This window comes from Vicugna pacos, unplaced genomic scaffold, assembly GCF_048564905.1.
Source record: "Vicugna pacos unplaced genomic scaffold, VicPac4 SAC-SAT, whole genome shotgun sequence".
NCBI lineage: Eukaryota > Metazoa > Chordata > Mammalia > Artiodactyla > Camelidae > Vicugna > Vicugna pacos.
Genome location: NW_027328721.1, coordinates 30,970,412 through 31,251,877, shown reverse-complemented (window position 1 = coordinate 31,251,877; position 281,466 = coordinate 30,970,412).

The following is a 281,466-nucleotide window of genomic DNA, read 5'->3' as shown; positions in this document are numbered from 1 at the left end:
CCAACTGTCGTCAACTCGTGGGTTCTAACGGAATGCTTAAGCTCGTCTCCCCTGAGGTTTTTCCTAATTTTTCAGTTCCAGGGAATGCTAGGGGTGTTTGCAGTATATCCCTGTAACATAGGCGGCCTCCCCAAGTTAAGGGAAGTTATTTCTCGGACTTCCCCGAACAGGGAATACCTGTGACTGAAGAAAGCGGCGTGGAGTTTTCTCTCGAGATCCCCCACGCACTGACAATGATTCCGGAATCCTGAGCGTGGGCAGGTTCCACCAACGTTCGTCAGTGAGTGAGTTCTAACGGAATGCCTAAGCTCGTCTCCCCTGATGGTTTTCCTTATGTCTCTGTGCCAGTGAATTCTAGGGGGGTTTGCAGGATGACCCAGTGACAGGGGCTGCCACCACAAGGTCAGGGAATGTATTTCTCGGACTTCCCCGTACAGGGAACACCTGTGACTGAAGAGACCTGGGTGTAGTTGTCTCTCTAGCTCCCCCGCGCACTGACAATTTTTCTGGAATCCTGAGCGTGGGGAAGTTCCACAATTGGTCGGCAGCGCGTGGGTTCTAACGGAATGCTTTATCTCAACTTCCCTGAGGGTTTTCCTAATGTCTCTGTGCCAGGGAATTCTAGGGGTGATTGCATGATATCCCAGTGACAGAGGCTGCCTCCCCAAGGTCAGGGAAGTTATTTCTCGGACTTCCCCGAACAGGGAACACCTGTGACTGAAGAGAGCTGCGTGGAGTTGTCTCTCGAGCTCCCCCACGCATTGACAATTGTTCCGGAATCCTGGGCGTGGGGAGGATCTACCAACGGTCGGCAGCGCGTGGGTTCTAACGGAATGCCTAAGCTCGTCTCCCCTAAGTGTTTTCCTAATGTCTCTGTGCCAGGGAATGCTACGGGTGATTTCAGGATATCCCAGTGACCGAGGCTGCCTCTCCAAGGTCAGGGAAGTTATTTCCCGGACTTCTCCGAACAGGGAACACCTGTGAATAAAGAGAGCTGCGTGGAGTTGTCTCTCGAGCTCCCCCACGCACTGACAATTGTTCCGGAATCCTGAGCGTGGGGAGGTTCCACCAACGGTCGGCAGCGCGTGGGTTCTAACGGAATGCCTAAGCTCGTCTCCCCTGAGGTTTTTCCTAATGTCTCTGTGCCAGGGAATGCTAGGGGAGATTGCAGGATATCCCAGTGACCGAGGCTGCCTCCCCAAGGTCAGGGAAGTTATTTCCCGGACTTCCCCGAACAGGGAACACCTGTGACTGAAGAGAGCTGCGTGGAGTTGTCTCTCGAGCTCCCCCACGCACTGACAATGTTTCCGGAATCCTGAGCGTGGGGAGGTTCCACCAACGGTCGGCAGCGCGTGGGTTCTTACGGAATGCCTAAGCTCGTCTCCCCTGAGGGTTTTCCTAATGTCTCTGTGCCAGGGAATGCTAGGGGTGATTGCAGGATATCCCAGTGACCGAGGCTGCCTCCCGAAGATCAGGGAAGTTATTTCTCGGACTTCCCTGAACAGGGAACATCTGTGACTGAAGAGAGCTGCGTGGAGTTGTCTCTCGAGCTCCCCCACGCACTGACAATGGTTCCGGAATACTGAGCGTGGGGAGGTTCCACCAACGGTCGGCAGCGCGTGGGTTCTAACGGAATGCCTAAGCTCGTCTCCCCTGAGGGTTTTCCTAATGTCTCTGTGCCAGGGAAAGCTAGGGGTGATTGCAGGATATCCCAGTGACCGAGGCTGCCTCCCCAAGTTCAGGGAAGGTATTTCCCGGACTTCCCCGAACAGGGAACACTTGTGACTGAAGAGAGCTGCGTGGAGTTGTCTCTCGAGCTCCCCCACGCACTGACAATGATTCCGGAATCCTGAGCGTGGGGAGGTTCCACCAACGGTCGGCAGCGCGTGGGTTCTTACGGAATGCCTATGCTCGTCTCCCCTGAGGGTTTTCCTAATGTCTCAGTGCCAGGGAATGCTAGGGGTGATTGCAGGATATCCCAGTGACCGAGGCTGCCTCCCCAAGGTCAGGGAAGTTATTTCACTTACTTCCCTGAACAGGGAACATCTGTGAATGAAGAGAGCTGCGTGGAGTTGTCTCTCGAGCTCCCCCACGCACTGACAATGGTTCCGGAATCCTGAGTGTGGGGAGGTTCCACCAACGCTCGGCAGCGCGTGGGTTCTAACGGAATGCCTAAGCTCGTCTCCCCTGAGGGTTTTCCTAATGTCTCTGTGCCAGGGAATGCTAGGGGTGATTGCAGGATATCCCAGTGACCGAGGATGCCTCCCCAAGGTCAGGGAAGCTATTTCCCGGACTTCCCCGAACAGGGAACACCTGTGATTGAAGAGAGCTGCGTGGAGATTTCTCTCGAGCTCCCCCACGCTCTGACAATTGTTCCGGAATCCTGAGCGTGGGGAGTTTCCACCAACGGTCGGCAGCGCGTGGGTTCTAACGGAATGCCTAAGCTCGTCTCCCCTGAGGGTTTTCCTAATGTCTCTGTGCCAGGGAATGCTACGGGTGATTGCAGGATATCCCAGTGACCGAGGCTGCCTCTCCAAGGTCAGGGAAGGTATTTCCCGGACTTCTCCGAACAGGGAACACCTGTGACTAAAGAGAGCTACGTTGAGTTGTCTCTCGAGCTCCCCCACGCACTGACAATTGTTCCGGAATCCTGAGCGTGGGGAGGTTCCACCAACGGTCGGCAGCGCGTGGGTTCTAACGGAATGCCTAAGCTCGTCTCCCGTGAGGTTTTTCCTACTTTCTCTGTGCCAGGGAATGCTAGGGGAGATTGCAGGATATCCCAGTGACCGAGGCTGCCTCCCCAAGGTCAGGGAAGGTATTTCCCGGACTTCCCCGAACAGGGAACACCTGTGACTGAAGAGAGCTGCGTGGAGTTGTCTCTCGAGCTCCCCCACGCACTGACAATGTTTCCGGAATCCTGAGCGTGGGGAGGTTCCACCAACGGTCGGAAGCGCGTGGGTTCTAACGGAATGCCTAAGCTCGTCTCCCCTGAGGGTTTTCCTAATGTCTCTGTGCCAGGGAATGCTAGGGGTGATTGCAGGATATCCCAGTGACCGAGGCTGCCTCCCCAAGGTCAGGGAAGTTATTTCCCGGACTTCCCCGAACAGGGAACACCTGTGACTGAAGAGAGCTGCGTGGAGTTGTCTCTAGAGCTCCCCCACGCTCTGACAATGGTTCCGGAATCCTGAGCGTGGGGAGGTTCCACCAACGGTCGGCAGCGCGTGGGTTCTAACGGAATGCCTAAGCTCGTCTCCCCTGAGTGTTTTCCTAATGTCTCTGTGCCAGGGAATGCTAGGGGTAATTGCAGGATATCCCAGTGACCGAGGCTGCCTCCCCAAGGTCAGGGAAGGTATTTCCCGGACTTCCCCGAACAGGGAACAACTGTGACTGAAGAGAGCTGCGTGGAGTTGTCTCTCGAACTCCCCCACACTCTGACAATGGTTTCGGAATCCTGAGCGTGTGGAGGTTCCACCAACGGTCGGCAGTGCGTGGGTTATAACGGAATGCCTAAGCTCGTCTCCCCTGAGGGTTTTCCTAATGTCTCTGGGCCAGGGAATGCTAGGGTTGATTGCAGGCTATCCCAGTGCCCGAGGCTGCCTCCCCAAGGTCAGGGAAGGTATTTCCCGGACTTCCTCGAACAGGGAACACCTGTGACTGAGGAGAGCTGCGTGTAGTTGTCTCTCGAGCTCCCCCACGCTCTGACAATGGTTCCGGAATCCTGAGCGTGGGGAGGTTCCACCAAAGGTCGGCAGCACGTGGGTTCTAACGGAATGCCTAAGCTCAACTCCCCTGAGGGTTTTCCTAATGTCTCAGTGCCAGGGAATGCTAGGGGGGTTTGCAGGATATCCCACTGCCCGAGGATGCCTCCACAAGGTCAGGGAAGTTATTTCCCGGACTTCCCCGAACAGGGAACACCTGTGACTGAAGAGAGCTGCGTGGAGTTGTCTCTCGAGCTCCCGCACGCTCTGACATGGTTCCGGAATCCTGAGCGTAGGGAGGTTCCAACAACGGTCGGCAGCGCGTGGGTTCTAACGGAATGCATAAGCTCGACTCCCCTGAGGGTTTTCCTAATGTCTCTGTGCCACGGAATGCTAGGGGTGATTGTAGGATATCCCAGTGACCGAGGCTGCCTCCACAAGTTCAGGGAAGTTATTTCCCGGTCTTCCCCGAACAGGGAACACCTGTGACTGAAGAGAGCTGCGTGGAGTTGTCTCTCGAACTCCCCCACGCACTGACAATTGTTCCGGAATCCTGAGCGTGGGGAGGTTCCACCAACGGTCGGCAGCGCGTGGGTTCTAACGGAATGCCTAAGCTCGTCTCCCCTGAGGGTTTTCCTAATGTCTCTGTGCCAGGGAATGCTAGGGGTGATTGCAGGATATCCCAGTGACCGAGGCTCCCTCCCCAAGGTCAGGGAAGGTATTTCCCGGACTTCCCCGAACAGGGAACACCTGTGACTGAAGAGAGCTGCGTGGAGATTTCTCTCGAGCTCCCCCACGCTCTGACAATGGTTCCGGAATCCTGAGCGTGGGGAGTTTCCAACAACGGTCGGCAGCGCGTGGGTTCTAACGGAATGCCTAAGCTCGTCTCCCCTGAGGTTATTCCTAATGTCTCTGTGCCAGGGAATGCTAGGGGTGATTGCAGGTTATCCCAGTGACCGAGGCTGCCTCCACAAAGTCAGGGAAGATATTTCCCGTACATCCCCGAACAGGGAACACCTGTGACTTAAGAGAGCTGCGTGGAATTTTCTCTCGAGCTCCCCCACGCACTGACAATGTTTCCGGAATCCTGAGCGTGGGGAGGTTCCACCAACGGTCGGCAGCGCGTGGGTTCTAACGGAATGCCTAAGCTCGTCTCCCCTGAGGGTTTTCCTAATGTCTCTGTGCCAGGGAATGCTAGGGGTGATTGCAGGATATCCCAGTGACCAAGGCTGCCTCTCCATGGTCAGGGAAGGTATTTCCCGGACTTCTCCGAACAGGGAACACCTGTGAACGAAGAGAGCTGCGTGGAGTTGTCTCTCGAACTCCCCCACCCTTTGACAATGTTTCCGGAATCCTGAGCGTGGGGAGGTTCCACCAACGGTCGGCAGCGCGTGGGTTCTTACGGAATGCCAAAGCTCGTCTCCCCTGAGTGTTTTCCTAATGTCTCTGTGCCAGGGAATGCTAGGGGTGATTGCAGGAAATCCCAGTGACCGAGGCTGCTCCCCAAGGTCATGGAAGGTATTTCCCGGACTTCCCCGAACACGGAACACCTGTGACTGAAGAGAGCTGGGTGGAGTTGTCTCTCGAGATCCCTCACGCACTGACAATGGTTCCGGAATCCTGAGCGTGGGGAAGTTCCACCAACGGTCGGCAGCGCGAGGGTTCTTACGGAATGCCTAAGCTCGTCTCCCCTGAAGTTTTTCCTAATGTCTCTGTGCCAGGGAATGCTAGGGGTGATTGCAGGATATCCCAGTGACCGAGGCTGCCTCCCGAAAATCAGGGAAGTTATTTCCCGGACTTCCCTGAACAGGGAACATCTGTGACTGAAGAGAGCTGCGTGGAGTTGTCTCTCGAGCTCCCCCACGCACTGACAATGGTTCCGGAATACTGAGCGTGGGGAGGTTCCACCAACGGTCGGCAGCGCGTGGGTTCTAACGGAATGCCTAAGCTCGTCTCCCCTGAGGATTTTCCTAATGTCTCTGTGCCAGGGAATGCTAGGGGTGATTGCAGGATATCCCAGTGACCGAGGCTGCCTCCCCAAGGTCAGGGAAGGTATTTCCCGGACTTCCCCGAACAGGGAACACCTGTGACTGAAGAGAGCTGCGTGGAGTTGTCTCTCGAGCTCCCCCACGCACTGACAATGATTCCGGAATCCTGAGCGTGGGGAGGTTCCACCAACGGTCGGCAGCGCGTGGGTTCTTACGGATTGCTTAAGCTCGTCTCCCCTGAGGGTTTTCCTAATGTCTCTGTGCCAGGGAATGCTAGGGGTGATTGCAGGATATCCCAGTGACCGAGGCTGCCTCCCCAAGGTCAGGGAAGTTATTTCCCTTACTTCCCTGAACAGGGATCATCTGTGACTGAAGAGAGCTGCGTGGAGTTGTCTCTCGAGCTCCCCCACGCACTGACAATGTTTCCGGAATCCTGAGCGTGGGGAGGTTCCACCAACGCTCGGCAGCGCGTGGGTTCTAACGGAATGCCTAAGCTCGTCTCCCCTGAGGGTTATCCTAATGTCTCTGTGCCAGGGAATGCTAGGGGTGATTGCAGGATATCCCAGTGACCGAGGCTGCCTCCCCAAGGTCAGGGAAGGTATTTCCCGGACTTCCCCGAACAGGGAACACCTGTGACTGAAGAGAGCTGCGTGGAGATTTCTCTCGAGCTCCCCCACGCTCTGACAATGGTTCCGGAATCCTGAGCGTGGGGAGTTTCCACCAACGGTCGGCAGCGCGTGGGTTCTAACGGAATGCCTAAGCTCGTCTCCCCTGAGGGTTTTCCTAATGTCTCTGTGCCAGGGAATGCTACGGGTGATTGCAGGATATCCCAGTGACAGAGGCTGCCTCTCCAAGGTAAGGGAAGGTATTTCCCGGACTTCTCCGAACAGGGAACACCTGTGACTAAAGAGAGCTGCGTGGAGTTGTCTATCGAGCTCCCCCACGCACTGACAATTGTACCGGAATCCTGAGCGTGGGGAGGTTCCACCAACGGTCGGCAGCGCGTGGGTTCTAACGGAATGCCTAAGCTCGTCTCCCCTGAGGTTTTTCCTAATGTCTCTGTGCCAGGGAATGCTAGGGGAGATTGCAGGATATCCCAGTGACCGAGGCTGCCTCCCCAAGGTCAGGGAAGGTATTTCCCGGAATTCCCCGAACAGGGAACACCTGTGACTGAAGAGAGCTGCGTGGAGTTGTCTCTCGAGCTCCCCCACGCACTGACAATGTTTGCGGAATCCTGAGCGTGGGGAGGTTCCACCAACGGTCGGAAGCGCGTGGGTTCTAACGGAATGCCTAAGCTCGTCTCCCCTGAGGGTTTTCCTAATGTCTCTGTGCCAGGGAATGCTAGGGGTGATTGCAGGATATCCCAGTGACCGAGGCTGCCTCCCCAAGGTCAGGGAAGTTATTTCCCAGACTTCCCCGAACAGGGAACAACTGTGACTGAAGAGAGCTGCGTGGAGTTGTCTCTCGAACTCCCCCACACTCTGACAATGTTTCCGGAATCTTGAGCGTGTGGAGGTTCCACCAACGGTCGGCAGTGCGTGGGTTCTAACGGAATGCCTAAGCTCGTCTCCCCTGAGGGTTTTCCTAATGTCTCTGGGCCAGGGAATGCTAGGGTTGATTGCAGGATATCCCAGTGCCCGAGGCTGCCTACCCAAGGTCAGGGAAGATATTTCCCGGACTTCCTCGAACAGGGAACACCTGTGACTGAGGAGAGCTGCGTGTAGTTGTCTCTCGAGCTCCCCCACGCTCTGACAATGGTTCCGGAATCCTGAGCGTGGGGAGGTTCCACCAAAGGTCGGCAGCACGTGGGTTCTAACGGAATGCCTAAGCTCATCTCCCCTGAGGGTTTTCCTAATGTCTCAGTGCCAGGGAATGCTAGGGGGGTTTGCAGGATATCCCACTGCCCGAGGATGCCTCCACAAGGTCAGGGAAGTTATTTCCCGGACTTCCCCGAACAGGGAACACCTGTGACTGAAGAGAGCTGCGTGGAGTTGTCTCTCGAGCTCCCCCACGCTCTGACAATGGTTCCGGAATCCTGAGCGTAGGGAGGTTCCACCAACGGTCGGCAGCGCGTGGGTTCTAACGGAATGCCTAAGCTCGACTCCCCTGAGGGTTTTCCTAATGTCTCTGTGCCACGGAATGCTAGGGGTGATTGTAGGATATCCCAGTGACCGAGGCTGCCTCCCCAAGTTCAGGGAAGTTATTTCCCGGTCTTCCCCGAACAGGGAACACCTGTGACTGAAGAGAGCTGCGTGGAGTTGTCTCTCGAACTCCCCCACGCACTGACAATGGTTCCGGAATCCTGGGCGTGGGGAGGTTCCATCAACGGTCGACAGCGCGTGGGTTCAAACGGAATGCCTAAGCTCGTCTCCCCTGAGGGTTTTCATAATGTCTCTGTGCCATGGAATGCTAGGGGTGATTGCAGGATATCCCAGTGTCTGAGGCTGCCTCCCCAAGGTCAGGGAAGGTATTTCCCGGACTTCCCCGAACAGGGAACAACTGTGACTGAAGAGAGCTGCGTGGAGTTGTCTCTCGAGCTCCCCCACTCTCTGACAATGGTTCCGGAATCCTGAGCGTGGGGAGGTTCCACCAACGGTCGGCAGCGCGTGGGTTCTAACGGAATTCCTAAGCTCGTCTCCCCTGAGGGTTTTCCTAATGTCTCTGTGCCAGGGAATGCTAGGGGTGATTGCAGGATATCCCAGTGACCGAGGCTCCCTCCCCAAGGTCAGGGAAGGTATTTCCCGGACTTCCCCGAACAGGGAACACCTGTGACTGAAGAGAGCTGCGTGGAGATTTCTCTCGAGCTCCCCCACGCTCTGACAATGGTTCCGGAATCCTGAGCGTGGGGAGGTTCCACCAACGGTCGGCAGCGCGTGGGTTCTAACGGAATGCATAAGATCGTCTCCCCTGAGGGTTTTCCAAATATCTCTGGGCCAGGGAATTCTAGGGGTGATTTCAGGATATCCCAGTGACTGAGGCTGCCTCCCCAAGGTCAGGGAAGGTATTTCCCGGACTTCCCCGAACAGGGAACACCTGTGACTGAAGAGAGCTGCGTGGAGTTGTCTCTCGAGCTCCCCCACGCCCTGACAATGGTTCCGGACTCCAGAGCGTGGGGAGGTTCCACCAACGGTCGGCAGCGCGTGGGTTCTAACGGAATGCTTAAGCTCGTCTCCCCTGAGGGTTTTCCTAATGTCTCTGTGCCAGGGAATGCTAGGGGTGATTTCAGGATATCCCAGTGACCGAGGATGCCTCCCCAAGGTCATGGAAGGTACTTCCCGGACTTCCCCGAACAGGGAACACCTGTGACTGAAGAGAGTTGCGTGGAGTTGTCTCTCGAGCTCCCCCACGCACTGACAATGGTTCCGGAATCCTGAGAGTGGGGAGGTTCCACCAACGGTTGGCAGCGCGTGGGTTCTAACGGAATGCCTAAGCTCGTCTCCCCTGAGGATTTTCCTAATATCTCGGTGCCAGGGAATGCTAGGGGTGATTGCAGGATAAACCCAGTGACCGAGGCTGCCTCCCCAAGGTCAGGGAAGGTATTTCCCGGACTTCCCCGAACAGGGAACACCTGTGACTGAAGAGAGCTGCGTGGAGTTGTCTCTCGAGCTCCCCCACGCACTGACAATGGTTCCGGAATCCTGAGCGTGGGGAGGTTCCACCAACGGTCGGCAGCGCGTGGGTTCTAACGGAATGCCTAAGCTCGTCTCCCCTGAGGGTTTTCCTAATGTCTCTGTGCCAGGGAATGCTAGGGGTGATTGCAGGATATCCCAGTGACCGAGGCTGCCTCCCCAAGGTCAGGGAAGGTTTTTCCCGGACTTCCCCGAATAGGGAACACCTGTGACTGAAGAGAGCTGCGTGGAGTTGTCTCTCGAGCTCCCCCACGCACTGACAATGGTTCCGGAATCCTGAGCGTGGGGAGGTTCCACCAACGGTCGGCAGCGCGTGGGTTCTAACGGAATGCCTAAGCTCGTCTCCCCTGAGGGTTTTCCTAATTTCTCTGTGCCAGGGAATGCTAGGGGTGTTTGCAGGATATCCCAGTGACCGAGGCTGCCTCCCCAAGGTCAGGGAAGTTATTTCCCGGACTTCCCCGAACAGGGAACACCTGTGACTGAAGAGAGCTGCGTGGAGTTGTCTCTCGAGCTCCCCCACGCACTGACAATGGTTCCGGAATCCTGAGCGTGGGGAGGTTCCACCAACGGTCGGCAGCGCGTGGGTTCTAACGGAATGCCTCAGCTCGTCTCCCCTGAGTGTTTTCCTAATATCTCTTTGCCAGGGAATACTAGGGGTGATTGCATGATATCCCAGGGACCGAGGCTGCCTCCCCAAGTTCAGGGAAGGTATTTCCCGGACTTCCCCGAACAGGGAACACCTGTGACTGAAGAGAGCTGCGTGGAGTTGTCTCTTGAGCTCCCCCACGCACTGACAATGGTTCCGGACTCTTGAGCGTGGGGAGGTTCCACCAACTGTCGGCAGCGCGTGGGTTCTAAGGGAATGCCTAAGCTCGTCTCCCCTGAGGGTTTTCCTAATTTCTCTGTACCAGGGAATGCTAGGGGTGATTGCAGGATATCCCAGAGACCGAGGCTGCCTCCCCAAGGTCAGGGAAGGTATTTCCCGGACTTCCCCGAAAAGGGAACACCTGTGACTGAAGAGAGCTGCGTGGAGTTGTCTCTCGAGCTCCCCCACGCACTGACAATGTTTCCGGAATCCTGAGCGTGGGGAGGTTCCACCAACTGTCGGTAGCGCGTGGGTTCTAACGGAATGCCTAAGCTCGTCTCCCCTGAGGGTTTTCCTAATGTCTCTTTACCAGGGAATGCTAGGGGTGATTGCAGGATATCCCAGTGACCGAGGCTGCCTCCCCAAGGTCAGGGAAGGTATTTCCCGGACTTCCCCGAACAGGGAACACCTGTGACTGAAGAGAGCTGCGTGGAGTTGTCTCTCGAGCTCCCCCACGCACTGACAATGGTTCCGGACTCCTGAGCGTGGGGAGGTTCCACCAACTGTCGGCAGCGCGTGGGTTCTAACGGAATGCCTAAGCTCGTATCCCCTGAGGGTTTTCCTAATTTCTCTGTGCCAGGGAATGCTAGGGGTGATTGCAGGATATCCCAGTGACCGAGGCTGCCTCCCCAAGGTCAGGGAAGGTATTTCCCGGACTTCCCCTAAAAGGGAACACCTGTGACTGAAGAGAGCTGCGTGGCGTTGTCTCTCGAGCTCCCCCACGCACTGACAATGGTTCCGGAATCCTGAGAGTGCGGAGGTTCCACCAACGGTTGGCAGCGCGTGGGTTCTAACGGAATGCCTAAGCTCGTCTCCTCTGAGGATTTTCCTAATGTCTCTGTGCCAGGGAATGCTAGGGGTGATTGCAGGATATCCCAGTGACCGAGGCTGCCTCCCCAAGGTCAGGGAAGGTATTTCCTGGACTTCCCCGAACAGGGAACACCTGTGACTGAAGAGAGCTGCGTGGAGTTGTCTCTCGAGCTCCCCCACGCACTGACAATGTTTCCGGAATCCTGAGCGTGGGGAGGTTCCACCAACTGTCGGTAGCGCGTGGGTTCTAACGGAATGCCTAAGCTCGTCTCCCCTGAGTTTTTTCCTAATTTCTCTGTGCCAGGGAATGCTAGGTGTGATTGCAGGATATCCCAGTGACCGAGGCTGCCTCCCCAAGGTCAGGGAAGTTATTTCCCGTACTTCCCCGAACAGGGAACACATGTGACTGAAGAGAGCTGCGTGGAGTTGTCTCTCGAGGTCCCCCACGCACTGACAATGGTTCCGGAATCCTGAGAGTGGGGAGGTTCCACCAACGGTCGGCAGCGCGTGGTTTCTAACGGAATGCTTAAGCTAGTCCCCCATGAGTGTTTTCCTAATGTCTCTGTGCCAGGGAATGCTAGGGGTGATAGCAGGATTTCCCAGTGAACGAGGCTGCCTCCCCAAGGTCAGGGAAGGTATTTCCCGGACTTCCCCGAACAGGGAACACCTGTGACTGAAGAGAGCTGTGTGGAGTTGTCTCTCGAGGTCCCTCACGCACTGATAATGGTTCCGGAATCCAGAGCGTGGGGAGGTTCCACCAACGGTCAGCAGCGCGTGGGTTCTAACGGAATGCCTAAGCTCGTCTCCCCTGAGGTTTTTCCTAATGTCTCTGTGCCAGGGAATGCTAGGGGTTATTGCAGGATATCCCAGTGACCGAGGCTGCCTCCCCAAGATCAGGGAAGGTATTTCCCGGACTTCCCCGAACAGGGAACACCTGTGACTGAAGAGAGGTGCGTGGAGTTGTCTCTCGATCTGCCCCACGCACTGACAATGTTTCCTGAATCCTGAGCGTGGGGAGGTTCCACCAACGGTCGGCAGCGCGTGGGTTCTAACGGAATGCCTAAGCTCGTCTCCTCTGAGGGTTTTCCTAATGTCTCTGTGCCAGGGAATGCTAGGGGTGATTGCAGTATATCCCAGTGACCGAGGCTGCCTCCCCAAGGTCAGGGAAAGTATTTCCCGGACTTCCCCGAACAGGGAACACCTGTGACTGAAGAGAGCTGCGTGGAGTTGTCTCTCGAGCTCCCCCACGCACTGACAATGGTTCCGGAATCCTGAGCGTGGGGAGGTTCCACCAACGGTCGGCAGCGCATTGGTTCTAACGGAATGCCTAAGCTCGTCTCCCCTGAGGGTTTTCCTAATATCCCTGTGCCAGGGAATGCAAGGGGAGATTGCAGGATATCCCAGTGCCCGAGGCTGCCTCCCCAAGCTCAGGGAAGCTATTTCCCGGACTTCCCCGAACAGGGAACACGTGTGACTGAAGAGATCTTCGTGGAGATGTCTCTGGAGCTCCCCCACGCACTGACAATGTTTCCGGAATCCTGAGCGTGGGGAGGTTCCACCAACGGTCGGCAGCGCGTGGGTTCTAACGGAATGCCTAAGTTCGTCTCCCCTGAGTGTTTTCCTAATTTCTCTGTGCCAGGGAATTCTCGGGGTGATTGCAGGATATCCCAGTGATCGAGGCTGGCTCCCCAAGGTCAGGGAAGGTATTTCCCGGACTTCCCCGTACAGGGAACACCTGTGACTGAAAAGAGAGCTGCGTGGAGTTGTCTCTCGGGCTCACACACGCACTGACAATGTTTCCGGAATCCTGAGCGTGGGGAAGTTCCACCAACGGTCGGCAGCGCGTGGGTTCTAACGGAATGCCTAAGTTCGTCTCCCCTGAGTGTTTTCCTAATGTCTCTGTGCCAGGGAATGCTAGGGGTGATTGCAGGATATCCCAGTGGCCGAGGCTGCCTCCCCAAGGTCAGGGAAGTTATTTCCCGGACTTCCCCGAACAGGGAACACCTGTGACTGTAGAGATCTGCGTGGAGATGTCTCTCGAGCTCCCCCAAGCTCTGACAATTGTTCCGGAATCCTGAGCGTGCGGAGGTTCCAACAACGGTAGGCAGCGCGTGGGTTCTTACAGAATGCCTTAGCTCGTCTCCCCTGAGGGTTTTCCTAATTTCTCTGGGCCAGGGAATGCTAGGGGTGATTACAGGAAATCCCAGTGACCGAGGCTGCCTCCCCAAGGTCAGGGAAGTTATTTCCCGGACTTCCCCGAACAGGGAACACCTGTGACTGAAGAGAGCTGCGTGGAGTTGTCTCTCGAGCTCCCCCACGCACTGACAATGGTTCCGGAATCCTGAGCGTGGGGAGGTTCCACCAACGGTCCGCAGCGCGTGGGTTCTAACGGAATGCCTAAGCTCGTCTCCCCTGAGGGTTTTCCTAATGTCCCTGTGCCAGGGAATGCTAGGGGTGATTGCAGGATATCCCAGTGACCGAGGCTGCCTCCCCAAGGTCAGGGAAGTTATTTCCCGGACTTCCCCGAACAGGGAACACCTGTGACTGAAGAGAGCTGCGTGGAGTTGTCTCTCGAGCTCCCCCAGGCACTGACAATGGTTCCGGAATCCTGAGCGTGGGAAGGTTCCACCAACGGTCGGCAGCGCGTGGGTTCTAACGGAGTGCCTAAGCTCGTCTCCCCTGAGGGTTTTCCTAATGTCTCTGTGCCAGGGAATGCTAGGGGTGATTGCAGGATATCCCAGGGAACGAGGCTGCCTCACCAAGGTCAGGGAAGGTATTTCCCGGACTTCCCCGAACAGGGAACACCTGTGAATGAAGAGAGCTGCGTGGAGTTGTCTCTCGAGCTCCCCCACGCTCTGAGAATGGTTCCGGAATCCTGAGCGTGGGGAGGTTCCACCAACGGTCGGCAGCGCGTGTGTTCTAACGGAATGCCTAAGCTCGTCTCCCCTGAGGGTTTTCCTAGTGTCTCTGTGCCAGGGAATGCTAGGGGTGATTGCAGGATATCCCAGTTACCGAGGCTGCCTCCCCAAGGTCAGGGAAGGTATTTCCCGGACTTCCCCGAACAGGGAACACCTGTGACTGAAGAGAGCTGCGTGGAGATGTCTCTCGAGCTCCCCCAAGCTCTGACAATTGTTCCGGAATTCTGAGCGTGGGGAGGTTCCAACAACGGTCGGCAGCGCGTGGGTTCTAACAGAATGCCTAAGCTCGTCTCCCCTGAGGGTTTTCCTAATGTCTCTGGGCCAGGGAATGCTAGGGGTGATTACAGGAAATCCCAGTGACCGAGGCTGCCTCCCCAAGGTCAGGGAAGTTATTTCCCGGACTTCCCCGAACAGGGAACACCTGTGACTGAAGAGAGCTGCGTGGAGTTGTCTCCCGAGCTCCCCCACGCACTGAAAATGTTTCCGGAATCCTGAGCGTGGGGAGGTTCCACAAACGGTCGGCAGCGCGTGGGTTCTAACGGAATGCCTAAGCTCGTCTCCCCTGAGGGTTTTCCTAATGTCCCTGTGCCAGGGAATGCTAGGGGTGATTGCAGGATATCCCAGTGACCGAGGCTGCCTCCCCAAGGTCAGGGAAGTTATTTCCCGGACTTCCCCGAACAGGGAACACCTGTGACTGAAGAGAGCTGCGTGGAGTTGTCTCTCGAGCTCCCCCAGGCACTGACAATGGTTCCGGAATCCTGAGCGTGGGAAGGTTCCACCAACGGTCGGCAGCGCGTGGGTTCTAACGGAGTGCCTAAGATCGTCTCCCCTGAGGGTTTTCCTAATGTCTCTGTGCCAGGGAATGCTAGGGGTGATTGCAGGATATCCCAGGGACCGAGGCTGCCTCCCCAAGGTCAGGGAAGGTATTTCCCGGAGTTCCCCGAACAGGGAACACCTGTGACTGAAGAGAGCTGCGTGGAGTTGTCTCTCGAGCTCCCCCACGCACTGAGAATGGTTCCGGAATCCTGAGCGTGGGGAGGTTCCAACAACGGTCAGCAGCGCGTGGGTTCTAACGGAATGCCTAAGCTCGTCTCCCCTGAGGGTTTTCCTAGTGTCTCTGTGCCAGGGAATGCTAGGGGTGATTGCAGGATATCCCAGTGCCCGAGGCTGCCTCCCCAAGGTCAGGGAAGTTATTTCCCGGACTTCCCCGAACAGGGAACACCTGTGACTGAAGAGAGCTGCGTGGAGTTGTCTCTCGAGCTCCCCCAGGCACTGACAATGGTTCCGGAATCCTGAGCGTGGGGAGGTTCCACCAACGGTCGGCAGCGCGTGGGTTCTAACGGAGTGCCTAAGCTCGTCTCCCCTGAGGGTTTTCCTAATGTCTCTGTGCCAGGGAATGCAAGGGGTGTTTGCAGGATATCCCAGGGACCGAGGCTGCCTCCCCAAGGTCAGGGAAGTTATTTCCCGTACTTTCCCGAACAGGGAACACCTGTGACTGAAGAGAGCTGCGTGGAGATGTCTCTCGAGCTCCCCCACGCACTGACAATGTTTCCGGACTCCTGAGCGTGGGGAGGTTCCACCAACGGTCGGCAGTGCGTGGGTTCTAACGGAATGCCTAAGTTCGTCTCCCCTGAGGGTTTTCCTAATGTCTCTGTGCCAGGGAATTCTAGGGGTGATTGCAGGATATCCCAGTGACCGAGGCTGCCTCCCCAAGGTCAGGGAAGTTATTTCCCGGACTTCCCCGAACAGGGAACACCTGTGACTGAAGAGACCTGCGTGGAGTTGTCTCTCGAGCTCCCCCACGCACTGACAATGGTTCCGGAATCCTGTGCGTGGGGAGGTTCCACCAACGGTCGGCAGCGTGTGGGTTCTAACGGAGTGCATAAGCTCGTCTCCCCTGAGGGTTTTCCTAATGTCTCTGTGCCAGGGAAAGCTGAGGGTGATTGCAGGATATCCCAGTGACCGAGTCTGCCTCCCCAAGTTCAGGGAAGGTATTTCCCGGACTTCCCCGAACAGGGAACACCTGTGACTGAAGAGAGCTGCGTGGAGATGTCTCTCGAGCTCCCACACGCACTGACAATGGTTCCGGAATCCTGAGCGTGGGGAGGATCCACCAACGGTCGGCAGCGCGTGGGTTCTAACGGAATGCCTAAGCTCGTCTCCCCTGAGGGTTTTCCTAATATCTCTGTGCCAGGCAATGCTAGGGGTGATTACAGGAAATCCCAGTGACCGAGGCTGCCTCCCCAAGGTCAGGGAATGTATTTCCCGGACTACCCCGAACAGGGAACACGTGTGACTGAAGAGAGCTGCGTGGAGGTGTCTCTCGAGCTCCCCCACGCACTGAAAATGGTTCCGGAATCCTGAGCGTGGGGAGGTTCCACCAACGGTCCGCAGCGCGTGGGTTCTAACGGAATGCCTAAGCTCGTCTCCCCTGAGGGTTTTCCTACTGTACCTGTGCCAGGGAATTCTAGGGGTGATTGCAGGATATCCCAGTGACCGAGGCTGCCTCCCCAAGGTCAGGGAAGGTATTTCCCAGACTTCCCCGATCAGGGAACTATGTGACTGAAGAGAGCTGCGTGGAGTTCTCTCTCGAGCTCCCCCACTCTCTGACAATGGTTCCGGAATCCTGAGCGTGGGGAGGTTCCACCAACGGTCGGCAGCGCGTGGGTTCATACGGAATGCCTAAGCTCGTCTCCCCTGAGGGTTTTCCTAGTATCTCTGTGCCAGGGAATGCTAGGGGTGATTGCAGGGTATCCCAGTGACCGAGGCTGCCTCCCCAAGGTCAGGTAAGGTATTTCCCGGACTTCCACGAACAGGGAACACCTGTGACTGAAGAGAGCTGCGTGGAGTTGTCTCTCGAGCTCCCCCACGCTCTGACAATGTTTCGGGAATCCTGAGGGAGGGGAGGATCCACCAACGGTCGGCAGCGCGTGGGTTCTAACGGAATGCCTAAGCTCGTCTCCCCTGAGAGTTTTCCTAATATCTCTGTGCCAGGGAATGGTAGGGGTGTTTGCAGGATATCCCAGTGTCCGAGGCTGCCTCCGCAAGGTCAGGGAAGGTATTTCCCGGACTTCCCCAAACAGGGAACACCAGTGACTGAAGAGAGCTGCGTGGAGTTGTCTCTCGAGCTCCCCCACACACTGACAGTTTTTCCGGAATCCTGAGCGTGGGTAGGTACCACCAATGGTCGGCAGCGCGTGGGTTCTAACGGAATGCCTAAGCTCGTCTCCCCTGAGGGTTTTCCTAATGTCTCTGTGCCAGGGAATGCTAGGGGTGATTGCAGGATATCCCAGTGACCGTGGCTGCCTCCCCAAGTTCAGGGAAGGTATTTCCCGGGCTTCCCCGAACAGGGAACACCTGTGACTGAAGAGAGCTGCGTGGAGATGTCTCTCGAGTTCCCCCACGCTCAGACAATGGTTCCGGAATCCTGAGCGTTTGGAGGTTCCACCAAAGTTCGGCAGCGCGTGGGTTCTAACGGAATGCCTAAGCTCGTCTCCCCTGAGTGTTTTCCTAAATTCCCTGTGCCAGGGAATGCTAGGGGTGATTGCAGGATATCCCAGTGTCCGTGGCTGCCTCCCCAAATTCAGGGAAGTTATTTCCCGGACTTCCCCGAACAGGGAACACCTGTGACTGAAGAGGGCTGCGTGGAGTTGTCTCTCGAGCTCCCCCACGCTCTGACAATGGTTCCGGAATCCTGAGCGTGGGGAGGTTCCACCAACGGTCGGCAGCGCGTGGGTTCTAACGGAATGCCTAAGCTCGTCTCCCCTGAGGGTTTTCCTAATGTCTCTGTGCCAGGGAATGCTAGGGGTGATTGCAGGATATCCCAGTGACCGAGGCTGCCTCCCCAAGTTCAGGGAAGGTATTTCCCGGACTTCCCCGAACAGGGAACACCTGTGACTGAAGAGAGCTGCGTGGAGTTGTCTCTCGAGCTCCCCCACACACTGACAGTTGTTCGGGAATCCTGAGCGTGGGTAGGTACCACCAACGGTCGGCAGCGCGTGGGTTCTAACGGAATGCCTAAGCTCGTATCCCCTGAGGGTTTTCCTAATGTCTCTGTGCCAGGGAATGATAGGGGTGATTGCAGGATATCCCAGTGAACGAGGCTGCCTCCCCAAGTTCAGGGAAGGTATTTCCCGGACTTCCCCGAACAGGGAACACCTGTGACTGAAGAGAGCTGCGTGGAGTTGTCTCTCGAGCTCCCCCACGCACTGACAATGATTCTGGAATTCTGAGCGTGGGGAGGTTCCACCAACGGTCGGCAGCGCGTGGGTTCTAACGGAATGCCTAAGCTCGTCTCCCCTGAGGGTTTTCCTAAAGTCTCTGTGCCAGGGAATGCTAGGGGTGATTGCAGGATATCCCAGTGACCGAGGCTGCCTCCCCAAGGTCAGGGAAGGTATTTCCCATACTTCCCCGAACAGGGAACACCTGTGACTGAAGAGAGCTACGTGGAGATGTCTCTCGAGCTCCCCCACGCACTGGCAATTGTTCCGGAATCCTGAGCATGGTTAGGTTCCACCAACGGTCGGCAGCGCGTGGGTTCTAACGGAATGCCTAAGCTCGTCTCCCCTGAGGGTTTTCCTAATGTCTCTGTGCCAGGGAATGCTAGGGGTGATTGCAGGATATCCCAGTGTCCGAGGCTGCCTCCCCAAGTTCAGGGAAGTTATTTCCCGGACTTCCCCGAACAGGGAACACCTGTGACTGAAGAGGGCTGCGTGGAGTTGTCTCTCGAGCTCCCCCACGCTCTGACAATGGTTCCGGAATCCTGAGGGTTGGGAGGTTCCACCAACGGTCGGCAGCGCGTGGGTTCTAACGGAATGCCTAAGCTCGTCTCCCCTGAGGGTTTTCCTAATGTCTCTGTGCCAGGGAATGCTAGGGGTGATTGCAGGATATCCCAGTGACCGAGGCTGCCTCCGCAAGGTCAGGGAAATTATTTACTGGACTTCCCCGAACAGGGAACACCTGTGACTGAAGAGAGCTGCGTGGAGTTGTCTCTCGAGCTCCCCCACGCACTGGCAATTGTACCGGAATCCTGAGCGTGGTTAGGTTCCACCAACGGTCGGCAGCGCGTGGGTTCTAACGGAATGCCTAAGCTCGTCTCCCCTGAGTGTTTTCCTAAAGTCTCTGTGCCAGGGAATGCTAGGGGTGATTGCAGGATATCCCAGTGTCTGAGGCTGCCTCCCCAAGTTCAGGGAAGTTATTTCCCGGACTTCCCCGAACAGGGAACACCTGTGACTGAAGAGGGCTGCGTGGAGTTGTCTCTCGAGCTCCCCCACGCTCTGACAATGTTTCCGGAATCCTGAGCGTGGGGAGGTTCCACCAACGGTCGGCAGCGCGTGGGTTCTAACGGAATGCCTAACCTCGTCTCCCCTGAGGGTTTTCCTAATGTCTATGTGCCAGGGAATGCTATGGGTGATTGCAGGATATCCCAGTGATCGACGCTGCCTCCCCAAGTTCAGGGAAGGTATTTCCAGGACTTCCCCGTACAGGGAACACCTGTGACTGAAGAGAGCTGCGTGGAGTTGTCTCTCGAGCTCCCCCACGCACTGACAATGGTTCCGGAATCCTGAGAGTGGGGAGGTTCCACCAACGGTCATCAGCGTGTGGGTTCTAACGGAATGCATAATCTCGTCTCCCCTGAGGGTTTTCCTAATGTCTCTGTGCCAGGGAATGCTAGGGGTGATTGCAGGATATCCCAGTGCTCGAGGCTGCCTCCCCAAGGTCAGGGAAGGTATTTCCCGAACTTCCCCGAACAGGGAACACCTGTGACTGAAGAGAGCTGCGTGGAGATGTCACTCGAGCTCCCCCACGCACTGACAATGCTTCCGGAATCCTGAGCGTGGGGAGGTTCCACCAACGGTCGGCAGCGCGTGGGTTCTAACGGAATGCCTAAGCTCGTCTCCCCTGAGGGTTTTCCTAATGTCTCTGTTCCAGGGAATGCTAGGGGTGATTGCAGGATATCCCAGTGACCGAGGCTGCCTCCCCAAGGTCAGGGAAGGTATTTCCCGGACTTCCCCGAACAGGGAACACCTGTGACTGAAGAGAGCTGCGTGGAGTTGTCTCTCGAGCTCCCCCACGCTCAGACAATGGTTCCGGAATCCTGAGCGTTTGGAGGTTCCACCAACGGTCGGAGGCGCGTGGGTTCTAACGGAATGCCTAAGCTCGTCTCCCCTGAGGGTTTTCCTAATGTCTCTGTGCCAGGGAATGCTAGGGTTGATTGCAGGATATCCCAGTGACCGAGGCTGCCTCCCCAAGGTCAGGGAAGTTATTTCCCGGACTTCCCCGAACAGGGAACACATGTGACTGAAGAGAGCTGCGTGGAGTTGTCTCTCGAGCTCCCCCACGCACTGACAATCGTTCCGGAATCCTGAGCGTGGGGAGGATCCACCAACGGTCAGCAGCGCGTGGGTTCTAACGGAATGCATAAGCTCGTCTCCCCTGAATGTTTTCCTAATATCTCTGTGCCAGGGAATGCTAGTGGTGATTGCAGGATATCCCAGTGACCGAGGTGGCCTCCCCAATGTAAGGGAAGGTATTTCCGGGACTTCCACGAACAGGGAACACCTGTGACTGAAGAGAGCTGCGTGGAGTTGTCTCTCGAGCTCCCCCACGCTCTGAAAATGGTTCCGGAATCCTGAGCGTGGGGAGGTTCCACCAACGGTCGGCAGCGCTTGGGTTCTAACGGAATGCTAAGCTCGTCTCCCCTGAGGGTTTTCGTAATGTCTCTGTCCCAGGGAATGCTAGGGGTGATTGCAGAATATCCCAGTGACCGAGTCTGCCTCCCCAAGGTCAGGGAAGTTATTTCCCGGACTTCCCGGAACAGGGAACACCTGTGACTGAAGAGAGTTGCGTGGAGTTGTCTCTCGAGCTCCCCCACGCACTGACAATGGTTCCGGAATCCTGAGCGTGGGGAGGTTCCACCAACGGTCGTCAGCGCGTGGGTTCTAACGGAATGCCTAAGCTCGTCTCCCCTGAGGCTTTTCCTTATGTCTCTGTGCCAGGGAATGCTAGGGGTGATTGCAGGATATCCCAGTGACCAAGGCTGCCTCCCCAAGGTCAGGGAAGGTATTTCCCGGACTTCCCCGAACAGGGAACACCTGTGACTGAACAGAGCTGCGTGGAGTTGTCTCTCGAGCTCCCCGACGCTCTCAGAATGCTTCCGGAATCCTGAGAGTGGGGAGGTTCCACCAACGGTCAGCAGCGCGTGGGTTCTAACGGAATGCATAAGCTCGTCTCCCCTGAGTTTTTTCCTAATTTCTCTGTGCCAGGGAATGCTAGGGGTGATTGCAGGATATCCCAGTGCTCGAGGCTGCCTCCCCAAGGTCAGGGAAGGTATTTCCCGGACTTCCCCGAACAGGGAACACCTGTGACTGAAGAGAACTGCGTGGAGTAGTCTCTCGAGCTACCCCACGCACTGACAATGTTTCCGGAATCCGGAGCGTTGGGAGGTTCCACCAACGGTCGGCAGCGCGTGGATTCTAACGGAATGCCTAAGCTCATCTCCCCTGAGGGTTTTCCTAATTTCTCTGTGCCAGGGAATGCTAGGGGTGTTTGCAGGATATCCCAGTGACCGAGGCTGCCTCCCCAAGGTCAGGGAAGCTATTTTCCGGACTTCCCCGAACAGGGAACACCTGTGACTGAAGAGAGCTGCGTGGAGTTGTCTCACGAGCTCCCCCACGAACTGACAATGGTTCCGGAATCCTGAGCGTGGGGAGGTTCCACCTACGGTCGGCAGCGCGTTGGTTCTAACGGAATGCCTAAGCTCGTCTCCCCTGAGGGTTTTCGTAATGTCTCTGTGCCAGGGAATGCTAGGGGTGATTGCAGGATATTCCAGTGACCGAGGATGCCTCCCCAAGGTCAGGGAAGGTATTTCCCGGACTTCCCCGAACAGGGAACACCTGTGACTGAAGAGAGCTGCGTGGATTTGTGTCTCGAGCTCCCTCACGCACTGACAATTGTTCCGGAATCCTGAGCGTGGGGAGGTTCCACCAACGTTCGGTAGCTCGTGGGTTCTAACGGAATGCCTAAGCTCGTCTCCCCTGAGGGTTTTCCTAATATCTCTGTGCCAGGGAATGCTAGGGGTGATTGCAGGATATCCCAGTGACCGAGGTTGCCTCCCCAAGTTCAGGGAAGTTATTTCCCGGACTTCCCCGAATAGGGAACACCTGTGACTGAAGAGAGCTGCGTGGAGTTGTCTCTCGAGCTCCCCCACGCTCAGACAATGGTTCCGGAATCCTGAGCGTTTGGAGGTTCCACCAACGGTCGGAGGCGCGTGGGTTCTAACGGAATGCCTAAGCTCGTCTCCCCTGAGGGTTTTCCTAATGTCTCTGTGCCAGGGAATGCTAGGGTTGATTGCAGGGTATCCCAGTGACCGAGGCTGCCTCCCCAAGGTCAGGGAAGGTATTTCCCGGACTTCCCCGAACAGGGAACACATGTGACTGAAGAGAGCTGCGTGGAGTTGTCTCTCGAGCTCCCCCACGCACTGACAATGGTTCCGGAATCCTGAGCGTGGGGAGGATCCACCAACGGTCAGCAGCGCGTGGGTTCTAACGGAATGCATAAGCTCGTCTCCCCTGAATGTTTTCCTAATATCTCTGTGCCAGGGAATGCTAGTGGTGATTGCAGGATATCCCAGTGACCGAGGTGGCCTCCCCAATGTAAGGGAAGGTATTTCCGGGACTTCCCCGAACAGGGAACACCTGTGACTGAAGAGAGCTGCGTGGAGTTGTCTCTCGAGCTCCCCCACGCTCTGAAAATGGTTCCGGAATCCTGAGCGTGGGGAGGTTCCACCAACGGTCGGCAGCGCTTGGGTTCTAACGGAATGCTAAGCTCGTCTCCCCTGAGGGTTTTCCTAATGTCTCTGTCCCAGGGAATGCTAGGGGTGATTGCAGGATATCCCAGTGACCGAGTCTGCCTCCCCAAGGTCAGGGAAGTTATTTCCCGGACTTCCCGGAACAGGGAACACCTGTGACTGAAGAGAGTTGCGTGGAGTTGTCTCTCGAGCTCCCCCACGCTCAGACAATTGTTTCTGAATCCTGAGCGCGGGGAGGTTCCACCAACTGTCGGCAGCGCGTGGGTTCTAACGGAATGCCTAAGCTCGTCTCCCCTGAGGGTTTTCCTAATTTCTCTGTGCCAGGGAATTCTAGGGGTGATTGCAGGATATCCCAGTGACCGAGGCTGCCTCCCCAAGGTCAGGGAAGTTATTTCCCGGACTTCCCCGAACAGGGAACACCTGTGACTGAAGAGAGCTGCGTGGAGTTGTCTCTCGAGCTCCCCCACGCACTGACAATGGTTCCAGAATCCTGAGCGTGGGGAGGTTCCACCAACGGTCGTCAGCGCGTGGGTTCTAACGGAATGCCTAAGCTCGTCTCCCCTGAGGCTTTTCCTTATGTCTCTGTGCCAGGGAATGCTAGGGGTGATTGCAGGATATCCCAGTGACCAAGGCTGCCTCCCCAAGGTCAGGGAAGGTATTTCCCGGACTTCCCCGAACAGGGAACACCTGTGACTGAACAGAGCTGCGTGGAGTTGTCTCTCGAGCTCCCCGACGCTCTCAGAATGCTTCCGGAATCCTGAGAGTGGGGAGGTTCCACCAACGGTCAGCAGCGCGTGGGTTCTAACGGAATGCATAAGCTCGTCTCCCCTGAGTTTTTTCCTAATTTCTCTGTGCCAGGGAATGCTAGGGGTGATTGCAGGATATCCCAGTGCTCGAGGCTGCCTCCCCAAGGTCAGGGAAGGTATTTCCCGGACTTCCCCGAACAGGGAACACCTGTGACTGAAGAGAACTGCGTGGAGTAGTCTCTCGAGCTACCCCACGCACTGACAATGGTTCCGGAATCCGGAGCGTGGGGAGGTTCCACCAACGGTCGGCAGCGCGTGGATTCTAACGGAATGCCTAAGCTCGTCTCCCCTGAGGGTTTTCCTAATTTCTCTGTGCCAGGGAATGCTAGGGGTGTTTGCAGGATATCCCAGTGACCGAGGCTGCCTCCCCAAGGTCAGGGAAGCTATTTTCCGGACTTCCCCGAACAGGGAACACCTGTGACTGAAGAGAGCTGCGTGGAGTTGTCTCACGAGCTCCCCCACGCACTGACAATGGTTCCGGAATCCTGAGCGTGGGGAGGTTCCACCTACGGTCGGCAGCGCGTTGGTTCTAACGGAATGCCTAAGCTCGTCTCCCCTGAGGGTTTTCGTAATGTCTCTGTGCCAGGGAATGCTAGGGGTGATTGCAGGATATTCCAGTGACCGAGGCTGCCTCCCCAAGGTCAGGGAAGGTATTTCCCGGACTTCCCCGAACAGGGAACACCTGTGACTGAAGAGAGCTGCGTGGATTTGTGTCTCGAGCTCCCTCACGCACTGACAATTGTTCCGGAATCCTGAGCGTGGGGAGGTTCCACCAACGTTCGGTAGCTCGTGGGTTCTAACGGAATGCCTAAGCTCCCCTCCCCTGAGGGTTTTCCTAATATCTCTGTGCCAGGGAATGCTAGGGGTGATTGCAGGATATCCCAGTGACCGAGGTTGCCTCCCCAAGTTCAGGGAAGTTATTTCCCGGACTTCCCCGAATAGGGAACACCTGTGACTGAAGAGAGCTGCGTGGAGTTGTCTCTCGAGCTCCCCCACGCACTGACAATTTTTCCGGAATCCTGAGCGTGGGGAGGTTCCACCAACGGTCAGCAGCGCGTGGGTTCTAACGGAATGCATAAGCTCGTCTCCCCTGAGGGTTTTCCTAATGTCTCTGTGCCAGGGAATACTAGGGGTGATTGCAGGATATCCCAGTGCTCGAGGCTGCCTCCCCAAGGTCACGGAAAGTATTTCCCGGACTTCCCCGAACAGGGAACACCTGTGACTGAAGAGAGCTGCGTGGAGTTGTCTCTCGAGCTCCCCCACGCACTGACAATGTTTCCGGAATCCTGAGCGTGGGGAGGTTCCACCAACGGTCGACAGAGCGTGGGTTCTAACGGAATGACTAAGCTCGTCTCCCCTGAGGGTTTTCCTAATATCTCTGTGCCAGGGAATTCTTGGGGTGATTGCAGGATATCCCAGTGACCGAGGCTGCCTCCCCAAGGTCAGGGAAGGTATTTCCCGGACTTCCCCGAACAGGGAACACCTGTGACTGAAGAGAGCTGCGTGGAGTTTTCTCCCGAGCTCCCCCACGCACTGACAATTGTTCCGGAATCCTGAGCGTGGGGAGGTTCCACCAACGGTCGGCAGCGCGTGGGTCCTAACGGAATGCCTAAGCTCGTCTCCCCTGAGGGTTTTCCAAATGTCTCTGTGTCAGGGAATGCTAGGGGTGATTGCAGGATATCCCAGTGACCGAGGCTTCCTCCCCAAGGTCAGCGAAAGTATTTCCCGGACTTCCCCGAACAGGGAACACCTGTGACTGAAGAGAGCTGCGTGGAGTTGTCTCTCGAGCTACCCCACGCACTGACAATGGTTCCGGAATCCTGAGCGTGGGGAGGTTCCACCAACGGTCGGCAGCGCGTGGGTCCTAACGGAATGCCTAAGCTCGTCTCCCCTGAGGTTTTTCCTTATATCTCTGTGCCAGGGAATGCTAGGGGTGATTGCAGGATATCCCAGTGACCGAGGCTGCCTCCCCAAGTTCAGGGAAGGTATTTCCCGGACTTCCCCGAACAGGGAACACCTGTGAGTGAAGAGAGCTGCGTGGAGTTGTCTTTCGAGCTCCCCCACGCACTGACAATGGTTCCGGAATCCTGAGCGTGTGGAGGTTCCACCAACGGTCGGCAGCGCGTGGGTTCTTTCGGAATGCCTAAGCTCATCTCCCCTGAGGGTTTTCCTAATGTCTCTGTGCCAGGGAATGCTAGGGGTGATTGCAGGATATACCAGTGACCGAGGCTGCCTCCCCTTGGTCAGGGAAGGTATTTCCCAGAATTCCCCGAACAGGGAACACCTGTGACTGAAGAGAGCTGCGTGGAGTTGTCTCTCGAGCTCCCCCACGCACTGACAATGGTTCCGGAATCCTGAGCGTGGGGACGTTCCACCAACGGTCGGCAGCGCGTGGGTTCTAACGGAATGCCTAATCTCGTCTCCCCTGAGGGTTTTCCTAATGTCTCTGTGCCAGGGAATGCTAGGGGTGATTGCAGGATATCCCAGTATCCGAGGCTGCCTCCCCAAGTTCGTGGAAGTTATTTCCCGGACTTCCCCGAACAGGGAAAACCTGTGACTGAAGAGAGCTGTGTGGAGTTGTCTCTCGAGCTCCCCCACGCACTGACAATTGTTCCGGAATCCTGAGCGTGGGGAGGTCCCACCAACCGTCGGCAGCGCGTGGTTTCTAACGGAATGCCTAAGTTCGTCTCCCCTGAGGGTTTTCCTTATATCTCTGTGCCAGGGAATGCTCGGGGTGATTGCAGGATATCCCAGTGACCGAGGCTGCCTCCCCAAGGTCAGGGAAGGTTTTTCCCGGACTTCCCCGAACAGGGAACACCTGTGACTGAAGAGAGCTGCGTGGAGTTTTCTCTCGATTTCCCCCACGGTCTGACAATGGTTCCGGAATCCTGAGCGTGGGGAGGTTCGACCAACGGTCGGCAGCACGTGGGTTCTAACGGAATGCCTAAGCTCGTCTCCCCTGAGGGTTTTCCTAATGTCTCTGTGCCAGGGAATGCTAGGGGTGATTGCAGGATATCCCAGTGACCGAGGCTGCCTCCCTAAGGTCAGGGAAGGTTTTTCCCGGACTTCCCCGAACAGGGAACACCTGTGAATGAAGAGAGCTGCGTGGAGTTGTCTCTCGAGCTCCCCCACACTCTGACAATGGTTCCGGAATCCTGAGCGTGGGGAGGTTCCACCAACGGTCGGCAGCGCGTGGGTTCTAACGGAATGCCTAAGCTCGTCTCCCCTGAGGGTTTTCTTAATATCTCTGTGCCCGGGAATGCTAGGGGTGATTGCAGGATATCCCAGTGACCGAGGCTGCCTCCCCAAGGTCAGGGAAGATATTTCCCGGACTTCCCCGTACAGGAAACACCTGTGACTGAAGAGAGTTGCGTGGAGTTGTCTCCCGAGCTCCCCCACGCTCTGACAATGGTTCCGGAATCCTGAGCGTGGGGAGGTTCCACCAACGGTCGGCAACGCGTGGGTTCTAACGGAATGCCTAAGCTCGTCTCCCCTGAGTGTTTTCCTCATGTCTCAGTGCCATGGAATGCTAGGGGTGATTGCAGGATATCCCAGTGCCCGAGGCTGCCTCCCCAAGGTCAGGGAAGTTATTTCTCTGACTTCCCCGAACAGGGAACACCTGTTACTGAAGAGAGCTGCGTGGAGTTGTCTCTCGAGATCCCCCACGCTCTCAGAATGGTTCCGGAATCCTGAGATGGGGAGGTTCCACCAACGGTCGGCAGCGCGTTGGTTCTAACGGAATGCATAAGCTCGTCTCCCCTGAGGGTTTTCCTAATGTCTCTGTGCCAGGGAATGCTAGGGGTGATTGCAGGATATCCCAGTGACCGAGGCTGCCTCCCTAAAGTCAGGGAAGGTATTTCCCGGACTTCCCCGAACAGGGAACACCTGTGAATGAAGAGAGCTGCGTGGAGTTGTCTCTCGAGCTCCCCCACACTCTGACCATGGTTCCGGAATCCTGAGCGTGGGGAGGTTCCACCAACGGTCGGCAGCGCGTGGGTTCTAACGGAATGCCTAAGCTCGTCTCCCCTGAGGGTTTTCCTAATGTCTCTGTGCCAGGGAATGCTAGGGGTGATTGCAGGATATCCCAGTGACCGAGGCTGCCTCCCCAAGGTCAGGGAAGGTATTTCCCGGACTTCCTCGAACAGGAAACACCTGTGACTGAAGAGAGCTGCGTGGAGTTGTCTCCCGAGCTCCCCCACGCTCTGACAATGGTTCCGGAATCCTGAGCGTGGGGAGGTTCCACCAACGGTCGGCAACGCGTGGGTTCTATCGGAATGCCTAAGCTCGTCTCCCCTGAGTGTTTTCCTAATGTCTCAGTGCCAGGGAATGCTAGGGGTTATTGCAGGATATCCCAGTGACCGAGGCTGCCTCCCCAAGATCAGGGATGTTATTTCTCGGACTTCCCCGAACAGGGAACACCTGTTATTGAAGAGAGCTGCGTGGAGTTTGTCTATCGAGCTCCCCCACGCACTGAAAATTGTTCCGGAATCCTGAGCGTGGGGAGGTTCCACCAACGGTCGGCAGCGCGTGGGTCCTAACGGAATGCCAAAGCTCGTCTCCCCGAGGGTTTTCCAAATGTCTCTGTGCCAGGGAATGCTAGGGGTGATTGCAGGATATCCCAGTGCCCGAGGCTGCCTCCCCAAGGTCAGGGAAGTTATTTCTCGGACTTCCCCGAACAGGGAACACCTGTTACTGAAGAGAGCTGCGTGGAGTTGTCTCTCGAGATCCCCCACGCTGTCAGAATGGTTCCGGAATCCTGAGCGTGGGGAGGTTCCACCAACGTTCGGCAGCGCGTGGGTTCTAACGGAATGCATAAGCTCGTCTCCCCTGAGGGTTTTCCTAATGTCTCTGTGCCAGGGAATGCTAGGGGTGATTGCAGGATATCCCAGTGACCGAGGCTGCCTCCCCAAAGTCAGGGAAGGTATTTCCCGGACTTCCCCGAACAGGGAACACCTGTGACTGAAGAGAGGTGCGTGGAGTTGTCTCTCGAGCTACCCCACGCACTGACAATGGTTCCAGAATCCTGAGCGTGGGGAGGTTCCACCAACGGTCGGCAGCGCTTGGGTTCTAACGGAATGCCTAAGCTCGTCTCCCTTGAGGTTTTTCCTAATTTCTCTGTGCCAGGGAATGCTTGGGGTGATTGCAGGATATCCCAGTGAACGAGGCTGCCTCCCCAAGGTCAGGGAAGGTATTTCCCGAACTTCCCCGAACAGGGAACACCTGTGACTGAAGAGAGCTGCGTGGAGTTGTCTCTCGAGCTCCCCCACGCTCTCAGAATGGTTCCTGAATCCTGAGCGTGGGGAGGTTCCACCAACGGTCGGCAGCGCGTGGGTTCTAACGGAATACCTAAGCTCGTCTCCCCTGAGGTTTTTCCTAATGTCTCTGTGCCAGGGAATGCTAGGGGTGATTGCAGGATATCCCAGTGACCGAGGCTGCCTCCCCAAGTTCAGGGAAGGTATTTCCCGGACTTCCCCGAACAGGGAACACCTGTGACTGAAGAGAGCTGCGTGGAGTTGTCTCTCGAGCTCCCCCACGCTCTCAGAATGGTTCCGGAATCCTGAGCGTGGGGAGGTACCACCAACGGTCGGCAGCGCGTGGGTTCTAACGGAATGCTTAAGCTCGTCTCCCCTGAGGGTTTTCCTAATATCTCTGTGCCAGGGAATGCTAGGGGTGATTGCAGGATATCCCAGTGACCGAGGCTGCCTCCCCAAGGTCAGGGAAGGTATTTCCCGGACTTCCCCGTACAGGGAACACCTGTGACTGAAGAGAGCTGCGTGGAGTTTTCTCTCGATCTCCCCCACGGTCTGACAATGGTTCCGGAATCCTGAGCGTGGGGAGGTTCCACCAACGGTCGGCAGCGCGTGGGTTCTAACGGAATGCCTAAGCTCGTCTCCCCTGAGGGTTTTCCTAATGTCTCTGTGCCAGGGAATGCTAGGGGTGATTGCAGGATATCCCAGTGACCGAGGCTGCCTCCCCAAGGTCAGGGAATGTATTTCCCGGACTTCCCCGAACAGGGAACACCTGTGACTGAAGAGAGCTGCGTGGAGTTGTCTCTCGAGCTCCCCCACGCACTGACAATGGTTCCGGAATCCTGAGCGTGGGGAGGTTCCACCAACGGTCGGCAGCGCGTGGGTTCTATCGGAATGCCTAAGCTCGTCTCCCCTGAGTGTTTTCCTAATGTCTCAGTGCCAGGGAATGCTAGGGGTTATTGCAGGATATCCCAGTGACCGAGGCTGCCTCCCCAAGGTCAGGGATGTTATTTCTCGGACTTCCCCGAACAGGGAACACCTGTTATTGAAGAGAGCTGCGTGGAGTTGTCTCTCGAGCTCCCCCACGCACTGAAAATGGTTCCGGAATCCTGAGCGTGGGGAGGTTCCACCAACGGTCGGCAGCGCGTGGGTCCTAACGGAATGCCAAAGCTCGTCTCCCCGAGGGTTTTCCAAATGTCTCTGTGCCAGGGAATGCTAGGGGTGATTGCAGGATATCCCAGTGCCCGAGGCTGCCTCCCCAAGGTCAGGGAAGTTATTTCTCGGACTTCCCCGAACAGGGAACACCTGTTACTGAAGAGAGCTGCGTGGAGTTGTCTCTCGAGATCCCCCACGCTCTCAGAATGGTTCCGGAATCCTGAGCGTGGGGAGGTTCCACCAACGGTCGGCAGCGCGTGGGTTCTAACGGAATGCATAAGCTCGTCTCCCCTGAGGGTTTTCCTAATGTCTCTGTGCCAGGGAATGCTAGGGGTGATTGCAGGATATCCCAGTGACCGAGGCTGCCTCCCCAAGGTCAGGGAAGGTATTTCCCGGACTTCCCCGAACAGGGAACACCTGTGACTGAAGAGAGGTGCGTGGAGTTGTCTCTCGAGCTACCCCACGCACTGACAATGGTTCCAGAATCCTGAGCGTGGGGAGGTTCCACCAACGGTCGGCAGCGCTTGGGTTCTAACGGAATGCCTAAGCTCGTCTCCCTTGAGGGTTTTCCTAATTTCTCTGTGCCAGGGAATGCTTGGGGTGATTGCAGGATATCCCAGTGAACGAGGCTGCCTCCCCAAGGTCAGGGAAGGTATTTCCCGAACTTCCCCGAACAGGGAACACCTGTGACTGAAGAGAGCTGCGTGGAGTTGTCTCTCGAGCTCCCCCACGCTCTCAGAATGGTTCCTGAATCCTGAGCGTGGGGAGGTTCCACCAACGGTCGGCAGCGCGTGGGTTCTAACGGAATGCCTAAGCTCGTCTCCCCTGAGGTTTTTCCTAATGTCTCTGTGCCAGGGAATGCTAGGGGTGATTGCAGGATATCCCAGTGTCCGAGGCTGCCTCCCCAAGTTCAGGGAAGGTATTTCCCGGACTTCCCCGAACAGGGAACACCTGTGACTGAAGAGAGCTGCGTGGAGTTGTCTCTCGAGCTCCCCCACGCTCTCAGAATGGTTCCGGAATCCTGAGCGTGGGGAGGTACCACCAACGGTCGGCAGCGCGTGGGTTCTAACGGAATGCTTAAGCTCGTCTCCCCTGAGGGTTTTCCTAATATCTCTGTGCCAGGGAATGCTAGGGGTGATTGCAGGATATCCCAGTGACCGAGGCTGCCTCCCAAAGGTCAGGGAAGGTATTTCCCGGACTTCCCCGTACAGGGAACACCTGTGACTGAAGAGAGCTGCGTGGAGTATTCTCTCGATCTCCCCCACGGTCTGACAATGGTTCCGGAATCCTGAGCGTGCGGAGGTTCCACCAACGGTCGGCAGCGCGTGGGTTCTAACGGAATGCCTAACTCGTCTCCCCTGAGGGTTTTCCTAATGTCTCTGTGCCAGGGAATGCTAGGGGTGATTGCAGGATATCCCAGTGACCGAGGCTGCCTCCCCAAGGTCAGGGAAGGTATTTCCGGGAGTTCCCCGAACAGGGAACACCTGTGACTGAAGAGAGCTGCGTGGAGTTGTCTCTCGAGCTCCCCCACGCACTGACAATGGTTCCGGAATCCTGAGCGTGGGGAGGTTCCACCAACGGTCGGCAGCGCGTGGGTTCTATCGGAATGCCTAAGCTCGTCTCCCCTGAGGGTTTTCCTAATGTCTCTGTGCCAGGGAATGCTAGGGGTGATTGCAGGATATCCCAGTGACCGAGGCTGCCTCCCCAAGGTCAGGGAAGTTATTTCCCGGACTTCCCCGAACAGGGAACACCTGTGACTGAAGAGAGCTGCGTGGAGTTGTCTCTCGAGCTCCCCCACGCACTGACAATGGTTCCGGAATCCTGAGCGTGGGGAGGTTCCACCAACGGTCGGCAGCGCGTGGGTTCTAACGGAATGCCTAAGCTCGTCTCCCCTGAGGGTTTTCCTCATGTCTCTGTGCCAGGGAATGCTAGGGGTGATTGCAGGATATCCCAGTGACCGAGGCTGCCTCCCCAAGATCAGGGAAGGTATTTCCCGGACTTCCCCGAACAGGGAACACCTGTGACTGAAGAGAGCTGCGTGGAGTTGTCTCTCGAGCTCCCCAACGCACTGACAATTGTTCCTGAATCCTGAGCGTGGGGAGGTTCCACCAACGGTCGGCAGCGCGTGGGTTCTAACGGAATGCCTAATCTCAACTCCCCTGAGGGTTTTCCTAATGTTCCTGTGCCAGGGAATGCTAGGGGTGATTGCAGGATATCCCAGTGACCGAGGTTGCCTCCCCAAGATCAGGGAAATTATTTCCCAGACTTCTCAGAACAGGGAACACCTGCGACTGAAGAGAGTTGCTTGGAGTTGTCTCTCGAGCTCCCCCACCCTCAGACAATGGTTCCGGAATCCTGAGCGTGGGGAGGTTACACCAACGGTCGGCAGCGCGTGGGTTCTAACGGAATGCCTAAGCTCGTCTCCCCTGAGGGTTTTCCTAATGTCTCTGTGCCAGGGAATGCTAGGGGTGATTGCAGGATATCCCAGTGACCGAGGCTTCCTCCCCAAGGTCTGGGAAGTTATTTACTGGACTTCCCCGAACAGGGAACACCTGTGAATTAAGAGTGCTGCGTGGAGTTGTGTATCGAGCTCCCCCACGCACTGACAATGGTTCCGGAATCCTGAGAGTGGGGAGGTTTCACCAACGGTCGGCAGCGCGTGGGTTCTATCGGAATGCCTAAGCTCGTCTCCCTTGAGGGTTTTCCTAATTTCTCTGTGCCAGGGAATGCTAGGGGTGTTTGCAGGATATCCCAGTGGCAGAGGCTGTCTCCCCAAGGTAAGGGAAAGTATTTCTCGGACTTCCCCGAACATGGATCACATGTGACTGAAGACAGCTGCGTGGAGTTTTCTCTCGAGCTCCCTCACGCACTGACAATTGTTCCGGAATCCTGACCGTGGGGAGGTTCCACCAACGGTCGGCAGCGTGTGGGTTCTAACGGAATGGCTAAGCTCGTCTCCCTTGAGTCTTTTCCTATTGTCTCTGTGCCAGGGAATGCTAGGGGTGATTGCAGTATATCCCAGTGTCTGAGGCTGCCTACACAAGGTAAGGGAAGGTATTTCTCGGACTTCCCCGAACAGGGAACACCTGTGACTGAAGAGAGCTGAGTGGAGTTGTCTCTCGTGCTCCCCCACGCACTGACTATGGTTCCGGAATCCTGAGCGTGGGGAGGTTCCCCCAACGGTCGGCAGCGCGTGGTTTCTAACAAAATGCCTAAGCTCATCTCCCCTGGGGATTTTCCTAATGTCTCTGTGCCTTGGAATGCTAGGGGTGTTTGCAGGATATCCCAGTGACAGAAGCTGCCTCCCCAAGGTCAGGGAAGGTATTTCTCGGACATCCCCGGACAGGGAACTCCTGTGACTGAAGAGAGCTACGTGGAGTTGTCTCTCGAGCTCCCCCACGCAGTGACAATGGTTCCGGAATCCTGAGCGTGGGGTGGTTTCACCAACGGTCGGCAGCGCGTGGGTTCTAACGGAATCACTATGCTCGTCTCCCCTGAGGGTTTTCCTAATTTCTTGTGCCAGGGAATGCTAGGGGTGATAGCAGGATATACCAGTGTCAGAGGCTGACTCCCCAAAGTCAGGGAAGTTATTTCTCGGACTTCCCCGAACAGGGAACACATGTGACTGAAGAGAGCTGCATGGAGTTGTCTCTCGTGTTCCCTCACGCACTGACAATGGTTCCGGAATCCTGAGCGTGGTGAGGTTCCACCAACGGCCGTCAGTGGGTGAGTTCTAACGGAATGCCTAAGCTCGTCTCCCCTGAGTGTTTTCCTCATGTCTCTGTGCCGGGGTATGCTAGGGGGGTTTGCAGGTTATCCCAGTGATAGGGGCTGCCTCCCCAAATTCAGGGAAGTTATTTCTCGGACTTCCCCGAACAGGGAACACCTGTGACTGAACAGAGCTGCGTGGAGTTGTCTCTCTAGCCCCCCACGCACTGACAATGTTTCTGGAATCCTGAGCGTGGGGAGGTTCCAGAAACGGTCGGCAGCGCATGGGTTCTAACGAAAAGCTTAAGCTCGCCTTCCCTGAGGATTTTCCTAATGTCTCTGTGCCAGGGACTGCTAGGGGTGATTGCATGATATCCCAGTGACAGAGGCTGCCTCCCAAAGTTCAGGGAATTTTTTTCTCGGTCTTCCCCGAAAAGGGAACACCTGTGACTGAAGAGAGCTGCGTGGAGTTGTCTCTCGAGCTCCCCCACGCTCTCAGAATTGTTCCGGAATCCTGAGCGTGGGTAGGTTCCACCAACGGTCGGCAGCGCGTGGGTTCTAACGGAATGCCAAAGCTCGTCTCCCCTGAGGGTTTTCCTAATGTCTCTGTGCCAGGGAATGCTAGGGGTGATTGCAGGATATCCCAGTGACCGAGGCTGCCTCCCCAAGGTCAGGGAATGTATTTCCCGGAGTTCCCCGAACAGGGAACACCTGTGACTGAAGAGAGCTGCGTGGAGTTGTCTCTCGAGCTCCCCCACGCTCTCAGAATGTTTCCGGAATACTGAGCGTAGGGAGGTTCCACCAACGGTCGGCAGCGCGTTGGTTCTAACGGAATGCCTAAGCTCGACTGCCCTGAGGTTTTTCCTAATGTCTCTGTGCCAGGGAATGCTAGGGGTGATTGCAGGATATCCCAGTGACCGAGGCTGCCTCCCCAAGTTCAGGGAAGGTATTTCCCGGACTTCCCCGAACAGGGAACACCTGTGACTGAACAGACTGCGTGGAGTTTTCTCTCGAACTCCCCCACGCACTGACAATGTTTCCGGAATCCTGAGCGTGGGGAGGTTCCACCAAATGTCGGCAGCGCGTGGGTTCTAACGGAATGCCTAAGCTCGTCTCCCCTGAGGGTTTTCCTAATGTCTCTGTGCCAGGGAATGCTAGGGGTGATTGCAGGATATCCCAGTGACCGAGGCTGCGTCCCCAAGGTCAGGGAAGGTATTTCCCGGACTTCCCCGAACAGGGAACACCTGTGACTGAAGAGAGCTGCGTGGAGTTGTCTCTCGATCTCCATCACACACTGACAATGGTTCCGGAATCCTGAGCATGGGGAGGTTCCACCAACCGTCGGCAGCACGTGGGTTCTAACGGAATGCCTAAGCTCGTCTCCCCTGAGGGTTTTCCTAATATCTCTGTGCCAGCGAATGCTAGGGGTGATTGCAGGATATCCCAGTGACCGAGGCTGCCTCCCCAAGGTCAGGGAAGGTATTTCCCGGACTTCCCGGAACAGGGAACACCTGTGACTGAAGAGAGCTGCGTGGAGTTGTCTCTCGATCTCCCCCACGCACTGACAATGGTTCCGGAATCCTGAGCGTGGGGAGGTTCCACCAACGGTCTGCAGCGCTTGGGTTCTAACGGAATGCCTAAGCTCGTCTCCCCTGAGGGTTTTCCTCATGTCTCTGTGCCAGGGAATGCTAGGGGTGATTGCAGGATATCCCAGTGACCGAGGCTGCCTCCCCAAGGTCAGGGAATGTATTTCCCGGACTTCCCCGAACAGGGAACACCTGTGACTGAAGAGAGCTGCGTGGAGTTGTCTCTCGAGCTCCCCAACGCACTGATAATGGTTCCGGAATCCTGAGCGTGGGGAAGTTCCACCAAAGGTCGGCAGCGCGTGGGTTCTAACGGAATGCCTAAGCTCATCTCCCCTGAGGGTTTTCCTAATATCTCTGTGCCAGGGAATGCTAGGGGTGATTGCAGGATATCCCAGTGACCGAGGCTGCCTCCCCAAGATCAGGGAAGGTATTTCCCGGACTTCCCCGAACAGGGAACACCTGTGACTGAAGAGAGCTGCGTGGAATTGTCTCTCTAGCTCCCCCACGCACTGACAATGGTTCCAGAATCCTGAGCGTGGGGAGGATCCACCAACGGTCGGCAGCGCGTGGGTTCTATCGGAATGCATAAGCTCGTCTCCCCTGAGTGTTTTCCTAATATCTCTTTTCCAGGGAATTCTAGTGGTGATTGCAGGATATCCCAGTGACCAAGGCGGCCTTCCCAATGTAAGGGAAGGTATTTCCCGGACTTCCCCGAACAGGGAACACCTGTGACTGAAGAGAGCTGCGTGGAGTTGTCTCTCGACCTCCCCCATGCACTGACAATATTTCGGGAATCCTGAGCGTGGGGAGGTTTTACCAACGGTCGGCAGCGCGTGGGTTCAAACGGAATGCCTAAGCTCGTCTCCCCTGGGGATTTTCCTAATGTCCCTGTGCCAGGGAATGCTAGGGTTGATTGCAGGATATCCCAGTGACCGAGGCTGCCTCCCCAAGATCAGGGAAGGTATTTCCCGGACTACCCCGAACAGGAATCACCTGTGACTGAAGAGAGCTGCGTGGAGTTGTCTCTCTAGCCCCCCACGCACTGACAATGTTTCTGGAATCCTGAGCGTGGGGAGGTTCCAGAAACGGTCGGCAGCGCATGGGTTCTAACGAAAAGCTTAAGCTCGTCTTCCCTGAGGATTTTCCTAATGTCTCTGTGCCAGGGACTGCTAGGGGTGATTGCATGATATCCCAGTGACAGAGGCTGCCTCCCAAAGTTCAGGGAAGTTTTTTCTCGGTCTTCCCCGAAAAGGGAACACCTGTGACTGAAGAGAGCTGCGTGGAGTTGTCTCTCGAGCTCCCCCACGCTCTCAGAATTGTTCCGGAATCCTGAGCGTGGGTAGGTTCCACCAACGGTCGGCAGCGCGTGGGTTCAAACGGAATGCCTAAGCTCGTCTCCCCTGAGGGTTTTCCTAATGTCTCTGTGCCAGGGAATGCTAGGGGTGATTGCAGGATATCCCAGTGACCGAGGCTGCCTCCCCAAGGTCAGGGAATGTATTTCCCGGAGTTCCCCGAACAGGGAACACCTGTGACTGAAGAGAGCTGCGTGGAGTTGTCTCTCGAGCTCCCCCACGCTCTCAGAATGTTTCCGGAATACTGAGCGTAGGGAGGTTCCACCAACGGTCGGCAGCGCGTTGGTTCTAACGGAATGCCTAAGCTCGACTGCCCTGAGGTTTTTCCTAATGTCTCTGTGCCAGGGAATGCTAGGGGTGATTGCAGGATATCCCAGTGACCGAGGCTGCCTCCCCAAGTTCAGGGAAGGTATTTCCCAGACTTCCCCGAACAGGGAACACCTGTGACTGAACAGACTGCGTGGAGTTTTCTCTCGAACTCCCCCACGCACTGACAATGTTTCCGGAATCCTGAGCGTGGGGAGGTTCCACCAAATGTCGGCAGCGCGTGGGTTCTAACGGAATGCCTAAGCTCGTCTCCCCTGAGGGTTTTCCTAATATCTCTGTGCCAGGGAATGCTAGGGGTGATTGCAGGATATCCCAGTGACCGAGGCTGCCTCCCCAAGATCAGGGAAGGTATTTCCCGGACTTCCCCGAACAGGGAACACCTGTGACTGAAGAGAGCTGCGTGGAGTTGTCTCTCGAGCTCCATCACTCACTGATAATGGTTCCGGAATCCTGAGCGTGGGGAGGTTCCACCAACCGTCGGCAGCGCGTGGGTTCTAACGGAATGCCTAAGCTCGTCTCCCCTGAGGGTTTTCCTAATATCTCTGTGCCAGGGAATGCTAGGGGTGATTGCAGGATATCCCAGTGACCGAGGCTGCCTCCCCAAGGTCAGGGAAGGTATTTCCCGGACTTCCCCGAACAGGGAACACCTGTGACTGAAGAGAGCTGCGTGGAGTTGTCTCTCGAGCTCCATCACACACTGACAATGGTTCCGGAATCCTGAGCGTGGGGAGGTTCCACCAACCGTCGGCAGCGCGTGGGTTCTAACGGAATGCCTAAGCTCGTCTCCCCTGAGGGTTTTCCTAATATCTCTGTGCCAGGGAATGCTAGGGGTGATTGCAGGATATCCCAGTGACCGAGGCTGCCTCCCCAAGTTCAGGGAAGGTATTTCCCGGACTTCCCGGAACAGGGAACACCTGTGACTGAAGAGAGCTGCGTGGAGTTGTCTCTCGATCTCCCCCACGCACTAACAATGGTTCCGGAATCCTGAGCGTGGGGAGGTTCCACCAACGGTCTGCAGCGCTTGGGTTCTAACGGAATGCCTAAGCTCGTCTCCCCTGAGGGTTTTCCTCATTTCTCTGTGCCAGGGAATGCTAGGGGTGATTGCAGGATATCCCAGTGACCGAGGCTGCCTCCCCAATGTCAGGGAATGTATTTCCCGGACTTCCCCGAACAGGGAACACCTGTGACTGAAGAGAGCTGCGTGGAGTTGTCTCTCGAGCTCCCCAACGCACTGACAATGGTTCCGGAATCCTGAGCGTGGGGAAGTTCCACCAACGGTCGGCAGCGCGTGGGTTCTAACGGAATGCCTAAGCTCATCTCCCCTGAGGGTTTTCCTAATATCTCTGTGCCAGGGAATGCTAGGTGTGATTGCAGGATATCCCAGTGACCGAGGCTGCCTCCCCAAGATCAGGGAAGTTATTTCCCGGACTTCCCCGAACAGGAATCACCTGTGACTGAAGAGAGCTGCGTGGAGTTGTCTCTCGACCTCCCCCATGCACTGACAATATTTCGGGAATCCTGAGGGTGGGGAGGTTCTACCAACGGTCGGCATCGCGTGGGTTCTAACGGAATGCTAAGCTCGTGTCCCCTGAGATTTTTCCTAATGTCTCTGTGCCAGGGAATGCTAGGGGTGATTGAAGGATATCCCAGTGACCGAGTCTGCCTCCCCAAGGTCAGGGAAGTTATTTCCCGGACTTCTCAGAACAGGGAACACCTGTGACTGAAGAGAGTTGCGTGGAGTTGTCTCTCGAGCTCCCCCACGCTCAGACAATGGTTCCGGAATCCTGAGCGTGGGGAGGTTCCACCAACGGTCGGCAGCGCGTGGGTTCTAACGGAATGCCTAAGCTTGTCTCCCCTGAGGGTTTTCCTAATGTCTCTGTGCCAGGGAATGCTAGGGGTGATTGCAGGATATCCCAGTGACCGAGGCTGCCTCCCCAAGGTCAGGGAAGTTATTTACTGGACTTCCCGAACAGGGAACACCTGTGACTGAAGAGAGCTGCGTGGAGTTGTCTCTCGAGCTCCCCCACGCACTGACAATGGTTCCGGAATCCTGAGCGTGGGGAGGTTCCACCAACATTCGTCAGCGAATTGGTTCTAACGGAATGCCTAAGCTCGTCTCCCCTGAGGGTTTTCCGAATTTCTCTGTGCCAGGGAATGCTAGGGGTGTTTGCAGGATAGCCCAGTGTCAGAAGCTACCTCCCCAAGGTCAGGGAAGATATTTCTCTGACTTCCCCGAACAGAGAACACATGTGACTGAAGAGAGCTGTGTGGAGTATTCTCTCGAGCTCCCCCACACACTGACAATTTTTCCGGAATCCTGAGCTTGGGGAGTTTCCACCAACGGTCGGCAGCGCGTGGGTTCTAACGGAATGGCTAAGCTCGTCTCCCCTGTGTCTTTTCCTATTGTCTCTGTGCCAGGGAATACTAGGGGTGATTGTAGTATATCCCAGTGTCTGAGGCTGCCTACACAAGGTAAGGGAAGGTATTTCTCGGACTTCCCCGAACAGGGAACACCTGTGAATGAAGAGAGCTGAGTGGAGTTGTCTCTCGAGCTCCCCCACGCACTGACTATGGTTCCGGAATCCTGAGCGTGGGGAGGTTCCACCAACGGTCGGCAGCGCGTGGTTTCTAACAAAATGCCTAAGCTCATCTCCCCTGAGGGTTTTCCTAATGTCTCTGTGCCTTGGAATGCTAGGGGTGTTTGCAGGATATCCCAGTGACAGAAGCTGCCTCCCCAAGGTCAGGGAAGGTATTTCTCGGACATCCCCGGACAGGGAACTCCTGTGACTGAAGAGAGCTGCGTGGAGTTGTCTCTCGAGCTCCCCCACGCACTGACAATGGTTCCGGAATCCTGAGCGTGGGGAGGTTCCACCAAATGTCGGCAGCGCGTGGGTTCTAACGGAATCACTAAGCTCGTCTCCCCTGAGGATTTTCCTAATGTCTCTGTGCCAGGGAATGCTAGGGGTGATAGCAGGATATACCAGTGTCAGAGGCTGACTCCCCAAAGTCAGGGAAGTTATTTCTCGGACTTCCCCGAACAGGGAACACATGTGACTGAAGAGAGCTGCGTGGAGTTGTCTCTCGTGTTCCCTCACGCACTGACAATGGTTCCGGAATCCTGAGCGTGGGGAGGTTCCACCAACGGCCGTCAGTGAGTGAGTTCTAACGGAATGCCAAAGCTCGTCTCCCCTGAGGGTTTTCCTAATGTCTCTGTGCCGGGGTATGCAAGGGGGGTTTGCAGGATAACCCAGTGATAGGGGCTGACTCCCCAAAATCAGGGAAGTTATTTCTCGGACTTCCCCGAACAGGGAACACCTGTGAATGAACAGAGCTGCGTGGAGTTGTCTCTCTAGCTCCCCCACGCACTGACAATATTTCCGGAATCCTGAGCGTGGGGAGGTTCCAGAAACGGTCGGCAGCGCGTGGGTTCTTACGAAAAGCTTAAGCTCGTCTTCCCTGAGGATTTTCCTAATGTCTCTGTGCCAGGGAATGCTAGGGGTGATTGCATGATATCCCAGTGACAGAGGCTGCCTCCCAAAGTTCAGGGAAGTTTTTTCTCGGTCTTCCCCGAAAAGGGAACACCTGTGACTGAAGAGAGCTGCGTGGAGTTGTCTCTCGAGCTCCCACACGCACTGACAATGTTTCCGGAATCCTGAGCTTGCCGAGGTTCCACCAACGGTCGGCAGCACGTGCGTTCAAGCGGAATGCCTAAGCTCGTCTCCCCTGAAGATTTTCCTAATATCTGTGTACCTGTGAATGCTAGAGTGGTTTGCAGGACTTCCCAGTGACAAAGGCAACCTCCCCAAGAAGACGGAAGTTATTTCTCAGACTTCCCCGAACAGGGAACACCTGTGACTGAAGAGAGCTGCGGGGAGTTGTCTCTCGAGTTCCCCCACGCACTGACAATGCTTCCTGAATCCTGAGCGTGGGGAGTTTCCACCAACGGTCGGCAGCGCGTGGGTTCTAACGGAATGCCTAAGCTCGTCTCCCCTGAGGGTTTTCCTAATTTCTATGTGCCACGGAATGCTAGGGGGGTTTGCAGGATATCCCAATGAGAGAGCCAGCTTCCCGAATTTCAGGGAAGGAATTTTTCGGACTTTACCGTACAGGGAACATCTGTGACTGAAGAGAGCTCGGTGGAGATGTCTCTCGCGCTCCCCCATGCACTGACAATGTTTCCGGAATCCTGAGCGTGGAGAGGTTCCACCAAAGGTCGGCAGCACGTGGGTTCTAACGGAATGCCAAATCTCGTCTCGCCTGAGGATTTTCCTAATGTCTCTGTGCCAGGGAATGCTAAGGGTGTTTGGAGGATATCCCAGTGAGAGAGTCTGCGTCCCCAATTTCAGGGAAGGTTTTTCTCCGACTTTCCCGTACTGGGAAAACCTGTGACTGAAGAGAGCTGTGAGTATTTGTCTCTCGGGCTCCCCCAGGCACTGACAATTGTTCCGGAATCCTGAGGGTGGAGAGGTTCCACCAACGGTCGGCAGCGCGTGGGTTCTAACGGAATGTTAAGCTCGTCTCCCCTGAGGTTTTTCCTAATGTCTCTGTGCCAGGGAATGCTAGGGGTGATTGCAGGATATCCCAGTGAAAGAGGCTGCCTCCCCAAGGTCAGGGAAGTTATTTCTCGGACTTCCCCGAACAGGGAACACCTGTTACTGAAGAGGGCTCCGTGGAGTTGTCTCTGGAGCTCCCCCACGCTCTCAGAATGGTTCCGGAATCCTGAGCGTGGGGAGGTTCCACCAACGGTCGGCAGCGCGTGGGTTCTAACGGAATGCCTAACCTCGTCTCCCCTGAGGGTTTTCCTAATGTCTCTGTGCCAGGGAATGCTAGGGGTGATTGCAGGATATCCCAGTGACCGAGGCGGCCTCCCCATGGTCAGGCAAGGTATTTCCCGGACTTCCCCGAACAGGGAACACCTGTGACTGAAGAGAGCTGCGTGGAGATATCTCTCGAGCTCCCCCACGCACTGACAATGGTTCCGGAATCCTGATCGTGGGGAGGTTCCACCAACGGTCGGCAGCGCGTGGGTTCTAACGGAATGCTAAGCTCGTCTCCCCTGAGGTTTTTCCTAATGTCTCGGTGCCAGGGAATGCTAGGTGTGATTGCAGGATATCCCAGAGAACGACGCTGCCTCCCCAAGGTCAGGGAAGGTATTTCCCGGACTTCCCCGAACAGGGAACACCTGTGACTGAAGAGAGCTGCGTGGAGTTGTCTCTCGAGCTAAACCACGCACTGACAATGGTTCCGGAATCCTGAGCATGGGGAGGTTCCACCAACGGTCGGCAGCGCGTGGGTTCTAACGGAATGCCTAAGCTCGTCTCCCCTGAGGGTTTTCCTAATGTCTCTGTGCCAGGGAATGCTAGGGGTGATTGCAGGATATCCCAGTGACCGAGGCTGCCTCCCCAAGGTCAGGGAAGGTATTTCCCGGACATCCCTGTACATGGAACACCTGTGACTGAAGAGAGCTGCGTGGAGTTGTCTCTCGAGCTCCCTCACGAACTGACAATGTTTCCGGAATCCTGAGCGTGGGGAGGTTCCACCAACGGTCGGCAGCGCGTGGGTTCTAACGGAATGCCTAAGCTCGTCTCCCCTGAGGGTTTTCCTAATGTCTCTGTGCCAGGGAATGCTAGGGGTGATTGCAGGATATCCCAGTGACCGAGGCTGCCTCCCCAAGGTCAGGGAAGTTATTTACTGGACTTCCCCGAACAGGGAACACCTGTGACTGAAGAGAGCTGCGTGGAGTTGTCTCTCGAGCTCCCCCATGCACTGACAATTGTTCCGGAATCCTAAGCGTGGGGAGGTTCCACCAACGGTCGGCAGCGCGTGGGTTCTAACGGAATGCCTAAGCTCGTCTCCCCTGAGGGTTTTCCTAATTTCTCTGTGCCAGGGAATGCTAGGGGTGATTGCAGGATATCCCAGTGACCGAGGCTGCCTCCCCAAGTTCTGGGAAGGTATTTCCCGGACTTCCCCGAACAGGGAACATCTGTTACTGAAGAGGGCTGCGTGGAGTTGTCTCTGGAGCTCCCCCACGCTCTCAGAATGGTTCCGGAATCCTGAGCGTGGGGAGGTTCCACCAACGGACGTCAGTGAGTGAGTTCTAACGGAATGCCTAAGCTCGTCTCCCCTGAGTGTTTTCCTAATGTCTATCTGCCGGTTTTTGCTAGGGGTGTTTGCAGGATAACCCAGTGATAGGGGCTGCCTCCACAAAGTCAGGGAAGTTATTCCTTGGACTTCCCCGAACAGGGAACACCTGTGACTGAACAGAGCTGCGTGGAGTTGTCTCTCTAGCTCCCCCACGCACTGACAATGTTTCTGGAATCCTGAGCGTGGGGAGGTTCCAGAAACGGTCGGCAGCGCGTGGGTTATAACGAAAAGCTTAAGCTCGGCTTCCCTGAGGATTTTCCTAATGTCTCTGTGCCAGGGAATGCTAGGGGTGATTGCATGATATCCCAGTGACAGAGGCTGCTTCCCAAAGGTCAGGGAATTTTTTTTTCGGTCTTCCCCGAAAAGGGAACACCTGTGACTGAAGAGAGCTGCGGGGAGTTGTCTCTCGAGTTCCCCCACGCACTGACAATGCTTCCGGAATCCTGAGCGTGGGGAGTTTCCACCAACGGTCGGCAGCGCGTGTGTTCTTACGGACTGCCTAAGCTCGTCTACCCTGAGGGTTTTCCTAATGTCTCTGTGCCAGGGAATGCTAGGGGTGATTGCAGGATATCCCAGTGACCGAGGCTGCGTCCCCAAGGTCAGGGAAGTTATTTCCCGGACTTCCCCGAACAGGGAACACCTGTGACTGAAGAGAGCTGCGTGGAGTTGTCTCTCGAGCTCCCCCACGCTCAGACAATGGTTCCGGAATCCTGAGCGTGGGGAGGTTCCACCAACGGTCGGCAGCGCGTGGGTTCTAACGGAATGCCTAAGCTCGTCTCCCCTGAGGGTTTTCCTAATGTCTCTGTGCCAGGGAATGCTAGGGGTGATTGCAGGATATCCCAGTGTCCGAGGCTGCCTCCCCAAGGTCAGGGAAGTTATTTACTGGACTTCCCCGAACAGGGAACACCTGTGACTGAAGAGAGCTGCGTGGAGTTGTCTCTCGAGCTCCCCCACGCACTGACAATGGTTCCGGAATCCTGAGCGTGGGGAGGTTCCACCAACGTTCGTCAGCGAATTGGTTCTAACGGAATGCCTAAGCTCGTCTCCCCTGAGGGTTTTCCGAGTTTCTCTGTGCCAGGGAATGCTAGGGGTGTTTGCAGGATAGCCCAGTGTCAGAAGCTACCTCCCCAAGGTCAGGGAAGATATTTCACGGACTTCAACGAACAGGGAACACCTGTGACTGAAGAGAGCTGCGGGGAGTTGTCTCTCGCGCTCCCCCATGCACTGACAATGTTTCCGGAATCCTGAGCGTGGAGAGGTTCCACCAAAGGTCGGCAGCACGTGGGTTCTAACGGAATGCCAAATCTCGTCTCGCCTGAGGGTTTTCCTAATGTCTATGTGCCTGGGAATGCTAAGGGGGTTTGGAGGATATCCCAGTGAGAGAGTCTGCGTCCCCAAGTTCAGGGAAGGTTTTTCTCCGACTTTCCCGTACTGGGAAAACCTGTGTCTGAAGAGAGCTGTGAGTATTTGTCTCTCGGGCTCCCCCAGGCACTGACAATTGTTCCGGAATCCTGAGGGTGGAGAGGTTCCACCAACGGTCGGCAGCGAGTGGGTTCTAACGGAATGTTAATCTCGTCTCCCCTGAGGTTTTTCCTAATGTCTCTGTGCCAGGGAATGCTAGGGGTGATTGCAGGATATCCCAGTGACCGAGGCTGCCTCCCCAAAGTCAGGGAAGTTATTTCTCGGACTTCCCCGAACAGGGAACACCTGTTACTGAAGAGGGCTGCGTGGAGTTGTCTCTGGAGCTCCCCCACGCTCTCAGAATGGTACCGAAATCCTGAGCGCGGGGAGGTTCCACCAACGGTCGGCAGCGCGTGGGTTCTAACGGAATGCCTTAGCTCGTCTCCCCTGAGGGTTTTCCTAATGTCTCAGTGCCAGGGAATGCTAGGGGTGATTGCAGGATATCCCAGTGACCGAGGCGGCCTCCCCAAGGTCAGGCAACGTATTTCCCGGACTTCCCCGAACAGGGAACACCTGTGACTGAAGAGAGCTGCGTGGAGATATCTCTCGAGCTCCCCCACGCACTGACAATGGTTCCGGAATCCTGAGCGTGGGGAGGTTCCACCAACGGTCGGCAGCGCGTGGGTTCTAACGGAATGCCTAAGCTCGTCTCCCTTGAGGGTTTTCCTAATGTCTCTGTGCCAGGGAATGCTAGGGGTGATTGCAGGATATCCCAGTGACCGAGGATGCCTCCCCAAGGTCAGGGAAGGTATTTCCCGGACTTCCCCGAACAGGGAACACCTGTGACTGAAGAGAGCTGCGTGGAGTTGTCTCTCGAGCTAAACCACGACTGACAATGGTTCCGGAATCCTGAGCATGGGGAGGTTCCACCAACGGTCGGCAGCGCGTGGGTTCTAACGGAATGCCTAAGCTCGTCTCCCCTGAGGGTTTTCCTAATGTCTCTGTGCCAGGGAATGCTAGGGGTGATTGCAGGATATCCCAGTGACCGAGGCTGCCTCCCCAAGGTCAGGGAAGGTATTTCCCGGACATCCTTGAACATGGAACACCTGTAACTGAAGAGAGCTGCGTGGAGTTGTCTCTCGAGCTCACCCACGCTCTCAGAATGGTTCCGGAATCCTGAGCGTGGGGAGGTTCCACCAACGGTCGGCAGCGCGTGGGTTCTAACGGAATGCCTAAGCTCGTCTCCCCTGAGGGTTTTCCTAATGTCTCTGTGTCAGGGAATGCTAGGGGTGATTGCAGGATATCCCAGTGCTCGAGGCTGCCTCCCCAAGGTCAGTGAAGCTATTTTCCGGACTTCCCCGAACAGGGAACACCTGTGACTGAAGAGATCTGCTTGGAGTTGTCTCTCGAGCTCCCCCACGCACTGACAATGTTTCCGGAATCCTGAGCGTGGGGAGGTTCCACCAACGGTCGGCAGCGCGTGGGTTCTAACGGAATGCCTAAGCTCGACTCCCCTGAGTGTTTTCCTAATGTCTCTGTGCCAGGGAATGCTAGGGGTGATTGCAGGATATCCCAGTGACCGAGGCTGCCTCCCAAAGGTCAGGGTAGGTATTTCCCGGACTTCCCCGAACAGGGAACACCTCTGATTGAAGAGAGCTGCGTGGAGTTGTCTCTCGCGCTCCCTCACGAACTGACAATGTTTCCGGAATCCTGAGCGTGGGGAGGTTCCACCAACGGTCGGCAGCGCGTGGGTTCTAACGGAATGCCTAAGCTCGTCTCCCCTGAGGGTTTTCCTAATTTCTCTGTGCCAGGGAATGCTAAGGGGGTTTGGAGGATATCCCAGTGAGAGAGTCTGCGTCCCCAAATTCAGGGAAGGTTTTTCTCGGACTTTACCGTACAGGGAACACCTGTGACTGAAGAGAGCTGCGTGGAGTTGTCTCTCGCGCTCCCCCATGCACTGACAATGTTTCCGGAATCCTGAGGGTTGAGAGGTTCCACCAACGGTCGGCAGCGCGTGGGTACAAAGGAATGTTTAAGCTCGTCTCCCCTGAGGGTTTTCCTAATATCTCTGTGCCAGGGAATGCTAGGGGTGTTTGCAGGATATCCCAGTGACAGAGGCTGAATCCGCAAGATCAGGGCTGGTATTTCTCGGACTTCCCCAAATACGGAACACCTGTGACTGAAGACAGCTGCATGGAGTTGTCTCTCTAGCTCCGCCACGCACTGACAATTTTTCCGGAATCCTGATGTGGGGAGGTTCCAACAATGGTCGGCAGTGCGTGGGTTCTAACGGAAAGCCTAAGCTATTCTCCCCTCAGTGTTTTCCTAACGTCTTTGTGCCAGGGAATGCTAGGGGTGTTTGCAGGATAGCCCAGTGGCAGAGGCTGCCTCCCCAATGTCAGGGAAAGTATTTCTCGGACTTCCCCGACATGGATCACCTGTGACTGAAGACAGCTGCGTGGAGTTTTCTGTCGAGCTCCCCCACTCACTGACAATGTTTCCGGAATCCTGAGCGTGGGGAGGTTCCACCAACGGTCGGCAGCGCGTGGGTTCTAACGGAATGCCTAAGCTCGTCTCCCCTGAGGGTTTTTCTAATTTTTCTGAGCCAGGGAATGCTAGGGGGGTTTGCAGGATATCCCACTGACAGAGGATGCCTCCCCAAGGTCAGGGAAGTTATTTCTCGGACTTCCCCGAACATGGAAATCATGTGAATGAAGAGAGTTGCGTGGAGTTGTCTCTCGAGCTCCCCCACGCACTGAAAATGGTTCCGGAATCCTGAGCGTGGGGAGGTTCCACCAACGGTCGGCAGCGCGTGGGTTCTAACGGAATGCCTAAGCTCGTCTCCCCTGAGGTTTTTCCTAATGTCTCTGTGCCAGGGAATGCTAGGGGTGATTGCAGGATATCCCAGTGCCCGAGGCTGCATCCACAAGGTCAGGGAAGTTATTTCCTGGACTTCCCCGTACAGGGAACTCCTGTGAGTGAAGAGAGCTGCGTGGAATTGTCTCTCGAGCTCCCACACGCACTGACAAAGTTTCCGGAATCCTGAGCGTGGGAAGGTTCCACCAACGGTCGGCAGCGATTTGGTTCTAACGGAATGCCTAAGCTCGTCTCCCCTGAGGGTTTTCCTAATGTCTCTGTGCCAGGGAATGCTAGGGGTGTTTGCAGGATAGCCCAGTGGCAGAGTCTGCCTCCCCAAGTTAAGGGAAAGCATTTCTCGGACTTCCCCGAACATGGATCACATGTGACTGAAGACAGCTGCGTGGAGTTTTCTCTCGAGCTCCCTCACGCACTGACAATTGTTCCGGAATCCTGAGCGTGGGGAGGTTTCACCAACGGTCGGCAGCGCGTGGGTTCAAACGGAATGCATAAGCCCGTCTCCTCTGAGGTTTTTCCTAATGTCTCTGTACCAGGGAATGCTAGGGGGGTTTGCAGGATATCCCAGTGTCAGAAGCTGCCTCCCCAAGGTCAGGGAAGATATTTCTCGGACTTCCCCGAACAGGGAACACCTGTTACTGAAGAGGGCTGCGTGGAGTTGTCTCTGGAGCTCCCCCACGCTCTCAGAATGGTTCCGGAATCCTGAGCGTGGGGAGGTTCCACCAACGGACGTCCGTGAGTGCGTTCTAACGGAATGCCTAAGCTCGTCTCCCCTGAGGGTTTTCCTAATGTCTCTCAGCCGGGGTATGCTAGGGGGGGTTGCAGGATAACCCAGTGATAGGGGCTGCCTCCACAAAGTCAGGGAAGTTATTCCTCGGACTTCCCCGAACAGGGAACACCTGTGACTGGACAGAGCTGCGTGGAGTTGTCTCTCTAGCTCCCCCACGCACTGACAATGTTTCTGGAATCCTGAGCGTGGGGAGGTTCCAGAAACGGTCGGCAGCGCGTGGGTTATAACGAAAAGCTTAAGCTCGGCTTCACTGAGGATTTTCCTAATGTCTCTGTGCCAGGGAATGCTAGGGGTGATTGCATGATATCCCAGTGACAGAGGCTGCCACCCAAAGGTCAGGGAATTTTTTTCTCGGTCTTCCCCGAAAAGGGAACACCTGTGACTGAAGAGAGCTGCGGGGAGTTGTCTCTCGAGTTCCCCCACGCACTGACAATGCTTCCGGAATCCTGAGCGTGGGGAGTTTCCACCAACGGTCGGCAGCGCGTGTGTTCTAACGGACTGCCTAAGCTCGTCTACCCTGAGGGTTTTCCTAATTTCTATATGTAACGAAATGCTAGGGGGGTTTGCAGGATATCCCAATGAGAGAGCCTGCTTCCCGAAGTTCAGGGAAGGAATTTCTCGGACTTTACCGAACAGGGAACACCTGTGACTGAAGAGAGCTGCGTGGAGTTGTCTCTCGCGCTCCCCCATGCATTGACAATGTTTCCGGAATCCTGAGCGTGGAGAGGTTCCACCAACGGTCGGCAGCACGTGGGTTCTAACGGAATGCCAAATCTCGTCTCGCCTGAGGGTTTTCCTAATGTCTCTGTGCCAGGGAATGCTAAGGGGGTTTGGAGGATATCCCAGTGAGAGAGTCTGCGTCCCCAAATTCAGGGAAGGTTTTTCTCGGACTTTACCGTACAGGGAACACCTGTGACTGAAGAGAGCTGCGTGGAGTTGTCTCTCGCGCTCCCCCATTCACTGACAATGTTTCCGGAATCCTGAGGGTGGAGAGGTTCCACCAACGGTCGGCAGCGCGTGGGTACAAAGGAATGCTTAAGCTCGTCTCCCCTGAGGGTTTTCCTAATGTCTCTGTGCCAGGGAATGCTAGGGGTGTTTGCATCATATCCCAGTGACAGAGGCTGATTCCGCAAGATCAGGGCAGGTATTTCTCGGACTTCCCCAAACACGGAACACCTGTGACTGAAGACAGCTGCATGGAGTTGTCTCTCTAGCTCCGCCACGCACTGACAATTTTTCCGGAATCCTGATGTGGGGAGGTTCCAACAATTGTCGGCAGTGCGTGGGTACTAACGGAAAGCCTAAGCTATTCTCCCCTCAGTGTTTTCCTAACGTCTTTGTGCCAGGGAATGCTAGGGGTGTTTGCAGGATAGCCCAGTGGCAGAGGCTGCCTCCCCAATGTCAGGGAAAGTATTTCTCGGACTTCCCCGACATGGATCACCTTTGACTGAAGACAGCTGCGTGGAGTTTTCTGTCGAGCTCCCCCACTCACTGACAATGTTTCCGGAATCCTGAGCGTGGGGAGGTTCCACCAACGGTCGGCAGCGCGTGGGTTCTAACGGAATGCCTAAGCTCGTCTCCCTTGAGTGTTTTCCTAATGTCTCTGTGCCAGGGAATGCTAGGGGTGATTGCAGGATATCCCAGTAACAGAGGCTGCCTCCCCAAGGTCAGGGAAGGTATTTCTCGGACTTCCACGAACAGGGAACACCTGTGACTGAAGAGAGCTGCGTGGAGTTGTCTTTCGGGCTCCACCACACACTGACAATGATTCCGGAATCCTGAGCGTGGGCATGTTCCACCAGCGGTCGGCAGCGCGTGGGTTCTAAGGGAATGCCTGAGCTCGTCTCCCCTGAGGGTTTTCCTATTTTCTCTGTGCCAGGGAATGCTAGGGTGATTGCAGGATATCCCAGTTACCGAGGCTGCCTCCCCAAGTTCAGGGAAGATATTTCTCGGACTTCCCCGGACAGGGAACTCCTGTGACTGAAGAGAGCTGCGTGGAGTTGTCTCTCGATCTCCCCCACGCACTGACAACTGTTCCGGAATCCTGAGCGCGGGGAGGTTCCACAAATGGTCGGCAGCACGTGGGTTCTAACGGAATGCCTAAGCTGGTCTCCCCTGAGGGTTTTCCTAATGTCTCTGTGCCAGGGAATGCTAGGGGAGATTGTAGGATATCCCAGTGTCAGAGGCTGCCTCCCCTAGGTCAGGGAAAGTATCTTTCGGACATCCCCGAACAGGGAACACCTGTGACTGAAGAGAGCTGCGTGGAGTTGTCTCTCGAGCTCACCCACGCCCTGACAACGGTTCCGGAATCCTGAGCGTGGGGAGGTTCCACCAACTGTCGGCAGCGCGTGGGTTCTTACGGAATGCCTAAGCTCGCCTCTCCTGAGGGTTTTCCTGATGTCTCTGTGCCAGGGAATGCTCGGGGTGATTGCAGGATATCCGAGTGACCGAGGCTTCTTCCCCAAGTTCAGGGAAGGTTTTTCTCAGACATCCCCGAACAGGGAAATCCTGTGACTGAAGAGAGCTGCGTGGAGTTGTCTCTCGAGCTCCTCCACGCACTGACAACGGTTCCGGAATCCTGAGCGTGGGGAGGTTCCACCAACGTCCGCAGAGCGTGGGTCCTAACGGAATGCCTAAGCTCGTCTCCCCTGAGGGTTTTCCTAATGTCTCTGTTCCAGGGAATGCTAGGCGTGATTGCAGGATATCCCAGTGACCGAGGCTGCCTCCCCAAGTTCAGAGAAGCTATTTCTCGGACTTCCCCGAACAGGGAAATCCTGTGACTGAAGAGAGCTTCTTGGAGTTGTCTCTCGAGCTCCCCCGCGCACTGACAACGTTTCCGGAATCCTGAGCGTGGGGAGGTTCCACCAACGGTCGGCACCGCGTGGGATCTAACGGAATGCCTAAGCTCGTCTCCCCTGAGGCTTTTCCTTATGTCTCTGTGCCAGGGAATGCAAGGCGTGATTGCAGCATATCACAGTGACAGAGGCTGCATCCCTAAACTCAGGGAAGGTATTTCCCGGACTTCCAGGAACAGGGAACACCTGTGAGTTAAGAGAGCTGCGTGGAGTTGTCTCTCAAGATTCCCCACGCCCTGACAACTGTTCCGGAATACTGAGCGTGGGGAGGTTCCACCAGCGTTCGGTAGCACGTGGGTTCTAACGGAATGCGTAAGCACGTCTCCCCTGAGTGTTTTCCTAATGTCTGTGCCAGGGAATGCTAGGGGTGTTTGCAGGATATCCCAGTGACCGAGGCTGCCTCCCCAAGTTCAGGGAAGTTATTTCTCGGACTTCCCCGAACAGGGAACTCCTGTGACTGAAGAGAGCTGCGTGGAGCTGTCTCTCGTGCTCCCCCACGCACTGACAACGGTTCCGGAATCCTGAGGGTGGGGAGGTTCCACCCACTGTCGGCAGCACTTGGGTTCTAATGGAATGCCTAAGCTCCTCTCCCCTGAGGGTTTTCCTAATGTCTCTGTGCCAGGGAATTCTAGGGGTGATTGCACGATATCCCAGTGACCGAGGCTGCCTCGCCAAGGTCAGGGAAGGTATTTCTCGGACTTCCCCGAACAGGGAACTCCTGTGAATGAAGAGAGCTGCGTGGAGTTGTCACTCGAGCTCCCCCACGCACTGACAACGTTTCCGGAATCCTGAGCGTGGGGAGGTCCCACCAAAGGTCGGCAGAGTGTGGGTTCTAACGGGAAGCCTAAGCTCATCTCCCCTGAGGGCTTTCCTAATGTCTCTGCGCCAGGGAATGCTAGGGTTGATTGCAGGATATCCCAGTGACCGAGGCTGCCTCCCCAAGTTCAGGGAAGGTATTTCCCGGACTTCCCCGAACAGGGAACACATGTGACTGAAGAGAGCTGCGTGGAGTTGTCCCTCGAGGTCCCCCACGCACTGACAATGGTTCCGGAATTCTGAGCGTGGGGAGGTTCCACCAACGGTCGGCAGCGCGTGGGTTCTAACGGAATGACTAAGCTCGTCTCCCCTAAGGGTTTTCCTAATATCTCTGTGCCAGGGAATGCTAGGGGTGATTGCAGGATATCCCAGTGACCGAGGCTGCCTCCCCAAGTTCAGGGAAAGTATTTCCCGGACTTCCCCGAACAGGGAACACCTGTGACTGAAGAGAGCTGCGTGGAGTTGTCTCTCGAGCTCCCCCACGCACTGACAATTATTCCAAAATCCTGAGCGTGGGGAGGTTCCACCAACGATCGGCAGCACGTGGGTTCTAACGGAATGCCTAAGCTCGTCTCCCCTGAGGGTTTTCCTAATCTCTCTGTGCCAGGTAAAGCTAGGGGTGATTGCAGGATATCCCAGTGACCGAGGCTGCCTCCCCTAGGTCAGGGAAAGTATTTCCCGGACTTCCCCGTACAGGGAACACCTGTGACTGAAGAGAGCTGCGTGGAGTTGTCTCTCGAGCTCCCCCACGCACTGACAATGTTTCCGGAATCCTGAGCGTGGGGAGGTTCCACCAACGGTCGGCAGCGCGTGGGTTCTAACGGAATGCCTAAGCTCGTCTCCCCTGAGGATTTTCCTAATGTCTCTTTGCCAGGGAATGCTAGGGTGATTGCAGGATATCCCAGTGACCGAGGCTGCCTCCCCAAGGTCAGGGAAGTTATTTCCCGGACTTCCCCGAACAGGGAACACCTGTGACTGAAGAGAGCTGCGTGGAGTTGTCTCTCGATCTCACCCACGCACTGACAATGGTTCCGGAATCCTCAGCGTGGGGAGGTTCCACCAACGGTCGGCAGCGCGTGGGTTCTAACGGAATGCCTAAGCTCGTCTCCCCTGAGGGTTTTCCTATTGTCTCTCTGCCAGGGAATGCTAGGGGTGATTGCAGGATATCCCAGTGACCGAGGCTGCCTCCCCAAGGTCAGGGAAGCTATTTCCCGGACTTCCCCGAACAGGGAACACCTGTGACTGAAGAGAGCTGCGTGGAGTTGTCTCTCGAGCTCCCCCACGCACTGACAATGGTTCCGGAATCCTGAGCGTGGGGAGGTTCCACCAACGGTCGGCAGCGCGTGGGTTCTAACGGAATGCCTATGCTCGTCTCCCCTGAGTGTTTTCCTAATGTCTCTGTGCCAGGGAATGCTAGGGGTGATTGCAGGATATCCCATTGACCGAGGATTCCTCCTCAAGTTCAGGGAAGGTATTTCCCGGACTTCCCCGAACAGGGAACACCTGTGACTGAAGAGAGCTGCGTGGAGTTGTCTCTCGATCTCCCCCACGCTCTGACAATGGTTCCGGAATCCTGAGCGTGGGGAGGTTCCACCAACGGTCGGCAGCGCGTGGGTTCTAACGAAATGCCTAAGCTCGTCTCCCCTGAGGGTTTTCCTAATATCTCTGTGCCAGGGAATGCTAGGGGTGATTGCAGGATATCCCAGTTACCGAGGCTGCCTCCCCAAGGTCAGGGAAGTTATTTCCCGGACTTCCCCGAACAGGGAACACCTGTGACTGAGGAGAGCTGCGTGGAGTTGTTCCTCGAGGTCCCCCACGCACTGACAATGGTTCGGGAATCCTGAGCGTGGGGAGGTTCCACCAACGGTCGGCAGCGCGTGGGTTCTAACGGAATGCCTAAGCTCGTCTCCCCTGAGGGTTTTCCTAATGTCTCTGTGCCAGGGAAAGCTAGGGGAGATTGCAGGATATCCCAGTGACCGAGGCTGCCTCCCCAAGGTCAGGGAAGTTATTCCCCGGACTTCCCCGAACAGGGAACACCTGTGACTGAAGAGAGCTTCGTGGAGTTGTCTCTCGAGCTCCCACACGCACTGACAATGGTTCCGGAATCCTGAGCGTGGGGAGGTTCCACCAACGGTCGGCAGCGCGTGGGTTCGAACGGAATGCCAAAGCTCGTCTCCCCTGAGGGTTTTCCTAATGTCTCTCTGATAGGAAATGCTAGGGGTGATTGCAGGATATCCCAGTGACCGAGGCTGACACCCCAAGGTCAGGGAAGTTATTTCCCGGACTTCCCCGAACAGGGAACACCTGTGACTGAAGAGAGCTGGGTGGAGTTGTCTCTCGAGCTCCCCCACGCTCTGAAAATGGTTCCGGAATCCTGAGCGTGGGGAGGATCCAACAACGGTCGGCAGCGCATGGGTTCTAACGGAATGCCTAAGCTCGTCTCCCCTGAGGGTTTTCCTAATGTCTCTGTGCCAGGTAATGCTCGGGGTGACTGCAGGTTATCCCAGTGACCGAGGCTGCCTCCCCAAGTTCAGGGAAGGTATTTCCGGACTTCCCCGAACAGGGAACACCTGTGACTGAAGAGAGCTGCGTGGAGTTGTCTCTCGTGCTCCCCCACGCACTGACAATGTTTCCGGAATCCTGAGCGTGGGGATGTTCCACCATCGGTCGAAAGCGTGTGGGTTCTAACGGAATGCCTAAGCTCGTCTCCCCTGAGTGTTTTCCAAATTTCTCTGTGCCAGGGAATGCTAGGGGTGATTGCAGGATATCCCAGTGACCGAGGCTGCCTCCCCAAGGTCAGGGAAGATATTTCACGGACTTCCCCGAACAGGGAACACCTGTGACTGAAGAGAGCTGCGTGGAGTTGTCTCTCGAGCTCCCCCACGCACTGACAATGGTTCCGGAATCCTGAGCGAGGGGAGGAACCACCAACGGTCGGCAGCGCGTGGGTTCTAACGGAATGCCTAAGCTCGTCTCCCCTGAGGGTTTTCCTAATGTCTCTGTGCCAGGGAATGCTAGGGGTGATTGCAGGATATCCCAGTGACCGAGGCTTCCTCCCCAAGTTCAGGGAAGATATTTCCCGGACTTCCCCGAACAGGGAACACCTGTGACTGAAGAGAGCTGCGTGGAGTTGTCTCTCGAGCTCCCCCACGCTCTGACAATGGTTCCGGAATCCTGAGCGAGGGGAGGTTCCACCAACGTTCGGCAGCGCGTGGGTTCTAACAGAATGCCTAAGCTCGTCTCCCCTGAGAGTTCTCCTAATGTCTCTGTGCCAGGGAATTCTAGGGGTGACTGCAGGATATCCCAGTGACCGAGGCTGCCTCCCCAAGGTCAGGGAAGGTATTTCCCGGACTTCCCCGAACAGGGAACACCTGTGAATGAAGAGAGCTGCGTGGAGTTGTCTCTCGAGCTCCCCCACGCACTGACAATGGTTCCGGAATCCTGAGCGTGGGGAGGTTCCACCAACGATCGACAGCACGTGGGTTCTAACGGAATGCCTAAGCTCGTCTCCCCTGAGGGTTTTCCTAATGTCTCTGTGCCAGGGAATGCTAGGGGTGATTGCAGGATATCCCAGTGTCCGAGGCTGCCTCCACAAGATCAGGGAAGTTATTTCCCGGACTTCCCCGAACAGGGAACACCTGTGACTGAAGAGAGCTTCGTGGAGTTGTCTCTCGAGCTCCCCCACGCTCTGACAATGGTTCCGGAATCATGAGCGTGGGGAGGTTCCATCAACGGTCGGCAGCGCGTGGGTTCTAACGGAATGCTTAAGCTCGTCTCCCCTGAGGGTTTTCCTAATGTCTCTGTGCCAGGGAATGCTAGGGGTGATTGCAGGATATCCCAGTGCCCGAGGCTGCCTACCCAAGTTCAGGGAAGGTATTTCCCGGACTTCCCCGAACAGGGAACACCTGTGACTGAAGAGAGCTGCGTGGAGTTGTCTCTCGAGCTCCCCCACGCACTGACAATGGTTCCATAATCCTGAGCGTGGGGAGGTGCCACCAACGGTCGGCAGCAGGTGGGTTCTAACGGAATGCCTAATCTCGTCTCCCCTGAGGATTTACCTAATATCTCTGTGCCAGGGAATGCTAGGGGTGATTGCAGGATATCCCAGTGAACGAGGCTGCCTCCCCAAGGTCAGGGAAGATATTTCCCGGACTTCCCCAAACAGGGAAAACCTGTGACTGAAGAGAGCTGCGTGGAGTTGTCTCTCGAGCTCCCCCACGCTCTGACAATGGTTCCGGAATCCTGAGCGTGGGGAGGTTCCACCAACGGTCGGCAGCGCGTGGGTTCTAACGAAATGCCTAAGCTCGTCTCCCCTGAGGGTTTTCCTAATGTCTCTGTGCCAGGGAATGCTAGGGGTGATTGCAGGATATCCCAGTTACCGAGGCTGCCTCCCCAAGGTCAGGGAAGGTTTTTCCCGGACTTCCCCGAACAGGGAACACCTGTGACTGAAGAGAGCTGCGTGGAGTTGTCCCTCGAGGTCCCCCACGCACTGACAATGGTTCGGGAATCCTGAGCGTGGGGAGGTTCCACCAACGGTCGGCAGCGCGTGGGTTCTAACGGAATGCCTAAGCTCGTATCCCCTGAGGGTTTTCCTAATGTCTCTGTGCCAGGGAATGCTAGGGGTGATTGCAGGATATCCCAGTGACCGAGGCTGCCTCCCCAAGGTCAGGGAAGGTATTTCCCGGACTTCCCCGAACAGGGAACACCTGTGACTGAAGAGAGCTTCGTGGAGTAGTCTCTCGAGCTCCCCCACGCACTGACAATGGTTCCAGAATCCTGAGCGTGGGGAGGTTCCACCAACGGTCGGCAGCGCTTTGGTTCGAACGGAATGCCTAAGCTCGTCTCCCCTGAGGGTTTTCCTAATGTCTCTCTGATAGGAAATGCTAGGGGTGATTGCAGGATATCCCAGTGACCGAGGCTGCCACCCCAAGGTCAGAGAAGGTATTTCCCGGACTTCCCCGAACAGGGAACACCTGTGACTGAAGAGAGCTGGGTGGAGTTGTCTCTCGAGCTCCCCCACGCTCTGAAAATGGTTCCGGAATCCTGAGCGTGGGGAGGATCCAACAACGGTCGGCAGCGCATGGGTTCTAACGGAATGCCTAAGCTCGTCTCCCCTGAGGGTTTTCCTAATGTCTCTGTGCCAGGGAATGCTCGGGGTGACTGCAGGTTATCCCAGTGACCGAGGCTGCCTCCCCAAGTTCAGGGAAGGTATTTCCCGGACTTCCCCGAACAGGGAACACATGTGACTGAAGAGAGCTGCGTGGAGTTGTCTCTCGAGCTCCCCCACGCACTGACAATGGTTCCGGAATCCTGAGCGTGGGGAGGATCCACCATCGGTCGACAGCGCGTGGGTTCTAACGGAATGCCTAAGCTCGTCTCCCCTGAGTGTTTTCCAAATTTCTCTGTGCCAGGGAATGCTAGGGGTGACTACAGGATATCCCAGTGACCGAGGCTGCCTCCCCAAGTTCAGGGAAGATATTTCACGGACTTCCCCAAACAGGGAACACCTGTGACTGAAGAGAGCTGCGTGGAGTTGTCTCTCGAACTCCCCCACGCACTGACAATTGTTCCGGAATCCTAAGCGAGGGGAGGATCCACCAACGGTCGGCAGCGCGTGGGTTCTAACGGAATGCCTAAGCTCGTCTCCCCTGAGGGTTTTCCTAATGTCTCTGTGCCAGGGAATGCTAGGGGTGATTGCAGGATATCCCAGTGACCGTGGCTGCTTCCCCAAGGTCAGGGAAGTTATTTCCCGGACTTCCCCGAACAGGGAACACCTGTGACTGAAGAGAGCTGCGTGGAGTTGTCTCTCGAGCTCCCCCACGCTCTCAGAATGGTTCCTGAATCCTGAGCGAGGGGAGGTTCCACCAACGGTCGGCAGCGCGTGGGTTCTAACGGAATGCCTAAGCTCGTCTCCCCTGAGAGTTCTCCGAATTTCTCTGTGCCAGGGAATGCTAGGGGTGATTGCAGGATATCCCAGTGACCGAGGCTGCCTCCCCAAGGTCAGGGAAGGTATTTCCCGGACTTCCCCGAACAGGGAACACCTGTGACTGAAGAGAGCTGCGTGGAGTTGTCTCTCGAGCTCCCCCACGCTCTGACAATGGTTCCCGAATCCTGAGCGAGGGGAGGTTCCACCAACGGTCGGCAGCGCGTGGGTTCTAACGGAATGCCTAAGCTCGTCTCCCCTGAGAGTTCTCCTAATATCTCTGTGCCAGGGAATGCTAGGGGTGATTGCAGGATATCCCAGTGACCAAGGCTGCCTCCCCAAGGTCAGGGAAGGTATTTCCCGGACTTCCCCGAACAGGGAACACCTGTGACTGAAGAGAGCTGCGTGGAGTTGTCTCTCGAGCTCCCCCACGCACTGACAATTTTTCCGGAATCCTGAGCGTGGGGAGGTTCCACCAACGATCGGCAGCACGTGGGTTCTATCGGAATGCCTAAGCTCGTCTCCCCTGAGGGTTTTCCTAATGTCTCTGTGCCAGGGAATGCTAGGGGTGATTGCAGGATATCCCAGTGTCCGAGGCTGCCTCCACAAGATCAGGGAAGTTATTTCCCGGACTTCCCCGAACAGGGAACACCTGTGACTGAAGAGAGCTTCGTGGAGTTGTCTCTCGAGCTCCCCCACGCTCTGACAATGGTTCCGGAATCATGAGCGTGGGGAGGTTCCATCAACGGTCGGCAGCAGGTGGGTTCTAACGGAATGCCTAATCTCGTCTCCCCTGAGGATTTTCCTAATATCTCTGTGCCAGGGAATGCTAGGGGTGATTGCAGGATATCCCAGTGACCGAGGCTGCCTCCCCAAGGTCAGGGAAGTTATTTCCCGGACTTCCCCCGACAGGGAACACCTGTGACTGATGAGAGCTGCGTGGAGTTGTCTCTCGAGCTCCCCCACGCTCTGACAATGGTTCCGAAATCCTGAGCGTGGGGAGGTTCCACCAACGGTCGGCAGCGCGTGGGTTCTAACGGAATGCCTAAGCTCGCCTCCCCTGAGGGTTTTGCTAATTTCTCTGTGCCAGGGAATGCTAGGGGTGATTGTAGGATATCCCAGTGACCGAGGCTGCATCCCCAAGTTCATGGAAAGTATTTCCCGGACTTCCCCGAACAGGGAACACCTGTGACTGAAGAGAGCTGCGTGGAGTTGTCTCTCGAGCTCCCCACGCCCTGACAAAGGTTCCGGAATCCTGAGCGTGTGGAGGTTCCACCAACGTTCGGAAGCACGTGGGTTCTAACGGAATGCCAAAGCTCGTCTCCCCTGAAGGTTTTCCTAATGTCTCTGTGCCAGGGAATGCTAGGGGTGATTGCAGGATATCCCAGTGACCGAGGCTGCCTCCCCAAGTTCAGGGAAGGTATTTCCCGGACTTCCCCGAACAGGGAACACCTGTGACTGAAGAGAGCTGCGTGGAGATGTCTCTCGAGCTCCCACACGCACTGACAATGGTTCCGGAATAATGAGCGTGCGGAGGTTCCACCAACGGTCGGCAGCACGTGGGTTCTAACGGAATGCCTAAGTTCGTCTCCCCTGAGGGTTTTCCTAATATCTCTGTGCCAGGGAATGCTAGGGGAGATTGCAGGATATCCCAGTGACCGAGGCTGCCTCCCCAAGATCAGGGAAGTTATTTCCCGCACTTCCCTGAACAGGAAACACCTGTGACGGAAGAGAGCTGCGTGGAGTTGTCTCTCGAGCTCCCCCACGCTCTGACAATGGTTCCGGAATCATGAGCGTGGGGAGGTTCCACCAACTGTCGGCAGCGCGTGGGTTCTAACGGAATGCCTAAACTCGTCTCCCCTGAGGGTTTTCCTAATGTCTCTGTGCCAGGGAATGCTAGGGGTGATTGCAGGATATCCCAGTGACCGAGGCTGCCTCCCCAAGGTCAGGGAAGGTATTTTCCGGACTTCCACGAACAGGGAACACCTGTGACTGAAGAGAGCTGCGTGGAGTTGTCTCTCGAGTTCCCACACGCACTGACAATGGTTCCGGAATAATGAGGGTGGGGATGTTCCACCAACGGTCGTCAGCGCGTGGGTTCTAACGGAATGCCTTAGTTCGTCTCCCCTGAGGGTTTTCCTAATATCTCTGTGCCAGGGAATCCTAGGGGTGATTGCAGGATATCCCAGTGACCGAGGCTGCCTCCCCAAGTTCTGGGAAGTTATTTCCCGGACTTCCCCGAACAGGGAACACCTGTGAATGTAGAGAGCTGCGTGGAGTTGTCTCTCGATCTCCCCCACGCACTGACAATGGTTCCGGAATCCTGAGAGTGGGGAGGATCCACCAACGGTCGACAGCGCGTGGGTTCTAACGGAATGCCTAAGCTCGTCTCCCCTGAAGGTTTTCCTAATGTCTTCTCTGTGCCAGGGAATGCTAGGGGTGATTGCAGGATATCCCAGTGACCGAGGCTGCCTCCCCAAGGTCAGGGAAGGTATTTCCCGGACTTCCCCGAACAGGTAACACCTGTGACTGAAAAGAGCTGCGTGGAGTTGTCTCTCGAGCTCCCCCACGCACTGACAATGTTTCCGGAATCCTGAGCGTGGGGAGGTTCCACCATCTGTCGGCAGCGCGTGGGTTCTAACGGAATACCTAAGCTCGTCTCCCCTCAGGGTTTTAATAATGTCTCTGTGCCAGGGAATGCTAGGGGTGATTGCAGGATATCCCAGTGACCGAGGCTGCCTCCCCAAGGTCAGGGAAGGTATTTCCCGGACTTCCCCGAACAGGGAAAACCTGTGACTGAAAAGAGCTGCGTGGAGTTGTCTCTCGAGCTCCCCCACGCACTGACAATGGTTCCGGAATCCTGAGCGTGGGGAGGTTCCACCAACGGTCGGCAGCTCGTGGGTTTTAACGGAATGCCTAAGCTCGTCTCCCCTGAGGGTTTTCCTAATGTCTCTGTGCCAGGGAATGCTAGGGGTGATTGCAGGATATCCCATTGACCGAGGATTCCTCCTCAAGTTCAGGGAAGGTATTTCCCGGACTTCCCCGAACAGGGAACACCTGTGACTGAAGAGAGCTTCGTGGAGTTGTCTCTCGATCTCCCCCACGCTCTGACAATGGTTCCGGAATCCTGAGCGTGGGGAGGTTCCACCAACGGTCGGCAGCGCGTGGGTTCTAACGAAATGCCTAAGCTCGTCTCCCCTGAGGGTTTTCCTAATATCTCTGTGCCAGGGAATGCTAGGGGTGATTGCAGGATATCCCAGTTACCGAGGCTGCCTCCCCAAGGTCAGGGAAGTTATTTCCCGGACTTCCCCGAACAGGGAACACCTGTGACTGAGGAGAGCTGCGTGGAGTTGTTCCTCGAGGTCCCCCACGCACTGACAATGGTTCGGGAATCCTGAGCGTGGGGAGGTTCCACCAACGGTCGGCAGCGCGTGGGTTCTAACGGAATGCCTAAGCTCGTCTCCCCTGAGGGTTTTCCTAATGTCTCTGTGCCAGGGAAAGCTAGGGGAGATTGCAGGATATCCCAGTGACCGAGGCTGCCTCCCCAAGGTCAGGGAAGTTATTCCCCGGACTTCCCCGAACAGGGAACACCTGTGACTGAAGAGAGCTTCGTGGAGTTGTCTCTCGAGCTCCCACACGCACTGACAATGGTTCCGGAATCCTGAGCGTGGGGAGGTTCCACCAACGGTCGGCAGCGCGTGGGTTCGAACGGAATGCCAAAGCTCGTCTCCCCTGAGGGTTTTCCTAATGTCTCTCTGATAGGAAATGCTAGGGGTGATTGCAGGATATCCCAGTGACCGAGGCTGACACCCCAAGGTCAGGGAAGGTATTTCCCGGACTTCCCCGAACAGGGAACACCTGTGACTGAAGAGAGCTGGGTGGAGTTGTCTCTCGAGCTCCCCCACGCTCTGAAAATGGTTCCGGAATCCTGAGCGTGGGGAGGATCCAACAACGGTCGGCAGCGCATGGGTTCTAACGGAATGCCTAAGCTCGTCTCCCCTGAGGGTTTTCCTAATGTCTCTGTGCCAGGTAATGCTCGGGGTGACTGCAGGTTATCCCAGTGACCGAGGCTGCCTCCCCAAGTTCAGGGAAGGTATTTCCGGACTTCCCCGAACAGGGAACACCTGTGACTGAAGAGAGCTGCGTGGAGTTGTCTCTCGTGCTCCCCCACGCACTGACAATGTTTCCGGAATCCTGAGCGTGGGGATGTTCCACCATCGGTCGAAAGCGGGTGGGTTCTAACGGAATGCCTAAGCTCGTCTCCCCTGAGTGTTTTCCAAATTTCTCTGTGCCAAGGAATGCTAGGGGTGATTGCAGGATATCCCAGTGCCCGAGGCTGCCTACCCAAGTTCAGGGAAGGTATTTCCCGGACTTCCCCGAACAGGGAACACCTGTGACTGAAGAGAGCTGCGTGGAGTTGTCCCTCGAGGTCCCCCACGCACTGACAATGGTTCGGGAATCCTGAGCGTGGGGAGGTTCCACCAACGGTCGGCAGCGCGTGGGTTCTAACGGAATGCCTAAGCTCGTATCCCCTGAGGGTTTTCCTAATGTCTCTGTGCCAGGGAATGCTAGGGGTGATTGCAGGATATCCCAGTGACCGAGGCTGCCTCCCCAAGGTCAGGGAAGGTATTTCCCGGACTTCCCCGAACAGGGAACACCTGTGACTGAAGAGAGCTTCGTGGAGTAGTCTCTCGAGCTCCCCCACGCACTGACAATGGTTCCAGAATCCTGAGCGTGGGGAGGTTCCACCAACGGTCGGCAGCGCTTTGGTTCGAACGGAATGCCTAAGCTCGTCTCCCCTGAGGGTTTTCCTAATGTCTCTCTGATAGGAAATGCTAGGGGTGATTGCAGGATATCCCAGTGACCGAGGCTGCCACCCCAAGGTCAGAGAAGGTATTTCCCGGACTTCCCCGAACAGGGAACACCTGTGACTGAAGAGAGCTGGGTGGAGTTGTCTCTCGAGCTCCCCCACGCTCTGAAAATGGTTCCGGAATCCTGAGCGTGGGGAGGATCCAACAACGGTCGGCAGCGCATGGGTTCTAACGGAATGCCTAAGCTCGTCTCCCCTGAGGGTTTTCCTAATGTCTCTGTGCCAGGGAATGCTCGGGGTGACTGCAGGTTATCCCAGTGACCGAGGCTGCCTCCCCAAGTTCAGGGAAGGTATTTCCCGGACTTCCCCGAACAGGGAACACATGTGACTGAAGAGAGCTGCGTGGAGTTGTCTCTCGAGCTCCCCCACGCACTGACAATGGTTCCGGAATCCTGAGCGTGGGGAGGATCCACCATCGGTCGACAGCGCGTGGGTTCTAACGGAATGCCTAAGCTCGTCTCCCCTGAGTGTTTTCCAAATTTCTCTGTGCCAGGGAATGCTAGGGGTGACTACAGGATATCCCAGTGACCGAGGCTGCCTCCCCAAGTTCAGGGAAGATATTTCACGGACTTCCCCAAACAGGGAACACCTGTGACTGAAGAGAGCTGCGTGGAGTTGTCTCTCGAACTCCCCCACGCACTGACAATTGTTCCGGAATCCTAAGCGAGGGGAGGATCCACCAACGGTCGGCAGCGCGTGGGTTCTAACGGAATGCCTAAGCTCGTCTCCCCTGAGGGTTTTCCTAATGTCTCTGTGCCAGGGAATGCTAGGGGTGATTGCAGGATATCCCAGTGACCGTGGCTGCTTCCCCAAGGTCAGGGAAGTTATTTCCCGGACTTCCCCGAACAGGGAACACCTGTGACTGAAGAGAGCTGCGTGGAGTTGTCTCTCGAGCTCCCCCACGCTCTCAGAATGGTTCCTGAATCCTGAGCGAGGGGAGGTTCCACCAACGGTCGGCAGCGCGTGGGTTCTAACGGAATGCCTAAGCTCGTCTCCCCTGAGAGTTCTCCGAATTTCTCTGTGCCAGGGAATGCTAGGGGTGATTGCAGGATATCCCAGTGACCGAGGCTGCCTCCCCAAGGTCAGGGAAGGTATTTCCCGGACTTCCCCGAACAGGGAACACCTGTGACTGAAGAGAGCTGCGTGGAGTTGTCTCTCGAGCTCCCCCACGCTCTGACAATGGTTCCCGAATCCTGAGCGAGGGGAGGTTCCACCAACGGTCGGCAGCGCGTGGGTTCTAACGGAATGCCTAAGCTCGTCTCCCCTGAGAGTTCTCCTAATATCTCTGTGCCAGGGAATGCTAGGGGTGATTGCAGGATATCCCAGTGACCAAGGCTGCCTCCCCAAGGTCAGGGAAGGTATTTCCCGGACTTCCCCGAACAGGGAACACCTGTGACTGAAGAGAGCTGCGTGGAGTTGTCTCTCGAGCTCCCCCACGCACTGACAATTTTTCCGGAATCCTGAGCGTGGGGAGGTTCCACCAACGATCGGCAGCACGTGGGTTCTATCGGAATGCCTAAGCTCGTCTCCCCTGAGGGTTTTCCTAATGTCTCTGTGCCAGGGAATGCTAGGGGTGATTGCAGGATATCCCAGTGTCCGAGGCTGCCTCCACAAGATCAGGGAAGTTATTTCCCGGACTTCCCCGAACAGGGAACACCTGTGACTGAAGAGAGCTTCGTGGAGTTGTCTCTCGAGCTCCCCCACGCTCTGACAATGGTTCCGGAATCATGAGCGTGGGGAGGTTCCATCAACGGTCGGCAGCAGGTGGGTTCTAACGGAATGCCTAATCTCGTCTCCCCTGAGGATTTTCCTAATATCTCTGTGCCAGGGAATGCTAGGGGTGATTGCAGGATATCCCAGTGACCGAGGCTGCCTCCCCAAGGTCAGGGAAGTTATTTCCCGGACTTCCCCCGACAGGGAACACCTGTGACTGATGAGAGCTGCGTGGAGTTGTCTCTCGAGCTCCCCCACGCTCTGACAATGGTTCCGAAATCCTGAGCGTGGGGAGGTTCCACCAACGGTCGGCAGCGCGTGGGTTCTAACGGAATGCCTAAGCTCGCCTCCCCTGAGGGTTTTGCTAATTTCTCTGTGCCAGGGAATGCTAGGGGTGATTGTAGGATATCCCAGTGACCGAGGCTGCATCCCCAAGTTCATGGAAAGTATTTCCCGGACTTCCCCGAACAGGGAACACCTGTGACTGAAGAGAGCTGCGTGGAGTTGTCTCTCGAGCTCCCCACGCCCTGACAAAGGTTCCGGAATCCTGAGCGTGTGGAGGTTCCACCAACGTTCGGAAGCACGTGGGTTCTAACGGAATGCCAAAGCTCGTCTCCCCTGAAGGTTTTCCTAATGTCTCTGTGCCAGGGAATGCTAGGGGTGATTGCAGGATATCCCAGTGACCGAGGCTGCCTCCCCAAGTTCAGGGAAGGTATTTCCCGGACTTCCCCGAACAGGGAACACCTGTGACTGAAGAGAGCTGCGTGGAGATGTCTCTCGAGCTCCCACACGCACTGACAATGGTTCCGGAATAATGAGCGTGCGGAGGTTCCACCAACGGTCGGCAGCACGTGGGTTCTAACGGAATGCCTAAGTTCGTCTCCCCTGAGGGTTTTCCTAATATCTCTGTGCCAGGGAATGCTAGGGGAGATTGCAGGATATCCCAGTGACCGAGGCTGCCTCCCCAAGATCAGGGAAGTTATTTCCCGCACTTCCCTGAACAGGAAACACCTGTGACGGAAGAGAGCTGCGTGGAGTTGTCTCTCGAGCTCCCCCACGCTCTGACAATGGTTCCGGAATCATGAGCGTGGGGAGGTTCCACCAACTGTCGGCAGCGCGTGGGTTCTAACGGAATGCCTAAACTCGTCTCCCCTGAGGGTTTTCCTAATGTCTCTGTGCCAGGGAATGCTAGGGGTGATTGCAGGATATCCCAGTGACCGAGGCTGCCTCCCCAAGGTCAGGGAAGGTATTTTCCGGACTTCCACGAACAGGGAACACCTGTGACTGAAGAGAGCTGCGTGGAGTTGTCTCTCGAGTTCCCACACGCACTGACAATGGTTCCGGAATAATGAGGGTGGGGATGTTCCACCAACGGTCGGCAGCGCGTGGGTTCTAACGGAATGCCTTAGTTCGTCTCCCCTGAGGGTTTTCCTAATATCTCTGTGCCAGGGAATTCTAGGGGTGATTGCAGGATATCCCAGTGACCGAGGCTGCCTCCCCAAGTTCTGGGAAGTTATTTCCCGGACTTCCCCGAACAGGGAACACCTGTGAATGTAGAGAGCTGCGTGGAGTTGTCTCTCGATCTCCCCCACGCACTGACAATGGTTCCGGAATCCTGAGAGTGGGGAGGATCCACCAACGGTCGACAGCGCGTGGGTTCTAACGGAATGCCTAAGCTCGTCTCCCCTGAAGGTTTTCCTAATGTCTTCTCTGTGCCAGGGAATGCTAGGGGTGATTGCAGGATATCCCAGTGACCGAGGCTGCCTCCCCAAGGTCAGGGAAGGTATTTCCCGGACTTCCCCGAACAGGTAACACCTGTGACTGAAAAGAGCTGCGTGGAGTTGTCTCTCGAGCTCCCCCACGCACTGACAATGTTTCCGGAATCCTGAGCGTGGGGAGGTTCCACCATCTGTCGGCAGCGCGTGGGTTCTAACGGAATACCTAAGCTCGTCTCCCCTCAGGGTTTTAATAATGTCTCTGTGCCAGGGAATGCTAGGGGTGATTGCAGGATATCCCAGTGACCGAGGCTGCCTCCCCAAGGTCAGGGAAGGTATTTCCCGGACTTCCCCGAACAGGGAAAACCTGTGACTGAAAAGAGCTGCGTGGAGTTGTCTCTCGAGCTCCCCCACGCACTGACAATGGTTCCGGAATCCTGAGCGTGGGGAGGTTCCACCAACGGTCGGCAGCTCGTGGGTTTTAAAGGAATGCCTAAGCTCGTCTCCCCTGAGGGTTTTCCTAATGTCTCTGTGCCAGGGAATGCTAGGGGTGATTGCAGGATATCCCAGTGACCGAGGCTGCCTCCCCAAGGTCAGGGATGATATTTCCCGGACTTCCCAGAACAGGGAACACCTGTGACTGAAGAGAGCTGCGTGGAGATTTCTGTCGAGCTCCCCCACCCAGTGACAATGTTTCCGGAATCCTGAGCGTGGGGAGGTTCCACCAACGGTCGGCAGCACGTGGGTTCTAACGGAATGCCTAATCTCGTCTCCCCTGAGTATTTTCCTAATGTCTCTGTGCCAGGGAATGCTAGGGGTGATTGCAGGATATCCCAGTGACCGAGGCTGCCTCCCCAAGGTCAGGGAAGGTATTTCCCGGACTTCCCCGAACAGGGAACACCTGTGACTGAAGAGAACTGCGTGGAGTTTTCTCTCGAGTTCCCGCACGCACTGACAATGGTTCCGGAATCTTAAGCGTGGGGAGGTTCCAACAACGGTCGGCAGCGCGTGGGTTCTAACGGAATGCCTAAGCTCGTCTCCCCTGAGTTTTTTCCTAATGTCTCTGTGCCAGGGAATTCTAGGGGTGATTGCAGGATATCCCAGTGACCGAGGCTGCCACCCCAATGTCAGGGAAGCTATTTCCCGGACTTCCCCGAACAGGGAACACCTGTGACTGAAGAGAGCTGCGTGGAGTTGTCTCTCGAACTCCCCCACGCACTGACAATTGTTCCGGAATCCTAAGCGAGGGGAGGATCCACCAACGGTCGGCAGCGCGTGGGTTCTAACGGAATGCCTAAGCTCGTCTCCCCTGAGGGTTTTCCTAATGTCTCTGTGCCAGGGAATGCTAGGGGTGATTGCAGGATATCCCAGTGACCGTGGCTGCTTCCCCAAGGTCAGGGAAGTTATTTCCCGGACTTCCCCGAACAGGGAACACCTGTGACTGAAGAGAGCTGCGTGGAGTTGTCTCTCGAGCTCCCCCACGCTCTCAGAATGGTTCCTGAATCCTGAGCGAGGGGAGGTTCCACCAACGGTCGGCAGCGCGTGGGTTCTAACGGAATGCCTAAGCTCGTCTCCCCTGAGAGTTCTCCGAATTTCTCTGTGCCAGGGAATGCTAGGGGTGATTGCAGGATATCCCAGTGACCGAGGCTGCCTCCCCAAGGTCAGGGAAGGTATTTCCCGGACTTCCCCGAACAGGGAACACCTGTGACTGAAGAGAGCTGCGTGGAGTTGTCTCTCGAGCTCCCCCACGCTCTGACAATGGTTCCCGAATCCTGAGCGAGGGGAGGTTCCACCAACGGTCGGCAGCGCGTGGGTTCTAACGGAATGCCTAAGCTCGTCTCCCCTGAGAGTTCTCCTAATATCTCTGTGCCAGGGAATGCTAGGGGTGATTGCAGGATATCCCAGTGACCAAGGCTGCCTCCCCAAGGTCAGGGAAGGTATTTCCCGGACTTCCCCGAACAGGGAACACCTTTGACTGAAGAGAGCTGCGTGGAGTTGTCTCTCGAGCTCCCCCACGCACTGACAATTTTTCCGGAATCCTGAGCGTGGGGAGGTTCCACCAACGATCGGCAGCACGTGGGTTCTATCGGAATGCCTAAGCTCGTCTCCCCTGAGGGTTTTCCTAATGTCTCTGTGCCAGGGAATGCTAGGGGTGATTGCAGGATATCCCAGTGTCCGAGGCTGCCTCCACAAGATCAGGGAAGTTATTTCCCGGACTTCCCCGAACAGGGAACACCTGTGACTGAAGAGAGCTTCGTGGAGTTGTCTCTCGAGCTCCCCCACGCTCTGACAATGGTTCCGGAATCATGAGCGTGGGGAGGTTCCATCAACGGTCGGCAGCAGGTGGGTTCTAACGGAATGCCTAATCTCGTCTCCCCTGAGGATTTTCCTAATATCTCTGTGCCAGGGAATGCTAGGGGTGATTGCAGGATATCCCAGTGACCGAGGCTGCCTCCCCAAGGTCAGGGAAGTTATTTCCCGGACTTCCCCCGACAGGGAACACCTGTGACTGATGAGAGCTGCGTGGAGTTGTCTCTCGAGCTCCCCCACGCTCTGACAATGGTTCCGAAATCCTGAGCGTGGGGAGGTTCCACCAACGGTCGGCAGCGCGTGGGTTCTAACGGAATGCCTAAGCTCGCCTCCCCTGAGGGTTTTGCTAATTTCTCTGTGCCAGGGAATGCTAGGGGTGATTGTAGGATATCCCAGTGACCGAGGCTGCATCCCCAAGTTCATGGAAAGTATTTCCCGGACTTCCCCGAACAGGGAACACCTGTGACTGAAGAGAGCTGCGTGGAGTTGTCTCTCGAGCTCCCCACGCCCTGACAAAGGTTCCGGAATCCTGAGCGTGTGGAGGTTCCACCAACGTTCGGAAGCACGTGGGTTCTAACGGAATGCCAAAGCTCGTCTCCCCTGAAGGTTTTCCTAATGTCTCTGTGCCAGGGAATGCTAGGGGTGATTGCAGGATATCCCAGTGACCGAGGCTGCCTCCCCAAGTTCAGGGAAGGTATTTCCCGGACTTCCCCGAACAGGGAACACCTGTGACTGAAGAGAGCTGCGTGGAGATGTCTCTCGAGCTCCCACACGCACTGACAATGGTTCCGGAATAATGAGCGTGCGGAGGTTCCACCAACGGTCGGCAGCACGTGGGTTCTAACGGAATGCCTAAGTTCGTCTCCCCTGAGGGTTTTCCTAATATCTCTGTGCCAGGGAATGCTAGGGGAGATTGCAGGATATCCCAGTGACCGAGGCTGCCTCCCCAAGATCAGGGAAGTTATTTCCCGCACTTCCCTGAACAGGAAACACCTGTGACGGAAGAGAGCTGCGTGGAGTTGTCTCTCGAGCTCCCCCACGCTCTGACAATGGTTCCGGAATCATGAGCGTGGGGAGGTTCCACCAACTGTCGGCAGCGCGTGGGTTCTAACGGAATGCCTAAACTCGTCTCCCCTGAGGGTTTTCCTAATGTCTCTGTGCCAGGGAATGCTAGGGGTGATTGCAGGATATCCCAGTGACCGAGGCTGCCTCCCCAAGGTCAGGGAAGGTATTTTCCGGACTTCCACGAACAGGGAACACCTGTGACTGAAGAGAGCTGCGTGGAGTTGTCTCTCGAGTTCCCACACGCACTGACAATGGTTCCGGAATAATGAGGGTGGGGATGTTCCACCAACGGTCGGCAGCGCGTGGGTTCTAACGGAATGCCTTAGTTCGTCTCCCCTGAGGGTTTTCCTAATATCTCTGTGCCAGGGAATTCTAGGGGTGATTGCAGGATATCCCAGTGACCGAGGCTGCCTCCCCAAGTTCTGGGAAGTTATTTCCCGGACTTCCCCGAACAGGGAACACCTGTGAATGTAGAGAGCTGCGTGGAGTTGTCTCTCGATCTCCCCCACGCACTGACAATGGTTCCGGAATCCTGAGAGTGGGGAGGATCCACCAACGGTCGACAGCGCGTGGGTTCTAACGGAATGCCTAAGCTCGTCTCCCCTGAAGGTTTTCCTAATGTCTTCTCTGTGCCAGGGAATGCTAGGGGTGATTGCAGGATATCCCAGTGACCGAGGCTGCCTCCCCAAGGTCAGGGAAGGTATTTCCCGGACTTCCCCGAACAGGTAACACCTGTGACTGAAAAGAGCTGCGTGGAGTTGTCTCTCGAGCTCCCCCACGCACTGACAATGTTTCCGGAATCCTGAGCGTGGGGAGGTTCCACCATCTGTCGGCAGCGCGTGGGTTCTAACGGAATACCTAAGCTCGTCTCCCCTCAGGGTTTTAATAATGTCTCTGTGCCAGGGAATGCTAGGGGTGATTGCAGGATATCCCAGTGACCGAGGCTGCCTCCCCAAGGTCAGGGAAGGTATTTCCCGGACTTCCCCGAACAGGGAAAACCTGTGACTGAAAAGAGCTGCGTGGAGTTGTCTCTCGAGCTCCCCCACGCACTGACAATGGTTCCGGAATCCTGAGCGTGGGGAGGTTCCACCAACGGTCGGCAGCTCGTGGGTTTTAAAGGAATGCCTAAGCTCGTCTCCCCTGAGGGTTTTCCTAATGTCTCTGTGCCAGGGAATGCTAGGGGTGATTGCAGGATATCCCAGTGACCGAGGCTGCCTCCCCAAGGTCAGGGATGATATTTCCCGGACTTCCCAGAACAGGGAACACCTGTGACTGAAGAGAGCTGCGTGGAGATTTCTGTCGAGCTCCCCCACCCAGTGACAATGTTTCCGGAATCCTGAGCGTGGGGAGGTTCCACCAACGGTCGGCAGCACGTGGGTTCTAACGGAATGCCTAATCTCGTCTCCCCTGAGTATTTTCCTAATGTCTCTGTGCCAGGGAATGCTAGGGGTGATTGCAGGATATCCCAGTGACCGAGGCTGCCTCCCCAAGGTCAGGGAAGGTATTTCCCGGACTTCCCCGAACAGGGAACACCTGTGACTGAAGAGAACTGCGTGGAGTTTTCTCTCGAGTTCCCGCACGCACTGACAATGGTTCCGGAATCTTAAGCGTGGGGAGGTTCCAACAACGGTCGGCAGCGCGTGGGTTCTAACGGAATGCCTAAGCTCGTCTCCCCTGAGTTTTTTCCTAATGTCTCTGTGCCAGGGAATTCTAGGGGTGATTGCAGGATATCCCAGTGACCGAGGCTGCCACCCCAATGTCAGGGAAGCTATTTCCCGGACTTCCCCGAACAGGGAACACCTGTGACTGAAGAGAGCTGCGTGGAGTTGTCTCTCGAGCTCCCCCACGCTCTGACAATGGTTCCGGAATCATGAGCGTGGGGAGGTTCCACCAACGGTCGGCAGCGCGTGGGTTCTAACGGAATGTCTTAGCTCGTCTCCCCTGAGGGTTTTCCTAATGTCTCTGTGCCAGGGAATGCTAGGGGTGATTGCAGGATATCCCAGTGCCCGAGGCTGCCTCCCCAAGGTCAGGGAAGGTATTTCCCGGACTTCCCCGAACAGGGAACACCTGTGACTGAAGAGAGCTGCGTGGAGTTGTCTCTCGAGCTCACCCACGCACTGACAATGGTTCCGGAATCCTGAGCGTGGGGAGGTTCCACCAACGGTCGGCAGCGCGTGGGTTCTAACGGCATGCCAAGCTCGTCTCCCCTGAGGGTTTTCCTAATGTCTCTGTGCCAGGGAATGCTAGGGGAGATTGCAGGATATCCCAGTGACCGAGGCTGCCTCCCCAAGGTCAGGGAAGGTATTTCCCGGACTTCCCCGGACAGGGAACACCTGTGACTGAAGAGAGCTGCGTGGAGTTGTCTCTCGAGCTCCCCCACGCACTGACAATGGTTCCGGAATCCTGAGCGTGGGTAGGTTCCACCAACGGTCGGCAGCGTTTGGGTTCTAACGGAATGCCTAAGCTCGTCTCCCCTGAGGGTTTTCCTAATGTCTCTGTGCCAGGGAATGCGAGGGGTGATTGCAGGATATCCCACAGTCCGATGCTGCCTCCCCAAGGTCAGGGAAGATATTTCACGGACTTCCCCGAGCAGGGAACACCTGTGACTGAAGAGAGCTGCGTGGAGTTGTCTCTCGAGCTCCCCCACGCACTGACAATGGTTCCGGAATCCTGAGCGTGGGGAGGTTCCACCAACGGTCGGCAGCGCGTGGGTTCTAACGGAATGACTAATCTCGTCTCCCCTGAGGCTTTTCCTAATGTCTCTGTGCCTGGGAATGCTAGGGGTGATTGCAGGATATCCCAGTGACCGAGGCTGCCTCCCCAAGGTCAGGGAATGTTTTTCCCGGACTTCCCCGAACAGGGAACACCTGTGAATGAAGAGAGCTGCGTGGAGTTGTCTCTCGAGCTCCCCCACGCACTGACAATGTTTCCGGAATCCTGAGCGTGGGGAGGTTCCACCAACGGTCGGCAGCGAGTGGGATCTTACGGAATGCCTAAGCACGTCTCCCCTGAGGGTTTTCCTAATGTCTCTGTGCCAGGGAATGCTAGGGGTGATTGCAGGATATCCCAGTGACCGAGGCTGCCTCCCCAAGTTCAGGGAAGGTATTTTCCGGACTTCCCCGAACAGGGAACACCTGTGAATGAAAAGAGCTGCGTGGAGTTGTCTCTCGAGCTCCCCCACGCTCTGACAATGGTTCCGGAATCCTGAGCGTGGGGAGCTTCCACCAACGGTCGGCAGCGCGTGGGTTCTAACGGAATGCCTAAGCTCGTCTCCCCTGAGGGTTTTCCTAATGTCTCTGTGCCAGGGAATGCTAGGGGTGATTGCAGGATATCCCAGTGACCGAGGCTGCTTCCCCAAGGTCAGGGATGGTATTTCCCGGACTTCCCCGTACAGGGAACACCTGTGACTGAAGAGAGCTGCGTGGAGATTTCTCCCGAGCTTCCCCACGCAGTGACAATGGTTCCGGAATCCTGAGCGTGGGGAGGTTCCACCATCGGTCGGCAGCGCGTGGGTTCTAACGGAATGCCTAATCTCCTCTCCCCTGAGGATTTTCCTTATATCTCTTAGCCAGGGAATGCTAGGGGTGATTGCAGGATATCCCAGTGACCGAGGCTGCCTCCCCAAGGTCAGGGAAGGAATTTCCCGGACTTCCCCGAACAGGGAACACCTGTGACTGAAGAGAGCTGCGTGGAGTTGTCTCTCGAGCTCCCGGACGCACTGACAATGGTTCCGGAATCCTAAGCGTGGGGAGGTTCCAACAACGGTCGGCAGCGCGTGGGTTCTAACGGAATGCCTAAGCTCGTCTCCCCTGAGTTTTTTCCCAATGTCTCTGTGCCAGGGAATTCTAGGAGTGATTGCAGGATATCCCAGTGACCGAGGCTGCCTCCCCAAGGTCAGTGAAGCTATTTCCCGGACTTCCCCGAACAGGGAACACCTGTGACTGAAGAGAGCTGCGTGGAGTTGTCTCTCGAGCTCCCCCACGCACTGACAACGGTTCCGGAATCCTGAGCGTGGGGAGGTACCACCAACGGTCGGCAGCGCGTGGGTTCTAACGGAATGCCTAATCTTGTCTCCCCTGAGGGTTTTCCTAATATCTCTGAGCCAGGGAATGCTAGGGGTGATTGCAGGTTATCCCAGTGACCGAGGCTGCCTCCCCAATGTCAGGGAAGTTATTTCCCGGACTTCCCCGAACAGGGAACACCTGTGACTGAAGAGAGCTGCGTGGAGTTGTCTCTCGAGCTCCCCCACGCACTGACAATGGTTCCGGAATCCTGAGCGTGGGGAGGTTCCACCAACGGTCGGCAGCGCGTGGGTTCTAACGGAATGCCTAAGCTCGTCTCCCCTGAGGGTTTTCCTAATGTCTCTGTGCCAGGGAAGGCTAGGGGTGATTGCAGGATATCCGAGTGACCGAGGCTGCCTCCCCAAGGTCAGGGAAGGTATTTCCCGGACTTCCCCGAACAGGGAACACCTGTGACTGAAGAGAGCTGCGTGGAGTTGTCTCTCGAGCTCCCCCACGCACTGACAATTTTTCCGGAATCCTGAGCGTGGGGAGGTTCCACCAACCGTCGGCAGCGCGTGGGTTCTAACGGAATGCCTAAGCTCGTCTCCCCTGAGGTTTTTCCTAATATCTCTGTGCCAGGGAATGCTAGGGTTGATTGCAGGATATCCCAGTGACCGAGGCTGGCTCCGCAAGGTCAGGGAAGGTTTTTTCCCAGACTTCTCCGAACAGGGAACACCTGTTACTGAAAAGAGCTGCGTGGAGTTGTCTCCCGAACTCCGCCACTCTCTGACAATGGTTCCGGAATCCTGAGCGTGGGGAGGTTTCACCAACGTTCGGCAGCGCGTGGGTTCAAACGGAATGCATAAGCTCGTCTCCCCTGAGGGTTTTCCTAATGTCTCTGTGCCAGGGAATGCTAGGGGTGATTGCAGGATATCCCAGTGACCGAGGCTGCATCCCCAAGTTCAGGGAAGTTATTTCCCGGACTTCCCCGGACAAGGAACACCTGTGACTGAAGAGAGCTGCGTGGAGATGTCTCTCGAGCTCCCCCACGCACTGACAATGTTTCCGGAATACTGAGCGTGGGGAGGTACCACCAACGGTCGGCAGCGCGTGGGTTCTAACGGAATGCCTAAACTCGTCTCCCCTGAGGGTTTTCCTAATGTCTCTGTGCCAGGGAATGCTAGGGGTGATAGCAGGATATCCCAGTGACCGAAGCTGCCTCCCCAAGGTCAGGGAAGTTATTTCCGGGACTTCACCGAACAGGGAACACCTGTGACGGAAGAGAGCTGCGTGGAGTTGTCTCTCGAGCTCCCCCACGCACTGACAATGTTTGCGGAATCCTGAGAGTGGGGAGGTTCCACCAACGGTCGGCAGTGCGTGGGTTCTAACGGAATGCCTAAGCTCGTCTCCCCTGAGGGTTTTCCTAATGTCTCTGTGCCAGGGAATGCTAGGGGTGATTGCAGGATATCCCAGTGACCGTGGCTTCCTCCCCAAGGTCAGGGAAGTTATTTCCCGGACTTCCCCGAAAATGGAACACCTGTGACTGAAGAGAGCTGCGTGGAGTTTTCTCTCGAGCTCCCCCACGCTCTGACAATGGTTCCGGAATCCTGAGCGTGGGGAGGTTCCAACAATGGTCGGCAGCGCGTGGGTTCTAACGGAATGCCTAAGCTCGTCTCCCCTGAGGGTTTTCCTAATATCTCTGGGCCAGGGAATGCTAGGGGTGATTGCAGGATATCCCAGTGACCGAGACTGCCTCCCCAAGTTCAGGGAAATTATTTCCATGACTTCCCCGAACAGGGAACACCTGTGACTGAAGAGAGCTGCGTGGAGTTGTCTCTCGAGCTCCCCCACGCACTGACAATGGTTCCGGAATCCTTAGCGTGGGGAGGTTCCACCAACGGTCGGCAGCGCGTGGGTACTAACGGAATGCCTAAGCTCGTCTCCCCTGAGGTTTTTCCTAATATCTCTGTGCCAGGGAATGCTAGGGGTGATTGCAGGATATCCCAGGGACCGAGGCTGCCTCCCCAAGGTCAGGGAATATATTTCCCGGACTTCCCCGAACAAGGAACACTTGTGACTGAAGAGAGCTGCGTGGAGTTGTCTCTCGAGCTCCCCCACGCACTGACAATGGTTCCGGAATCCTGAGCGTGGGGAGGTTCCACCAACGGTTGGCAGCGCGTGGGTTCTAACGGCATGCCTAAGCTGGTCTCCCCTGAGGGTTTTCCTAATGTCTCTGTGCAAGGGAATGCTAGGGGTGATTGCAGGATATCCCAGTGACCGAGGCTGCCTCCCCAAGGTCCGGGAAGGTATTTCCCGGACTTCCCCGAACAGGGAACACCTGTGACTGAAGAGAGCAGCGTGGAGTTGTCTCTCTTGCTCCCCCAAACTCTGACAATGGTTCCGGAATCCTGAGCGTGGGGAGGTTCCACCAATGGTCGGCAGCGCGTGGGTTCTAACGGAATGCCTAAGCTCGTCTCCACTGAGGGTTTTCCTAATGTCTCTGTGCCAGTGAATGCTAGGGGTGATTGCAGGATATCCCAGTGACAGAGGCTGCCTCCCCAAGGTCAGGGAAGGTATTTCCCTGAATTCCCCGAACAGGGAATACCTGTGACTGAAGAGAGCTGCGTGGAGTTGTCTCTCGAGCTCCCCCATGCACTGACAATGTTTCCGGAATCCTGAGCGTGGGGAGGTTCCACCAACGGTCGGCAGCGCGTGGTATCTAACGGAATGCCTAAGCTCGTCTCCCCTGAGGGTTTTCCTAATTTCTCTGGGCCAGGGAATGCTAGGGGTGATTGCAGGATATCCCAGTGACCGGGGCTGCCTCCCCAAGGTCAGGGAAGGTATTTCCCAGACTTCCCCGAACAGGGAACACCTGTTACTGAAGAGAGCTGCGTGGAGTTGTCTCCCGAGCTCCGCCACACTCTGACAATGGTTCCGGAATCCTGATCGTGAGGAGGTTCCACCAACAGTCGGCAGCGCATGGGTTCTATCAGAATGCCTAAGCTCGTCTCCCCTGAAGGTTTTCCTAATGTCTCTGTGCCAGGGAATGCTAAGGGTGATTGCAGGATATCCCAGTGACTGAGGCTGCCTCCCCAAGATCAGGGAAGGTATGTCCCGGACTTCCCCGAACAGGGAACACCTGTGACTGAAGAGAGCTGCGTGGAGTTGCCTCTCGAGCTCCCCCACGCACTGCCAATGTTTCCGGAATCCTGAGCGTGGGGAGGTTCCACCAACCGTCGGCAGCGCGTGGGTTCTAACGGAATGCCTAAGCTCGTCTCCCCTGAGGTTTTTCCTAATATCTCTGTGCCAGGGAATGCTAGGGTTGATTGCAGGATATCCCAGTGACCGAGGCTGGCTCCCCAAGGTCAGGGAAGGTTTTTTCCCAGACTTCTCCGAACAGGGAACACCTGTTACTGAAAAGAGCTGCGTGGAGTTGTCTCCCGAACTCCGCCACACTCTGACAATGGTTCCGGAATCCTGATCGTGGGGAGGTTCCACCAACAGTCGGCAGCGCGTGGGTTCTATCAGAATGCCTAAGCTCGTCTCCCCTGAAGGTTTTCCTAATTTCTCTGTGCCAGGGAATGCTAAGGGTGATTGCAGGATTTCCCAGTGACTGAGGCTGTCTCCCCAAGATCAGGGATGTTATTTCCCGGACTTCCCCGAACAGGGAACACCTGTGAATGAAGAGAGCTCCGTGGAGTTGCCTCTCGAGCTCCCCCACGCACTGAGAATGTTTTCGGAATCCTGAGCGTGGGGAGGTTCCACCAACGGTCGGCAGCGCGTGGGTTCTAACGGAATGCCTAAGCTCGTCTCCCGTGAGTATTTTCCAAATATCTCTGTGCCAGGGAAAGCTAGGGGTGATTGCAGGATATCCTAGTGACCGAGGCTGCCTCCTCAAGGTCAGGGAAGGTATTTCCCGGACACCCCCGAACAGGGAACACCTGTGACTGAAGAGAGCTGCGTGGAGTTGTCTCTCGAGCTCCCCCACGCACTGACAATGTTTCCGGAATCTTGAGCGTGGGGAAGTTCCACCAACGGTCGGCAGCGTGTGGGTTCTAACGGAATGCCTAAGCTCGTCTCCCCTGAGGGTTTTCCTAATGTCTCTGTGCCAGGGTTTGCTGGGAGTGATTGCAGGATATCCCAGTGAAAGAGGCTGCCTCCCCAAGATCAGTGAATGTATTTCCCGGACTTCCCCGTACAGGGAACACCTGTGACTGAAGAGAGCTGCGTGGAGTTGTCTCTCGAGCTCCCCCACGCACTGACAATGGTTCCGGAATCCTGAGCGTGGGGAGGTTCGACCAACGGAAGGCAGCGCGTGGGTTCTAACGGAATGCCTAAGCTCGTCTCTCCTGTGGGTTTTCCTAATGTCTCTGAGCCAGGGAATGCTGGGGTGATTGCAGGATATCCCAGTGACCGAGGCTGCGTCCCCATGTTCAGGGAAGTTATTTCCCGGACTTCCCCGAACAGGGAACACCTGTGACTGAAGAGAGCTGCGTGGAGTTGTCTCTCGAGCTCCCCCACGCACTGACAATGGTTCCGGAATCCTGAGCGTGGGGAGGTTCCTCCAAAGTCGGCAGCGCGTGGGTTCTAACGGAATGCCTAAGCTCGTCTCCCCTGAGGGTTTTCCTAATGTCTCTGTGCCAGGGAACGCTAGGGGTGATTGCAGGTTATCCCAGTGAACGAGTCTGCCTCCCCAAGTTCAGGGAAGTTATTTCCCGGACTTCCCGGTACAGGGAACACCTGTGACTGAAGAGAGCTTCGTGGAGTTTTCTCTCGAGCTCCCCCACGCTCTGACAATGGTTCCGGAATCCTGAGCGTGGGGAGGTTCCACCAACGGTCGGCAGCGCGTGGGTTCTAACAGAATGCCTAAGCTCGTCTCCCCTGAGGATTTTCCTAATGTCTCTGGGCCAGGGAATGCTAGGGGTGATTGCAGGATATCCCAGTGACCGAGGCTGCCTCCCCAAGGTCAGGGAAGTTATTTCCCGGACTTCCCCGAACAGGGAACACCTGTGACTGAAGAGAGCAGCGTGGAGTTGTCTGTCGAGCTCCCCCACACACTGACAATGCTTCCGGAATCCTGATCGTGGGGAGGTTCCACCAACAGTCGGTAGCGCGTGGGTTCTAACTGAATGCTTAAGCTCGTCTCCCCTGAGGTTTTTCCTAATGTCTCTGTGCCAGGGAATGCTAGGGGTGATTGCAGGATATCCCAGTGATCGAGGCTGCCTCCCCAAGGTCAGGGAAAGTATTTCCCGTACTTCCCCGAACAGGGAACACCTGTGACTGAAGAGAGCTGCGTGGAGTTGTCTCTCGAGATCCCCCACGCACTGACAATGTTTCCGGAATCTTGAGCGTGGGGAGGTTCCACCAACGGTCGGCAGCGCGTGGGTTCTAACGGAATGCCTAAGCTCGTCTCCCCTGAGGGTTTTCCTAATGTCTCTGTGCCAGGGAATGCTAGGGTTGATTGCAGGATATCCCAGTGACCGAGGCTGCCTCCCCAAGGTCAGGGAAGTTATTTCCCGGACTTCCCAGAACAGGGAACACCTGTGACTTAAGAGAGCTGCGTGGAGATATCTCTCGAGCTCCCCCACGCACTGACAAATGTTTGGGAATCCTGAGCGTGGGGAGGTCCAACCAACGGTCGGCAGCGCGTGTGTTCCAACCGAATGCCTAAGCTCGTCTCCCCTGAGGGTTTTCCTAATGTCTCTGTGCCAGGGAATGCTAGGGGTGATTGCAGGATATCCCAGTGACCGAGGCTGCCTACCCAAGGTCAGGGAAGGTATTTCCCGGACTTCCAAGAACAGGGAACACCTGTGACTGAAGAGAGCTGCGTGGAGTTGTCTCTCGATCTCCCCCACGCACTGACAATGTTTCCGGAATTCTGAGCGTGGGGAGGTTCCACCAACGGTCGGCAGCGCGTGGGTTCTAACGGAATGCCTAAGCTAGTCTCCCCTGAGGGTTTTCCTAATGTCTCTGTGCCAGGGAATGCTAGGCGTGATTGCAGGATATCCCAGTGATCGTGGCTGCCTCCCCAAGGTCAGGGAAATTATTTCCTGGACTTCTCCGAACAGGGAACACCTGTGACTGAAAAGAGCTGCGTAGAGTTGTCTCTCGAGCTCCCCCACACTTTGACAATGGTTCCGGAATCCTGAGCGTGGGGAGGTTCCACCAACGGTCGGCAGCGCGTGGGTTCTAACCGAATGCCTAAGATCGTCTCCCCTGAAGGTTTTCCTAATGACTCTGTGCCAGGGAATGCTAGGGGTGATTGCAGGATATCCCAGTGACCGAGGCTGCCTCCCCAAGATCAGGGAAGTTATTTCCCGGACTTCCCCGAACAGGGAACACCTGTGACTGAAGAGAGCTGCGTGGAGTTGTCTCTCGAGCTCCACAACGCACTGACAATGATTTCGAAATCCTGAGCGTGGGGAGGTTCCACAAACGGTCGGCAGCGCGTGGGTTCTAACGGAATGCCTAAGCTCGTCTCCCCTGAGGGTTTTCCTAATGTCTCTGTGCCAGGGAATGCTAGGGGTGATTGCAGGATATCCCAGTGACCGAGGCTGCCTCCCCAAGGTCAGGGAAGGTATTTCCCAGACTTCCCCGAACAAGGAACACCTGTGACTGAAGAGAGCTGCGTGGAGTTGTCTCTCGAGCTCCCCCACGCACTGACAATCGATCCGGAATCCTGAGCGTGGGGAGGTTCCACCAACGGTCGGCAGAGCGTGGGTTCTAACGGAATGCCTAAGCTCGTCTCCCCTGAGGGTTTTCCTAATGTCTCTGTGCCAGGGAATGCTAGGGGTGATTGCAGGATATCCCAGTGAACGAGGCTGCCTCCCGAAGGTCAGGGAAGGTATTTCCCGGACTTCCCCGAACAGGGAACACCTGTGACTGAAGAGAGCTGCGTGGAGATGTCTCTCGAGCTCCCCCACGCTCTGACAATGGTTCCGGAATCCTAATCGTGGGGAGGTTCCACCAACAGTCGGCAGGGCGTGGGTTCTAACGGAATGCCTAAACTCGTCTCCCCTGAGGGTTTTCCTAATGTCTCTGTGCCAGGGAATGCTAGGGGTGATTGCAGGATATCCCAGTGACCGAGGCTGCCTCCCCAAGATCAGTGAAGTTATTTCCCGGACTTCGCCGTACAGGGAACACCTGTGACTGAAGAGAGCTGCGTGGAATTGTCTCTCGACCTCCCCCACGCACTGACAATGTTTCCGGAATCCTGAGCGTGGGGAGGTTCCACCAACGGTCGGCAGCACGTGGGTTCTAACGGAATGCCTAAGCTCGTCTCCCCTGAGGTTTTTCCTAATGTCTCTGTGCCAGGGAATGCTAGGGGTGATTGCAGGATATCCCAGTGACCGAGGCTGCCTCCCCAAAATCAGGGAATGTTTTTCCCGGACTTCCCCGAACAGGGAATACCTGTGACTGGAGAGAGCTGCGTGGAGTTGTCTCTCGAGCTCCCCCATGCACTGACAATGGTTCCGGAATCCTGAGCGTGGGGAGGTTCCAACAACGGTCGACAGCGCGTTGGTTCTAACGCAATGCCGAAGTTCGTTTCCCCTGAGTGTTTTCCTAATGTCTCTGTGCCAGGGAATGCTAGGGGTGATTGCAGGATATCCCAGTGACCGAGGCTGCCTCCCCAAAGTCAGGGAAGGTATTTCCCGGACTTCCCCGAACAGGGAACACCTGTGACTGAAGAGAGCTGCGTGGAGTTGTCTCTCGAGCTCCCCCACGCACTGACAATGGTTCCGGAATCCTGAGCGTGGGGAGGTTCCACCAACGGTCGGCAGCGCTTGGGTTCTAACGGATGCCTAAGCTCGTCTCCCCTGAGGGTTTTCCTAATGTTTCTGTGCCAGGGATTGCTAGGGGTGATTGCAGGCAATCCCAGTGACCGAGGTTGCATCCCCAAGGTCAGGGAATGTATTTCCCGGACTTCCCCGAACAGGGAACACCTGTGACTGAAGAGAGCTGCGTGGATTTGTCTCTCGAGTTCCCCACGCACTGACAATGGTTCCGGAATCCTGAGCGTGGGGAGGTTCCATCAACGGTCGGAAGGGCGAGGGTTGTAACGGAATGCCTAAGCTCGTTTCCCCTCAGGGTTTTCCTAATGTCTCTGTGCCAGGGAATGCTAGGGGTGATTGCAGGAATTCCCGGTGACCGAGGTTGCCTCCCCAAGGTCAGGGAAGGTATTTCCCGGACTTCCCCGAACAGGGAACACCTGTGAGTGAGGAGAGCTCCGTGGAGTTGTCTCTCGAGTTCCCCACGCACTGACAATGGTTCCGGAATCCTGAGCGTGTGGAGGTTCCACCAACGGTCGGAAGCGCATGGGTTCTAACGGAATGCCTAAGCTCGTCTCCCCTGAGGGTTTTCCTAATGTCTCTGTGCCAGGGAATGCTAGGGGTGATTTCAGGCAATCCCAGTGACCGAGGTTGCCTCCCCAAGGTCAGGGAAGGTATTTCCCGTACTTCCCGGAACAGGAAACACCTGTGACTGAAGAGAGCTTCGTGGAGTTGTCTCTCGAGCTCCCCCACGCACTGACAATGGTTCCGGAATCCTGAGGGTGGGGAGGTTCCACCAACGATCGTCAGCGCGTGGGTTCTAACGGAAAGCCTAAGCTCGTCTCCCCTGAGGTTTTTCCTAATATCTCTGTGCCAGGGAATGCTAGGGGAGTTTGCAGGATATCGCAGTGACAGAGGCTGCCTCCCCAAGTTCAGGGAAGGTATTTTGCGGACTTCCCCGATCAGGGAACACCTGTGACTGAAGAGAGCTGCGTGGAGTTGTCTCTCGAGTTCCCCCACGCACTGACAATGGTTCCGGAATCCTGAGCGTGGGGAGGATCCACCAACGGTCGACTGCGCGTGGGTTCTAACGGAATGCCTAAGCTCGTCTCCCCTGAGGGTTTTCCTAATTTCTCTGTGCCAGGGAATGCTAGGGGTGATTGCAGGATATCCCAGTGACCGAGGCTGCCTCCCCAAGGTCAGGGAAGGTATTTCCCGGACTTCCCCGAACAGGGAACACCTGTGACTGAAGAGAGCTGCGTGGAGTTGTCTCTCGAGCTCCCCCACGCACTGACAATGTTTGCGGAATCCTGAGCGTGGGGAGGTTCCACCAAAGTTCGGCAGCACGTGGGTTCTAACGGAATGCCTAAGCTCGTCTCCCCTGAGGGTTTTCCTAATGTCTCAGTGCCAGGGAATGCTAGGGGTGATTTCAGGCAATCCCAGTGGTCGAGGCTGCATCTCCAAAGTCAGGGAAGGTATTTCCCGGACTTCCCCGAAAAGAGAACACCTGTGACTGAAGAGAGCTGCGTGGACTTGTCTCTCGAGCTCCCCCACGCACTGATAATGGTTCCGGAATCCTGAGTGTGGGGACGTTCCACCAACGGTCGGCAGCGCGTGGGTTCTAACGGAATGCCTAAGCTCGCCTCCCCTGAGGGATTTCCTAATGTCTCTGTGCCAGGGAATGCTATTGGGGTTTGCAGGATATCCCAGTGACAGAGGCTGCCTCCCCAAGCTCAGGGAAGGTATTTTTCGGACTTCCCCGAACAGGGAACACCTGTGAATGAAGAGAGCTGCGTGGAGTTGTCTCTCGAGCTCCCCCACGCACTGACAATTGTTCCGGAATCCTGAGCGTGGGGAGGTTCCACCAACGGTCGGCAGCGCGCGGGTTCTAACGGAATGCCTAAGCTCGTCTCCCTTGAGTATTTTACTAATGTCTCTCTGTTGGGAATGCTAGGGGGTTTTGCAGGATATCCCAGTGTCTGAGGTTGCATCCCCAAAATTAGGGAAGTTATTTCTCGGACTTCCCCGAACAGGGAACACCTGTGACTGAAGAGAGCTGCGTGGAGTTGTCTCTCGTGCTCCCCCACACACTGACAGTGGTTCCGGAATCCTGAGTGTGGGAAGGTTCCACCAACGGTCGGCAGCGCGTGGATTATAACGGAATGCCTAAGCTCGTCTCCCCTGAGATTTTTCCTAATATCTCTCTGCAGGGAATGCTAGGGGGGTTTGCAGGATATCCCAGTGACAGAGGCTGCCTCCCCAAGGTCAGGGAAGGTATTTCTCGGACTTCCCCGAACAGGGAACACCTGTGACTGAAGAGAGCTTCGTGGAGTTGTCTCTCGAGCTCCCCCACGCACTCACATTTGTTCCGGAATCCTGAGCGTGGGGAGGTTCCACCAACGTTCGGCAGCGCGTGGGTTCTAGCGGAATGCTTAAGCTCGTCTCCCATGAGGGTTTTCCTAATGTCTCTGTGCCAGGGAATGCTAGAGGGTTTTGCAGTATATCCCAGTGTCAGAGTCTGCCTCCCCAATGTCAGGAAAAGTTTTTCTCGGACTTCCCCGAACAGGGAACACCTGTGACTAAAGAGAGCTGCGTGGAATTGTCTCACGAGCTCCCCCACGCACTGACAATTGTTCCGGAATCCTGAGCGTTTGGAGGTTCCACCAACGGTCGGCAGTGCGTGGGTTCTAACGGAATGCCTAAGCTCGTCTCCCCTGAGGGTTTTCCTGATTTCTCTGTGCCTGGGACTGCTAGGGGGGTTTGCAGGTTATCCCAGTGACAGAGGCTGCCTCCCCAAGGTCAGGGAAGGTATTTTTCGGACTCCCCGAACAGGGAACACCTGTGACTGAAGAGAGCTGCGTGGAGTTGTCTCTCGAGCTCCCCCACGCACTGACAATTTTTCCGGAATCCTGAGCGTGGGGAGGTTCCACCAACGGTCGGCAGCGCGTGGGTTCAAACGGAAAGCCTAAGCTCGCCTCCCCTGAGGTTTTTCCTAATGTCTCTGTGCCAGGGAATGCAAGGGGGGTTTGCAGGATATCCCAGTGACAGAGGCTGCCTCCCCAAAGTCAGGGAAGTTAATTCTCGGACTTCCCCGAACAGGGAACACCTGTGACTGAATAGAGCTGCGTGGAGTTTTCTCTCGAGCTCCCCCTCGCACTGACAATGGTTCCGGAATCCTGAGCGTGGGGAGGTTCCACCAACGGTCGGCAGAGCGTGGGTTCTAACGGAAAGCCTAAGCTCGTCTCCCCTGAGAGTTTTCCTAATGTCTCTGTGCCAGGGAATGCTAGGGGGGTTTGCAGGATATTCCAGTGTCAGACGCGGCCTCCCCAAGGTCAGGGAAGTTATTTCTCGGACTTCCCCGAACAGGGAACACCTGTGACTGAAGAGAGCTGCGTGGAGTTGTCTCTCGAGCTCCCCCACGCACTGACAATGGTTCCGGAATCCTGAGCTTGGGGAGGTACCACCAAAGGTCGGCAGCGCGTGGATTCTAACGGAATGCCTAATCTCGTCTGCCCTGAGGGTTTTCCTAATGTCTCTGTGCCAGGGAATGCTAGGGGGGTTTGCAGGATATCCCAGTGACAGAGGCTGCCTCCCTAAGGTATGGGAAGATTTATCACGGACTTCCCCGAATAGGGAACACCTGTGACTGTGGAGAGCTGCGTGGAGTTGTCTCTCGAGCTCTCCCACGCACTGATATTGGTTCCGGAATCCTGAGCTTGGGGAGGTTCCACCAAAGGTCGGCAGCGCGTGTGTTCTAACGGAAAGCCTAAGCTCGTCTCCCCTGAGGATTTTCCTAATGTCTCTGTGCCAGGGAATGCTAGGGGGGATTGCAGGATATCCCAGTGACAGAGGCTGCCTCCCCAAGGTCAGGGAAGCTTTTTCCCGGACTTCCCCGAACAGGGAAAACCTGTGACTGAAGAGAGCTGCTTGGAGTTTTCTCTCGAGCTCCCCCACGCACTGACACTAGTTCCGGAATCCTGAGCGTGGGGAGGTTCCACCAACGGTCGGCAGCGCGTGGGTTCTAACGGAAAGCCTAAGCTCGTCTCCCCTGAGGGTTTTCCTAATGTCTCTGTGCCAGGGAATTCAAGGGGTGTTTGCAGGATATCCCAGTGACAGAGGCTGCCTCCCCAAGGTCAGGGAAGGTATTTCTCGGACTTCCCCGAACAGGGAACACCTGTGACTGAAGAGATCTTCGTGGAGTTGTCTCTCGAGCTCCCCCACGCACTGACATTTGTTCCGGAATCCTGAGCGTGGGGAGGTTCCACCAACGGTCGGCAGCGCGTGGGTTCTAGCGGAATGCTTAAGCTCGTCTCCCATGAGGGTTTTCCTAATGTCTCTGTGCCATGGAAAGCTAGAGGGTTTTGCAGTATATCCCAGTGTCAGATTCTGCCTCCCCAAGGTCAGGAAACGTTTTTCTCGGACTTCCCCGAACAGGGAACACCTGTGACTAAAGAGAGCTGCGTGGAATTGTCTCACGAGCTCCCCCACGCACTGACAATTGTTCCGGAATCCTGAGCGTTTGGAGGTTCCACCAACGGTCGGCAGCGCGTGGGTTCTAACGGAATGCCTAAGCTCGTCTCCCCTGAGGGTTTTCCTGATTTCTCTGTGCCTGGGACTGCTAGGGGGGTTTGCAGGATATCCCAGTGACAGAGGCTGCCTCCCCAAGGTCAGGGAAGGTATTTCCCGGACTTCCCCGAACAGGGAACACCTGTGACTGAAGAGAGCTGCGTGGAGTTGTCTCTCGAGCTCCCCCACGCACTGACAATTTTTCCGGAATCCTGAGCGTGGGGAGGTTCCACCAACGGTCGGCAGCGCGTGGGTTCTAACGGAATGCCTAAGCTCGTCTCCCCTGAGGGTTTTCCTAATGTCTCTGTGCCAGGGAATGCTAGGGGGGTTTGCAGGATATCCCAGTGGCAGAGGCTGCCTCCCCAAAGTCAGGGAAGTTAATTCTCGGACTTCCCCGAACAGGGAACACCTGTGACTGACGAGAGCTGCGTGGAGTTGTCTCTCGAGCTCCCCCACGCACTGACAATGGTTCCGGAATCCTGAGCGTGGGGAGGTTCCACCAACGGTCGGCAGAGCGTGGGTTCTAACGGAAAGCCTAAGCTCGTCTCCCCTGAGAGTTTTCCTAATGTCTCTGTGCCAGGGAATGCTAGGGGGGTTTGCAGGATATTCCAGTGGCAGACGCGGCCTCCCCAAGGTCAGGGAAGTTATTTCTCGGACTTCCCCGAACAGGGAACACCGGTGAGTGAAGAGAGCTGCGTGGAGTTGTCTCTCGAGCTCCCCCACGCACTGACAATGGTTCCGGAATCCTGAGCGTGGGAAGGTTCCACCAACGGTCGGCAGCGCGTGGGTTCTAACGGAATGCCTAATTTCGTCTCCCCTGAGGGTTTTCCTAATGTCTATGTGCCAGGGAATGCTAGGGGGGTTTGCAGAATATCCCACTTTCAGGGGCTGCCTCCCCAAGATCAGGGAAGTTATTTTTCGGACTTCCCCGAACAGGGAACACTTGTGACTGAAGAGAGCTGCGGGGAGTTGTCTCTCGAGCTCCCCCACGCACTGAAATTGGTTCCGGAATCCTGAGCTTGGGGAGGTTCCACCAACGGTCGGCAGCGCGTGGGTTCTAACGGAATGCCTAATCTCGTTTCCCCTGAGAGTTTTCCTAATGTCTCTGTGCCAGGGTATGCTAGGGGGTTTGCAGGATATCCCAGTGACAGAGGCTGCCTCCCCAAGATCAGGAAAGGTATTTCCCGGACTTCCCCGAACATGGAACACCTGTGAATTGGGAGAGCTGCGTGGAGTTGTCTCTCGATCTCCCCCACGCACTGACAATGGTTCCGGAATCCTGAGCGTGGGGAGGTTCCACCAACGGTCGGCAGCGCGTGGGTTCTAACGGAAAGCCTAAGCTCGTCTCCCCTGAGGGTTTTCCTAATGTTTCTGTGCCAGGGAATGCTAGGGGGGTTTGCAGGTTATCCCAGAGACACAGGATGGCTCCCCAAGGTCAGGGATGTTATATCACGGACTTCCCCGAAGAGGGAACACCTGTGACTGAAGAGAGCTGCGTGGAGTTGTCTCTCGAGCTCCCCCACGCACTGACAATGGTTCCAGAATCCTGAGTGTGGGGAGGTTCCACCAACGGTCGGCAGCGCGTGGGTTCTAACGGAATGCCTAAGCTCGCCTCCCCTGCGTGTTTTCCTAATTTCTCTGTGCCAGGGAATGCTATTGGGGTTTGCAGGATATCCCAGTGAAAGAGGCTGCCTCCCCAAGGTCAGGGAAGGTATTTCTCGGACTTCCCCGAACAGAGAACACCTGTGAATGAAGAGAGCTGCGTGGAGTTGTCTCTCGAGCTCCCCCACGCACTGACAATTGTACCGGAATCCTGAGCGTGGGGAGGTTCCACCAACGGTCGGCATCGCGCGGGTTCTAACGGAATGCCTAAGCTTGTCTCCCGTGAGTATTTTACTAATGTCTCTCTGTTAGGAATGCTAGGGGGTTTTGCAGGATATCCCAGTGACAGTGGCTGAGTCCCAAAGATCAGGGAAGTTTTTTCTCGGACTTCCCCGAACAGGGAACACCTGTGACTGAAGAGAGCTGTGTGGAGTTGTCTATCGAGCTCCCCCACGCACTGACAATGGTTCCGGAATCCTGAGGGTGGGGAGGTTACACCAACGATCGTCAGCGCGTGGGTTCTAACGGAAAGCCTAAGCTCGACTCCCCTGAGGGTTTTCCTAATGTCTCTGTGCCATGGAATGCTAGGGGAGTTTGCAGAATATCGCAGTGACAGAGGCTGCCTCCCCAAGTTCAGGGAAGTTATTTCTCGGATTTCCCCGAACAGGGAACACCTGTGACTGAAGAGAGCTGCGTGGAGTTTTCTCTCGAGCTCCCCCACGCACTGACACTATTTCCGGAATCCTGAGCGTGGGGAGGTTCCACCAACGGTCGGCAGCGCGTGGGTTCTAACGGAATGCCTAATCTCGTTTCCCCTGAGAAATTTCCTAATGTCTCTATGCCAGGGAATGCTAGGGGGGTTTGCAGGATATCCCAGTGACATAGGCTGCCTCCCCAAATTCAGGGAAGGTATTTCCCGGACTTCCTCGAACAGGGAACACCTGTGACTTGGGAGAGCTGCGTGGAGTTGTCTCTCGATCTCCCCCACGCACTGACAATGGTTCCGGAATCCTGAGCGTGGGGAGGTTCCACCAACGGTCGGCAGCGCGTGGGTTCTAACGGAAAGCCTAAGCTCGTCTCCCCTGAGGGTTTTCCTAATGTCTCTGTGCCAGGGAATGCTAGGGGGGTTTGCAGGTTATCCCAGAGACACAGGATGGCTCCCCAAGGTCAGGGATGTTATATCACGGACTTCCCCGAGGAGGGAACACCTGTGACTGAAGAGAGCTGCGTGGAGATGTCTCTCGAGCTCCCCCACGCACTGACAATGGTTCCGGAATCCTGAGCGTGGGGAGGTTCCACCAACGGTCGGCATCGCGTGGGTTCTAACGGAAAGCCTAAGCTCGTCTCCCCTTATGGATTTCCTAATGTCTCTGTGCCAGGGAATTCAAGGGGTGTTTGCAGGATATCCCAGGGACAGAGGCTGCCTCCCCAATGTCAGGGAAGTTGTTTCTCGGACTTCCACGAACAGGGAACACCGGTGAGTGAAGAGAGCTGCGTGGAGTTTCTCTCGAGCTCCCCCACACACTGTCAGTGGTTCCGGAATCCTGAGTGTGGGAAGGTTCCACCAACGGTCGGCAGCGCGTGGGTTCTAACGGAATGCCTAAGCTCGTCTCCCCTGAGATTTTTCCCAATATCTCTGAGCCAGGGAATGCTAGGGGGGTTTGCAGGATATCCCAGTGACAGAGGCTGCCGCCCCAAGGTCAGGAAAGGTATTTCTCGGACTTCCCCGAACAGGGAACACCTGTGACTGAAGAGAGCTGCGTGGAGTTGTCTCTCGAGCTCCCCCACGCACTGACAATTTTTCCGGAATCCTGAGCTTGGGGAGGTTCCACCAACGGTCGGCAGCGCGTGGGTTCTAACGGAATGCTTAAGCTCGTCTCCCCTGAAGGTTTTCCTAATGTCTCTGTGCCAGGAAATGCTAGGGGGGTTTGCAGGATATCCCAGTGACAGTGGCTGACTCCCCAAGATCAGGGAATTTATTTCTCGGACTTCCCCGAACAGGGAACACCTGTGACTGAAGAGAGCTGCGTGGAGTTGTCTTTCGAGGTCCCCCACGCACTGACAATAGTTCCGGAATCCTGAGCGTGGGGAGGTTCCAACAACGGTCGGCAGCGCGTGGGTTCTAACGGAAAGCTTAAGCTCGCCTCCCCTGAGGTTTTTCCTAATGTCTCTGTGCCAGGGAATGCTAGAGGGGTTTGCAGGATATCCCAGTGACAGAGGCTGCCTCCCTAAGGTCAGGGAAGATATATCACGGACTTCCCCGAACAGGGAACACCTGTGACTGAGGAGAGCTGCGTGGAGTTGTCTCTCGAGCTCCCCCACGCACTGACATTGGTTCCAGAATCCTGAGCGTGGTGAGGTTCCACCAAAGGTCGGCAGCGCGTGGGTTCTAACGGAAAGCCTAAGTTCGTCTCCCCTGAGGATTTTCCTAATGTCTCTATGCCAGGGAATGCTAGGGGGGATTGCAGGATATCCCAGTGACAGAGGCTGCCTCCCCAAGGTCAGGGAAGGTATTTCTCGGACTTCCCCGAACAGGGAACACCTGTGACTGAAGAGAGCTGCGTGGAGTTTTCTCTCGAGCTCCCCCACGCACTGACACTAGTTCCGGAATCCTGAGCGTGGGGAGGTTCCACCAACGGTCGGCAGCGCGTGGGTTCTAACGGAATGCCTAATCTCGTTTCCCCTGAGAGTTTTCCTAATGTCTCTATGCCAGGGAATGCTAGGGGGGTTTGCAGGATATCCCAGTGACATAGGCTGCCTCCCCAAGGTCAGGGAAGGTATTTCCCGGACTTCCTCGAACAGGGAACACCTGTGACTTGGGAGAGCTGCGTGGAGTTGTCTCTCGATCTCCCCCACGCACTGACAATGGTTCCGGAATCCTGAGCGTGGGGAGGTTCCACCAACGGTCGGCAGCGCGTGGGTTCTAACGGAAAGCCTAAGCTCGTCTCCCCTGAGGGTTTTCCTAATGTCTCTGTGCCAGGGAATGCTAGGGGGGTTTGCAGGTTATCCCAGAGACACAGGATGGCTCCCCAAGGTCAGGGATGTTATATCACGGACTTCCCCGAAGAGGGAACACCTGTGACTGAAGAGAGCTGCGTGGAGTTGTCTCTCGAGCTCCCCCACGCACTGACAATGGTTCCAGAATCCTGAGTGTGGGGAGGTTCCACCAACGGTCGGCAGCGCGTGGGTTCTAACGGAAAACCTAAGCTCGTATCCCCTGAGGGTTTTCCTAATGTCTCTGTGCCAGGAATTGCTAGGGGGGTTTGCAGGATATCCCAGTGACAGTGGCTGACTCCCCAAGATCAGGGAATTTATTTCTCGGACTTCCCCGAACAGGGAACATCTGTGACTGAAGAGAGCTGCGTGGACTTGTCTTTCGAGGTCCCCCACGCACTGACAATAGTTCCGGAATCCTGAGCGTGGGGACGTTCCACCAACGGTCGGCAGCGCGTGGGTTCTAACGGAAAGCCTAAGCTCGCCTCCCCTGAGGTTTTTCCTAATGTCTCTGTGCCAGGGAATGCTATTGGGGTTTGCAGGATATCCCAGTGACAGAGGCTGCCTCCCCAAGGTCAGGGAAGATATATCACGGACTTCCCCGAACAGGGAACACCTGCGAATGAAGAGAGCTGCGTGGAGTTGTCTCTCGAGCTCCCCCACGCACTGACAATTTTTCCGGAATCCTGAGCGTGGGGAGGTTCCACCAACGGTCGACAGCGCACGGGTTATAACGGAAAGCCCAAGCTCGTCTCCCGTGAGTATTTTCCTAATGTCTCTCTGTTGGGAATGCTAGGGGGGTTTGCAGGATATCCCAGTGTCTGAGGCTGCCTCCCCAAAGTTAGGGAAGTTATTTCTCGGACTTCCCCGAACAGGGAACACCTGTGACTGAAGAGAGCTGCGTGGAGTTGTCTATCGAGCTCCCCCACGCACTGACAATGGTTCCGGAAACCTGAGCGTGGGGAGGTTCCACCAACGGTCGGCAGCGCGTGGGTTCTAACCGAAAGCCTAAGCTCGTCTCCCCTGAGGGTATTCCTAGTATCTCTGTGCCAGGGAATGCTAGGGGGGTTTGTAGAATATCCCAGTGACAGAGGCTGCCTCCCCAAGGTCAGGGAAGGTATTTCCCGGACTTCCTCGAACAGGGAACACCTGTGACTTGGGAGAGCTGCGTGGAGTTGTCTCTCGAGCTCCCCCACACACTGACAGTGGTTCCGGAATCCTGAGCGTGGGAAGGTTCCACCAACGGTCGGCAGCGCGTGGATTCTAACGGAATGCCTAAGCTCGTCTCCCCTGGGATTTTTCCTAATATCTCTGTGCAGGGAATGCTAGGGGGTTTTGCAGGATATCCCAGTGACAGAGGCTGCCTCCCCAAGGTCAGGGAAGGTATTTCTCGGACTTCCCCGAACAGGGAACACCTGTGACTGAAGAGAGCTTCGTGGAGTTGTCTCTCGAGCTCCCCCACGCACTGACAATTGTTCCAAAATCCTGAGGGTGGGGAGGTTCCACCAACGGTCGGCATCGCGTGGGTTCTAGCGGAATGCTTAAGCTCGTCTCCCCTGAGAGTTTTCCTAATGTCTCTATGCCAGGGAATGCTAGGGGGGTTTGCAGGATATCCCAGTGACAGAGGCTGCCTCCCCAAGGTCAGGGAAGGTATTTCCCGGACTTCCTCGAACAGGGAAAACCTGTGACTTGGGAGAGCTGCGTGGAGTTGTCTCTCGATCTCCCCCACGCACTGACAATGGTTCCGGAATCCTGAGCGTGGGGAGGTTCCACCAACGGTCGGCAGCGCTTGCGTTCTAATGGAATGCATAAGCTCGTCTCCCCTGAGGGTTTTCCTGATTTCTCTGTGCCTGGGACTGCTAGGGGGGTTTGCAGGATATCCCAGTGACAGAGGCTGCCTCCCCAAGGTCAGGGAAGGTATTTCTCGGACTTCCCCGAACAGGGAACATCTGTGACTGAAGAGAGCTTCGTGGAGTTGTCTCTCGAGCTCCCCCACGCACTGACAATTGTTCCGGAATCCTGAGCGTGGGGAGGTTCCACCAACGGTCGGCATCGCGTGGGTTCTAGCGGAATGCTTAAGCTCGTCTCCCATGAGGGTTTTCCTAATGTCTCTGTGCCAGGGAATGCTAGAGGGTTTTGCAGTATATCCCAGTGTCAGAGTCTGCCTCCCCAAGGTCAGGAAAAGTTTTTCTCAGACTTCCCCGAACAGGGAACACCTGTGACTAAAGAGAGCTGCGTGGATTTGTCTCACGAGCTCCCCCACGCACTGACAATTGTTCCGGAATCCTGAGCGTTTGGAGGTTCCACCAACGGTCGGCAGCGCTTGCGTTCGAATGGAATGCATAAGCTCGTCTCCCCTGAGGGTTTTCCTGATTTCTCTGTCCCTGGGACTGCTAGGGGGGTTTGCAGTATATCCCAGAGACAGAGGCTGCCTCCCCAAGGTCAGGGAAAGTATTTCTCGGACTTCCCCGAACAGGGAACACCTGTGACTGAAGAGAGCTGCGTGGAGTTGTCTCTCGAGCTCCCCCACGCACTGACAATTTTTCCGGAATCCTGAGCGTGGGGAGGTTCCACCAACGGTCGGCAGCGCGTGGGTTCTAACGGAATGCCTAAGCTCGTCTCCCCTGAGGGTTTTCATAATGTCTCTGTGCCAGGAAATGCTAGGGCGGTTTGCAGGATATCTCAGTGACAGTGGCTGACTCCTCAAGATCAGGGAAGTTATTTCTCGGACTTCCCCGAACAGGGAACACCTGTGATTGAAGAGAGCTGCGTGGAGTTGTCTCTCGAGCTCCCCCACGCACTGACAATAGTTCCGGAATCCTGAGCGTGGGGAGGTTCGACCAACGGTCGGCAACGCGTGGGTTCTAACGGAAAGCCTAAGCTCGCCTCCCCTGAGGTTTTTCCTAATGTCTCGGTGCCAGGGAATGCAAGGGGGGTTTGCAGGATATCCCAGTGGCAGAGGCTGCCTCCCCAAAGTCAGGGAAGTTAATTCTCGGACTTCCCCGAACAGGGAACACCTGTGACTGAAGAGAGATGCGTGGAGTTTTCTCTCGAGCTCCCCCACGCACTGACAATGGTTCCGGAATCCTGAGCGTGGGGAGGTTTCACCAACGGTCGGCAGAGCGTGGGTTCTAACGGAAAGCCTAAGCTCGTCTCCCCTGAGAGTTTTCCTAATGTCTCTGTGCCAGGGAATGCTAGGGGGGTTTGCAGGATATTCCAGTGGCAGACGCGGCCTCCCCAAGTTCAGGGAAGTTATTTCTCGGACTTCTCCGAACAGGGAACACCTGTGACTGAAGAGAGCTGCGTGGAGTTGTCTCTCGAGCTCCCCCACGCACTGACAATGTTTCCGGAATCCTGAGCTTGGGGAGGTACCACCAAAGGTCGGCAGCGCGTGGATTCTAACGGAATGCCTAAGCTCGTCTCCCCTGAGGGTTTTCCTAATGTCTCTGTGCCAGGGAATGCTAGGGGGGTTTGCAGGATATCCCAGTGACAGAGGCTGCCTCCCTAAGGTCAGGGAAGATTTATAACGGACTTCCCCGAACAGGGAACACCTGTGACTAAAGAGAGCTGAGTGGAATTGTCTCAGGAGCTCCCCAACGCACTGACAATTGTTCCGGAATCCTGAGCGTTTGGAGGTTCCACCAACGGTCGGCAGCGTGTGGGTTCTAACGGAATGCCTAAGCTCGTCTCCCCTGAAGGTTTTCCTGATTTCTCTGTGCCTGGGACTGCTAGGGGGGTTTGCAGGATATCCCAGTGACAGAGGCTGCCTCCCCAAGGTCAGGGAAGGTATTTCTCGGACTTCCCCGTACAGGGAGCACCTGTGACTGAAGAGAGCTGCGTGGAGTTGTCTCTCGAGCTCCCCCACGCACTGACAATGTTTCCGGAATCCTGAGCGTGGGGAGGTTCCACAAACGGTCGGCAGCGCGTGGATTCTAACGGAATGCTTAAGCTCGTCTCCCCTGAGCGTTTTCATAATGTCCTTGTGCCAGGAAATGCTAGGGGGGTTTGCAGGATATCCCAGTGGCAGAGGCTGCCTCCACAAAGTCAGGGAAGTTAATTCTCGGACTTCCCCAAACAGGGAACACCTGTGACTGAAGAGAGCTGCGTGGAGTTGTCTCTCGAGCTCCCCCACGCACTGACAATGGTTCCGGAATCCTGAGCGTGGGGAGGTTCCACCAACGGTCGGCAGAGCGTGGGTTCTAACGGAAAGCCTAAGCTCGTCTCCCCTGAGGGTTTTCATAATGTCTCTGTGCCAGGAAATGCTAGGGGGGTTTGCAGGATATCCCAGTGACAGTGGCTGACTCCCCAAGATCAGGGAAGTTATTTCTCGGACTTCCCTGAACAGGGAACACCTGTGACTGAAGAGAGCTGCGTGGAGTTGTCTCTCGAGCTCCCCCACGCACTGACAATAGTTCCGGAATCCTGAGCGTGGGGAGGTTCCACCATCGGTCGGCAGCTCGTGGGTTCTAACGGAAAGCCTAAGCTCGCCTCCCCTGAGGTTTTTCCTAATGTCTCTGTGCCAGGGAATGCAAGGGGGGTTTGCAGGATATCCCAGTGGCAGAGGCTGCCTCCTCAAAGTCAGGGAAGTTATTTCTCGGACTTCCCCGAACAGGGAACACCTGTGACTGAAGAGAGCTGCGTGGAGTTGTCTCTCGAGCTCCCCCACGCACTGACAATGGTTCCGGAATCCTGAGCGTGGGGAGGTTCCACCAACGGTCGGCAGAGCGTGGGTTCTAACGGAAAGCCTAAGCTCGTCTCCCCTGAGAGTTTTCCTAATGTCTCTGTGCCAGGGAATGCTAGGGGGGTTTGCAGGATATTCCAGTGGCAGAGGCTGCCTCCCCAAGGTCAGGGAAGGTATTTCTCGGACTTCCCCGAACAGGGAAAACCTGTGACTGAAGAGAGCTGCGTGGAGTTGTCTCTCGAGCTCCCCCACGCACTGACAATGGTTCCGGAATCCTGAGCGAGGGGAGGTTCCACCAAAGGTCGGCAGCGTGTGGGTTCTAACGGAAAGCCTAAGTTCGTCTCCCCTGAGGGTTTTCCTAATGTCTCCGTGCCAGGGAATGCTAGGGGGGTTTGCAGGATATCCCAGTGACAGAGGCTGCCTCCCCAAGGTCAGTGAAGGCATTTCTCGGACTTCCACGATTAGGGAACACCTGTGACTGACGAGAGCTGCGTGGAGTTGTCTCTCGAGTTCCCCCACGCACTGACAATATTTCCGGAATTCTTAGCGTGGGGAGGTTCCACCAACGGTCGGCAGCGCGTGGGTTCTAACGGAAAGCCTAAGCTCGTCTCCCCTGAGGGTTTTCATAATATCTCTGTGCCAGGGAATGTTAGGGGTGTTTGCAGGATATCCCAGTGACAGAGGCTGCCTCCCCAAGTTCAGGGAAGTTATTTCTCGGACTTCCCATTACAGGGAACACCTGTGACTGAAGAGAGATGCGTGGGATTGTCTCTCGAGCTCCCCCACGCACTGACAATGTTTCCGGAATCCTGAGCGTGGGGAGGTTCCACCAACGGTCGGCAACGCGTGGGTTTTAATGGAATGCCTAAGCTCGTCTCCCCTGAGTTTTTTCATAATGTCTCTGTGCCTGGGACTGCTAGGGGGGTTTGCAGGATATCCCAGTGGCAGAGGCTGCCTCCCCAAACTCAGGGAAGATTTTTCTCGGACTTCCCCGAACAGGGAACACCTGTGACTGAAGAGAGCTGCGTGGAGTTGTCTCTCGAGCTCCCCCACGCACTGACAATGGTTCCGGAATGCTGAGCGTGGGGAGGTTCCACCAAAGTTCGGCAGCGAGTTGGTTCTAACGGAATGCCTAAGCTCGTTTCCCCTGAAGGTTTTCCTAATGTCTCTGTGACAGGGAATGATAGGGGGGTTTGCAGGATATCCCAGGGACAGAGGCTGCCTCCCGAATTTCAGGAAAGCTATTCCTCGGACTTCCCCGAACAGGGAACATCTGTGACTGAAGAGAGCTTCGTGGAGTTGTCTCTCGAGCTCCCCCACGCACTGACAATTGTTCCGGAATCCTGAGCGTGGGGAGGTTCCACCAACGGTCGGCATCGCGTGGGTTCTAGCGGAATGCTTAAGCTCGTCTCCCATGAGGGTTTTCCTAATGTCTCTGTGCCAGGGAATGCTAGAGGGTTTTGCAGTATATCCCAGTGTCAGAGTCTGCCTCCCCAAGGTCAGGAAAAGTTTTTCTCAGACTTCCCCGAACAGGGAACACCTGTGACTAAAGAGAGCTGCGTGGATTTGTCTCACGAGCTCCCCCACGCACTGACAATTGTTTCGGAATCCTGAGCGTTTGGAGGTTCCACCAACGGTCGGCAGCGCTTGCGTTCTAATGGAATGCCAAAGCTCGTCTCCCCTGAGGTTTTTCCTGATTTCTCTGTGCCTGGGACTGCTAGGGGGGTTTGCAGGATATCCCAGTGACAGAGGCTGCCTCCCCAAGGTCAGGGAAGGTATTTCTCGGACTTCCCCGAACAGGGAACACCTGTGACTGAAGAGAGCTGCGTGGAGTTGTCTCTCGAGCTCCCCCACGCACTGACAATTTTTCCGGAATCCTGAGCGTGGGGAGGTTCCACCAACGGTCGGCAGCGCGTGGGTTCTAACGGAATGCCTAAGCTCGTCTCCCCTGAGGGTTTTCATAATGTCTCTGTGCCAGGAAATGCTAGGGCGGTTTGCAGGATATCTCAGTGACAGTGGCTGACTCCTCAAGATCAGGGAAGTTATTTCTCGGACTTCCCCGAACAGGGAACACCTGTGATTGAAGAGAGCTGCGTGGAGTTGTCTCTCGAGCTCCCCCACGCACTGACAATAGTTCCGGAATCCTGAGCGTGGGGAGGTTCCACCAACGGTCGGCAGCGCGTGGGTTCTAACGGAAAGCCTAAGCTCGCCTCCCCTGAGGTTTTTCCTAATGTCTCTGTGCCAGGGAATGCAAGGGGGGTTTGCAGGTTATCCCAGTGGCAGAGGCTGCGTCCCCAAAGTCAGGGAAGTTAATTCTCGGACTTCCCCGAACAGGGAACACCTGTGACTGAAGAGAGCTGCGTGGAGTTTTCTCTCGAGCTCCCCCACGCACTGACAATGGTTCCGGAATCCTGAGCGTGGGGAGGTTTCACCAACGGTCGGCAGAGCGTGGGTTCTAACGGAAAGCCTAAGCTCGTCTCCCCTGAGAGTTTTCCTAATTTCTCTGTGCCAGGGAATGCTAGGGGGGTTTGCAGGATATTCCAGTGGCAGACGCGGCCTCCCCAAGGTCAGGGAAGTTATTTCTCGGACTTCTCCGAACAGGGAACACCTGTGACTGAAGAGAGCTGCGTGGAGTTGTCTCTCGAGCTCCCCCACGCACTGACAATGGTTCCGGAATCCTGAGCTTGGGGAGGTACCACCAAAGGTCGGCAGCGCGTGGATTCTAACGGAATGCCTAAGCTCGTCTCCCCTGAGGGTTTTCCTAATGTCTCTGTGCCAGGGAATGCTAGGGGGGTTTGCAGGATATCCCAGTGACAGAGGCTGCCTCCCTAAGGTCAGGGAAGATTTATAACGGACTTCCCCGAACAGGGAACACCTGTGACTGAGGAGAGCTGCGTGGAGTTGTCTTTCGAGCTCTCCCACGCACTGACATTGGTTCCGGAATCCTGAGCGTGGGGAGGTTCCACCAAAGGTCGGCAGCGCGTGGGTTCTAACGGAAAGCCTAAGCTCGTCTCCCCTGAGGATTTTCCTAATGTCTCTGTGCCAGGGAATGCTAGGGGGGATTGCAGGATATCCCAGTGACAGAGGCTGCCTCCCCAAGGTCAGGGAAGATTTTTCTCATACTTCCCCGAACAGGGAACACATGTGAATGAAGAGAGCTGCGTGGAGTTTTCTGTCGAGCTCCCCCACGCACTGACACTAGTTCCGGAATCCTGAGCTTGGGGAGGTTCCACCAACGGTCGGCAGCGCGTTGGTTCTAACGGAAAGCCTAATTTCGTCTCCCCTGAGGGTTTTCCTAATGACTCTTTGCCAGGGAATGCTAGGGGGGTTTGCAGGATATCCCAATGTCAGAGGCTGCCTCCCCAAGTTCAGGGAAATTATTTCTCGGACTTCCCCGAACAGGGAACACCTGTGACTGAAGAGAGCTGCGTGGAGTTGTCTCTCGAGCTCCCCCACGCACTGATAATTGTTCCGGAATCCTGAGCGTGGGGAGGTTCCACCAACGGTCGGCAGCGCGCGGGTTCAAACCGAAAGCCTAAGCTCGTCTCCCCTGAGGGTATTCCTAGTATCTCTGTGCCAGGGAATGCTAGGGGGTTTTGTAGGATATCCCAGTGACAGAGGCTGCCTCCCCAAATACAGGGAAGTTATTTCTCGGATTTCCCCGTACAGGGAACACCTGTGACTGAAGAGAGCTGCGTGGAGTTGTCTCTCGAGCTCCCCCACACACTGACAGTGGTTCCGGAATCCTGAGTGTGGGAAGGTTCCACCAACGGTCGGCAGCGCGTGGGTTCTAACGGAATGCCTAAGCTCGTCTCCCCTGAGATTTTTCCTAATATCTCTGTGCAGGGAATGCTAGGGGGTTTGCAGGATATCCCAGTGACAGAGGCTGCCTCCCCAAGGTCAGGGAAGGTATTTCTCGGACTTCCCGAACAGGGAACACCTGTGACTGAAGAGAGCTTCGTGGAGTTGTCTCTCGAGCTCCCCCACGCACTGACATTTGTTCCGGAATCGTGAGCGTGGGGAGGTTCCACCAACGGTCGGCAGCGCGTGGGTTCTACCGGAATGCTTAAGCTCGTCTCCCATGAGGGTTTTCCTAATGTCTCTGTGCCAGGGAATGCTAGAGGGTTTTGCAGTATATCCCAGTGTCAGAGTCTGCCTCCCCAAGGTCAGGAAAAGTTTTTCTCGGACTTCCCCGAACAGGGAACACCTGTGACTTAAGAGAGCTGAGTGGAATTGTCTCAGGAGCTCCCCCACGCACTGACAATGGTTCCGGAATCCTGAGCGTTTGGAGGTTCCACCAACGGTCGGCAGCGCGTGGGTTCTAACGGAATGCCTAAGCTCGTCTCCCCTGAAGGTTTTCCTGATTTCTCTGTGCCTGGGACTGCTAGGGGTGTTTGCAGGATATCCCAGTGACAGAGGCTGCCTCCCCAAGGTCAGGGAAGGTATTTTTCGGACTTCCCCGTACAGGGAACAACTGTGACTGAAGAGAGCTGCGTGGAGTTGTCTTTCGAGCTCCCCCACGCACTGACAATGTTTCCGGAATCCTGAGCGTGGGGAGGTTCCACAAACGGTCGGCAGCGCGTGGATTCTAACGGAATGCTTAAGCTCGTCTCCCCTGAGCGTTTTCATAATGTCTCTGTGCCAGGGAATGCTAGGGGGGTTTGCAGGATATCCCAGTGACAGTGGCTGACTCCCCAAGATCAGGGAAGTTATTTCTCGGACTTCCCCGAACAGGGAACACCTGTGACTGAAGAGAGCTGCGTGGAGTTGTCTCTCGAGATCCCCCACGCACTGACAATAGTTCCGGAATCCTGAGCGTGGGGAGGTTCCACCAACGGTCGGCAGCTCGTGGGTTCTAACGGAAAGCCTAAGCTCGCCTCCCCTGAGGTTTTTCCTAATGTCTCTGTGCCAGGGAATGCAAGGGGGGTTTGCAGGATATCCCAGTGGCAGAGGCTGCCTCCCCAAAGTCAGGGAAGTTATTTCTCGGACTTCCCCGAACAGGGAACACCTGTGACTGAAGAGAGCTGCGTGGGGTTGTCTCTCGAGCTCCCCCACGCACTGACAATGGTTCCGGAATCCTGAGCGTGGGGAGGTTCCACCAACGGTCGGCAGAGCGTGGGTTCTAACGGAAAGCCTAAGCTCGTCTCCCCTGAGAGTTTTCCTAATGTCTCTGTGCCATGGAATGCTAGGGGGGTTTACAGGATATTCCAGTGGCAGAGGCTGCCTCCCCAAGGTCAGGGAAGGTATTTCTCGGACTTCCCCGAACAGGGAAAACCTGTGACTGAAGAGAGCTGCGTGGAGTTGTCTCTCGAGCTCCCCCACGCACTGACAATGGTTCCGGAATCCTGAGCGAGGGGAGGTTCCACCAAAGTTCGGCAGCGTGTGGGTTCTAACGGAAAGCCTAAGCTCGTCTCCCCTGAGGGTTTTCCTAATGTCTCCGTGCCAGGGAATGCTAGGGGGGTTTGCAGGATATCCCAGTGACAGAGGCTGCCTCCCCAAAGTCAGTGAAGGCATTTCTCGGACTTCCCATTACAGGGAACACCTGTGACTGAAGAGAGATGCGTGGGATTGTCTCTCGAGCTCCCCCACGCACTGACAATGTTTCCGGAATCCTGAGCGTGGGGAGGTTCCACCAACGGTCGGCAACGCGTGGGTTTTAATGGAATGCCTAAGCTCGTCTCCCCTGAGTTTTTTCATAATGTCTCTGTGCCTGGGACTGCTAGGGGGGTTTGCAGGATATCCCAGTGGCAGAGGCTGCCTCCCCAAACTCAGGGAAGTTTTTTCTCGGACTTCCCCGAACAGGAAACACCTGTGACTGAAGAGAGCTGCGTGGAGTTGTCTCTCGAGCTCCCCCACGCACTGACAATTTTTCCGGAATCCTGAGCGTGGGGAGGTTCCACCAACGGTCGGCAGCGCGTGGGTTCTAACGGAAAGCCTAAGCTCGTCTCCCCTGAGTGTTTTCCTAATGTCTCTGTGCCAGGGAATGCTAGGGGGGTTTGCTAGATATTCCAGTGTCAGAGGCTGCCTCCCCAAGTTCAGGGAAGTTATTTCTCGGACTTCCCCTAACAGGGAACACCTGTGACTGAAGAGAGCTGCGTGGAGTTGGCTCTCGAGCTCCCCCACGCACTGACAATTTTTCCGGAATCCTGAGCGTGGGGAGGTTCCACCAACGGACGGCAGCGCGTGGGTTCTAATGGAAAGCCGAAACTCGTCTCCCCTGAATGTTTTCCTAATGTCTCAGTGCCAGGGAATGCTAGGGGGGATTACAGGATATCCCAGTGACAGAGGCTGCCTCCCCAAGGTCAGGGAAGGTATTTCTCGGACTTTCACTAACAGGGAACACCTGTGACTGACGAGAGCTGCGTGGAGTTGTCTCTCGAGCTCCCTCACGCACTGACAATATTTCCGGAATCCTGAGCGTGGGAAGGTTCCACCAACGGTCGGCAGCGCGTGGGTTCTAACGGAAAGCCTAAGCTCGTCTCCCCTGAGGGTTTTCCTAATGTCTCTGTGCCAGGGAATGCTAGGGGGGTTTGCAGGATATTCCAGTGGCAGAGGCTGCCTCCCCAAGGTCAGGGAAGTTATTTCTCGGACTTCCCCGAACAGGGAACACCTGTGACTGAAGAGAGCTGCGTGGAGTTGTCTCTCGAGCTCCCCCACACACTGACAATGGTTCCGGAATCCTGAGCGTGGGGAGGTTCCACCAACGGTCGGCAGCGCGTGGGTTCTAACGGAAAGACTAAGCTCGCCTCCCCTGAGTGTATTCCTAATATCTCTCTGCCAGGGAATGCTAGGGGGGTTTGTAGGATATCCCAGTGACAGAGGCTGCATCCCCATGGTCAGGGAAGGTATTTCTCGGACTTCCCCGAACAGGGAACACCTGTGACTGAGGAGAGCTGCGTGGAGTTTTCTCTCGATCTCCCCCATGCACTGACAATGGTTCCGGAATCCTGAGCTTGTGGAGGTTCCACCAACGGTCGGCAGCGCGTGGGTTCTAACGGAATGGCTAAGCTCGCTTTCCTGAGGGTTTTCCTAATGTCTCTGTGCCAGGGAATGCTAGGGGGGTTTACAGGATATCCCAGTGACAGAGGCTGCCTCCCCAAGTTCAGGGAAGGTATTTCTCGGACTTCCCCGAACAGGGAACACCTGTGACTGAAGAGAGCTACGTGGAGTTGTCTCTCGAGCTCCCCCACGCGCTGACAATGGTTCCGGAATCCTGAGCGTAGGGAGGTTCCACCAACGGTCGGCAGCGCGTGGGTTCTAACGGAAAGCCTAAGCTCGTCTCCCCTGAGGGTTTTCCTAATGTCTCATTGCCAGGGAATGCTAGGGGGGTTTGCAGGATATCCCAGTGACAGAGGCTGCCTCCCCAAGGTCAGTGAAGGTATTTCTCAGACTTCCACGAACAGGGAACACCTGTGACTGACGAGAGCTGCGTGGAGTTGTCTCTCGAGTTCCCCCACGCACTGACAATATTTCCGGAATCCTGAGCGTGGGGAGGTTCCACCAACGGTCGGCAGCGCGTGGGTTCTAACGGAAAGCCTAAGCTCTTCTCCCCTGAGGGTTTTCCTAATGTCTCTGTGCCAGGGAATGCTAGGGGTGTTTGCAGGATATCCCAGTGACAGAGGCTGCATCCCCAATTTCAGGGAAGTTATTTCTCGGATTTCCCAGAACAGGGAACACCTGTGACTGAAGAGTGATGCGTGAAGTTGTCTCTCGAACTCCCCCACGCACTGACAATGGTTCCGGAATCCTGAGCGTGGGGAGGTTCCACCAACGGTCGGCATCGCGTGGGTTCTAACGGAATGCCTAAGCTCGTCTCCCCTAGTGTTTTCCTAATGTCTCTGTGCCAGGGAATGCTATTGGGTTTTACAGGATATCCCAGTGAAAGAAACTGCCTCCCTAATTTCTGGGAAGTTATTTCTCGGACTTCCCCGAACAGAGAACACCTGTGACTGAAGAGAGCTTCGTGGATTTGTCTCTCGAGCTCCCAATGCACTGACAATTTTTCCGGAATCCTGAGCGTGCGGAGGTTCCACCAATGGTCGGCAGCGCGTGGGTTCTAACGGAAAGCCTAAGCTCGACTCCCCTAAAGTTTTTCCTAATGTCTCTGTGCCAGGGAATGCTAGGGGTGATTGCAGGATATCCCAATGACAAAGACTGCCTCCCCAAGTTCAGGGAAAGTATTTCTCGGACTTCCCCGAACAGGGAACACCTCTGACTGAAGAGAGCTGCGTGGAGTTGTCTCTCGAGCTCCCCCACGCACTGACAATTTTTCCGGAATCCTGAGCGTGGGGAGGATCCACCAACGGTCAGCAGCGCGTGGGTTCTAAAGAAAGCCTATGCTCGTCTCCCCTGAGTGTTTTCCTAATATCTCTGTGCCAGGGAATGCTAGGGGGATTTGCAGGATATCCCAGTGACAGAGGCGGCCTCCCCAAGGTCAGGGAAGTTATTTCTCGGACTTCTCCGAACAGGGAACACCTGTGACTGAAGAGAGCTGCGTGGAGTTGTCTCTCGAGCTCCCCCACGCACTGACAATGGTTCCGGAATCCTGAGCGTGGGGAGGTTCCACCAACGGTCGGCAGCGCGTGGGTTCTAACGGAAAGCCTAAGTTCGTCTCCCCTGAGGGTTTTCCTAATTTCTCTGTGCCAGGGAATGCTAGGGGTGTTTGCAGGATATCCCAGTGATAGAGGCTGCCTTCCCAATGTCAGGGAAGTTATTTCTCAGACTCTCCCGAACAGGGAACACCTGTGACTGAAGAGAGATGCCTGGAGTTGTCTCTCGAGCTCCCCCACGCACTGACAATGGTTCCGGAATCCTGAGCGTGGGGAGGTTCCACCAACGGTCGGTAGCGCGTGGGTTCAAACGGAAAGCCTAAGCTAGTTTCCCCTGAGGGTTTTTCTTATGTCTCTGTGCCAGGGAATGCTAGGGGGGTTTGCAGGATATCCCAATGACAGAGGCTGCCTCCCAAAGCTCAGGGAAGGTATTTCTCGGACTTCCCCGAACAGGGAACACCTGTGACTGAAGAGTGCTGCGTGGAGTTGTCACTCGAACTTCCCCACGCACTGACAATGGTTCCGGAATCCTGAGCGTGTGGAGGTTCCAACAAAGGTCCGCATCGCGTGGGTTCTAACGGAAAGCCTAAGCTCGTCTCCCCTGAGGGTTTTCCTAATGTCTCTGTGCCAGGGAATGCTAGGGGGGTTTGCAGGATATCCCAGTGACAGAGGCTGCATCCACAAGTTCAGGGAAGCTATTTCTCGGACTTCCCCGAACAGGGAACACCTGTGACTGAAGAGAGCTGCCTGGAGTTGTCTCTCGAGCTCCCCAAGCACTGACAATGTTTCCGGAATCCTGAGCGTGGGGAGGTTCCACCAACGGTCCGCAGCGCGTGGGTTCAAACGGAAAGCCTAAGCTCGACTCCCCTGAGGCTTTTCTTAATGTCTCTGTGCCAGGGAATGCTAGGGGTGTTTGCAGGATATCCCAGTGTCAGAGGCTGCCTCCCCTAGGTCAGGGAAGGTATTTCTCGGACTTCCCCGAACAGGGAACACCTGTGATTGAAGAGAGCTGCGTGGAGTTGTCTCTCGAGCTCCCCCACGCACTGACAATGGTTCCGGAATCCTGAGCGTGGGGAGGTTCCACCAACTGTCGGCAGCACGTGGGTTCTAACGAAAAGCCGAAGCTCGCCTCCCCTGAGGGTTTTCCTAATATCTCAGTGCCAGGGAATGCTAGGGGGGTTTACAGGATATCCCAGTGACAGAGGCTGCCTCCCCAAGGTCAGGGAAGGTATTTCTCGGACTTCCACGAACAGGGAAATCCTGTGACTGATGAGAGCTGCGTGGAGTTGTCTCTCGAGCTCCCCCCTCGCACTGACAATATTTCCGGAATCCTGAGCGTGGGGAGGTTCCACCAACGGTCGGCAGCGCGTGGGTTCTAACGGAAAGCCTAAGCTCATCTCCCCTGAGGGTTTTCCTAATGTCTCTGTGCAAGGGAATGCTAGGGGTGTTTGCAGGATATCCCCGTGACAGAGGCTGCCTCCCCAAGTTCAGGGAAGGTATTTCTCGGTCTTCCCCGAACAGGGAACACCTGTGACTGAAGAGAGCTGCGTGGAGTTGTCTCTCGAGCTCCCCAACGCACTGACAATGTTTCCGGAATCCTGAGCGTGGGGAGGTTCCAACAACGGTCGGCAGCGTGTGGGTTCTAATGGAATACCTAAGCTCGTCTCCCCTGAGGGTTTTCCTAATGTCTTTGTGCCAGGGAATGCTAGGGGATTTTGCAGTATATCCCAGTGTCAGAGGCTGCCTCCCCAAGGTCAGGGAAGTTATTTCTCGGACTTCCCCGAACAGGGAACACCTGTGAATGAAGATAGCTGCGTGGAGTTGTCACTCGAACTTCCCCACGCACTGACAATGGTTCCGGAATCCTGAGCGTGGGGAGGTTCCACCAAAGGACGGCAGCTTGTGGGTTCTAATGGAATGCCTAAGCTCGTCTCCCCTGAGTGTTTTCATAATGTCTCTGTGCCTGGGAATGCTAGGGGGGTTTGCAGGATATCCCAGTGACAGTGGCTGCCTCCCCTTGGTCAGGGAAGCTATTTCTCGGACTTCCCCGAACAGGGAACACCTGTGACTGAAGAGAGCTGCGTGGAGTTTTACCTCGAGCTCCCCCACGCACTGACAATGGTTCCGGAATCCTGAGCGTGGGGAGGTTCCACCAACGGTCGTCAGCGCGTGGGTTCTAACGGAAAGCCTATGCTCGTCTCCCCTGAGGGTTTTCCTAATGTCTCTGTGCCAGGGAATGCTAGGGGGGTTTACAGGATATCCCAGTGGCAGAGGCTGCCTCCCCAAAGTCAGGGAAGTTATTTCTCGGACTTCCCCGAACAGGGAACACCTGTGACTGAAGAGAGCTGCGTGGAGTTGTCTCTCGAGCTCCCCCACGCACTGACAATGGTTCCGGAATCCTGAGCGTGGGGAGGTTCCACCAACGGTCGGCAGCGCGTGGGTTCTAACGGAATGCCTAAGCTCGTCTCCCCTAGTGTTTTCCTAATGTCTCTGTGCCAGGGAATGCTATTGGGTTTTACAGGATATCCCAGTGAAAGAAACTGCCTCCCTAATTTCTGGGAAGTTATTTCTCGGACTTCCCCGAACAGAGAACACCTGTGACTGAAGAGAGCTTCGTGGAGTTGTCTCTCGAGCTCCCAATGCACTGACAATTTTTCCGGAATCCTGAGCGTGGGGAGGTTCCACCAATGGTCGGCAGCGCGTGGGTTCTAACGGAAAGCCTAAGCTCGACTCCCCTAAAGTTTTTCCTAATGTCTCTGTGCCAGGGAATGCTAGGGGTGATTGCAGGATATCCCAATGACAAAGACTGCCTCCCCAAGTTCAGGGAAAGTATTTCTCGGACTTCCCCGAACAGGGAACACCTCTGACTGAAGAGAGCTGCGTGGAGTTGTCTCTCGAGCTCCCCCACGCACTGACAAATTTTCCGGAATCCTGAGCGTGGGGAGGATCCACCAACGGTCGGCAGCGCGTGGGTTCTAAAGAAAGCCTATGCTCGTCTCCCCTGAGTGTTTTCCTAATATCTCTGTGCCAGGGAATGCTAGGGGGATTTGCAGGATATCCCAGTGACAGAGGCGGCCTCCCCAAGGTCAGGGAAGTTATTTCTCGGACTTCTCCGAACAGGGAACACCTGTGACTGAAGAGAGCTGCGTGGAGTTGTCTCTCGAGCTCCCCCACGCACTGACAATGGTTCCGGAATCCTGAGCGTGGGGAGGTTCCACCAACGGTCGGCAGCGCGTGGGTTCTAACGGAAAGCCTAAGTTCGTCTCCCCTGAGGGTTTTCCTAATTTCTCTGTGCCAGGGAATGCTAGGGGTGTTTGCAGGATATCCCAGTGATAGAGGCTGCCTTCCCAATGTCAGGGAAGTTATTTCTCAGACTCTCCCGAACAGGGAACACCTGTGACTGAAGAGAGATGCCTGGAGTTGTCTCTCGAGCTCCCCCACGCACTGACAATGGTTCCGGAATCCTGAGCGTGGGGAGGTTCCACCAAAGGTCGGTAGCGCGTAGGTTCAAACGGAAAGCCTAAGCTAGTTTCCCCTGAGGGTTTTTCTTATGTCTCTGTGCCAGGGAATGCTAGGGGGGTTTGCAGGATATCCCAATGACAGAGGCTGCCTCCCAAAGGTCAGGGAAGGTATTTCTCGGACTTCCCCGAACAGGGAACACCTGTGAATGAAGAGAGCTGCGTGGAGTTGTCTCTCGAGGTCCCCCATACACTGACAATGGTTCCGGAATCCTGAGCGTGTGGAGGTTCCAACAAAGGTCCGCATCGCGTGGGTTCTAACGGAAAGCCTAAGCTCGTCTCCCCTGAGGGTTTTCCTAATGTCTCTGTGCCAGGGAATGCTAGGGGTGTTTTCAGGATATCCCAGTGACAGAGGCTGCATCCCCAAGGTCAGGGAAGTTATTTCTCGGACTTCCCCGAACTGAGAACACATGTGAATGAAGAGAGCTGCGTGGATTTGTCTCTCGAGCTCCCCAAGCACTGACAATGTTTCTGGAATCCTGAGCGTGGGGAGGTCCCACCAACGGTCGGCAGCGTGTGGGTTCTAACGGAAAGCCTAAGCTCGTCTCCCCTGAGGGTTTTCCTAAAATCTCTGTTGCAGGGAATGCTAGGGGGGATTGCAGGATATCCCAGTGACAGAGGCTACCTCCACAAGGTCAGGGAAGGTTTTTCTTGGACTTCCCCGAACAGGGAACACCTGTGACTGAAGAGAGGTGCGTGGAGTTTTCTCTCTAGCTCCCACACGCACTGACAATGTTTCCTGAATCCTGAGCGTGGGGAGGTTCCACCAACGGCCGGGAGCGCGTGGGTTCTAACGGAAAACTTAAGCTCGTCTCCCCTGAGGGTTTTCCTAAAGTCTCTGTGCCAGGGAATGCAAGGGGTTTTGCAGGGTATCCCAGTGACAAAGGCTGCCTCCACAAGGTCAGGGAAGGTTTATCATGGACTTCCCCTAAAAGGGAACACCTGTGACTGAAGAGAGCTGCCTGGAGTTGTCTCTCGAGCTCCAACACGCACTGACAATGGTTCCAGAATCCTGATAGTGGGGAGGTTCCACCAACGGTCCGCAGCGCGTGGGTTCAAACGGAAAGCCTAAGCTCGACTCCCCTGAGGCTTTTCTTAATGTCTCTGTGCCAGGGAATGCTAGGGGTGTTTGCAGGATATCCCAGTGTCAGAGGCTGCCTCCCCTAGGTCAGGGAAGGTATTTCTCGGACTTCCCCGAACAGGGAACACCTGTGATTGAAGAGAGCTGCGTGGAGTTGTCTCTCGAGCTCCCCCACGCACTGACAATGGTTCCGGAATCCTGAGCGTGGGGAGGTTCCACCAACTGTCGGCAGCACGTGGGTTCTAACGAAAAGCCGAAGTTCGCCTCCCCTGAGGGTTTTCCTAATATCTCAGTGCCAGGGAATGCTAGGGGGGTTTACAGGATATCCCAGTGACAGAGGCTGCCTCCCCAAGGTCAGGGAAGGTATTTCTCGGACTTCCACGAACAGGGAAATCCTGTGACTGATGAGAGCTGCGTGGAGTTGTCTCTCGAGCTCCCCCCTCGCACTGACAATATTTCCGGAATCCTGAGCGTGGGGAGGTTCCACCAACGGTCGGCAGCGCGTGGGTTCTAACGGAAAGCCTAAGCTCATCTCCCCTGAGGGTTTTCCTAATGTCTCTGTGCCAGGGAATGCTAGGGGTGTTTGCAGGATATCCCCGTGACAGAGGCTGCCTCCCCAAGTTCAGGGAAGGTATTTCTCGGTCTTCCCCGAACAGGGAACACCTGTGACTGAAGAGAGCTGCGTGGAGTTGTCTCTCGAGCTCCCCAACGCACTGACAATGTTTCCGGAATCCTGAGCGTGGGGAGGTTCCAACAACGGTCGGCAGCGTGTGGGTTCTAATGGAATACCTAAGCTCGTCTCCCCTGAGGGTTTTCCTAATGTCTTTGTGCCAGGGAATGCTAGGGGATTTTGCAGTATATCCCAGTGTCAGAGGCTGCCTCCCCAAGGTCAGGGAAGTTATTTCTCGGACTTCCCCGAACAGGGAACACCTGTGAATGAAGATAGCTGCGTGGAGTTGTCACTCGAACTTCCCCACGCACTGACAATGGTTCCGGAATCCTGAGCGTGGGGAGGTTCCACCAAAGGACGGCAGCTTGTGGGTTCTAATGGAATGCCTAAGCTCGTCTCCCCTGAGTGTTTTCATAATGTCTCTGTGCCTGGGAATGCTAGGGGGGTTTGCAGGATATCCCAGTGACAGTGGCTGCCTCCCCTTGGTCAGGGAAGCTATTTCTCGGACTTCCCCGAACAGGGAACACCTGTGACTGAAGAGAGCTGCGTGGAGTTTTACCTCGAGCTCCCCCACGCACTGACAATGGTTCCGGAATCCTGAGCGTGGGGAGGTTCCACCAACGGTCGTCAGCGCGTGGGTTCTAACGGAAAGCCTATGCTCGTCTCCCCTGAGGGTTTTACTAATGTCTCTGTGCCAGGGAATGCTAGGGGGGTTTACAGGATATCCCAGTGGCAGAGGCTGCCTCCCCAAGATCAGGGAAGTTATTTCTCGGACTTCCCCGAACAGGGAACACCTGTGACTGAAGAGAGCTGCGTGGAGTTGTCTCTCGAGCTCCCCCACGCACTGACAATGGTTCCGGAATCCTGAGCGTGGGGAGGTTCCACCAACGGTCGGCAGCGCGTGGGTTCTAACGGAAAGACTAAGCTCGCCTCCCCTGAGTGTATTCCTAATATCTCTGTGCCAGGGAATGCTAGGGGGGTTTGTAGGATATCCCAGTGACAGAGGCTGCATCCCCATGGTCAGGGAAGGTATTTCTCGGACTTCCCCGAACAGGGAACACCTGTGACTGAGGAGAGCTGCGTGGAGTTGGCTCTCGATCTCCCCCACGCACTGACAATGGTTCCGGAATCCTGAGCTTGGGGAGGTTCCACCAACGGTCGGCAGCGCGTGGGTTCTAACGGAATGGCTAAGCTCGCTTCCCTGAGGGTTTTCCTAATGTCTCTGTGCCAGGGAATGCTAGGGGGGTTTGCAGGATATCCCAGTGACAGAGGCTGCCTCCCCAAGTTCAGTGATGGTATTTCTCGGCCTTCCACGAACAGGGAACACCTGTGAATGATGAGAGCTGCGTGGAGTTGTCTCTCGCGTTCCCCCACGCACTGACAATATTTCCGGAATCCTGAGCGTGGGGAGGTTCCACCAACGGTCGGCAGCGCGTGGGTTCTAACGGAAAGCCTAAGCTCGTCTCCCCTGAGGGTTTTCCTAATGTCTCTGTGCCAGGGAATGCTAGGGGTGTTTGCAGGATATCCCAGTGACAGAGGCTGCCTCCCCAGTTTCAGGGAATTTATTTCTCGGACTTCCCAGAACAGGGAACACCTGTGACTGAAGAGTGATGCGTGGAGTTGTCTCTCGAGCTCCCCCACGCACTGACAATGTTTCCGGAATCCTGAGCGTGGGGAGGTTCCACCAACGGTCGGCAGCGCGTGGGTTCTAACGGAATGCCTATGCTCGTCTCCCCTGAGTGTTTTCATAATGTCTCTGTGCCAGGGAATGCTAGGGGGGTTTGTAGGATATCCCAGTGACAGAGGCTGCCTCCCCTTGGTCAGGGAAATTATTTCTCGGACTTCCCCGAACAGGGAACCCCGGTGACTGGAGAGAGCTGAGTGGAGTTGTCTCTCGAGCTCCCCCATACACTGACAATGGTTCCGGAATCCTGAGCGTGGGGAGGTTCCACCAAAGGTCTGCATCGCGTGGGTTCTAACGGAAAGCCTAAGCTCGTATCCCCTTAGGGTTTTCCTAATGTCTCTGTGCCAGGGAATGCTAGGGGGGTTTGTAGGATATCCCAGTGACAGAGGCTGCCTCCCCAAGGTCAGAGAAGGTATTTCTGGGACTTCCCCGAACAGGGAACACCTGTGACTGAAGAGAGCTGCGTGGATTTGTCTCTCGAGCTCCCCCACGCACTGACAATTGTTCCGGAATCCTGAGCGTGGGGAGGTTCCACCAACGGTCGGCAGCGCGTGGGTTCTAACGGAAAGCATAAGCTCATCTCCCCTGAGTTTTTTCCTAATGTCTCTCTGCCAGGGAAAGCTAGGGGTGTTTGCAGGATATCCCAGTGACAGAGGCTGCCTCCCCAAGGTCAGGGAAGCTATTTCTAGGACTTCCCCGAACAGAGATCACCTGTGACTGAAGAGAGCTGCGTGGAGTTGTCTCTCGAGCTCCCCAATAACTGACAATGTTTCCGGAATCCTAAGCGTGGGGAGGTCCCTCAATCGTTCGACCGCGCGTGGGTTCGGACGGAAAGCCTAAGCTCGTCTCCCATGAGGGTTTTCCTAATTTCTCTGTGCCAGGGAATGCTAGGGGGGATTGCAGGATATCCCAGTGACAGAGGCTGCCTCCCCAAAGTCATGGAAAGTATTTCTCGGACTTCCCCGAACAGGGAACACCTCTGACTGAAGAGAGCTGCGTGGAGTTGTCTCTCGAGCTCCCCCACGCACTGACAATGTTTCCGGAATCCTGAGCGTGGGGAGGTTCCACCAACGGTCGGCAGCGCGCGGGTTCTAGGGTAAAGCCTTAGCTCGTCTCCCCTGAGGGTTTTCCTAATGTCTCTGTGCCAGGGAATGCGAGGGGTGTTTGCAGGTTATCCCAGTGACAGAGGCTGCCTACCCAAGGTCAGGGAAGGTATTTCTCGGACTTCCCCGAACAGGGAACACCTGTGACTGAAGAGAGCTGCGTGGAGTTGTCTCTCGAGCTCCCCCACGCACTGACAATGGTTTCGGAATCCTGAGCGTGGGGAGGTTCCAACAACGATCGGCAGCGCGTGGGTTCTAACGGAAATCCTAAGCTCGTCTCCCATGAGTGTTTTCCTAATGTCTCTGTGCCAGGGAATGCAAGGGGGGTTTGCAGGATATCCCAGTGGTAGAGGCTGCATCCCCAAATCAGGGAAGTTATTTCTCGGACTTCCCCGAACAGGGAACACCTGTGACTGAAGAGAGCTGCGTGGAGTTGTCTCTCGAGCTCCCCCACGCACTGACACTTGTTCCGGAATCCTGAGCGTGGGGAGGTTCCACCAACTGTCGGCAGCGCGTGGGTTTTAACGGAATGCCTAAGCTCGTCTCCCCTGAGGGTTTTCCTAATGTCCCTGTGCCAGGGAATGCTAGGGAGGTTTGCAGGTTATCCCAGTGACAGAGGCTGCTTCCCCAAGGTCAGGGAAGGTTTTTCTCGGACTTCCCCGAACAGGGAACACCTGTGACTGAAGAGAGCTTCGTGGAATTGTCTCTCGAGATCCCCCACGCACTAACAATGGTTCCGGAATCCTGAGAGTGGGGAGGTTCCACCAACGGTCGGCAGCGCGCGGGTTCTAACGGAATGCCTAAGCTCGTCTCCCCTGAGGGTTTTCCTAATGTCTCTGTGCCAGGGAATGCTAGGGGGGTTTGCAGGATATCCCAGTGACAGAGGCTGTCTCCGCAAGGTCAGGGAAGGTATTCCTCGGACTTTCCCGAACAGGGAACACCTGTGACTGAAGAGAGCTGCGTGGAGTTGTCTCTCGAGGTCCCACACGCACTGACAATGATTCCGGAATCCTGAGAGTGGGGAGGTTCCACCAACGGTCGGCAGCGCGTGGGTTCTAACGGAAAGCTTTAGCTCGTCTCCCCTGAGGGTTTTCCTAATGTCTCTGTGCCAGGGAATGCTAGGTGTGTTTGCAGGATATCCCAGTGACAGAGGCTGCCTCCCCAAGGTCAGGGAAGTTATTTCTCGGCTTTCCCCGAACAGGGAACACCTGTGAGTGAAGAGAGCTGCGTGGAGTTGTCTCTCGAGTTCACCCACGCACTGAAAATTGTTCCGAAATTATGAGAGTGGGGAGGTTCAACCAACGGTCGGCAGCGCGTTGGTTCTAACGGAAAGCCTAAGCTCGTCTCCCCTGAGGTTTTTCCCAATATCTCTGTGCCAGGGAATGCTAGGGGTGATTGCAGGTTATCCTAGTGACAGAAGTTGCCTCCCCAAGTTCAGGGAAGGTATTTCTCGGACTTCCCCGAACAGGGAACACCTATGACTGAAGAGAGCTGCGTGGAGTTGTCTCTCGAGCTCCCCCACGCACTGACAATGTTTCCGGAATCCTGAGCGTGGGGAAGTTCCACCAACGGTCGGCAGCTTGTGGGTTCTAATGGAAAGCCTTAGCTCGTCTCCCCTGAGGGTTTTCCTAATGTCTCTGTGCCAGGGAATGCTAGGGGCGTTTGCAGGATATCCCAGTGACAGAGGCTGCCTCCCCAACTTCAGGGAAGGTATTTCTCGGACTTCCCCGAACAGGGAACACCTGTGACTGAAGAGAGCTGCGTGGAGTTGTCTCTCGTGCTCCCCCCGCACTGACAATGGTTCCGGAATCTTGAGAGTGGGGAGGTTCCACCAACGGTCGGCAGCGCGTGGGTTCTAACGGAAAGCATAAGCTCATCTCCCCTGAGGTTTTTCCTAATGTCTCTCTCCCAGGGAAAGCTAGGGGTGTTTGCAGGATATCCCAGTGACAGAGGCTGCCTCCCCAAGGTCAGGGAAGGTATTTCTAGGACTTCCCCGAACAGAGAACACCTGTGACTGAAGAGAGCTGCGTGGAGTTGTCTCTCGAGCTCCCCAAGTACTGACAATTATTCCGGAATTCTGAGCTTGGGGAGGTTCCACCAACGGTCGGCAGCTCGTGCGTTCTAACGGAATGCCTAAGCTCGCTTCCCTTAGGGTTTTCATAATATCTCTGTGTCAGGGAATGCTAGGGGGGTTTGCAGGATATCCCAGTGGCAGAGGCTGACTCCCCAAGTTCAGGGAAGGTATTTCTCGGACTTCCCCTAACAGGGAACACCTGTGACTTAAGAGAGCTGCGTGGAGTTGTCTGTCGAGCTCCCCCACGCACTGACAATGGTTCCGGAATCCTGAGTGTGGGGAGGTTCCACCAACGGTCGGCAGCGCGTGGGTTCAAACGGAAAGCCTAAGCTCGTCTCCCCTAAGGATTTTCCTAATGTCTCTGTGCCAGGGAATGCTAGGGGTGTTTGCAGGATATTCCAGTGCCAGAGGCTGCCTCCCCAAGTTCAAGGAAGGTATTTCTCGGACTTCCCCGAACAGGGAACACCTGTGACTGAAGAGATCTGCGTGGAGTTGTCTCTCGAACTCCCCCACGCACTGACAATGGTTCCGGAATCCTGAGCGTGGGGAGGTTCCACCAACGTTCGGCAGCGCGTGGGTTCAAACGGAAAATATATGCTCGTCTCCCCTGAGGGTTTTCCTAATTTCTCTGTGCCAGGGAATGCTAGGGGTGATTGCAGGATATCCCAGTGTAAGAGGCTGCCTCCCCAAGGTCAGGGAAGTTGTTCCTCGGACTTCCCCGAACATCTAACACCTGTGACTGAAGAGAGCTGCGTGGAGTTGTCTCTCGAGCTCCCCCACGCACTGACAATGGTTCCGGAATCCTGAGAGTGGGGAGGTTGCACCAAATGTCGGCAGCGCGTGGGTTCTAACGGAAAGTCTAAGCTCGTCTCCCCTGAAGTTTTCCTAATATTACTGAGCCAGGGAATGCTAGGGGGGATTTCAGAATATCCCAGTGACAGAGGCTGCATCCCCAAGGTCAGGGAAGGTATTTCTCCGACATCCCCGAACAGGGAACACCTGTGATTGAAGAGAGCTGCGTGGAGTTGTCTCTCGAGCTCCCCCACACACTCACAATTGTTCCGGAATCCTGAGCGTGTGGAGGTTCCACCAACGGTCGGCAGCGCGTGGGTTCAAACGGAAAGCCTAAGCTCGTCTCCCCTGAGGATTTTCCTAATGTCTGTGTGCCAGGGAATGCTAGGGGTGTTTGCAGGATATCCCAGTGACAGAGGCTGCCTCCCCAAGGTCAGGGAAGGTATTTCTCGGACTTCCCCGAACAGGGAACACCTGTGACTGAAGAGAGCTGCGTGGAGTTGTCTCTCGAGCTCCCCCACGCACTGACGATGGTTCCGGAATCCTGAGCGTGTGGAGGTTCCTCCAACTGTCGGCAGCGCGTGGGTTCAAACGGAAAACCTATGCTCGTCTCCCCTGAGGGTTTTCCTAATGTCTCTGTGCCAGGGAATGCTAGGGGGGTTTGCAGGATATCCCAGTGACAGAGGCTGCCTCCCCAAGGTCAGGGAAGGTATTTCCCGGACTTCCCCGTACAGGGAACACCTGTGAGTGAAGAGAGCTGCGTGGAGTTGTCTCTCGAGCTCACCCACGCACTGAAAATGATTCCGGAATCCTGAGCGTGGGGAGGTTCCACCAACGGTCGGCAGCACGTGGGTTCTAACGGAAAGCCTAAGCTCGTCTCCCCTGAGGTTTTTCCTAATATCTTTGTGCCAGGGAATGCAAGGGGGGATTGCAGGATATCCCGGTGATAGAGGCTGCCTCCCCAAGTTCAGGGAAGGTATTTCTCGGACTTTCCCTAACAGGGAACACCTGTGACTGAATAGAGCTGCGTGGAGTTGTCTCTCGAGCTCCCCCACGCACTGACAATGGTTCCGGAATCCTGAGCGTGGGGAGGTTCCACCAACGGTCGACAGCGCGTGGGTTCTAACGGAATACTTTTGCTCGTCTCCCCTGAGTGTTTTCCTAATATCTCTGTGCCAGGGAATGCTAGGGGTTTTGCAGGATATCCCAGTGACAGAGGCTGCCTCCCCAAGGTCAGGGAAGGTATTTCTCGGACTTCCCCGAACAGGGAAAACCTGTGACTGAAGAGAGCGGCGTGGAGATGTCTCTCGAGCTCCCCCACGCACTGACAATGGTTCCGGAATCCTGAGCGTGGGGAGGTTCCACCAACGGTCCGCAGCGCTTGCGTTCTAACGGAAAGCCTAAGCTCGTCTCCCCTGAGGGTTTTCCTAATTTCTCTGTGCCAGGGAATGCTAGGGGTGTTTGCAGGGTATCCCAGTGTCAGAGGATACCTCCCCAAGGTCAGGGAAGGTATTTCTCGGACTTCCCCGAACAGGGAACACCTGTGACTGAAGAGAGATTCGTGGAGTTGTCTCTCGAGCTCCCCCACGCACTGACAATGGTTCCGGAATCCTGAGCGTGGGGAGGTTCCACCAACGGTCGGCAGAGCGTGGGTTCTAACGGAATGCCTAAGCTCGTCTCCCCTGAGGGTTTTCCTAATGTCTCTGTGCCAGGGAATGCTAGGGGGGTTTTCAGAATATCCCAGTGACAGAGGCTGCCTCCACAAGGTCAGGGAAGATATTTCACGGACTTCACCGTACAGGGAACACCTGTGACTGAAGAGAGCTGCGTGGATTTGTCTCTCGAGCTCCCCCAAGCACTGACAATGGTTCCGGAATCCTGAGCGTGGGAAGGTTCCACCAACGGTCGGCAGCACGTGGGTTCTAACGGAAAGCATAAGCTCGTCTCCCCTGAGGGTTTTCCTAATGTCTCTGTGCCAGGGAATGCTAGGGGGGTTTGCAGGATATCCCAGTGACAGAGGCTGCATCCCCAAGGTCAGGGAAGTTATTTCTTGGACATCCCCGAGCAGGGAACACATGTGACTGAAGAGAGCTGCGTGGAGTTGTCTCTCGAGCTCCCCCACACACTCACAATGGTTCCAGAATCCTGAGCGTGGGGAGGTTCCACCAACGGTCGGCAGCGCGTGGGTTCTAACGGAAAGCCTTAGCTCGTCTCCCCTGAGTGTTTTCCTAATGTCTCTGTGCCAGGGAATGCTAGGGGGGTTTTCAGGATATCCCAGTGTCAGAGTCTGCCTCCCCAAGGTCAGGGAATGTATTTCTCGGACTTCCCCGAACAGGGAACACATGTGACTGAAGAGAGCTGCATGGAGTTGTCTCTCGAGCTCCCCCACGCACTGACAATGGTTACGGATTCCTGAGCGTGGGGAGGTTCCACCAACGGTCGGCAGCGCGTGGGTTCTAACGGAAAGCCTTAGCTCGTCTCCCCTGAGGGTTTTCCTAATGTCTCTGTGCCAGGGAATGCTAGTGGGGTTTGCAGAATATCCCAGTGACAGAGGCTGCCTCCCCAAGGTCAGGGAAGTTATTTCTCGGACTTCCCAGAACAGGGAACACCTGTGATTGAAGTGAGCTGCGTGGAGTTGTCTGTCGAGCTCCCCCACTCACTGACAATGGTTCCGGAATCCTGAGCGTGGGGAGGTTTCACCAAATGTCGGCAGCGCGTGGGTTCTAACGAAAAGTCTAAGCTCGCCTCCCCTGAAGTTTTCATAATATTAATGAGCCAGGGATTGCAAGGGGGTATTGCAGAATATCCCAGTGACAGAGGCTGCCTCCCCAAGGTCAGGGAAGTTGTTCCTCGGACTTCCCCGAACAGGGAACACCTGTGACTAAAGAGAGCTGCGTGGAGTTGTCTCTCGAGGTCCCCCGCGCACTGACAATGTTTCCGGATTCCTGAGCGAGGGGAGGTTCCACCAACGGAGGGCAGCGCGTGGGTTCTAACGGAAAGCCCTAGCTCGCCTCCACTGAGGGTTTTCCTAATGTCTGTGTGCCAGGGATTTCTAGGGGGGTTTGCAGGATATCCCAGTGACAGAGGCTGCCTCCCCAAGGTCAGGGAAAGTATTTCTCGGACTTCCCCGAACAGGGATCACCTGTGACTGAAGAGACCTGCGTGGAGTTGTCTCTCGAGCTACCCCACGCACTGAAAATGGTTCCAGAATCCTGAGCGTGGGGAGGTTCCACCAACGGTCCGCAGAGTGTGTGTTCTAACGGAAAGCCTATGCTCGTCTCCCCTGAGGGTTTTCCTAATGTCTCTGTGCCAGGGAATTCTAGGGGTGTTTGCAGGTTTTCCCAGTGACAGAGGCTGCCTCCACAAGGTCAGGGAAGTTATTTCTCGGACTTCCCCGAACAGGGAACACCTGTGACTGAAGAGAGCTGCGTGGAGTTGTCTCTCGAGCTCCCCAACGCACTGACAATTGTTCCGGAATCCTGAGCATGGGGAGGTTCCACCAACGTTCCGCAGCGCGTGGGTTCAAACGGAAAACCTAAGCTCGTCTCCCCTGAGGGTTTTCCTAATGTCTCTGTGCCAGGGAATGCTAGGGGGTTTTGCAGGATATCCCAGTGACAGAGGCTGCCTCCCCAAGGTCAGGGAAGGTATTTCTCGGACTTCCCAGAACAGGGAACACCTGTGACTGAAGAGAGCTGCATGGAGTTGTCTCTCGAGCTCCCCCACGCACTGACAATGGTTCCGGATTCCTGAGCGTGGGGAGGTTCCACCAACGGTCGGCAGCGCGTGGGTTCTAACGGAAAGCCTTAGCTCGTCTCCCCTGAGTGTTTTCCTAATGTCTCTGAGCCAGGGAATGCTAGGGGTGTTTTCAGGATATCCCAGTGACAGATTCTGCCTCCCCAAGGTCAGGTAATGTATTTCTCGGACTTCCCCGAACAGGGAACACATGTGACTGAAGAGAGCTGCATGGAGTTGTCTCTCGAGCTCCCCCACTCACTGACAATGGTTCCGGATTCCTGAGCGTGGGGAGGTTCCACCAACGGTCGGCAGCGCGTGGGTTCTAATGGAAAGCCTTAGCTCGTCTCCCCTGAGGGTTTTCCTAATGTCTCTGTGCCAGGGAATGCTAGGGGGGTTTGCAGAATATCCCAGTGACAGAGGCTGCCTCCCCAAGGTCAGGGAAGTTATTTCTCGGACTTCCCCGAACAGGGAACACCTGTGACTGAAGTGAGCTGCGTGGAGTTGTCTGTCGAGGTCCCCCACTCACTGACAATGGTTCCGGAATCCTGAGCGTGGGGAGGTTCCACCAAATGTCGGCAGCGCGTGGGTTCTAACGGAAAGTCTAAGCTCGTCTCCCCTGAAGTTTTCCTAATATTAATGAGCCAGGGATTGCTAGGGGGCATTGCAGAATATCCCAGTGACAGAGGCTGCCTCCCCAAGGTCAGGGAAGTTGTTCCTCGGACTTCCCCGAACAGGGAACACCTGTGACTAAAGAGAGCTGCGTGGAGTTGTCTCTCGAGGTCCCCCGGGCACTGACAATGGTTCCGGATTCCTGAGCGTGGGGAGGTTCCACCAACGGTCTGCAGCGCGTGGGTTCAAACGGATAGCCTAATCTCGTCTCCCCTGAGGTTTTTCCTAATGTCTCTGTGCCAGGGAATGCTAAGGGTGTTTGCAGGATATCCCAGTGACAGAGGCTGCCTCACCAAGGTCAGGGAAGATATTTCCCGGACTTCCCCGAACAGGGAACACCTGTGACTGAAGAGAGCTGCGTGGAGTTGTCTCTCGAGCTCCCCCACGCACTGACAATGTTTCCGGAATCCTGAGCGTGGGGAGGTTCCACCAACGGTCGGCAGCGCGTGGGTTCTAACGGAAAGTCTAAGCTCGTCTCCCCTGAGAGTTTTCCTAATGTCTCCGTGCCAGGGAATGCTAGGGGTGTTTGCAGGATATCCCAGTGACAGAGGCTGCCTCCCCAAGATCAGGGAAGGTATTTCTCGGACTTCCCCGAACAGGGAACACCTGTGACTGAAGAGAGCTGCGTGGAGTTGTCTCTCGAGTTCCCCCACGCACTGACCATGGTTCCGGAATCCTGAGCGTGGGGAGGTTCCACCAACGGTCGGCAGCGCGTGTGTTCTAACGGAAAGCATAAGCTCGTCTCCCCTGAGGTTTTTCCTAATGTCTCTGTGCCAGGGAATGCTAGGGAGGTTTGCAGGATATCCCAGTGACAGAGGCTGCCTATCCCAAGGTCAGGGAAGGTATTTCTCGGACTTCCCCGAACAGGGAACACCTGTGACTGAAGAGAGCTTCGTGGAGTTGTCTCTCGTGCTCCCCCATACACTGACAATTGTTCCGGAATCCTGAGCGTGGGGAGGTTCCACCAACGGTCGGCAGCGCGTGGGTTCTAACGGAAAGCCTTAGCTCGTCTTCCCTGAGGGTTTTCCTAATGTCTCTGTGCCAGGGAATGCTAGGGGGGTTTGCAGGATATCCCAGTGACAGAGGCTGCCTCCCCAACGTCAGGGAAGTTATTTCTCGGACTTCCCCGAACAGGGAACACCTGTGACTGAAGAGAGCTGCGTGGAGATGTCTCTCGAGCTCCCTCACGCACTGACAATTGTTCCGGAATCCTGAGCGTGGGGAGGTTCCACCTACGGTCGGCAGCGCGTGGGTTTTAACGGAAAGCCTAAGCTCGTCTCCCCTGAGGGTTTTCCTAATTTCTCTGTGCCAGGGAATGCTAGGGGGGTTTGCAGGATATCCCAGTGACAGAGGCTGCCTCCCCAAGTTCAGGGAAGGTATTTCTCGGACTTCCCCGAACAGGGAACACCTGTGACTGAAGAGAACTGTGTGGAATTATCTCTCGAGCTCCCCCAAGCACTGACAATGGTTCCAGAATCCTGAGCGTGGGGAGGTCCCACCAACGGTCGGCAGCGCGTGGGTTCAAACGGAAAGCCTAAGCTCGTCTCCCCTGAGGGTTTTCCTAATGTCTCTGTGCCAGGGAATGCTAGGGGTGATTGCAGGATATCCCAGTGACAGAGGCTGCCTCCCCAAGTTCAGGGAAGGTATTTTTCGAACTTCCCCAAACATGGAACAACTGTGACTGAAGAGAGATTCGTGGAGTTGTCTCTCGAGCTGCCCCACGCACTGACAATATTTCCGGAATCCTGAGCGTGGGGAGGTTCCAACAACGGTCGGCAGCGCGTGGGTTCTAACGGAAAGCATAAGCTCATCTCCCCTGAGGGTTTTCCTAATGTCTCTTTGCCAGGGAATGCTAGGGGTGTTTGCAGGATATCCCAGTGACAGAGGCTGCCTCCCCAAGGTCAGGGAAAGTATTTCTCGGACTTCCCCGAACAGAGAGCAACTGTGACTGAAGAGAGCTGCGTGGAGTTGTCTCTCGAGCTCCCCAAGCACTGACAATGGTTCCGGAATCCTGAGCGTGGGGAGGTCCCACCAACGTTCGGCAGCGCGTGGGTTCTAACGGAAAGCCTAAGCTCGTCTCCCCTGAGGGTTTTCCTAATGTCTCTGTGCCAGGGAATGCGAGGGGTGTTTGCAGGATATCCGAGTGTCAGAGGCTGCCTCCCCAAGGTAAGGGAATTTTTTTCTCGGACTTCCCCGAACAGGGAACACCTGTGACTGAAGAGAGCTTCGTGGAGTTGTCTCTCGAGCTCCCCCATACACTGACAATGGTTCCGGAATCCTGAGCGTGGGGAGGTTCCACCAACGGTCGGCAGCGCGTGTGTTCTAACAGAAAGCCTAAGCTCGTCTCCCCTGAGGGTTTTCCTAATGTCTCAGTACCAGGGAATGCTAGGGGGGTTTGCAGGATATCCTAGTGACAGAGGCTGCCTCCCCAAGGTCAGGGAAGGTATTTCTCGCACTTTCCCGTACAGGGAACACCTGTGACTGAAGAGAGCTGCGTGGAGTTGTCTCTCGAGCTCCCTCACGCACTGTCAATGTCTCCGGAATCCTGAGCGTGGGGAGGTTCCACCAACGGTCGGCAGCGCGTGGGTTCTAACGGAAAGCCTATGCTCGTCTCCCCTGAGGGTTTTCCTAATATCTCTGTGCCAGGGATTGCTAGGGAGGATTGCAGGATATCCCAGTGACAGAGGCTGCCTCCCCAAGGTCAGGGAAGGTATTTCTCGGGCTTCCGCGAACAGGGAACACCTGTGACTGAAGAGAGCTGCGTGGAGTTGTCTCTCGAGCTCCCCCACGCACTAACAATGGTTCCGGAATCCTGAGCGTGGGGAGGTTCCACCAAAGGTCCGCAGCGCGTGGGTTCTAACGGAAAGCCTAAGCTCGTCTCCCCTGAGTGTATTCCTAATGTCTCTCTGCCAGGGAATGCTAGGGGGGTTTACAGGATATCCCAGTGACAGAGGCTGCCTCCCCAAGATCAGGAAAGGTATTTCTCGGACTTCCCCGAACAGGGAACACCTGTGACTGAAGAGAGCTTCGTGGAGTTGTCTCTCGAGCTCCCCCACGCACTGACAATTTTTCCAGAATCCTGAGCGTGGGGAGGTTCCACCAACGGTCGGCAGCGTGTGGGTTCTAATGGAAAGCCTAAGCTCGTCTCCCCTGAGGGTTTTAATACTGTCTCTGTGCCAGGGAATGGTAGGGGGGATTGCAGGATATCCCAGTGACAGAGGCTGCCTACCCAAGTTCACGGAATTTATTTCTCGGACTTCCCCGATCAGGGAACACCTGTGACTGAAGAGAGCTGCGTGGAGTTGTCTCTCGAGCTCCCCCACGCACTGACAATGGTTCCGGAATCCTGAGCGTGGGGAGGTTCCACCAAAGGTCGGCAGAGCGTGGGGTCTAACGGAAAGCTTAAGCTCGTCTCCCCTGAGGTTTTTCCTAATTTCTCTGTTCCAGGGAATGCTAGGGGGGTTTGCAGGAAATCCCAGTGTCAGAGGCTGCCTCCCCTAGCTCAGGGAAGGTATTTTTCGGACTTCCACGAACAGGGAAAACCTGTGACTGAAGAGAGCTGCGTGGAGTTGTCTCTCGAGCTCCCCCACGCACTGACAATGTTTCCGGGATCCTGAGCGTGTGGAGGTTCCACTAACGGTTGGCCGCGCGTGGGTGCTAACGGAATGCCTATGCTCGTCTCCCCTGAGGGTTTTCCTAATGTCTATGTGCCAGGGAATGCTAGGGGGGTTTGCAGGATATCCCAGTGACAGAGGCTGCCTCCCCAAGGTCAGGGAAGGTATTTCTCGGACTTCCCCGTACAGGGAACACCTGTGACTGAAGAGAGATGCGTGGAGTTGTCTCTCGAGCTCCCACACGGACTGACAATGGTTCCAGAATCCTGAGCGTGGGGAGGTTCCACCAACGGTCGGCAGCGCATGGGTTCTAACGGAAAGCCTAAGCTCGTCTCCCCTGAGGGTTTTCCTAATGTCTCTGTGCCAGGGAATGCTAGGGGGGTTTGCAGGATATCCCAGTGTCAGAGGCTGCCTCCCCAAGGTCAGGGAACTTATTTCCCGGACTTCCACGAACAGGGAACACCTGTGACTGAAGAGAGCTGCGTTGAGTTGTCTCTCGAGCTCCCCCACTCACTGACAATGGTTCCGGAATCCTGAGCGTGGGGAGGTTCCACCAACGGTCCGCAGCGCGTTTGTTCCAACGGAAAGCCTAAGCTCGTCTCCCCTGAGTGTTTTCCTAATGTCTCTGTGCCAGGGAATGCTAGGGGTGTTTGCAGGATATCCCAGTGTCAGAGGCTACCTCCCCAAGGTCAGGGAAGGTATTTCTCGGACTTCCGGGGACAGGGAACACCTGTGACTGAAGAGAGATGCGTGGAGTTGTCTCTCAAGCTCCCCCACGCACTGACAATGTTTCCGGAATCCTGAGCGTGGGGAGGTTCCACCAACGGTCGGCAGATTTTCTGTTCTAACGGAATGCCGAAGCTCGTCTCCCGTGAGGGTTTTCCAAATGTCTCTGTGCCAGGGAATGCTAGGGGTGTTTGCAGGTTATCCCAGTGACAGAGGCTGCCTCCCCAAGGTAAGGGATGTTACTTCTCGGACTTCCCCGAACAGGGAACACCTGTGACTGAACAGCGCTTCGTGGAGTTGTATCTCGAGCTCCCCCACGCACTGACAATGGTTCCGGAATCCTGAGCGTGGGGAGGTTCCACCAACGGTCGGCAGCGCGTGGGTTCTAACGGAAAGCCTTAACTCGTCTTCCCTGAGGGTTTTCTTAATGTCTCTGTGCCAGGGAATGCTAGGGGTGTTTGCAGGATATCCCAGTGACAGAGGCTGCCTCCCCAAGGTCAGGGAAGTTATTTATCGGACTTCCCCGAACAGGGAACACCTGTGAATGAAGAGAGCTGCGTGGAGTTGTCTCTCGAGCTCCCCCACGCACTGAAAATGGTTCCGGATTCCTGAGCGTGGGGAGGTTCCACCAACGGTCGGCAGCACGTGGGTTCTAACGGAAAGCCTTAGCTCGTCTCCCCTGAGCGTTTTCCTAATGTCTCTGTGCCAGGGAATGCTAGGGGGGTTTGCAGGATATCCCAGTGGCAGAGGCTGCCTCCCCAAAGTCAGGGAAATTATTTCTCGGACTTCCCCGAACAGGGAACACCTCTGACTGAAGAGAGCTGCGTGGAGTTGTCTCTCGATCTCCCCCACGCACTGACAATGGTTCCGGAATCCTGAGCGTGGGGAGGTTCCACCAACGGTCGGCAGCGCGCGGGTTCTAGGGGAAAGCCTAAGATCGTCTCCCCTGAGGGTTTTCCTAATGTCTCTGTCCCAGGGAATGCTAGGGGGGTTTGCAGGATATCCCAGTGACAGAGGCTGCCTCCCCAAGGTCAGGGAAGGTACTTCTCGGACTTCCCCGAACAGGGAACACCTGTGACTGAAGAGAGCTGCGTGGAGTTTTCTCTCGAGCTCCCCCACGCACTGACAATATTTCCGAAATCCTGAGCGTGGGGAGGTTCCACCAACGGTCGGCAGATCTTGGGTTCTAACGGAATGCCGAAGCTCGTCTCCCGTGAGGGTTTTCCTAATGTCTCTGTGCCAGGGAATGCTAGGGGTGTTTGCAGGATATCCCAGTGACAGAGGCTGCCTCCCCAAGGTAAGGGATGTTATTTCTCGGACTTCCCCGAACAGGGAACACCTGTGACTGAACAGCGCTTCGTGGAGTTGTCTCTCGAGCTCCCCCACGCACTGACAATGGTTCCGGAATCCTGAGCGTGGGGAGGTTCCACCAACGGTCGGCAGCGCGTGGGTTATAACGGAAAGCCTTAACTCGTCTTCCCTGAGGGTTTTCTTAATGTCTCTGTGCCAGGGAATGCTAGGGGTGTTTGCAGGATATCCCAGTGACAGAGGCTGCCTCCCCAAGGTCAGGGAAGTTATTTATCGGACTTCCCCGAACAGGGAACACCTGTGACTGAAGAGAGCTGCGTGGAGTTGTCTCTCGAGCTCCCCCAAGCACTGACAATGGTTCCGGATTCCTGAGCGTGGGGAGGTTCCACCAACGGTCGGCAGCGCGTGGGTTCTAACGGAAAGCCTTAGCTCGTCTCCCCTGAGCGTTTTCCTAATGTCTCTGTGCCAGGGAATGCTAGGGGGGTTTGCAGGATATCCCAGTGACAGAGGCTGCCTCCCCAAGGTCAGGGAAGTTATTTCTCGGACTTCCCCGAACAGGGAACACCTGTGACTGAAGAGAGCTGCGTGGAGTTGTCTCTCGAGCTCCCCAAGCACTGACAATGGTTCCGGAATCCTGAGCGTGGGGAGGTTCCACCAACTTTCGGCAGCGCGTGGGTACTAACGGAAAGCCTAAGCTCGTCTCCCCTGAGGATTTTCCTAATGTTTCTGTGCCAGGGAATGCTAGGGGGGATAGCAGGATATCCCAGTGACAGAGGCTGCCTCCCCAAAGTCAGGGAAAGTATTTCTCGGACTTCCCCGTACAGGGAACACCTGTGACTGAAGAGAGCTGAGCTGCGTGGAGTTTTCTCTCGAGCTCCCCCACGCACTGACAATATTTCCGGAATCCTGAGCGTGGGGAGGTTCCACCAACGGTCGGCAGATCTTGGGTTCTAACGGAATGCCGAAGCTCGTCTCCCGTGAGGGTTTTCCTAATGTCTCTGTGCCAGGGAATGCTAGGGGTGTTTGCAGGATATCCCAGTGACAGAGGCTGCCTCCCCAAGGTAAGGGATGTTATTTCTCGGACTTCCCCGATCAGGGAACACCTGTGACTGAACAGCGCTTCGTGGAGTTGTCTCTCGAGCTCCCCCACGCACTGAAAATGGTTCCGGAATCCTGAGCGTGGGGAGGTTCCACCAACGGTCGGCAGCGCGTGGGTTCTAACGGAAAGACTTAACTCGTCTTCCCTGAGGGTTTTCTTAATGTCTCTGTGCCAGGGAATGCTAGGGGTGTTTGCAGGATATCCCAGTGACAGAGGCTGCCTCCCCAAGGTCAGGGAAGTTATTTATCGGACTTCCCCGAACAGGGAACACCTGTGACTGAAGAGAGCTGCGTGGAGTTGTCTCTCGAGCTCCCCCACGCACTGACAATGGTTCCGGAATCCTGAGCGTGGGGAGGTTCCACCAACTTTCGGCAGCGCGTGGGTACTAACGGAAAGCCTAAGCTCGTCTCCCCTGAGGATTTTCCTAATGTTTCTGTGCCAGGGAATGCTAGGGGGGATAGCAGGATATCCCAGTGGCAGAGGCTGCCTCCCCAAAGTCAGGGAAAGTATTTCTCGGACTTCCCCGTACAGGGAACACCTGTGACTGAAGAGAGCTGCGTGGAGTTGTCTCTCGATCTCCCCCACGCACTGACAATGGTTCCGGAATCCTGAGCGTGGGGAGGTTCCACCAACGGTCGGCAGCGCGCGGGTTCTAGGGGAAAGCCTAAGATCGTCTCCCCTGAGGGTTTTCCTAATGTCTCTGTGCCAGGGAATGCTAGGGGGGTTTGCAGGATATCCCAGTGACAGAGGCTGCCTCCCCAAGGTAAGGGATGTTTTTTCTCGGACTTCCCCGAACAGGGAACACCTGTGACTAAAGAGAGCTGCGTGGAGTTGTCTTTCGAGCTTCCCCACGCACTGACAATAGTTCCGGAATCTTGAGCGTGGGGAGGTTCCACCAAAGGTCGGCAGCGCGTGGGTTCTAACGGAAAGCCTAAGCTCGTCTCCCCTGAGGGTTTTCCTAATGTCTGTGTGACAGGGAATGCTAGGGGTGTTTGCAGGATATCCCAGTGACAGAGGCTTCCTCCCCAATGTCAAGGAAGGTATTTCACGGACTTCCCCGAACAGGGAACACCTGTGACTGAAGAGATCTGCGTGGAATTGTCTCTCGAGCTCCCCCACGCACTGACAATGGTTCCGGAATCCTGAGCGTGGGGAGGTTCCACCAACGGTCCGCAGCGCGTGGGTTCTAACGGAAAGCCTAAGCTCGTCTCCCCTGAGGGTTTTCCTAATGTCTCTGTGCCAGGGAATGCTAGGGGTGTTTGCAGGATATCCCAGTGACAGAGGCTGCCTCCCGAAAGTCAGGGAAGTTATTTCTCGGACTTCCCCGAACAGGGAACACCTGTGACTGAAGAGAGCTGCGTGGAGTTGTCTCTCGAGCTCCCCCACGCACTGACAATGGTTCCGGAATCCTGAGCGTGGGGAGGTTCCACCAACGTTCCGCAGCGCGTGGGTTCAAACGGAAAACCTAAGCTCGTCTCTCGTGAGGGTTTTCCTAATGTCTCTGTCCCAGGGAATGCTAGGGGGGTTTGCAGGATATCCCAGTGACAGAGGCTGCCTCACCAAGGTCAGGGAAGTTATTTCTCAGACTTCCCCGAACATGGAACACCTGTGACTGAAGAGAGCTGCGTGGAGTTGTCTCTCGAGCTCCCCCACGCACTGACAATGGTTCCGGAATCCTGAGCGTGGGGAGGTTCCACCAACGGTCGGCAGCGCGTGGGTTCTAACGGAATGCCTAAGCTCGTCTCCCCTGAGTGTTTTCCTAATTTCTCTGTGCCAGGGAATGCTAGGGGGGTTTGCAGGATATCCCAGTGACAGTGGCTGCCTCCCGAAGTTCAGGGAAGGTATTTCTCGGACTTCCTCGAACAGGGAACACCTGTAACTGAAGAGAGCTGCGTGGAGTTGTCTCTCGAGCTCCCCCACGCACTGACAATGGTTCCGGATTCCTGAGCGTGGGGAGGTTCCACCAACGGTCGGCAGCGCGTGGGTTCTAACCAAAAGCCTAAGCTAGTCTCCCTGAGGGTTTTCCTAATGTCTCTGTGCCAGGGAATGCTAGGGGGGTTTGTAGGATATCCCAGTGACAGAGGCTGCCTCCCCAAGGTCAGGGAAGGTATTTCTCGGACTTCCCCTAACAGGGAACACCTGTGAATGAAGAGAGCTGCGTGGAGTTGTCTCTCGAGCTCCCCCACGCACTGACAATGGTTCCGGAATCCTGAGCGTGGGGAGGTTCCACCAACGATCGTCAGCGCGTGGGTCCTAACGGAAAGCCTAAGCTCGTCTCCCCTGAGGGTTTTCCTAATGTCTCTGTGCCATGGAATGCTAGGGGAGTTTGCAGGATATCGCAGTGACAGAGGCTGACTCCCCAATTCAGGGAAGGTATTTCTCGGACTTCCCCGATCAGGGAACACCTGTGACTGAAGAGAGCTGCGTGGAGTTGTCTCTCGAGCTCCCCCACGCACTGACAATGTTTCCGGAATCCTGAGCGTGGGGAGGTTCCACCAACGGTCGGCAGCGCGTGGGTTCTAACGGAATGCCTAAGCTCGTCTCACCTGAGGGTTTTCCTAATATCTCTGTGCCAGGGAATGCTAGGGGTGATTGCAGGATATCCCAGTGACCGTGGCTGCCTCCCCAAGGTCAGGGAAGGTATTTCCCGTACTTCCCCGAACAGGGAACACCTGTGACTGAAGAGAGCTGCGTGGAGTTGTCTCTCGAGCTCCCCCACGCACTGACACTGTTTCCGGAATCCTGAGCGTGGGGAGGTTCCACCAACGGTCGGCATCGCGTGGGTTCTAACGGAATTCCTAAGCTGGTCTCCCCTGAGGGTTTTCCTAATGTCTCTGTGCCAGGGAATGCTAGGGGTGATTGCAGGCAGTCCCAGTGACCGAGGATGCCTCCCCAAGGTCAGGGAAGGTTTTTCCCGGACTTCCCCGAACAGGGAACACCTGTGACTGAAGAGATCTGCGTGGAGTTGTCTCTCGAGCTCCCCCACGCACTGACAATGTTTCCGGAATCCTGAGCGTGGGGAGGTTCCACCAACGGTCGGCAGCGCGTGGGTTCTAACGGAATGCCTAAGCTCGTCTCACCTGAGGGTTTTCCTAATATCTCTGTGCCAGGGAATGCTAGGGGTGATTGCAGGATATCCCAGTGTCCGTGGCTGCCTCCCCAAGGTCAGGGAAGGTATTTCCCGTACTTCCCCGAACAGGGAACACCTGTGACTGAAGAGAGCTGCGTGGAGTTGTCTCTCGAGCTCCCCCACGCACTGACAGTGTTTCCGGAATCCTGAGCGTGGGGAGGTTCCACCAACGGTCGGCATCGCGTGGGTTCTAACGGAATGCCTAAGCTCGTCTCCCCTGAGGGTTTTCCTAATGTCTCTGTGCCAGGGAATGCTAGGGGTGATTGCAGGCAGTCCCAGTGACCGAGGATGCCTCCCCAAGGTCAGGGAAGGTATTTCCCGGACTTCCCCGAACAGGGAACACCTGTGACTGAAGAGATCTGCGTGGAGTTGGCTCTCGAGCTCCCCCACGCACTGACAATGGTTCCGGAATCCTGAGCGTGGGGAGGTTCCACCAACGGTCGGCAGCGCGTGGGTTCTAACGGAATGCCTAAGCTCGTCTATCCTGAGGGTTTTCCTAATGTCTCTGTGCCAGGGAATGCTAGGGGTGATTGCAGGCAATCCCAGTGACCGAGGCTGCCTCCCCAAGGTCAGGGAAGGTATTTCCCGGACTTCCCCGAACATGGAACACCTGTGACTGAAGAGAGCTGCGTGGAGTTGTCTCTCGAGCTCCCCCATGCACTGACAATGTTTCCGGAATCCTGAGCGTGGGGAGGTTCCACCAACGGTCGGCAGCGTGTGGGTTCTATCGGAATGCCTAAGCTCGTCTCCCCTCAGTGTTTTCCTAATGTCTCTGAGCCAGGGAATGCTAGGGGTGATTGCAGGCAATCCCAGTGACCGAGGCTGCCTCCCCAAGGTCAGGGAAGGTATTTCCCGGACTTCCCCGAACAGGGAACACCTGTGACTGAAGAGAGCTGCGTGGAGTTGTCTCTCGAGCTCCCCCACGCACTGACAATGTTTCCGGAATCCTGAGCGTGGGGAGGTTCCACCAACGGTCGGCAGCGCGTGGGTTCTAACGGAATGCCTAAGCTCGTCTCCCCTGAGGGTTTTCCTAATGTCTCTGTGCCAGGGAATGCTAGGGGTGATTGCAGGATTTCCCAGTGACCGAAGCTGCCTCCCCAAGGTCAGGGAAGGTTTTTCCCGGACTTCCCCGAACAGGGAACACCTGTGACTGAAGAGAGCTGCGTGGAGTTGTCTGTCGAGCTCCCCCACGCACTGACAATGGTTCCGGAATCCTGAGCGTGGGGAGGTTCCACCAACGGTCGGCAGCGCGTGGGTTCTAACGGAATGCCTAAGCTCATCTCCCCTGAGGGTTTTCCTAATGTCTCTGTGCCAGGGAATGCTAGGGGTGATTGCAGGCAATCCCAGTGACCGAGGCTGCCTCCCCAAGGTCAGGGAAGTTATTTCCCGGACTTCCCCGAACAGGGAACACCTGTGACTGAAGAGAGCTGCGTGGAGTTGTCTCTCGAGCTCCCCCACGCACTGACAATGTTTCCGGAATCCTGAGCGTGGGGAGGATCCACCAACGGTCGGCAGCGCGTGGGTTCTAACGGAATGCCTAAGCTCGTCTCCCCTGAGGGTTTTCCTAATGTCTCTGTGCCAGGGAATGCTAGGGGTGATTGCAGGCAATCCCAGTGACCGAGGCTGCCTCCCCAATGTCAGGGAAGGTATTTCCCGGACTTCCCCGAAAAGGGAACACCTGTGACTGAAGAGAGCTGCGTGGAGTTGTCTCTCGAGCTCCCCCACGCACTGACAATGTTTCCGGAATCCTGAGCGTGAGGAGGTTCCACCAACGGTCGGCAGCGCGTGGGTTCTAACGGAATGCCTAAGCTCGTCTCCCCTGAGGGTTTTCCTAATGTCTCTGTGCCAGGGAATGCTAGGGGTGATTGCAGGCAATCCCAGTGACCGAGGCTGCCTCCCCAAGGTCAGGGAAAGTATTTCCCGGACTTCCCCGAACAGGGAAAACCTGTGACTGAAGAGAGATGCGTGGAGTTTTCACTCGAGCTCCCCCACACACTGACAATGGTTCCGGAATCCTGAGCGTGGGGAGGTTCCACCGACGGTCGGCAGCGCGTGGGTTCTAACGGAATGCCTAAGCTCGTCTCCCCTGAGGGTTTTCCTAATGTCTCTGTGCCAGGGAATGCTAGGGGTGATTGCAGGATATCCCTGTGACCGAGGCTGCCTCCCCAAGGTCAGGGAAGTTATTTCACGGACTTCCCCGAACAGGGAACACCTGTGACTGAAGAGAGCTGCGTGGAGTTGTCTCTCGAGCTCCCCCACGCACTGACAATGGTTCCGGAATCCTGAGCGTGGGGAGGTTCCACCAACGGTCGGAAGCGCGTGGGTTCTAACGGAATGCCTAAGCTCGTCTCCCCTGAGGGTTTTCCTAATGTCTCTGTGCCAGGGAATGCTAGGGGTGATTGCAGGCAATCCCAGTGACAGAGGATGCCTCCCCATGGTCAGGGAAGGTATTTTCCGGTCTTCCCCGAACAGGGAACACCTGTGACTGAAGAGAGCTGTGTGGAGTTGTCTCTCGAGCTCCCCCACGCACTGACAATTGTTCCGGAATCCTGAGCGTGGGGAGGTTCCACCAACGGTCGGAAGCGCGTGGGTTCTAACGAAATGCCTAAGCTCGTCTCCCCTGAGGGTTTTCCTAATGTCTCTGTGCCAGGGAATGCTAGGGGTCATTGCAGGCAATCCCAGTGACCGAGGATGCCTCCCCAAGGTCAGGGAAGGTATTTTCCGGACTTCCCCGAACAGGGAACACCTGTGACTGAAGAGAGCTGCGTGGAGTTGTCTCTCGAGCTCCCCCACGCACTGACAATGGTTCCGGAATCCTGAGCGTTGAGAGGTTCCACCAACGGTCGGAAGCGCGTGGGTTCTAACGGAATGGCTAAGCTTGTCTCCCCTGAGGGTTTTCCTAATGTCTCTGTGCCAGGGAATGCTAGGGGTGATTGCAGGCAATCCCAGTGACTGAGGCTGCCTCCCCAAGGTCAGGGAAAGTAGTTCCCGGATTTCCCCGAACAGGGAACACCTGTGACTGAAGAGAGCTGCGTGGAGTTGTCTCTCGAGCTCCCCCACGCACTGACAATGATTCCGGAATCCTGAGCGTGGGGAGGTTCCACCAACGGTCGGAAGCGCGTGGGTTCTAACGGAATGCCTAAGCTCGTCTCCCCTGAGGCTTTTCCTAATTTCTCTGTGTCAGGGAATGCTAGGGGTGATTGCAGGATATCCCAGTGACCGAGGCTGCCTCCCCAAGGACAGGGAAGGTATTTCCCGGACTTCCCCGAACAGGGAACACCTGTGACTGAAGAGAGCTGCGTGGAGTTGTCTCTCGAGGTCCCCCACGCACTGACAATGTTTCCGGAATCCTGAGCGTGGGGAGGTTCCACCAAATGTCTGCAGCGCGTGGGTTCTAACGGAATGCCTAAGCTCGTCTCCCCTGAGGGTTTTCCTAATGTTTCTGTGCCAGGGAATGCTAGGGGTAATTGCAGGTTTTCCCAGTGACCGAGGCTGCCTCCCCAAGATCAGGGAAGGTATTTCCCGGACTTCCCCGAACAGGGAACACCTGTGACTGAAGAGAGCTGCGTGGAGTTGTCTCTCGAGCTCCCCCACGCACTGACAATGGTTCCGGAATCCTGAGCGTGGGGAGGTTCCACCGACGGTCGGCAGCGCGTGGGTTCTAACGGAATGCCTAAGCTCGTCTCCCCTGAGGGTTTTCCTAATGTCTCTGTGCCAGGGAATGCTAGGGGTTATTGCAGGATATCCCTGTGACCGAGGCTGCCTCCCCAAGGTCAGGGAAGTTATTTCACGGACTTCCCCGAACAGGGAACACCTGTGACTGAAGAGAGCTGCGTGGAGTTGTCTCTCGAGCTCCCCCACGCACTGACAATGGTTCCGGAATACTGAGCGTGGGGAGGTTCCACCAACGGTCGGCAGCGCGTGGGTTCTAACGGAATGCCTAAGCTCGTCTCCCCTGAGGGTTTTCCTAATGTCTCTGTGCCAGGGAATGCTAGGGGTGATTGCAGGCAATCCCAGTGACAGAGGATGCCTCCCCATGGTCAGGGAAGATATTTTCCGGTCTTCCCCGAACAGGGAACACCTGTGACTGAAGAGAGCTGTGTGGAGTTGTCTCTCGAGCTCCCCCACGCACTGACAATGGTTCCGGAATCCTGAGCGTGGGGAGGTTCCACCAACGGTCGGAAGCGCGAGGTTCTAACGAAATGCCTAAGCTCGTCTCCCCTGAGGGTTTTCCTAATGTCTCTGTGCCAGGGAATGCTAGGGGTCATTGCAGGCAATCCCAGTGACCGAGGCTGCCTCCCCAAGGTCAGGGAAGCTATTTCCCGGACTTCCCCGTACAGGGAACACCTGTGACTGAAGAGAGCTGCGTGGAGTTGTCTCTCGAGCTCCCCCACGCACTGACAATTGTTCCGGAATCCTGAGCGTGGGGAGGTTCCACCAACGGTCGGAAGCGCGTGGGTTCTAACGGAATGCCTAAGCTCGTCTCCCCTGAGGGTTTTCCTAATTTCTCTGTGCCAGTGAATGCTAGGGTTGATTGCAGGATATCCCAGTGACCGAGGCTGCCTCCCCAAGGACAGGGAAGGTATTTCCCGGACTTCCCCGAACAGGGAACACCTGTGACTGAAGAGAGCTGCGTGGAGTTGTCTCTCGAGCTCCCCCACGCACTGACAATGGTTCCGGAATCCTGAGCGTGGGGAGGTTCCACCAACGGTCGGCAGCGCGTGGGTTCTAACGGAATGCCTAAGCTCGTCTCCCCTGAGGGTTTTCCTAATGTCTCTGTGCCAGGGAATGCTAGGGGTGATTGCAGGCAATCCCAGTGACCGAGGCTGCCTCCCCAAGTCAGGGAAAGTATTTCCCGGACTTCCCCTAACAGGGAACACCTGTGACTGAAGAGAGCTGCGTGGAGTTGTCTCTCGAGCTCCCCCACGCACTGACAATGTTTCCGGAATCCTGAGCGTGGGGAGGTTCCACCAACGGTCGGCAGCGCGTGGGTTCTAACGGAATGCCTAAGCTCGTCTCCCCTGAGGGTTTTCCTAATGTCTCTGTGCCAGGGAATGCTAGGGGTGATTGCAGGATATCCCAGTCACCGAGGCTGTCTCCCCAAGTTAAGGGAAGTTATTTCCCGGACTTCCCCGAACAGGGAACACCTGTGACTGAAGAGAGCTGCGTGGAGTTGTCTCTCGAGATCCCCCACGCACTGACAATGGTTCCGGAATCCTGAGCGTGGGGAGGTTCCACCGACGGTCGGCAGCGCGTGGGTTCTAAGGGAATGCCTATGCTCGTCTCCCCTGAGTGTTTTCCTAATGTCTCTGTGCCAGGGAATGCTAGGGGTGATTGCAGGATATCCCAGTGACTGAGGCTGCCTCCCCAAGGTCAGGGAAGTTATTTCCCGGACTTCCCCGAACAGGGAACACCTGTGACTGAAGAGAGATGCGTGGAGTTGTCTCTCGAGCTCCCCCACGCACTGACAATGTTTCCGGAATCCTGAGCGTGGGGAGGTTCCACCAACGGTCGGCAGCGCGTGGGTTCTAACGGAAAGCCTAAGCTCGTCTCCCCTGAGTGTTTTCCTAATGTCTCTGTGCCAGGGAATGCTAGGGGTGATTGCAGGCAATCCCAGTGACAGAGGATGCCTCCCCAAGGTCAGGGAAGGTATTTCCCGGACTTCCCCGAACACGGAACACCTGTGACTGAAGAGAGCTGTGTGGAGTTGTCTCTCGAGTTCCCCCACGCACTGACAATGGTTCCGGAATCCTGAGCGTGGGGAGGTTCCACCAACGGTCGGAAGCGCGTGGGTTCTAACGGAATGCCTAAGCTCGTCTCCCCTGAGGGTTTTCCTAATGTCTCTGTGCCAGGGAATGCTAGGGGTGATTGCAGGATATCCCAGTGACCGAGGCTGCCTCCCCAAGGACAGGGAAGGTATTTCCCGGACTTCCCCGAACAGGGAACACCTGTGACTGAAGAGAGCTGCGTGGAGTTGTCTCTCGAGCTCCCCCACGCACTGACAATGTTTCCGGAATCCTGAGCGTGGGGAGGTTCCACCAACGGTCGGCTGATCGTGGGTTCTAACGGAATGCCTTAGCTCGTCTCCCCTGAGGGTTTTCCTAATGTCTCTGTGCCAGGGAATGCTAGGGTTGATTGCAGGATATCCCAGTGACCGAGACTATCTCCCCAAGTTCAGGGAAGTTATTTCCCGGACTTCCCCGGACAGGGAACACCTGTGACTGAAGAGAGCTGCGTGGAGTTGTCTCTCGAGCTCCCCCACGCACTGACAATGGTTCCGGAATCCTGAGCGTGGGGAGGTTCCACCGACGGTCGGCAGCGCGTGGGTTCTAAGGGAATGCCTAAGCTCGTCTCCCCTGAGGGTTTTCCTAATGTCTCTGTGCCAGGGAATGCTAGGGGTGATTGCAGGCAATCCCAGGGACCGAGGCTGCCTCCACAAGTTCAGGGAAGGTATTTCCCGGACTTCCCCGAACAGGGAACACCTGTGACTGAAGAGAGCTGCGTGGAGTTGTCTCTCGAGCTTCCCTACGCACTGACAATGTTTCCGAAATCCTGAGCGTGGGGGGGTTCCACCAACGGTCGGCAGCGCGTGGGTTCTAACGGAATGCCTAAGCTCGTCTCCCCTGAGGGTTTTCCTAATGTCTCTGTGCCAGGGAATGCTAGGGGTTATTGCAGGATATCCCAGTGACCGAGGCTGCCTCCCCAAGATCAGGGAAGGTATTTCCCGGACTTCACCGAACAGGGAACACCTGTGACTGAAGAGAGCTGCGTGGAGTTTTCACTCGAGCTCCCCCACGCACTGACAATGGTTCCGGAATCCTGAGCGTGGGGAGGTTCCACCAACGGTCGGCAGCGCGTGGGTTCTAACGGAATGCCTAAGCTCGTCTCCCCTGAGGGTTTTCCTAATGTCTCTGTGCCAGGGAATGCTAGGGGTGATTGCAGGCAATCCCAGTGACCGAGGCTGCCTCCCCAAGTCAGGGAAAGTATTTCCCGGACTTCCCCTAACAGGGAAAACCTGTGACTGAAGAGAGCTGCGTGGAGTTGTCTCTCGAGCTCCCCCACGCACTGACAATGGTTCCGGAATCCTGAGCGTGGGGAGGTTCCACCAACGGTCGGCAGCGCGTGGGTTCTAACGGAATGCCTAAGCTCGTATCCCCTGAGTGTTTTCCTAATGTCTCTGTGCCAGGGAATGCTAGGGGTGATTGCAGGCAATCCCAGTGACCGAGGCTGCCTCCCCAAGGTCAGGGAAGGTATTTCCCGGACTTCCCCGAACAGGGAAAACCTGTGACTGAAGAGAGATGCGTGGAGTTTTCACTCGAGCTCCCCCACGCACTGACAATATTTCCGGAATCCTGAGCGTGGGGAGGTTCCACCAACGGTCGGCAGCGCGTGGGTTCTAACGGAATGCCTAAGCTCGTCTCCCCTGAGGGTTTTCCTAATGTCTCTGTGCCAGGGAATGCTAGGGGTGATTGCAGGTTATCCCAGTCACAGAGGCTGCCTCCCTTAGGTCAGGGAAGTTATTTCCCGGACTTCCCCGAACAGGGAACACCTGTGACTGTAGAGAGCTGCGTGGAGTTGTCTCTCGAGCTCCCCCACGCACTGACAATGGTTCCGGAATCCTGAGCGTGGGGAGGTTCCACCGACGGTCGGCAGCGCGTGGGTTCTAACGGAATGCCTAAGCTCGTCTCCCCTGAGGGTTTTCCTAATGTCTCTGTGCCAGGGAATGCTAGGGGTGATTGCAGGATATCCCTGTGACCGAGGCTGCCTCCCCAAGGTCAGGGAAGTTATTTCACGGACTTCCCCGAACAGGGAACACCTGTGACTGAAGAGAGCTGCGTGGAGTTGTCTCTCGAGCTCCCCCACGCACTGACAATGGTTCCGGAATCCTGAGCGTGGGGAGGTTCCACCAACGGTCGGAAGCGCGTGGGTTCTAACGGAATGCCTAAGCTAGTCTCCCCTGAGGGTTTTCTAATATCTCTGTGCCAGGGAATGCTAGGGGTAATTGCAGGTTATCCCAGTGACCGAGGCTGCCTCCCCAAGCTCAGGGAAGGTATTTCCCGGACTTCACCGAAAAGGGAACACCTGTGACTGAAGAGAGCTGCGTGGAGTTGTCTCTCGAGCTCCCCCACGCACTGACAATTGTTCCGGAATCCTGAGCGTGGGGAGGTTCCACCAACGGTCGGCAGCGCGTGGGTTCTAACGGAATGCCTAAGCTCGTCTCCCCTGAGGTTTTTCCTAATGTCTCTGTGCCAGGGAATGCTAGGGGTGATTGCAGGAAATCCCAGTGACCGAGACTACCTCCCCAAGTTCAGGGAAGTTATTTCCCGGACTTCCCCGAACAGGGAACACCTGTGACTGAAGAGAGCTGCGTGGAGTTGTCTCTCGAGCTCCCCCACGCACTGACAATGGTTCCGGAATCCTGAGCGTGGGGAGGTTCCACCAACGGTCGGCAGCGCGTGGGTTCTAACGGAATGCCTAAGCTCGTCTCCCCTGAGGGTTTTCCTAATGTCTCTGTGCCAGGGAATACTAGGGGTGATTGCAGGAAATCCCAGTTACCGAGGCTGCCTCCCCAAGGTCAGGGAAGGTATTTCCCGGACTTCCCCGAACAGGGAACACCTGTGACTGAAGAGAGCTGCGTGGAGTTGTCTCTCGAGCTCCCCCACGCACTAACAATGGTTCCGGAATCCTGAGCGTGGGGAGGTTCCACCAACGGTCGGCAGCGCGTCGGTTCTAACGGAATGCCTAAGCTCGTCTCCCCTGAGGGTTTCCCTAATGTCTCTGTGCCAGGGAATGCTAGGGGTGATTGCAGGCAATCCCAGGGACCGAGGCTGCCTCCCCAAGGTCAGGGAAGGTATTTCCCGGACTTCCCCGAACAGGGAACACCTGTGACTGAAGAGAGCTGCGTGGAGTTGTCTCTCGAACTCTCCCACGCACTGACAAGGTTTCCGCAATCCTGAGCGTGGGGGGGTTCCACCAACGGTCTGCAGCGCGTGGGTTCTAACGGAATGCCTAAGCTCGTCTCCCCTGAGGGTTTTCCTAATGTCTCTGTGCCAGGGAATACTAGGGGTTATTGCAGGATATCCCAGTGATCGAGGCTGCCTCCCCAAGGTCAGGGAAGGTATTTCCCGGACTTCACCGAACAGGGAACACCTGTGACTGAAGAGAGCTGCGTGGAGTTTTCACTCGAGCTCCCCCACGCACTGACAATGGTTCCAGAATCCTGAGCGTGGGGAGGTTCCACCAACGGTCGGCAGCGCGTGGGTTCTAACGGAATGCCTAAGCTCGTCTCCCCTGAGGGTTTTCCTAATGTCTCTGTGCCAGGGAATGCTAGGGGGGATTGCAGGCAATCCCAGTGACCGAGGCTGCCTCCCCAAGTCAGGGAAAGTATTTCCCGGACTTCCCCTAACAGGGAACACCTGTGACTGAAGAGAGCTGCGTGGAGTTGTCTCTCGAGCTCCCCCACGCACTGACAATGTTTCCGGAATCCTGAGCGTGGGGAGGTTCCACCAACGGTCGGCAGCGCGTGGGTTCTAACGGAATGCCTAAGCTCGTCTCCCCTGAGGGTTTTCCTAATGTCTCTGTGCCAGGGAATGCTAGGGGTGATTGCAGGATATCCCAGTCACCGAGGCTGCCTCCCCAAGTTCAGGGAAGTTATTTCCCGGACTTCCCCGAACAGGGAACACCTGTGACTGAAGAGAGCTGCGTGGAGTTTTCACTCGAGCTCCCCCACGCACTGACAATGTTTCCGGAATCCTGAGCGTGGGGAGGTTCCACCGACGGTCGGCAGCGCGTGGGTTCTCACGGAATGCCTAAGCTCGTCTCCCCTGAGGGTTTTCCTAATGTCTCTGTGCCAGGGAATGCTAGGGGTGATTGCAGGATATCCCTGTGACCGAGGCTGCCTCCCCAAGGTCAGGGAAGTTATTTCCCAGACTTCCCCGAACAGGGAACACCTGTGACTGAAGAGAGCTTCGTGGAGTTGTCTCTCGAGCTCCCCCACGCACTGACAATGTTTACGGAATCCTGAGCGTGGGGAGGTTCCACCAACGGTCGGAAGCGCGTGGGTTCTAACGGAATGCCTAAGCTCGTCTCCCCTGAGGGTATTCCTAATGTCTCTGTGCTAGGGAATGCTAGGGGTGATTGCAGGCAATCCCAGTGACCGAGGCTGCCTCCCCACGTTCAGGGAAGGTATTTCCCGGACTTCCCCGAAGAGGGAACACCTGTGACTGAAGAGAGCTGCGTGGAGTTGTCTCTCGAGCTCCCCCACGCACTGACAATGGTTCCGGAATCCTGAGCGTGGGGAGGTTCCACCAACGGTCGGCAGCGTGTGGGTTCTAACGGAATGCCTAAGCTCGTCTCCCCTGAGGGTTTTACTAATGTCTCTGTGCCAGGGAATGCTAGGGGTGATTGCAGGATATCCCAGTGACCGAGGCTGCCTCCCCAAGGTCAGGGAAGGTATTTCCCGGACTTCCCCGAACACGGAACACCTGTGACTGAAGAGAGCTGCGTGGAGTTGTCTCTCGAGATTCCCCACGCACTGACAATTGTTCTGGAATCCTGAGAGTGGGGAGATTCCACCAACGGTCGTCAGCGCGTGGGATCTAACGGAATGCCTAAGCTCGTCTCCCCTGAGGGTTTTCCTAATGTCTCTGTGCCAGGGAATGCTAATGGTGATTGCAGGAAATCCCAGTGACCGAGGCTGCCTCCCCAATGTCAGGGAAGGTATTTCCCGGACTTCCCCGAACCGGGAACACCTGTGACTGAAGAGAGCTGCGTGGAGTTGTCTCTCGAGCTCCCCCACGCACTGACAATGGTTCCGGAATCCTGAGCGTGGGGAGCTTCCACCAACGGTCGGCAGCGTGTGGGTTCTAACGGAATGCCTATGCTCGTCTCCCCTGAGGTTTTTCCTAATGTCTCTGTGCCAGGGAATGCTAGGGGTGATTGCAGGCAATCCCAGTGACCAAGGCTGCCTCCCCAAGGTCAGGGAAGGTATTTCCCGGACTTCCCCGAACAGGGAAAACCTGTGACTGAAGAGAGCTGCGTGGAGTTTTCACTCGAGCTCCCCCACGCACTGACAATGTTTCCGGAATCCTGAGCGTGGGGAGGTTCCACCAACGGTCGGCAGCGCGTGGGTTCTAACGGAATGCCTAAGCTCGTCTCCCCTGAGGTTTTTCCTAATGTCTCTGTGCCAGGGAATGCTAGGGGTGATTGCAGGATATCCCAGTCACCGAGGCTGCCTCCCCAAGTTCAGGGAAGTTATTTCCCGGACTTCCCCGAACAGGGAACACCTGTGACTGAAGAGAGCTTCGTGGAGTTGTCTCTCGAGCTCCCCCACGCACTGACAATGGTTCCAGAATCCTGAGCGAGGGGAGGTTCCACCAACGGTCGGCAGCCCGTGGGTTCTAACGGAATGCCTAAGCTCGTCTCCCCTGAGGGTTTTCCTAATGTCTCTGTGCCAGGGAATGCTAGGGGTGATTGCAGGATATCCCAGTGACCGAGGCTGCCTCCCCAACGTCAGGGAAGGTATTTCCCGGACTTCCCCGAACAGGGAACACCTGTGACTGAAGAGAGCTGCGTGGAGTTGTCTCTCGAGGTCCCCCACGCACTGACAATGGTTCCGGAATCCTGAGCGTGGGGAGGTTCCACCAAATGTCTGCAGCGCGTGGGTTCTAACGGAATGCCTAAGCTCGTCTCCCCTGAGGGTTTTCCTAATGTCTCTGTGCCAGGGAATGCTAGGGGTAATTGCAGGATATCCCAGTGAACGAGGCTGCCTCCCCAAGGTCAGGGAAGGTTTTTCCCGGACTTCAAAGAACAGGGAACACCTGTGACTGAAGAGAGCTGCGTGGAGTTGTCTCTCGAGCTCCCCCACGCACTGACAATGGTTCCGGAATCCTGAGCGTGGGGAGGTTCCACCGACGGTCGGCAGCGCGTGGGTTCTAACGGAATGCCTAAGCTCGTCTCCCCTGAGGGTTTTCCTAATGTCTCTGTGCCAGGGAATGCTAGGGGTGATTGCAGGCAATCCCAGGGACCGAGGCTGCCTCCAAAAGTTCAGGGAAGGTATTTCCCGGACTTCCCCGAACAGGGAACACCTGTGACTGAAGAGAGCTGCGTGGAGTTGTCTCTCGAGCTCCCCTACGCACTGACAATGGTTCCGAAATCCTGAGCGTGGGGGGGTTCCACCAACGGTCGGCAGCGCGTGGGTTCTAACGGAATGCCTAAGCTCGTCTCCCCTGAGGTTTTTCCTAATGTCTCTGTGCCAGGGAATGCTAGGGGTTATTGCAGGATATCCCAGTGACCGAGGCTGCCTCCCCAAGATCAGGGAAGGTATTTCCCGGACTTCACCGAACAGGGAACACCTGTGACTGAAGAGAGCTGCGTGGAGTTTTCCCTCGAGCTCCCCCACGCACTGACAATGGTTCCGGAATCCTGAGCGTGGGGAGGTTCCACCAACGGTCGGCAGCGCGTGGGTTCTAACGGAATGCCTAAGCTCGTCTCCCCTGAGGGTTTTCCTAATGTCTCTGTGCCAGGGAATGCTAGGGGTGATTGCAGGCAATCCCAGTGACCGAGGCTGCCTCCCCAAGTCAGGGAAAGTATTTCCCGGACTTCCCCTAACAGGGAAAACCTGTGACTGAAGAGAGCTGCGTGGAGTTGTCTCTCGAGCTCCCCCACGCACTGACAATGGTTCCGGAATCCTGAGCGTGGGGAGGTTCCACCAACGGTCGGCAGCGCGTGGGTTCTAACGGAATGCCTAAGCTCGTATCCCCTGAGTGTTTTCCTAATGTCTCTGTGCCAGGGAATGCTAGGGGTGATTGCAGGCAATCCCAGTGACCGAGGCTGCCTCCCCAAGGTCAGGGAAGGTATTTCCCGGACTTCCCCGAACAGGGAAAACCTGTGACTGAAGAGAGATGCGTGGAGTTTTCACTCGAGCTCCCCCACGCACTGACAATATTTCCGGAATCCTGAGCGTGGGGAGGTTCCACCAACGGTCGGCAGCGCGTGGGTTCTAACGGAATGCCTAAGCTCGTCTCCCCTGAGGGTTTTCCTAATCTCTCTGTGCCAGGGAATGCTAGGGGTGATTGCAGGTTATCCCAGTCACCGAGGCTGCCTCCCTTAGGTCAGGGAAGTTATTTCCCGGACTTCCCCGAACAGGGAACACCTGTGACTGAAGAGAGCTGCGTGGAGTTGTCTCTCGAGCTCCCCCACGCACTGACAATGGTTCCGGAATCCTGAGCGTGGGGAGGTTCCACCGACGGTCGGCAGCGCGTGGGTTCTAACGGAATGCCTAAGCTCGTCTCCCCTGAGGGTTTTCCTAATGTCTCTGTGCCAGGGAATGCTAGGGGTGATTGCAGGATATCCCTGTGACCGAGGCTGCCTCCCCAAGGTCAGGGAAGTTATTTCACGGACTTCCCCGAACAGGGAACACCTGTGACTGAAGAGAGCTGCGTGGAGTCGTCTCTCGAGCTCCCCCACGCACTGACAATGGTTCCGGAATCCTGAGCGTGGGGAGGTTCCACCAACGGTCTACAGCGCGTGGGTTCTAACGGAATGCCTAAGCTCGTCTCCCCTGAGGGTTTTCCTAATGTCTCTGTGCCAGGGAATGCTAGGGGTCATTGCAGGCAATCCCAGTGACCGAGGATGCCTCCCCAAGGTCAGGGAAGGTATTTTCCGGACTTCCTCGAACAGGGAACACCTGTGACTGAAGAGAGCTGCGTGGAGTTGTCTCTCGAGCTCCCCCACGCACTGACAATGGTTCCGGAATCCTGAGCGTGGAGAGGTTCCACCAACGGTCGGAAGCGCGTGGGTTCTAACGGAATGCCTAAGCTTGTCTCCCCTGAGGGTTTTCCTAATGTCTCTGTGCCAGGGAATGCTAGGGGTGATTGCAGGCAATCCCAGTGACCGAGGCTGCCTCCCCAAGGTCAGGGAAGGTATTTCCCGGACTTCCCCGAACAGGGAACACCTGTGACTGAAGAGAGCTGCGTGGAGTTGTCTCTCGAGCTCCCCCACGCACTGACAATGGTTCCGGAATCCTGAGCGTGGGGAGGTTCCACCAACGGTCGGAAGCGCGTGGGTTCTAACGGAATGCCTAAGCTAGTCTCCCCTGAGGATTTTCCTAATGTCTCTGTGCCAGGGAATGCTAGGGGTAATTGCAGGTTATCCCAGTGACCGAGGCTGCCTCCCCAAGGTCAGGGAAGGTATTTCCCGGACTTCACAGAAAAGGGAACACCTGTGACTGAAGAGAGCTGCGTGTAGTTGTCTCTCGAGCTCCCCCACGCACTGACAATGTTTCCGGAATCCTGAGCGTGGGGAGGTTCCACCAACGGTCGGCAGCGCGTGGGTTCTAACGGAATGCCTAAGCTCGTCTCCCCTGAGGGTTTTCCTAATGTCTCTGTGCCAGGGAATGCTAGGGGTGATTGCAGGAAATCCCAGTGACCGAGACTACCTCCCCAAGTTCAGGGAAGTTATTTCCCGGACTTCCCCGAACAGGGAACACCTGTGACTGAAGAGAGCTGCGTGGAGTTGTCTCTCGAGCTCCCCCACGCACTGACAATGGTTCCGGAATCCTGAGCGTGGGGAGGTTCCACCAACGGTCGGCAGCGCGTGGGTTCTAACGGAATGCCTAAGCTCGTCTCCCCTGAGGGTTTTCCTAATGTCTCTGTGCCAGGGAATACTAGGGGTGATTGCAGGAAATCCCAGTTACCGAGGCTGCCTCCCCAAGGTCAGGGAAGGTATTTCCCGGACTTCCCCGAACAGGGAACACCTGTGACTGAAGAGTGCTGCGTGGAGTTGTCTCTCGAGCTCCCCCACGCACTGACAATGGTTCCGGAATCCTGAGCGTGGGGAGGTTCCACCAACGGTCGGCAGCGCGTCGGTTCTAACGGAATGCCTAAGCTCGTCTCCACTGAGGTTTTCCCTAATGTCTCTGTGCCAGGGAATGCTAGGGGTGATTGCAGGCAATCCCAGGGACCGAGGCTGCCTCCCCAAGGTCAGGGAAGGTATTTCCCGGACTTCCCCGAACAGGGAACACCTGTGACTGAAGAGAGCTGCGTGGAGTTGTCTCTCGAACTCTCCCACGCACTGACAAGGGTTCCGCAATCCTGAGCGTGGGGGGGTTCCACCAACGGTCTGCAGCGCGTGGGTTCTAACCGAATGCCTAAGCTCGTCTCCCCTGAGGGTTTTCCTAATGTCTCTGTGCCAGGGAATGCTAGGGGTTATTGCAGGATATCCCAGTGACCGAGGCTGCCTCCCCAAGATCAGGGAAGGTATTTCCCGGACTTCCCCGAACAGGGAACACCTGTGACTGAAGAGAGCTGCGTGGAGTTTTCACTGGAGCTCCCCCACGCACTGACAATGGTTCCGGAATCCTGAGCGTGGGGAGGTTCCACCAACGGTCGGCAGCGCGTGGGTTCTAACGGAATGCCTAAGCTCGTCTCCCCTGAGGGTTTTCCTAATGTCTCTGTGCCAGGGAATGCTAGGGGTGATTGCAGGCAATCCCAGTGACCGAGGCTGCCTCCCCAAGTCAGGGAAAGTATTTCCCGGACTTCCCCTAACAGGGAACACCTGTGACTGAAGAGAGCTGCGTGGAGTTGTCTCTCGAGCTCCCCCACGCACTGACAATGTTTCCGGAATCATGAGCGTGGGGAGGTTCCACCAACGGTCGGCAGCGCGTGGGTTCTAACGGAATGCCTAATCTCGTCTCCCCTGAGGGTTTTCCTAATGTCTCTGTGCCAGGGAATGCTAGGGGTGATTGCAGGATATCCCAGTCACCGAGGCTGCCTCCCCAAGTTCAGGGAAGTTATTTCCCGGACTTCCCCGAACAGGGAACACCTGTGACTGAAGAGAGCTTCGTGGAGTTGTCTCTCGAGCTCCCCCACGCACTGACAATGGTTCCGGAATCCTGAGCGTGGGGAGGTTCCACCGACGGTCGGCAGCGCGTGGGTTCTAAGGGAATGCCTAAGCTCGTCTCCCCTGAGGGTTTTCCTAATGTCTCTGTGCCAGGGAATGCTAGGGGTGATTGCAGGATATCCCTGTGACCGAGGCTGCCTCCCCAAGGTCAGGGAAGTTATTTCCCGGACTTCCCCGAACAGGGAACACCTGTGACTGAAGAGAGATGCGTGGAGTTGTCTCTCGTGCTCCCCCACGCACTGACAATGGTTCCGGAATCCTGAGCGTGGGGAGGTTCCACCAACGGTCGGCAGCGCGTGGGTTCTAACGGAAAGCCTAAGCTCGTCTCCCCTGAGTGTTTTCCTAATGTCTCTGTGCCAGGGAATGCTAGGGGTGATTGCAGGCAATCCCAGTGACAGAGGATGCCTCCCCAAGGTCAGGGAAGGTATTTTCCGGTCTTCCCCGAACACGGAACACCTGTGACTGAAGAGAGCTGCGTGGAGTTGTCTCTCGAGCTCCCCCACGCACTGACAATGGTTCCGGAATCCTGAGCGTGGGGAGGTTCCACCAACGGTCGGCAGCGCGTCGGGTCTAACGGAATGCCTAAGCTCGTCTCCCCTGAGGGTTTCCCTAATGTCTCTGTGCCAGGGAATGCTAGGGGTGATTGCAGGATATCCCTGTGAACGAGGATGCCTCCCCAAGGTAAGGGAAAGTATTTCCCGGACTTCCCCGAACAGGGAACAACTGTGACTGTAGAGAGCTGCGTGGAGTTGTCTCTCGAGCTCCCCCACGCACTGACAATGGTTCCGGAATCCTGAGCGTGGGGAGGTTCCACCAACGGTCGGCAGCGCGTGGGTTCTAACGGAATGCCTAAGCTCGTCTGACCTGAGGGTTTTCCTAATATCTCTGTGCCAGGGAATGCTAGGGGTGATTGCAGGCAATCCCAGTGACCGAGGCTGCCTCCCCAAGGTCAGGGAAGGTATTTCCCGGACTTCCCCGAACAGGAAACACCTGTGACTGGAGAGAGCTGCGTGGAGTTGTCTCTCGAGTTCCCCCACGCACTGACAATGGTTCCGGAATCCTGAGCGTGGGGAGGTTCCACCATCGGTCGGCAGCGCGTGGGTTCTAACGGAATGCCTAAGCTCGTCTCCCCTGAGGGTTTTCCAAATGTCTCTGTGCCAGGGAATGCTAGGGGTGTTTGCAGGCAATCCCAGTGACCGAGGCTGCCTCCCCAAGGTCAGGGAAGGTATTTCCCGGACTTCCCCGAACAGGGAACACCTGTGACTGAAGAGAGTTGCGTGGAGTTGTCTCTCGAGCTCCCCCACGCACTGACAATGGTTCCGGAATCCTAAGCGTGCGGAGATTCCACCAACGGTCGGCAGCGCATGGGTTCTAACGGAATGCCGAAGCTCGCCTCCCCTGTGGGTTTTCCTAATGTCTCTGTGCCAGGGAATGCTAGGGGTGATTTCAGGCAATCCCAGTGACCGAGGCTGCATCCCCAAGGTCAGGGAAGTTATTTCCCAGACTTCCCCGAACAGGGAACACCTGTGACTGAAGAGAGCTGCGTGGAGTTGTCTCTCGAGCTCCCCCTCGCACTGACAATGGTTCCGGAATCCTGAGCGTGGGGAGGTTCCACCAACGGTCGGCAGCGCGTGGGTTCTAACGGAATGCCTAAGCTCGTCTCCCCTGACTGTTTTCCTAATGTCTCTGTGCCAGGGAATGCTTGGGGTGATTGCAGGATATTACTGTGACTGAGGCTGCCTCCCGAAGTTCAGGGAAGTTATTTCCCGGACTTCCCCGAACAGGGAACACCTGTGACTGAAGAGAGCTGCGTGGAGTTGTCTCTCGAGCTCCCCCACGCACTGACAATTGTTCCGGAATCCTGAGCGTGGGGAGGTTCCACCAACGGTCGGCAGCACGTGGGTTCTAAGGGAATGCCTAAGCTCGTCTCCCCTGAGTGTTTTCCTAATGTCTCTGTGCCAGGGAATGCTAGGGGTCATTGCAGGCAATCCCAGTGACCGAGGATGCCTCCCCAAGGTCAGGGAAGGTATTTTCCGGACTTCCACGAACAGGGAACACCTGTGACTGAAGAGAGCTGCGTGGAGTTGCCTCTCGAGCTCCCCCACGCACTGACAATGGTTCCGGAATCCTGAGCGTGGAGAGGTTCCATCAACGGTCGGAAGCGCGTGGGTTCTAACGGAATGCCTAAGCTCGTCTCCCCTGAGGGTTTTCCTAACGTCTCTGTGCCAGGGAATGCTAGGGGTGATTGCAGGATATCCCAGTCACAGAGGCTGCCTCCCCAAGGTCAGGGAATTTATTTCCCGGACTTCCCCGAACAGGGAACACCTGTGACTGAAGAGAGCTGCGTGGAGTTTTCTTTCGAGCTCCCCCACGCAGTGACAATGTTTCCGGAATCCTGAGCGTGGGGAGGTTCCACCGACGGTCGGCAGCGCGTGGGTTCTAACGGAATGCCGAAGCTCGTCTCCCCTGAGGGTTTTCCTAATGTCTCTGTGCCAGGGAATGCTAGGGGTGATTGCAGGCAATCCCAGTGATCGAGGCTGCATCCCCAAGGTCAGGGAAGGTATTTCCCGGACTTCCCCGAACAGGGAACACCTGTGACTGAAGAGAGCTGCGTGGAGTTGTCTCTCGAGCTCCCCCACGCACTGACAATGGTTCCGGAATCCTGAGCGTGGGGAGGTTCCACCAACGGTCGGCAGCGCGTGGGTTCTAATGGAATGCCTAAGCTCGTATCCCCTGAGTGTTTTCCTAATGTCTCTGTGCCAGGGAATGCTTGGGGTGATTGCAGGATATCCCTGTGACCGAGGCTGACTCCCCAAGTTCAGGGAAGTTATTTCCCGGACTTCCCCGAACAGGGAACACCTGTGACTGAATAGAGCTGCGTGGAGTTGTCTCTCGAGCTCCCCCACGCACTGACAATGGCTCCGGAATCCTGAGCGTGGGGAGGTTCCACCAACGGTCGGCAGCGCGTGGGTTCTAACGGAATGCCTAAGCTCGCCTCCCCTGAGGGTTTTCCTAATGTCTCTGTGCCAGGGAATGCTAGGGGTGATTGCAGGCAATCCCAGTGTCCGAGGCTGCCTCCCCAAGGTCAGGGAAGGTATTTCTCGGACTTCCCCTAACAGGGAACACCTGTGATTGAAGAGAGCTGCGTGGAGTTGTCTCTTGAGCTCCCCCACGCACTGACAATGGTTCCGGAATCCTGAGCGTGGGGAGGTTCCAACAACGGTCGGCAGCACGTGGGTTCGAACGGAATGCCTAAGCTCATCTCCCCTGAGGGTTTTCCTAATGTCTCTGTGCCAGGGAATGCTTGGGGTGATTGCAGGATATCCCTGTTACAGAGGGTGCCTCCCCAAGGTCAGGGAACGTATTTCCCGGACTTCCCCGAACAGGGAACACCTGTGACTGAAGAGAGCTGCGTGGAGTTGTCTCTCGAGCTCCCCCACGCACTGACAATGGTTCCGGAATCCTGAGCGTGGGGAGGTTCCACCAACGTTCGGCAGCGCGTGGGTTCTAACGGAATGCCTAAGCTCGTCTCCCCTGAGGGTTTTCCTAATGTCTCTGTGCCAGGGAATGCTAGGGGTGATTGCAGGCAATCCCAGTGACCGAGGCTGCCTCCCCAAGGTCAGGGAATGTATTTCCCGGACTTCCCCGAACAGGGAACACCTGTGACTGAAGAGAGCTGCGTGGAGTTGTCTCTCGAGCTCCCCCACGCACTGACAATGGTTCCGGAATCCTGAGCGTGGGGAGGTTCCACCGACGGTCGGCAGCGCGTGGGTTCTAACGGAATGCCTAAGCTCGTCTCCCCTGAGGGTTTTCCTAATGTCTCTGTGCCAGGGAATGCTAGGGGTGATTGCAGGCAATCCCAGTGACCGAGGCTGCCTCCCCAAGGTCAGGGAATGTATTTCCCGGACTTCCCCGAACAGGGAACACCTGTGACTGAAGAGAGCTGCGTGGAGTTGTCTCTCGAGCTCCCCCACGCACTGACAATGGTTCCGGAATCCTGAGCGTGGGGAGGTTCCACCGACGGTCGGCAGCGCGTGGGTTCTAACGGAATGCCTAAGCTCGTCTCCCCTGAGGGTTTTCCTAATGTCTCTGTGCCAGGGAATGCTAGGGGTGATTGCAGGCAATCCCAGTGACCGAGGCTGCCTCCCCAAGGTCAGGGACGGTATTTCCCGGACTTCCCCGGACAGGGAACACCTGTGACTGAAGAGATCTGCGTGGAGTTGTCTCTCGAGCTCCCCCACGCACTGACAATGGTTCCGGAATCCTGAGCGTAGGGAGGTTCCACCAACGGTCGGCAGCGCGTGGGTTCTAACGGAATGCCTAAGCTCGTCTCCCCTGAGTGTTTTCCTAATGTCTCTGTTCCAGGGAATGCTAGGGGTGATTGCAGGCAATCCCAGTGACCGAGGCTGCCTCCCCAAGGTCAGGGAAGGTATTTCACGGACTTCAACGAACAGGGAACACCTGTGACTGAAGAGAGCTGCGTGGAGTTGTCTCTCGAGCTCCCCCACGCACTGACAATGGTTCCGGAATCCTGAGCGTGGGGAGGTTCCACCAACGTTCGGCAGCGCGTGGGTTCTAACGGAATGCCTAAGCTCGTCTCCCCTGAGGGTTTTCCTTATGTTTCTGTGCCAGGGAATGCTAGGGGTGATTGCAGGCAATCCCAGTGACCGAGGCTGCCTCCCAAAGTTCAGGGAAGATATTTCCCGGACTTCCCCGAACAGGGAACACCTGTGACTGAAGAGAGCTGCGTGGAGTTGTCTCTTGAGCTTCCCCACGCACTGACAATGGTTCCGGAATCCTGAGCGTGGGGAGGTTCCACCAACGGTCGGCAGCGCGTGGGTTCTAACGGAATGCCTAAGCTCGTATCCCCTGAGTGTTTTCCTAATGTCTCTGTGCCAGGGAATGCTTGGGGTGATTGCAGGATATCCCTGTGACCGAGGCTGACTCCCCAAGTTCAGGGAAGTTATTTCCCGGACTTCCCCGAACAGGGAACACCTGTGAGTGAAGAGAGCTGCGTGGAGTTGTCTCTCGAGCTCCCCCACGCACTGACAATGGTTCCAGAATCCTGAGCGTGGGGAGGTTCCACCGACGGTCGTCAGCGCGTGGGTTCTAACGGAATGCCTAAGCTCGTCTCCCCTGAGGGTTTTCCTAATGTCTCTGTGCCAGGGAATGCTAGGGGTGATTGCAGGCAATCCCAGTGACCGAGGCTGCCTCCCCAAGGTCAGGGAATATATTTCCCGGACTTCCCCGAACAGGGAACACCTGTGACTGAAGAGAGCTGCGTGGAGTTGTCTCTCGAGCTCCCCCACGCACTGACAATGGTTCCGGAATCCTGAGCGTGGGGAGGTTCCACCGACGGTCGGCAGCGCGTGGGTTCTAACGGAATGCCTAAGCTCGTCTCCCCTGAGGGTTTTCCTAATGTCTCTGTGCCAGGGAATGCTAGGGGTGATTGCAGGCAATCCCAGTGACCGAGGCTGCCTCCCCAAGGTCAGGGAATGTATTTCCCGGACTTCCCCGAACAGGGAACACCTGTGACTGAAGAGAGCTGCGTGGAGTTGTCTCTCGAGCTCCCCCACGCACTGACAATGGTTCCGGAATCCTGAGCGTGGGGAGGTTCCACCGACGGTCGGCAGCGCGTGGGTTCTAACGGAATGCCTAAGCTCGTCTCCCCTGAGGGTTTTCCTAATGTCTCTGTGCCAGGGAATGCTAGGGGTGATTGCAGGCAATCCCAGTGACCGAGGCTGCCTCCCCAAGGTCAGGGACGGTATTTCCCGGACTTCCCCGGACAGGGAACACCTGTGACTGAAGAGATCTGCGTGGAGTTGTCTCTCGAGCTCCCCCACGCACTGACAATGGTTCCGGAATCCTGAGCGTAGGGAGGTTCCACCAACGGTCGGCAGCGCGTGGGTTCTAACGGAATGCCTAAGCTCGTCTCCCCTGAGGGTTTTCCTAATGTCTCTGTTCCAGGGAATGCTAGGGGTGATTGCAGGCAATCCCAGTGACCGAGGCTGCCTCCCCAAGGTCAGGGAAGGTATTTCACGGACTTCAACGAACAGGGAACACCTGTGACTGAAGAGAGCTGCGTGGAGTTGTCTCTCGAGCTCCCCCACGCACTGACAATGGTTCCGGAATCCTGAGCGTGGGGAGGTTCCACCAACGTTCGGCAGCGCGTGGGTTCTAACGGAATGCCTAAGCTCGTCTCCCCTGAGGGTTTTCCTTATGTTTCTGTGCCAGGGAATGCTAGGGGTGATTGCAGGCAATCCCAGTGACCGAGGCTGCCTCCCAAAGTTCAGGGAAGATATTTCCCGGACTTCCCCGAACAGGGAACACCTGTGACTGAAGAGAGCTGCGTGGAGTTGTCTCTTGAGCTTCCCCACGCACTGACAATGGTTCCGGAATCCTGAGCGTGGGGAGGTTCCACCAACGGTCGGCAGCGCGTGGGTTCTAACGGAATGCCTAAGCTCGTATCCCCTGAGTGTTTTCCTAATGTCTCTGTGCCAGGGAATGCTTGGGGTGATTGCAGGATATCCCTGTGACCGAGGCTGACTCCCCAAGTTCAGGGAAGTTATTTCCCGGACTTCCCCGAACAGGGAACACCTGTGAGTGAAGAGAGCTGCGTGGAGTTGTCTCTCAAGCTCCCCCACGCACTGACAATGGTTCCAGAATCCTGAGCGTGGGGAGGTTCCACCGACGGTCGGCAGCGCGTGGGTTCTAACGGAATGCCTAAGCTCGTCTCCCCTGAGGGTTTTCCTAATGTCTCTGTGCCAGGGAATGCTAGGGGTGATTGCAGGCAATCCCAGTGACCGAGGCTGCCTCCCCAAGGTCAGGGAATGTATTTCCCGGACTTCCCCGAACAGGGAACACCTGTGACTGAAGAGAGCTGCGTGGAGTTGTCTCTCGAGCTCCCCCACGCACTGACAATGGTTCCGGAATCCTGAGCGTGGGGAGGTTCCACCGACGGTCGGCAGCGCGTGGGTTCTAACGGAATGCCTAAGCTCGTCTCCCCTGAGGGTTTTCCTAATGTCTCTGTGCCAGGGAATGCTAGGGGTGATTGCAGGCAATCCCAGTGACCGAGGCTGCCTCCCCAAGGTCAGGGAATGTATTTCCCGGACTTCCCCGAACAGGGAACACCTGTGACTGAAGAGAGCTGCGTGGAGTTGTCTCTCGAGCTCCCCCACGCACTGACAATGGTTCCGGAATCCTGAGCGTGGGGAGGTTCCACCGACGGTCGGCAGCGCGTGGGTTCTAACGGAATGCCTAAGCTCGTCTCCCCTGAGGGTTTTCCTAATGTCTCTGTGCCAGGGAATGCTAGGGGTGATTGCAGGCAATCCCAGTGACCGAGGCTGCCTCCCCAAGGTCAGGGACGGTATTTCCCGGACTTCCCCGGACAGGGAACACCTGTGACTGAAGAGATCTGCGTGGAGTTGTCTCTCGAGCTCCCCCACGCACTGACAATTGTTCCGGAATCCTGAGCGTAGGGAGGTTCCACCAACGGTCGGCAGCGCGTGGGTTCTAACGGAATGCCTAAGCTCGTCTCCCCTGAGTGTTTTCCTAATGTCTCTGTTCCAGGGAATGCTAGGGGTGATTGCAGGCAATCCCAGTGACCGAGGCTGCCTCCCCAAGGTCAGGGAAGGTATTTCACGGACTTCAACGAACAGGGAACACCTGTGACTGAAGAGAGCTGCGTGGAGTTGTCTCTCGAGCTCCCCCACGCACTGACAATGGTTCCGGAATCCTGAGCGTGGGGAGGTTCCACCAACGTTCGGCAGCGCGTGGGTTCTAACGGAATGCCTAAGCTCGTCTCCCCTGAGGGTTTTCCTTATGTTTCTGTGCCAGGGAATGCTAGGGGTGATTGCAGGCAATCCCAGTGACCGAGGCTGCCTCCCCAAGGTCAGGGAAGGTATTTCACGGACTTCAACGAACAGGGAACACCTGTGACTGAAGAGAGCTGCGTGGAGTTGTCTCTCGAGCTCCCCCACGCACTGACAATGGTTCCGGAATCCTGAGCGTGGGGAGGTTCCACCAACGTTCGGCAGCGCGTGGGTTCTAACGGAATGCCTAAGCTCGTCTCCCCTGAGGGTTTTCCTTATGTTTCTGTGCCAGGGAATGCTAGGGGTGATTGCAGGCAATCCCAGTGACCGAGGCTGCCTCCCAAAGTTCAGGGAAGATATTTCCCGGACTTTCCCGAACAGGGAACACCTGTGACTGAAGAGAGCTTCGTGGAGTTGTCTCTCGAGCTCCCCCACGCACTGACAATGGTTCCGGAATCCTGAGCGTGGGGAGGTTCCACCAACGGTCGGCAGCGCGTGGGTTCTAACGGAATGCCTAAGCTCGTCTCCCCTGAGGGTTTTCCTAATATCTCTGTGCCAGGGAATGCTCGGGGTGATTGCAGGCAATCCCAGTGTCCGAGGCTGCCTCCCCAAGGTCAGGGAAGGTATTTCTCGGACTTCCCCTAACAGGGAACACCTGTGATTGAAGAGAGCTGCGTGGAGTTGTCTCTTGAGCTCCCCCACGCACTGACAATGGTTCCGGAATCCTGAGCGTGGGGAGGTTCCACCAACGGTCGGCAGCACGTGGGTTCGAACGGAATGCCTAAGCTCATCTCCCCTGAGGGTTTTCCTAATGTCTCTGTGCCAGGGAATGCTTGGGGTGATTGCAGGATATCCCTGTTACAGAGGGTGCCTCCCCAAGGTCAGGGAACGTATTTCCCGGACTTCCCCGAACAGGGAACACCTGTGAGTGAAGAGAGCTGCGTGGAGTTGTCTCTCGAGCTCCCCCACGCACTGACAATGGTTCCAGAATCCTGAGCGTGGGGAGGTTCCACCGACGGTCGGCAGCGCGTGGGTTCTAACGGAATGCCTAAGCTCGTCTCCCCTGAGGGTTTTCCTAATGTCTCTGTGCCAGGGAATGCTAGGGGTGATTGCAGGCAATCCCAGTGACCGAGGCTGCCTCCCCAAGGTCAGGGAATGTATTTCCCGGACTTCCCCGAACAGGGAACACCTGTGACTGAAGAGAGCTGCGTGGAGTTGTCTCTCGAGCTCCCCCACGCACTGACAATGGTTCCGGAATCCTGAGCGTGGGGAGGTTCCACCGACGGTCGGCAGCGCGTGGGTTCTAACGGAATGCCTAAGCTCGTCTCCCCTGAGGGTTTTCCTAATGTCTCTGTGCCAGGGAATGCTAGGGGTGATTGCAGGCAATCCCAGTGACCGAGGCTGCCTCCCCAAGGTCAGGGAATGTATTTCCCGGACTTCCCCGAACAGGGAACACCTGTGACTGAAGAGAGCTGCGTGGAGTTGTCTCTCGAGCTCCCCCACGCACTGACAATGGTTCCGGAATCCTGAGCGTGGGGAGGTTCCACCGACGGTCGGCAGCGCGTGGGTTCTAACGGAATGCCTAAGCTCGTCTCCCCTGAGGGTTTTCCTAATGTCTCTGTGCCAGGGAATGCTAGGGGTGATTGCAGGCAATCCCAGTGACCGAGGCTGCCTCCCCAAAGTCAGGGACGGTATTTCCCGGACTTCCCCGGACAGGGAACACCTGTGACTGAAGAGATCTGCGTGGAGTTGTCTCTCGAGCTCCCCCACGCACTGACAATGGTTCCGGAATCCTGAGCGTAGGGAGGTTCCACCAACGGTCGGCAGCGCGTGGGTTCTAACGGAATGCCTAAGCTCGTCTCCCCTGAGTGTTTTCCTAATGTCTCTGTTCCAGGGAATGCTAGGGGTGATTGCAGGCAATCCCAGTGACCGAGGCTGCCTCCCCAAGGTCAGGGAAGGTATTTCACGGACTTCAACGAACAGGGAACACCTGTGACTGAAGAGAGCTGCGTGGAGTTGTCTCTCGAGCTCCCCCACGCACTGACAATGGTTCCGGAATCCTGAGCGTGGGGAGGTTCCACCAACGTTCGGCAGCGCGTGGGTTCTAACGGAATGCCTAAGCTCGTCTCCCCTGAGGGTTTTCCTTATGTTTCTGTGCCAGGGAATGCTAGGGGTGATTGCAGGCAATCCCAGTGACCGAGGCTGCCTCCCAAAGTTCAGGGAAGATATTTCCCGGACTTCCCCGAACAGGGAACACCTGTGACTGAAGAGAGCTGCGTGGAGTTGTCTCTTGAGCTTCCCCACGCACTGACAATGGTTCCGGAATCCTGAGCGTGGGGAGGTTCCACCAACGGTCGGCAGCGCGTGGGTTCTAACGGAATGCCTAAGCTCGTATCCCCTGAGTGTTTTCCTAATGTCTCTGTGCCAGGGAATGCTTGGGGTGATTGCAGGATATCCCTGTGACCGAGGCTGACTCCCCAAGTTCAGGGAAGTTATTTCCCGGACTTCCCCGAACAGGGAACACCTGTGAGTGAAGAGAGCTGCGTGGAGTTGTCTCTCGAGCTCCCCCACGCACTGACAATGGTTCCAGAATCCTGAGCGTGGGGAGGTTCCACCGACGGTCGGCAGCGCGTGGGTTCTAACGGAATGCCTAAGCTCGTCTCCCCTGAGGGTTTTCCTAATGTCTCTGTGCCAGGGAATGCTAGGGGTGATTGCAGGCAATCCCAGTGACCGAGGCTGCCTCCCCAAGGTCAGGGAATGTATTTCCCGGACTTCCCCGAACAGGGAACACCTGTGACTGAAGAGAGCTGCGTGGAGTTGTCTCTCGAGCTCCCCCACGCACTGACAATGGTTCCGGAATCCTGAGCGTGGGGAGGTTCCACCGACGGTCGGCAGCGCGTGGGTTCTAACGGAATGCCTAAGCTCGTCTCCCCTGAGGGTTTTCCTAATGTCTCTGTGCCAGGGAATGCTAGGGGTGATTGCAGGCAATCCCAGTGACCGAGGCTGCCTCCCCAAGGTCAGGGAATGTATTTCCCGGACTTCCCCGAACAGGGAACACCTGTGACTGAAGAGAGCTGCGTGGAGTTGTCTCTCGAGCTCCCCCACGCACTGACAATGGTTCCGGAATCCTGAGCGTGGGGAGGTTCCACCGACGGTCGGCAGCGCGTGGGTTCTAACGGAATGCCTAAGCTCGTCTCCCCTGAGGGTTTTCCTAATGTCTCTGTGCCAGGGAATGCTAGGGGTGATTGCAGGCAATCCCAGTGACCGAGGCTGCCTCCCCAAGGTCAGGGACGGTATTTCCCGGACTTCCCCGGACAGGGAACACCTGTGACTGAAGAGATCTGCGTGGAGTTGTCTCTCGAGCTCCCCCACGCACTGACAATGGTTCCGGAATCCTGAGCGTAGGGAGGTTCCACCAACGGTCGGCAGCGCGTGGGTTCTAACGGAATGCCTAAGCTCGTCTCCCCTGAGGGTTTTCCTAATGTCTCTGTTCCAGGGAATGCTAGGGGTGATTGCAGGCAATCCCAGTGACCGAGGCTGCCTCCCCAAGGTCAGGGAAGGTATTTCACGGACTTCAACGAACAGGGAACACCTGTGACTGAAGAGAGCTGCGTGGAGTTGTCTCTCGAGCTCCCCCACGCACTGACAATGGTTCCGGAATCCTGAGCGTGGGGAGGTTCCACCAACGTTCGGCAGCGCGTGGGTTCTAACGGAATGCCTAAGCTCGTCTCCCCTGAGGGTTTTCCTTATGTTTCTGTGCCAGGGAATGCTAGGGGTGATTGCAGGCAATCCCAGTGACCGAGGCTGCCTCCCAAAGTTCAGGGAAGATATTTCCCGGACTTCCCCGAACAGGGAACACCTGTGACTGAAGAGAGCTGCGTGGAGTTGTCTCTTGAGCTTCCCCACGCACTGACAATGGTTCCGGAATCCTGAGCGTGGGGAGGTTCCACCAACGGTCGGCAGCGCGTGGGTTCTAACGGAATGCCTAAGCTCGTATCCCCTGAGTGTTTTCCTAATGTCTCTGTGCCAGGGAATGCTTGGGGTGATTGCAGGATATCCCTGTGACCGAGGCTGACTCCCCAAGTTCAGGGAAGTTATTTCCCGGACTTCCCCGAACAGGGAACACCTGTGAGTGAAGAGAGCTGCGTGGAGTTGTCTCTCGAGCTCCCCCACGCACTGACAATGGTTCCAGAATCCTGAGCGTGGGGAGGTTCCACCGACGGTCGGCAGCGCGTGGGTTCTAACGGAATGCCTAAGCTCGTCTCCCCTGAGGGTTTTCCTAATGTCTCTGTGCCAGGGAATGCTAGGGGTGATTGCAGGCAATCCCAGTGACCGAGGCTGCCTCCCCAAGGTCAGGGAATGTATTTCACGGACTTCAACGAACAGGGAACACCTGTGACTGAAGAGAGCTGCGTGGAGTTGTCTCTCGAGCTCCCCCACGCACTGACAATGGTTCCGGAATCCTGAGCGTGGGGAGGTTCCACCAAAGTTCGGCAGCGCGTGGGTTCTAACGGAATGCCTAAGCTCGTCTCCCCTGAGGGTTTTCCTTATGTTTCTGTGCCAGGGAATGCTAGGGGTGATTGCAGGCAATCCCAGTGACCGAGGCTGCCTCCCAAAGTTCAGGGAAGATATTTCCCGGACTTTCCCGAACAGGGAACACCTGTGACTGAAGAGAGCTTCGTGGAGTTGTCTCTCGAGCTCCCCCACGCACTGACAATGGTTCCGGAATCCTGAGCGTGGGGAGGTTCCACCAACGGTCGGCAGCGCGTGGGTTCTAACGGAATGCCTAAGCTCGTCTCCCCTGAGGGTTTTCCTAATATCTCTGTGCCAGGGAATGCTCGGGGTGATTGCAGGCAATCCCAGTGTCCGAGGCTGCCTCCCCAAGGTCAGGGAAGGTATTTCTCGGACTTCCCCTAACAGGGAACACCTGTGATTGAAGAGAGCTGCGTGGAGTTGTCTCTTGAGCTCCCCCACGCACTGACAATGGTTCCGGAATCCTGAGCGTGGGGAGGTTCCACCAACGGTCGGCAGCACGTGGGTTCGAACGGAATGCCTAAGCTCATCTCCCCTGAGGGTTTTCCTAATGTCTCTGTGCCAGGGAATGCTTGGGGTGATTGCAGGATATCCCTGTTACAGAGGGTGCCTCCCCAAGGTCAGGGAACGTATTTCCCGGACTTCCCCGAACAGGGAACACCTGTGACTGAAGAGAGCTGCGTGGAGTTGTCTCTCGAGCTCCCCCACGCACTGACAATGGTTCCAGAATCCTGAGCGTGGGGAGGTTCCACCGACGGTCGGCAGCGCGTGGGTTCTAACGGAATGCCTAAGCTCGTCTCCCCTGAGGGTTTTCCTAATGTCTCTGTGCCAGGGAATGCTAGGGGTGATTGCAGGCAATCCCAGTGACCGAGGCTGCCTCCCCAAGGTCAGGGAATGTATTTCCCGGACTTCCCCGAACAGGGAACACCTGTGACTGAAGAGAGCTGCGTGGAGTTGTCTCTCGAGCTCCCCCACGCACTGACAATGGTTCCGGAATCCTGAGCGTGGGGAGGTTCCACCGACGGTCGGCAGCGCGTGGGTTCTAACGGAATGCCTAAGCTCGTCTCCCCTGAGGGTTTTCCTAATGTCTCTGTGCCAGGGAATGCTAGGGGTGATTGCAGGCAATCCCAGTGACCGAGGCTGCCTCCCCAAGGTCAGGGACGGTATTTCCCGGACTTCCCCGGACAGGGAACACCTGTGACTGAAGAGATCTGCGTGGAGTTGTCTCTCGAGCTCCCCCACGCACTGACAATGGTTCCGGAATCCTGAGCGTAGGGAGGTTCCACCAACGGTCGGCAGCGCGTGGGTTCTAACGGAATGCCTAAGCTCGTCTCCCCTGAGTGTTTTCCTAATGTCTCTGTTCCAGGGAATGCTAGGGGTGATTGCAGGCAATCCCAGTGACCGAGGCTGCCTCCCCAAGGTCAGGGAAGGTATTTCACGGACTTCAACGAACAGGGAACACCTGTGACTGAAGAGAGCTGCGTGGAGTTGTCTCTCGAGCTCCCCCACGCACTGACAATGGTTCCGGAATCCTGAGCGTGGGGAGGTTCCACCAACGTTCGGCAGCGCGTGGGTTCTAACGGAATGCCTAAGCTCGTCTCCCCTGAGGGTTTTCCTTATGTTTCTGTGCCAGGGAATGCTAGGGGTGATTGCAGGCAATCCCAGTGACCGAGGCTGCCTCCCAAAGTTCAGGGAAGATATTTCCCGGACTTCCCCGAACAGGGAACACCTGTGACTGAAGAGAGCTGCGTGGAGTTGTCTCTTGAGCTTCCCCACGCACTGACAATGGTTCCGGAATCCTGAGCGTGGGGAGGTTCCACCAACGGTCGGCAGCGCGTGGGTTCTAACGGAATGCCTAAGCTCGTATCCCCTGAGTGTTTTCCTAATGTCTCTGTGCCAGGGAATGCTTGGGGTGATTGCAGGATATCCCTGTAACCGAGGCTGACTCCCCAAGTTCAGGGAAGTTATTTCCCGGACTTCCCCGAACAGGGAACACCTGTGAGTGAAGAGAGCTGCGTGGAGTTGTCTCTCGAGCTCCCCCACGCACTGACAATGGCTCCGGAATCCTGAGCGTGGGGAGGTTCCACCAACGGTCGGCAGCGCGTGGGTTCTAACGGAATGCCTAAGCTCGCCTCCCCTGAGGGTTTTCCTAATGTCTCTGTGCCAGGGAATGCTAGGGGTGATTGCAGGCAATCCCAGTGACCGAGGCTGCCTCCCCAAGGTCAGGGACGGTATTTCCCGGACTTCCCCGGACAGGGAACACCTGTGACTGAAGAGATCTGCGTGGAGTTGTCTCTCGAGCTCCCCCACGCACTGACAATGGTTCCGGAATCCTGAGCGTAGGGAGGTTCCACCAACGGTCGGCAGCGCGTGGGTTCTAACGGAATGCCTAAGCTCGTCTCCCCTGAGTGTTTTCCTAATGTCTCTGTTCCAGGGAATGCTAGGGGTGATTGCAGGCAATCCCAGTGACCGAGGCTGCCTCCCCAAGGTCAGGGAAGGTATTTCACGGACTTCAACGAACAGGGAACACCTGTGACTGAAGAGAGCTGCGTGGAGTTGTCTCTCGAGCTCCCCCACGCACTGACAATGGTTCCGGAATCCTGAGCGTGGGGAGGTTCCACCAACGTTCGGCAGCGCGTGGGTTCTAACGGAATGCCTAAGCTCGTCTCCCCTGAGGGTTTTCCTTATGTTTCTGTGCCAGGGAATGCTAGGGGTGATTGCAGGCAATCCCAGTGACCGAGGCTGCCTCCCAAAGTTCAGGGAAGATATTTCCCGGACTTCCCCGAACAGGGAACACCTGTGACTGAAGAGAGCTGCGTGGAGTTGTCTCTTGAGCTTCCCCACGCACTGACAATGGTTCCGGAATCCTGAGCGTGGGGAGGTTCCACCAACGGTCGGCAGCGCGTGGGTTCTAACGGAATGCCTAAGCTCGCCTCCCCTGAGGTTTTTCCTAATGTCTCTGTGCCATGGAATGCTAGTGGTGATTGTAGGCAATCCCAGTGACCGAGGCTGCCTCCCCAAGGTCAGGGAAGGTATTTCCCGGACTTCCCCGGACAGGGAACACCTGTGACTGAAGAGATCTGCGTGGAGTTGTCTCTCGAGCTCCCCCACGCACCGACAATGGTTCCGGAATCCTGAGCGTGGGGAGGTTCCACCGACGGTCGGCAGCGCGTGGGTTCTAACGGAATGCCTAAGCTCGTCTCCCCTGAGGGTTTTCCTAATGTCTCTGTGCCAGGGAATGCTAGGGGTGATTGCAGGCAATCCCAGTGACCGAGGCTGCCTCCCCAAGGTCAGGGACGGTATTTCCCGGACTTCCCCGGACAGGGAACACCTGTGACTGAAGAGATCTGCGTGGAGTAGTCTCTCGAGCTCCCCCACGCACTGACAATGGTTCCGGAATCCTGAGCGTAGGGAGGTTCCACCAACGGTCGGCAGCGCGTGGGTTCTAACGGAATGCCTAAGCTCGTCTCCCCTGAGTGTTTTCCTAATGTCTCTGTTCCAGGGAATGCTAGGGGTGATTGCAGGCAATCCCAGTGACCGAGGCTGCCTCCCCAAGGTCAGGGAAGGTATTTCACGGACTTCAACGAACAGGGAACACCTGTGACTGAAGAGAGCTGCGTGGAGTTGTCTCTCGAGCTCCCCCACGCACTGACAATGGTTCCGGAATCCTGAGCGTGGGGAGGTTCCACCAACGTTCGGCAGCGCGTGGGTTCTAACGGAATGCCTAAGCTCGTCTCCCCTGAGGTTTTTCCTTATGTTTCTGTGCCAGGGAATGCTAGGGGTGATTGCAGGCAATCCCAGTGACCGAGGCTGCCTCCCAAAGTTCAGGGAAGATATTTCCCGGACTTCCCCGAACAGGGAACACCTGTGACTGAAGAGAGCTGCGTGGAGTTGTCTCTTGAGCTTCCCCACGCACTGACAATGGTTCCGGAATCCTGAGCGTGGGGAGGTTCCACCAACGGTCGGCAGCGCGTGGGTTCTAACGGAATGCCTAAGCTCGCCTCCCCTGAGGTTTTTCCTAATGTCTCTGTGCCATGGAATGCTAGTGGTGATTGTAGGCAATCCCAGTGACCGAGGCTGCCTCCCCAAGGTCAGGGAAGGTATTTCCCGGACTTCCCCGGACAGGGAACACCTGTGACTGAAGAGATCTGCGTGGAGTTGTCTCTCGAGCTCCCCCACGCACCGACAATGGTTCCGGAATCCTGAGCGTGGGGAGGTTCCACCGACGGTCGGCAGCGCGTGGGTTCTAACGGAATGCCTAAGCTCGTCTCCCCTGAGGGTTTTCCTAATGTCTCTGTGCCAGGGAATGCTAGGGGTGATTGCAGGCAATCCCAGTGACCGAGGCTGCCTCCCCAAGGTCAGGGACGGTATTTCCCGGACTTCCCCGGACAGGGAACACCTGTGACTGAAGAGATCTGCGTGGAGTTGTCTCTCGAGCTCCCCCACGCACTGACAATGGTTCCGGAATCCTGAGCGTAGGGAGGTTCCACCAACGGTCGGCAGCGCGTGGGTTCTAACGGAATGCCTAAGCTCGTCTCCCCTGAGTGTTTTCCTAATGTCTCTGTTCCAGGGAATGCTAGGGGTGATTGCAGGCAATCCCAGTGACCGAGGCTGCCTCCCCAAGTTCAGGGAAGGTATTTCACGGACTTCAACGAACAGGGAACACCTGTGACTGAAGAGAGCTGCGTGGAGTTGTCTCTCGAGCTCCCCCACGCACTGACAATGGTTCCGGAATCCTGAGCGTGGGGAGGTTCCACCAACGTTCGGCAGCGCGTGGGTTCTAACGGAATGCCTAAGCTCGTCTCCCCTGAGGGTTTTCCTTATGTTTCTGTGCCAGGGAATGCTAGGGGTGATTGCAGGCAATCCCAGTGACCGAGGCTGCCTCCCAAAGTTCAGGGAAGATATTTCCCGGACTTTCCCGAACAGGGAACACCTGTGACTGAAGAGAGCTTCGTGGAGTTGTCTCTCGAGCTCCCCCACGCACTGACAATGGTTCCGGAATCCTGAGCGTGGGGAGGTTCCACCAACGGTCGGCAGCGCGTGGGTTCTAACGGAATGCCTAAGCTCGTCTCCCCTGAGGGTTTTCCTAATATCTCTGTGCCAGGGAATGCTCGGGGTGATTGCAGGCAATCCCAGTGACCGAGGCTGCCTCCCCAAGGTCAGGGAAGGTATTTCACGGACTTCAACGAACAGGGAACACCTGTGACTGAAGAGAGCTGCGTGGAGTTGTCTCTCGAGCTCCCCCACGCACTGACAATGGTTCCGGAATCCTGAGCGTGGGGAGGTTCCACCAATGTTCGGCAGCGCGTGGGTTCTAACGGAATGCCTAAGCTCGTCTCCCCTGAGGGTTTTCCTAATGTTTCTGTGCCAGGGAATGCTAGGTGTGATTGCAGGCAATCCCAGTGACCGAGGCTGCCTCCCAAAGTTCAGGGAAGATATTTCCCGGACTTTCCCGAACAGGGAACACCTGTGACTGAAGAGAGCTTCGTGGAGTTGTCTCTCGAGCTCCCCCACGCACTGACAATGGTTCCGGAATCCTGAGCGTGGGGAGGTTCCACCAACGGTCGGCAGCGCGTGGGTTCTAACGGAATGCCTAAGCTCGTCTCCCCTGAGGTTTTTCCTAATATCTCTGTGCCAGGGAATGCTAGGGGTGATTGCAGGCAATCCCAGTGACCGAGGCTGCCTCCCCAAGGTCAGGGAAGGTATTTCCCGGACTTCCCCGAACAGGGAACACCTGTGACTGAAGAGAGCTGCGTGGAGTTGTCTCTCGAGCTCCCCCACGCACTGACAATGGTTCCGGAATCCTGAGCGTGGGGAGGTTCCACCAACGGTCTGCAGCGCGTGGGTTCTAACGGAATGCCTTAGCTCGTCTCCCCTGAGGATTTACCTAATATCTCTGTGCCAGGGAATGCTAGGTGTGATTGCAGGCAATCCCAGTGCCCGAGGCTGCCTCCCCAAGGTCAGGGAATGTATTTCCCGGACTTCCCCGAACAGGGAACATCTGTGACTAAAGAGAGCTGCGTGGAGTTGTCTCTCGAGCTCACCCACGCACTGACAATGGTTCCGGAATCCTGAGCGTAGGGAGGTTCCACCAACGGTCGGCAGCGCGTGGGTTCTAACGGAATGCCTAAGCTCGTCTCCCCTGAGGGTTTTCCTAATGTCTCTGTGCCAGGGAATGCTAGGGGTGATTCCAGGAAATTCCAGTGTCCGAGGCTGCCTCCCCAAGTTCAGGGAAGTTATTTCCCGGACTTCCCCGAACAGGGAACACCTGTGACTGAGGAGAGCTGCGTGGAGTTGTCTCTCGAGCTCCCCCACGCACTGACAATGGTTCCGGAATCCTGAGCGTGGGGAGGTTCCACCAACGGTCGGCAGCGCGTGGGTTCTAACGGAATGCCTAAGCTCGTCTCCCCTGAGTGTTTTCCTAATGTCTCTGTGCAAGGGAATGCTAGGGGTGATTGCAGGCAATCCCAGTGACCGAGGCTGCCTCCCCAAAGTCAGGGAAGTTATTTCCCGGACTTCCCCGAACAGGGAACACCTGTGACTGAAGAGAGCTGCGTGGAGTTGTCTCTCGAGCTCCCCCACGCACTGACTATGGTTCCGGAATCCTGAGCGTGGGGAGGTTCCACCAACGGTCTGCAGCGCATGGGTTCTAACGGTATGCCTAAGCTCGTCTCCCCTGAGGGTTTTCGTAATGTTTCTGTGCCAGGGAATGCTAGGTGTGATTGCAGGCAATCCCAGTGACCGAGGCTGCCTCCCCAAGGTCAGGGAAGATATTTCCCGGACTTCCCCGAACAGGGAACACCTGTGAATGAAGAGAGCTGCGTGGAGTTGTCTCTCGAGCTCCCCCACGCACTGACAATGGTTCCGGAATCCTGAGCGTGGGGAGGTTCCACCAACGGTCGGCAGCGCGTGGGTTCTAACGGAATGCCTAAGCTCGTCTCCCCTGAGGATTTTCCTAATGTCTCTGTGCCAGGGAATGCTAGGGGTGATTGCAGGCAATCCCAGTGACCTAGGCTGCCTCCCCAAGGTCAGGGAAGGTATTTCCCGGACTTCCCCGAACAGGGAACACCTGTGACTGAAGAGAGCTGCATGGAGTTGTCTCTCGAGCTCCCCCACGCACTGACAATGGTTCCGGAATCATGAGCGTGGGGAGGTTCCACCAACGGTCGGCAGCGCGTGGGTTCTAACGGAATGCCTAAGCTCGTCTCCCCTGAGGGTTTTCCTAATGTCTCTGTGCCAGGGAAAGCTAGGGGTGATTGCAGGCAATCCCAGTGCCCGAGGCTGCCTCCCCAAGGTCAGGGAAGGTATTTCCCGGACTTCCCCAAACAGGGAACACCTGTGACTGAAGAGAGCTGCGTGGAGTTGTCTCTCGTGCTCCCCCACGCACTGACAATGGTTCCGGAATCCTGAGCGTGGGGAGGTTCCACCAACGGTCGTAAGCGCGTGGGTTCTAACGGAATGCCTAAGCTCGTCTCCCCTGAGGGTTTTCCTAATGTCTCTGTGCCAGGGAATGCTAGGGGTGATTGCAGGCAATTCCAGTGACCGAGGATGCCTCCCCAAGGTCAGGGAAGGTATTTCCCGGACTTCCCCGAACAGGGAACACCTGTGATTGAAGAGAGCTGCGTGGAGTTGTCTCTCGAGCTCCCCCACGCACTGACAATGGTTCCGGAATCCTGAGCGTGGGGAGGTTCCACCAACGGTCGGCAGCGCGTGGGTTCTTACGGAATGCCTAAGCTCGTCTCCCCTGAGGGTTTTCCTAATGTCTCTGTGCCAGGGAATGCTAGGGGTGATTGCAGGATAACCCTGTGACAGAGGCTGCCTCCCCAAGGTCAGGGAAGTTATATCCCGGACTTCCCCGAACAGTGAACACCTGTGACTGAAGAGAGCTGCGTGGAGTTGTCTCTCGAGCTCCCCCACGCACTGACAATGGTTCCGGAATCCTGAGCGTGGGGAGGTTCCACCGACGGTCGGCAGCGCGCGGGTTCTAACGGAATGCCTAAGCTCGTCTCCCCTGAGGGTTTTCCTAATGTCTCTGTGCCAGGGAATGCTAGGGGTGTTTGCAGGTTATCCCAGTGACCGAGGCTGCCTCCCCAAGGTCAGGGAAGTTATTTCCCGGCCTTCCCCGAACAGGGAACACCTGTGATTGAAGAGAGCCTCGTGGAGTTGTCTCTCGAGCTCCCCCACGCACTGACGATGGTTCCGGAATACTGAGCGTGGGGAGGTTCCACCAAAGGTCGACAGCGCGTGGGTTCTAACGGAATGCCTAAGCTCGCCTCCCCTGAGGGTTTTCCTAATGTCTCTGTTCCAGGGAATGCTTGGGGTGATTGCAGGATATACCTGATACCGAGGCTGCCTCCCCAAGTTCAGGGAAGGTATTTCCCGGACTTCCCCGAACAGGGAACACCTGTGACTGAAGAGAGCTTCGTGGAGTTGTCTCTCGAGCTCCCCCACGCACTGACAATGGTTCCAGAATCCTGAGCGTGGTAGGTTCCACCGACGGTCGGCAGCGCGTGGATTCTAACGGAATGCTTAAGCTCGTCTCCCCTGAGGGTTTTCCTAATATCTCTGTGCCAGGGAATGCTAGGGGTGATTGCAGGCAATCCCAGTGCCCGAGGCTGCCTCCCCAAGTTCAGGGAAGGTATTTAACGGACTTCCCCGAACAGGGAACACCTGTGACTGAAGAGAGCTGCGTGGAGTTGTCTCTCGTGTTCCCCACGCACTGACAATGGTTCCGGAATCCTGAGCGTGGGGAGATTCCACCAACGGTCGGCAGCGCGTGGGTTCTAACGGAATGCCTAAGCTCGTCTCCCCTGAGTGTTTTCCTACTGTCTCTGTGCCAGGGAATGCTAGGGGTGATTGCAGGGTATCCCAGTGCCCGAGGCTGCCTCCCCAAGGTCAGGGAATGTATTTCCCGGACTTCCCCGAACAGGGAACATCTGTGACTGAAGAGAGCTGCGTGGAGTTGTCTCTCGAGCTCCCCCACGCACTGACAATGGTTCCGGAATCCTGAGCGTGGGGAGGTTCCACCAACGGTCGGCAGCGTGTGGGTTCTAACGGAATGCCTAAGCTCGCCTCCCCTGAGGTTTTTCCTAATGTCTCTGTTCCAGGGAATGCTAGGGGTGATTGCAGGCAATCCCAGTGACCCAGGCTGCCTCCCCAAGGTCAGGGAAGGTATTTCCCGGACTTCCCCGGACAGGGAACACCTGTGACTGAAGAGAGCTGCGTGGAGTTGTCTCTCGAGCTCCCCCACGCACTGACAATGGTTCCGGAATCCTGAGCGTAGGGAGGTTCCACCAACGGTCGGCAGCGCGTGGGTTCTAACGGAATGCCTAAGCTCGTCTCCCCTGAGGGTTTTCCTAATGTCTCTGTGCCAGGGAATGCTTGGGGTGATTGCAGGATATCCCTGATACCGAGGCTGCCTCCCCAAGTTCAGGGAAGGTATTTCCCGGACTTCCCCGAACAGGGAACACCTGTGACTGAAGAGAGTTTCGTGGAGTTGTCTCTCGAGCTCCCCCACGCACTGACAATGGTTCCAGAATCCTGAGCGTGGGGAGGTTCCACCGACGGTCGGCAGCGCGTGGATTCTAACGGAATGCTTAAGCTCGTCTCCCCTGAGGGTTTTCCTAATGTCTCTTTGCCAGGGAATGCTAGGGGTGATTGCAGGCAATCCCAGTGCCCGAGGCTGCCTCCCCAAGTTCAGGGAAGGTATTTAACGGACTTCCCCGAACAGGGAACACCTGTGACTGAAGAGAGCTGCGTGGAGTTGTCTCTCGTGTTCCCCACGCACTGACAATGGTTCCGGAATCCTGAGCGTGGGGAGATTCCACCAACGGTCGGCAGCGCGTGGGTTCTAACGGAATGCCTAAGCTCGTCTCCCCTGAGTGTTTTCCTACTGTCTCTGTGCCAGGGAATGCTAGGGATGATTGCAGGGTATCCCAGTGCCCGAGGCTGCCTCCCCAAGGTCAGGGAATGTATTTCCCGGACTTCCCCGAACAGGGAACATCTGTGACTGAAGAGAGCTGCGTGGAGTTGTCTCTCGAACTCCCCCACGCACTGACAATGGTTCCGGAATCCTGAGCGTGGGGAGGTTCCACCAACGGTCGGCAGCGTGTGGGTTCTAACGGAATGCCTAAGCTCGCCTCCCCTGAGGTTTTTCCAAATGTCTCTGTACCAGGGAATGCTAGGGGTGATTGCAGGCAATCCCAGTGACCCAGGCTGCCTCCCCAAGGTCAGGGAAGGTATTTCCCGGACTTCCCCGGACAGGGAACACCTGTGACTGAAGAGAGCTGCGTGGAGTTGTCTCTCGAGCTCCCCCACGCACTGACAATGGTTCCGGAATCCTGAGCGTAGGGAGGTTCCACCAACGGTCGGCAGCGCGTGGGTTCTAACGGAATGCCTAAGCTCGTCTCCCCTGAGGGTTTTCCTAATGTTCTGTGCCAGGGAATGCTAGGGGTGATTGCAGGAAATCCCAGTGTCCGAGGCTGCCTCCCCAAGTTCAGGGAAGTTATTTCCCGGACTTCCCCGAACAGGGAACACCTGTGACTGAGGAGAGCTGCGTGGAGTTGTCTCTCGAGCTCCCCCACGCACTGACAATGGTTCCGGAATCCTGAGCGTGGGGAGGTTCCACCAACGGTCGGCAGCGCGTGGGTTCTAACGGAATGCCTAAGCTCGTCTCCCCTGAGGGTTTTCCTAATGTCTCTGTGCCAGGGAATGCTAGGGGTGATTGCAGGCAATCCCAGTGACCGAGGCTGCCTCCCCAAGGTCAGGGAAGGTATTTCCCGGACATCCCCGAACAGGGAACACCTGTGACTGAAGAGAGCTGCGTGGAGTTGTCTCTCGAGCTCCCCCACGCACTGACAATGGTTCCGGAATCCTGAGCGTGGGGAGGTTCCACCAACGGTCGGCAGCGCGTGGGTTCTAACGGAATGCCTAAGCTCGTCTCCCCTGAGGGTTTTCCTAATGTCTCTGTTCCAGGGAATGCTAGGGGTGATTGCAGGCAATCCCAGTGACCGAGGCTGCCTCCCCAAGGTCAGGGAAGGTATTTCACGGACTTCAACGAACAGGGAAAACCTGTGACTGAAGAGAGCTGCGTGGAGTTGTCTCTCGAGCTCCCCCACGCACTGACAATGGTTCCGGAATCCTGAGCGTGGGGAGGTTCCACCAACGTTCGGCAGCGCGTGGGTTCTAACGGAATGCCTAAGCTCGTCTCCCCTGAGGGTTTTCCTAATGTTTCTGTGCCAGGGAATGCTAGGTGTGATTGCAGGCAATCCCAGTGACCGAGGCTGCCTCCCAAATTTCAGGGAAGATATTTCCCGGACTTTCCCGAACAGGGAACACCTGTGACTGAAGAGAGCTTCGTGGAGTTGTCTCTCGAGCTCCCCCACGCACTGACAATGGTTCCGGAATCCTGAGCGTGGGGAGGTTCCACCAACGGTCGGCAGCGCGTGGGTTCTAACGGAATGCCTAAGCTCGTCTCCCCTGAGGGTTTTCCTAATATCTCTGTGCCAGGGAATGCTAGGGGTGATTGCAGGCAATCCCAGTGACCGAGGCTGCCTCCCCAAGTCAGGGAAGGTATTTCCCGGACTTCCCCGAACAGGGAACACCTGTGACTGAAGAGAGCTGCGTGGAGTTGTCTCTCGAGCTCCCCCACGCACTGACAATGGTTCCGGAATCCTGAGCGTGGGGAGGTTCCACCAACGGTCGGCAACGCGTGGGTTCTAACGGAATGCCTAAGCTCGTCTCCCCTGAGGGTTTTCCTAATGTCTCTGTGCCAGGGAATGCTAGGGGTGATTGCAGGCAATCCCAGTGACCGAGGCTGCCTCCCCAAGTTCAGGGAAGGTATTTCCCGGACTTCCCCGAACAGGGAACACCTGTGACTGAAGAGAGCTGCGTGGAATTGTCTCTCGTGTTCCCCACGCACTGACAATGGTTCCGGAATCCTGAGCGTGGGGAGATTCCACCAACGGTCGGCAGCGCGTGGGTTCTAACGTAATGCCTAAGCTCGTCTCCCCTGAGGGTTTTCCTAATGTCTCTGTGCCAGGGAATGCTAGGGGTGATTGCAGGGTATCCCAGTGCCCGAGGCTGCCTCCCCAAGGTCAGGGAATGTATTTCCCGGACTTCCCCGAACAGGGAACACCTGTGAGTGGAGAGAGCTGCGTGGAGTTGTCTCTCGAGCTCCCCCACGCACTGACAATGGTTACGGAATCCTGAGCGTGGGGAGGTTCCACCAACGGTCGGCAGCGTGTGGGTTCTAACGGAATGCCTAAGCTCGCCTCCCCTGAGGTTTTTCCTAATGTCTCTGTTCCAGGGAATGCTAGGGGTGATTGCAGGCAATCCCAGTGACCCAGGCTGCCTCTCCAAGATCAGGGAAGGTATTTCCCGGACTTCCCCGGACAGGGAACACCTGTGACTGAAGAGAGCTGCGTGGAGTTGTCTCTCGAGCTCCCCCACGCACTGACAATGGTTCCGGAATCCTGAGGGTAGGGAGGTTCCACCAACGGTCGGCAGCGCGTGGGTTCTAACGGAATGCCTAAGCTCGTCTCCCCTGAGGGTTTTCCTAATGTCTCTGTGCCAGGGAATGCTAGGGGTGATTGCAGGAAATCCCAGTGTCCGAGGCTGCCTCCCCAAGTTCAGGGAAGTTATTTCCCGGACTTCCCCGAACAGGGAACACCTGTGACTGAGGAGAGCTGCGTGGAGTTGTCTCTCGAGCTCCCCCACGCACTGACAATGGTTCCGGAATCCTGAGCGTGGGGAGGTTCCACCAACGGTCGGCAGCGCGTGGGTTCTAACGGAATGCATAAGCTCGTCTCCCCTGAGGGTTTTCCTAATGTCTCTGTGCAAGGGAATGCTAGGGGTGATTGCAGGCAATCCCAGTGACCGAGGCTGCCTCCCCAAGGTCAGGGAAGGTATTTCCCGGACTTCCCCAAACAGGGAACACCTGTGACTGAAGAGAGCTGCGTGGAGTTGTCTCTCGAGCTCCCCCACGCACTGACAATGTTTCCGGAATCCTGAGGGTGGGCAGGTTCCACCAACGGTCTGCAGCGCGTGGGTTCTAACGGAATGCCTAAGCTCGTCTCCCCTGAGGGTTTTCCTAATGTCTCTGTGCCAGGGAATGCTAGGGGTGATTGCAGGCAATCCCAGTGACTGAGGCTGCCTCCCCAAGGTCAGGGAAGGTATTTCCCGGACTTCCCCGAACAGGGAACACCTGTGACTGAAGAGAGCTGCGTGGAGTTGTCTCTCGAGCTCCCCCACGCACTGACAATGTTTCCGGAATCCTGAGCGTGGGGAGGTTCCACCAACGGTCGGCAGCGCGTGGGTTCTAACAGAATGCCTAAGCTCGTCTCCCCTGAGGATTTTCCTAATGTCTCTGTTCCAGGGAATGCTAGGGGTGATTGCAGGCAATCCCAGTGACCGAGGCTGCCTCCCCAAGGTCAGGGAAGGTATTTCCCGGACTTCCCCGAACAGGGAACACCTGTGACTGAAGAGAGCTGCGTGGAGTTGTCTCTCGAGCTCCCCCACGCACTGACAATGGTTCCGGAATCCTGAGCGTGGGGAGGTTCCACAAACGGTCGGCAGCGCGTGGGTTCTATCGGAATGCCTAAGTTCGTCTCCCCTGAGGATTTTCCTAATGTCTCTGTGCCAGGGAATGCTAGGGGTGATTGCAGGCAATCCCAGTGACCGAGGCTGCCTCCCCAAGGTCAGGGAAGGTATTTCCCGGACTTCCCCGAACAGGGAACACCTGTGACTGAAGAGAGCTGCGTGGAGTTGTCTCTCGAGCTCCCCCACGCACTGACAATGGTTCCGGAATCCTGAGCGTAGGGAGGTTCCACCAACGGTCGGCAGCGCGTGGGTTCTAACGGAATGCCTAAGCTCAACTCCCCTGAGGGTTTTCCTAATGTTTCTGTGCCAGGGAATGCTAGGGGTGATTGCAGGCAATCCCAGTGACCGAGACTGCCTCCCCAAGGTCAGGGAAGATATTTCCCGGACTTCCCCGAACAGGGAACACCTGTGACTGAAGAGAGCTGCGTGGAGTTGTCTCTCGAGCTCCCCCACGCACTGACAATGGTTCCGGAATCCTGAGCGTGGGGAGGTTCCACCAACGGTCGGCAGCGCGTGGGTTCTAACGGAATGCCTAAGCTCGTCTCCCCTGAGGGTTTTCCTAATTTCTCTGTGCCAGGGAATGCTAGGGGTGATTGCAGGCAATCCCAGTGACCGAGGCTGCCTCCCCAAGGTCAGGGAAGGTATTTCCCGGACTTCCACGAACAGGGAACACCTGTGACTGAAGAGAGCTGCGTGGAGTTTTCTCTCGAGCTCCCACACGCACTGACAATGGTTCCGGAATCCTGAGCGTGGGGAGGTTCCACCAACGGTCGGCAGCGCGTGGGTTCTAACGGAATGCCTAAGGTCGTCTCCCCTGAGGGTTTTCCTAATGTCTCTATTCCAGGGAATGCTAGGGGTGATTGCAGGCAATCCCAGTGACCGAGGCTGCCTCCCCAAGGTCAGGGAATGTTTTTCCCGGACTTCCCCAAACAGGGAACACCTGTGACTGAAGAGAGCTGCGTGGATTTGTCTCTCGAGCTCCCCCACGCACTGACAATGGTTCCGGAATCCTGAGCGTGGGGAGGTTCCACCAACGGTCTGCAGTGCGTGGGTTCTAACGGAATGCATAAGATCGTCTCCCCTGAGGGTTTTCCTAATGTCTCTGTTCCAGGGTATGCTAGGGGTGATTGTATGCAATCCCAGTGACCGAGGCTGCCTCCCCAAGGTCAGGGAAAGTATTTCCCGGACTTCCCCGAACAGGGAAAACCTGTGACTGAAGAGAGCTGCGTGGAGTTGTCTCTCGAGCTCCCCCACGCCCTGACAATGTTTCCGGAATCCTGAGCGTGGGGAGGTTCCAACAACTGTCGGCAGCGCGTGGGTTCTAACGGAATGCCTAAGCTCGTATCCCCTGAGGGTTTTCCTAATGTCTCTGTGCCAGGGAATGCTAGGGGTGATTGCAGGCAATCCCAGTGACCGAGGTTGCCTCCCGAAGGTCAGGGAAGGTATTTCCCGGACTTCCCCGAACAGGGAACACCTGTGACTGAAGAGAGCTGCGTGGAGTTGTCTCTCGAGCTCCCCCACGCACTGACAATGGTTCCGGAATCCTGAGCGTGGGGAGGTTCCACCAACGGTCGGTAGCGCGTGGGTTCTAACGGAATGCCTAAGCTCGTCTCCCCTGAGGGTTTTCCTAATGTCTCTGTGCCAGGCAATGCTAGGGGTGATTGCAGGCAATCCCAGTGACCGAGGCTGCCTCCACAAGGTCAGGTAAGGTATTTCGCGGACTTCCCCGAACAGGGAACACCTGTGACTGAAGAGAGCTGCGTGGAGTTGTCTCTCGAGCTCCCCCACGCACTGACAATGGTTCCGGAATCCTGAGCGTGGGGAGGTTCCACCAACGGTCGGCAGCGCATGGGTTCTAACGGAATGCTTAAGCTCGTATCCCCTGAGGGTTTTCCTAATGTCTCTGTGCCAGGGAATGCTAGGGGGGATTGCAGGCAATCCCAGTGACAGAGGCTGCCTCCCCAAGGTCAGGGAAGGTATTTCCCGGACTTCCCCGTACAGGGAACACCTGTGACTGAAGAGAGCTGCGTGGAGTTGTCTCTCGAGCTCCCCCACGCACTGACAATGGTTCCGGAATCCTGAGCGTGGGGAGGTTCCACCAACGGTCGGCAGCGCTTGGGTTCTAACGGATGCCTAAGCTCGTCTCCCCTGAGGGTTTTCCTAATGTTTCTGTGCCAGGGAATGCTAGGGGTGATTGCAGGCAATCCCAGTGACCGAGGTTGCATCCCCAAGGTCAGGGAATGTATTTCCCGGACTTCCCCGAACAGGGAACACCTGTGACTGAAGAGAGCTGCGTGGAGTTGTCTCTCGAGTTCCCCACGCACTGACAATGGTTCCGGAATCCTGAGCGTGGGGAGGTTCCATCAACGGTCGGAAGGGCGTGGGTTGTAACGGAATGCCTAAGCTCGTTTCCCCTCAGGGTTTTCCTAATGTCTCTGTGCCAGGGAATGCTAGGGGTGATTGCAGGAATTCCCGGTGACCGAGGTTGCCTCCCCAAGGTCAGGGAAGGTATTTCCCGGGCTTCCCCGAACAGGGAACACCTGTGAGTGAAGAGAGCTCCGTGGAGTTGTCTCTCGAGTTCCCCACGCACTGACAATGGTTCCGGAATCCTGAGCGTGTGGAGGTTCCACCAACGGTCGGAAGCGCATGGGTTCTAACGGAATGCCTAAGCTCGTCTCCCCTGAGGGTTTTCCTAATGTCTCTGTGCCAGGGAATGCTAGGGGTGATTTCAGGCAATCCCAGTGACCGAGGTTGCCTCCCCAAGGTCAGGGAAGGTATTTCCCGTACTTCCCCGAACAGGAAACACCTGTGACTGAAGAGAGCTTCGTGGAGTTTTCTGTCGAGCTCCCCCACTCACTGACAATGTTTCCGGAATCCTGAGCGTGGGGAGGTTCCACCAACGGTCGGCAGCGCGTGGGTTCTAACGGAATGCCTAAGCTCGTCTCCCTTGAGTGTTTTCCTAATGTCTCTGTGCCAGGGAATGCTAGGGGAGTTTGCAGTATATCGCAGTGACAGAGGCTGCCTCCCCAAGTTCAGGGAAGGTATTTTGCGGACTTCCCCGATCAGGGAACACCTGTGACTGAAGAGAGCTGCGTGGAGTTGTCTCTCGAGTTCCCCCACGCACTGACAATGGTTCCGGAATCCTAAGCGTGGTGAGGATCCACCAACGGTCGACTGCGCGTGGGTTCTAATGGAATGCCTAAGCTCGTCTCCCCTGAGGGTTTTCCTAATTTCTCTGTGCCAGGGAATGCTAGGGGTGATTGCAGGATATCCCAGTGACCGAGGCTGCCTCCCCAAGGTCAGGGAAGGTATTTCCCGGACTTCCCCGAACAGGGAACACCTGTGACTGAAGAGAGCTGCGTGGAGTTGTCTCTCGAGCTCCCCCACGCACTGACAATTGTTGCGGAATCCTGAGCGTGGGGAGGTTCCACCAAAGTTCGGCAGCACGTGGGTTCTAACGGAATGCCTAAGCTCGTCTCCCCTGAGGGTTTTCCTAATGTCTCAGTGCCAGGGAATGCTAGGGGTGATTTCAGGCAATCCCAGTGGTCGAGGCTGCATCTCCAAAGTCAGGGAAGGTATTTCCCGGACTTCCCCGAACAGAGAACACCTGTGACTGAAGAGAGCTGCGTGGAGTTGTCTCTCGAGCTCCCCCACGCACTGACAATGTTTCCGGAATCCTGAGCGTGGGGAGATTCCACCAACGGTCGGCAGCGCTTGGGTTCTAACGGAATGCCTAAGCTCGTCTCCCCTGAGGGTTTTCCTAATGTCTCTGTGCCAGGGAATGCTTGGGGTGATTGCAGGCAATCCCAGTGACCGAGGCTGCATCCCCAAGGTCAGGGAATGTATTTCCCGGACTTCCCCGAACAGGGAACACCTGTGACTGAAGAGAGCTGCGTGGAGTTGTCTCTCGAGCTCCCCCACGCACTGACAATGGTTCCGGAATCCTGAGCGTGGGGAGGTTCCACCAACGGTCGGCAGCACGTGGGTTCTAACGGAATGCCTAAGCTCGTCTCCCCTGAGTGTTTTCCTAATGTCTCTGTGCCAGGGAATGCTAGGGGGTTTTGCAGGATATCGCAGTGACAGAGGCTGCCTCCCCAAGTTCAGGGAATGTATTTCTCGGACTTCCCCGAACAGGGAACACCTGTGACTGAAGAGAGCTGCGTGGAGTTGTCTCTCGAGCTCCCCCACGCACTGATAATGGTTCCGGAATCCTGAGTGTGGGGACGTTCCACCAACGGTCGGCAGCGCGTGGGTTCTAACGGAATGCCTAAGCTCGCCTCCCCTGAGGGATTTCCTAATGTCTCTGTGCCAGGGAATGCTATTGGGGTTTGCAGGATATCCCAGTGACAGAGGCTGCCTCCCCAAGGTCAGGGAAGGTATTTCTCGGACTTCCCCGAACAGGGAACACCTGTGAATGAAGAGAGCTGCGTGGAGTTGTCTCTCGAGCTCCCCCACGCACTGACAATTGTTCCGGAATCCTGAGCGTGGGGAGGTTCCACCAACGGTCGGCAGCGCGCGGGTTCTAACGGAATGCCTAAGCTCGTCTCCCGTGAGTATTTTACTAATGTCTCTCTGTTTGGAATGCTAGGGGGTTTTGCAGGATATCCCAGTGTCTGAGGTTGCATCCCCAAAATTAGGGAAGTTATTTCTCGGACTTCCCCGAACAGGGAACACCTGTGACTGAAGAGAGCTGCGTGGAGTTGTCTCTCGTGCTCCCCCACACACTGACACTGGTTCCGGAATCCTGAGTGTGGGAAGGTTCCACCAACGGTCGGCAGCGCGTGGATTATAACGGAATGCCTAAGCTCGTCTCCCCTGAGATTTTTCCTAATATCTCTCTGCAGGGAATGCTAGGGGGGTTTGCAGGATATCCCAGTGACAGAGGCTGCCTCCCCAAGGTCAGGGAAGGTATTTCTCGTACTTCCCCGAACAGGGAACACCTGTGACTGAAGAGAGCTTCGTTGAGTTGTCTCTCGAGCTCCCCCACGCACTCACATTTGTTCCGGAATCCTGAGCGTGGGGAGGTTCCACCAACGTTCGGCAGCGCGTGGGTTCTAGCGGAATGCTTAAGCTCGTCTCCCATGAGGGTTTTTCCTTATGTCTCTGTGCCAGGGAATGCTAGAGGGTTTTGCAGTATATCCCAGTGTCAGAGTCTGCCTCCCCAATGTCAGGAAAAGTTTTTCTCGGACTTCCCCGAACAGGGAACACCTGTGACTAAAGAGAGCTGCGTGGAATTGTCTCACGAGCTCCCCCACGCACTGACAATTGTTCCGGAATCCTGAGCGTTTGGAGGTTCCACCAACGGTCGGCAGTGCGTGGGTTCTAACGGAATGCCTAAGCTCGTCTCCCCTGAGGGTTTTCCTGATTTCTCTGTGCCTGGGACTGCTAGGGGGTTTTGCAGGTTATCCCAGTGACAGAGGCTGCCTCCCCAAGGTCAGGGAAGGTATTTTTCGGACTTCCCCGAACAGGGAACACCTGTGACTGAAGAGAGCTGCGTGGAGTTGTCTCTCGAGCTCCCCCACGCACTGACAATTTTTCCGGAATCCTGAGCGTGGGGAGGTTCCACCAACGGTCGGCAGCGCGTGGGTTCTAACGGAAAGCCTAAGCTCGCCTCCCCTGAGGTTTTTCCTAATGTCTCTGTGCCAGGGAATGCAAGGGGGGTTTGCAGGATATCCCAGTGGCAGAGGCTACCTCCCCAAAGTCAGGGAAGTTAATTCTCGGACTTCCCCGAACAGGGAACACCTGTGACTGAAGAGAGCTGCGTGGAGTTGTCTCTCGAGCTCCCCCACGCACTGACAATATTTCCGGAATCCTGAGCGTGGGGAGGTTCCACCAACGGTCGGCAGCGCGTGGGTTCTAACGGAAAGCCTAAGCTCGCCTCCCCTGAGGTTTTTCCTAATGTCTCTGTGCCAGGGAATGCAAGGGGGGTTTGCAGGATATCCCAGTGGCAGAGGCTGCCTCCCCAAAGTCAGGGAAGTTAATTCTCGGACTTCCCCGAACAGGGAACACCTGTGACTGAAGAGAGCTGCGTGGAGTTTTCTCTCGAGCTCCCCCTCGCACTGACAATGGTTCCGGAATCCTGAGCGTGGGGAGGTTCCACCAACGGTCGGCAGAGCGTGGGTTCTAACGGAAAGCCTAAGCTCGTCTCCCCTGAGAGTTTTCCTAATGTCTCTGTGCCAGGGAATGCTAGGGGGGTTTGCAGGATATTCCAGTGTCAGACGCGGCCTCCCCAAGGTCAGGGAAGTTATTTCTCGGACTTCCCCGAACAGGGAACACCTGTGACTGAAGAGAGCTGCGTGGAGTTGTCTCTCGAGCTCCCCCACGCACTGACAATGGTTCCGGAATCCTGAGCTTGGGGAGGTACCACCAAAGGTCGGCAGCGCGTGGATTCTAACGGAATGCCTAATCTCGTCTGCCCTGAGGGTTTTCCTAATGTCTCTGTGCCAGGGAATGCTAGGGGGGTTTGCAGGATATCCCAGTGACAGAGGCTGCCTCCCTAAGGTAAGGGAAGATTTATCACGGACTTCCCAGAACAGGGAACACCTGTGACTGAGGAGAGCTGCGTGGAGTTGTCTCTCGAGCTCTCCCACGCACTGACATTGGTTCCGGAATCCTGAGCTTGGGGAGGTTCCACCAAAGGTCGGCAGCGCGTGGGTTCTAACGGAAAGCCTAAGCTCGTCTCCCCTGAGGATTTTCCTAATGTCTCTGTGCCAGGGAATGCTAGGGGGGATTGCAGGATATCCCAGTGACAGAGGTTGCCTCCCCAAGGTCAGGGAAGCTTTTTCCCGGACTTCCCCGAACAGGGAAAACCTGTGACTGAAGAGAGCTGCTTGGAGTTTTCTCTCGAGCTCCCCCACGCACTGACACTAGTTCCGGAATCCTGAGCGTGGGGAGGTTCCACCAACGTTCGGCAGCGCGTGGGTTCTAACGGAAAGCCTAAGCTCGTCTCCCCTGAGGGTTTTCCTAATGTCTCTTTGCCAGGGAATTCAAGGGGTGTTTGCAGGATATCCCAGTGACAGAGGCTGCCTCCCCAATATCAGGGAAGTTGTTTCTCGGACTTCCCCGAACAGGGAACACCGGTGAGTGAAGAGAGCTGCGTGGAGTTGTCTCTCGGGCTCCCCCACGCACTGACAATGGTTCCGGAATCCTGAGCGTGGGGAGGTTCCACCAACGGTCGGCAGCGCGTGGGTTCTAACGGAAAGCCTAATTTCGTCTCCCCTGAGGGTTTTCCTAATGTCTCTGTGCCAGGGAATGCTAAGGGGGTTTGCAGGATATCCCACTGTCAGAGGCTGCCTCCCCAAGTTCAGGGAAGTTATTTCTCGGACTTCCCCGAACAGGGGACACCTGTGACTGAAGAGAGCTGCGTGGAGTTGTCTCTCGAGCTCCCCCACGCACTGATAATTGTTCCGGAATCCTGAGCGTGGGGAGGTTCCACCAACGGTCGGCAGCGCGCGGGTTCTAAAGGAATGGCTAAGCTCGTCTCCCGTGAGTATTTTACTAATGTCTCTCTGTTGGGAATGCTAGGGGGGTTTGCAGGATATCCCAGTGACAGTGGCTGACTCCCCAAGATCAGGGAAGTTATTTCTCGGACTTCCCCGAACAGGGAACACCTGTGACTGAAGAGAGCTTTGTGGAGTTGTCTATCGAGCTCCCCCACGCACTGACAATGGTTCCGGAATCCTGAGCGTGGGGAGGTTCCACCAACGGTCGGCAGCGCGTGGGTTCTAACCGAAAGCCTAAGCTCGTCTCCCCTGAGTTTATTCCTAGTATCTCTGTGCCAGGGAATGCTAGGGGGGTTTGTAGGATATCCCAGTGACAGAGGCTGCCTCCCCAAATACAGGGAAGTTATTTCTCGGATTTCCCCGAACAGGGAACACCTGTGACTGAAGAGAGCTGCGTGGAGTTGTCTCTCGAGATCCCCAACGCACTGACAATGGTTCCGGAATCCTGAGGGTGGGGAGGTTCCACCAACGATCGTCAGCGCGTGGGTTCTAACGGAAAGCCTAAGCTCGACTCCCCTGAGGGTTTTCCTAATGTCTCTGTGCCAGGGAATGCTTGGGGGGTTTGCAGGATATCCCACTGACAGAGGCTGCCTCCCCAAGGTCAGTGAAGTTATTTCTCGGACTTCCCCGAACAGGGAACACCTGTGACTGAAGAGAGCTGCGTGGAGTTGTCTCTCGAGCTCCCCCACGCACTGACAATGTTTCCGGAATCCTGAGCGTGTGGAGGTTCCACCAACGGTCGGCATCGCGTGGGTTCTAACGGAAAGCCTAAGCTCGTCTCCCCTTATGGATTTCCTAATGTCTCTGTGCCAGGGAATTCAAGGGGTGTTTGCAGGATATCCCAGGGGCAGAGGCTGCCTCCCCAATGTCAGGGAAGTTGTTTCTCGGACTTCCCCGAACAGGGAACACCGGTGAGTGAAGAGAGCTGCGTGGAGTTTCTCTCGAGCTCCCCCACACACTGTCAGTGGTTCCGGAATCCTGAGTGTGGGAAGGTTCCACCAACGGTCGGCAGCGCGTGGGTTCTAACGGAATGCCTAAGCTCGTCACCCCTGAGGGTTTTCCTAATGTCTCTGTGCCAGGAAATGCTAGGGGGGTTTGCAGGATATCCCAGTGACAGTGGCTGACTCCCCAAGATCAGGGAATTTATTTCTCGGACTTCCCAGAACAGGGAACACCTGTGACTGAAGAGAGCTGCGTGGAGTTGTCTTTCGAGGTCCCCCACGCACTGACAATAGTTCCGGAATCCTGAGCGTGGGGAGGTTCCACCAACGGTCGGCAGCGCGTGGGTTCTAACGGAAAGCCTAAGCTCGCCTCCCCTGAGGTTTTTCCTAATGTCTCTGTGCCAGGGAATGCTAGAGGGGTTTGCAGGATATCCCAGTGACAGAGGCGGCCTCCCCAAGGTCAGGGAAGTTATTTCTCGGACTACCCGAACAAGGAACACCTGTGACTGAAGAGAGCTGCGTGGAGTAGTCTCTCGAGCTCCCCCACGCACTGACAAATTTTCCGGAATCCTGAGCGTGGGGAGGTTCCACCAACGGTCGGCATCGCGTGGGTTCTAACGGAAAGCCTAAGCTCGTCTCCCCTTATTGATTTCCTAGTGTCTCTGTGTCAGGGAATGCTGGAGGGGTTTGCAGGATATCCCAGTGACAGACGCGGCCTCCCCAAGGTCAGGGAAGTTATTTCTCGGACTTCCCCGAACAGGGAACACCTGTGACTGAAGAGAGATGCGTGGAGTTTCTCTCGAGCTCCCCCACACACTGTCAGTGGTTCCGGAATCCTGAGTGTGGGAAGGTTCCACCAACGGTCGGCAGCGCGTGGGTTCTAACGGAATGCCTAAGCTCGTCTCCCCTGAGATTTTTCCTAATATCTCTGTGCCAGGGAATGCTAGGTGGGTTTGCAGGATATCCCAGTGACAGAGGCTGCCTCCCCAAGGTCAGGGAATGTATTTCTCGGACTTCCCAGAACAGGGAACACCTGTGACTGAAGAGAGCTGCGTGGAGTTGTCTTTCGAGGTCCCCCACGCACTGACAATAGTTCCGGAATCCTGAGCGTGGGGAGGTTCCACCAACGGTCGGCAGCGCGTGGGTTCTAACGGAAAGCCTAAGCTCGCCTCCCCTGAGGTTTTTCCTAATGTCTCTGTGCCAGGGAATGCTAGAGGGGTTTGCAGGATATCCCAGTGACAGAGGCGGCCTCCCCAAGGTCAGGGAAGTTATTTCTCGGACTACCCGAACAGGGAACACCTGTGACTGAAGAGAGCTGCGTGGAGTAGTCTCTCGAGCTCCCCCACGCACTGACAAATTTTCCGGAATCCTGAGCGTGGGGAGGTTCCACCAACGGTCGGCATCGCGTGGGTTCTAACGGAAAGCCTAAGCTCGTCTCCCCTTAGGGATTTCCTAATGTCTCTGTGCCAGGGAATGCTGGAGGGGTTTGCAAGATATCCCAGTGACAGACGCGGCCTCCCCAAGGTCAGGGAAGTTATTTCTCGGACTTCCCCGAACAGGGAACACCTGTGACTGAAGAGAAATGCGTGGAGTTGTCTCTCGAGCTCCCCCACGCACTGACAATGGTTCCGGAATCCTGAGCTTGGGGAGGTACCACCAAAGGTCGGCAGCGCGTGGATTCTAACGGAATGCCTAAGCTCGTCTCCCCTGAGGGTTTTCCTAATGTCTCTGTGCCAGGGAATGATAGGGGGGTTTGCAGGATATCCCAGTGACAGATGCTGCCTCCCTAAGGTCAGGGAAGATTTATCACGGACTTCCCCGAACAGGGAACACCTGTGACTGAGGAGAGCTGCGTGGAGTTGTCTCTCGAGCTCTCCCACGCACTGACATTGGTTTCGGAATCCTGAGCGTGGGGAGGTTCCACCAAAGGTCGGCAGCGCGTGTGTTCTAACGGAAAGCCTAAGCTCGTCTCCCCTGAGGATTTTCCTAATGTCTCTGTGCCAGGGAATGCTAGGGGGGATTGCAGGATATCCCAGTGACAGAGGCTGCCTCCCCAAGGTCAGGGAAGATTTTTCTCGGACTTCCCCGAACAGGGAACACCTGTGACTGAAGAGAGCTGCTTGGAGTTTTCTCTCGAGCTCCCCCACGCACTGACACTAGTTCCGGAATCCTGAGCGTGGGGAGGTTCCACCAACGGTCGGCAGCGCGTGGGTTCTAACGGAAAGCCTAATTTCGTCTCCCCTGAGGGTTTTCCTAATGTCTCTGTGCCAGGGAATGCTAGGGGTGATTGCAGGATATCCCACTGTCAGAGGCTGCCTCCCCAAGGTCAGGGAAGTTATTTCTCGGACTTCCCCGAACAGGGAACACCTGTGACTGAAGAGAGCTGCGTGGAGTTGTCTCTCGAGTTCCCCCACGCACTGACAATTGTTCCGGAATCCTGAGCGTGGGGAGGTTCCACCAACGGTCGGCAGCGCGCGGGTTCTAGCGGAATGCCTAAGCTCGTCTCCCGTGAGTATTTTACTAATGTCTCTCTGTTGGGAATGCTAGGGGGGTTTGCAGGATATCCCAGTGACAGAGGCTGCCTCCCCAAGGTCAGGGAAGGTATTTCTCGGACTTCCCCGAACAGGGAACACCTGTGACTGAAGAGATCTTCGTGGAGTTGTCTCTCGAGCTCCCCCACGCACTGACATTTGTTCCGGAATCCTGAGCGTGGGGAGGTTCCACCAACGGTCGGCAGCGCGTGGGTTCTAGCGGAATGCTTAAGCTCGTCTCCCATGAGGGTTTTCCTAATGTCTCTGTGCCATGGAAAGCTAGAGGGTTTTGCAGTATATCCCAGTGTCAGATTCTGCCTCCCCAAGGTCAGAAAACGTTTTTCTCGGACTTCCCCGAACAGGGAACACCTGTGACTAAAGAGAGCTGCGTGGAATTGTCTCACGAGCTCCCCCACGCACTGACAATTGTTCCGGAATCCTGAGCGTTTGGAGGTTCCACCAACGGTCGGCAGCGCCTGGGTTCTAACGGAATGCCTAAGCTCGTCTCCCCTGAGGGTTTTCCTGATTTCTCTGTGCCTGGGACTGCTAGGGGGGTTTGCAGGATATCCCAGTGACAGAGGCTGCCTCCCCAAGGTCAGGGAAGGTATTTCCCGGACTTCCCCGAACAGGGAACACCTGTGACTGAAGAGAGCTGCGTGGAGTTGTCTCTCGAGCTCCCCCACGCACTGACAATTTTTCCGGAATCCTGAGCGTGGGGAGGTTCCACCAACGGTCGGCAGCGCGTGGGTTCTAACGGAATGCCTAAGCTCGTCTCCCCTGAGGGTTTTCCTAATGTCTCTGTGCCAGGGAATGCTAGGGGGGTTTGCAGGATATCCCAGTGGCAGAGGCTGCCTCCCCAAATTCAGGGAAGTTAATTCTCGGACTTCCCCGAACAGGGAACACCTGTGACTGACGAGAGCTGCGTGGAGTTGTCTCTCGAGCTCCCCCACGCACTGACAATGGTTCCGGAATCCTGAGCGTGGGGAGGTTCCACCAACGGTCGGCAGAGCGTGGGTTCTAACGGAAAGCCTAAGCTCGTCTCCCCTGAGAGTTTTCCTAATGTCTCTGTGCCAGGGAATGCTAGGGGGGTTTGCAGGATATTCCAGTGGCAGACGCGGCCTCCCCAAGGTCAGGGAAGTTATTTCTCGGACTTCCCCGAACAGGGAACACCTGTGACCGAAGAGAGCTGCGTGGAGTTGTCTCTCGAGCTCCCCCACGCACTGACAATGGTTCCGGAATCCTGAGCTTGGGGAGGTACCACCAAAGGTCGGCAGCGCATGGATTCTAACGGAATGCCTAAGCTCGTCTCCCCTGAGGGTTTTCCTAATGTCTCTGTGCCAGGGAATGCTAGGGGGGTTTGCAGGATATCCCAGTGCCAGAGGCTGCCTCCCTAAGCTCAGGGAAGATATATCACGGACTTCCCCGAACAGGGAACACCTGTGACTGTGTAGAGCTGCGTGGAGTTGTCTCTCGAGCTCTCCCACGCACTGACATTGGTTCCGGAATCCTGAGCGTGGGGAGGTTCCACCAAAGGTCGGCAGCGCGTGGGTTCTAACGGAAAGCCTAAGCTCGTCTCCCCTGAGGATTTTCCTTATGTCTCTGTGCCAGGGAATGCTAGGGGGGATTGCAGGATATCCCAGTGACAGAGGCTGCCTCCCCAAGGTCAGGGAAGATTTTTCTCGGACTTCCCCGAACAGGGAACACCTGTGACTGAAGAGAGCTGCGTGGAGTTTTCTCTCGAGCTCCCCCACGCACTGACACTAGTTCCGGAATCCTGAGCGTGGGGAGGTTCCACCAACGGTCGGCAGCGCGTGGGTTCTAACGGAAAGCCTAAGCTCGTCTCCCCTGAGGGTTTTCCTAATGTCTCTGTGCCAGGGAATGCTAGGGGGGTTTGCAGGATATCCCACTGTCAGGGGCTGCCTCCCCAAGATCAGGGAAGATATTTTTCCGACTTCCCCGAACAGGGAACACTTGTGACTGAAGAGAGCTGCGTGGAGTTGTCTCTCGAGCTCCCCCACGCACTGAAATTGGTTCCGGAATCCTGAGCTTGGGGAGGTTCCACCAACGGTCGGCAGCGCGTGGGTTCTAACGGAATGCCTAATCTCGTTTCCCCTGAGAGTTTTCCTAATGTCTCTGTGCCAGGGTATGCTAGGGGGTTTGCAGGATATCCCAGTGACAGAGGCTGCCTCCCCAAGATCAGGAAAGGTATTTCCCGGACTTCCCCGAACAGGGAACACCTGTGAATTGGGAGAGCTGCGTGGAGTTGTCTCTCGATCTCCCCCACGCACTGACAATGGTTCCGGAATCCTGAGCTTGGGGAGGTTCCACCAACGGTCGGCAGCGCGTGGGTTCTAACGGAAAGCCTAAGCTCGTCTCCCCTGAGGGTTTTCCTAATGTCTCTGTGCCAGGGAATGCTAGGGGGGTTTGCAGGGTATCCCAGAGACACAGGATGGCTCCCCAAGGTCAGGGATGTTATATCACGGACTTCCCCGAAGAGGGAACACCTGTGACTGAAGAGAGCTGCGTGGAGTTGTCTCTCGAGCTCCCCCACGCACTGACAATGGTTCCAGAATCCTGAGTGTGGGGAGGTTCCACCAACGGTCGGCAGCGCGTGGGTTCTAACGGAAAACCTAAGCTCGTCTCCCCTGCGTTTTTTCCTAATTTCTCTGTGCCAGGGATTGCTAGGGGTGTTTGCAGGATATCCCAGTGACAGAGGCTGCCTCCCCAAGGTCAGGGAAGGTTTTTCTCGGACTTTCTCCAACAGGGAACACCTGTGACTGAAGAGAGCTGCGTGGAGTTGTCTCTCGAGCTCTCCCACGCACTGACAATATTTCTGGAATCCTGAGCGTGGGGAGGTTCCACCAACGGTCGGCAGCGCGTGGGTTCTAACGGAAAACCTAAGCTCGTCTCCCCTGAGGGTTTTCCTAAAGTCTCTGTGCCAGGGAATGCTAGGGGGGTTTGCAGGATATCCCAGTGACAGAGGCTGCCTCCCCAATGTAAGGGAAGGTATTTCTCGGAGTTTCCCGAACAGGGAACACCTGTGACTGAAGAGAGCTGCGTGGAGTTGTCTCTCGAGCTCCCCCACGCACTGACAATGGTTCCGGAATGCTGAGCGTGGGGCGGTTCCACCAAAGTTCGGCAGCGCGTTGGTTCTAACGGAATGCCTAAGCTCGTTTCCCCTGAAGGTTTTCCAAATTTCTCTGTGACAGGGAATGATAGGGGGGTTTGCAGGATATCCCAGGGACAGAGGCTGCCTCCCCAAGTTCAGGAAAGCTATATCTCGGACTTCCCCGGACAGGGAACACCTGTGACTGAAGAGAGAGCCGTGGAATTGTCTCACGAGTTCCCCCACGCACTGACAATGGTTCCGGAATCCTGAGTGTGGGGACGTTCCACCAACGATCGGCAGCGCGTGGGTTCTAACGGAATGCCTAAGCTCGCCTCCCCTGAGGGATTTCCTAATGTCTCTGTGCCAGGGAATGCTATTGGGGTTTGCAGGATATCCCAGTGAAAGAGGCTGCCTCCCCAAGGTCAGGAAAGGTATTTCTCGGACTTCCCCGAACAGAGAACACCTGTGAATGAGGAGAGCTGCGTGGAGTTGTCTCTCGAGCTCCCCCACGCACTGACAATTGTACCGGAATCCTGAGCGTGGGGAGGTTCCACCAACGGTCGACAGCGCGCGGGTTCTAACGGAATGCCTAAGCTTGTCTCCCGTGAGTATTTTACTAATGTCTCTCTGTTAGGAATGCTAGGGGGTTTTGCAGGATATCCCAGTGACAGTGGCTGAGTCCCAAAGATCAGGGAAGTTATTTCTCGGACTTCCCCGAACAGGGAACACCTGTGACTGAAGAGAGCTGTGTGGAGTTGTCTATCGAGCTCCCCCACGCACTGACAATGTTTCCGGAATCCTGAGGGTGGGGAGGTTACACCAACGATCGTCAGCGCGTGGGTTCTAACGGAAAGCCTAAGCTCGACTCCCCTGAGGGTTTTCCTAATGTCTCTGTGCCATGGAATGCTAGGGGAGTTTGCAGAATATCGCAGTGTCAGAGGCTGCCTCCCCAAGTTCAGGGAAGTTATTACTCGGACTTCCCCGAACAGGGAACTCCTGTGACTGAAGAGAGCTGCGTGGAGTTGTCTCTCGAGCTCCCCCACGCACTGATAATGGTTCCGGAATCCTGAGCGTGGGGAGGTTCCACCAACGGTCGGCAGCGCGTGGGATCTAACCGAAAGCCTAAGCTCGTCTCCCCTGAGGGTATTCCTAGTATCTCTGTGCCAGGGAATGCTAGGGGGGTTTGTAGGATATCCCAGTGTCAGAGGCTGCCTCCCCAAATACAGGGAAGTTATTTCTCGGATTTCCCCGAACAGGGAACACCTGTGACTGAAGAGAGCTGCGTGGAGTTGTCTCTCGAGATCCCCCACGCACTGACAATGGTTCCGGAATCCTGAGGGTGAGGAGGTTACACCGACGATCGTCAGCGCGTGGGTTCTAACGGAAAGCCTAAGCTCGACTCCCCTGAGTGTTTTCCTAATGTCTCTGTGCCATGGAATGCTAGGGGAGTTTGCAGAATATCGCAGTGACAGAGGCTGCCTCCCCAAGTTCAGGGAAGTTATTTCTCGGACTTCCCCGAACAGGGAACTCCTGTGACAGAAGAGAGCTGCGTGGAGTTGTCTCTCGAGCTCCCCCACGCACTGATAATGGTTCCGGAATCCTGAGCGTGGGGAGGTTCCACCAACGGTCGGCAGTGTGTGGGTTCTAGCGGAAAGCCTAAGCTCGTCTCCCCTGAGGGATTTCCTAATATCTCTGTGCCAGGGAATGCTAGGGGGGTTTGCAGGATATCCCAGTGACAGAAGCTGCCTCCACAAGGTCAGGGAAGGTTTTTCTCGGACTTCCCCGAACAGGGAACACCTGTGACTGAAGAGAGCTGCGTGGAGTTGTCTCTCGAGCTCCCCCACACACTGACAATTGTTCCGGAACCCTGAGCGTGGGAAGGTTCCACCAACGGTGTTCAGCGCGTGGGTTCTAACGGAAAGCCTAAGCTCGTCTCCCCTGAGTGTTTTCCTAATGTCTCTGTGCCAGGGAATGCTTGGGGGGTTTGCAGGATATCCCACTGACAGAGGCTGCCTCCCCAAGGTCAGGGAAGTTATTTCTCGGACTTCCCCGAACAGGGAACACCTGTGACTGAAGAGAGCTGCGTGGAGTTGTCTCTCGAGCTCCCCCACGCACTGACAATGGTTCCGGAATCCTGAGCGTGGGGAAGTTCCACCAACGGTCGGCATCGCGTGGGTTCTAACGGAAAGCCTAAGCTCGTCTCCCCTTATGGATTTCCTAATGTCTCTGTGCCAGGGAATTCAAGGGGTGTTTGCAGGTTATCCCAGGGACAGAGGCTGCCTCCCCAATGTCAGGGAAGTTGTTTCTCGGACTTCCCCGAACAGGGAACACCTGTGACTGAAGAGAGCTGCGTGGAGTTTTCTCTCGAGCTCCCCCACGCACTGACACTAGTTCCGGAATCCTGAGCGTGGGGAGGTTCCACCAACGGTCGGCAGCGCGTGGGTTCTAACGGAATGCCTAATCTCGTTTCCCCTGAGAGTTTTCCTAATGTCTCTATGCCAGGGAATGCTAGGGGGGTTTGCAGGATATCCCAGTGACATAGGCTGCCTCCCCAAGGTCAGGGAAGGTATTTCCCGGATTTCCTCGAACAGGGAACACCTGTGACTTGGGAGAGCTGCGTGGAGTTGTCTCTCGATCTCCCCCACGCACTGACAATGGTTCCGGAATCCTGAGCGTGGGGAGGTTCCACCAACGGTCGGCAGCGCGTGGGTTCTAACGGAAAGCCTAAGCTCGTCTCCCCTGAGGGTTTTCCTAATGTCTCTGTGCCAGGGAATGCTAGGGGGGTTTGCAGGTTATCCCAGAGACACAGGATGGCTCCCCAAGGTCAGGGATGTTATATCACGGACTTCCCCGAAGAGGGAACACCTGTGACTGAAGAGAGCTGCGTGGAGTTGTCTCTCGAGCTCCCCCACGCACTGACAATGTTTCCAGAATCCTGAGTGTGGGGAGGTTCCACCAACGGTCGGCAGCGCGTGGGTTCTAACGGAAAGCCTAATTTCGTCTTCCCTGAGGGTTTTCCTAATGTCTCTATGCCAGGGAATGCTAGGGGGGTTTGCAGGATATCCCAGTGAAAGTGGCTGCCTCCCCAAAGTCAGGGAAGGTTTTTCTCGGACTTCCTCGAATAGGGAACACCTGTGACTGAAGTGAGCTGCGTGGAGTTGTCTCTCGAGCTCTCCCACGCACTCACAATATTTCTGGAATCCTGAGCTTGGGAAGGTTCCACCATAGGTCGGCAGCGCGTGGGTTCTAACGGAAAACCTAAGCTCGTATCCCCTGAGGGTTTTCCTAATGTCTCTGTGCCAGGGAATGCTAGGGGGGTTTGCAGGATATCCCAGTGACAGAGGCTGCCTCCCCAAGGTCAGGGATGTTTTTCTCGGACTTCCCCGAACAAGGAACATCTGTGACTGAAGAGAGCTGCGTGGAGTTGTCTCTCGAGCTCCCCCACGCACTGACAATGGTTCCGGAATGCTGAGCGTGGGGAGGTTCCACCAAAGTTCGGCAGCGAGTTGGTTCTAACGGAATTCCTAAGCTCGTCTCCCCTGAAGGTTTTCCTAATGTCTCTGTGCCAGGAATTGCTAGGGGGGTTTGCAGGATATCCCAGTGACAGTGGCTGACTCCCCAAGATCAGGGAATTTATTTCTCGGACTTCCCCGAACAGGGAACATCTGTGACTGAAGAGAGCTGCGTGGAGTTGTCTTTCGAGGTCCCCCACGCACTGACAATAGTTCCGGAATCCTGAGCGTGGGGACGTTCCACCAACGGTCGGCAGCGCGTGGGTTCTAACGGAAAGCCTAAGCTCGCCTCCCCTGAGGTTTTTCCTAATGTCTCTGTGCCAGGGAATGCTATTGGGGTTTGCAGGATATCCCAGTGACAGAGGCTGCCTCCCCAAGATCAGGGAAGATATATCACGGACTTCCCCGAACAGGGAACACCTGCGAATGAAGAGAGCTGCGTGGAGTTGTCTCTCGAGCTCCCCTACGCACTGACAATTTTTCCGGAATCCTGAGCGTGGGGAGGTTCCATCAACGGTCGACAGCGCACGGGTTATAACGGAAAGCCCAAGCTCGTCTCCCGTGAGTATTTTCCTAATGTCTCTCTGTTGGGAATGCTAGGGGGGTTTGCAGGATATCCCAGTGTCTGAGGCTGCCTCCCCAAAGTTAGGGAAGTTATTTCTCGGACTTCCCCGAACAGGGAACACCTGTGACTGAAGAGAGCTGCGTGGAGTTGTCTATCGAGCTCCCCCACGCACTGACAATGGTTCCGGAAACCTGAGCGTGGGGAGGTTCCACCAACGGTCGGCAGCGCGTGGGTTCTAACCGAAAGCCTAAGCTCGTCTCCCCTGAGGGTATTCCTAGTATCTCTGTGCCAGGGAATGCTAGGGGGGTTTGTAGAATATCCCAGTGACAGAGGCTGCCTCCCCAAGGTCAGGGAAGGTATTTCCCGGACTTCCTCGAACAGGGAACACCTGTGACTTGGGAGAGCTGCGTGGAGTTGTCTCTCGAGCTCCCCCACACACTGACAATGGTTCCGGAATCCTGAGCGTGGGAAGGTTCCACCAACGGTCGGCAGCGCGTGGATTCTAACGGAATGCCTAAGCTCGTCTCCCCTGAGATTTTTCCTAATATCTCTGTGCAGGGAATGCTAGGGGGTTTTGCCGGATATCCCAGTGACAGAGGCTGCCTCCCCAAGGTCAGGGAAGGTATTTCTCGGACTTCCCCGAACAGGGAACACCTGTGACTGAAGAGAGCTTCGTGGAGTTGTCTCTCGAGCTCCCCCACGCACTGACAATTGTTCCGGAATCCTGAGCGTGGGGAGGTTCCACCAACGGTCGGCATCGCGTGGGTTCTAGCGGAATGCTTAAGCTCGTCTCCCCTGAGAGTTTTCCTAATGTCTCTATGCCAGGGAATGCTAGGGGGGTTTGCAGGATATCCCAGTGACAGAGGCTGCCTCCCCAAGGTCAGGGAAGTTATTTCCCGGACTTCCTCGAACAGGGAAAACCTGTGACTTGGGAGAGCTGCGTGGAGTTGTCTCTCGATCTCCCCCACGCACTGACAATGGTTCCGGAATCCTGAGCGTGGGGAGGTTCCACCAACGGTCGGCAGCGCTTGCGTTCTAATGGAATGCATAAGCTCGTCTCCCCTGAGGGTTTTCCTGATTTCTCTGTGCCTGGGACTGCTAGGGGGGTTTGCAGGATATCCCAGTGACAGAGGCTGCCTCCCCAAGGTCAGGGAAGGTATTTCTCGGACTTCCCCGAACAGGGAACATCTGTGACTGAAGAGAGCTTCGTGGAGTTGTCTCTCGAGCTCCCCCACGCACTGACAATTGTTCCGGAATCCTGAGCGTGGGGAGGTTCCACCAACGGTCGGCATCGCGTGGGTTCTAGCGGAATGCTTAAGCTCGTCTCCCATGAGGGTTTTCCTAATGTCTCTGTGCCAGGGAATGCTAGAGGGTTTTGCAGTATATCCCAGTGTCAGAGTCTGCCTCCCCAAGGTCAGGAAAAGTTTTTCTCAGACTTCCCCGAACAGGGAAAACCTGTGACTAAAGAGAGCTGCGTGGATTTGTCTCACGAGCTCCCCCACGCACTGACAATTGTTCCGGAATCCTGAGCGTTTGGAGGTTCCACCAACGGTCGGCAGCGCTTGCGTTCTAATGGAATGCATAAGCTCGTCTCCCCTGAGGGTTTTCCTGATTTCTCTGTGCCTGGGACTGCTAGGGGGGTTTGCAGGATATCCCAGTGACAGAGGCTGCCTCCCCAAGGTCAGGGAAGGTATTTCTCGGACATCCCCGAACAGGGAACACCTGTGACTGAAGAGAGCTGCGTGGAGTTGTCTCTCGAGCTCCCCCACGCACTGACAATTTTTCCGGAATCCTGAGCGTGGGGAGGTTCCACCAACGGTCGGCAGCGCGTGGGTTCTAACGGAATGCCTAAGCTCGTCTCCCCTGAGGGTTTTCATAATGTCTCTGTGCCAGGAAATGCTAGGGCAGTTTGCAGGATATCTCAGTGACAGTGGCTGACTCCTCAAGATCAGGGAAGTTATTTCTCGGACTTCCCCGAACAGGGAACACCTGTGATTGAAGAGAGCTGCGTGGAGTTGTCTCTCGAGCTCCCCCACGCACTGACAATAGTTCCGGAATCCTGAGCGTGGGGAGGTTCCACCAACGGTCGGCAGCGCGTGGGTTCTAACGGAAAGCCTAAGCTCGCCTCCCCTGAGGTTTTTCCTAATGTCTCTGTGCCAGGGAATGAAAGGGGGGTTTGCAGGATATCCCAGTGGCAGAGGCTGCCTCCCCAAAGTCAGGGAAGTTAATTCTCGGACTTCCCCGAACAGGGAACACCTGTGACTGAAGAGAGATGCGTGGAGTTTTCTCTCGAGCTCCCCCACGCACTGACAATGGTTCCGGAATCCTGAGCGTGGGGAGGTTTCACCAACGGTCGGCAGAGCGTGGGTTCTAACGGAAAGCCTAAGCTCGTCTCCCCTGAGAGTTTTCCTAATGTCTCTGTGCCAGGGAATGCTAGGGGGGTTTGCAGGATATTCCAGTGGCAGACGCGGCCTCCCCAAGGTCAGGGAAGTTATTTCTCGGACTTCTCCGAACAGGGAACACCTGTGACTGAAGAGAGCTGCGTGGAGTTGTCTCTCGAGCTCCCCCACGCACTAACAATGTTTCCGGAATCCTGAGCTTGGGGAGGTACCACCAAAGGTCGGCAGCGCGTGGATTCTAACGGAATGCCTAAGCTCGTCTCCCCTGAGGGTTTTCCTAATGTCTCTGTGCCAGGGAATGCTAGGGGGGTTTGCAGGATATCCCAGTGACAGAGGCTGCCTCCCTAAGGTCAGGGAAGATTTATAACGGACTTCCCCGAACAGGGAACACCTGTGACTGAGGAGAGCTGCGTGGAGTTGTCTCTCGAGCTCTCCCACGCACTGACATTGGTTCCGGAATCCTGAGCGTGGGGAGGTTCCACCAAAGGTCGGCAGCGCGTGGGTTATAACGGAAAGCCTAAGCTCGTCTCCCCTGAGGATTTTCCTAATGTCTCTGTGCCAGGGAATGCTAGGGGGGATTGCAGGATATCCCAGTGACAGAGGCTGCCTCCCCAAGGTCAGGGAAGATTTTTCTCATACTTCCCCGAACAGGGAACACATGTGAATGAAGAGAGCTGCGTGGAGTTTTCTCTCGAGCTCCCCCACGCACTGACACTAGTTCCGGAATCCTGAGCTTGGGGAGGTTCCACCAACGGTCGGCAGCGCGTTGGTTCTAACGGAAAGCCTAATTTCGTCTCCCCTGAGGGTTTTCCTAATGACTCTTTGCCAGGGAATGCTAGGGGTGTTGGCAGGATATCCCAATGTCAGAGGCTGCCTCCCCAAGTTCAGGGAAATTATTTCTCGGACTTCCCCGAACAGGGAACACCTGTGACTGAAGAGAGCTGCGTGGAGTTGTCTCTCGAGCTCCCCCACGCACTGATAGTTGTTCCGGAATCCTGAGCGTGGGGAGGTTCCACCAACGGTGGGCAGCGCGCGGGTTCAAACCGAAAGCCTAAGCTCGTCTCCCCTGAGTGTATTCCTAGTATCTCTGTGCCAGGGAATGCTAGGGGGGTTTGTAGGATATCCCAGTGACAGAGGCTGCCTCCCCAAATACAGGGAAGTTATTTCTCGGATTTCCCCGTACAGGGAACACCTGTGACTGAAGAGAGCTGCGTGGAGTTGTCTCTCGAGCTCCCCCACACACTGACAGTGGTTCCGGAATCCTGAGTGTGGGAAGGTTCCACCAACGGTCGGCAGCGCGTGGGTTCTAACGGAATGCCTAAGCTCGTCTCCCCTGAGATTTTTCCTAATATCTCTGTGCAGGGAATGCTAGGGGGGTTTGCAGGGTATCCCAGTGACAGAGGCTGCCTCCCCAAGGTCAGGGAAGGTATTTCTCGGACTTCCCGAACAGGGAACACCTGTGACTGAAGAGAGATTCGTGGAGTTGTCTCTCGAGCTCCCCCACGCACTGACATTTGTTCCGGAATCCTGAGCGTGGGGAGGTTCCACCAACGGTCGGCAGCACGTGGGTTCTACCGGAATGCTTAAGCTCGTCTCCCATGAGGGTTTTCCTAATGTCTCTGTGCCAGGGAATGCTAGAGGGTTTTGCAGTATATCCCAGTGTCAGAGTCTGCCTCCCCAAGGTCAGGAAAAGTTTTTCTCGGACTTCCCCGAAAAGGGAACACCTGTGACTAAAGAGAGCTGAGTGGAATTGTCTCAGGAGCTCTCCCACGCACTGACAATTGTTCCGGAATCCTGAGCGTTTGGAGGTTCCACCAACGGTCGGCAGCGCGTGGGTTCTAACGGAATGCCTAAGCTCGTCTCCCCTGAAGGTTTTCCTGATTTCTCTGTGCCTGGGACTGCTAGGGGGGTTTGCAGGATATCCCAGTGACAGAGGCTGCCTCCCCAAGGTCAGGGAAGGTATTTCTCGGACTTCCCCGTACAGGGAACACCTGTGACTGAAGAGAGCTGCGTGGAGTTGTCTCTCGAGCTCCCCCACGCACTGACAATGTTTCCGGAATCCTGAGCGTGGGGAGGTTCCACAAACGGTCGGCAGCGCGTGGATTCTAACGGAATGCTTAAGCTCGTCTCCCCTGAGCGTTTTCATAATGTCTCTGTGCCAGGAAATGCTAGGGGGGTTTGCAGGATATCCCAGTGGCAGAGGCTGCCTCCACAAAGTCAGGGAAGTTAATTCTCGGACTTCCCCGAACAGGGAACACCTGTGACTGAAGAGAGCTGCGTGGAGTTGTCTCTCGTGCTCCCCCACGCACTGACAATGGTTCCGGAATCCTGAGCGTGGGGAGGTTCCACCAACGGTCGGCAGAGCGTGGGTTCTAACGGAAAGCCTAAGCTCGTCTCCCCTGAGAGTTTTCCTAATGTCTCTGTGCCAGGGAATGCTAGGGGGGTTTGCAGGATATTCCAGTGGCAGAGGCTGCCTCCCCAAGGTCAGGGAAGATTTTTCTCGGACTTCCCCGAACAGGGAACACCTGTGACTGAAGAGAGCTGCGTGGAGTTTTCTCTCGAGCTCCCCCACGCACTGACACTAGTTCCGGAATCCTGAGCGTGGGGAGGTTCCACCAACGGTCGGCAGCGCGTGGGTTCTAACGGAAAGCCTAAGCTCGTCTCCCCTGAGGGTTTTCCTAATGTCTCTGTGCCAGGATTCAAGGGGTGTTTGCAGGATATCCCAGTGACAGAGGCTGCCTCCCCAATGTCAGGGAAGTTGTTTCTCGGACTTCCCCGAACAGGGAACACCGGTGAGTGAAGAGAGCTGCGTGGAGTTGTCTCTCGAGCTCCCCCACGCACTGACAATTGTTCCGGAATCCTGAGCGTGGGGAGGTTCCACCAACCGTCGGCAGCGCGCGGGTTCTAACGGAATGCCTAAGCTCGTCTCCCCTGAGGGTATTCCTAGTATCTCTGTGCCAGGGAATGCTAGGGGGGTTTGTAGGATATCCCAGTGACAGAGGCTGCCTCCCCAAATACAGGGAAGTTTTTTCTCGGATTTCCCCGAACAGGGAACACCTGTGACTGAAGAGAGCTGCGTGGAGTTGTCTCTCGAGCTCCCCCACACACTGACAGTGGTTCCTGAATCCTGAGTGTGGGAAGGTTCCACCAACGGTCGGCAGCGCGTGGGTTCTAACGGAATGCCTAAGCTCGTCTCCCCTGAGGGTTTTCATAATGTCTCTGTGCCAGGAAATGCTAGGGGGGTTTGCAGGATATCCCAGTGAAAGTGGCTGACTCCCCAAAATCAGGGAAGTTATTTCTCGGACTTCCCCGAACAGGGAACACCTGTGACTGAAGAGAGCTGCGTGGAGTTGTCTCTCGAGCTCCCCCACGCACTGACAATAGTTCCGGAATCCTGAGCGTGGGGAGGTTCCACCAACGGTCGGCAGCTCGTGGGTTCTAACGGAAAGCCTAAGCTCGCCTCCCCTGAGGTTTTTCCTAATGTCTCTGTGCCAGGGAATGCAAGGGGGGTTTGCAGGATATCCCAGTGGCAGAGGCTGCCTCCTCAAAGTCAGGGAAGTTATTTCTCGGACTTCCCCGAACAGGGAACAACTGTGACTGAAGAGAGCTGCGTGGGGTTGTCTCTCGAGCTCCCCCACGCACTGACAATGGTTCCGGAATCCTGAGCGTGGGGAGGTTCCACCAACGGTCGGCAGAGCGTGGGTTCTAACGGAAAGCCTAAGCTCGTCTCCCCTGAGAGTTTTCCTAATGTCTCTGTGCCAGGGAATGCTAGGGGGGTTTGCAGGATATTCCAGTGGCAGAGGCTGCCTCCCCAAGGTCAGGGAAGGTATTTCTCGGACTTCCCCGAACAGGGAAAACCTGTGACTGAAGAGAGCTGCGTGGAGTTGTCTCTCGAGCTCCCCCACGCACTGACAATGTTTCCGGAATCCTGAGCGAGGGGAGGTTCCACCAAAGGTCGGCAGCGTGTGGGTTCTAACGGAAAGCCTAAGCTCGTCTCCCCTGAGGGTTTTCCTAATGTCTCCGTGCCAGGGAATGCTAGGGGGGTTTGCAGGATATCCCAGTGACAGAGGCTGCCTCCCCAAGGTCAGTGAAGGCATTTCTCGGACTTCCACGATTAGGGAACACCTGTGACTGACGAGAGCTGCGTGGAGTTGTCTCTCGAGTTCCCCCACGCACTGACAATATTTCCGGAATTCTTAGCGTGGGGAGGTTCCACCAACGGTCGGCAGCGCGTGGGTTCTAACGGAAAGCCTAAGCTCGTCTCCCCTGAGGGTTTTCCTAATGTCTCTGTGCCAGGGAATGCTAGGGGTGTTTGCAGGATATCCCAGTGACAGAGGCTGCCTCTCCAAGTTCAGGGAAGTTATTTCTCGGACTTCCCATTACAGGGAACACCTGTGACTGAAGAGAGATGCGTGGGATTGTCTCTCGAGCTCCCCCACGCACTGACAATGTTTCCGGAATCCTGAGCGTGGGGAGGTTCCACCAACGGTCGGCAACGCGTGGGTTTTAATGGAATGCCAACGCTCGTCTCCCCTGAGTTTTTTCATAATGTCTCTGTGCCTGGGACTGCTAGGGGGGTTTGCAGGATATCCCAGTGGCAGAGGCTGCCTCCCCAAACTCAGGGAAGATTTTTCTCGGACTTCCCCGAACAGGGAACACCTGTGAATGAAGAGAGCTGCGTGGAGTTGTCTCTCGAGCTCCCCCACGCACTGACAATGGTTCCGGAATGCTGAGCGTGGGGAGGTTCCACCAAAGTTCGGCAGCGAGTTGGTTCTAACGGAATGCCTAAGCTCGTTTCCCCTGAAGGTTTTCCTAATGTCTCTGTGACAGGGAATGATAGGGGGGTTTGCAGGATATCCCAGTGTCAGAGTCTGCCTTCCCAAGGTCAGGAAAAATTTTTCTCAGACTTCCCCGAACAGGGAACACCTGTGACTAAAGAGAGCTGCGTGGATTTGTCTCACGAGCTCCCCCACGCACTGACAATTGTTCCGGAATCCTGAGCGTTTGGAGGTTCCACCAACGGTCGGCAGCGCTTGCGTTCTAATGGAATGCCAAAGCTCGTCTCCCCTGAGGTTTTTCCTGATTTCTCTGTGCCTGGGACTGCTAGGGGGGTTTGCAGGATATCCCAGTGACAGAGGCTGCCTCCCCAAGGTCAGGGAAGGTATTTCTCGGACTTCCCCGAACAGGGAACACCTGTGACTGAAGAGAGCTGCGTGGAGTTGCCTCTCGAGCTCCCCCACGCACTGACAATGGTTCCGGAATCCTGAGCGTGGGGAGGTTTCACCAACGGTCGGCAGAGCGTGGGTTCTAACGGAAAGCCTAAGCTCGTCTCCCCTGAGAGTTTTCCTAATGTCTCTGTGCCAGGGAATGCTAGGGGGGTTTGCAGGATATTCCAGTGGCAGACGCGGCCTCCCCAAGGTCAGGGAAGTTATTTCTCGGACTTCTCCGAACAGGGAACACCTGTGACTGAAGAGAGCTGCGTGGAGTTGTCTCTCGAGCTCCCCCACGCACTGACAATGGTTCCGGAATCCTGAGCTTGGGGAGGTACCACCAAAAGTCGGCAGCGCGTGGATTCTAACGGAATGCCTAAGCTCGTCTCCCCTGAGGGTTTTCCTAATGTCTCTGTGCCAGGGAATGCTAGGGGGGTTTGCAGGATATCCCAGTGACAGAGGCTGCCTCCCTAAGGTCAGGGAAGATTTATAACGGACTTCCCCGAACAGGGAACACCTGTGACTGAGGAGAGCTGCGTGGAGTTGTCTCTCGAGCTCTCCCACGCACTGACATTGGTTCCGGAATCCTGAGCGTGGGGAGGTTCCACCAAAGGTCGGCAGCGCGTGGGTTCTAACGGAAAGCCTAAGCTCGTCTCCCCTGAGGATTTTCCTAATGTCTCTGTGCCAGGGAATGCTAGGGGGGATTGCAGGATATCCCAGTGACAGAGGCTGCCTCCCCAAGGTCAGGGAAGATTTTTCTCATACTTCCCCGAACAGGGAACACATGTGAATGAAGAGAGCTGCGTGGAGTTTTCTCTCGAGCTCCCCCACGCACTGACACTAGTTCCGGAATCCTGAGCTTGGGGAGGTTCCACCAACGGTCGGCAGCGCGTTGGTTCTAACGGAAAGCCTAATTTCGTCTCCCCTGAGGGTTTTCCTAATGACTCTTTGCCAGGGAATGCTAGGGGGGTTTGCAGGATATCCCAATGTCAGAGGCTGCCTCCCCAAGTTCAGGGAAATTATTTCTCGGACTTCCCCGAACAGGGAACACCTGTGACTGAAGAGAGCTGCGTGGAGTTGTCTCTCGAGCTCCCCCACGCACTGATAATTGTTCCGGAATCCTGAGCGTGGGGAGGTTCCACCAACGGTCGGCAGCGCGCGGGTTCAAACCGAAAGCCTAAGCTCGTCTCCCCTGAGGGTATTCCTAGTATCTCTGTGCCAGGGAATGCTAGGGGGGTTTGTAGGATATCCCAGTGACAGAGGCTGCCTCCCCAAATACAGGGAAGTTATTTCTCGGATTTCCCCGTACAGGGAACACCTGTGACTGAAGAGAGCTGCGTGGAGTTGTCTCTCGAGCTCCCCCACACACTGACAGTGGTTCCGGAATCCTGAGTGTGGGAAGGTTCCACCAACGGTCGGCAGCGCGTGGGTTCTAACGGAATGCCTAAGCTCGTCTCCCCTGAGGTTTTTCCTAATATCTCTGTGCAGGGAATGCTAGAGGGGTTTGCAGGATATCCCAGTGACAGAGGCTGCCTCCCCAAGGTCAGGGAAGGTATTTCTCGGACTTCCCGAACAGGGAACACCTGTGACTGAAGAGAGCTGCGTGGAGTTGTCTCTCGAGCTCCCCCACGCACTGACATTTGTTCCGGAATCCTGAGCGTGGGGAGGTTCCACCAACGGTCGGCAGTGCGTGGGTTCTACCGGAATGCTTAAGCTCGTCTCCCATGAGGGTTTTCCTAATGTCTCTGTGCCAGGGAATGCTAGAGGGTTTTGCAGTATATCCCAGTGTCAGAGTCTGCCTCCCCAAGGTCAGGAAAAGTTTTTCTCGGACTTCCCCGAACAGGGAACACCTGTGACTAAAGAGAGCTGAGTGGAATTGTCTCAGGAGCTCCCCCACGCACTGACAATTGTTCCGGAGTCCTGAGCGTTTGGAGGTTCCACCAACGGTCGGCAGCGCGTGGGTTCTAACGGAATGCCTAAGCTCGTCTCCCCTGAAGGTTTTCCTGATTTCTCTGTGCCTGGGACTGCTAGGGGTTTTTCAGGATATCCCAGTGACAGAGGCTGCCTCCCCAAGGTCAGGGAAGGTATTTTTCGGACTTCCCCGTACAGGGAACACCTGTGACTGAAGAGAGCTGCGTGGAGTTGTCTTTCGAGCTCCCCCACGCACTGACAATGTTTCCGGAATCCTGAGCGTGGGGAGGTTCCACAAACGGTCGGCAGCGCGTGGATTCTAACGGAATGCTTAAGCTCGTCTCCCCTGAGCGTTTTCATAATGTCTCTGTGCCAGGGAATGCTAGGGGGGTTTGCAGGATATTCCAGTGGCAGAGGCTACCTCCCCAAGGTCAGGGAAGATTTTTCTCGGACTTCCCCGAACAGGGAACTCCTGTGACTGAAGAGAGCTGCGTGGAGTTTTCTCTCAAGCTCCCCCACGCACTGACACTAGTTCCGGAATCCTGAGCGTGGGGAGGTTCCACCAACGGTCGGCAGCGCGTGGGTTCTAACGGAAAGCCTAAGCTCGTCTCCCCTGAGGGTTTTCCTAATGTCTCTGTGCCAGGGAATGCTAGGGGGGTTTGCAGGTTATCCCAGAGACACAGGATGGCTCCCCAAGTTCAGGGATGTTATATCACGGACTTCCCCGAAGAGGGAACACCTGTGAGTGAAGAGAGCTGCGTGGAGTTGTCTCTCGAGCTCCCCCACGCACTGACAATTGTTCCGGAATCCTGAGCGTGGGGAGGTTCCACCAACCGTCGGCAGCGCGCGGGTTCTAACGGAATGCCTAAGCTCGTCTCCCGTGAGTATTTTACTAATGTCTCTCTGTTGGGAATGCTAGGGGGGTTTGCAGGATATCCCAGTGACAGTGGCTGACTCCCCAAGATCAGGGAAGTTATTTCTCGGACTTCCCCGAACAGGGAACACCTGTGACTGAAGAGAGCTGCGTGGAGTTTTCTATCGAGCTCCCCCACGCACTGACAATGGTTCCGGAATCCTGAGCGTGGGGAGGTTCCACCAACGGTCGGTAGCGCGTGGGTTCTAACCGAAAGCCTAAGCTCGTCTCCCCTGAGGGTATTCCTAGTATCTCTGTGCCAGGGAATGCTAGGGGGGTTTGTAGGATATCCCAGTGACAGAGGCTGCCTCCCCAAATACAGGGAATTTTTTTCTCGGATTTCCCCGAACAGGGAACACCTGTGACTGAAGAGAGCTGCGTGGAGTTGTCTCTCGAGCTCCCCCACACACTGACAGTGGTTCCTGAATCCTGAGTGTGGGAAGGTTCCACCAACGGTCGGCAGCGCGTGGGTTCTAACGGAATGCCTAAGCTCGTCTCCCCTGAGGGTTTTCATAATGTCTCTGTGCCAGGAAATGCTAGGGGGGTTTGCAGGATATCCCAGTGACAGTGGCTGACTCCCCAAGATCAGGGAAGTTATTTCTCGGACTTCCCCGAACAGGGAACACCTGTGACTGAAGAGAGCTGCGTGGGGTTGTCTCTCGAGCTCCCCCACGCACTGACAATGGTTCCGGAATCCTGAGCGTGGGGAGGTTCCACCAACGGTCGGCAGAGCGTGGGTTCGAACGGAAAGCCTAAGCTCGTCTCCCCTGAGAGTTTTCCTAATGTCTCTGTGCCAGGGAATGCTAGGGGGGTTTGCAGGATATTCCAGTGGCAGAGGCTGCCTCCCCAAGGTCAGGGAAGGTATTTCTCGGACTTCCCCGAACAGGGAAAACCTGTGACTGAAGAGAGCTGCGTGGATTTTTCTCTCGAGCTCCCCAAGCACTGACAATGTTTCTGGAATCCTGAGCGTGGGGAGGTCCCACCAACGGTCGGCAGCGTGTGGGTTCTAACGGAAAGCCTAAGCTCGTCTCCCCTGAGGGTTTTCCTAAATTCTCTGTTGCAGGGAATGCTAGGGGGGATTGCAGGATATCCCAGTGACAGAGGCTACCTCCACAAGGTCAGGGAAGGTATTTCTCGGACTTCCCCGAACAGGGAACACCTGTGACTGAAGAGAGGTGCGTGGAGTTTTCTCTCTAGCTCCCCCACGCACTGACAATGTTTCCTGAATCCTGAGCGTGGGGAGGTTCCACCAACGGCCGGGAGCGCGTGGGTTCTAACGGAAAGCTTAAGCTCGTCTCCCCTGAGGGTTTTCCTAAAGTCTCTGTGCCAGGGAATGCAAGGGGTTTTGCAGGGTATCCCAGTGACAAAGGCTGCCTCCACAAGGTCAGGGAAGGTTTATCATGGACTTCCCCTAACAGGGAACACCTGTGACTGAAGAGAGCTGCCTGGAGTTGTCTCTCGAGCTCCAACACGCACTGACAATGGTTCCAGAATCCTGATAGTGGGGAGGTTCCACCAACGGTCCGCAGCGCGTGGGTTCAAACGGAAAGCCTAAGCTCGACTCCCCTGAGGCTTTTCTTAATGTCTCTGTGCCAGGGAATGCTAGGGGTGTTTGCAGGATATCCCAGTGTCAGAGGCTGCCTCCCCAGGTCAGGGAAGGTATTTCTCGGACTTCCCCGAACAGGGAACACCTGTGATTGAAGAGAGCTGCGTGGAGTTGTCTCTCGAGCTCCCCCACGCACTGACAATTGTTCCGGAATCCTGAGCGTGGGGAGGTTCCACCAACTGTCGGCAGCACGTGGGTTCTAACGAAAAGCCGAAGCTCGCCTCCCCTGAGGGTTTTCCTAATATCTCAGTGCCAGGGAATGCTAGGGGGGTTTACAGGATATCCCAGTGACAGAGGCTGCCTCCCCAAGGTCAGGGAAGGTATTTCTCGGACTTCCACGAACAGGGAAATCCTGTGACTGATGAGAGCTGCGTGGAGTTGTCTCTCGAGCTCCCCCCTCGCACTGACAATATTTCCGGAATCCTGAGCGTGGGGAGGTTCCACCAACGGTCGGCAGCGCGTGGGTTCTAACGGAAAGCCTAAGCTCATCTCCCCTGAGGGTTTTCCTAATGTCTCTGTGCCAGGGAATGCTAGGGGTGTTTGCAGGATATCCCCGTGACAGAGGCTGACTCCCCAAGTTCAGGGAAGGTATTTCTCGGTCTTCCCCGAACAGGGAACACCTGTGACTGAAGAGAGCTGCGTGGATTTGTCTCTCGAGCTCCCCAATGCACTGACAATGTTTCCGGAATCCTGAGCGTGGGGAGGTTCCAACAACGGTCGGCAGCGTGTGGGTTCTAATGGAATACCTAAGCTCGTCTCCCCTGAGGGTTTTCCTAATGTCTTTGTGCCAGGGAATGCTAGGGGATTTTGCAGTATATCCCAGTGTCAGAGGCTGCCTCCCCAAGGTCAGGGAAGTTATTTCTCGGACTTCCCCGAACAGGGAACACCTGTGAATGAAGATAGCTGCGTGGAGTTGTCACTCTAACTTCCCCACGCACTGACAATGGTTCCGGAATCCTGAGCGTGGGGAGGTTCCACCAACGGACGGCAGCTTGTGGGTTCTAATGGAATGCCTAAGCTCGTCTCCCCTGAGTGTTTTCATAATGTCTCTGTGCCTGGGAATGCTAGGGGGGTTTGCAGGATATCCCAGTGACAGTGGCTGCCTCCCCTTGGTCAGGGAAGCTATTTCTCGGACTTCCCCGAACAGGGAACACCTGTGACTGAAGAGAGCTGCGTGGAGTTTTACCTCGAGCTCCCCCACGCACTGACAATGGTTCCGGAATCCTGAGCTTGGGGAGGTTCCACCAACGGTCGGCAGCGCGTGGGTTCTAACGGAATGGCTAAGCTCGCTTCCCTGAGGGTTTTCCTAATGTCTCTGTGCCAGGGAATGCTAGGGGGGTTTGCAGGATATCCCAGTGACAGAGGCTGCCTCCCCAAGGTCAGTGATGGTATTTCTCGGACTTCCACGAACAGGGAACACCTGTGACTGACGAGAGCTGCGTGGAGTTGTCTCTCGAGCTCCCCCACGCACTGACAATATTTCCGGAATCCTGAGCGTGGGGAGGTTCCACCAACGGACGGCAGCGCGTGGGTTCTAACGGAAAGCCTAAGCTCGTCTCCCCTGAGGGTTTTCCTAATGTCTCTGTGCCAGGGAATGCTAGGGGTGTTTGCAGGATATCCCAGTGACAGAGGCTGCCTCCCCAGTTTCAGGGAAGTTATTTCTCGGACTTCCCAGAACAGGGAACACCTGTGACTGAAGAGTGATGCGTGGAGTTGTCTCTCGAGCTCCCCCACGCACTGACAATGGTTCCGGAATCCTGAGCGTGGGGAGGTTCCACCAACGGTCGGCAGCGCGTGGGTTCTAACGGAATGCCTAAGCTCGTCTCCCCTGAGTGTTTTCATAATGTCTCTGTGCCAGGGAATGCTAGGGGGGTTTGTAGGATATCCCAGTGACAGAGGCTGCCTCCCCTTGGTCAGGGAAATTATTTCTCGGACTTCCCCGAACAGGGAACCCCGGTGACTGGAGAGAGCTGAGTGGAGTTGTCTCTCGAGCTCCCCCATACACTGACAATGTTTCCGGAATCCTGAGCGTGGGGAGGTTCCACCAAAGGTCTGCATCGCGTGGGTTCTAACGGAAAGCCTAAGCTCGTATCCCCTTAGGGTTTTCCTAATGTCTCTGTGCCAGGGAATGCTAGGGGGGTTTGTAGGATATCCCAGTGACAGAGGCTGCCTCCCCAAGGTCAGAAAAGGTATTTCTGGGACTTCACCGAACAGGGAACACCTGTGACTGAAGAGAGCTGCGTGGATTTGTCTCTCGAGGTCCCCCACGCACTGACAATGGTTCCGGAATCCTGAGCGTGGGGAGGTACCACCAACGGTCGGCAGCGCGTGGGTTCTTACGGAAAGCATAAGCTCGTCTCCCCTGAGGGTTTTCCTAATGTCTCTGTGCCAGGGAATGCTAGGGGGTTTTACAGGATATCCCAGTGAAAGAAACTGCCTCCCCAAGATCTGGGAAGGTATTTCTCGGACTTCCCCGATCAGGGAACACATGTGAGTGAAGAGAGCTGCGTGGAGTGGTCTCTCGAGCTCCCCCACGCACTGACAATGGTTCCGGAATCCTGAGCGTGGGGAGGATCCACCAACGGTCCGCAGCGCGTGGGTTCTAACGGAAAGCCTAAGCTCGTCTCCCCTGAGGGTTTTCCTAATTTCTCTGTGCCAGGGAATGCTAGGGGTTTTTGCATGATATCCCAGTGATAGAGGCTGACTTCCCAATGTCAGGGAAGTTATTTCTCGGACTCTCCCGAACAGGGAACACCTGTGACTGAAGAGAGCTGCCTGGAGTTGTCTCTCGAGCTCCCCCACGCACTGACAATGGTTCCGGAATCCTGAGCGTGGGGAGGTTCCACCAACGGTCGGCAGCGCGTGGGTTCTAACGAAAAGCCTTAGCTCGCCTCCCCTGAGGGATTTCCTAATGTCTCTGTGCCAGGGAATGCTAGGGGGGTTTGCAGGATATCCCAGTGACAGAGGCTGCCTCCCCAAGGTCAGGGAAGGTATTTCTCGGACTTCCCCGAACAGGGAACCCCGGTGAGTGGAGAGAGCTGAGTGGAGTTGTCTCTCGAGCTCCCCCATACACTGACAATGTTTCCGGAATCCTGAGCGTGGGGAGGTTCCACCAAAGGTCTGCATCGCGTGGGTTCTAACGGAAAGCCTAAGCTCGTATCCCCTTAGGGTTTTCCTAATGTCTCTGTGCCAGGGAATGCTAGGGGGGTTTGCAGGATATCCCAGTGACAGAGGCTGCCTCCCCAAGGTCAGAGAAGGTATTTCTGGGACTTCCCGGAACAGGGAACACCTGTGACTGAAGAGAGCTGCGTGGATTTGTCTCTCGAGCTCCCCCACGCACTGACAATGGTTCCGGAATCCTGAGCGTGGGGAGGTTCCACCAACGGTCGGCAGCGCGTGGGTTCTTACGGAAAGCATAAGCTCGTCTCCCCTGAGGGTTTTCCTAATGTCTCTGTGCCAGGGAATGCTAGGGGGTTTTACAGGATATCCCAGTGAAAGAAACTGCCTCCCCAAGATCTGGGAATGTATTTCTCGGACTTCCCCGAACAGGGAACACATGTGAGTGAAGAGAGCTGCGTGGAGTGGTCTCTCGAGCTCCCCCACGCACTGACAATGGTTCCGGAATCCTGAGCGTGGGGAGGTTCCACCAACGGTCGGCAGCGCGTGGGTTCTAACGGAAAGCCTAAGCTCGTCTCCCCTGAGGGATTTCCTAATGTCTCTGTGCCAGGGAATGCTAGGGGGGTTTGCAGGATATCCCCGTGACAGAGGCAGACTCCCCAAGTTCAGGGAAGTTATTTCTCGGTCTTCCCCGAACAGGGAACACCTGTGAATGAAGATAGCTGCGTGGAGTTGTCACTCGAACTTCCCCACGCACTGACAATGGTTCCGGAATCCTGAGCGTGGGGAGGTTCCACCAACGGACGGCAGCTTGTGGATTCTAATGGAATGCCTAAGATCGTCTCCCCTGAGTGTTTTCATAATGTATCTGTGCCTGGGAATGCTAGGGGGGTTTGCAGGATATCCCAGTGACAGTGGCTGCCTCCCCTTTGTCAGGGAAGCTATTTCTCGGACTTCCCCGAACAGGGAACACCTGTGACTGAAGAGAGCTGCGTGGAGTTTTACCTCGAGCTCCCCCACGCACTGACAATGGTTCCGGAATCCTGAGCGTGGGGACGTTCCACCAACGGTCGGCAGCGCGTGGGTTCTAACGGAAAGCCTATGCTCGTCTCCCCTGAGGGTTTTCCTAATATCTCTGTGCCAGGGAATGCTAGGGGGGTTTACAGGATATCCCAGTGACAGAGGCTGCCTCCCCAAGGTCAGGGAAGGTATTTCTCGGACTTCCACGAACAGGGAACACCTGTGACTGACGAGAGCTTCGTGGAGTTGTCTCTCGAGCTCCCTCACGCACTGACAATATTTCCGGAATCCTGAGCGTGGGGAGGTTCCACCAACGGTTGGCAGCACGTGGGTTCTAACGGAAAGCCTAAGCTCGTCTCCCCTGAGGGTTTTCCTAATGTCTCTGTGCCAGGGAATGCTAGGGGGGTTTGCAGGATATTGCAGTGGCAGAGGCTGCCTCCCCAAGTTCAGGGAAGTTATTTCTCGGACTTCCCCGAACAGGGAACACCTGTGACTGAAGAGAGCTGCGTGGAGTTGTCTCTCAAGCTCCCCCACGCACTGACAATGGTTCCGGAATCCTGAGCGTGGGGAGGTTCCACCAACGGTCGGCAGCGCGTGGGTTGTAACGGAAAGACTAAGCTCGCCTCCCCTGAGTGTATTCCTAATATCTCTGTGCCAGGGAATGCTAGGGGGGTTTGTAGGATATCCCAGTGACAGAGGCTGCATCCCCATGGTCAGGGAAGGTATTTCTCGGACTTCCCCGAACAGGGAACACCTGTGACTGAGGAGAGCTGCGTGGAGTTGGCTCTCGATCTCCCCCACGCACTGACAATGGTTCCGGAATCCTGAGCTTGGGGAGGTTCCACCAACGGTCGGCAGCGCGTGGGTTCTAACGGAATGGCTAAGCTCGCTTCCCTGAGGGTTTTCCTAATGTCTCTGTGCCAGGGAATGCTAGGGGGGTTTGCAGGATATCCCAGTGACAGAGACTGCCTCCCCAAGTTCAGGGAAGGTATTTCTCGGACTTCCCCGAACAGGGAACACCTGTGACTGAAGAGAGCTGCGTGGAGTTGTCTCTCGAGCTCCCCCACGCACTGACAATGGTTCCGGAATCCTGAGCGTGGGGATGTTCCACCAACGGTCGGCAGCGCGTGGGTTCTAACGGAAAGCCTAAGGTCGTCTCCCCTGAGCGTTTTCCTAATGTCTCATTGCCAGGGAATGATAGGGGGGTTTGCAGGATATCCCAGTGACAGTGGCTGCCTCCCCTTGGTCAGGGAAGCTATTTCTCGGACTTCCCCGAACAGGGAACACCTGTGACTGAAGAGAGCTGTGTGGAGTTTTACCTCGAGCTCCCCCACGCACTGACAATGCTTCCGGAATCCTGAGCGTGGGGAGGTTCCACCAACGGTCGGCAACACGTGGGTTTTAACGGAAAGCCTATGCTCGTCTCCCCTGAGGGTTTTCCTAATGTCTCTATGCCAGGGAATGCTAGGGGGGTTTACAGGATATCCCAGTGACAGAGGCTGCCTCCCCAAGGTCAGGGAAGGTATTTCTAGGACTTTCACGAACAGGGAACACCTGTGACTGACGAGAGCTGCGTGGAGTTGTCTCTCGAGATCCCTCACGCACTGACAATATTTCCGGAAACCATGAGCGTGGGGAGGTTCCACCATCGGTCGGCAGCGCGTGGGTTCTAACGGAAAGCCTAAGCTCGTCTCCCCTGAGGGTTTTCCTAATATCTCTGTGCCAGGGAATGCTAGGGGGGTTTGCAGGATATTCCAGTGGCAGAGGCTGCCTCCCCAAGGTCAGGGAAGTTATTTCTCGGACTTCCCCGAACAGGGAACACCTGTGACTGAAGAGAGCTGCGTGGAGTTGTCTCTCGAGCTCCCCCACGCACTGACAATGGTTCCGGAATCCTGAGCGTGGGGAGGTTCCACCAACGGTCGGCAGCGCGTGGGTTCTAACGGAAAGACTAAGCTCGCCTCCCCTGAGTGTATTCCTAATATCTCTGTGCCAGGGAATGCTAGGGGGGTTTGTAGGATATCCCAGTGACAGAGGCTGCCTCCACAAAGTCAGGGAAGGTATTTCTCGGACTTCCCCGAACAGGGAACACCTGTGACTGAGGAGAGCTGCGTGGAGTTGGCTCTCGATCTCCCCCACGCACTGACAATGGTTCCGGAATCCTGAGCTTGGGGAGGTTCCACCAACGGTCGGCAGCGCGTGGGTTCTTACGGAATGGCTAAGCTCGCTTCCCTGAGGGTTTTCCTAATGTCTCTGTGCCAGGGAATGCTAGGGGGGTTTGCAGGATATCCCAGTGACAGAGGCTGCCTCCCCAAGGTCAGTGAAGGTATTTCTCGGACTTCCACGTACAGGGAACACCTGTGACTGACGAGAGCTGCGTGGAGTTGTCTCTCGCGTTCCCCCACGCACTGACAATATTTCCGGAATCCTGAGCGTGGGGAGGTTCCACCAACGGTCGGCAGCGCGTGGGTTCTAACGGAAAGTCTAAGCTCGTCTCCCCTGAGGGTTTTCCTAATGTCTCTGTGCCAGGGAATGCTACGGGGTGTTTGGAGGATATCCCAGTGACAGAGGATGCCTCCCCAATTTCAGGGAATTTATTTCTCGGACTTCCCAGAACAGGGAACACCTGTGACTGAAGAGTGATGCGTGGAGTTGTCTCTCGAGATCCCCCACGCACTGACAATGGTTCGGGAATCCTGAGCGTGGGGAGGTTCCACCAACGGTCGGCAGCGCGTGGGTTCTAACGGAATGCCTAAGCTCGTCTCCCCTGAGTGTTTTCATAATGTCTCTTTGCCAGGGAATGCTAGGGGGGTTTGTAGGATATCCCAGTGACAGTGGCTGCCTCCACTTGGTCAGGGAAATTATTTCTCGGACTTCCCCGAACAGGGAACACCTGTGACTGAAGAGAGCTTCGTGGATTTATCAATCGAACTCCCCCACGCACTGACAATTTTTCCGGAATCCTGAGCGTGGGGAGGTTCCACCAACGGTCGGCTGCGCGTGGGTTCTAACGGAAAGCCTAAGCTCGTCTCCCCTAGGGTTTTCCTAATGTCTCTGTGCCAGGGAATGCTAGGTGGGTTTGCAGGATATCCCAGTGTAAGAGGCTGCCTCCCCAAGGTCAGGGAAGATATTTCTCGGACTTCCCCGAACAGGGAACACCTGTGACTGAAGAGAGCTGCGTGGAGTTGTCTCTCGAGTTCCCCCACGCACTGACATTTGTTCCGGAATCCTGAGATTGGCCAGGTTCCACTAACGGTCGGCAGCGCTTGGGTTCTAACGGAAAGCCTAAGCTCGTCTCCCCTTAGGGTTTTCCTAATGTCTCTGTGCCAGGGAATGCTAGGGGGGTTTGCAGGATATCCCAGTGACAGAGGCTGCCTCCCCAAGTTCAGAGAAGGTATTTCTGGGACTTCCCCGAACAGGGAACACCTGTGACTGAAGAGAGCTGCGTGAATTTGTCTCTCGAGCTCCCCCACGCACTGACAATGGTTCCGGAATCCTGAGCGTGGGGAGGTTCCACCAACGGTCGGCAGCGCGTGGGTTCTTACGGAAAGCATAAGCTCGTCTCCCCTGAGGGTTTTCCTAATGTCTCTGTGCCAGGGAATGCTAGGGGGTTTTACAGGATATCCCAGTGAAAGAAACTGCCTCCCCAAGATCTGGGAAGGTATTTCTCGGACTTCCCCGAACAGGGAACACATGTGAGTGAAGAGAGCTGCGTGGAGTGGTCTCTCGCGCTCCCCCACGCACTGACAATGGTTCCGGAATCCTGAGCGTGGGGAGGATCCACCAACGGTCCGCAGCGCTTGGGTTCTAACGGAAAGCCTAAGCTCGTCTCCCCTGAGGGTTTTCCTAATTTCTCTGTGCCAGGGAATGCTAGGGGTGTTTGCATGATATCCCAGTGATAGAGGCTGCCTTCCCAATGTTAGGGAAGTTATTTCTCGGACTCTCCCGAACAGGGAACACCTGTGACTGAAGAGAGCTGCCTGGAGTTGTCTCTCGAGCTCCCCCACGCACTGACAATGGTTCCGGAATCCTGAGCGTGGGGAGGTTCCACCAACGGTCGGCAGCGCGTGGGTTTTAACGGAAAGCCTAAGCTCGTCTCCCCTGAGGGATTTCCTAATATCTCTGTGCCAGGGAATGCTAGGGGGGTTTGCAGGATATCCCAGTGACAGAGGCTGCCTCCCCAAGGTCAGGGAAGGTATTTCTCGGACTTCCCCGAACAGGGAACCCCGGTGACTGGAGAGAGCTGAGTGGAGTTGTCTCTCGAGCTCCCCCATACACTGACAATGGTTCCGGAATCCTGAGCGTGGGGAGGTTCCACCAAAAGTCTGCATCGCGTGGGTTCTAACGGAAAGCCTAAGCTCGTATCCCCTTAGGGTTTTCCTAATGTCTCTGTGCCAGGGAATGCTAGGGGGGTTTGCAGGATATCCCAGTGACAGAGGCTGCCTCCCCAAGGTCAGAGAAGGTATTTCTGGGACTTCCCCGAACAGGGAACACCTGTGACTGAAGAGAGCTGCGTGGATTTGTCTCTCGAGCTCCCCCACGCACTGACAATGGTTCCGGAATCCTGAGCGTGGGGAGGTTCCACCAACGGTCGGCAGCGCGTGGGTTCTTACGGAAAGCATAAGCTCGTCTCCCCTGAGGGTTTTCCTAATGTCTCTGTGCCAGGGAATGCTAGGGGGTTTTACAGGATATCCCAGTGAAAGAATCTGCCTCCCCAAGATCTGGGATGGTATTTCTCGGACTTCCCCGAACAGGGAACACATGTGAGTGAAGAGAGCTGCGTGGAGTGGTCTCTCGAGCTCCCCCACGCACTGACAATGTTTCCGGAATCCTGAGCGTGGGGAGGATCCACCAGCGGTCCGCAGCGCGTGGGTTCTAACGGAAAGCCTAAGCTCGTCTCCCCTGAGGGTTTTCCTAATTTCTCTGTGCCAGGGAATGCTAGGGGTGTTTGCATGATATCCCAGTGATAGAGGCTGCCTTCCCAATGTCAGGGAAGTTAATTCTCGGACTCTTCCGAACAGGGAACACCTGTGACTGAAGAGAGATGCCTGGAGTTGTCTCTCGAGCTCCCCCACGCACTGACAATGGTTCCGGAATCCTGAGCGTGGGGAGGTTCCACCAACGGTCGGCATCGCGTGGGTTCTAACGGAAAGCCTAAGCTCGTCTCCCCTGAGGGATTTCCTAATGTCTCTGTGCCAGGGAATGCTAGGGGGGTTTGCAGGATATCCCAGTGACAGAGGCTGCCTCCCCAAGGTCAGGGAAGATATTTCTCGGACTTCCCCGGACAGGGAACCCCGGTGACTGGAGAGAGCTGAGTGGAGTTGTCTCTCGAGCTCCCCCATACACTGACAATGGTTCCGGAATCCTGAGCGTGGGGAGGTTCCACCAAAGGTCTGCATCGCGTGGGTTCTAACGGAAAGCCTAAGCTCGTCTCCCCTGAGTGTTTTCCTAATGTCTCTGTGCCAGGGAATGCTTGGGGTGTTTACAGGATATCCCAGTGACAGAGGTTGCATCCCCAAGGTCACGGAAGGTATTTCTCGGACTTCCCCGAACTGAGAACACCTGTGACTGAAGAGAGCTGCGTGGATTTGTCTCTCGAGCTCCCCAAGCACTGACAATGGTTCTGGAATCCTGAGCGTGGGGAGGTCACACCAACGGTCGGCAGCGCGTGGGTTCTAACGGAAAGCCAAAGCTCGTCTCCCCTGAGGTTTTTCCTAATTTCTCTGTTGCAGGGAATGCTAGGGGGGATTGCAGGATATCCCAGTGACAGAGGCTGCCTCCCCAAGTTCAGGGAAGTTATTTCTCGGACTTCCCCTAACAGGGAACACCTGTGACTGAAGAGAGGTGCGTGGAGGTTTCTCTCGAGCTCCCCCACGCACTGACATTGTTTCCTGAATCCTGAGCGTGGGGAGGTTCCACCAACGGCCGGCAGCGCGTGGGTTCTAACGGAAAGAATAAGCTCGTCTTTCCTGAGGGTTTTCCTAATGTCTCTGTGCCAGGGAATGCTAGGGGAGTTTGCAGAATATCCCAGTGACAGAGGCTTCCTCCCCAAGGTCAGGGAAGTTATTTCTCGGACTTCCCCGAACAGAGAACACCTGTGACTGAAGAGAGCTTCGTGGAGTTGTCTCTCGAGCTCCCAATGCACTGACAATTTTTCCGGAATCCTGAGCGTGGGGAGGTTCCACCAACGATCGGCAGCGCGTGGGTTCTAACGGAAAGCCTAAGCTCGACTCCCCTGAGGGTTTTCCTAATGTCTCTGTGCCAGGGAATGCTAGGGGGGATTGCAGGATATCCCAATGACAAAGGCTGCCTCCCCAAGTTCAGGGAAAGTATTTCTCGGACTTCCCCGAACAGGGAACACCTCTGACTGAAGAGAGCTGCGTGGATTTGTCTCTCGAGCTCCCCCACGCACTGACAATGGTTCCGGAATCCTGAGCGTGGGGAGGTTCCACCAACGGTCGGCAGCGCGTGGGTTCTAAAGAAAGCCTATGCTCGTCTCCCCTGAGGGTTTTCCTAATATCTCTGTGCCAGGGAATGCTAGGGGGGTTTGCAGGATATCCCAGTGACAGAGGCGGCCTCCCCAAGTTCAGGGAAGGTATTTCTCGGACTTCTCCGAACAGGGAACACCTGTGACTGAAGAGAGCTGCGTGGAGTTGTCTCTCGAGCTCCCCCACGCACTGACAATGGTTCCGGAATCCTGAGCGAGGGGAGGTTCCACCAACGGTCGGCAGCGCGTGGGTTCTAACGGAAAGCCTAAGTTCGTCTCCCCTGAGGGTTTTCCTAATTTCTCTGTGCCAGGGAATGCTAGGGGTGTTTGCAGGATATCCCAGTGATAGAGGCTGCCTTCCCAATGTCAGGGAAGTTATTTCTCAGACTCTCCCGAACAGGGAACTCCTGTGACTGAAGAGAGATGCCTGGAGTTGTCTCTCGAGCTCCCCCACGCACTGACAATGGGTCCGGAATCCTGAGCGTGGGGAGGTTCCACCAACGGTCGGCAGCGCGTGGGTTCTAACGGAAAGCATAAGCTCATCTCCCCTGAGGTTTTTCCTAATGTCTCTGTGCCAGGGAATGCGAGGGGGGTTTGCAGGTTATCCCAGTGACAGAGGCTGCCTCCCCAAGGTCAGGAAAGATATTTCTCGGACTTCCCCGAACAGGGAACACCTGTGACTGAAGAGAGCTGCGTGGAGTTGTCTCTCGAGTTCCCCACGCACTGACAATGGTTCCGGAATCCTGAGCGTGGGGAGGTTCCACCAACGGTCGGCAGCGCGTGGGTTCTAACGGAAATCCTAAGCTCGTCTCCCCTGAGTGTTTTCCTAATGTCTCTGTGCCAGGGAATTCAAGGGGGGTTTGCAGGATATCCCAGTGGCAGAGGCTGCATCCCCAAATCAGCGAAGTTATTTCTCGGACTTCCCCGAACAGGGAACACCTGTGACTGAAGAGAGCTGCTTGGAGTTGTCTCTCGAGCTCCCCCACGCACTGACACTTGTTCCGGAATCCTGAGCTTGGGGAGGTTCCACCAACGGTCGGCAGCGCGTGGGTTCTAACGGAAAGCCTAAGCTCGTCTCCCCTGAAGGTTTTCCTAATGTCTCAGTGCCAGGGAATGCTAGGAGGGTTTGCAGGATATCCCAGTGACAGAGGCTGCCTCCCCAAGGTCAGGGAAGTTATTTCTCGGACTTCCACGAACAGGGAACACCTGTGACTAACGAGAGCTTCGTGGAGTTGTCTCTCGAGCTCCCCCACGCACTGACAATGTTTCCGGAATCCTGAGCGTGGGGAGGTTCCACCAACGGTCGGCAGCGCGTGGGTTCTAATGGAATGCCTAAGCTCGTCTCCCCTGAGTGTTTTCCTAATGTCTCTGTGCCAGGGAATGCTAGGGGGGTTTGTAGGATATCCCAGTGTCAGAGGCTGCCTCCCCAAGGTCAGGGAATGTATTTCTCGGACTTCCCCGAACAGGGAAAACCTGTGACAGAGGAGAGCTGCGTGGAGTTGTCTCTCGATCTCCCCCACGCACTGACAATGGTTCCGGAATTCTGAGCTTGGGGAGGTTCCACCAACGTTCGCAGCGCGTGGGTTCTAACGGAATGCCTAAGCTCGCTTCCCTTATGGTTTTCCTAATATCTCTGTGTCAGGGAATGCTAGGGGGGTTTGCAGGATATCCCAGTGACAGAGAGTGCCTCCCAAAAGTCAGGGAAGTTTTATCACGGACTTCCCCGTACAGGGAACACCTGTGACTGAAGAGAGCTGCGTGGAGTTGTCTCTCGAGCTCCCCCACGCACTGACAATGGTTCCGGAATCCTGAGCGTGGGGAGGTTCCACCAACGGTCGGCAGCGCGTGGGTTCTAACGGAAAGACTAAGCTCGTCTCCCCTGAGTGTTTTCCTAATATCCCTGTGCCAGGGAATGCTAGGGAGGTTTGCAGGATATCCCAGTGACAGAGGCTGCTTCCCCAAGGTCAGTGAAGGTTTTTCTCGGACTTCCCCGAACAGGGAACACCTGTGACTGAAGAGAGCTGCGTGGAATTGTCTCTCGAGCTCCCTCACGCACTGACAATTTTTCTGGAATCCTGAGCATGGGGAGGTTCCACCAACGGTCGGCAGCGCGTGGGTTCTAACGGAAAGCCTAAGCTCGTCTCCCCTGAGGGTTTTCCTAATGTCTCAGTGCCAGGGAATGCTTGGGGGGTTTGCAGGATATCCCAGTGACAGAGGCTGCCTCCCCAAGGTCAGGGAAGGCATTTCTCGGACTTCACCGAACAGGGAACACCTGTGAGTGAAGAGAGCTGCGTGGAGTTGTCTCTCGAGCTCCCCCACGCACTGACAATGTTTCCGGAATACTGAGCGTTGAGGGGTTCCACCAACGGTCGGTAGCGCGTGGGTTCTAACGGAATGCCTAAGCTCGTCTCCCCTGAAGGTTTTCCTAATTTCTCTCTCCCAGGTAATGCTAGGGGGTTTGCAGGATATCCCAGTGACAGAGGCTGCCTCCCCAAGTTAAGGGAAGCTATTTCTCGGACTTCCCCGATCATGGAACACCTGTGACTGAAGAGAGCTGCGTGGAGTTGTCTCTCGAGATCCCCCACGCACTGACAATGGTTCCGGAATCCTGAGAGTGGGGAGGTTCCACCGACGGTCGGCAGCGCGTGGGTTCTAACGGAAAGCCTTAGCTCGTCTCCCCTGAGGTTTTTCCTAATGTCTCTGTCCCTGGGAATGCTAGGGGCGTTTGTAGGATATCCCAGTGACAGAGGCTGTCTCACCAAGGTCAGGGAAGTTATTCCTCGGACTTACCCGAACAGGGAACACCTGTGACTGAAGAGAGCTGCGTGGATTTGTCTCTCGAGCTCCCCCACGCACTGACAATGGTTCCGGAATCCTGAGCGTGGGGAGGTTCCACCAACGGTCGGCAGCGCGTGGGTTCTTACGGAAAGCATAAGCTCGTCTCCCCTGAGGGTTTTCCTAATGTCTCTGTGCCAGGGAATGCTAGGGGGTTTTACAGGATATCCCAGTGAAAGAATCTGCCTCCCCAAGATCTGGGATGGTATTTCTCGGACTTCCCCGAACAGGGAACACATGTGAGTGAAGAGAGCTGCGTGGAGTGGTCTCTCGAGCTCCCCCACGCACTGACAATGTTTCCGGAATCCTGAGCGTGGGGAGGATCCACCAACGGTCCGCAGCGCGTGGGTTCTAACGGAAAGCCTAAGCTCGTCTCCCCTGAGGGTTTTCCTAATTTCTCTGTGCCAGGGAATGCTAGGGGTGTTTGCATGATATCCCAGTGATAGAGGCTGCCTTCCCAATGTCAGGGAAGTTAATTCTCGGACTCTTCCGAACAGGGAACACCTGTGACTGAAGAGAGATGCCTGGAGTTGTCTCTCGAGCTCCCCCACGCACTGACAATGGTTCCGGAATCCTGAGCGTGGGGAGGTTCCACCAACGGTCGGCATCGCGTGGGTTCTAACGGAAAGCCTAAGCTCGTCTCCCCTGAGGGATTTCCTAATGTCTCTGTGCCAGGGAATGCTAGGGGGGTTTGCAGGATATCCCAGTGACAGAGGCTGCCTCCCCAAGGTCAGGGAAGATATTTCTCGGACTTCCCCGGACAGGGAACCCCGGTGACTGGAGAGAGCTGAGTGGAGTTGTCTCTCGAGCTCCCCCATACACTGACAATGGTTCCGGAATCCTGAGCGTGGGGAGGTTCCACCAAAGGTCTGCATCGCGTGGGTTCTAACGGAAAGCCTAAGCTCGTCTCCCCTGAGTGTTTTCCTAATGTCTCTGTGCCAGGGAATGCTAGGGGTGTTTACAGGATATCCCAGTGACAGAGGTTGCATCCCCAAGGTCACGGAAGGTATTTCTCGGACTTCCCCGAACTGAGAACACCTGTGACTGAAGAGAGCTGCGTGGATTTGTCTCTCGAGCTCCCCAAGCACTGACAATGGTTCTGGAATCCTGAGCGTGGGGAGGTCACACCAACGGTCGGCAGCGCGTGGGTTCTAACGGAAAGCCAAAGCTCGTCTCCCCTGAGGTTTTTCCTAATTTCTCTGTTGCAGGGAATGCTAGGGGGGATTGCAGGATATCCCAGTGACAGAGGCTGCCTCCCCAAGGTCAGGGAAGTTATTTCTCGGACTTCCCCTAACAGGGAACACCTGTGACTGAAGAGAGGTGCGTGGAGGTTTCTCTCGAGCTCCCCCACGCACTGACATTGTTTCCTGAATCCTGAGCGTGGGGAGGTTCCACCAACGGCCGGCAGCGCGTGGGTTCTAACGGAAAGAATAAGCTCGTCTTTCCTGAGGGTTTTCCTAATGTCTCTGTGCCAGGGAATGCTAGGGGAGTTTGCAGAATATCCCAGTGACAGAGGCTTCCTCCCCAAGGTCAGGGAAGTTATTTCTCGGACTTCCCCGAACAGAGAACACCTGTGACTGAAGAGAGCTTCGTGGAGTTGTCTCTCGAGCTCCCAATGCACTGACAATTTTTCCGGAATCCTGAGCGTGGGGAGGTTCCACCAACGATCGGCAGCGCGTGGGTTCTAACGGAAAGCCTAAGCTCGACTCCCCTGAGGGTTTTCCTAATGTCTCTGTGCCAGGGAATGCTAGGGGGGATTGCAGGATATCCCAATGACAAAGGCTGCCTCCCCAAGTTCAGGGAAAGTATTTCTCGGACTTCCCCGAACAGGGAACACCTCTGACTGAAGAGAGCTGCGTGGATTTGTCTCTCGAGCTCCCCCACGCACTGACAATGGTTCCGGAATCCTGAGCGTGGGGAGGTTCCACCAACGGTCGGCAGCGCGTGGGTTCTAAAGAAAGCCTATGCTCGTCTCCCCTGAGGGTTTTCCTTATATCTCTGTGCCAGGGAATGCTAGGGGGGTTTGCAGGATATCCCAGTGACAGAGGCGGCCTCCCCAAGGTCAGGGAAGGTATTTCTCGGACTTCTCCGAACAGGGAACACCTGTGACTGAAGAGAGCTGCGTGGAGTTGTCTCTCGAGCTCCCCCACGCACTGACAATGGTTCCGGAATCCTGAGCGAGGGGAGGTTCCACCAACGGTCGGCAGCGCGTGGGTTCTAACGGAAAGCCTAAGTTCGTCTCCCCTGAGGGTTTTCCTAATTTCTCTGTGCCAGGGAATGCTAGGGGTGTTTGCAGGATATCCCAGTGATAGAGGCTGCCTTCCCAATGTCAGGGAAGTTATTTCTCAGACTCTCCCGAACAGGGAACTCCTGTGACTGAAGAGAGATGCCTGGAGTTGTCTCTCGAGCTCCCCCACGCACTGACAATGGTTCCGGAATCCTGAGCGTGGGGAGGTTCCACCAACGGTCGGCAGCGCGTGGGTTCTAACGGAAAGCATAAGCTCATCTCCCCTGAGGTTTTTCCTAATGTCTCTGTGCCAGGGAATGCGAGGGGGGTTTGCAGGTTATCCCAGTGACAGAGGCTGCCTCCCCAAGGTCAGGAAAGATATTTCTCGGACTTCCCCGAACAGGGAACACCTGTGACTGAAGAGAGCTGCGTGGAATTGTCTCTCGAGTTCCCCACGCACTGACAATGGTTCCGGAATCCTGAGCGTGGGGAGGTTCCACCAACGGTCGGCAGCGCGTGGGTTCTAACGGAAAGCCTAAGCTCGTCTCCCCTGAAGGTTTTCCTAATGTCTCAGTGCCAGGGAATGCTAGGGGGGTTTGCAGGATATCCCAGTGACAGAGGCTGCCTCCCCAAGGTCAGGGAAGTTATTTCTCGGACTTCCACGAACAGGGAACACCTGTGACTAACGAGAGCTTCGTGGAGTTGTCTCTCGAGCTCCCCAACGCACTGACAATGTTTCCGGAATCCTGAGGGTGGGGAGGTTCCACCAACGGTCGGCAGCGCGTGGGTTCTAATGGAATGCCTAAGCTCGTCTCCCCTGAGGGTTTTCCTAATGTCTCTGTGCCAGGGAATGCTAGGGGGGATTGTAGGATATCCCAGTGTCAGAGGCTGCCTCCCCAAAGTCAGGGAAAGTATTTCTCGGACTTCCCCGAACAGGGAACACCTCTGACTGAAGAGAGCTGCGTGGAGATGTCTCTCGAGCTCCCACACGCACTGACAATGTTTCCGGAATCCTGAGCGTGGGGAGGTTCCACCAACGGTCGTCAGCGCGCGGGTTCTAGGGGAAAGCCTAAGCTCGTCTCCCCTGAGGGTTTTCCTAATGTCTCTGTGCCAGGGAATGCGAGGGGTGTTTGCAGGTTATCCCAGTGACAGAGGCTGCCTCTCCAAGGTCAGGGAAGATATTTCTCGGACTTCCCCGAACAGGGAACACCTGTGACTGAAGAGAGCTGCGTGGAGTTGTCTCTCGAGCTCCCCCACGCACTGACAATGGTTCCGGAATCCTGAGCGTGGGGAGGTTCCACCAACGGTCGGCAGCGCGTGGGTTCTAACGGAAATCCTAAGCTCGTCTCCCCTGAGTGTTTTCCTAATGTCTCTGTGCCAGGGAATTCAAGGGGGGTTTGCAGGATATCCCAGTGGCAGAGGCTGCATCCCCAAATCAGCGAAGTTATTTCTCGGACTTCCCTGAACAGGGAACACCTGTGAATGAAGAGAGCTGCGTGGAGTTGTCTCTCGAGCTCCCCCACGCACTGACACTTGTTCCGGAATCCTGAGCGTGGGGAGGTTCCACCAACGGTCGGCAGCGCGTGGGTTCTAACGGAAAGCCTAAGCTCGTCTCCCCTGAGGGTTTTCCTAATGTCTCAGTGCCAGGGAATGCTAGGGGGGTTTGCAGGATATCCCAGTGACAGAGGCTGCCTCCCCAAGGTCAGGGAAGTTATTTCTCGGACTTCCACGAACAGGGAACACCTGTGACTAACGAGAGCTTCGTGGAGTTGTCTCTCGAGCTCCCCCACGCACTGACAATGTTTCCGGAATCCTGAGCGTGGGGAGGTTCCACCAACGGTCGGCAGCGCGTGGGTTCTAATGGAATGCCTAAGCTCGTCTCCCCTGAGTGTTTTCCTAATGTCTCTGTGCCAGGGAATGCTAGGGGGGATTGCAGGATATCCCAGTGACAGAGGCTGCCTCCGCAAAGTCAGGGAAGGTATTTCTCGGACTTCCACGAACAGGGAACTCCTGTGACTGACGAGAGCTGCGTGGAGTTGTCTCTCGAGCTCCCCCACGCACTGACAATATTTCCGGAATTCTGAGCGTGGGGAGGTTCCACCAACGGTCGGCAGCGCGTGGGTTCTAATGGAATGCCTAAGCTCGTCTCCCCTGAGGGTTTTCCAAATGTCTCTGTGCCAGGGAATGCTAGGGGGTTTTGCAGTATATCCCAGTGTCAGAGTTTGCCTCCCCAAAGTCAGGGAAGTTATTTCTCGGACTTCCCCGAACAGGGAACACCTGTGAATGAAGAGAGCTGCGTGGAGTTGTCTCTCGAAATTCCCCACGCACTGACAATGGTTCCGGAATCCTGAGCGTGTGGAGGTTCCACCAACGGTCGGCAGCGCGTGGGTTTTAACGGAAAGCCTATGCTCGTCTCCCCTGAGGGTTTTCCTAATGTCTCTGTGCCAGGAAATTCTCGGGGGGTTTGCAGGATATCCCAGTGACACTGGCTGCCTCCCCAAGGTCAGGGAAGTTATTTCTCGGACTTCCCCGAACAGGGAACACCTGTGACTGAAGAGAGCTGCGTGGAGTTGTCTCTCGAGCTCCCCCACGCAATGACAATGGTTCCGGAATCCTGAGCGTGGGGAGGTTCCACCAACGGTCGGCAGCGCGTGGGTTCTAATGGAAAGCCTAAGTTCGCCGCCCCTGAGTGTATTCCTAATATCTCTGTGCCAGGGAATGCTAGGGGGGTTTTCAGGATATCCCAGTGACAGAGGCTGCATCCCCATGGTCAGGGAAGGTATTTCTCGGACTTCCCCGAACAGGGAACACCTGTGACTGAGGAGAGCTGCGTGGTGATTTCTCTCGAACTCCCCCACGCACAGACAATGGTTCCGGAATCCTGAGCTTGGGGAGGTTCCACCAAAGGTCGGTAGCGCGTGGGTTCTAACGAAATGCCTAAGCTCGTCTCCCCTGAGGGTTTTCCTAATGTCTCTGTGCCAGGGAATGCTAGGGGGGTTTGCAGGATATCCCAGTGACAGAGACTGCCTCCCAAAAGTCAGGGAATTTATATCACGGACTTCCCCGAACAGGGAACACCTGTGACTGAAGAGAGCTGCGTGGAGGTGTCTCTCGAGTTCCCCACGCACTGACAATGGTTCCGGAATCCTGAGCGTGGGGAGGTTCCACCAACGGGTGGCAGCGCGTGGGTTCTAACGGAAAGCCTAAGCTCGTCTCCCCTGAGGGTTTTCCTATTGTCCCTGGGCCAGGGAATGCTATTAAGTTTTGCAGGATATCCCAGTGACAGAGGCTGCATCCCCAAATCAGCGAAGTTATTTCTCGGACTTCCACGAACAGGGAACACCTGTGAGTAACGAGAGCTTCGTGGAGTTGTCTCTCGAGCTCCCCCACGCACTGACAATGTTTCCGGAATCCTGAGCGTGGGGAGGTTCCACCAACGGTCGGCAGCGCGTGGGTTCTAATGGAATGCCTAAGCTCGTCTCCCCTGAGTGTTTTCCTAATGTCTCTGTGCCAGGGAATGCTAGGGGGGTTTTCAGGATATCCCAGTGTCAGAGGCTGCCTCCCCAAGGTCAGGGAATGTATTTCTCGGACTTCCCCGAACAGGGAAAACCTGTGACAGAGGAGAGCTGCGTGGAGTTGTCTCTCGATCTCCCCCACGCACTGACAATGGTTCCGGAATTCTGAGCTTGGGGAGGTTCCACCAACGTTCGCAGCGCGTGGGTTCTAACGGAATGCCTAAGCTCGCTTCCCTTATGGTTTTCCTAATATCTCTGTGTCAGGGAATGCTAGGGGGGTTTGCAGGATATCCCAGTGACAGAGAGTGCCTCCCAAAAGTCAGGATAGTTATATCACGGACTTCCCCGTACAGGGAACACCTGTGACTGAAGAGAGCTGCGTGGAGTTGTCTCTCGAGCTCCCCCACGCACTGACAATGGTTCCGGAATCCTGAGCGTGGGGAGGTTCCACCAACGGTCGGCATCGCGTGGGTTCTAACGGAAAACCTAAGCTCGTATCCCCTGAGGGTTTTCCTAATGTCTCTGTGCCAGGGAATGCTAGGGGGGTTTGCAGGATATCCCAGTGACAGAGGCTGCCTCCCCAAGGTAAGGGAAGGTATTTCTCGGACTTTCCCGAACAGGGAACACCTGTGACTGAAGAGAGCTGCGTGGAGTTGTCTCTCGAGCTCCCCCACGCACTGACAATGGTTCCGGAATGCTGAACGTGGGGAGGTTCCACCAAAGTTCGGCAGCGCGTTGGTTCTAACGGAATGCCTAAGCTAGTATCCCCTGAAGGTTTTCCTAATGTCTCTGTGACAGGGAATGATAAGGGGGTTTGCAGGATATCCCAGGGACAGAGGCTGCCTCCCCAACTTCAGGAAAGCTATTTCTCGGACTTCCCCGAACAGGGAACACCTGTGACTGAAGAGAGAGGCGTGGAGTTGTCTCACGAGTTCCCCCACGCACTGACAATGGTTCCGGAATCCTGAGTGTGGGGACGTTCCACCAACGATCGGCAGCGCGTGGGTTCTAACGGAATGCCTAAGCTCTCCTCCCCTGAGGGATTTCCTAATGTCTCTGTGCCAGGGAATGCTATTGGGGTTTGCAGGATATCCCAGTGACAGAGGCTGCCTCCCCAATGTCAGGGAAGGTATTTCCCGGACTTCCCCGAACAGGGAACACCGGTGAGTGAAGAGAGCTGCGTGGAGTTGTCTCTCGAGCTCCCCCACGCACTGACAATTGTTCCGGAATCCTGAGCGTGGGGAGGTTCCACCAACGGTCGGCAGCGCGCGGGTTCTAACGGAATGCCTAAGCTCGTCTCCCGTGAGTATTTTACTAATGTCTCTCTGTTGGGAATGCTAGGGGGGTTTGCAGGATATCCCAGTGACAGAGGCTGCCTCCCCAAGGTCAGGGAAGGTATTTCTCGGACTTCCCCGAACAGGGAACACCTGTGACTGAAGAGAGCTTCGTGGAGTTGTCTCTCGAGCTCCCCCACGCACTGACATTTGTTCCGGAATCCTGAGCGTGGGGAGGTTCCACCAACGGTCGGCAGCGCGTGGGTTCTAACGGAATGCTTAAGCTCGTCTCCCATGAGGGTTTTCCTAATATCTCTGTGCCATGGAATGCTAGAGGGTTTTGCAGTATATTCCAGTGTCAGATTCTGCCTCCCCAAGGTCAGGAAACGTTTTTCTCGGACTTCCCTGAACAGGGAACACCTGTGACTAAAGAGAGCTGCGTGGAATTGTCTCACGAGCTCCCCCACGCACTGACAATTGTTCCGGAATCCTGAGCGTTTGGAGGTTCCACCAACGGTCGGCAGCGCGTGGGTTCTAACGGAATGCCTAAGCTCGTCTCCCCTGAGGGTTTTCCTGATTTCTCTGTGCCTGGGACTGCTAGGGGGGTTTCCAGGATATCCCAGGGACAGAGGCTGCCTCCCCAAGGTCAGGGAAGGTATTTCCCGGACTTCCCCGAACAGGGAACACCTGTGACTTAAGAGAGCTGCGTGGAGTTGTCTCTCGGGCTCCCCCACGCACTGACAATTTTTCCAGAATCCTGAGCGTGGGGAGGTTCCACCAACGGTCGGCAGCGCGTGGGTTCTATCGGAATGTCTAAGCTCGTCTCCCCTGAGGGTTTTCCTAATGTCTCTGTGCCAGGGAATGCTAGGGGGGTTTGCAGGATATCCCAGGGCCAGAGGCTGCCTCCCTAAGCTCAGGGAAGATATATCACGGACTTCCCCGAACAGGGAACACCTGTGACTGTGTAGAGCTGCGTGGAGTTGTCTCTCGAGCTCTCCCACGCACTGACATTGGTTCCGGAATCCTGAGCGTGGGGAGGTTCCACCAACGGTCGGCAGCGCGTGGGTTCTAACGGAAAGCCTAATTTCGTCTCCCCTGAGGGTTTTCCTAATGTCTCTGTGCCAGGGAATGCTAGGGGGGATTGCAGGATATCCCAGTGAAAGAGGCTGCCTCCCCAAGGTCAGGGAAGTTATTTTTCGGACTTCCCCGAACAGGGAACACTTGTGACTGAAGAGAGCTGCGTGGAGTTGTCTCTCGAGCTCCCCCACGCACTGAAATTGGTTCCGGAATCCTGAGCTTGTGGAGGTTCCACCAACGGTCGGCAGCGCGTGGGTTCTAACGGAATGCCTAATCTCGTTTCCCCTGAGAGTTTTTCTAATGTCTCTGTGCCAGGGTATGCTAGGGGGTTTGCAGGATATCCCAGTGACAGAGGCTGCCTCCCCAAGATCAGGAAAGGTATTTCCCGGACTTCCCCGAACAGGGAACACCTGTGAATTGGGAGAGCTGCGTGGAGTTGTCTCTCGATCTCCCCCACGCACTGACAATGGTTCCGGAATCCTGAGCGTGGGGAGGTTCCACCAACGGTCGGCAGCGCGTGGGTTCTATCGGAAAGCCTAAGCTCGCCTCCCCTGAGGTTTTTCCTAATGTCTCTGTGCCAGGGAATGCTAGAGGGTTTTGCAGGATATCCCAGTGACAGAGGCTGCCTCCCTAAGGTCAGGGAAGATATATCACGGACTTCCCCGAACAGGGAACACCTGTGACTGAGGAGAGCGGCGTGGAGTTGTCTCTCGAGCTCGCCCACGCACTGACATTGGTTCCAGAATCCTGAGCGTGGTGAGGTTCCACCAAAGGTCGGCAGCGCGTGGGTTCTAACGGAAAGCCTAAGCTCGTCTCCCCTGAGGATTTTCCTAATGTCTCTATGCCAGGGAATGCTAGGGGGGATTGCAGGATATCCCAGTGACAGAGGCTGCCTCCCCAAGGTCAGGGAAGATTTTTCTCGGACTTCCCCGAACAGGGAACACCTGTGACTGAAGAGAGCTGCGTGGCGTTTTCTCTCGAGCTCCCCCACGCACTGACACTAGTTCAGGAATCCTGAGCGTGGGGAGGTTCCACCAACGGTCGGCAGCGCGTGTGTTCTAACGGAATGCCTAATCTCGTTTCCCCTGAGAGTTTTCCTAATGTCTCTATGCCAGGGAATGCTAGGGGGGTTTGCAGGATATCCCAGTGACAGAGGCTGCCTCCCCAAGGTCAGGGAAGGTATTTCCCGGACTTCCTCGAACAGGGAACAACTGTGACTTGGGAGAGCTGCGTGGAGTTGTCTCTCGATCTCCCCCACGCACTGACAATGGTTCCGGAATCCTGAGCGTGGGGAGGTTCCATCAACGGTCGACAGCGCACGGGTTATAACGGAATGCCTAAGCTCGTCTCCCGTGAGTATTTTACTAATGTCTCTCTGTTGGGAATGCTAGGGGGGTTTGCAGGATATCCCAGTGTCTGAGGCTGCATCCCCAAAGTTAGAGAAGTTATTTCTCGGACTTCCCAGAACAGGGAACACCTGTGACTGAAGAGAGCTGCGTGGAGTTGTCTATCGAGCTCCCCCACGCACTGACAATGTTTCCGGAATCCTGAGCGTGGGGAGGTTCCACCAACGGTCGGCAGCGCGTGGGTTCTAACCGAAAGCCTAAGCTCGTCTCCCCTGAGGGTATTCCTAGTATCTCTTTGCCAGGGAATGCTAGGGGGGTTTGTAGAATATCCCAGTGACAGAGGCTGCCTCCCCAAATACAGGGAAGTTATTTCTCGGATTTCCCCGAACAGGGAACACCTGTGACTGAAGAGAGCTGCGTGGAGTTGTCTCTCGAGCTCCCCCACACACTGACAGTGGTTCCGGAATCCTGAGTGTGGGAAGGTTCCACCAACGGTCGGCAGCGCGTGGATTCTAACGGAATGCCTAAGCTCGTCTCCCCTGAGATTTTTCCTAATATCTCTGTGCATGGAATGCTAGGGGGTTTTGCAGGATATCCCAGTGACAGAGGCTGCCTCCCCAAGGTCAGGGAATGTATTTCTCGGACTTCCCCGAACAGGGAACATCTGTGACTGAAGAGAGCTTCGTGGAGTTGTCTCTCGAGCTCCCCCACGCACTGACAATTGTTCCGGAATCCTGAGCGTGGGGAGGTTCCACCAACGGTCGGCATCGCGTGGGTTCTAGCGGAATGCTTAAGCTCGTCTCCCATGAGGGTTTTCCTAATGTCTCTGTGCCAGGGAATGCTAGAGGGTTTTGCAGTATATCCCAGTGTCAGAGTCTGCCTCCCCAAGGTCAGGAAAAGTTTTTCTCAGACTTCCCCGAACAGGGAACACCTGTGACTAAAGAGAGCTGCGTGGATTTGTCTTACGAGCTCCCCCACGCACTGACAATTGTTCCGGAATCCTGAGCGTTTGGAGGTTCCACCAACGGTCGGCAGCGCTTGCGTTCTAATGGAATGCATAAGCTCGTCTCCCCTGAGGGTTTTCCTGATTTCTCTGTGCCTGGGACTGCTAGGGGGGTTTGCAGGATATCCCAGTGACAGAGGCTGCCTCCCCAAGGTCAGGGAAGGTATTTCTCGGACTTCCCCGAACAGGGAACATCTGTGACTGAAGAGAGCTTCGTGGAGTTGTCTCTCGAGCTCCCCCACGCACTGACAATTGTTCCGGAATCCTGAGCGTGGGGAGGTTCCACCAACGGTCGGCATCGCGTGGGTTCTAGCGGAATGCTTAAGCTCGTCTCCCATGAGGGTTTTCCTAATGTCTCTGTGCCAGGGAATGCTAGAGGGTTTTGCAGTATATCCCAGTGTCAGAGTCTGCCTCCCCAAGGTCAGGAAAAGTTTTTCTCAGACTTCCCCGAACAGGGAACACCTGTGACTAAAGAGAGCTGCGTGGATTTGTCTCACGAGCTCCCCCACGCACTGACAATTGTTCCGGAATCCTGAGCGTTTGGAGGTTCCACCAACGGTCGGCAGCGCTTGCGTTCTAATGGAATGCATAAGCTCGTCTCCCCTGAGGGTTTTCCTGATTTCTCTGTGCCTGGGACTGCTAGGGGGGTTTGCAGGATATCCCAGTGGCAGAGGCTGCCTCCCCAAAGTCAGGGAAGTTAATTCTCGGACTTCCCCTAACAGGGAACACCTGTGACTGAAGAGAGATGCGTGGAGTTTTCTCTCGAGCTCCCCCACGCACTGACAATGGTTCCGGAATCCTGAGCGTGGGGAGGTTTCACCAACGGTCGGCAGAGCGTGGGTTCTAACGGAAAGCCTAAGCTCGTCTCCCCTGAGAGTTTTCCTAATGTCTCTGTGCCAGGGAATGCTAGGGGGGTTTGCAGGATATTCCAGTGGCAGACGCGGCCTCCCCAAGGTCAGGGAAGTTATTTCTCGGACTTCTCCGAACAGGGAACACCTGTGACTGAAGAGAGCTGCGTGGAGTTGTCTCTCGAGCTCCCCCACGCACTGACAATGTTTCCGGAATCCTGAGCTTGGGGAGGTACCACCAAAGGTCGGCAGCGCGTGGATTCAAACGGAATGCCTAAGCTCGTCTCCCCTGAGGGTTTTCCTAATGTCTCTGTGCCAGGGAATACTAGGCGGGTTTGCAGGATATCCCAGTGACAGAGGCTGCCTCCCTAAGGTCAGGGAAGATTTATAACGGACTTCCCCGAACAGGGAACACCTGTGACTGAGGAGAGCTGCGTGGAGTTGTCTCTCGAGCTCTCCCACGCACTGACATTGGTTCCGGAATCCTGAGCGTGGGGAGGTTCCACCAAAGGTCGGCAGCGCGTGGGTTCTAACGGAAAGCCTAAGCTCGTCTCCCCTGAGGATTTTCCTAATGTCTCTGTGCCAGGGAATGCTAGGGGGGATTGCAGGATATCCCAGTGACAGAGGCTGCCTCCCCAAGGTCAGGGAAGATTTTTCTCATACTTCCCCGAACAGGGAACACATGTGAATGAAGAGAGCTGCGTGGAGTTTTCTCTCGAGCTCCCCCACGCACTGACACTAGTTCCGGAATCCTGAGCTTGGGGAGGTTCCACCAACGGTCGGCAGCGCGTTGGTTCTAACGGAAAGCCTAATTTCGTCTCCCCTGAGGGTTTTCCTAATGACTCTTTGCCAGGGAATGCTAGGGGGTTTGCAGGATATCCCAATGTCAGAGGCTGCCTCCCCAAGTTCAGGGAAATTATTTCTCGGACTTCCCCGAACAGGGAACACCTGTGACTGAAGAGAGCTGCGTGGAGTTGTCTCTCGAGCTCCCCCACGCACTGATAGTTGTTCCGGAATCCTGAGCGTGGGGAGGTTCCACCAACGGTCGGCAGCGCGCGGGTTCAAACCGAAAGCCTAAGCTCGTCTCCACTGAGGGTATTCCTAGTATCTCTGTGCCAGGGAATGCTAGGGGGGTTTGTAGGATATCCCAGTGACAGAGGCTGCCTCCCCAAATACAGGGAAGTTATTTGTCGGATTTCCCCGTACAGGGAACACCTGTGACTGAAGAGAGCTGCGTGGAGTTGTCTCTCGAGCTCCCCCACACACTGACAGTGGTTCCGGAATCCTGAGTGTGGGAAGGTTCCACCAACGGTCGGCAGCGCGTGGGTTCTAACGGAATGCCTAAGCTCGTCTCCCCTGAGATTTTTCCTAATATCTCTGTGCAGGGAATGCTAGGGGGGTTTGCAGGATATCCCAGTGACAGAGGCTGCCTCCCCAAGGTCAGGGAAGGTATTTCTCGGACTTCCCGAACAGGGAACACCTGTGACTGAAGAGAGCTTCGTGGAGTTGTCTCTCGAGCTCCCCCACGCACTGACATTTGTTCCGGAATCCTGAGCGTGGGGAGGTTCCACCAACGGTCGGCAGCGCGTGGGTTCTACCGGAATGCTTAAGCTCGTCTCCCATGAGGGTTTTCCTAATATCTCTGTGCCAGGGAATGCTAGAGGGTTTTGCAGTATATCCCAGTGTCAGGGTCTGCCGCCCCAAGGTCAGGAAAAGTTTTTCTCGGACTTCCCCGAACAGGGAACACCTGTGACTAAAGAGAGCTGAGTGGAATTGTCTCAGGAGCTCCCCCACACACTGACAATTGTTCCGGAATCCTGAGCGTTTGGAGGTTCCACCAACGGTCGGCAGCGCGTGGGTTCTAACGGAATGCCTAAGCTCGTCTCCCCTGAAGGTTTTCCTGATTTCTCTGTGCCTGGGACTGCTAGGGGGGTTTGCAGGATATCCCAGTGACAGAGGCTGCCTCCCCAAGGTCAGGGAAGATTTTTCTCGGACTTCCCCGAACAGGGAACACCTGTGACTGAAGAGAGCTGCGTGGAGTTTTCTCTCGAGCTCCCCCACGCACTGACACTAGTTCCGGAATCCTGAGCGTGGGGAGGTTCCACCAACGGTCGGCAGCGCGTGGGTTCTAACGGAAAGCCTAAGCTCGTCTCCCCTGAGGGTTTTCCTAATGTCTCTGTGCCAGGATTCAAGGGGTGTTTGCAGGATATCCCAGTGACAGAGGCTGCCTCCCCAATGTCAGGAAAGTTGTTTCTCGGAATTCCCCGAACAGGGAACACCGGTGAGTGAAGAGAGCTGCGTGGAGTTGTCTCTCGAGCTCCCCAACGCACTGACAATGGTTCCGGAATCCTGAGCGTGGGGAGGTTCCACCAACGGTCGGCAGCGCGTGGGTTCTAACGGAAAGCCTAATTTCGTCTACCCTGAGGGTTTTCCTAATGTCTCTGTGCCAGGGAATGCTAGGGGGGTTTGCAGGATATCCCACGGTCAGAGGCTGCCTCCCCAAGTTCAGGGAAGTTATTTCTCGGACTTCCCCGAACAGGGAACACCTGTGACTGAAGAGAGCTGCGTGGAGTTGTCTCTCGAGCTCCCCCACGCACTGAAATTGGTTCCGGAATCCTGAGCGTGGGGAGGTTCCACCAACGGTCGGCAGCGCGTGGGTTCTAACGGAAAGCCTAAGCTCGTCTCCCCTGAGGGTTTTCCTAATGTCTCTGTGCCAGGGAATGCTAGGGGGGTTTGCAGGTTATCCCAGAGACACAGGATGGCTCCCCAAGGTCAGGGATGTTATATCACGGACTTCCCCGAAGAGGGAACACCTGTGAGTGAAGAGAGCTGCGTGGAGTTGTCTCACGAGCTCCCCCACGCACTGACAATTGTTCCGGAATCCTGAGCGTGGGGAGGTTCCACCAAACGTCGGCAGCGCGCGGGTTCTAACGGAATGCCTAAGCTCGTCTCCCGTGAGTATTTTACTAATGTCTCTCTGTTGGGAATGCTAGGGGGGTTTGCAGGATATCCCAGTGACAGTGGCTGACTCCCCAAGATCAGGGAAGTTATTTCTCGGACTTCCCCGAACAGGGAACACCTGTGACTGAAGAGAGCTGTGTGGAGTTGTCTATCGAGCTCCCCCACGCAATGACAATGGTTCCGGAATCCTGAGCGTGGGGAGGTTCCACCAACGGTCGGTAGCGCGTGGGTTCTAACCGAAAGCCTAAGTTCGTCTCCCCTGAGGGTATTCCTAGTATCTCTGTGCCAGGGAATGCTAGGGGGGTTTGTAGGATATCCCAGTGACAGAGGCTGCCTCCCCAAATACAGGGAAGTTTTTTCTCGGATTTCCCCGAACAGGGAACACCTGTGACTGAAGAGAGCTGCGTGGAGTTGTCTCTCGAGCTCCCCCACGCACTGACAGTGGTTCCTGAATCCTGAGTGTGGGAAGGTTCCACCAACGGTCGGCAGCGCGTGGGTTCTAACGGAATGCCTAAGCTCGTCTCCCCTGAGGGTTTTCATAATGTCTCTGTGCCAGGAAATGCTAGGGGGGTTTGCAGGATATCCCAGTGACAGTGGCTGACTCCACAAGATCAGGGAAGTTATTTCTCGGACTTCCCCGAACAGGGAACACCTGTGACTGAAGAGAGCTGCGTGGAGTTGTCTCTCGAGATCCCCCACGCACTGACAATAGTTCCGGAATCCTGAGCGTGGGGAGGTTCCACCAACGGTCGGCAGCTCGTGGGTTCTAACGGAAAGCCTAAGCTCGCCTCCCCTGAGGTTTTTCCTAATGTCTCTGTGCCAGGGAATGCAAGGGGGGTTTGCAGGATATCCCAGTGGCAGAGGCTGCCTCCTCAAAGTCAGGGAAGTTATTTCTCGGACTTCCCCGTACAGGGAACACCTGTGACTGAAGAGAGCTGCGTGGGGTTGTCTCTCGAGCTCCCCCACGCACTGACAATGGTTCCGGAATCCTGAGCGTGGGGAGGTTCCACCAACGGTCGGCAGAGCGTGGGTTCTAACGGAAAGCCTAAGCTCGTCTCCCCTGAGAGTTTTCCTAATGTCTCTGTGCCAGGGAATGCTAGGGGGGTTTGCAGGATATTCCAGTGGCAGAGGCTGCCTCCCCAAGGTCAGGGAAGGTATTTCTCGGACTTCCCCGAACAGGGAAAACCTGTGACTGAAGAGAGCTGCGTGGAGTTGTCTCTCGAGCTCCCCCACGCACTGACAATGGTTCCGGAATCCTGAGCGAGGGGAGGTTCCACCAAAGGTCGGCAACGTGTGGGTTCTAACGGAAAGCCTAAGCTCGTCTCCCCTGAGGGTTTTCCTAATGTCTCCGTGCCAGGGAATGCTAGGGGGGTTTGCAGAATATCCCAGTGACAGAGGCTGAATCCCCAAGGTCAGTGAAGGCATTTCTCGGACTTCCACGATTAGGGAACACCTGTGACTGACGAGAGCTGCGTGGAGTTGTCTCTCGAGCTCCCCCACGCACTGACAATGGTTCCGGAATCCTGAGCGAGGGGAGGTTCCACCAAAGGTCGGCAGCGTGTGGGTTCTAACGGAATGCCTAAGCTCGTCTCCCGTGAGTATTTTACTAATGTCTCTCTGTTGGGAATGCTAGGGGGGTTTGCAGGATATCCCAGTGACAGTGGCTGACTCCCCAAGATCAGGGAAGTTATTTCTCGGACTTCCCCGAACAGGGAACACCTGTGACTGAAGAGAGCTGTGTGGAGGTGTCTATCGAGCTCCCCCACGCACTGACAATGGTTCCGGAATCCTGAGCGTGGGGAGGTTCCACCAACGGTCGGCAGCGCGTGGATTCTAACGGAAAGCCTAAGCTCGTCTCCCCTGAGGGTTTTCCTAATGTCTCTGTGCCAGGATTCAAGGGGTGTTTGCAGGATATCCCAGTGACAGAGGCTGCCTCCCCAATGTCAGGGAAGTTGTTTCTCGGAATTCCCCGAACAGGGAACACCGGTGAGTGAAGAGAGCTGCGTGGAGTTGTCTCTCGAGCTCCCCAACGCACTGACAATGGTTCCGGAATCCTGAGCGTGGGGAGGTTCCACCAACGGTCGGCAGCGCGTGGGTTCTAACGGAAAGCCTAATTTCGTCTACCCTGAGGGTTTTCCTAATGTCTCTGTGCCAGGGAATGCTAGGGGGGTTTGCAGGATATCCCACTGTCAGAGGCTGCCTCCCCAAGGTCAGGGAAGTTATTTCTCGGACTTCCCCGAACAGGGAACACCTGTGACTGAAGAGAGCTGCGTGGAGTTGTCTCTCGAGCTCCCCCACGCAATGAAATTGGTTCCGGAATCCTGAGCGTGGGGAGGTTCCACCAACGTTCGGCAGCGCGTGGGTTCTAACGGAAAGCCTAAGCTCGTCTCCCCTGAGGGTTTTCCTAATGTCTCTGTGCCAGGGAATGCTAGGGGGGTTTGCAGGTTATCCCAGAGACACAGGATGGCTCCCCAAGATCAGGGATGTTATATCACGGACTTCCCCGAAGAGGGAACACCTGTGAGTGAAGAGAGCTGCGTGGAGTTGTCTCTCGAGCTCCCCCACGCACTGACAATTGTTCCGGAATCCTGAGCGTGGGGAGGTTCCACCAACCGTCGGCAGCGCGCGGGTTCTAACGGAATGCCTAAGCTCGTCTCCCGTGAGTATTTTACTAATGTCTCTCTGTTGGGAATGCTAGGGGGGTTTGCAGGATATCCCAGTGACTGTGGCTGACTCCCCAAGATCAGGGAAGTTATTTCTCGGACTTCCCCGAACAGGGAACACCTGTGACTGAAGAGAGCTGTGTGGAGTTGTCTATCGAGCTCCCCCACGCACTGACAATGGTTCCGGAATCCTGAGCGTGGGGAGGTTCCACCAACGGTCGGTAGCGCGTGGGTTCTAACCGAAAGCCTAAGTTCGTCTCCCCTGAGGGTATTCCTAGTATCTCTGTGCCAGGGAATGCTAGGGGGGTTTGTAGGATATCCCAGTGACAGAGGCTGCCTCCCCAAATACAGGGAAGTTTTTTCTCGGATTTCCCCGAACAGGGAACACCTGTGACTGAAGAGAGCTGCGTGGAGTTGTCTCTCGAGCTCCCCCACACACTGACAGTGGTTCCGGAATCCTGAGTGTGGGAAGGTTCCACCAACGGTCGGCAGCGCGTGGGTTCTAACGGAATGCCTAAGCTCGTCTCCCCTGAGATTTTTCCTAATATCTCTGTGCAGGGAATGCTAGGGGGGTTTGCAGGATATCCCAGTGACCGAGGCTGCCTCCCCAAGGTCAGGGAAGGTATTTCTCGGACTTCCCGAACAGGGAACACCTGTGACTGAAGAGAGCTTCGTGGAGTTGTCTCTCGAGCTCCCCCACGCACTGACATTTGTTCCGGAATCCTGAGCGTGGGGAGGTTCCACCAACAGTCGGCAGCGCGTGGGTTCTACCGGAATGCTTAAGCTCGTCTCCCATGAGGGTTTTCCTAATATCTCTGTGCCAGGGAATGCTAGAGGGTTTTGCAGTATATCCCAGTGTCAGAGTCTGCCTCCCCAAGGTCAGGAAAAGTTTTTCTCGGACTTCCCCGAACAGGGAACACCTGTGACTAAAGAGAGCTGAGTGGAATTGTCTCAGGAGCTCCCCCACGCACTGACAATTGTTCCGGAATCCTGAGCGTTTGGCGGTTCCACCAACGGTCGGCAGCGCGTGGGTTCTAACGGAATGCCTAAGCTCGTCTCCCCTGAAGGTTTTCCTGATTTCTCTGTGCCTGGGACTGCTAGGGGGGTTTGCAGGATATCCCAGTGACAGAGGCTGCCTTCCCAAAGTCAGGGAAGGTATTTCTCGGACTTCCCCGTACAGGGAACACCTGTGACTGAAGAGTGCTGCGTGGAGTTGTCTCTCGAGCTCCCCCACGCACTGACAATGTTTCCGGAATCCTGAGCGTGGGGAGGTTCCACAAACGGTCGGCAGCGCGTAGATTCTAACGGAAGGCTTAAGCTCGTCTCCCCTGAGCGTTTTCATAATGTCTCTGTGCCAGGAAATGCTAGGGGGGTTTGCAGGATATCCCAGTGGCAGAGGCTGCCTCCACAAAGTCAGGGAAGTTAATTCTCGGACTTCCCCGAACAGGGAACACCTGTGACTGAAGAGAGCTGCGTGGGGTTGTCTCTCGAGCTCCCCCACGCACTGAAAATGGTTCCGGAATCCTGAGCGTGGGGAGGTTCCACCAACGGTCGGCAGAGCGTGGGTTCTAACGGAAAGCCTAAGCTCGTCTCCCCTGAGAGTTTTCCTAATGTCTCTGTGCCAGGGAATGCTAGGGGGGTTTGCAGGATATTCCAGTGGCAGAGGCTGCCTCCCCAAGGTCAGGGAAGGTATTTCTCGGACTTCCCCGAACAGGGAAAACCTGTGACTGAAGAGAGCTGCGTGGAGTTGTCTCTCGAGCTCCCCCACGCACTGACAATGGTTCCGGAATCCTGAGCGAGGGGAGGTTCCACCAAAGGTCGGCAGCGTGTGGGTTCTAACGGAAAGCCTAAGCTCGTCTCCCCTGAGAGTTTTCGTAATGTCTCTGTGCCAGGGAATGCTAGGGGGGTTTGCAGGATATTCCAGTGGCAGAGGCTGCCTCCCCAAGGTCAGGGAAGTTTTTTCTCGGATTTCCCCGAACAGGGAACACCTGTGACTGAAGAGAGCTGCGTGGAGTTGTCTCTCGAGCTCCCCCACGCACTGACAGTGGTTCCTGAATCCTGAGTGTGGGAAGGTTCCACCAACGGTCGGCAGCGCGTGGGTTCTAACGGAATGCCTAAGCTCGTCTCCCCTGAGGGTTTTCATAATGTCTCTGTGCCAGGAAATGCTAGGGGTGTTTGCAGGATATCCCAGTGACAGTGGCTGACTCCCCAAGATCAGGGAAGTTATTTCTCGGACTTCCCCGAACAGGGAACACCTGTGACTGAAGAGAGCTGCGTGGAGTTGTCTCTCGAGCTCCCCCACGCACTGACAATAGTTCCGGAATCCTGAGCGTGGGGAGGTTCCACCAACGGTCGGCAGCTCGTGGGTTCTAACGGAAAGCCTAAGCTCGCCTCCCCTGAGGTTTTTCCTAATGTCTCTGTGCCAGGGAATGCAAGGGGGGTTTGCAGGATATCCCAGTGGCAGAGGCTGCCTCCTCAAAGTCAGGGAAGTTATTTCTCGGATTTCCCCGAACAGGGAACACCTGTGACTGACGAGAGCTGCGTGAGGTTGTCTCTCGAGCTCCCCCACGCACTGACAATGGTTCCGGAATCCTGAGCGTGGGGAGGTTCCACCAACGGTCGGCAGAGCGTGGGTTCTAACGGAAAGCCTAAGCTCGTCTCCCCTGAGAGTTTTCCTAATGTCTCTGTGCCAGGGAATGCTAGGGGGGTTTGCAGGATATTCCAGTGGCAGAGGCTGCCTCCCCAAGTTCAGGGAAGGTATTTCTCGGACTTCCCCGAACAGGGAAAACCTGTGACTGAAGAGAGCTGCGTGGAGTTGTCTCTCGTGCTCCCCCACGCACTGACAATGGTTCCGGAATCCTGAGCGAGGGGAGGTTCCACCAAAGGTCGGCAGCGTTTGGGTTCTAACGGAAAGCCTAAGCTCGTCTCCCCTGAGGGTTTTCCTAATGTCTCCGTGCCAGGGAATGCTAGGGGGGTTTGCAGGATATCCCAGTGACAGAGGCTGCCTCCCCAAGGTCAGTGAAGGCATTTCTCGGACTTCCACGATTAGGGAACACCTGTGACTGACGAGAGCTGCGTGGAGTTGTCTCTCGAGTTCCCCCACGCACTGACAATATTTCCGGAATCCTTAGCGTGGGGAGGTTCCACCAACGGTCGGCAGCGCGTGGGTTCTAACGGAAAGCCTAAGCTCGTCTCCCCTGAGGGTTTTCCTAATGTCTCTGTGCCAGGGAATGCTAGGGGTGTTTGTAGGATATCCCAGTGACAGAGGCTGCCTCCCCAAGTTCAGTGAAGTTATTTCTCGGACTTCCCATTACAGGGAACACCTGTGACTGACGAGAGATGCGTGGGATTGTCTCTCGAGCTCCCCCACGCACTGACAATGTTTCCGGAATCCTGAGCGTGGGGAGGTTCCACCAACGGTCGGCAACGCGTGGGTTTTAATGGAATGCCTAAGCTCGTCTCCCCTGAGTTTTTTCATAATGTCTCTGTGCCTGGGACTGCTAGGGGGGTTTGCAGGATATCCCAGTGGCAGAGGCTGCCTCCCCAAACTCAGGGAAGATTTTTCTCGGGCTTCCCCGAACAGGGAACACCTGTGACTGAAGAGAGCTGCGTGGAGTTGTCTCTCGAGCTCCCCCACGCACTGACAATTTTTCCGGAATCCTGAGCGTGGGGAGGTTCCACCAACGGTCGGCAGCGCGTGGGTTCTAACGGAAAGCCTAAGCTCGTCTCCCCTGAGTGTTTTCCTAATATCTCTGTGCCAGGGAATGCTAGGGGGGTTTGCAAGATATTCCAGTGTCAGAGGCTGCCTCCCCAAGTTCAGGAAAGTTATTTCTCGGACTTCCCCTAACAGGGAACACCTGTGACTGAAGAGAGCTGCGTGGAGTTGGCTCTCGAGCTCCCACACGCACTGACAATTTTTCCGGAATCCTGAGCGTGGGGAGGTTCCACCAACGGTCGGCAGCGCGTGGGTTCTAACGGAAAGCCGAAACTCGTCTCCCCTGAATGTTTTCCTAATGTCTCCGTGCCAGGGAATGCTAGGGGGGTTTACAGGATATCCCAGTGACAGAGGCTACCTCCCCAAAGTCAGGGAAGGTTTTTCTCGGACTTCCCCGAACAGGGAACACCTGTGACTGAAGAGAGCTGCGTGGAGTTGTCTCTCGAGCTCCCCCACGCACTGACAATGGTTCCGGAATGCTGAGCGTGGGGAGGTTCCACCAAAGTTCGGCAGCGTGTTGGTTCTAACGGAATGCCTAAGCTCGTTTCCCCTGAAGATTTTCCTAATGTCTCTGTGACAGGGAATGATAGGGGGGTTTGCAGGATATCCCAGGGACAGAGGCTGCCTCCCCAATTTCAGGAAAGCTATTTCTCGGACTTCCCCGAACAGGGAACATCTGTGACTGAAGAGAGCTTCGTGGAGTTGTCTCTCGTGCTCCCCCACGCACTGACAATTGTTCCGGAATCCTGAGCGTGGGGAGGTTCCACCAACGGTCGGCATCGCTTGGGTTCTAGCGGAATGCTTAAGCTCGTCTCCCATGAGGGTTTTCCTAATGTCTCTCTGCCAGGGAATGCTAGAGGGTTTTGCAGTATATCCCAGTGTCAGAGTCTGCCTCCCCAAGGTCAGGAAAAGTTTTTCTCAGACTTCCCCGAACAGGGAACACCTGTGACTGAAGAGAGCTGCGTGGAGTTGTCTCTCGAGCTCCCCCACGCACTGACAATAGTTCCGGAATCCTGAGCTTGGGGAGGTTCCACCAACGGTCGGCAGCGCGTGGGTTCTAACGGAAAGCCTAAGCTCGTCTCCCCTGAGTGATTTCCTAATGTCTCAGTGCCAGGAAATGCTAGGGGGGTTTACAGGATATCCCAGTGACAGAGGCTGCCTCCCCAAAGTCAGGGAAGGTTTTTCTCGGACTTCCCCGAACAGGGAACACCTGTGACTGAAGAGAGCTGCGTGGAGTTGTCTCTCGAGCTCCCCCACGCACTGACAATGGTTCCGGAATGCTGAGCGTGGGGAGGTTCCACCAAAGTTCGGCAGCGAGTTGGTTCTAACGGAATGCCTAAGCTCGTTTCCCCTGAAGATTTTCCTAATGTCTCTGTGACAGGGAATGATAGGGGGGTTTGCAGGATATCCCAGGGACAGAGGCTGCCTCCCCAATTTCAGGAAAGCTATTTCTCGGACTTCCCCGAACAGGGAACATCTGTGACTGAAGAGAGCTTCGTGGAGTTGTCTCTCGAGCTCCCCCACGCACTGACAATTGTTCCGGAATCCTGAGCGTGGGGAGGTTCCACCAACGGTCGGCACCGCGTGGGTTCTAGCGGAATGCTTAAGCTCGTCTCCCATGAGGGTTTTCCTAATGTCTCTGTGCCAGGGAATGCTAGAGGGTTTTGCAGTATATCCCAGTGTCAGAGTCTGCCTCCCCAAGGTCAGGAAAAGTTTTTCTCAGACTTCCCCGAACAGGGAACACCTGTGACTAAAGAGAGCTGCGTGGATTTGTCTCACGAGCTCCCCCACGCACTGACAATTGTTCCGGAATCCTGAGCGTTTGGAGGTTCCACCAACGGTCGGCAGCGCTTGCGTTCTAATGGAATGCCAAAGCTCGTCTCCCCTGAGGTTTTTCCTGATTTCTCTGTGCCTGGGACTGCTAGGGGGGTTTGCAGGATATCCCAGTGACAGAGGCTGCCTCCCCAAGGTCAGGGAAAGTATTTCTCGGACTTCCCCGAACAGGGAACACCTGTGACTCAAGAGAGCTTCGTGGAGTTGTCTCTCGAACTCCCCCACGCACTGACAATTGTTCCGGAATCCTGAGCGTGGGGAGGTTCCACCAACGGTCGGCAGCGCGTGGGTTCTAACGGAATGCCTAAGCTCGTCTCCCCTGAGGGTTTTCATAATGTCTCTGTGCCAGGAAATGCTAGGGCGGTTTGCAGGATATCTCAGTGACAGTGGCTGACTCCTCAAGATCAGGGAAGTTATTTCTCGGACTTCCCCGAACAGGGAACACCTGTGATTGAAGAGAGCTGCGTGGAGTTGTCTCTCGAGCTCCCCCACGCACTGACAATAGTTCCGGAATCCTGAGCGTGGGGAGGTTCCACCAACGGTCGGCAGCGCGTGGGTTCTAACGGAAAGCCTAAGCTCGCCTCCCCTGAGGTTTTTCCTAATGTCTCTGTGCCAGGGAATGCAAGGGGGGTTTGCAGGATATCCCAGTGGCAGAGGCTGCCTCCACAAAGTCAGGGAAGTTAATTCTCGGACTTCCCCGAACAGGGAACACCTGTGACTGAAGAGAGCTGCGTGGAGTTTTCTCTCGAGCTCCCCCACGCACTGACAATGGTTCCGGAATCCTGAGCGTGGGGAGGTTTCACCAACGGTCGGCAGAGCGTGGGTTCTAACGGAAAGCCTAAGCTCGTCTCCCCTGAGAGTTTTCCTAATGTCTCTGTGCCAGGGAATGCTAGGGGGGTTTGCAGGATATTCCAGTGGCAGACGCGGCCTCCCCAAGGTCAGGGAAGTTATTTCTCGGACTTCTCCGAACAGGGAACACCTGTGACTGAAGAGAGCTGCGTGGAGTTGTCTCTCGAGCTCCCCCACGCACTGACAATGGTTCCGGAATCCTGAGCTTGGGGAGGTACCACCAAAGGTCGGCAGCGCGTGGATTCTAACGGAATGCCTTAGCTCGTCTCCCCTGAGGGTTTTCCTAATGTCTCTGTGCCAGGGAATGCTAGGGGGGTTTGCAGGATATCCCAGTGACAGAGGCTGCCTCCCTAAGGTCAGGGAAGATTTATAACGGACTTCCCCGAACAGGGAACACCTGTGACTGAGGAGAGCTGCGTGGAGTTGTCTTTCGAGTTCTCCCACGCACTGACATTGGTTCCGGAATCCTGAGCGTGGGGAGGTTCCACCAAAAGTCGGCAGCGCGTGGGTTCTAACGGAAAGCCTAAGCTCGTCTCCCCTGAGGATTTTCCTAATGTCTCTGTGCCAGGGAATGCTAGGGGGGATTGCAGGATATCCCAGTGACAGAAGCTGCCTCCCCAAGGTCAGGGAAGATTTTTCTCATACTTCCCCGAACAGGGAACACATGTGAATGAAGATAGCTGCGTGGAGTTTTCTCTCGAGCTCCCCCACGCACTGACACTAGTTCCGGAATCCTGAGCTTGGGGAGGTTCCACCAACGGTCGGCAGCGCGTTGGTTCTAACGGAAAGCCTAATTTCGTCTCCCCTGAGGGTTTTCCTAATGACTCTTTGCCAGGGAATGCTAGGGGGGTTTGCAGGATATCCCAATGTCAGAGGCTGCCTCCCCAAGTTTAGGGAAATTATTTCTCGGACTTCCCCGAACAGGGAACACCTGTGACTGAAGAGAGCTGCGTGGAGTTGTCTCTCGAGCTCCCCCACGCACTGATAATTGTTCCGGAATCCTGAGCGTGGGGAGGTTCCACCAACGGTCGGCAGCGCGCGGGTTCAAACCGAAAGCCTAAGCTCGTCTCCCCTGAGGGTATTCCTAGTATCTCTGTGCCAGGGAATGCTAGGGGGGTTTGTAGGATATCCCAGTGACAGAGGCTGCCTCCCCAAATACAGGGAAGTTATTTCTCGGATTTCCCCGTACAGGGAACACCTGTGACTGAAGAGAGCTGCGTGGAGTTGTCTCTCGAGCTCCCCCACACACTGACAGTGGTTCCGGAATCCTGAGTGTGGGAAGGTTCCACCAACGGTCGGCAGCGCGTGGGTTCTAACGGAATGCCTAAGCTCGTCTCCCCTGAGATTTTTCCTAATATCTCTGTGCAGGGAATGCTAGGGGGGTTTGCAGGATATCCCAGTGACAGAGGCTGCCTCCCCAAGGTCAGGGAAGGTATTTCTCGGACTTCCCGAACAGGGAACACCTGTGACTGAAGAGAGCTTCGTGGAGTTGTCTCTCGAGCTCCCCCACGCACTGACATTTGTTCCGGAATCCTGAGCGTGGGGAGGTTCCACCAACGGTCGGCAGCGCGTGGGTTCTACCGGAATGCTTAAGCTCGTCTCCCATGAGGGTTTTCCTAATGTCTCTCTGCCAGGGAATGCTAGAGGGTTTTGCAGTATATCCCAGTGTCAGAGTCTGCCTCCCCAAGGTCAGGAAAAGTTTTTCTCGGACTTCCCCGAACAGGGAACACCTGTGACTAAAGAGAGCTGAGTGGAATTGTCTCAGGAGCTCCCCCACGCACTGACAATGTTCCGGAATCCTGAGCGTTTGGAGGTTCCACCAACGGTCGGCAGCGCGTGGGTTCTAACGGAATGCCTAAGCTCGTCTCCCCTGAAGGTTTTCCTGATTTCTCTGTGCCTGGGACTGCTAGGGGTGTTTGCAGGATATCCCAGTGACAGAGGCTGCCTCCCCAATGTCAGGGAAGGTATTTCTCGGACTTCCCCGTACAGGGAACACCTGTGACTGAAGAGAGCTGCGTGGAGTTGTCTCTCGAGCTCCCCCACGCACTGACAATGTTTCCGGAATCCTGAGCGTGGGGAGGTTCCACAAAGGTCGGCAGCGCGTGGATTCTAACGGAATGCTTAAGCTCGTCTCCCCTGAGCGTTTTCATAATGTCTCTGTGCCAGGAAATGCTAGGGGGGTTTGCAGGATATCCCAGTGGCAGAGGCTGCCTCCACAAAGTCAGGGAAGTTAATTCTCGGACTTCCCCGAACAGGGAACACCTGTGACTGAAGAGAGCTGCGTGGAGTTGTCTCTCGAGCTCCCCCACGCACTGACAATGGTTCCGGAATCCTGAGCGTGGGGAGGTTCCACCAACGGTCGGCAGAGCGTGGGTTCTAACGGAAAGCCTAAGCTCGTCTCCCCTGAGAGTTTTACTAATGTCTCTGTGCCAGGGAATGCTAGGGGGGTTTGCAGGATATTCCAGTGGCAGAGGCTGCCTCCCCAAGGTCAGGGAAGATTTTTCTCGGACTTCCCCGAACAGGGAACTCCTGTGACTGAAGAGAGCTGCGTGGAGTTTTCTCTCGAGCTCCCCCACGCACTGACACAAGTTCCGGAATCCTGAGCGTGGGGAGGTTCCACCAACGGTCGGCAGCGCGTGGGTTCTAACGGAAAGCCTAAGCTCGTCTCCCCTGAGGGTTTTCCTAATGTCTCTGTGCCAGGATTCAAGGGGTGTTTGCAGGATATCCCAGTGACAGAGGCTGCCTCCCCAATGTCAGGGAAGTTGTTTCTCGGACTTCCCCGAACAGGGAACACCGGTGAGTGAAGAGAGCTGCGTGGAGTTGTCTCTCGAGCTCCCCCACGCACTGACAATGGTTCCGGAATCCTGAGCGTGGGGAGGTTCCAACAACGGTCGGCAGCGCGTGGGTTCTAACGGAAAGCCTAAGCTCGTCTCCCCTGAGGGTTTTCCTAATGTCTCTGTGCCAGGGAATGCTAGGGGGATTTGCAGGATATCCCACTGTCAGAGGCTGCCTCCCCAAGGTCAGGGAAGTTATTTCTCGGACTTCCCCGAACAGGGAACACCTGTGACTGAAGAGAGCTGCGTGGAGTTGTCTCTCGAGCTCCCCCACGCACTGAAATTGGTTCCGGAATCCTGAGCGTGGGGAGGTTCCACCAACGGTCGGCAGCGCGTGGGTTCTAACGGAAAGCCTAAGCTCGTCTCCCCTGAGGGTTTTCCTAATGTCTCTGTGCCAGGGAATGCTAGGGGGGTTTGCAGGATATTTCAGTGGCAGAGGCTGCCTCCCCAAGTTCAGGGAAGTTATTTCTCGGACTTCCCCGAACAGGGAACACCTGTGACTGAAGAGAGCTGCGTGGAGTTGTCTCTCAAGCTCCCCCACGCACTGACAATGGTTCCGGAATCCTGAGCGTGGGGAGGTTCCACCAACGGTCGGCAGCGCGCGGGTTCTAACAGAAAGACTAAGCTCGCCTCCCCTGAGTGTATTCCTAATATCTCTGTGCCAGGGAATGCTAGGGGGGTTTGTAGGATATCCCAGTGACAGAGGCTGCATCCCCATGGTCAGGGAAGGTATTTCTCGGACTTCCCCGAACAGGGAACACCTGTGACTGAGGAGAGCTGCGTGGAGTTGGCTCTCGATCTCCCCCACGCACTGACAATGGTTCCGGAATCCTGAGCTTGGGGAGGTTCCACCAACGGTCGGCAGCGCGTGGGTTCTAACGGAATGGCTAAGCTCGCTTCCCTGAGGGTTTTCCTAATGTCTCTGTGCCAGGGAATGCTAGGGGGGTTTGCAGGATATCCCAGTGACAGAGGCTGCCTCCCCAAGTTCAGGGAAGGTATTTCTCGGACTTCCCCGAACAGGGAACACCTGTGACTGAAGAGAGCTGCGTGGAGTTGTCTCTCGAGCTCCCACACGCACTGACAATGGTTCCGGAATCCTGAGCGTGGGGAGGTTCCACCAACGGTCGGCAGCGCGTGGGTTCTAACGGAAAGCCTAAGGTCGTCTCCCCTGAGGGTTTTCCTAATGTCTCATTGCCAGGGAATGATAGGGGTGTTTGCAGGATATCCCAGTGACAGTGGCTGCCTCCCCTTGGTCAGGGAAGCTATTTCTCGGACTTCCCCGAACAGGGAACACCTGTGACTGAAGAGAGCTGCGTGGAGTTTTACCTCGAGCTCCCCCACGCACTGACAATGGTTCCGGAATCCTGAGCGTGGGGAGGTTCCACCAACGGTCGGCAACGCGTGGGTTTTAACGGAAAGCCTATGCTCGTCTCCCCTGAGGGTTTTCCTAATGTCTCTGTGCCAGGGAATGCTAGGGGGGTTTACAGGATATCCCAGTGACAGAGGCTGCCTCCCCAAGGTCAGGGAAGGTATTTCTAGGACTTCCACGAACAGGGAACACCTGTGACTGACGAGAGCTGCGTGGAGTTGTCTCTCGAGCTCCCTCACGCACTGACAATATTTCCGGAATCCTGAGCGTGGGGAGGTTCCACCAACGGTCGGCAGCGCGTGGGTTCTAACGGAAAGCCTAAGCTCATCTCCCCTGAGTGTTTTCATAATGTCTCTTTGCCAGGGAATGCTAGGGGGGTTTGTAGGATATCCCAGTGACAGTGGCTGCCTCCCCTTGATCAGGGAAATTATTCCTCGGACTTCCCCGAACAGGGAACACCTGTGACTGAAGAGAGCTTCGTGGATTTATCATTCGAACTCCCCCACGCACTGACAATTGTTCCGGAATCCTGAGCGTGGGGAGGTTCCACCAACGGTCGGCAGCACGTGGGTTCTAACGGAAAGCCTAAGCTCGTCTCCCCTAGGGTTTTCCTAATGTCTCTGTGCCAGGGAATGCTAGGTGGGTTTGCAGGATATCCCAGTGTAAGAAGCTGCCTCCCCAAGGTCAGGGAAGATATTTCTCGGACTTCCCCGAACAGGGAACACCTGTGACTGAAGAGAGCTGCGTGGAGTTGTCTCTCGAGTTCCCCCACGCACTGACATTTGTTCCGGAATCCTGAGATTGGCCAGGTTCCACCAACGGTCGGCAGCGCTTGGGTTCTAACGGAAAGCCTAAGCTCGTATCCCCTTAGGGTTTTCCTAATGTCTCTGTGCCAGGTAATGCTAGGGGGGTTTGCAGGATATCCCAGTGACAGAGGCTGCCTCCCCAAGGTCAGAGAAGGTATTTCTGGGACTTCCCCGAACAGGGAACACCTGTGACTGAAGAGAGCTGCGTGAATTTGTCTCTCGAGCTCCCCCACGCACTGACAATGGTTCCGGAATCCTGAGCGTGGGGAGGTTCCACCAACGGTCGGCAGCGCGTGGGTTCTTACGGAAAGCATAAGCTCGTCTCCCCTGAGGGTTTTCCTAATGTCTCTGTGCCAGGGAATGCTAGGGGGTTTTACAGGATATCCCAGTGAAAGAAACTGCCTCCCCAAGATCTGGGAAGGTATTTCTCGGACTTCCCCGAACAGGGAACACATGTGAGTGAAGAGAGCTGCGTGGAGTGGTCTCTCGAGCTCCCCCACGCACTGACAATGGTTCCGGAATCCTGAGCGTGGGGAGGATCCACCAACGGTCCGCAGCGCGTGGGTTCTAACGGAAAGCCTAAGCTCGTCTCCCCTGAGGGTTTTCCTAATTTCTCTGTGCCAGGGAATGCTAGGGGTGTTTGCATGATATCCCAGTGATAGAGGCTGCCTTCCCAATGTCAGGGAAGTTATTTCTCGGACTCTCCCGAACAGGGAACACCTGTGACTGAAGAGAGCTGCCTGGAGTTGTCTCTCGAGCTTCCCCACGCACTGACAATGGTTCCGGAATCCTGAGCGTGGGGAGGTTCCACCAACGGTCGGCAGCGCGTGGGTTCTAACGGAAAGCCTAAGCTCGTCTCCCCTGAGGGATTTCCTAATGTCTCTGTGCCAGGGAATGCTAGGGGGGTTTGCAGGATATCCCAGTGACAGAGGCTGCCTCCCCAAGGTCAGGGAAGGTATTTCTCGGACTTCCCCGAACAGGGAACCCCGGTGACTGGAGAGAGCTGAGTGGAGTTGTCTCTCGAGCTCCCCCATACACTGACAATGGTTCCGGAATCCTGAGCGTGGGGAGGTTCCACCAAAAGTCTGCATCGCGTGGGTTCTAACGGAAAGCATAAGCTCGTATCCCCTTAGGGTTTTCCTAATGTCTCTGTGCCAGGGAATGCTAGGGGGATTTGCAGGATATCCCAGTGACAGAGGCTGCCTCCCCAAGGTCAGAGAAGGTATTTCTGGGACTTCCCCGAACAGGGAACACCTGTGACTGAAGAGAGCTGCGTGGATTTGTCTCTCGAGCTCCCCCACGCACTGACAATGGTTCCGGAATCCTGAGCGTGGGGAGGTTCCACCAACGGTCGGCAGCGCGTGGGTTCTTACGGAAAGCATAAGCTCGTCTCCCCTGAGGGTTTTCCTAATGTCTCTGTGCCAGGGAATGCTAGGGGGTTTTACAGGATATCCCAGTGAAAGAAACTGCCTCCCCAAGATCTGGGAAGGTATTTCTCGGACTTCCCCGAACAGGGAACACATGTGAGTGAAGAGAGCTACGTGGAGTGGTCTCTCGAGCTCCCCCACGCACTGACAATGGTTCCGGAATCCTGAGCGTGGGGAGGATCCACCAACGGTCCGCAGCGCGTGGGTTCTAACGGAAAGCCTAAGCTCGTCTCCCCTGAGGGTTTTCCTAATTTCTCTGTGCCAGGGAATGCTAGGGGTGTTTGCATGATATCCCAGTGATAGAGGCTGCCTTCCCAATGTCAGGGAAGTTAATTCTCGGACTCTTCCGAACAGGGAACACCTGTGACTGAAGAGAGCTGCCTGGAGTTGTCTCTCGAGCTCCCCCACGCACTGACAATGGTTCCGGAATCCTGAGCGTGGGGAGGTTCCTCCAACGGTCGGCAGCGCGTGGGTTCTAACGGAAAGCCTAAGCTCGTCTCCCCTGAGGGATTTCCTAATGTCTCTGTGCCAGGGAATGCTAGGGGGGTTTGCAGGATATCCCAGTGACAGAGGCTGCCTCCCCAAGGTCAGGGAAGGTATTTCTCGGACTTCCCCGATCAGGGAACCCCGGTGACTGGAGAGAGCTGAGTGGAGTTGTCTCTCGAGCTCCCCCATACACTGACAATGGTTCCGGAATCCTGAGCGTGGGGAGGTTCCACCAAAAGTCTGCATCGCGTGAGTTCTAACGGAAAGCCTAAGCTCGTCTCCCCTGAGTGTTTTCCTAATGTCTCTGTGCCAGGGAATGCTAGGGGTGTTTACAGGATATCCCAGTGACAGAGGTTGCATCCCCAAGGTCACGGAAGGTATTTCTCGGACTTCCCCGAACTGAGAACACCTGTGACTGAAGAGAGCTGCGTGGATTTGTCTCTCGAGCTCCCCAAGCACTGACAATGGTTCTGGAATCCTGAGCGTGGGGAGGTCCCACCAACGGTCGGCAGCGCGTGGGTTCTAACGGAAAGCCAAAGCTCGTCTCCCCTGAGGTTTTTCCTAATTTCTCTGTTGCAGGGAATGCTAGGGGGGATTGCAGGATATCCCAGTGACAGAGGCTGCCTCCCCAAGGTCAGGGAAGTTATTTCTCGGACTTCCCCTAACAGGGAACACCTGTGACTGAAGAGAGGTGCGTGGAGGTTTCTCTCGAGCTCCCCCACGCACTGACAAAGTTTCCGGAATCCTGAGCGTGGGGAGGATCCACCAACGGTCGGCAGCGCGTGGGTTCTAAAGAAAGCCTATGCTCGTCTCCCCTGAGGGTTTTCCTAATATCTCTGTGCCAGGGAATGCTAGGGGGGTTTGCAGGATATCCCAGTGACAGAGGCGGCCTCCCCAAGGTCAGGGAAGGTATTTCTCGGACTTCTCCGAACAGGGAACACCTGTGACTGAAGAGAGCTGCGTGGAGTTGTCTCTCGAGCTCCCCCACGCACTGACAATGGTTCCGGAATCCTGAGCGTGGGGAGGTTCCACCAACGGTCGGCAGCGCGTGGGTTCTAACGGAAAGCCTAAGTTCGTCTCCCCTGAGGGTTTTCCTAATTTCTCTGTGCCAGGGAATGCTAGGGGTGTTTGCAGGATATCCCAGTGATAGAGGCTGCCATCCCAATGTCAGGGAAGTTATTTCTCAGACTCTCCCGAACAGGGAACACCTGTGACTGAAGAGAGATGCCTGGAGTTGTCTCTCCAGCTCCCCCACGCACTGACAATGGTTCCGGAATCCTGAGCGTGGGGAGGTTCCACCAACGGTCGGCAGCGCGTGGGTTCTAACGGAAAGCATAAGCTCATCTCCCCTGAGGTTTTTCCTAATGTCTCTCTGCCAGGGATAGCTAGGGGTGTTTGCAGGATATCCCAGTGACAGAGGCTGCTTCCCAAGGTCAGGGAAGCTATTTCTAGGACTTCCCCGAACAGAGAACTCCTATGACTGAAGACAGCTGCGTGGAGTTGTCTCTCGAGCTCCCCAAGAACTGACAATGTTTCCGGAATCCTGAGCGTGGGGAGGTCCCACAAACGTTCGACCGCGCGTGGGTTCTAACGGAAAGCCTAAGCTCGTCTCCCCTGAGGGTTTTCCTAATGTCTCTGTGCCAGGGAATGCTAGGGGGGATTGTAGGATATCCCAGTGTCAGAGGCTGCCTCCCCAAAGTCAGGGAAAGTATTTCTCGGACTTCCCCGAACAGGGAACACCTCTGACTGAAGAGAGCTGCGTGGAGTTGTCTCTCGAGCTCCCACACGCACTGACAATGTTTCCGGAATCCTGAGCGTGGGGAGGTTCCACCAACGGTCGTCAGCGCGCGGGTTCTAGGGGAAAGCCTAAGCTCTTCTCCCCTGAGGGTTTTCCTAATATCTCTGTGCCAGGGAATGCGAGGGGGGTTTGCAGGTTATCCCAGTGACAGAGGCTGCCTCCCCAAGGTCAGGAAAGATATTTCTCGGACTTCCCCGTACAGGGAACACCTGTGACTGAAGAGAGCTGCGTGGAGTTGTCTCTCGAGTTCCCCACGCACTGACAATGGTTCCGGAATCCTGAGCGTGGGGAGGTTCCACCAACGGTCGGCAGCGCGTGGGTTCTAACGGAAATCCTAAGCTCGTCTCCCCTGAGTGTTTTCCTAATGTCTCTGTGCCAGGGAATTCAAGGGGGGTTTGCAGGATATCCCAGTGGCAGAGGCTGCATCCCCAAATCAGCGAAGTTATTTCTCGGACTTCCCCGAACAGGGAACACCTGTGACTGAAGAGAGCTGCGTGGAGTTGTCTCTCGAGCTCCCCCACGCAATGACACTTGTTCCGGAATCCTGAGCGTGGGGAGGTTCCACCAACGGTCGGCAGCGCGTGGGTTCTAACGGAAAGCCTAAGCTCGTCTCCCCTGAGGGTTTTCCTAATGTCTCAGTGCCAGGGAATGCTAGGGGGGTTTGCAGGATATCCCAGTGACAGAGGCTGCCTCCCCAAGGTAAGGGAAGTTATTTCTCGGACTTCCACGAACAGGGAACACCTGTGACTAACGAGAGCTTCGTGGAGTTGTCTCTCGAGCTCCCCCACGCACTGACAATGTTTCCGGAATCCTGAGGGTGGGGAGGTTCCACCAACGGTCGGCAGCGCGTGGGTTCTAATGGAATGCCTAAGCTCGTTTCCCCTGAGGGTTTTCCTAATGTCTCTGTGCCAGGGAATGCTAGGGGGGATTGTAGGATATCCCAGTGTCAGAGGCTGCCTCCCCAAAGTCAGGGAAAGTATTTCTCGGACTTCCCCGAACAGGGAACACCTCTGACTGAAGAGAGCTGCGTGGAGTTGTCTCTCGAGCTCCCACACGCACTGACAATGTTTCCGGAATCCTGAGCGTGGGGAGGTTCCACCAACGGTCGTCAGCGCGCGGGTTCTAGGGGAAAGCCTAAGCTCGTCTCCCCTGAGGGTTTTCCTAATGTCTCTGTGCCAGGGAATGCGAGGGGGGTTTGCAGGTTATCCCAGTGACAGAGGCTGCCTCCCCAAGGTCAGGGAAGATATTTCTCGGACTTCCCCGAACAGGGAACACCTGTGACTGAAGAGAGCTGCGTGGAGTTGTCTCTCGAGCTCCCCCACGCACTGACAATGGTTCCGGAATCCTGAGCGTGGGGAGGTTCCACCAACGGTCGGCAGCGCGTGGGTTCTAACGGAAATCCTAAGCTCGTCTCCCCTGAGTGTTTTCCTAATGTCTCTGTGCCAGGGAATTCAAGGGGGGTTTGCAGGATATCCCAGTGGCAGAGGCTGCATCCCCAAATCAGCGAAGTTATTTCTCGGACTTCCCCGAACAGGGAACACCTGTGACTGAAGAGAGCTGCGTGGAGTTGTCTCTCGAGCTCCCCCACGCACTGACACTTGTTCCGGAATCCTGAGCGTGGGGAGGTTCCACCAACGGTCGGCAGCGCGTGGGTTCTAATGGAATGCCTAAGCTCGTCTCCCCTGAGTGTTTTCCTAATGTCTCTGTGCCAGGGAATGCTAGGGGGGTTTGCAGGATATCCCAGTGTCAGAGGCTGCCTCCCCAAGGTCAGGGAATGTATTTCTCGGACTTCCCCGAACAGGGAAAACCTGTGACAGAGGAGAGCTGCGTGGAGTTGTCTCTCGATCTCCCCCACGCACTGACAATGGTTCCGGAATTCTGAGCTTGGGGAGGTTCCACCAACGTTCGCAGCGCGTGGGTTCTAACGGAATGCCTAAGCACGCTTCCCTTATGGTTTTCCTAATATCTCTGTGTCAGGGAATGCTAGGGGGGTTTGCAGGATATCCCAGTGACAGAGAGTGCCTCCCAAAAGTCAGGGAAGTTATATCACGGACTTCCCCGTACAGGGAACACCTGTGACTGAAGAGAGCTGCGTGGAGTTGTCTCTCGAGCTCCCCCACGCACTGACAATTGTTCCGGAATCCTGAGCGTGGGGAGGTTCCACCAACGGTCGGCAGCGCGTGGGTTCTAACGGAAAGACTAAGCTCGTCTCCCCTGAGTGTTTTCCTAATGTCCCTGTGCCAGGGAATGCTAGGGAGGTTTGCAGGATATCCCAGTGACAGAGGCTGCTTCCCCAAGGTCAGTGAAGGTTTTTCTCGGACTTCCCCGAACAGGGAACACCTGTGACTGAAGAGAGCTGCGTGGAATTGTCTCTCGAGCTCCCTCACGCACTGACAATTTTTCTGGAATCCTGAGCATGGGGAGGTTCCACCAACGGTCGGCAGCACGTGGGTTCTAACGGAAAGCCTAAGCTCGTCTCCCCTGAGGGTTTTCCTAATGTCTCAGTGCCAGGGAATGCTTGGGGGGTTTGCAGGATATCCCAGTGACAGAGGCTGCCTCCCCAAGGTCAGGGAAGGCATTTCTCGGACTTCACCGAACAGGGAACACCTGTGAGTGAAGAGAGCTGCGTGGAGTTGTCTCTCGAGCTCCCCCACGCACTGACAATGTTTCCGGAATACTGAGCGTTGAGGGGTTCCACCAACGGTCGGTAGCGCGTGGGTTCTAACGGAATGCCTAAGCTCATCTCCCCTGAAGGTTTTCCTAATTTCTCTCTCCCAGGTAATGCTAGGGGGTTTGCAGGATATCCCAGTGACAGAGGCTGCCTCCCCAAGTTAAGGGAAGCTATTTCTCGGACTTCCCCGAACAGGGAACACCTGTGACTGAAGAGAGCTGCGTGGAGTTGTCTTTCGAGTTCCCCCACGCACTGACAATGTTTCCAGAATCCTGATCGTGGGGAGGTTCCACCAACGGTCCGCAGCACGTGGGTTCAAACGGAACGCCTAAGCTCGACTCCCCTGAGGGTTTTCCTAATGTCTCTGTGCCAGGGAATGCTAGGGGTGTTTGCAGGATATCCCAGTGACAGTGGCTGCCTCCCCTAGGTCAGGGAAGGTATTTCTCGGACTTCCCCGAACAGGGAACACCTGTGACTGAAGAGAGCTGCGTGGAGTTGTCTCTCGAGCTCCCCCACGCACTGAGAATGGTTCCGAAATCATGAGCGTGGTGAGGTTCCACCAACGGTCGGCAGCGCGTGGGTTCTAACGGAAAGCCTAAGCTCGTCTCCCCTGAGGGTTTTCCTAATGTCTCTGTGCCAGGGAATGCTAGGGGAGTTTGCAGGATATCCCAGTGACAGAGGCTGCCTCCCCAACTTCAGGGAAGGTATTTCTCGGACTTCCCCGAACAGGGAACACCTGTGACTGAAGAGAGCTGCGTGGAGTTGTCTCTCGAGCTCCCCCACGCACTGACAATGGTTCCGGAATCCTGAGCGTGGGGAGGTTCCACCAACAGTCGGCAGCGCGTGGGTTCTAACGGAAAGCATAAGCTCATCTCCCCTGAGGTTTTTCCTAATATCTCTCTCCCAGGGAAAGCTAGGGGTGTTTGCAGGATATCCCAGTGACAGAGGCTGCCTCCCCAAGGCCAGGGAAGTTATTTCTAGGACTTTCCCGGACAGAGAACACCTGTGACTGAAGAGAGCTGCGTGGAGTTGTCTCTCGATCTCCCCAAGCACTGACAATGTTTCCGGAATCCTGAGCGTGGGGAGGTCCCACAAACTTTCGACCACGCGTGGGTTCTAACGGAAAGCCTAAGCTCGTCTACCCTGAGGGTTTTCCTAATGTCTCTGTGCCAGGAAATTCTCGGGGGGTTTGCAGGATATCCCAGTGACACTGGCTGCCTCCCCAAGGTCAGGGAAGTTATTTCTCGGACTTCCCCGAACAGGGAACACCTGTGACTGAAGAGAGCTGCGTGGAGTTGTCTCTCGAGCTCCCCCACGCAATGACAATGGTTCCGGAATCCTGAGCGTGGGGAGGTTCCACCAACGGTCGGCAGCGCGTGGGTTCTAACGGAAAGCCTAAGCTCGTCTCCCCTGAGGGTTTTCCTAATGTCTCTGTGCCAGGGAATGCTAGGGGGGTTTGCAGGATATCCCAGTGACAGAGACTGCCTCCCAAAAGTCAGGGAATTTATATCACGGACTTCCCCAAACAGGGAACACCTGTGAATGAAGAGAGCTGCGTGGAGGTGTCTCTCGAGTTCCCCACGCACTGACAATGGTTCCGGAATCCTGAGCGTGGGGAGGTTCCACCAACGGGTGGCAGCGCGTGGGTTCTAACGGAAAGCCTAAGCTCGTCTCCCCTGAGGTTTTTCCTATTGTCCCTGGGCCAGGGAATGCTATTGAGTTTTGCAGGATATCCCAGTGACAGAGGCTGCATCCCCAAATCAGCGAAGTTATTTCTCGGATTTCCCCGAACAGGGAACACCTGTGACTGAAGAGAGCTGCGTGGAGTTGTCTCTCGAGCTCCCCCACGCACTGACACTTGTTCCGGAATCCTGAGCGTGGGGAGGTTCCACCAACGGTCGGCAGCGCGTGGGTTCTAACGGAAAGCCTAAGCTCGTCTCCCCTGAGTGTTTTCCTAATGTCTCAGTGCCAGGGAATGCTAGGGGGGTTTGCAGGATATCCCAGTGACAGAGGCTGCCTCCCCAAGATCAGGGAAGTTATTTCTCGGACTTCCACGAACAGGGAACACCTGTGACTAACGAGAGCTTCGTGGAGTTGTCTCTCGAGCTCCCCCACGCACTGACAATGTTTCCGGAATCCTGAGCGTGGGGAGGTTCCACCAACGGTCGGCAGCGCGTGGGTTCTAATGGAATGCCTAAGCTCGTCTCCCCTGAGTGTTTTCCTAATGTCTCTGTGCCAGGGAATGCTAGGGGGGTTTGCAGGATATCCCAGTGTCAGAGGCTGCCTCCCCAAGGTCAGGGAATGTATTTCTCGGACTTCCCCGAACAGGGAAAACCTGTGACAGAGGAGAGCTGCGTGGAGTTGTCTCTCGATCTCCCCCACGCACTGACAATGGTTCCGGAATTCTGAGCTTGGGGAGGTTCCACCAACGTTCGCAGCGCGTGGGTTCTAACGGAATACCTAAGCTCGCTTCCCTTATGGTTTTCCTAATATCTCTGTGTCAGGGAATGCTAGGGGGGTTTGCAGGATATCCCAGTGACAGAGAGTGCCTCCCAAAAGTCAGGGAAGTTATATCACGGACTTCCCCGTACAGGGAACACCTGTGACTGAAGAGAGCTGCGTGGAGTTGTCTCTCGAGCTCCCCCACGCACTGAAAATGGTTCCGGAATCCAGAGCGTGGGGAGGTTCCACCAACGGTCGGCAGCGCGTGGGTTCTAACGGAAAGACTAAGCTCGTCTCCCCTGAGTGTTTTCCTAATTTCCCTGTGCCAGGGAATGCCAGGGAGGTTTGCAGGATATCCCAGTGACAGAGGCTGCTTCCCCAAGGTCAGTGAAGGTTTTTCTCGGACTTCCCCGAACAGGGAACACCTGTGACTGAAGAGAGCTGCGTGGAATTGTCTCTCGAGCTCCCTCACGCACTGACAATTTTTCTGGAATCCTGAGCATGGGGAGGTTCCACCAACGGTCGGCAGCGCGTGGGTTCTAACGGAAAGCCTAAGCTCGTCTCCCCTGAGGGTTTTCCTAATATCTCAGTGCCAGGGAATGCTTGGGGGGTTTGCAGGATATCCCAGTGACAGAGGCTGCCTCCCCAAGGTCAGGGAAGGCATTTCTCGGACTTCACCGAACAGGGAACACCTGTGAGTGAAGAGAGCTGCGTGGAGTTGTCTCTCGAGCTCCCCCACGCACTGACAATGTTTCCGGAATACTGAGCGTTGAGGGGTTCCACCAACGGTCGGTAGCGCGTGGGTTCTAACGGAATGCCTAAGCTCGTCTCCCCTGAAGGTTTTCCTAATTTCTCTCTGCCAGGTAATGCTAGGGGGTTTGCAGGATATCCCAGTGACAGAGGCTGCCTCCCCAAGTTAAGGGAAGCTATTTCTCGGACTTCCCCGATCATGGAACACCTGTGAATGAAGAGAGCTGCGTGGAGTTGTCTCTCGAGATCCCCCACGCACTGACAATGGTTCCGGAATCCTGAGAGTGGGGAGGTTCCACCGACGGTCGGCAGCGCGTGGGTTCTAACGGAAAGCCTAAGCTCGTCTCCCCTGAGGTTTTTCCTAATGTCTCTGTCCCTGGGAATGCTAGGGGGGTTTGTAGGATATCCCAGTGACAGAGGCTGTCTCACCAAGGTCAGGGAAGTTATTCCTCGGACTTACCCGAACAGGGAACACCTGTGACTGAAGAGAGCTGCGTGGAGTTGTCTCTCGAGCTCCCCCACGCACTGACAATAGTTCCGGAATCCTGAGCGTGGGGAGGTTCAACCAACGGTCGGCAACGCGAGGGTTCTAACGGAAAGCATAAGCTCGTCTCCCCTGAGGGTTTTCCTAATGTCTCAGTGCCAGGGAATGCTAGGGGGGTTTGCAGGATATCCCAGTGACAGAGGCTGCCTCCCCAAGTTGAGGGAAGTTATTTCTCAGACTTCCCCGAACAGGGAACACCTGTGACTGAAGAGAGCTGCGTGGAGTTGTCTTTCGAGTTCCCCCACGCACTGACAATGGTTCCAGAATCCTGATCGTGGGGAGGTTCCACCAAAGGTCCGCAGCACGTGGGTTCAAACGGAAAGCCGAAGCTCGACTCCCCTGAGGGTTTTCCTAATGTCTCTGTGCCAGGGAATGCTAGGGGTGTTTGCAGGATATCCCAGTGACAGTGGCTGCCTCCCCTAGGTCAGGGAAGGTATTTCTCGGACTTCCCCGAACAGGGAACACCAGTGACTGAAGAGAGCTGCGTGGAGTTGTCTCTCGAGCTCCCCCACGCACTGACAATGGTTCCGGAATCCTGAGCGTGGGGAGGTTCCACCAACAGTCGGCAGCGCGTGGGTTCTAACGGAAAGTTTTAGCTCGTCTCCCCTGAGGGTTTTCCTAATTTCTCTGTGCCACGGAATGCTAGGTGGGTTTGCAGGATATCCCAGTGACAGAGGCTGCCTCCCCAAGGTCAGGGAAGCTATTTCTAGGACTTCCCCGAACAGAGAACACCTGTGACTGAAGAGAGCTGCGTGGAGTTGTCTCTCGAGTTCACCCACGCACTGAAAATGGTTCCGAAATCATGAGCGTGGCGAGGTTCCACCAACGGTCGGCAGCGCGTGGGTTCTAACGGAAAGCCTAAGCTCGTCTTCCCTGAGGTTTTTCCTAATGTCTCTGTGCCAGGGAATGCTAGGGGCGTTTGCAGGATATCCCAGTGTCAGAGGCTGCCTCCCCAACTACAGGGAAGGTATTTCTCGGACTTCCCCGAACAGGGAACACCTGTGACTGAAGAGAGCTGCGTGGAATTGTCTCTCGAGCTCCCCCACGCACTGACAATGGTTCCGGAATCCTGAGCGTGGGGAGGTTCCACCAACGGTCGGCAGCGCGTGGGTTCTAACGGAATGGCTAAGCTCGCTTCCCTGAGGGTTTTCCTAATGTCTCTGTGCCAGGGAATGCTAGGGGGGTTTGCAGGGTATCCCAGTGACAGAGGCTGCTCCCCAAGGTCAGGGAAGGGTTATCATGGACTTCTCCGAACAGGTAACACCTGTGATTGAAGAGAGCTGCGTGGAGTTGTCTCTCGAGCTCCCCCACGCACTGACAATGTTTCCGGAATCCTGAGCGTGGGGAGGTTCCACCAAAGGTCGGCAGCGCGTGGGTTCTAATGAAATGCCTAAGCTCGTCTCCCCTGAGGGTTTTCCTAATGTCTCTGTGTCAGGGAATGCTAGGGGGGTTTGCAGGATATCCCAGTGACAGAGGATGCCTCCCCAAGGTCAGGGAAGGTATTTCTCGGACTTCCCCGAACACGGAACACCTGTTACAGAGGAGAGCTGCGTGGAGTTGTCTCTCGATCTCCCCCACGCACTGACAATGGTTCCGGAATCCTGAGCGTGGGGAGGTTCCACCAACGGTTGGCAGCGCGTGGGTTCTTACGGAAAGCATAAGCTCGTCTCCCCTGACGGTTTTCCTAATGTCTCTGTGCCAGGGAATGCTAGGGGGTTTTACAGGATATCCCAGTGAAAGAAACTGCCTCCCCAAGATCAGGGAAGGTATTTCTCGGACTTCCCCGAACAGGGAACACATGTGAGTGAAGAGAGCTGCGTGGAGTGGTCTCTCGAGCTCCCCCACGCACTGAAATTGGTTCCGGAATCCTGAGCGTGGGGAGGATCCACCAACGGTCCGCAGCGCGTGGGTTCTAACGGAAAGCCTAAGCTCGTCTCCCCTGAGGGTTTTCCTAATTTCTCTGTGTCAGGGAATGCTCGGGGTGTTTGCAGGATATCCCAGTGATAGAGGCTGCCTTCCCAATGTCAGGGAAGTTATTTCTCGGACTCTCCCGAACAGGGAACACCTGTGACTGAAGAGAGCTGTCTGGAGTTGTCTCTCGAGCTCCCCCACGCACTGACAATGGTTCCGGAATCCTGAGCGTGGGGAGGTTCCACCAACGGTCGGCAGCGCGTGGGTTCTAACGGAAAGCCTAAGCTCGTCTCCCCTGAGGGTTTTCCTAATGTCTCTTTGCCAGGGAATGCTAGGGGGGTTTGCAAGATATCCCAGTGACAGAGGCTGCCTCCCCAAGGTCAGGGAAGGTATTTCTCGGACTTCCCCGAACAGGGAACACCTGTGACTGGAGAGAGCTGAGTGGAGTTGTCTCTCGAGCTCCCCCATACACTGACAATGGTTCCGGAATCCTTAGCGTGCGGAGGTTCCACCAAAGGTCCGCATTGCGTGGGTTCTAACGGAAAGCCTAAGCTCGTCTCCCCTGAGTGTTTTCCTAATGTCTCTGTGCCAGGGAATGCTAGGGGTGTTTGCAGGATATCCCAGTGACAGAGGCTGCATCCCCAAGGTCAGGGAATGTATTTCTCGGACTTCCCCGAACTGAGAACACCTGTGACTGAAGAGAGCTGTGTGGAATTGTCTCTCGAGCTCCCCAAGCACTGACAATGGTTCTGGAATCCTGAGCGTGGGTAGGTCCCACCAGCGGTCGGCAGCGCGTTGGTTCTAACGGAAAGCCTAAGCTCGCCTCCCCTGAGGGTTTTCCTAATGTCTCTGTTGCAGGGAATGCTAGGGGGGATTGTAGAATTTCCCAGTGACAGAGGCTGCCTCCCCAAGGTCAGGGAAGGTATTTCTCGGACTTCCCCGAACAGGGAACACCTGTGACTGAAGAGAGGTGCGTGGAGTTTTCTCTCGAGCTCCCCCACGCACTGACAATATTTCCTGAATCCTGAGCGTGGGGAGGTTCCACCAACGGCCGGTAGCGCGTGGGTTCTAACGGAAAGCATAAGCTCGTCTCCTCTGAGGTTTTTCCTAATGTCTCTGTGCCAGGGAATGCTAGGGGAGTTTGCAGAATATCCCAGTGACAGAGGCTTCCTCCCCAAGGTCAGGGAAGTTATTTCTCGTACTTCCCCGAACAGAGAACACCTGTGACTTAAGAGAGCTTCGTGGAGTTGTCTCTCGAGCTCCCAATGCACTGACAATGTTTCCGGAATCCTGAGCGTGGGGAGGATCCACCAACGGTCCGCAGCGCGTTGGTTCTAAAGAAAGCCTATGCTCGTCTCCCCTGAGGGTTTTCCTAATGTCTCTGTGCCAGGGAATGCTAGGGGGGTTTGCAGGATATCCCATTGACAGAGGCTGCCTCCCCAAGGTATTTCTCGGACTTCCCCGAACAGGGAAGAGCTGTGACTGAAGAGAGCTGCGTGGAGTTGTCTCTCGAGCTCCCCCACGCACAGACAATGGTTCCGGAATCCTGAGCGTGGGGAGGTTTCACCAACGTTCGGCAGCGCCTGGGTTCTAACGGAAAGCCTAAGCTCGTCTCACCTGAGAGTTTTCCTAATTTCTCTGTGCCAGGGAATGCTAGGGGTGTTTGCAGGATATCCCAGTGACAGAGGCTGCCGCCCAAGGTCAGGGAAGGTATTTCTCGGACGTCCCCGAACAGAGAACACCTGTGACTGAAGAGAGCTGTGTGGAGTTGTCTCTCGAGCTCCCCAAGCACTGATAATTGTTCCGGAATCCTTAGCGTGGGGAGGTCCCACCAACGGTCGGCAGCGAGTGGGTTCTAACGGAAAGCCTAAGCTCGTCTCCCCTGATGGTTTTCCTAATATCTCTGTGCCAGGGACTGCTAGGGGGGATTGCAGGATATCCCAGGGGCAGAAGCTGCCTCCCCAAGGTCAGGGAATCTATTTCTCGGACTTCCCCGAACAGGGAACACCTGTGACTGAAGAGAGCTGCGTGGAGTTGTCTCTCGAGCTCCCCCACGCACTGACAATGGTTCCGGAATCCTGAGCGTGGGGAGTTTCCACCAACGGTCGGCAGCGCGTGGGTTCTAACGGAAAGCCTAAGCTCGTCTCCCCTGACGGTTTTCCTAATGTCTCTGTGCCAGGGATTGCTAGGGGGGTTTGCAGGATATCCCAGTGACAGAGGCTGCCTCCCCAAGGTCAGGGAAGATTTTCTCGGACTTCCCCGAACAGGGAACACCTGTGACTGAAGAGAGCTGCGTGGAGTTGTCTCTCGAGCTCCCCCACGCACTGCCAATGGTTCCGGAATCCTGAGCGTGTGGAGGTTCCACTATCGGTCCGCAGCGCGTGGGTTCTAAAGGAAAGCCTAAGCTCGTCTCCCCTGAGAGTTTTCCTAATGTCTCTGTGCCAGGGAATGCGAGGGGGGTTTTCAGGATATCCCAGTGACAGAGGCTGCCTCCCTAAGGTCAGGGAAGGTATTTCTCGGACTTCCCCGAACAGGGAACACCAGTGACTGAAGAGAGCTGCGTGGAGTTGTCTCTCGAGCTCCCCCACGCACTGACAATGTTTCCGGAATCCTGAGCGTGGGGAGGTTCCACCAACGGTCCGCAGCGCGTGGGTTCTAACGGAAAGCCTAAGCTCGTCTCCCCTGAGGATTTTCCTAATGTCTCTGTGCCAGGGAATGCTAGGGGGGTTTGCAGGATATCACAGTGACAGAGGCTGTCTCCCCAATGACAGGAAGGTATTTCTCGGACTTCCCCGAACAGGGAACACCTGTGACTGAAGAGAGCTGCGTGGAGTTGTCTCTCGAGCTCCCCCACGCACTGACAATGGTTCCGGACTCCTGAGCGTGGGGAGGTTCCACCAAAGGTCGGCAGCGCGTGGGTTCTAACGGAAAGCCTAAGCTCGTCTTCCCTGAGGGTTTTCCTAATGTCTCTGTGCCAGGGAATGAGAGGGGGGTTTGCAGGATATCCCAGTGACAGAGGCTGCCTCCCCAAGGTCAGGGAAGTTATTTCTCGGACTTCCCCGTACAGGGAACACCTGTGACTGAAGAGAGATGCGTGGAGTTGTCTCTCGAACTACCCCACGCACTGACAATGTTTCCGGAATCCTGAGCGTGGGGAGGATCCACCAACGGTCCGCAGCGCGTTGGTTCTAAAGAAAGCCTATGCTCGCCTCCCCTGAGGGTTTTCCTAATGTCTCTGTGCCAGGGAATGCTAGGGGGGTTTGCAGGATATCCCAGTGACAGAGGCTGCCTCCCCAAGGTATTTCTCGGACTTCCCCGAACAAGGAAGAGCTGTGACTGAAGAGAGCTGCGTGGAGTTGTCTCTCGAGCTCCCCCACGCACTGACAATGGTTCCGGAATCCTGAGCGTGGGGAGGTTTCACCAACGTTCGGCAGCGCGTGGGTTCTAACGGAAAGCCTAAGCTCGTCTCACCTGAGAGTTTTCCTAATTTCTCTGTGCCAGGGAATGCTAGGGGTATTTGCAGGATATCCCAGTGACAGAGTCTGCCGCCCAAGGTCAGGGAATGTATTTCTCGGACGTCCCCGAACAGAGAACACCTGTGACTGAAGAGAGCTCTGTGGAGTTGTCTCTCGAGCTCCCCAAGCACTGATAATTGTTCCGGAATCCTTAGCGTGGGGAGGTCCCACCAACGGTCGGCAGCGAGTGGGTTCTAACGGAAAGCCTAAGTTCGTCTCCCCTGAGGGTTTTCCTAATGTCTCTGTGCCAGGGACTGCTAGGGGGGATTGCAGGATATCCCAGGGGCAGAAGCTGCCTCCCCAAGGTCAGGGAAACTATTTCTCGGACTTCCCCGAACAGGGAACACCTGTGACTGAAGAGAGCTGCGTGGAGTTGTCTCTCGAGCTCCCCCACGCACTGACAATGGTTCCGGAATCCTGAGCGTGGGGAGTTTCCACCAACGGTCGGCAGCGCGTGGGTTCTAACGGAAAGCATAAGCTCGTCTCCCCTGACGGTTTTCCTAATGTCTCTGTGCCAGGGAATGCTAGGGGGGTTTGCAGGATATCCCAGTGACAGAGGCTGCCTCCCCAAGGTCAGGGAAGATTTTCTCGGACTTCCCCGAACAGGGAACACCTGTGACTGAAGAGAGCTGCGTGGAGTTGTCTCTCGAGCTCCCCCACGCACTGCCAATGGTTCCGGAATCCTGAGCGTGTGGAGGTTCCACTAACGGTCCGCAGCGCGTGGGTTCTAAAGGAAAGCCTAAGCTCGTCTCCCCTGAGAGTTTTCCTAATGTCTCTGTGCCAGGGAATGCGAGGGGGGTTTTCAGGATATCCCAGTGACAGAGGCTGCCTCCCTAAGGTCAGGGAAGGTATTTCTCGGACTTCCCCGAACAGGGAACACCTGTGACTGAAGAGAGCTGCGTGGAGTTGTCTCTCGAGCTCCCCCACGCACTGACAATGGTTCCGGAATCCTGAGCGTGGGGAGGTTCCACCAACGGTCCGCAGCGCGTGGGTACTAACGGAAAGCCTAAGCTCGTCTCCCCTGAGGATTTTCCTAATGTCTCTGTGCCAGGGAATGCTAGGGGGGTTTGCAGGATATCACAGTGACAGAGGCTGCCTCCCCAATGACAGGAAGGTATTTCTCGGACTTCCCCGAACAGGGAACACCTGTGACTGAAGAGAGCTGCGTGGAGTTGTCTCTCGAGCTCCCCCACGCACTGACAATGGTTCCGGACTCCTGAGCGTGGGGAGGTTCCACCAAAGGTCGGCAACGCGTGGGTTCTAACGGAAAGCCTAAGCTCGTCTTCCCTGAGGGTTTTCCTAATGTCTCTGTGCCAGGGAATGCGAGGGGGTTTTGCAGGATATCCCTGTGACAGAGGCTGCCTCCCCAAGATCAGGGAAGGTATTTCTCGGAATTCTCCGAACAGGGAACACCTGTGACTGAAGAGAGCTGCGTGGATTTTTCTCTCGAGCTCCCCAAGCACTGACAATGGTTCTGGAATCCTGAGCGTGGGGAGGTTCCACCAACGGCCGGCAGCGCGTGGGTTCTAACGGAAAGCATAAGCTCGTCTCCCCTGAGTGTTTTCCTAATGTCTCTGTGCCAGGGAATGCTAGGGGTGTTTGGAGAATATCCCAGTGTCAGAGGCTTCCTCCCCAAGGTCAGGGAAGTTAGTTCTCGGACTTCCCCGAACAGAGAACACCTGTGACTGAAGAGAGCTTCGTGGAGATGTCTCTCGTGCTCCCCAAGCACTGACAATATTTCCGGAATCCTGAGCGTGGGGAGGTTCCACCAACGGTCGGCAGCGCGTGGGTTCTAACGGAAAGCCTAAGCTCGTCTCCCCTGAGGGTTTTCCTAATGTCTCTGTGCCAGGGAATGCTAGGGGTGATTGCAGGATATCCCAGTTACAAAGGCTGCCTCCCCAAGGTCAGGGAAAGTATTTCTCAGACTTCCCCGAACAGGGAACACCTCTGACTGAAGAGAGCTGCGTGGAGTTGTCTCTCGAGCTCCCCCACGCACTGACAATGGTTCCGGAATCCTGAGCGTGGGGAGGTTCCACCAACGGTCGGCAGCGCGTGGGTTCTAACGGAAAGCCTAAGCTCATCTCCCCTCAGGGTTTTCCTAATATCTCTGTGCCAGGGAATGCTAGGGGGGTTTGCAGGATATCCCAGTGACAGAGGCTGCCTCCCCAAGTTCAGGGAAGTTATTTCTCGGACTTCCCCGAACAGGGAACACCTGTGAATGAAGAGAGCTGCGTGAAGTTTTCCCTCGATCTCCCACACGCACTGACAATGATTCCGGAATCTTGAGCGTGGGGAGGTTCTACCAACCGTCCGAAGCGTGTGGGTTCTAACGGAAAGCCTAAGCTCGTCTCCCCTGAGGGTTTTCCTAATGTGTCTGTGCCAGGGAATGTTAGGGCGGTTTGCAGAATATCCCAGTGAAACTGGCTGCCTCCCCAAGGTCAGGGAAGTTATTTCTCGGACTTCCACGAACAGGGAACACCTGTGACTGAAGAGAGCTGAGTGGAGTTGTCTCACGAGCTTCCCCACGCACTGACAATGATTCCGGAATCCTGAGCGTGGGGAGGTTCCACCAACGGTCGGCAGCGCGTGGGTTCTAACGGAATGCCTAGGCTCGCCTCCCCTGAGTGTTTCCCTAATGTCTCTGTGCCAGGGAATGCTAGGGGTGTTTGCAGGATATCCCAGTGTCAGAGGCTGCCTCCCCAAGGTCAGGGAAGGTATTTCTCGGACTTCCCCGAACAGGGAACACCTGTGAATGAAGAGAGCTGCGTGGAGTTGTCTATCGAGCTCCCCCACGCACTGACAATGTTTCCGGAATCCTGAGCGTGGGGAGGTTCCACCAACGGTCGGTAGCGCGTGGGTTCTAACGGAAAGCCTAAGCTCGTCTCCCCTGTGTGTTTTCCAAATGTCTCTGTGCCAGGGAATGCTAGGGGGGTTTGCAGGATATTCCAATGGCAGAGGCTGCCTCCCCAAGATCAGGGAAGGTATTTCTCGGACTTCCCCGAACATGGAACACCTGTGACTGAAGAGAGCTGCGTGGAGTTGTCTCTCGAGCTCCCCCACGCACTGACAATGTTTCCGGAATCCTGAGAGTGGGGAGGTTCCACCAACGGTCAGCAGCGCGTGGGTTCTAACGGAATGCCTAAGCTCGCTTCGCTTAGGGTTTTCCTAATATCTCTGTGTCAGGGAATGTTAGGGGGGTTTGCAGGATATCCCAGTGACAGAGGCTGCTACCCCAAGGTCAGGGAAGGTTTTTCTCGGACTTCCCCGAACAGGGAACACCTGTGACTGAAGAGAGCTGCGTGGAGTTGTCTCTCGAGCTCCCTCAGGCACTGACAATGTTTCTGGAATCCTGAGCATGGGGAGGTTCCACCAACGGTCGGCAGCACGTGGGTTCTAACGGAAAGCCTAAGCTCGTCTCCCCGGATGGTTTTCCTAATTTCTCTCTGCCAGGGAATGCTAGGGGGTTTGCAGAATATCCCAGTGACAGAGGCTGCCTCCCGAAGTTAAGGGAAACTATTTTTCGGACTTCCCCGATCATGGAACAACTGTGACTGAAGAGAGCTTCGTGGAGTTGTCTCTCGAGCTCCCCCACGCACTGACAATGGTTCCGGAATCCTGAGCGTGGGGAGGTTCAACCAACGGTCGGCAACGCGAGGGTTCTAACGGAATGCCTAAGCTCGTCTCCCCTGAGTGTTTTCCTAATGTCTCTGTGTCTGGGAATGCTAGGGGGGTTTGCAGGATATCCCAGTGACAGAGGTTGTCTCCCCAATTTCAGGGAAGGTATTCCTCGGACTTCCCCGAACAGCGAACACCTGTGACTGAAGAGAGCTGCGTGGAGTTGTCTCTCGAGCTCCCCCACGCACTGACAATGATTCCGGAATCCTGAGCGTGGGGAGGTTCAACCAACGGTCGGCAACGCGAGGGTTCTAACGGAAAGCCAAAGCTCGTCTACCCTGAGGTTTTTCCTAATGTCTCTGTGCCAGGGAATGCTAGGTGGGTTTGCAGGATATCCCAGTGACAGAGGTTGCCTCCCCAAAGTGAGGGAAGTTATTTCTCGGACTTCCCCGAACAGGGAAAACCTGTGACTGAAGAGAGCTGCGTGGAGTTGTCTCTCGAGTTCCCCCACGCACTGACAATGGTTCCAGAATCCTGATCGTGGGGAGGTTCCACCAACGGTCCGCAGCGCGTGGGTCCAAACGGAAAGCCTAAGCTCGAATCCCCTGAGGGTTTTCCTAATATCTCTGTGCCAGGGAATGCTAGGGGTGTTTGCAGGATATCCCAGTGACAGAGGCTGCCTTCCCTAGGTCAGGGAAGGTATTTCTCGGACTTCCCTGAACAGGGAACACCTGTGACTGAAGAGAGCTGCGTGGAGTTGTCTCTCGACCTCCCCCACGCACTGACAATGGTTCCGGAATCCTGAGCGTGGGGAGGATCCACCAACGGTCGGCAGCGCGTGGGTTCTAACGGAAAGCTTTAGCTCGTCTCCCCTGAGGATTTTCCTAATGTCTCTGTGCCAGGGAATGCTAGGTGGGTTTGCAGGATATCCCAGTGACAGAGGCTGCCTCCCCAAGGTCAGGGAAGTTATTTCTCGGTCTTCCCCGAACAGGGAACACCTGTGAGTGAAGAGAGCTGCGTGGAGTTGGCTCTCGAGTTCACCCACGCACTGAAAATGGTTCCGAATTCATGAGCGTGGGGAGGTTCCACCAACGGTCGGCAGCGCGTGGGTTCTAACGGAAAGCCTAAGCTCGTCTCCCCTGAGGGTTTTCCTAATATCTCTTTGCCAGGAAATGCTAGGGGTGATTGCAGGTTATCCCAGTGACAGAAGCTGCCTCCCCAAGGTCAGGGAAGGTATTTCTCGGACTTCCCCGAACAGGGAACACCTATGAATGAAGAGAGTTGCGTGGAGTTGTCTCTCGAGCTCCCCCACGCACTGACAATGGTTCCAGGATCCTGAGCGTGGGGAGGTTCCACCAACGGTCGGCAGCGTGTGGGTTCTAATGGAAAGCCTAAGCTCGTCTCCCCTGAGGGTTTTCCTAATGTCTCTGTGCCAGGGAATGCTAGGGGCATTTGCAGGATATCCCAGTGACAGAGGCTGCCTCCCCAACTTCAGGGAAGGTATTTCTCGGACTTCCCCGAACAGGGAACACCTGTGACTGAAGAGAGCTGCGTAGAGTTGTCTCTCGAGCTCCCCCACGCACTGACAATGGTTCCGGAATCCTGAGCGTGGGGAGGTTCCACCAACGGTCGGCAGCGCGTGGGTTCTAACGGAAAGAATAAGCTCATCTCCCCTGAGGTTTTTCCTAATGTCTCTCTGCCAGGGAATGCTAGGGGTGTTTGCAGGATATCCCAGTGACAGAGGCTGCCTCCACAAGGTCAGGGAAGTTATTTCTAGGACTTCCCCGAACAGAGAACACCTGTGACTGAAGAGAGCTGCGTGGAGTTGTCTCTCGAGCTCCCCAAGCACTGACAATGTTTCCGGAATCCTGAGCGTGCGGAGGTCCCACAAAGTTCGACCGCGCGTGGGTTCTAACGGAAAGCCTAAGCTCGTCTCCCCTGAGGGTTTTCCTAATGTCTCTGTGCCAGGGAATGCTAGGGGGGATTGCAGGATATCCCAGTGACAGAGACTGCCTCCCCAAATTCAGGGAAGTTATTTCTCGGACTTCCCCGAACAGGGAACACCTGTGACTGAAGAGAGCTGCGTGGAGTTGTCTCTCGAGCTCCCCCACGCACTGACATAAGTTCCGGAATCCTGAGCGTGGGAAGGTTCCACCAACGGTCGGCAGCGCGTGGGTTCTAACGGAAAGCCTAAGCTCGTCTCCCCTGATGGTTTTCCTAATTTCTCTCTGACAGGGAATGCTAGGGGGTTTGCAGAATATCCCAGTTACAGAGGCTGCCTCCCCAAGTTCAGGGAAACTATTTTTCGGACTTCCCCGAACATGGAACACCTGTGACTGAAGAGAGCTTCGTGGAGTTGTCTCTCGAGCTCCCCCACTCACTGACAATGGTGCCGGAATCCTGAGAGTGGGGAGGTTCTACCAACGGTCGGCAGCGCCTGGGTTCTAACGGAATGCCTAATCTCGTCTCCAATGAGTGTTTTCCTAATGTCTCTGTGTCTGGGAATGCTAGGGGAGTTTGCAGGATATCCCAGTGACAGAGGTTGTCTCCCCAAGTTCAGGGAAGGTATTCCTCGGACTTCCCCGACAGGGAACACCTGTGACTGAAGAGAGCTGCGTGGAGTTGTCTCTCGAGCTCCCCCACGCACTGACAATGGTTCCGGAATCCTGAGCGTGGGGAGGTTCAACCAACGGTCGGCAACACGAGGGTTCAAACGGAAAGCCTAAGCTCGTCTACCCTGAGGGTTTTCCTAATGTCTCTGTGCCAGGGAATGCTAGGTGGGTTTGCAGGATATCCCAGTGACAGAGGCTGACTCCCCAACGTGAGGGAAGATATTTCTCGGACTTCCCCGAACAGGGAAAACCTGTGACTGAAGAGAGCTGCGTGGAGTTGTCTCTCGAGTTCCCCACGCACTGACAATGGTTCCAGAATCCTGATCGTGGGGAGGTTCCACCAACGGTCGGCAGCGCGTGGGTTCAAACGGAAAGCCTAAGCTCGAATCCCCTGAGGTTTTTCCTTATATCTCTGTGCCGGGGAATGCTAGGGGTGTTTGCAGGATATCCCAGTGACAGAGGCTGCCTCCCCTATGTCAGGGAAGGTATTTCTCGGACTTCCCCGAACAGGGAACACCTGTGACTGAAGAGAGCTGCGTGGAGTTGTCTCTCGAACTCCCCCACGCACTGACAATGGTTCCGGGATCCTGAGCGTGGGGAGGATCCACCAACGGTCGGCAGCGCGTGGGTTCTAACGGAATGCTTTAGCTCGTCTCCCCTGAGGGTTTTCCTAATGTCTCTGTGCCAGGGAATGCTAGGTGGGTTTGCAGGATATCCCAGTGACAGAGGCTGCCTCCCCAAGCTCAGGGAAGTTATTTCTCGGTCTTCCCCGAACAGGGAACACCTGTGAGTGAAGAGAGCTGCGTGGAGTTGTCTCTCGAGTTCACCCACGCAGTGAAAATTGTTCCGAAATCATGAGCGTGGGGAGGTTCCACCAACGGTCGGCAGCGCGTTGGTTCTAACGGAAAGCCTAAGCTCGTCTCCCCTGAGGGTTTTCCTAATATCTCTTTGACAGGAAATGCTAGGGGTGATTGCAGGTTATCCCAGTGACAGAAGCTGCCTCCCCAAGGTCAGGGAAGGTGTTTCTCGGACTTCCCCGAACAGGGAACACCTATGAATGAAGAGAGCTGCGTGGAGTTGTCTCTCAAGCTCCCCCACGCACTGACAATGGTTCCAGGATCCTGAGCGTGGGGAGGTTCCACCAACGGTCGGCAGCGCGTGGGTTCTAATGGAAAGCCTAAGCTCGTCTCCCCTGAGGGTTTTCCTAATGTCTCTGTGCCAGGGAATGCTAGGGGCGTTTGCAGGATATCCCAGTGACAGAGGCTGCCTCCCCAACTTCAGGGAAGGTATTTCTCGGACATCCCCGAACAGGGAACACCTGTGACTGAAGAGAGCTGCGTGGAGTTGTCTCTCGAGCTCCCCCACGCACTGACAATGGTTCCGGAATCCTGAGCGTGGGGAGGTTCCACCAACGGTCGGCAGCGCGTGGGTTCTAACGGAAAGAATAAGCTCATCTCCACTGAGGTTTTTCCTAATGTCTCTCTGCCAGGGAATGCTAGCGGTGTTTGCAGGATATCCCAGTGACAGAGGCTGCCTCCCCAATGTCAGGGAAGTTATTTCTAGGACTTCCCCGAACAGAGAACACCTGTGACTGAAGAGAGCTGCGTGGAGTTGTCTCTCGAGCTCCCCAAGCACTGACAATGTTTCCGGAATCCTGAGCGTGCGGAGGTCCCACAAAGTTCGACCGCGCGTGGGTTCTAACGGAAAGCCTAACCTCGTCTCCCCTGAGGGTTTTCCTAATGTCTCTGTGCCAGGGAATGCTAGGGGGGATTGCAGGATATCCCAGTGACAGAGACTGCCTCCCCAAATTCAGGGAAGTTATTTCTCGGACTTCCCCGAACAGGGAACACCTGTGACTGAAGAGAGCTGCGTGGAGTTGTCTCTCGAGCTCCCCCACGCACTGACAATGGTTCCGGAATCCTGAGCGTGGGGAGGTTCCACCAACGGTCGGCAGCGCGTGGGTTCTAACGGAAAGCCTAAGCTCGTCTCCCCTGAGTGTTTTCCTAATGTCTCTGTGCCAGGGAATGCTAGGGGGGTTTGCAGGATATCCCAGTGACAGAGGCTGCCTCCATAAGGTCAGGGAATATATATCACGGACTTCCCCGAACAGGGAACACCTGTGAATGAAGTGAGCTGCGTGGAGTTGTCTCTCGATCTCGCCCACGCACTGACATTGGTTCCGAAATCCTGAGCGTGGGGAGGTTCCACCAACGGTCGGCAGCGCGTGGGTTCTAACGGAAAGCCTAAGCTCGTCTCCCCTGAGGGTTTTCCTAATGTCTCTATGCCAGGGAATTCAAGGGGTGTTTGCAGAATATCCCAGTGACAGAGGCTGCCTCCCCAAGGTCAGGGAATTTATTTCTCAGACTTCCCCGAACAGGGAACACCTGTGACTGAAGAGAGCTTCGTGGAGTTGTCTCTCGAGCTCGCCCTCGCACTGCCATTTGTTCCGGAATCCTGAGCGTGGGGAGGTTCCACCATAGGTCGGCAGCGCGTGGGTTCTAACGGAAAGCCTAAGCTCGTTTCCCCTGAGGGTTTTCCTAATGTCTCTATGTCAGGGAATGCTACGGGGGATTGCAGGATATCCCAGTGACAGAGGCTGCGTCCCCAATGTCAGGGAAGATTTTTCTCGGACTTCCCCGAACAGGGAACACCTGTGAGTGAAGAGAGCTGCGTGGAGTTTTCTCTCGTGCTCCCCCACGCACTGACATAAGTTCCGGAATCCTGAGCGTGGGGAGGTTCCACCAACGGTCGGCAGCGCGTGGGTTCTAACGGAAAGCCTAAGCTCGTCTCCCCTGAGGGTTTTCCTAATGTCTCTGTGCAAGGGAATTCAAGGGGTGTTTGCAGGATATCCCAGAGACAGAGGCTGCCTCCCCAAAGTCAGGGAAGTTATTTCTCAGACTTCCCCGAACAGGGAACACCTGTGACTGAAGAGAGCTGCGTGGAGTTGTCTCTCGAGCTCCCCCAGGCACTGACAATGGTTCTGGAATCCTGAGCGTGGGGAGGTTCCACCAACGGTCGGCAGCGCGTGGGTTCTAACGGAATGCCTAACTCGTCTCCCCTGAGGGTATTCCTATTGTCTCTGTGCCAGGGAATGCTAGGGGGGTTTGCAGGATATCCCAGTGACTGCGGCTGCCTCCCCAAGGTCAGGGAAGTTATTTCTCGGACTACCCGAACAGGGAACACCTGTGACTGAAGAGAGCTGGGTGGAGTAGTCTCTCGAGCTCCCACACGCACTGACAATGTTTCCGGAATACTGAGCGTGGGTAGGTTCCACCAACGGTCGGCAGCGCGTGGGTTCTTACGGAAAGCCTAAGCTCGTCTCCCCTGAGGGTTTTCCTAATGTCTCTGTGCCAGGGAATTCAAGGGGTGTTTGCAGGATATCCAGTGACAGAGGCGACCTCCCCAATCTCAGGGAAGGTATTTCTCGGACTTCCCCGAACAGGGAACACCTGTGACTGAAGAGAGCTGCGTGGAGTTGTCTCTCGAGCTCCCCCACGCACTGACAATGGTTCCGGAATCCTGAGCGTGGGGAGGTTCCACCAACGGTCGGCAGCGCGTGGGTTCTAACGGAAAGCCTAAGCTCGTCTCCATTTAGGGTTTTCCTAATGTCTCTGTGCCAGGGAATGCTAGAGGGGTTTGCAGGATATCCCAGTGACAGAGGCGACCTCCCCAAGCTCAGGGAAGTTATTTCTCGGACTTCCCCGAACAGGGAACACTTGTGACTGAAGAGAGCTGCGTGGAGTTGTCTCTCGAGCTCCCCCACGCACTGACAATGGTTCCGGAATCCTGAGCGTGGGGAGGTTCCACCAACGGTCGGCAGCGCGTGGGTTCTAACGGAAAGCATAAGCTCGACTCCCCTGAGGGTTTTCCTAATGTCTCTGTGCCAGGGAATGCTTGGGGGGTTTGCAGGATATCCCAGTGTCAGAGGCTTCCTCCCCAAAATCAGGGAAGTTATTTCTCGGACTTCCCCGAACAGGGAACACCTGTGAATGAGGAGAGCTGCGTGGATTTGTCTCTCGAACTCCCCTACGCACTGACAATGGTTCCGGAATCCTGAGCGTGGGGAGGTTCCACCAACGGTCGTCAGCGCGTGGGTTCTAACGGAAAGCCTAAGCTAGTCTCCCCTGAGTGTTCTCCTAATGTCTCTGTGCCAGGGAATGCTAGGGGTGTTTGCAGGATATCCCAGTGACAGAGGCTGCCTCCCCAAGGTCAGGGAAGTTATTTCTCGGACTTCCCCAATCAAGGAACACCTGTGACTGAAGAGAGATGCGTGTAGATGTCTCTCGAGCTCCTCCACGCACTGACAATCGTTCCGGAATCCTGAGCGTGGGGAGGATCCACCAACGGTCGACAGCGCGTGGGTTCTAACGGAATGCCTAAGCTCGTCTATCCTGAGGGTTTTCCTAATGTCTCTGAGCCAGGGAATGCTAGGGGGGTTGCAGGATATCCCAGTGACAGAGGCTGCCTCCCTAAGGTCAGGGAAGATATATCACGGACTTCCCCGAACAGGGAACACCTGTGACTGAAGAGAGCTGCGTGGAGTTGTCTCTCGAGCTCGCCCACGCACTGACATTGGTTCCGGAATCCTGAGCGTGGGGAGGTTCCACCAACGGTCGGCAGCGCGTGGGTTCTAACGGAAAGCCTAAGCTCGTCTCCCCTGAGGGTTTTCCTAATGTTTCTGTGTCAGGGATTGCTAGGGGGTATTGCAGTATATCCCAGTGACAGAGGCTGCGTCCCCAAGGTCAGGGAAGATTTTTCTCGGACTTCCCCGAACAGGGAACACCTGTGACTGAAGAGAGCTGCGTGGAGTTTTCCTCGTGCTCCCCCACGCACTGACATTTGTTCCGGAATCCTGAGCATGGGGAGGTTCCACCAACGGTCGGCAGCGCGTGGGTTCTAACGGAAAGCCTAAGCTCGTCTCCCCTGAGGGTTTTCCTAATGTCTCTGTGCCAGGGAATTCAAGGGGTGTTTGCAGGATATCCCAGTGAGAGAGGCTGCCTCCCCGAGGTCAGGGAAGTTATTTCTCGGACTTCCCCGAACAGGGAACACCTGTGACTGAAGAGAGCTGCTTGGAGTTGTCTCTCGAGCTCCCCCACGCACTGACAATGGTTCCGGAATCCTGAGCGTGGGGAGGTTCCACCAACGGTCGGCAGCGCGTGGGTTCTAACGGAATGCCTAACTCGTCTCCCCTGAGGGTATTCCTAGTGTCTCTGTGCCAGGGAATGCTAGAGGGGTTTGCAGGATATCCCAGTGACAGCGGCTGCCTCCCCAAGGTCAGGGAAATTATTTCTCGGACTACCCGAACAGGGAACACCTGTGACTGAAGAGAGCTGGGTGGAGTAGTCTCTCGAGCTCCCACACGCACTGACAATGTTTCCGGAATCCTGAGCGTGGGGAGGTTCCACCAACGGTCGGCAGCGCTTGGGTTCTTACGGAAACCCTAAGCTCGTCTTCCCTGAGGGTTTTCCTAATGTCTCTGTGCCAGGGAATTCAAGGGGTGTTTGCAGGATATCCCAGTGTCAAAGGCGACCTCCCCAACCTCAGGGAAAGTGTTTCTCGGACTTCTCCGAACAGGGAACACCTGTGACTGAAGAGAGATGCGTGGAGTTGTCTCTCGAGCTCCCCCACGCACTGACCATGTTTCCGGAATCCTGAGCGTGGGGAGGTTCCACCAACTGTCGGCAGCGCGTGGGTTCTAACGGAAAGCCTAAGCTCGTCTCCCCTGAGGGTTTTCCGAATATCCCTGTGCCAGGGAATGCTAGGGGGGTTTGCAGGATATCCCAGTGACAGAGGCGACCTCCCCAAGCTCAGGGAAGGTATTTCTCGGACTTCCCCGAACAGGGAACACTTGTGACTGAAGAGAGCTGCGTGGAGTTGTCTCTCGAGCTCCCCCACGCACTGACAATGGTTCCGGAATCCTGATCGTGGGGAGATTCCACCAAAGGTCGGCAGCGCGTGGGTTCTAACGGAAAGCCTAAGCTCGTCTCCCCTGAGGGTTTTCCTAATGTCTCTGTGCCAGGGAATGCTAGGTGGGTTTGCAGGATTTCCCAGTGACAGTGGCTGCCTCCCCAAGGTCAGGGAAGGTATTTCTCGGACTTCCCCGAACAGGGAACACCTTTGACTGAAGAGAGCTGCGTGGAGTTGTCTCTCATGCTCCCCCACGCACTGAAAATGTTTCCGGAATCCTGAGCGTGGGGAGGTTCCACCAACGGTCGGCAGCGCGTGGGTTCTAACGGAAAGCCTAAGCTCGTCTCCCCTGAGGGTTTTCCTAATGTCTCTGTGCCAGGGAATGCTAGGGGGGTTTGCAGGATATCCCAGTGACAGTGGCTGCCTTCCCTTGGTCAGGGAAGTTATTTCTCGGACTTCCCCGAACAGGGAACACCTGTGACTGAAGAGAGCTGCGTGGAGTTGTCTCTCATGCTCCCCCACGCACTGACAATGGTTCAGGAATCCTGAGCGTGGGGAGGTTCCTCCAACGGTCGGCAGCGCGTGGGTTCTAATGGAATGCCTAAGCTCGTCTCCCCTGAGGGTTTTCCTAATGTCTCTGTGCCAGGGAATGCTAGGGGGGTTTGCAGGATATCCCAGTGACAGAGGCTGCCTCCCCAAGTTCAGGGAAGGTATTTCTCGGACTTCCCCTTACAGGGAACACCTGTGACTGAAGAGAATTGCGTGGAGTTGTCTCTCGAGCTCCCCCACGCACTGACAATGGTTCCGGAATCCTGTGGGTGGGGAGGTTCCACCAACGGTCGGCAGCACGTGGGTTCTAAAGGAAAGCCTAAGCTCGTCTCCCCTGAGGGTTTTCCTAATGTCTCTGTGCCAGGGAATAGTTGGGGGGTTTGCAGGATATCCCAGTGACTGTGGCTGCCTTCCCAACGTCAGGGAAGTTATTTCTCGGACTTCCCCAAACAGGGAACACCTGTGACTGAAGAGAGCTGCGTGGAGTTGTCTCTCGAGCTCCCCCACGCACTGACACTTTTTCCGGAATCCTGAGCGTGGGGAGGTTCCACCAACGGTCGGCAGCGCGTGGGTTCTAACGGAAAGCCTAAGCTCGTCTCCCCTGAGGTTTTTCCTTATGTCTCTGTGCCAGGGAATGCTAGGGGGGTTTGCAGGATATCCCAGTGAAAGAGGCTGCCTCCCCAAGGTCAGGGAAGATATTTCTCGGACTTCCCCGAACATGGAACTCCTGTGACTGAAGAGAGCTGCGTGGAGTTGTCTCTCCAGCTCCCCCACGCACTGACAATGGTTCCCGAATACTGAGCGTGGAGAGGTTCCACCAACGGTCGGCAGCGCGTGGGTTCTAACGGAAAGCCTAAGCTCGTCTCCCCTGAGGGTTTTCCTAATTTCTCTGTGCCAGGGAATGTTAGGGGGGTTTGCAGGATATCCCAGTGACAGAGGCTGCCTCCCCAAGGTCAGGGAATTTATTTCTCGAACTTCCCCGAACAGGGAACGCCTGTGAATGAAAAGAGCTGCGTGGAGTTGTCTCTCGAGTTCCCCCACGCACTGACAATGGTTCCCGAATCCTGAGTGTGTGGAGGTTCCACCAACGGTCGGCAGAGCGTGGGTTCTAACGGAATGCCTAAGCTCGTCTCCCCTGAGGATTTTCCTAATGTCTCTGTGCCAGGGAATGCTAGGGGGGTTTGCAGTATATCCCAGTGTCAGAGGCTGCCTCCCCAAGGTCACGGAAGGTTTTTCTCGGACTTCCCCAAACAGGGAACACCTGTGACTGAAGAGAGCTGCGTGGAGTTGTCTCTAGAGCTCCCCCACGCACTGACAATGGTTCCGGAATCCTGAGCGTGGGGAGGTTCCACCAACGGTCGGCAGCGCGTGGGTTCTAACGGAAAGCCTAAGCTCGTCTCCCCTGAGGGTTTTCCTAATGTCTATGTGCCAGGGAATGCAAGGGGGGTTTGCAGGATATCCCAGTGGCAGAGGCTTCCTCCCCAAAGTCAGGGAAGTTATTTCTCGGACTTCCCCGAACAGGGAACACCTGTGACTGAAGAGAGCTTCGTGGAGTTGTCTCTCGAGCTCCCCGACGCACTGCCATTGGTTCCGGAATCCTGAGCGTTGGGAGGTTCCACCAACGGTCGGCAGCGCGTGGGTTCTAACGGAAATCCTAAGCTCGTATCCCCTGAGGGTTTTCCTAATGTCTCTGTGCCAGGGAATGCTAGGGGTGTTTGCAGGATATCCCAGTGACAGAGGCTGACTCCCCAACGTCAGGGAAGGTATTTCTCGGACTTCCCCGAACAGGGAACACCTGTGACTGACGAGAGCTGCGTGGAGTTGTCTCTCGAGTTCCCCACGCACTGACAATGGTTCCGGAATCCTGAGCGTGGGGAGGTTCCACCAACGGTCGGCAGCGCGTTGGTTGTAACGGAAAGCCTAAGCTCGTCTCCCCTGAGGGTTTTCCTAATGTCTCTGTGCCAGGGAATGCTAGGGGGGTTTGCAAGATATCCCAGGGACAGAGGCTGCCTCCCCAAAGTTAGGGAAAATATTTCTCGGACTTCCCCAGACAGGGAACTCCTGTGACTGAAGAGAGCTGCGTGGAGTTGTCTCTCGAGCTCCCCCACGCACTGACCATGTTTCCGGAATCCTGAGCGTGGGGAGGTTCCACCAACTGTCGGCAGCGCGTGGGTTCTAACGGAAAGCCTAAGCTCGTCTCCCCTGAGGGTTTTCCGAATGTCCCTGTGCCAGGGAATGCTAGGGGGGTTTGCAGGATATCCCAGTGACAGAGGCGACCTCCCCAAGCTCAGGGAAGGTATTTCTCGGACTTCCCCGAACAGGGAACACTTGTGACTGAAGAGAGCTGCGTGGAGTTGTCTCTCGAGCTCCCCCACGCACTGACAATGGTTCCGGAATCCTGAGCGTGGGGAGATTCCACCAAAGGTCGGCAGCGCGTGGGTTCTAACGGAAAGCCTAAGCTCGTCTCCCCTGAGGGTTTTCCTAATGTCTCTGTGCCAGGGAATGCTAGGTGGGTTTGCAGGATTTCCCAGTGACAGTGGCTGCCTCCCCAAGGTCAGGGAAGGTATTTCTCGGACTTCCCCGAACAGGGAACACCTTTGACTGAAGAGAGCTGCGTGGAGATGTCTCTTATGCTCCCCCACGCACTGAAAATGTTTCCGGAATCCTGAGCGTGGGGAGGTTCCACCAACGGTCGGCAGCGCGTGGGTTCTAACGGAAAGCCTAAGCTCGTCTCCCCTGAGGGTTTTCCTAATGTCTCTGTGCCAGGGAATGCTAGGGGGGTTTGCAGGATATCCCAGTGACAGTGGCTGCCTTCCCTTGGTCAGGGAAGTTATTTCTCGGACTTCCCCGAACAGGGAACACCTGTGACTGAAGAGAGCTGCGTGGAGTTGTCTCTCATGCTCCCCCACGCACTGACAATGGTTCAGGAATCCTGAGCGTGGGGAGGTTCCTCCAACGGTCGGCAGCGCGTGGGTTCTAATGGAATGCCTAAGCTCGTCTCCCCTGAGGGTTTTCCTAATGTCTCTGTGCCAGGGAATGCTAGGGGGGTTTGCAGGATATCCCAGTGACAGAGGCTGCCTCCCCAAGTTCAGGGAAGGTATTTCTCGGACTTCCCCTTACAGGGAACACCTGTGACTGAAGAGAATTGCGTGGAGTTGTCTCTCGAGCTCCCCCACGCACTGACAATGGTTCCGGAATCCTGTGGGTGGGGAGGTTCCACCAACGGTCGGCAGCACGTGGGTTCTAAAGGAAAGCCTAAGCTCGTCTCCCTTGAGGGTTTTCCTAATGTCTCTGTGCCAGGGAATAGTTGGGGGGTTTGCAGGATATCCCAGTGACTGTGGCTGCCTTCCCAAGGTCAGGGAATTTATTTCTCGGACTTCCCCAAACAGGGAACACCTGTGACTGAAGAGAGCTGCGTGGAGTTGTCTCTCGAGCTCCCCCACGCACTGACACTTTTTCCGGAATCCTGAGCGTGGGGAGGTTCCACCAACGGTCGGCAGCGCGTGGGTTCTAACGGAAAGCCTAAGCTCGTCTCCCCTGAGGTTTTTCCTTATGTCTCTGTGCCAGGGAATGCTAGGGGGGTTTGCAGGATATCCCAGTGAAAGAGGCTGCCTCCCCAAGGTCAGGGAAGATATTTCTCGGACTTCCCCGAACATGGAACTCCTGTGACTGAAGAGAGCTGCGTGGAGTTGTCTCTCCAGCTCCCCCACGCACTGACAATGGTTCCCGAATACTGAGCGTGGAGAGGTTCCACCAACGGTCGGCAGCGCGTGGGTTCTAACGGAAAGCCTAAGCTCGTCTCCCCTGAGGGTTTTCCTAATTTCTCTGTGCCAGGGAATGTTAGGGGGGTTTGCAGGTTATCCCAGTGACAGAGGCTGCCTCCCCAAGGTCAGGGAATTTATTTCTCGAACTTCCCCGAACAGGGAACGCCTGTGACTGAAAAGAGCTGCGTGGAGTTGTCTCTCGAGTTCCCCCACGCACTGACAATGGTTCCCGAATCCTGAGTGTGTGGAGGTTCCACCAACGGTCGGCAGCGCGTGGGTTCTAACGGAAAGCCTAAGCTCGCCTCCCCTGAGGGTATTCCTAATATCTCTGTGCCAGGGAATACTAGGGGGGTTTGTAGGTTATCCCAGTGTCAGAGGCTGCATCCCCATGGTCAGGGAAGGTATTTCTCGGACTTCCCCGAACAGGGAACACCCGTGACTGAAGAGAGCTGCGTGGAGTTGTCTCTCGAGCTCCCCCACGCACTGAAAATGGTTCCCGAATCCTGAGCGTGGGGAGGTTCCACCAACGGTCGGTAGCGCGTGGGTTCTAACGGAATGCCTAAGCTCGTCTCCCCTGAGGGTTTTCCGAATGTCTCTGAGGCAGGGAATACTAGGGGGATTTGCAGGATATCCCAGTGACAGAGGCTGCCTTCCCTTGGTCATGGAAGGTATTTCTCGGACTTCCCCGAACAGGGAACACCTGTGAGTGAAGAGAGCTGCGTGGAGTTGTCTCTCATGTTCCCCAACGCACTGAAAATGGTTCCGGAATCCTGAGCGTGGGGAGGTTCCACCAACGGTCGGCAGCGCGTGGGTTCTAATGGAATGCCTAAGCTCGTCTCCCCTGAGTGCTTTCCTAATTTCTCTGGGCCAGGGAATGCTAGGATTGTTTACAAGATATCCCAGTGACAGAGGCTGCCTGCCCAAGTTCAGGGAAGGTATTTCTCGGACTTCCCCGAACAGGGAACACCTGTGACTGAAGAGAGATGCGTGTAGTTGTCTATCGATCTTCCCCACGCACTGACAATGGTTCCGGAATCCTGAGAGTGGGGAGGTTCCACCAACGGTCGGCAGCGCGTGGGTTCTAACGGAATGCCTAAGCTCGTCTCCCCTGAGGGTTTTCCTAATGTCTCTGTGCCAGGGAATATTTGGGGGGTTTGCAGGATATCCCAGTGACTGAGGCTGATTCCCCAAGGTCAGGGAAGTTATTTCTCGGACTTCCCCGAACAGGGAACACCTGTGACTGAAGAGAGCTGCGTGGAGTTGTCTCTCGAGCTCCCCCACGCACTGACACTTGTTCCGGAATCCTGAGCGTGGGAAGGTTCCACCAAAAGTCGGCAGCGCATGGGTACTAACGGAATGCCTAAGCTCGTCTCCCCTGAGGGTTTTCCTAATGTCTCTTTGCCAGGGAATACTTGGGGGGTTTGCAGGATAACCCAGTGACTGAGGCTGCTTCCACAAGTTCAGGGAAGTTATTTCTCGGACTTCCCCGAACAGGGAACACCTGTGACTGAAGAGAGCTGCGTGGAGTTGTCTCTCCAGCTCCCCCACGCTCTGACACTTGTTCCGGAATCCTGAGCGTGGGGAGGTTCCACCAACGGTCGGCAGCGCGTGGGTTCTAACGGAAAGCCTAAGCTCGCCTCCCCTGAGGGTTTTCCTAATGTCTCTGTGCCAGGGAATGTTAGGGGGGTTTGCAGGATATCCCAGTGACAGAGGCTGCCTTCCTAAGGTCAGGGAAGTTATTTCTCGAACTTCCCCGAACAGGGAACACCTGTGACTGAAAAGAGCTGCGTGGAGTTGTTTCTCGAGCTTCCCCACGCACTGACGATGGTTCCCGAATCCTGAGCGTGGGGAGGTTCCACCAACGGTCGGCAGCGCGTGGGTTCTAACGGAATGCCTAAGCTCGTCTCCCCTGAGGTTTTTCATAATATCTCTGTGCCAGGTAATGCTAGGTGGTTTTGCAGGATATCCCAGTGTCAGAGGCTTCCTCCCCAACGTCAGGGAAGGTTTTTCTCGGACTTCCCCAAACAGGGAACTCCTGTGACTGAAGAGAGCTGCGTGGAATTGTCTCTCGAGCTCCCCCAAGCACTGACAATGGTTCCGGAATCCTGAGCGTGGGGAGTTTCCACCAACGGTCGGCAGCGCTTGGGTTCTAACGGAAAGCCTAAGCTGGTCTCCCCTGAGGGTTTTCCTAATGTCTCTGTGCCAGGGAATGCTAGGGGGGTTTGCAGGATATCCCAGTAACAGAGTCTGCCTCCCCAGTTCAGGGAAGGTATTTCTCGGACTTCCCCGAACAGGGAACACCTGTGACTGAAGAGAGCTGCGTGGAGTTGTCTATCGAGGTCCCCCACGCACTGACAATGGTTCCGGAATACTGAGCGTGTGGAGGTTCCACCAACGGTCGGCCACGCGTGGGTTCTAACGGAATGCCTAAGCTCGTCTCCCCTGAGGGTTTTCCTAATGTCTCTGTGCCAGGGAATAGTTGGGGGGTTTGCAGGATATTCCAGTGACTGAGGCTGCTTCCTCAAGTTCAGGGAAGTTATATCTCGGACTTCCCCGAACAGGGAACTCCTGTGACTGAAGAGAGCTGCGTGGCGTTGTCTCTCGAGTTCCCCACGCACTGACAATTGTTTCGGAATTCTGAGCGTGGGGAGGTTCCACCAACGGTCTGCAGCGCGTGGGTTGTAACGGAAAGCCTAAGGTCGTCTCCCCTTAGGGTTTTCCTAATGTCTCTGTGCCAGGGAATGCTAGGGGGGTTTGCAGGATATCCCAGTGCCAGAGGCTGCCTCCCCAAGATCAGGGAAGGTATTTCTCGGACTTCCCAGAACAGGGAACACCTGTGACTGAAGAGAGCTGCGAGGAGTTTTCTCTCGTGCTCCGCCACGCACTGACAATTGTTCCGGAATCCTGAGCGTGGGGAGGTTCCACCAACGGTCGGCAGTGCGTGGGTTCTAAAGGAAAGCCAAAGCTCGTCTCCCCTGAGGGTTTTCCTAATATCTCTGGGCCAGGGAATGCTAGGGGGGTTTGCAGGATATCCCAGTGACAGAGGCTGCCTGCCCAAGTTCAGGGAAGTTTTTTCTCGGACTCCCCTGAACAGGGAACACCTGTGACTGAAGAGAGCTGCGTGGATTTGTCTATCGAACTCCCCCACGCACTGACAATGGTTCCGGAATCCTGAGCGTGGGGAGGTTCCACCAACCGTCGGCAGCGCGTGGGTTCTAACGGAATGCCTAAGCTCGTCTCCCCTGAGGGTTTTCCTAATGTCTCTGTGCCAGAGAATGCTAGGGGGTTTTGCAGTATATCCCAGTGTCAGAGGCTGCCTCCCCAAGGTCAGGGAAGTTTTTTCTCGGACTTCCCCAAACAGGGAACACCTGTGACTGAAGAGAGCTGCGTGGAGTTGTCTCTCCAGCTCCACCACGCACTGACAATGTTTCCGGAATCCTGAGCGTGGGGAGTTTCCACCAACGGTCGGCAGCGCGTGGTTTCTAACCGAAAGCCTAAGCTCGTCTCCCCTGAGGGTTTTCCTAATATCTCTGTGCCAGGGATTGCTAGGGGGGTTTGCAGGATATCCCAGTGACAGTGGCTGCATTCCCTTGGTCAGGGAAGGTATTTCTCGGACTTCCCCGAACAGGGAACACCTGTGAGTGAAGAGAGCTGCGTGGAGTTGTCTCTCGAGCTCCCCCACGCACTGACAATGGTTCCGGTATCCTGAGCGTGGGGAGGTTCCACCAACTGTCGGCAGCGCGTGGGTTCTAACGGAAAGCCTAAGTTCGTCTCCCCTGAGGGTTTTCCTAATTTCTCTGTGCCAGGGAATGCTAGGGGGGTTTGCAGGATATCCCAGTGACAGAGGCTGCCTCCCCAAGTTCAGGGAAGGTATTTCTCGGACTTCCCCGTACAGGGAACACATGTGAGTGAAGAGAGCTGCGTGGAGTTGTCTCTCGAGCTCCCCGACGCAATGACATTTGTTCCGGAATCCTGAGCGTGGGGAGTTTCCAACAACGGTCGGCAGCGCGTGAGTTCTAACGGAAAGCCTAAGCTCGTCTCCCCTGAGGGTTTTCCTAATGTCTCTGTGCCAGGAAATGCTAGGGGTGTTTGCAGGATATCCCAGTGACAGAGGCTGTCTCCCCAAGGTCAGGGAAGTTATTTCCCGGACTTTCCCGAACAGGGAACACCTGTGACTGAAGAGAGCTGCGTGGAGTTGTCTCTCGAGCTCCCCCACGCACTGACGATGGTTCCCGAATCCTGAGCGTGGGGAGGTTCCACCAACGGTCGGCAGCGCGTGGGTTCTAACGGAATGCCTAAGCTCGTCTCCCCTGAGGGTTTTCCTAATATCTCTGTGCCAGGTAATGCTAGGTGGTTTTGCAGGATATCCCAGTGTCAGAGGCTTCCTCCCCAACGTCAGGGAAAGTTTTTCTCGGACTTCCCCAAACAGGGAACTCCTGTGACTGAAGAGAGCTGCGTGGAGTTGTCTCTCGAGCTCCCCCAAGCACTGACAATGTTTCCGGAATCCTGAGCGTGGGGAGTTTCCACCAACGGTCGGCAGCTCGTGGGTTCTAACGGAAAGCCTAAGCTGGTCTCCCCTGAGGGTTTTCCTAATGTCTCTGTGCCAGGGAATGCTAGGGGGGTTTGCAGGATATCCCAGTAACAGAGGCTGCCTCCCCAGTTCAGGGAAGGTATTTCTCGGACTTCCCCGAACAGGGAACACCTGTGACTGAAGAGAGCTGCGTGGAGTTGTCTCTCGAGCTCCCCCACGCCCTGACAATGGTTCCGGAATCCTGAGCGTGGGGAGGTTCCACCAACTGTCGGCAGCGCGTGGGTTCTAACGGAAAGCCTAAGCTCATCTCCCCTGAGGGTTTTCCTAATGTCTCTGTGCCAGGGAATGCTAGGGGGGTTTGCAGGATATCCCAGTGACAGAGGCTGCCTCCCCAAGTTCAGGGAAGGTATTTCCCGGACTTCCCCGTACAGGGAACACATGTGAGTGAAGAGACCTGCGTGGAGTTTTCTCTCGAGCTCCCCGACGCACTGACATTGGTTCCGGAATCCTGAGCGTTGGGAGGTTCCACCAACGGTCAGCAGCGCGTGGGTTCTAACGGAAAGCATAAGCTCGTCTCCCCTGAGGGTTTTCCTAATATCTCTGTGCCATGGAATGCTAGGGGTGTTTGCAGGATGTCCCAGTGACAGAGGCTACCTCCCCAAGGTCAGGGAAGATATTTCTCGGACTTCCCCGAACAGGGAACACCTGTGACTGACGAAAGCTGCGTGGCGTTGTCTCTCGAGTTCCCCACGCACTGACAATGGTTCCGGAATCCTGAGCGTGGGGAGGTTCCACCAACGGTCTGCAGCGCGTGGGTTTTAACGGAAAGCCTAAGGTCGTCTCCCCTTAGGGTTTTCCTAATGTCTCTGTGCCAGGGAATGCTAGGGGGGTTTGCAGGATATCCCAGTGTCAGAGGCTGCCTCCCCAAGGTCAGGGAAGGTATTTCTCGGACTTCCCCGAACAGGGAACACCTGTGACTGAAGAGAGCTGCGAGGAGTTTTCTCTCGTGCTCCGCCACGCACTGACAATTGTTCCGGAATCCTGAGCGTGGGGAGGTTCCACCAACGGTCGGCAGTGCGTGGGTTCTAAAGGAAAGCCTAAGCTCGTCTCCCCTGAGGGTTTTCCTAATATCTCTGGGCCAGGGATTGCTAGGGGGGTTTGCAGGATATCCCAGTGACAGTGGCTGCCTTCCCTTGGTCAGGGAAGGTATTTCTCGGACTTCCCCGAACAGGGAACACCTGTGACTGAAGAGAGCTGCGTGGAGTTGTCTCTCGAGCTCCCCCACGCACTGACAATGGTTCCGGTATCCTGAGCGTGGGGAGGTTCCACCAACTGTCGGCAGCACGTGGGTTCTAACGGAAAGCCTAAGCTCGTCTCCCCTGAGGCTTTTCCTAATTTCTCTGTGCCAGGGAATGCTAGGGGGGTTTGCAGGATATCCCAGTTACAGAGGCTGCCTCCCCAAGTTCAGGGAAGGTATTTCTCGGACTTCCCCGTACAGGGAACACATGTGAGTGAAGAGAGCTGCGTGGAGTTGTCTCTCGAGCTCCCCGACGCAATGACATTTGTTCCGGAATCCTGAGCGTTGGGAGGTTCCAACAACGGTCGGCAGCGCGTGAGTTCTAACGGAAAGCCTAAGCTCGTCTCCCCTGAGGGTTTTCCTAATGTCTCTGTGCCAGGAAATGCTAGGGGTGTTTGCAGGATATCCCAGTGACAGAGGCTGCCTCCCCAAGGTCAGGGAAGTTATTTCCCGGACTTTCCCTAACAGGGAACACCTGTGACTGAAGAGAGCTGCGTGGAGTTGTCTCTCGAGCTCCCCCACGCACTGACAATTGTTCCGGAATCCTAAGCGTGGGGAGGTTCCACCAACGGTCGGCAACGCGAGGGTTCTAACGGAAAGCCAAAGCTCGTCTCCCCTGAGGGTTTTCCTAATGTCTCTGTGCCAGGGAATGCTATGGGGTTTTGCAGGATATCCCAGTGACAGAGGCTGCCTCCCCTTGGCCAGGGAAGTTATTTCTCGGACCTCCCCGAACAGGGAAAACCTGTGACTGAAGAGAGCTGCGTGGAGTTGTCTCTCGTGCTCCCCCACGCACTGACAATGTTTCCGGAATCCTGAGCGTGGGGAGGTTCCACCAACGGTCGGCAGCGCGTGGGTTCTAACGGAAAGCCTAAGCTCGTCTCCCCTGAGTGTTTTCCTAATGTCTCTGTGCCAGGGAATGCTAGGGGGGTTTGCAGGATATCCCAGTGACATAGGCTGCCTCCCCAAGGTCAGGGAAGCTATTTCTCGGACTTTCCCGAACAGGGAACACCTGTGACTGAAGAGAGCTGCGTGGAGTTGTCTCTCGAGCTCCCCCACGCACTGACAATGGTTCCGGAATCCTGAGCGTG